This window comes from Sturnus vulgaris, chromosome 3 (assembly GCF_052056855.1).
Source record: "Sturnus vulgaris isolate bStuVul1 chromosome 3, bStuVul1.hap1, whole genome shotgun sequence".
Taxonomy (NCBI): domain Eukaryota; kingdom Metazoa; phylum Chordata; class Aves; order Passeriformes; family Sturnidae; genus Sturnus; species Sturnus vulgaris.
The window spans coordinates 98,320,798-98,609,155 of NC_142245.1; the positions used below are offsets into that span (position 1 = coordinate 98,320,798).

At 38.6% G+C, this 288,358-nt stretch overlaps 1 protein-coding gene and 2 long non-coding RNA genes across 3 annotated transcripts; 2 read left to right on the top strand and 1 right to left on the bottom strand.

Moving 5' to 3' along the window:
• The first annotated feature begins 35,990 nt into the window (after positions 1 to 35,990).
• SOX11 (SRY-box transcription factor 11) lies at positions 35,991 to 38,677 on the top strand. Its single transcript, XM_014883719.2, has one exon. It carries the CDS (start codon positions 36,050 to 36,052, stop codon positions 37,259 to 37,261), a length of 1,212 nt encoding a protein of 403 aa, XP_014739205.1. The 5' UTR covers positions 35,991 to 36,049; the 3' UTR covers positions 37,262 to 38,677.
• Positions 38,678 to 101,291: 62,614 nt separating this feature from the next.
• LOC148224498 (uncharacterized) lies at positions 101,292 to 220,440 on the top strand. The gene is made up of 3 exons (XR_015802724.1): positions 101,292 to 101,485; positions 208,917 to 209,033; positions 220,291 to 220,440. It is a non-coding gene; the product is annotated as an uncharacterized LOC148224498 (long non-coding RNA).
• LOC148224499 (uncharacterized) lies at positions 151,732 to 205,633 on the bottom strand. Its single transcript, XR_015802723.1, has 4 exons — positions 205,560 to 205,633; positions 205,263 to 205,376; positions 176,279 to 176,435; positions 151,732 to 152,457 (listed from the first exon to the last, which is right to left on the bottom strand). It is a non-coding gene; the product is annotated as an uncharacterized LOC148224499 (long non-coding RNA).
• Positions 220,441 to 288,358: the final 67,918 nt, after the last annotated feature.

Sequence of the window (288,358 nt, forward strand, 5' to 3'; positions counted from 1 at the left end):
TTTTTGAGAGGAGAATTTTCATGTTACCATCTGCATTCAAAATGCAGAAGTGCTTCAGATTTACAAAGAAGATGGAATAGTAATGCCATGTATGGACAAGAAACAACATGGGGCCCCGTAGTGCCAGGTGTGCCATTATACCATCACAGTCCAGCACAACCAGCACAAACGGCCCAAACCCTGGCAAAATGAGCAAACGTCCACCAGCCCACCTGAGCCCAAGTCAATACCTCCCCACAGAGCTCAGCAGTTTGACCCAGCACACCCTCAGTCCAAACTCACCCTTCCTTTTCCTGCTTCCTTATCGTGACGTTCTTGCAACATCTGGATCTGTTCTTAGTTAAGGACAGGAAAAGAATGGAGTGAAGTTGCTGTTATTAGCCTTACATATCAGTGCCACGGAAGAGCACAAAGAGTTTGCCTGTATTTTTACATACTCAGTCTGCATTTTCATGTCTATTCCAGTTCCTGCAGAATTCCCAGCTGCAAATAGGCCCACAAAAAAAAGGAACTTTTGCATCAGCCACAGCATTTTGAAACTAGTAAAACTTCTCAGACTTTCCATTTCCATATAAGATACAATAATTCTTGCTAAACTTTGTATTTAAAATAACTGTACTCTGTATATATATTTCCCTGCATTACGTAATAGCAAGAGAGATCTGGTATGTAACACAGGGCTGAGTGGTTGGTGGGGTTTTTTTTTTCAGTGAGCTACAATAACTCCATATGCCAAAACATTAAAATAGCTCCAGTTTTGTTTTTTTTTTTTGTAAGTGGGAATAAGGCATATGCAACTTTCTCCATATGAATTTTTAACCTGCTATCTCCCAAATTTCTTATAAGCAATGTATATAAAGTTACTCTTGTTCAAACAAAAAATAACCTTGAGATTTTCCACTGGCAACATAACACAACAACTTACTATCATGTTTTTAATAGCAAGATACCTGGAGAAATCTTTATGCTAGAAAATATTAGAAATGGGCATATTGATTTAGATAACTGACAATACAATGAAGCTGATTGAAGTTTTATTTCCCTAAGTCCATAATGCCAACAAAATAAGGGCTTGCAACACTATTTTTCACAATGGAAGAAAATTAGCATGCTTCTAGCTGTATGCTTAGTTACTAACTTTAACCTTATGTGAAAACAAGACACATGGAAAAGGCTGCAACTTAGTCAAGAGTTCTTAGTTTACTTGAGGATGGGTTCCTGCTTACAATTACAATTACCACAGTTGTTTTGGCAGTCAAACATTATGGAAACACTGCTGGTAATTTACTAAGCATCATACTGACTTACACCATTCTATACTTCAAGTCTCTTATCTGACTGCCTATGGTCCTGCTTACTGACTTCATAATTTGTTTTCCATTTAGGATTTTGTCTTGTTCCTTCCCCAGCCAAATTTTGCTTCTAACCTCACCCACACATACTCACTAAGTATGTGAAGCCAGCTGGGAAGCATAAGGGTGACCAAACATGTTGTTTAGAAGAAGCTTATGGGCCTGAGACATGGAAGAAGGGCCAAAATAGGGATTTATGGCCCCTAAGCACTAAGAGAGGGAGGTGATGGAGGAAAAAGGAGCAGCAACCTGCTGAGAAAAGTGCAGACAAACATTCCCAGAGGAGAGGAAGTCTAATTTTTGAAAGGCTTTTAGCAGTGGGCTTTTCTGCCCCAGATGAACCTCCGTGTTAGTGTCTGCACAGTTTCCTCCTTCTGCATACATGCCTTCTCCAAGCCACCCTCCCACACCCCATCCCCCAAGTGGCCACTTTCACTTCGTTTTCAGCAAAATGTCAGAAAGGGTAAGGTTGGAAGGGATCACAGTGTGGTATCTGCAATTCCTGGTCAAGCGGGATTGTCCTTGCACAGGATTAGGTGCAGATAGTTCTTGAATGTGTCAGTGAGGGAGGGAGACTCCACTGCTGCTCTGGGCAATCTGTTCCAGTGCACAGTCACCTGCACAGTAAAGTGTCAGTCAGTTTAAAATTGCAAATGAAGAAAAAATTCCCAGTCCAAAGCTGAGTCACCATGCTGAGATACAGCCAGACTGACTTCCACCTTGGCTTCTGGGCTCAATTTCCTATTGGCCATGTGCCGTTGCAGGTCTGAGTCAGTTAACAGGAAAACATGGGGAGAAGAGATGCATACAAACACAAGTCCTGCTGAATTTGGACAAGTTGTAGTTTTATTATGTTCTCTTCCTATGTCTCCACTCCTCTTGGCTTTTCTTGCCTGTTGGTTAGCTTTTTGTTGTGTCACCTCTGCGTCCAATTTGGCTCCTCTCTGCTGGCATGAAATGCTCTGCTGCCAGAGCTGAAAATGCTGAGCCAGCCTCAGGGGTCTTGTGAAGAATGCTGCTCCATTGCTCCATACAATTTAGCTCACTGTTATTGCTTGTAAAATAATCCTCTTTTAAATACAACCACCTTACAACCACTTTACAGCCTCCTGTGGCAATGAATTCCACATGCTTCTTAAAGACCACATACTTAATTTTATTTACTACTCATCGTATTCTTTGTATAGTTATTACAAGCCAAACAGGGAGAGAGATGCACACTTTATTTTACCATTTCACTGTACATTCCATATTCTTAACCCTTTCAGTCAGCCAGCTTTTATCAAAGATGAGCAAGTTTGCTATTACTATTACTATTTAAAGATTAAACATCAATTCTATAATCATGTAATAAACTCAAAGATTCTCCACAGCCTTCTTCAGATAATATATTGTATATTTTGTATTTGCAGCTGTCATAACTTCATTTAATGATTAAATCAAGATTCTGCATTTCCTTTTACTGAAAGATTTTAATTACTTCTTTTTAATAATCCAAAATTTTCTTTGGAGAAATATACATTTGAATTAGGAGTGCGTGAAACTTGTACATGGGTCACAGATCTCTAATAAATGTGTCATAATCCTTTCTCCATCGTATTTCAGTTGTCTAATGTGAATATTAAAGCATTATAATTCATTTTCTGGGAAATTTGTTCCACTAAGGATTTCAGAACAGTTCTCCTACCAGAAAATCCACCTTGACCTACCTTGCCAGGCCCCCTTTTGAGTCAATTTAAATAAATTAGTATAACAGTTTGAGTTTTCATGAAAAAGAGAATTGAGATAACTTCTAATTAGACAGCATGTTTACATTTATTTATTTATTTAGATTTACTCTCATTATGTCCACGCTCTTCTTCGTCTCTTCACTTTCACACACCTCATTTGTAATAGAAAAGAGAATGCACAGAAATATGCACAAAATATGAAACCTTTCCAAATGGAAAGTTCTGGCATTTTGGCTGTTGCCATTAAGCATTTGGAACTGTAACCCTCTGGTGAATGTGTGCCAGCAGCCTCTGACTTGGCTGGTGGGCAGACACCAGATCATGCAGCCATGGTCACCAAACGAGGTGTCCTGAGTGCTGGAAGCAGGAGATGCTTTAAGGCAGAGTCCTGTGGCAACAAGGATGTAGGTGTGCTTACTAGTGAAGGTATGAAAAGATAGACTGTGATTTCTCTCTTTAAATATACCTGTGTGCTGCTCCTAAAATCTGAGACTCTTGACCACTGCATTATAATCTTCAGCTCCTTCCACAGATGAGTTTTCACATTTCTTCTACTTGAATTCTTAATGCTGTTTGGTGTCGGTCTTCTGGTTAATACTGATTACATTAGACTTGATTAAAAAAAAAAAAAAAAAAAAAACCAGAAAGAAAATCATACATTACTGTGCCATACTGTGCAATTTCAATTATAGCAATATCAACAAAAGGCAACAGGCAGCTCTCAGTCATTCAGAAAACTTGTTTTCTCCTATTTAGAAGACATTAAAAATCTTAATCCTCCACATTCTCAGTTTGGCTTCCAAAGAAAAGTACAGTTGATTGAAATGCTAATGGGGGGAAAAGGAGATGAACAAGGAAAGGATTCTACGAATCTATAAAGATGGCTTTGCAAGGACACAGAAAAAGCTAATTATTAGAATGTCTGTCATCAGACATTATCATGTCTGTCATCTGGTACTACCAGAAACGCTGTGTGGTGACCTCCTGGTGTATGTTAAAAATTGTTCACCTGCCTCTACAGGAACTCATCTTAATTTCATAAAGATGAGTAAGTGGTGATGGGAAAATTCTTTTCAATTTACTCTTTTTGCCTTGAATTCTAAAAAAAAACCCCAAAACAAAACAAAATAAAGTGTAAACATTTATTTATTTATTTATTTATTTAAAATCATCACCCTTTTTTTAGGCTATGGGGACTATGCTATGGTTAAATGTAAACAGCCTGAGCTTCTTATAATTTGAATTTTACGCTTGCTTTTTTGGTAGTAATGGGAACTCAGCAGGGTTTTTCTTCATGTTTATATTTACAAGGTTGTAGATCTGATAATGTTACAGCTAATTGTTATAATGACAACTTAACCCAGCATCAAACCCTGTCATTTCCTCTTAGTTCACCTCCTCCTTCTCTGGATACCTGCACATGTGTAAATCAATGTTCATCTTTGCTTGAAATGCAGCTGTAGAAAGAGCCATCCTTTTCTGAGATTTCAGTGAGAAATCCAGGAATAGAGACCTTAACTCTGTGAGTAAGGATAATGGTCTGGAGACTAGCAGTATCATCTCAGAGGCAAAATATTTGCTGTATTACAGTAAAAAATTAACATAGAGCTTAATCTTTAAAGGTATGTTTCTGTATGGCTCAGGAGGTTTTCATTTAGACAGTACACATCCATAAGAAGAAGAAAATCTTCATTCAAAGAGAAATCAGTCAAGAAACTCTCAGCTTCAAAAATGTTGGGTCAAAATGTAGTGCTTGTATACAAACATTTGAAAAAATTGCATTCCAGTTTGCACGAAATAACTTGATTCATCTATTATCAACCGACAGAATCATCAAGGTTTGAAGTGACATTCCAGATCATCCAATCCAACCTTCAACACCTAAACTATATACCCAAGTCCTGCATCCAAACACTTCTTAAACACTTCCAGAGATAGTGAATTAAACACATCACTGGGCATCTTATTCTTATTCCTAACCCCTTTTTCAGTGAAATTGTTTTTCAATATCGAATCTGAACCTCCCTTGGTGCAATTAAAGGTAATTTCCTCTCATGCTTTCACTTCATACATGACAGAAGTGACCAACCCTCACCTCACTACAGCCTTCTTTCAGGTAATTGTAGAGAGCAATGAGGTCCCCCCTGAACCTCCTTTTCTTTAGACTAAACAACCTCAGTCCACTTATAGGACTTGAGCTCCAGACTCTTCAGCAACTTCATTTCCCCTCTTTGGATGCCCTCCAGTACTTCAATATAATATTTGAATTGAAGGGCCCAGAACTGAAGACAGGATTTATGGTGTGGCCTCACCAGTGCCGAGTTCAGGGGACAATCCCTGCCCTGCTCCTGCTGGCCACACCATTGCTGATACAGGCCAGGGTGCCACTGGCCTTCTTGGCCACCTGGGCACACACTGGCTCATGTTCAGATGGCTGTTGATCAGCACCCCAAAGTCACTTTCTGCTGAGCCATTTTCCAGTCACTCTGCCCCAGCCTGCAGCACTGCCTGGAGTTGTTGAGATCCAAGAGCAAGACTCAGAACTTGGCCTTGTTAAACCTCATGCAAATGGTCTCAGCTCATCAATCCTGCCTGTCCAGCATCCTGTGCAGAGCCTTCCTGCCCTCCAGCAGATCAACACTCCCACCCAACTTGGTATTATCAGCAAACTGATTGAGGGGTCCTTGATCCCCTTGTCCAGATCTTTGATAAAGGCATTAAACAGAACTGGCCACTACCAGGCCTTGGGGAACCCCACCAGTGCCAGCCCCCAACTGGGAATGGCACCATGGGATATGGCATCCAGCCAGTTTTATTCCAGCAAAGGGTGCACCTGTGCAAGCCACGGGCTGCCAGCTTCTCCAGGAAAATGCTGTGAGAGATGGTGTCAAACACTACTGAAATCTAGACAGACAATGGCCACAGCCTTTCCCTCACCAGAAAACCAGGTCATTTTATCATAGAAGGAGATCATGTTAGTTAAGAAGGACCTGCCTTTTGTAAACATATGTTGGTTTGGCCTGATCCCTGCATGTGCTGTATGGTGATACTCAGAAAGATCTACTCCATGACCTTCCTGGTACTGAGATCAGGCTGATGGGCTGTCATTGCCCCGATCATCCTTCCAACCCTTCTTGTAGAGGAGCATTGTATTTGTTAATTTCCAGTCAAGTGGGACTTCTGTTAACCAGGACTGCTGGTAAATGAGTAAAAGTGGCTTGGTGAGCTCTTTTGCCAGTTCCCTCATTACTCTTGGGTGCATCCCATCTGGAAAAAAAATATTAAATTTATTGAATTTAATAAAGAGCAAAGGCCACTTTGGCAGTCTTGTGGAATCCTATAGTATTGGTTTAGGTAGCAGGGACTTGTAACCCAATAATAGTAGAGGCTTCAAGCCTTAACTCTTCATTGGATGTGGACATACAGCTTCCCTGTAAAGGCTTTGTGCTGTTCACAGCCACCTCTGCAACACAGCGTAAGTGTAATTCCCCACTGCTGAGACAGTGACAACACACAATGGTGGAAGACAGAGTGACATTTTTTTTACAAACACTTGCAACTTCAGAAAAGCTTTAAACAGCTTACGGGTAATAAAATATGAAACTCTGAAAAACTTATAAGTTAATCTAAAAAATAAGAACATGAAAATGCGAGAAAAGAGTAAATGAAAGCTGATTTGCACACAGCTAGTGTTAAATAATACTGATGCCAAATGCAATTTGGGGGACTTAGTGTGTTTGCTTGTTTGCATTATATATTTCACATCTGCTAATCATATTCTCATGATTGCAGAGGTGAAATTTCTCATAATTAGTGAAAAATATAACAGCTTTATATAAAACAGGCTTAAAATGAAAAGTGTTTTGACACTTCCACACAGGTGATAATCCTGATAACTTTATATGGACACAATCCAAGCCTGACAACAAAACAAAAACCAACTCAAAAAATCCAAAGAAAGAAGAAACAAACAACAACAAAAAAATACCCACAAAACTGTTGGAGTTTTCTTTTTCCTGCTATTTAGATGATTTTCTATGGCTTTACATGAGGAGTGGTTTTATAGCCTTCTTCCAGCTGATTGTCCATGCACTTTTAAGTATTGGCAAATGTTGAACATATGTAGGTCAAAGGCACTCTTTTAAATCATATTTCATTTTTATGTGTAATGGCTGTATATTAAAGTAGCAGAAAAGAAGCAGCTCAAGCCCAAAGCAACAAGACTGCTCTTGGCCCTCTAGGAGAACCCTGTGTCCCTCAAACTCACAGGAGATTGCTGTACCCTGTGAGCAACTAGATTTGGGAGAGGTTTTTATTAGGCAGATGTGCACAGAGGTGTGGGGTTTATACTTCTATTCTTATGTACATCCAGTCCTGATTCTTGCAGGCCCTCAGTTTCCTGTTTGCAAAGGAGAAATATTGCAATTATTGCAGCACTTATAAACATAAGTTGAATTTTAATTAATGCAAACTTTGAGAAAGTACTGTAACGGGTGTGTAAGTATTCATGAAGATAGTCCTGTAAATTAGATGTATTCAATACATTATAGGAATCCTTGCTCATTTTCCAGATCAGGGCATCGATGCCCATTTCTTTCCCTACTTTTACCATGCACATATAAACTGACAGCCTTCTTTTTTACTTTGGGTTTTTCAGATCCATCCAGGAATAGTGCTCATGCATCTGGCTGAAAATGGAAAATTATTTCTTCTGGGAGAAGCCTGTCCCAATGTGGGGAGGTCATGTCTTGTCATCACATGGGCAAGAGAAAGAGCTACAATCCCCTTTGTGGAGCAGAGATGCTGGAGCAGTGATTTACAATAGTCCTGCCCCGAGGGGCACTGATGCAGAACTCACCCAAAATGACTAAGGTGCTATATGTCTTACTCCATAACTCCAGGCACTTTGCCTCAGCCAAGTTAATGTCTCCTAGGGAGACAGAATTTGAAATGGTCTTCTAACAATATGGAGTTAGAGTCAATCAACAATTTATATACACCACTTTTCTCTTTTCTTTAGAAATGGTCTTTCAAAAGAAAATTATCCACTGACTTTTCCACAATTATTTTCTGCAGCATTTACTTTCAAAATATTATCTTTAAAAATGGGTTTACCCATAAAAAAGTTCAGGACAACCAAGAAATTTTGCAAAATAGTTACCTAGAACTTCCACCTAAAAAAATTCACAAAGTAAAATGCACACTCTCCCCTTTCCCCCTAACATGTAGGACCAGTAGGAAACCCTGTGCTTAAAAATATCCACGCTTTAAGATATGCAATGATTTTCACCTGGTAGATAAATGTGCTTGGCCTTTTTGCTATAAGGCTGTTTTTGTTTTCCATTAACCAAAATAACTCTAATTATATTTTCTTGCTTTTCACAGTAACTAAACTCTATGAATAGGTGCATGAAAATAGCTATAACAGACAAATATAAAGTCACACTCAAAACCTCATTCACTTCACTAATTGCAGATGATTATTATAAAAATGTGTTAGTGCTTACTATGACCTGCAAAGGGGAAAACAGTGCATCAATCAAGATTGCAATTATGTTCTGAATACCATTAATAACCAGACTAAGATGAGCATTCAGCAGATAATTAAGTTAAAACATACAAGTTTGTTGTGTTGTTTTTAACAGACCCTACATTAATTTTCCACCCTGTAGTTCATTGCCCTTGTGTGAGCTTTCCCCAAGCATTTCTCCAACAATGCCACTCCAGAGAATTATGAAGCCAGTAAAGAGAACAGATTTTCCAGACACCTCCCCAAAGCACAGAAGTTGGTAGCGATTTGTTTGTTTGATCATCTTCTCTCCAAATAAACCAGACAAAAAGTAACAACCTGTGAAGAGACACTTGCCCTCTGCAACAGAGAACAGACAGTTATGCAAAATGGCCAGCAACGAGTTAGAGAATGCCCAAAGCATCACCCTCTTAATAATCCTTGTGAGGGCTCTAAAGCTAAATTTAAACCTGTCCTCATCAGTGGTGTTCTGAACTGAGTGGTGTTTTGCCACAGTCAGCAAAACTGCGTTTGCATCAACATAATGGGCTCTTCTGCAGGAGAGCACTGAATAACTGACCTCTGTGGAGCTCTACCTTCCTGATAAATGTGCTCCTTTTCACAACATTGATTTTGAGTTAGAAGAGGTTTAAATTATCATAAACATTTCCCTTTTATATTTTCCTTAGGTTGCTATTGAGAAACTGTTCTTGTTAAGTTGAGGATAGATTTTCCCACCTCACATCTCATTTTTATTTCCTTTAACTACTCTCAGCTGTTCAAAATCTTCCTTTGCTTAAAAAAAATTATGGAAAAGGAAAAAAAAACCCAAAAGCACAACAAAACAAAGCACTGCAAATTGGCCCATCTACCTTTCCAAAAGTTAACAGAATACTGAAAAGTTATTTTCAATTACTTTTTTGTTTTGTTCTTCACTTTACACCCAGCTGCAAGAAAGCAAGAAAATGTAGAATACGTGTTCAATTTTGTGTTCTTCAAAGAGAACACAAAATAATGGGATAAAAAACAAAACCAGTTTGAGCCTCTCTCAAAAAATGGCAGGCATGTTTGATATTAATAGACTAAATATAAAAAAAAAACCAAAAAGCCTGCAAAAACATTTTCTGAAAAATTTTGAAAGAAATATCAAGTGTTATAAATTATTTCATAAAAGTATTTACATATCAGTGTTAATTGATAAAATAATTTAAATTTCACAGTATTAATGTTTTAACTGAAAATTGAAAATAGAATTTTAAATGATCTAATAGCAGTCTTGAGGGAAACATAGTTACTTTATTATGGGCAAATAGTTACACGGAAGGTACAAAACAAAGTTATGAATGTATAGAAGATCAAATTTATTTATCTTACTTTCTGTTGATACACATACATGAAGGTGAGCTAATCTTTCCAAGGTATTTTATTTTGAGACTGTGTACAGGAAAATTAATCCTGAAATTCATGTGATCATTCAACGACCAAATGAGTGGCTCCATTCCTTCTGTAGTGTGCAGCAGATAAGAGCTCTGTTAGATTCCCCAGCCAATGAGATGGGTCAGATCTGTTCTCATTCAGATAGGAAAAGTTCCTAAAATAGCTGAATTCCAGTTGGGCTTGCCTCCTTTGCAGGTAAGAGAAAAGGGGTAGACTTTTCTACTTTTCCTAACTTGCAAAGTTCGTAAGCACAACAGGTGAGATTCATGTTACTTAACATCATTATTTACAGAGAATTTAACTTTCTGCTGAGCTTTACTGATGATGCCTTCCTGCTCCCCAAACCATGGTACATAAATATAATACAATACTCAAGAGAAAGAGTCACTCATTGGAAACAAAACTTCCAATGTATTTTAGATGCTTACTTTAGCACAAAAACATTAAAATTTGATGAATAATATTCTAGAATCATCAACTTCTTTCTACTGACCATGAAAAATCCTTCCTTACCTATTTTAATAGGTACATTTATACTATGAATCTCTGAAATAATTGAAAGATATTTTCAGAAGTCAAGCACTTTCTACTGAAACATTATTTTCTTGCCTCAACAAATTCATCACTTTCCAATGGAGTTTTGTTGATTATGTACTACTAGAAGCTTTGTGATGATGAATTACAAATGAGACGATAGAAATTTAATCAATTCCAATAAAAGACTATTTCACATTCAAACAGGTATGTTAAGAGTTGCCTTGAACCATCTCAGCTAAGTATCCACCAGTTGTTTCCCATACTCCTGTGACCATTGGCTTTGGGGAGCTTGCACAGTTTTCTTCCTGAAGCTGCTGAGAGCATTCAGGTCTTTCTGTAATCGAGTCCTAAACAACTGAAAGGAAAGCAATCAGTCAGCCTTTCTGTTTTGGTGTAATTTCAAATCACTGTAATGACTTTTCACATTCTTCAGATCAGGTCAGATCTTGAGGAAAACGAGGTTTATGGAGTCCATTTGGAGCACCATAGGAAGCATCAGTGTACTGCTGGAACTATCACTTCATGAGATATAAAACTGGTTACTTGGGACTATTGAAGGCTCCTGAAGTTTTTTTTCCAAAAGTGAAAATACTAACAATGGTTTTCTATAATATCTGAGTAAAGCAATAGCACCCTAGCAAGCATATATCTAAAGTGACTATCAGGGTAAGCAAAATAAGGGATTGTGATTCTGCACTAAAAATAGGACAGCAGAGAATTTCTGTCTTAGCAGCAGGAAGATTTAAGTAGGGTGACTTTGAAGGCTGACAGTTCCATGTACATCTGTCATCCTGCAGCCACTGCACACCCAGTGCTCACACCAGCCTCTGCCACCTTCCTCTCTTGCATGCAGGACAGTCAGAGCTGCACACAACCAGTGCTTTTTCAGTAGGTAGGCATAACTTCACAGTCGAGTTTTTAAGATATATGAACATCTAAAACTGCTTACAGGCCAGGTAAGAGATTCTATAGGGGAAAAAAAAATCCTGATTAAAATTTATATCAATTATTTACCTTGGAGTTACATTTTTAGAACGTTGGACAAGACATAGAAAAATTTTTTTTATACTTAAATAGTAGAGATATTTATCAACCGCTCTTCTTTTTATTTACTTCAGTGATTACTAATTTTTTGAGGAAAAGATTTGCAGACTAGGAATTATTGTTCTTACAATTAATTGTTATTCTGGATGAAAGCATACTCTGAAGGACAGTCAAGAACATGACAATTTTCATGACGAGTTAAACCCTTCTATATTTAACCCTCTAGTAATAATTTGCTGTAGCTGTCACAGTGTAAGACCAGTGCTCTTAAAAGAGCTGTATACAGGTGTGATATTTTGCATTAGACCAACTAAAGCACTAAAACTGGCTTTCTGGTACAGAACCTCAGAAAACTGAAGCTGATGTGACCATTTATTTAAATCCTGAGAGTCAATATAATTTACACAGCTACACTAGATGCAGAATCTGTATTGTCTGTTCTGCAGCATATTTTTGAGACTTCTTTCCAATAACAGCACTGGACAGAACAGCTCTTGTGCAATACTTTGTGCTACAATATCTATTTGGAATAGTTTTATGTGGTTTCACCTGTGAACAATCTGTTTTGTATTACAAGGTGGTTTTTTTGTCGGTTTGTTGGTTTTTTTAAATCACTCGGTGAATATTGTAAATGTTACAATTATTCCAGAATAAAATAATCTATATTTTAAAATACAGTACCCATGAAAGGAATTATTCCAATTTAACTACTGCTAACTAATTTATTCCACTAGAGCTATCCTAGTCCACTTCCTTGCAGAGAAAAATTCAGACAGCAGGAACGAGTTCCAAATACTTTACAAAAATGTATTAAATATATTTTATAGCTTTAATCAAAATCTCACTTCTGCATTTACATTTTTACAACTTTCTTAAAGAAACATAAGACTAGATATTTGTCCTGGGATTATTTCTCTTGGGATAGCAACTTGTGGTTAAATATTTCATTACATTTCACAAGAATTGGTTTTGATGCCATTTTTTCAGAGAGACTCTAGCTCATGTAATTATTTTTTGCTTTTGTAAATTACTCCTGAAGTTTCAATTTTATATTATCCATTTTTCTTCCTTATTTTAAGATACTGAGCTTTGTTTCTATGTACTCTTATACAGCTTAACTTACCTGTTTCAGATTCTACTAGTGAGTGACATGGTTTTAATAAATACAACTTATTTCAAAAGAGCAATATAGACATTAATTATTAGACTTTCACTTTAAATTCATCAGATGAAAGATGCAATCATAGTGTAATCTATTGCTATGCTGCTCTCCATCACAGATTTTTTACTTAAAAAGAACTTACAAGAGTTACCTCTTTCTTAAGAAAATGCTTTTCTGTCTAAAATATTTCCCAAAATGTTACAGAAATAAGGTAGAGAGAAAAGACCTAATATAGATCGAAATTTTTTTCTTGCAGAAACATTTCTAATGCAGAATCAGAGCTGCTGTAAGTCATGCTGATGACTGTAGATTGCATTGTGGTTGACTCTTTTTCATTTTTTTTAGATAGTTTTGGACTAATGTCTACAGGAAAAGGGAATCTTCCTTATGAATACTAGGCATCTTCTGATCTAAAAGTTAGATTTTTTAATTGTAAACTGAGATTTATTCACCTGAAAAGCATTCACCTGAGAAAGGAAAAATGGATTGCCTTGAGCCTTTTCAAATCAGGTTTTTTCTTTGTTTGTTTGTTTGTTTTTTGGGTTTTTATTGTTTTGTTTTATATTTTGTTTCGTTTGTTTTTTTGTATTGTGTTTGTTTATTTGTTCGTTTGTTCGTTTGTTTGTTTTTTGTGATGTGCTGGACCACTGCTTTGCTAGTATGTAATTTCAATTTGTCTTCCAAATTTGTTTCATCATCCTTTTCATGAAACACTTTTATATTGATCAATACAGTAGCTGCAAAAGAAATTTGGAATTGTGTTTCTGGATTTAAAACTACATCTGAAAAAACTTGTGGTGGCACACTTCATCATCTTTGTTGTTTGACTCAATGGAATAAAAATCAAAGAACCTGAGGTGAAATTTATCCTTTGTAGAAGACTGTGTCTTTAAGGATCATTGAGTCCATTTTTGATAAGTGGGCCCTCTTTGCACAGCAGTGAGCTTTACCTTTAACCAAGACAAACATTCATGGCTCCTTAGAGATCCTTTTCAGAATAGAGTTGATACCAGAAAGGGATGAAATGTGCACTCTGGTGATCAGCACTGGATCTGTCTGGGGAAAATGTCAGTCACCAAATCTTTCAAGAAGTCATCCTGCTCAAACACAAAATCAATCAATGAAAATAACTTCCAGCAAGTAATTAATGTCTTCTGCGGGTGAAGGAGTCAAGGGAATTACAATTGCAACTTGTGTTTCCTCTTGCTTTTATCTCATGTCTGTGCCATCCAAGGGCAAGTAAACATCTCCTCAGAGAGTGATCTGTTGCTAGAGAGCCTTGTGTTAGCAAGGTGGGACCAAGTGAATTAACTCTCTGATATTTTTCTTTCCAACAACAGCAAGACAGAGATGCTGAAATCATTCGCACTCTTTGAGATCCCACTGGTTAATCCATGAACAAATGAGGAGGAGAAGATTTTAGTTCAAGATTATGAATTTCATGTATTAATAGAATAGTTCTTCTCTTTGCTGTTTAAAACATGAGTAAATGGAGAACTGAGGGAAAACCAGACCTTTAAATTAAGTCTCGAGGGAAACAAAAATTTAATCCCTGTACATTGCAAATAAAGCAGTCTATTCCAGCCATTATATTTGCTAAACAATGGAAAATACAGCAAATACAATCAACTCAGACATGACAAATGATTCTTCAGAGAAAACACTCTGGGTCTGTGCACAGACATTTGATGACTGATAAGGTTTTCTCCTTAGCTGTGATACTGGTGAGCTTCATGAACATGAATGAACTTGGAAACAGAATCCCTCAGGTTCGTTTGGGGCTAGAGGCACTTGCATCTGCCCTTAGAGAAAGAATTTTGTATTGACTGTGTAGCTATCAGCTAGGACGTCTGCACTGTCATGGTTCATTTTCTAATTCCAGTTCAAGATGAGAGAACTCAAGAGAATTTGAACTGTACTTCAGAGAAGAAGGACATTAAAGGTTCTGATTTTACTCTTTAAATTTTCTCCAAGCAAAATTATGAGAAAATTACAAAAAATCCAAACAGTTTGTTTAGTGTGGTTCAAATTACAATATCTATGCATATATACATTACAATCCTTTTTGGGGTTCTCATTTTTTGTGGCTTTCTGTTCATATTTTTCCCTCTCAGATTTTCATAATTTTATGTCATTTCCTTGCTTCACCATGACTCTTTCTGACAAACCTTCTGTTGCTGCAAGGTGCACAAAGCATGCATATGCAAGGACTGAGCAGAAAAGGGACAAATTTGTCAGAAGTATGATAATTGTCCTACTTAATGTATGCATATATGCTTTCATATTAAAAGCATGGTGCCAATCATTTAAATTCCGACAATCAGTAGAATTTTGAGAAAAAAAAGATGTAAACACCTGGCAAGTAGTCCATGAAGTTTTAAATATTATATTTTAATACTGATTTTCCAAATCAAGAAGATGAAGGAGAAGAACCCCTTCAAGGACACCAGCTTAGGAAGAGCTTGTACAATTTGATGACAAAATCCACAAGGACAAAAGATTAAACACTTAAATACACTAATTCTGTTTACAGTTTGAAACCTTTTCCTTTCTTTTTGACTGTTGGTCTCCCTCAGCAAAGCTGCTATGTCAAACCTCTGTGCTGACAGTGGCACTCCAGAGGTTGGGCTTCCCTTCCACAATGCCATGAGAGAACGGATGGCAATAATTCTGTTACTTCCCCAGTGAGAAAAGTGAGCTGCTGGCTCACCACATTGTGAATCAACAGTGAGCTTCTTACTGTGGCTCTGTTAATTATTCTGAACACTTTTATTGACTGCACAAATAAAAGAATATCATTTTCTTGACATGTCTGAATGGCATCAGTTACTGATGCTGTCTCCCTTTCTCTCTCCCTCTGTATGTATACATGTATGCATGTTTATACAGTTCTGTGCTCTGAAGAGGGCTCTTTAAATACACAGTTAAAAGCTTGAAAGACACAAATGAAAAACAGCCAGAATTTTTTTACTGCAAATTATTAAAGAAAAAAGATTCCCTTCCCTTTCTTTTAGGGAAGGCAGCACAAACAGTTAAATATTTCCTTCAAGGTTGTGTTATGGAACATTTTAATTATAACCTATTTTAATTTGCGTCTACTGAATTTCTGTCTTAAATTCTGCTTTCTTCCAGGCAGATTCAATATTATTAGTTATATCAAGATTAGGATTACATCTCTCTAGAACTGGAGTTCTGCAGAAGAACAGGAGAGGGAAATTTGTGGGGCAAGAAATACTAAAATGGGATCTTTAAAATCAAATACTAAACATGATTACATCTTGACAGATTTATCATCCTTAGAATTCACATACTTCCATTCTTCCAAGATAATCACACAGTAAAATAATTTCTTTTTGTCCGCACTGTAGAACAAGTGACATAACAAACCATAGTAGGAAATACTAAAAATGGATACTGACCAAAAATGTAACTTGGTGTGCTTTTTTTTTTTTTTTTTGCTTGTCTTTCACACACATGTTCTTTTCAATTGCTTATTTTTGCATTCTGTTTTTAAAGAACACTAACATAATAATGTTTTGCTTTACATATGTACAGGTATACAAACACACACATATCTATATTGTAAATAAATCAGTGTTAGTATTGCATTACTCTCATCATAGCCTCACAGTAATACATATTCATTCCTTGGGAGAATGACGTTTAGACAAAATAAGAAGAATCTCTTGTATTCAACCTGAAGGTCTCAGTTGCTTATTAAATAGAAAGGCAAGATTAAAACAAACATTACCCTTGCAATAGCCTCTTTGTATCTACAAATGCCAGCTTGGTCTCTAAAGGATATTTCAGGATCTTAGCAGGTTTCACATAAAACTGATGTGGAAGAGTGGGTGTGCAATGGCATTTAACAGAAAGAGCATCCTAAATATGCATCTGCCTAGAGAATCAGGGTAGGAGTTGTCTGTCAGTATATATGAGAAAAAATGTCATACATGGCAAAGCTTTATGCTTTTTTGGCCCTAGAATGAAAATGAGAGGGATATTGTACTACAATAAGGAGAAATGTGGCACTTTCTGTGGAGTAAGAGTTGCTCACTCCATTGCAATCATACGTGATTTTGGAATCAGACCAAATACAACTTAACTGAAAAGGGTGTAAAGATTTAGAGCATTTGTTCTCATCATAGATCAAATTTATGCCAGATACAGAGCCATGAATTCAGAACAGCTGATAGGACACCACCATCCATAAAGGAATTGCTGTTTTCATGCCATATAGAGAAACATATTCTAACCTATCTGCCCACAGAAACGACTTCAGTCTTGAACCCAGCCCAGCTCTGAGGTGTTGGCCAGCTCCAGTTGGTGATGGCATTGCCCCTTCACCTCCCAGCTCTGCTGGCTCTTGGTGCTACCCACAGCAATAGCTGGGTGTCTGTCCCCACCACCACATACCCTGGTCATGGAGCCACACTTGCACTGACCTTCCAGCAGTGAGAAAAGCCCATTTTCAGACCAAACCAACAAAGCTCATAAGCGATGAAGGTGACTGACTGCTATGGCCAGTATGAGCACTGAAAAATTTCAGTTGGATTTTAGGATAGCTAAAGTGGCTTTTTTCTGATTTACACAGTGTGCATCTTTAACTGCTCTTCCTCTGACAGATGAGTACTTTTAAAACTAAACAAACACACAGTGTGTCCAAGCATGTCATCAAATGACCTCCTGCCACCATTATTGATGAGTTACACCTGTTTGCCAACAAATACACTCCTTATCACTGTCATGTGAGTAATCAGGTAAATGTTTGAGTAAATAAGTCTGCCCAGCATGAGACCCTGGCAGGTCTCTTCACCGGATGCAGGGGAAGACCCTCTAGAGCTAGTGAGGAGGTAGGGCTCCCCAGTGGCAGAGAAGTTCATTGCTGGTTGTTTTACCATGTTTCCAAAGAGCTGCTGTAAGGACTAAACTAAACTTAGAAACTAAACTTTACAGACCACAATTTCCTCTAATTCAGATTCTGGCATGGCACAAAGGAAAAGACGCACACACACGTGTTGGTGTTCATGGGGACCCCATCAAAATAATCCCTGATGAGCAGGATCAGGCTGTGAGCAACTCAAACAGCAAGGTGGGTGCCCCCAAGCCCAGCTGTGAACAGCAGCATGGATAGAGTTATGGTAACAATAAATTAGCCTTCTGTCTGTACAGGAAAAAGGGTCTCATGGCTGATATTCACCCACCTGTGAGGGAACCTGAGACCTGGGGGCTTTCCAGCTGCTGGGGCATTCCCTGGAAATGCGGTGACCAATGACTGTGGTATTTGTTAGCAGACTGCCTCAGGTAGTGTCAGAACTAGCTAAATAATGCCTGCATTAAGATAGTCTATGTTTGTGATGAATGCACAGAATAAAAGAAGGATTTGAGAGCCCAGCTGAGCAAAGCAAGCAGTCAGAATTTGGCAGCTCCAAGAAAACACACTCAGGAAGAAGATGGGCATGAAAAAAAGGAGTAATGGGAGCCCTTCCCCACCCACCCCAAAGCATGTCTAGAATACACAAAAGAGCAATCTCTGTCATCACAGGCATTTTGAGCAGTCTTTTTTTCAAATATCCCGGAGGAAGTGTGGCGCTGCCCTGCCCCTGCTTTAGCCCCTCTCTAAATATCAGCACTTAGCATAGCCTAAATGGAGTCAAGGTTGCTCTTTTTTTTTCTTTCTTTCTCTGAAAATTATTGCTTTGTTCACTACTGAAAATGATAGAGCTAAGTGTTTGTTTTGCTTACCTGCTCAAAGAGTAGGTAAATTATTATCTGAAGTTCATGCCACAAATATATTTAGTTCTTATCTTTAGTAAACATTTAGTAACAGTGAAGCTCTCATTATCAACAAGAGCTACGTACCTAAATCCCTCCCCTCCCACCCTGATGTCTTTTACTCCAGAGCTGATAAAATGCTTTCAGTTACAGAGCTCTGTTCACACACAGACATGTGAAAAATGTGTGTGTCAATTGTGTGGCAGAGACACTGTGCATTGCATTGTATTAGAGGGCTCACGACAAAAATTGGTATGAATGATTGTAATATCAGAATGAGCTTAGAGGATAGTGTTCAGTACTGCAGCATCTTCTTGTGCTGCTATAAAGACTTATAAACAATTGCATATTATGAACCCTAATTTCAGGAATATATAACCTGGATATTAAAAAAAAATCCTGATAACATTAAAAAAATACTAAGTTTAGCTATAAATTTTACTGGATAAGTGATTAGATATGTCTACAAAATTTCTATTTGTAAATCCATAATTTTCTATCTATCATTATCTATCTAAGGCATGTCATACTGGCTTCAGGAACTCTTTCTAAAGACAGAGAATATACACTCAAATTGTTAGCTAATGATTTTAATGGAAAATTCAGTGTTGGAGATTTGTTTTCTTTACATATTAAATCAGGGTGTCATATTTAAAAAAAAAAAAAAAATCTCACACCTGAAATTCTGGAATTCCTTAGTATGTGCTTGTATATATTTCTAACACCAGTGGAAATGAGCCTGTCCACTGTCTCTGCATTAGCACTGGCAATAAGCTGCACAGCCTGTAACTCTCCTTGAAAGAAAGGCTCAGGAGTGTAATTATTCTCTATACTTAGAAATCTGGTGCTAAAGAAAAGGTATGAATATTAAAACTAAACCACTGTTTTTAAAAGGAGGATATGTATTTGAGTCTCTGGGCTTGTGTATCTTTATGTGTTCTTCTAAATCAGTCAGAACATTTACCTTCAGGGACGCGGCTTTTTACCTTTGCTCTGACTGTGCAGAAAGCCCATAGAGGGGCCAGGACAAGCCCTCCTCCACAGCCTGTGGCACAGGAGTAGCACCACCTGTGGCAGCTGGTGGAGGAACTGGGCATTCAACATCTGCTCAGATTTCAGAGCTGAAGAAGCTCTCAGTCATCGTGATGACTGCAGGAAGGTCCCATGGGAGCAGCACAGGTCCATGGGGATCTCAGGAGATGGTAGCTACCATGATTATGTGTTCTCTGTTCCTGCTTCAGCTCCTGTTTGTGTACCTGAATATTTGCCACTGATTGCAGAGAGATTAGCACTTCATCCTCTCTTTCTGCTGTCCTCTCAGCCTAGTATCTGCCCCTTGCTCCATAAACTCAATTTAAAACAAATAGAAAAAAAAGGACATATTAAAAAGTCACGGAATGGCATTTGGACTTACTAGGCGCAACAAAAGGATGCAAAGAATAAAGCAGTGCAAAAGGCAAATAGATCTCTGCACTGCTCATTAGCCAAGTACAATAAGATTTTTCTCATTTATGGCTTGATACTTTACTCAAAAAACTGTAGAGAAGTATTAGAAGTATTATAACTATAGAGAAGTCATCTGTAGTCAGGAAAACCTGACCATCAGGAAGAGAGTGTCAGCAAATGTAGCCAGGTATGAGAATAATTTCCAAATTCAACAGACATGTTCACATATGCTACGCCAAATTAGTGTTGTTCAGACAAATGATATGATGTTTCTTTGCTTGGTATTTTGTGAGTATTTTGGGTGGCGCATTTTTAACATCAATTATTCAGAGCTATTATTTAGTGTAATATATTTGGCTTCATGCAACCTTTTAATAAATAGTAAGCAAAACAGAGAAACATTTGCAGTAAAAACTAAGAAAATAGGATAGGCTTATTAATTCTCTTTAGACTGTCAAACAGCAACAAATCAGTGGAGAAAAAAAGAGTAGACTGATTTGAAAAACAAAAATAAATATAATGTTGTATGAATACAACTTCACTGATGAAATTCACTGGGAAAAAATGTGGTTTAGTTACTAGAAGTACCCTTCTAGTCCTATGTGGAAGGAAATAACTGTGACTCATTAGGACATGGAGGTCAGGCACTGACTGCAGGTAAGGTTGAGTGAGCCACTGTCGGGCCCATGGGGTGAAGAGAGAGGCACACTTAGCTCTGCACTCTGGCTTAAAGAGCTGCTTGGAAAGGTGTAAATGATGTAAATAGTCACTTGCTTTTCACACACAGTCTCCATATCCTGTATTAGTGCTGGGAGAAGTAGAATAAATGATTTCGGGAGAAGGCAAAAAATAATTTCTGAAATCCTTTCTATTAAAGTCAATTAAATAATGTAAAGGTATCTAACAAAAGAAAACCCAAACAAAACTAAAAAAAAAACCCCTGTGTGTTGTATCCACAGATGTACAACTACAGTTTTAGTTACATATTCAAGGAATAAAAAAAATGAACAGTCACCTATCCCAGTGCTTCTGAACAGTATGCAAATCAGTCAGGAATGCCATAAAAGCAAAAAAAAAATTGCAGATAAATGAAATATTTCCTGGCTCAAGCACAAATTCCTCAAAAGCTAACATTTATCCAATATTTGGTTCAGACTATAATATTGCTTGACAATTCCACTTTTCATGTTTAGTTTTTAGAGTTTTAAAACACTGAAAGACACTTCCAAAGACAGCTACTATCCAATGCCTCTAGCAGGGTCTATCCCTGTTTTGAACTTATGCTTTCCCAGATAAAACACACAAAAATATCCTCAAAACATTCAAATCACAGTATTATCCTGAGAAATGGTTTAAATTAGGAACAGTTCTGTGGAAATTAATACAGCTCCACAGACAGAGCTCACATCCTTTTATTCAGACTACATTGCTAATTACATTAAATAGTTCTTTCTTCTTCCACTTCCTACTAGGAGAAGGCTCAAACTGGACATATCTCTATGAATTTTATGCAATAGAGATGGAAAATTTAGGGAAGTAGATAATAATCTGCAGCTGTTTTTTTAGTGGAGGTTTTGATAGCTTCAATTTCCTAAGCAAAAAGGTACAGATCCTATTAAATATTTATTCCTGCTCCTTATAAGTGCTCTTCATCTTCTAAGAAGACAACTTGCAAGAGAAGAGTAGTTGGTCCAATGATCATGAATTTTGTATCAAAGTTATTAGTTCACAGCTTTAATGCTCAAACAGCTGTTCTTAGTGCTCTCAGCTAATTGGAGAAATATTTTCCATTTAATTTACAAAACTTGTGATTTCTGTGATAACATCAGAAATATTCTTTTGAGAAACAAGGCTCTTTCCTGGCATCAGAGGTACAGGAAACTCTATGGTCCAGCAGCTACAGAAGCAATTTCAGGCTGGATAACATTATTTCACAGTTTTCTTTGTGCTTTGCAACAGGGAATTCCTAAAAAAAACCAAAAAAAAACCAAAAACAAACAAACAAAAAAAAAAAAAACAAACAAAAAAAAAAAAAATCCCCAAAATAAAAATGCTAACCAAAACCCACACATGTACTCAACATTCAAACAGGAAACAAGTTGAGGGAAAAAAAGAAGATAAGGAAATTCAGACTAATAGTCAGGTCATAACTCCCTCTCCATTAAGCAGAGCAAAGTTACTATAACCACAGATGAACATTACTGCAATACTGCAAAAGAGCTAATGCAAGAGTGCCAGACGATGCCATCATCTTGTACCATCTTGTGACTCAAGCCAAATGGGAATGTGGATTACAAAGGGGCTTGGCTTGAGATGGTGATAATGGGAAGCTCAGTCTGAACCAAACACTTCCTCCTCCTGGCTTTGTTAGGTTGGTGTCTCTGGGGATGCTGGGGGAGCCTGGGCCTGAGTGAGACCTGGAGCTCCAAGTGATTTGGCAATCTGCATGTACCCTGTGATAGCCTGAATTTGGTCACTTGGCTGTGAGTGATTGTTATTGCAAAAGAGCACTGCATTAGAAAAAAGGTGTGAAAACGGATGACTATTGATTTGGTAAAAGCAAGTGAGCAGATTGGTGAAATACATACTCTAGTATGCATACTTTTGTGATAACAATCACATTTATCCCCAAGACATTTATGGCTTCTTTAGAAATTTTATGGTTGTATAAATTTGTACTTAGGCACCTTATAAAAGTAGAGTTGTGACAGCATAATAGTCCATAAAGAAAACACAGTTTCAAGAACTGGACTAGAGATTTTGTGGTTTACCATCTTAATTCAATGCCACTCAAAAATACCAAAACCAGATTTTGAGACCTTGAACAGCCTTTCATGAGATGCAACCAGACCTTCCTTCTTCCTTTCTAAGAGCACTCATCAGAAGTACATCATTAGTTCGATATCAGGTGAATCCAGCTGCTTCCTCTCCATATATACTTTTAGAGAATATGAAAGCCTTTCTAAAACATTACCAGCAGAAAATGCACAGGGAAATTCAATTTTTTTCCTCAAAGTGCCACAAGAGATAATGTGTTAATCATTTGTCAAATTACTGTTTTCAAATCCAAGCTGTTTATTATTTTTAGTTATTAGTTGCATGAGGACAGAAAACATCTTTTATCACCTTCTAAAATATTTCCTACCTATTTCAGATAAAAAGCAAATGAGGCCAAATGTTCAGCAAATTAGAGGAAAAAAATTCACTTTCAAGTTGTTTACAAGGTGAATTTCAAACATACAAAAAAATTTTAAGGTAAAAATATTGTGATTCACATACATCTAGAAAATAGACCTGGCAGAGTGCTGTAATAGGATGGTTGCATGTAATTTTGAATATTGTATTAATAAAGTTGTAAATTGGGATGGTGGCTGTGATGGATAATTGCGAATATTAGGCACTAACACAATTAGTATTAAAAGGAGCTGTGGCTTCAAAAATATACTCCTGTAGTTCTAATTTGTAGGTGGAATCTATAATGAAATAATAAAAAACCTGAACTGCAAATCCACAACAGTCTTCATACTTAATCAAATGATGCTCCATTAATTAAGTTTGCCACAAAAAGCTAAATCCTTGGAAAAATTATACAATGTTTGTAAAAAAAGTATTATGAAGACAAGTCCTTAAACTCATAGCAATTTAGTCACCACTTATTTTTGAATTGTGAATGAAAGATGTATTGGATTTTTATAGGAATTTCTTATGTCTGCAAAGTGAAATTGTTGCTGCATAGGTAAGTTCCTATAAAGCTTATCTGAAATACAGTAATGCAAGCAAAAAAATGTATTTCTAAGTTTTTAAGTATGTGTAGTTGTTATGTTAGGATCCTTCAAATAATATTTTTTTCTGCTTATGCTCCATTTACAAAGGGGCAAATGATTGAATTTGCTTCACTGAATTGAACTTATACAGCCTCCTGCTGGGTTCTGGGGAGCATTTATGGAACACCACCTGGAGGGCAGCTGCTCTTTTCTCTTAGGCCTGAATATCATTAAATTTCAGCAGCAACATGACACACTGTAGAAAATTTTGTTTTAAGACTGCACTCTTCTGTGCTGTTGTTGTCAAGAGCAAAGAGAAGTGGGGGCAGGGGGGCATTTCTGTAAAGCAAGAGTGATAGATTTCATTGCCTTGTTAGCAAGTGCCCACAACCAGGAAAAGCAGAAGGACTGGAAGTATAAAAGGGACCTTTTGTTTGTTTGTTTGTTTGTTTGTTTTTGATGGTGGGTGAAAAATTTGCAACGTGGAAGAAATGTATTTCAAAACAGTGCACTGTCTTTTTGTAAATAATGACCTGTGTTGAAGCATTCACAATTTAACTTCACATTTGAGCAGAAGAATATCTTCACTTAAAGGAGCAATAGCTAACCTTATCTCTCACCTGTGGATGACACTGGAGCTACCCTAAGAACTCATTTTCTTGTAGCTATTTGCTTAAGCATTTCACTACCAGATTAAGCTGAAGACAAGATTGCAGTGAAATGCTGTGAAGCATAATGCCTATGCCTTCCAAAGGGACCAAGTAACTGTAGCTCATACCCTCTATGGGTTTTACACATTTTGAACAAGCTTTTCTCATTACTGTTAAGAAACCTTTAGTACAAAGAGGAGAGGTAAGATGGGACCAACTTGCAGCAGCTCATATCTATTGCTGTGCCTCAGGTTTTTTCCCTCCTCTACTTTCCAGATTTTAAGTGTCAAACCTAATGTGAAGAAAGGACTGCATTCCCCTAGGAATTTCAATGCATGGTCCAGCTCTCTGTGCTTCTTACATTACCTCAAGTCTACAGAGATCATCCTGACAGCTTTAGCAGGAAAACTGGCACAATGATCAGAGAGAACAATCTATATACAGTAAATGTCATTTACCTGCTCAGTGCCTTACTATAAAATTTAAATATTTTTCAGTGGACTATGACATTTTACTCGTATTTTTGTACATTTTGACCTCTACATTTCCCTCCTTCTTTCCATGTTGCATCTTTTCTCCTCACTCTCTTTGCCAATTGCATCAGCTCCTGATTCCCCTCTCATTCCTCTTTAGTTCACCAATAAAATGCCTAATAGCAACACAAGATGGTCTCTAAAATGATCTAGAGTATTACAGAATTGACCACCAGCATAATAGTGCTGTACCAAATAAATTATTGACAATTTATTCTCAAAGCAAACTTCAGAAATAGTGATTTTTCCAAAATCATACTGTTACTGAAAATGCATTGCTTTCAACAGCAGTGAGAAATTACAGATGAAAAAATCTCAATAAACTTAAAATTCATATTTCTTGTTCATTTATTTTAAAAGTCTGTTTCAAATAGGGCAGTTGACAGAAAGTTATATTACTTTCTTTCAAATTGAAATATCTATGCTCTCATGCAACATTTCTAAATCAGAAGTTTTTATAGCATTCCTCATAAGCAACATTTCTACCAGCAGTTCCAGTTTTGTCTGGGTAGTCTTTCAAAATTCACAGTGACTACGAGTATTGGCACTTTGGGAACAACAAAGGACCCCGGATCTGGACCAAAGAATCATTGTGCTAGGCAGAGTGCCAGACAGAGGCACCAGGTCATGGATAAATATTTTGGGTTCCTGAGAAAAACAGTGGAATGGTGAGTATCTGACCTGGACTTGATGGCTTAAGAGTGTAGTCAGAACTGGTTTTCCCCCATGACCACCAGAACTGACTAATGCTAATATTTTTGCAGGAAGAAAAGGTATTTGAAACAACTTTAGCTCTTGAGTATTAGTTGAAGAAACCAGTTTGCTAGTAAAGCAGCTCCTATCACTGAGATTCCACTGAGTAGGAGCTTCAGGACCAGCACTTCTAGTTGATCCAGAATCCTAGATTTAAATATAGAATTATTTTGTTTCTTGAGGGAAACAGTATTTGCCATTCTGAAAGCCAGAAAGGCCCAGGTGGGAGAGAGGCAGATTCCTAGTGGGAGGTGAGGATGCTAAACTGTCTTCCAAAAGGAAACAAGAATCAGGCCCACATTTTCCAAGCTCAGTGCCCAGGGAAACTAGAAAGGCTTTTTCTATACTGCAAGAAAACTCATACTTAGTAAAGTTTGACATTGAGTTTGTCTATATTTTTTCTGCCACAGCAATCTTGATGGAAATAAAAACCTGCATGCAATGAACACCAAATAATGGATTTTCAAACTAGCATTGAAATGAAAGAGATCTCTCTGGGTAAGACTGGTGTCTAGATAAAATGTAAATTCAATCTCTCTGTGAAGCACTTGTGAATAATCAGAAATGCATACAGTCACTAAAATACATTACCAGAATAACACAGAAATGGAACAACATGCCAGTATTTTTTTTTCCTGTTGGAGAATAGAAGTAGATGGTTCTCTCAATTAATTATCTATTTCAGGAGAAAAGTGTTCACATACAAAAACCCCCCATGCTTCCTTTTCACATATCTCATTCCTTGGGCTGGCTTTTGATCTTTACCCTGTCCCCAAATGGGAGCAATTGAATGTACAAGCTGTCTTTTCAAACGTGACTCCTCATCGTACTTATCCATTTAGTCTCAGGACTGCGGTGAAGAGTCCACAGGACTCTAATGCCGAGAATTCTAGGGCTATTCCTGTCCTGCCGGGCTCATTGTGTAGCCTTAGATAAATTATTTTAGCACTAGTTCAGACCTTTCTTTCCTGCTTTGTTTTGTTTATCTGTAAATTGCCAAATGAAGAGCTTGGAGAGCACTCTGAGCTTGTGTGTAGCTAGTTAGTGACCCACTTTCTTCTCTTGAAGTGAAGGAGAAAGGAGATGCAAGGTATTGCAGAAAGGGTTGAACAGACCTCTGTTAATCTTATTCTCAAGAGATAGTACCCTTTACTGTGAATTTACCCTGCAAGGTGAGGCATACACTGGACAGTTTGTACCTGAATGATGGGCTTGGGCATGTACTCAGTATTTGGGGCAAGTTTGTGTGTAATAAATGGTTCTCTCTACACACTGCTTAGCTGGCAGCACAGATATTTCCCTGGCTCACATAGCCAGGCAAAGCAGAAAACAGAAATCAGGAAGAGGTTTCTAGCTCCCTGTACCATCCTTTTCTGACCAGCGCAGAGAGAACCCCAAAACTGCAGCTCCCTTCTATAAATTGCTGATAAACATTTTTTATCTCAGACTCCACATTGTCACAAAATATCAACTGCTGTGCAAATAGCGAGTACAATTAATTATTAATTTCTAGTTTATTATTGACTGACTACTTTGTCAAACAAACTGTATGATAACCTGTAATAAACTTTTTCTACTCGCTGCTCTGTCTTAACAATTCCTAGTACAGCAAAACTGAAAAAATAAGACCAAGCCTCATCTGACTTACAAAGATCATTATTAACCATGTCTTGTATGCAAGAACTGGATTCGGGCCATGCTGACACAAGACAATCAGTTTTCTATACTTGCAGGATGCTGTAATGAAATGCCTGATTTAATGAAGTTAGAGGCGTTATGATATTTTCATCATTGTGTAATAAAGCATCAGGAAACCTTCAAGCCTCTGATGTTATTGAATATTGCGGTGGTGTTCATATTAACAGCGCACAGTTTGCAATGTAAGGGAAGGAGGAGGGAGCAGGACTGATGGTTTGGGCTTTTGGTTTAAGGTGAACAATCTTCCCCAAATTAATTTGTTCTCCATCCTTAAGTGATTGGTACAGCCAGGGTTTTGCATGCACTTCGAATCTCCTAGCATATCCATAAATAAGAAATAGTGGATAGAATAAGTAAATGCTTCTTTCACTACAAAGCAAAGGCTATTAGGGGGAACAGTATGCTTGGGTTTTTTTCAGTTACCTGGTTTTGGTGAATATTTAGTAATACTCTTTTAAGAACTGAAAGAATACAAAGTGATTTTCATGGTAATTAGTAATGTCCCTTAATATGCATATACACTTCTAATAGATTAATAACCAAATTTATAAGAATTTGGTAAAAATAGAAAACTAAACCCAGTATTAACTGAAGTGCTACTTGCCCAGAGTCACATTCAACACATTTAATTAATTCCTGCGAATTCAGTGGGGCTTTGTGCAGAAATAAAATAAACAACACTTCTATGTGCCTTCATTGTTTAGCTACTGTACAATTTCTTTTGACTGCTGATATTATTTATAACTAGGAGGTTTGTTTGTTTATTTTCCATTTGGGAAAAAAAATAGGCAATGAAACATTTGTTAAATTTATTTCTTTTTAAAACAATGGCCATAGAAAGATTTACATGGACATAACAAAACAAGGACATAAAGTTTTATAAAGAACTTCATATAACCTTTCTTCTCTAAATTTATACAACCAATAGGAATAATATGTGGTTTGAGTCTTTGTTCAATAATGAAGCTCTAATTTCCATTTCCAGTGTACAGCTGTTGCACTTCTCTCACTTGGATTTTGCCTGCACAAGCCCAGGCTTGCAGGATTACCAGCAAGAACTATCTGGAGGGAGTAGTCAGGGCAGCCCAAAAAGTCCATCCCAGTTTCTCCAAGCCGAGCTCTGCCAAAGCCAGGCAGAAGTGGCTCAGATGGGAACACAGGGCACCTGGAGGATCTGCTGAGTGCATGCTCCAAGTGGCTCCTGCCCATGCTAAAAAGCTTCACAGCTCGGTGGGAAGGAGGTTACCTTGTGCAGGCAGCACACACCACTGAGCTCACCCACTGCAGGCACACATGCAGGGCAGACAGGGAGAGCACAGGTCACCCCTCTCAGCTGGGCCCTGCTGGGGAACTCCTGGCTGATCTGGGAGGACAGGTCACATTATGGCAATGCCTTTGGGTATACTCCATTTTCTGATTAGGAAATGGCATGGGACTTAGGTGGCATTTAGGGCAAGACCCTCCTAAGCAAAACCCCTGCAGATTTTTGCAGAATCCTGCTCAGTGTGTGAATCCAGTAAATTAAAATCTCTCAGGCATATGCTTCAGAGTGGCTTTTCACTTACTCTATAATGGTAGAAAAAGGGCAGTGACGAGCAGATCCAAATCCACAGGAGGTCATGTTACTGCCTCCTTCATGACAGCAGACCAAAGAAAACACCCTGTGTCCATTTTATAGGTTCCAATTCTGTTTGGCTGTCAGTGAGGGCTAAGCCAGCTGCAGCCCTCCTCTGTTCTTTAGGAGGAAGGCAAAGCTAAATGATAAACCTCTGTGTCTGTGTCTATTCAACTGTACACACGCTTTATATCTCTAATGGGTATATTGGTGTGATGCCTATAAATACATTGTTATGCATTTTTGTCACATCCTTGTTAAATTTCCACATTCTAAAGAGCCTGATGGACTAAAAAGACTTTCTTCCCCTCTCCCACCCATAACAGTAAGCAAATCCATTACAGTAAGTACGATTATCATTCTAGACCTCATGAAGAGAAGCTTTACGCATATTGCATAAATTAAGTACATGATGTAATAAATCCTATATGAGTTGTAAATAGTCTGCAACTAAGCAGGTTAACTGGCACACAAGTGTGAAATATTACACGGTGAAACCTGTGTGCCCTAAGAGACTACCCTAGGGTACTGACAAATACTTTACAACATCAAATTACCTATATTAAGCAAACTGGCTCTGCAATTTAGCCAGAAAGGGTCTATAATTGGTTCAGGGTACAACACTTTTTCCTAAGAGACCTGCTAAAACACTGTGGATTTCAATGTCCATAGGCCAGCAATAGAAATGTATAGCATTATGAATAAACTCTGTCACTTTGAATTGTTCTGATTTTTGTCAAAGACTTCATATCAATCCAAATAAAACATGTTAAAAATAAGTGTTTTCCATTTAATTTCATATAATGGTGGCTGAATAATTAATATTAATATAAAATTGTTTTAAATTCACACATTAAACTTACTTGCATCAATTTTTCAGCAGAAACAAGTAAACATTTCCATTTAAACAAGCCTAGAAACAGTAATTTCTGATATCAAATATCTGCAATATAATCTCTTATGGGATTCTCTCCATGTTTTTTCGAGTAGGATTTTCAGACACTTTTAATAAGAGGCACATCTCTTCTAAATTGTTCTTCTGCCCTAAAGTGATTTGGTAAAAATGGCACGGTAGGCTCTGGATTCATTATCACACTGATTTTTCTACCCAACGAGCTCAGTTTGCAAGTAAATTTCTAACTGCCAGCTGCACAAACTCAGCCTGAGTCCTGGATCCCTTCCATCTCATGCATCACCACCAGTAATAAATGTCCTGTATGCCAGAATATGCCCTCCATGGCATCTGTGCAATCCCAGTGCCATCCGTGAATTTGCACAGGTGTTGCTGGGGGCAGACGTTCAAATCAATAAGGTTACACACAAGTGGCTGAGGAAATTATCTCCCAGACAAAACTACCAGTACTGCAATGACCTGTGGGATGGAAGAGACCCTGCCTGACTCACAGAGCCAGGTTTTAATCTCACAACCGATAAGAAAAATATTTGTCGTGAAAAGACAGGTGCAATGTACATGGAACATCCCAACACTATTTTTATGCTGCTTCTTAGAGCATAAAATGGTTTTGAATGTACATGTTGCACAAATAATAGATTGGATTTTTTTTTTAATAGGATACACTTTATAATCAGGATATTACGTAAAATCAGTAAGTGATGTATCTTGGTGTCTTAAAACATCTTGTTGTGTAAGATCAGTATGTCGGGCTGAGAGGAAATGGCCCATCCATATTGTCCCAGTGAGACAGCATTGTCATCCAACAATGCCTTAGGGGAGGGTGTTGGAGCAACAACACACTCCAGGATGCCAGACTTGGACTCACCACATAGCAGCAAGAATAGGGTTAGTTTCTGCTCCAGTTTTAAGTCCTGGATTATTTCAACCCCTGTAGATATTCACTTTGTCTCTAGATGTCTTTGCTGATCATGTATTTACAAAGAGTAAGCAATGAATGTTTCTAGGGCTACCTACAGGCAGCAGGCAGTTCAAAATCAGTACTTCTGTCACAGCTCTGTTGTGTGGCCGGGAGCAGAGTTGGGCACTGGACGATGAGTAAGTGGAATATTTAGGTCTAGCAGGAGGTGAGTTAGGAGGAGCTGCTCCTGCTCCCACTAACAGCTTCTCTGGGCTCCAGCTGGACCCCTCCAGCAGCAGAGGGCCACACCGCCTGGGAAGATGCCAAACTGTGCTGAGAAGCCAGAAAACCACCCTCAGACTGCCTTCACCAGAGTGGTATCTGATGCATGTACTTTTGACAAAATAAATTTTTTTTGCAAACAAAATCAAGGCGAAATACATCCAGATACCTTTGTTCTGCATTTAGTTTCAAACTGGATGTAATTTTTTTCTAGATTATGGTTAAACTGGTTTATTCTCTCAAATGATTACTCTTTTTCAGTTAAATGAGTCCACTTTACCTCTTCATCTGAAGTTTGGTTCAAACTTTGTTTTCAAAACAAAGACTTTGGGTAAACCAGCCTTACACAATCCTTACACAATGGATACCATGCAGAAAAGAGAGGAGAGGATACCATTTTCCTAGCAATGACAAGGAAGTTGGCTTTTTTATGTGAATTAGCAGCTTAAGATAAAAACACTAAGGTAGGGAAGATTTACCAAATCTTAAAAAGCACAGCCTGTGTGCCTTTTCACTATTTTATCCTGTGTTAGTCAACAGGAAGCAAGCCCACAGCTTATTTTTTTCCTCACGAATGCAACACTAAGGAATTTATGTTTATTCCAGAAAAGATCTCTAGGAAATATGTATGTGAACTAACCTTGGGTGTGACCTCTCCTTTCAGAATTCATCATATGTTTTCTATTAAGACAAAACCCTCTTGACTCTGTAATTCTTTCTTCTTTCATTCTGAATCCACAGCTTGTGACTGAAACCACTTCCCACACCTTGCAGAAGGTGCGTAACTCCAGCTTTCCCACACGTTCCCCAGGCAAAGTCATTTTGGGCTCTCCAGGCAAAAATCCACAGCACAATTCAGGACAAACAAGAAATAAATAGCCAAAAGAACACTGTACTCATAGTATTATTTATCATCAGAGTTAACGCAGTAAAAATCTTGGCGTTCAGTTTACTCAAATTTAACACAGAGAGCAGGCACTGTAAGGAGAGGGAATATCCTCCACTTTCCTAAAATACCTTTCCTAAAATACCATTTCTTGAACAACGAACCTTTCTTTTCCTCATATTTAATTCCTGTTTGGTAGTCAAAATCCTGTAAGGACTGTGTAAGGTCAGTCTCTTAAAAACATGCCTTACTTCGCCTTTCTAAGCACTCCTGGGGGTAGATGCAGGCACACTGGGCCACATGCAAAGGGCAGATATTCCCACATGAAGCATTTCCTGCTGGCTTCAGGCCTTTGGAGACACCTCAGCAGCTTCTTGCCGAGGACACCACTGCCATTTTCATGCTTCAGGTCACTCAGAACAACACACCCGCCCAAGCTGGAGTACTGGGAAACCCAATGTAGATGCAGACCCACAAAAACAGACTCCATCCAGGGAAAAAAGCATTAAGGTCTTTAGTGAATCCTGTTTTACCTGGGTTTTTTCCCCCCTTTCTGGGGTAGCCCAGCCTCCTATTGACCTAGATAATGGGAAGATGATTATTCATTTGAATTTCAAAAGAACGAGTAGTGGGCTGTTAGTTCTAACTGCTGCACTCTAATAGGAATATACATGCACACATACAATTATTGAACTGCTTTTAGAACATAAAATTATTTAACAGTAATATCTATTTATTCATGTACCTGCTTAATCAGATTTCTAAAATCCTTGAGATTTTTTTTTTGTTTTGTAGAGTGTGGCTATTATTTGTCAGTCTGTTTTCAGGTTCATTATCTTCCTAGCACTACCCTTAAAATTCAACAAAAAACATAATATAGACAAGCATGAGAAAACAGTAATGCAGTTTGTATGTAAAAAATCACTTCTGAGGAAAAACTGAAATGCTGCCAAAACACTCAGAAAATTAGATTTAACATAAAAATAGAAAAATTGAATTTATGAAAATTTTGTGATACCCATAGTATTAATACACATCTTCACAGGGACACACATGAAGGAGTGGAAATATCGCGGAAGTCTGGTGTAATGACAGTGGATTCAAATTACAAATTCAAAGCTTTATTAAAAATTATCTCTCCTGATCATAATGTGTTAAATGTCAGATTCTGTCACCCTGGTGTATGGAGTCCCAGTCTTATCAATATTGATTACATGGCTTCCATTGCAATTGAGTGGAAATTTTCCAAAACAGTTTATGGCTTTTGCAAAATGATTTGAAAAAAATAGCAGTACTTTGTGAAAATTCATTGATTTGATTCATTTTACAGGAAATAAAGATTCAATTTTCGTTTCATCAGCTTGAACTTTATGCAACATCCGTGACGTAATGAAATCTCCCATAAATGCCAAAAACAAAACGTTTTGACACTTTTCATTTTGCAAAATTACAACACTATTTCTATCTGGATTTAAAATTCACGTAAAAACTGCAGAATCTCTCACTAGCTATCTGAATACTGGAACTTACAGAAGAATGCTAAGAAATAGGGTTAGGTGAGACATTGGTATTCTGCTGTCATCCTAGTAAAGGTCCCAGCAGCATCAAAGCTGCCTTTCCCAGAGGCAGTCAGGCACCTACACACTCCTGAGACTCCTGTACACATCACCACTACAAGAAACATACTCTCAATTTTTACAAAATCGTGGTGACACAGCAGACTCTACAGTGCGCCCTGTTTGAGAGAATCCTCAGCAGGAAGGAGCAGGAAGGAGCAGGAAGTGCCAAACTCAGAGTCCTCTCGGAAGGAATGCCCGGTCCTGCCAACAGCCCTCCCCGGAGAGACCACAGCTGACCACAGCTGCGACAGGAACTCAGGCACTCCCTCCCAGAGGTACTGCACCCTCTTCTCATGTGGTTTCTCTAAATTTTAACATTTTATGACAGGTTGAGAAACCTGCCAGTCAAATTTTCCATTTTATCTCCTGTGTCTTAAAGGATAGACATTACTATGGAGCTAGATTGTACCACCAAGTACAGTCAGAGAGAGAGGTGGCAACAAGCCTCAGAGCAGAAATCACAGCTGGAGGCAGTCATGGAGAGGCAGAGCACTGTTTTTCGAAACCCATCTTTACAATGAAGTAACTTTACAATGAACCTTCTTCAGCTATGCCCTTTTCCTTCCCTCCACTCTGTACAACCAGCTGGGGTCAGGCAAGGAAAGTGACATAACAGTATGTATCTGCCTCCAATGTATCCTTCAAGCTCCACCTGACTCCTGACAAATGCAGCTGAGACCTGGCAGCCCTAACCTATCCATACAGCTAAAAGAAGTGTGTGACGTTTTTGGTTTTTTTGCTTTTGTTCCAGTAACAGCACTAGTCATTCTGCAGCCCTATGATATCAGAGTCACATCATCCAAACACAGTAATTTTACTGTAGTCTGAGGAAAATGAACCACTGGGATAATTAAAGGATGATGTACCAGGGGACCTACTGCCCCATTACCACCAGTTCATAGGATGTGCTCTGTCAGAGAGGCTATGCTCATTCCTCTCATTGCCATTATGTCTGTATACAGCCAGCAAACATCACAAAACTTATTAAACTTTTCTTTTTCTAATTATTGCAAACGGTAGCTGGAAAAGCACAAAGGAACCCATAAAACAGTATGTGGGTTCATCTCCAGCATACATTTTGCAATTAAAATGACCACAGGTGCATAGCATACTGTCACCTTTGGATTTCAGACATTCTGCGATAAAATCAAACATGCGATTGATTATCTGGATAGGCGGATCCGCTACAGCGTCCTGAATAACCTGATGCTTCCGAGAAAGCAAACATACAAACAAACAAACAGGAAATCAGCAGTGTTTGATGCTTTCTGTCTATTTCAACGCTGTGAAATAGACAGAAAGGAGAAGGCATCTTTATCCTCTGCCTACACCACGCGCTAAGTGTATCCAGGTGGGTGCGACGATTCTCAAGTCCTTCCTGAAGACATCCCGGGATTCCCCGGGGAACAAGGGGACCTCCCTTGCCCCGGGCACCGCCGACAGCGGCCGGAGATGCCGAGGCACCGTCCGCATCCGCAGGGACCCGGGAGCGCACCAGGCTCTCCCCTGCGTTCTCCCAGCGCCGCTCTCTACCGATCAGACACCGAAAACAGCCCTGGGAGGACAGGGAGCCGAGTCGCCTGGAGCGCTCCTCGGGGGGTTCAGTGCGGAGGAGAAGGAGGCCATGTGCGGAGCCCGCCGTGCCCGCTGAGATCCGCCCGGAGCCCGCGGCGGGGCGGGTCCGGTCCCGGCGGTGCCGCCGCAGGAGCTGAGGCCGTGCCGCTGCGGCGGCCGCGGAGCGCCAGCGCCCCCTGCCGCCCTCCCCGAGTCTCCGCGGCCTCCGGAGGAAGCGAGACACGGGGGAGCCGCCGCCGCGCCGCCCTGTCCCGTCCCGTCCCGCACCGAACCACACCGCACCGCTACGCGCCCGGCGGCGGGGGGGGCCGACAGGCGAAGCTCCTCACGGCGACACTGCCGACCCTCGGGCGGAGAGCCGAGCCGGGCCGGGCCCGCCGACAGCCGGGGAGCACCGGCAGCGCCTCCTCCCGCGGCCGCCCCCCACACCGCGCGGGGGTGTGTCAGCGCGCGGCGGGGTGGGCGTGGCGGCGGGCGGTGCCGAGCGGCGCCATTGGCCGGCGGCGGCAGTGATGTCACCCATATCAGGCGCTGATAACGCGCGGGGCGCGGAGCCGGGAGTTTCGCAGAACGGGCAGCGCGCGCAGGGCGGGCGGCGGCGCGAGGCCGGGGACGGGCACAGCGCGCGCCCAGCGCACCAGCCCAGCCGCGCCCGACCCGGCCCGGGCCGGCCCCTCCGCCGGCGCTGCGGTGCGGGCGGCACAGCCGGCACAGCCACAGCGCCCGCCCGGCCCCGCCTCGCCGCGAGGCGCGCGGAGGAGCTCGGCGCGGCTCGCAGCAGGGGCAAGGTGCGGCGCTGGGAGGGGGCGGCGGCGGCGGAGCGGCTTTGTTGGCTCGGAGGGGAGCGGCGCCTCGGCGAGAGCCCACCATGGTGCAGCAAGCGGAGAGTACGGAGACGGAGAGCAACCTGCCCCGGGAAGCGATGGACACCGAAGAGGGCGAGTTCATGGCTTGTAGCCCCGTCGCTTTAGACGAGAGCGACCCGGACTGGTGCAAAACGGCGTCGGGGCACATAAAGAGACCGATGAACGCCTTCATGGTGTGGTCCAAGATCGAGCGGAGAAAAATCATGGAGCAGTCCCCGGACATGCACAACGCGGAGATCTCCAAGCGCTTGGGCAAGCGGTGGAAAATGCTGAAGGACAGCGAGAAGATCCCTTTCATCCGGGAGGCGGAGAGGCTGCGGCTCAAGCACATGGCTGATTACCCCGACTACAAGTACCGTCCCAGGAAAAAGCCCAAAATGGACCCGTCGGCCAAGCCCAACGCCAGCCAAAGTCCCGAGAAAAACGCGCCCGCCAGCAGCGGCGGCAGCAAGAGCGCCAAGGGCTCCAGCAAGAAGTGCAGCAAGCTGAAAGCCTCCTCCGGCTCCTCGCCCCCCAAGCCGGGAGCCAAAACCGCCCACCACGGGGACTACGCGGGAGACGAGTACGTCTTCGGCACCCTGAAAGTGAGCAGCAAGACGGTCAAGTGCGTCTTCATGGATGAGGAGGAGGACGAGGAGGAGGACGAGGACGAACTGCAGCTGCGGATCAAGCAGGAGGCGGAGGAGGAGGACGAGGACGAGGAGCCGGGGCCGCAGCAGCTGCGGCGGTACAACGTGGCCAAAGTGCCGGCCAGCCCCACCTTGAGCTCCTCGGCGGAGTCCACCGAGGGGGCCAGCCTGTACGAGGAGGTGCGGGGCGGCGCCGCGGCGGCGGGCGGCGGCAGCAGACTCTACTACAGCTTCAAGAACATCACCAAGCAGGGCCCGCCGCCGCCGCAGCAGCCGCCCGGCCTCTCCCCGGCTTCCTCCCGGTCCATCTCCACCTCGTCGGCCGGCAGCGAGGAGGCGGACGACCTACTCTTCGACCTCAGCCTCAACTTCTCCCAGCACGGCCACGCCGCCGCCGAGCTGGGGGCGGGCGCCGCCGGCGGCAACCTCTCCCTCTCGCTGGTGGACAAGGACCTGGACTCCTTCAGCGAGGGCAGCCTCGGTTCCCACTTCGAATTCCCCGACTACTGTACCCCGGAGCTGAGCGAGATGATCGCGGGCGACTGGCTGGAAGCGAACTTCTCCGACCTGGTGTTCACGTACTGAGCGGGGGCGGCGGCCAGGGCGGGCGGCGACAGCGGCGGAGCTGGAGCGGTGCGACGCCGGCGATGATGATGATGATGATGATCATGATAATGATTAAAAAAAAAAAATCTTGTTTTCTTAAAAAAAAAATCTCGAAGTTAGTTCCAAGCCCGGGAGTTGTGATTTTATTTTTTTTTTAATTTTTATTTTTGTGTTTTTTAATTTTTATTACGTTTGGTGATCACAACAACAACAGCAAAGGTAAATGGGACTGGGGGAAAAATGATACAGAAGGCGCTGTTTGAAGCTTGTCGGTCTCTGATTGAAGTCTGGAAGATGGTCTGCGAAGAAGTCTTTTGGCAGCACAACTGTTACTCAAGGGGGTTTGTGGATTTTTATTTTTTTTCCCGTGAGAGATCTTAACGAACTGTTATGATTTTTTTTTTTTTTTTTCCGAAAGGGACCATTGCAACTTTTTTTGGAGGGAGAAAACTGATGTCTTCTATGCATCCGATTCTTAACAAAGCTGCAGGGAGCTTGAAAAAATGCAGACTGTACAAACGCTTACAAATAACTGAACTGACTTAAGATCAGAGTTTACTTTTCAGATCAAATTGTTTATGGTTTTACAAATGTGATTTCTACTTGCCAACTTTTTTTTTTTTTGTAACTTGTTCCCTTATACCTCCTTGATTGAATACCAGACAGCCTAGACCTCAGTACAAAAAGGTATTGAAACATTTTTGATACATAACAGACCTCAGTCTTTTTTAAAAATTAATATATTTTCAGGCGTATTTTTGTACAGTGAAAAGGGAACATTCTTGCTGTGTTTTTTCAGTAAGACTTTTCAGGCACTTCTTCCCTTTTATTTTCTTTGTTTTTCTCTGTTTTTAGCATGCAAGTTTGTTGGTACGTTACGTCCTGGTTTTAAAAGGATTAAAATTTTAAAAAATAATCCTTGCATCTAAAGGCCTTGTGGTTTAAAGAAAAAAAGAAACAAACACTTTTTTTGTACAGCTATAGTTCAGATTTGTTCAATATTTGTAGGTAAAGATTTATTGAAAATGGTGATATAGACCTCAGAGCTGTTATCTTAGTTTAAAAGATTGTATATGTACTGTACTATAGTAGGATTTTATGTATCTCATACGCTGTGATATGTGGATGGGGCCCCAGATGGAAGGTATGAAACTGGATTCTCGATTTTAGCAAAAAAAAAAAAAAAAAAAAGAAAAAAGGCACATAGTTTAAAAGGTTTCTCATATTGTGCAATATAATCTAAAGTACAGACCATCTGCATATTTTGTAGCAAATGATGGCAAAAGCAGACTTGTGCACTGTCAACATCATAGCCTGTTTTTTTTTTTTTTTTTTTTTTAATGCTGAAAGTCTGTATCTTTACAATTTTAATAAATCAGCTGGAACTGATAGAAACTCGTATCGCAATTAGTGTCTGTAGCAGTAACGCTGGAGATGCCGTGTTGTCACCCTCGCCCGCGGAGGAGCGGTAGCTGTAGGCTGTTTGTTGTGCATGATCAGAGCTAGGGGGGGGAGGAGAGTCAGGACTGCTTCTTTTCCTTTTTTTTTTTTTTTTTTCCCCTCCTCTCGCCGCTTTTTTCCCACCGGCTTTGCTCCGCGGGGCCGGGGTTCGCTTGCTGCGGGCTGCTCCGGGCAGTGGCAGGCTGGCTCGCCCCGGGTATTTTCGGCTCTGCCGCCTTCCCCCCGCTCCGGGGGCTGCCCCGGCGGTCTCCTCGCAGCCGCTTTGCGGGCCGGGGGCTCCGGGGGTCTCCGGGCGAGGGGCGCGGCGGGGCCGGCTGCCCGCTCCCAGCGCGGCCGGGAGGGCGACTCGCCCCCTCGGCATGCTCACGGGCTGCTCCCCGCTGGGCTTTTTCCTGCCCCTCTCCCGTTTCTGATGGATAACCTGGGCCAGACTCGAGGTGGAGATGCTGAGGGTGGCGGTGCCGCATCTGGGCCCGCCGGGGTAGCCCCGGAGAGCCGCCCGCCGCTCCGGGCAGGCAGGGCAGGGCAAGGGGGACGAGCTTCGGCGGTAGGTAAGCAGACTTTGTCAGTGTGCTTTTTCTTTTTTTTTTTTTTTTTTTTTTTTTTGACTTTAGGAGCCATCGGATTTCAGTTGCGTGCTCTGAAATAGCTGCTGATGGCAATAAACAGACTCACGAGGTGGAAGTTTGTTTCTCAAGAAGTTTACTTTTTTATCTGATAGGCATTGGTAAATTATTGCTACCTTTTTTTTTTTTTTCTCCGCTAATTAATAATCCAGCTGTTTACAGGGACAATTCACTGTGCTGGTGTTTTGGTGGCAACCACTGCTACAGGCTTTCAGACTTGCTGAAATGAAAATCCTGCATACGCATTTGTAAGGCATAATAAAACATAACATTAAAACCTGCATGCATGTTATGTTTAATCAAAGACAACTCTTAGGCATTTAAGTGGTGAGATATCTTACTTTAGGTTAGTTAAACTGGTAGTAAAATGATTAATATAATCTGATCTCTTTCTAATAATAATAAAACACTCATGATTCTAAATAAAAGTTGTTTGGCCTAAATCTTTGCTATCAGAAAAGAGATATAGCATATCTGGGAACTCAAATTTATGTCTTGCATTGTGATAATTCTTTATGAGAAACTGTGTTTTAAAACAAACTTAATTACAATATACAAGATATCCTTGGCAATGGATAGTCCTCAATAAAACAGAGTTTCTTGAATTTTCAGTTTTTGGTCTCAAATGATTAGTGTGTTCTCCATGTAATAACTTAGAAATCAGATTGAAAACAAATGACATTTATCTCTTCTAAGGCAAAAGACTGAAAGAAAATAGATACACTGAAGTGCTCTAGCCTAGCCATTCACTATCCTGCTATTGAAAATCCCGTTTTGGGCTAGGGTGATGGAGTAAGTTGATCAGGTTCTAAGTCTTAAAACTGAGCCAAATTCTCTTAGTAATTCTTCAAGCTATCATGAGGGTAGGGTGACTTGTTCTTTCAGTCCCTTTCTTCTGATATGCATCCTTGTTTATTAAAGTGATAATAGGCAGTGTCATTAAACATTTGTACTTTACAGATGTTCAATGAGTTATGAATGATTATGGTCAAATACAGGCTGCATTTAGTTTGCATTGTAATAATGTCTGTATCTCAGCCTATAAAAGTTTTGACTTGCATATATTTTTGGAAGCTGTTTTTAAAATTACCATTTAAAATATTACTCAAGGATAGTTGATTTAAATGATCCAATTAAAGAGCAGTCAGGCATATTTTAAAAGAGCAACAGGTCTACTTTAGTCAAAGAATATAATACCCACTCAGAAGTATATCTTTTTCTTCTAAATGGGAATTATACTGTACTATATCAGAGAAATATTTTGAGTGAAGGTATATGATGCAGGGAAACAATTTTTTTGGCCAAACACGTGAGTTACTTTGAGTTACTTTTATTTTAGAGTTTATTATTGCATATTGTTCAAGGAAAAAATTAGATAATGTTCTGTTTAAGCCACTGCATATTTAGGGCTGAAGTTTGATGCTGTTGAATGCCTAAGCTCCTACTGATCTCAATGAGAGTAAAAAACAATCTTCTACTCATGAAAAATAGCATCTGCTAAGCTACTCTTTTTCTTTATTTTGTCATTAATAATATTCATGCCTCCTGTTTCTTTCTTTTTTTTTTTTTTTTTTTTTTTGTGTACATAGGAATCCTTGTTGACATGCTAGAGCAGTCCTGTTGCAGGCCTGGTATCTCCCGTGGCCTTTTTCCCGCATTCCTTGCATTTGTCTCTGTACAATACTCCTCTATGCGTAATAGGACTCAGTGATAGGAGGGACAAAAGTGAGCTTTTCTATGTTGAAAGACAATTTCCTTACTAACACTGAGGATGTCAACTCAATGTTAAACGTGCTGATTCTTCCTATCTTTAAAGTGAACATTTTTTGCAAACTTTTTTCCCCTTTTGATGTTTTTACTCTGTTTTTTCCCTTCCTTTTAAAAGAACCACAGTTAAGAAATATTTTCTTTAAGTGCAGTCTTTTACAAATGTGGTAGAAAGGCTCATTCGAAGCGTCCTTTAAGTGCTACATGCTGTTTAGGCATTCACGGACATACAGATGAAATTTCAAGTCTATTGAATGTGATTTGCATGCGTGCAGTATGGTCCTTCACTCTTGCCTTTTTGAGGAAAGTGCAACTCTGTTGTTACACCAGGGGAAAACTGGTGTGGGGTCAAAGTCAGGGCCATATAAGTTTTAGGTGTTTGATAATCAAAACAGTTCATGAATTCCGTTTTACATCTTCACAATTGTTGCCTAGTAAGGCCTTAAACCTGCTCTGGTTGAAAAAAAAAAATTCTCATTGAGCATAATGGGAGTTTTTGCCTCAAGGGCTGCTGGCAGGATAGGTGTCTTAGCTCCTCCTAACCTCCATTTGTAAGAATGGCCAGGAAAAAATAAACAACAAAAACTTAATACAATGAGTTGCCTTACATTTCCCCTACTATACAGTTGTATTTCTTTGATTAATTTCCTTTCCCTCACTCACATCCAAGGCTGTGATTGTTTTTGTTTTTAATTTTTTTGCACACTACCTATACCAATTAACTGCCTAATTAGTTTTATCTTCTCTACATGGATGCAGTGAATTTGTAAGAGAATTTCACAAGCAAGTAGTTTTTTAGTGAGTTTAAAGTAAATAGAGTTTTAAAGACCTATTTTTATATTCAATATAAAGCACAAATGTGCAGAAAATGTAGAATGACTTACAAAAAGGGAAGCAAAAGTTCGTAATATTTCATGTATAAAAGTAATACCTTCTTTGGGGTGAGATTCTCTTAGAAAACCCAATACTTATGCCAGTGCAAAGATAGGAATATTTTAAAAACTCTTAGAAAAATTGTGATTGACAGCAATTTAAAAGGAATGACTTCTGTAGATACAAGGAAACCCCTAAAGCAATATGGATAAGAAGGGGTGAATGGTTTTCAATGATGAACAACAACCTGGAAGTGTGAGAATGGAGGTTTCAATCCTTATTAATTAATCAAATTTCTTCTTTTGTGGTTAGTTACATCTGGATTTTCTGTGAAGTGCAATCTTGCAAGATGAAATTGTGAAAGTTCAGAAGCAGGTTTGATTTAGAATTATTGAAAGAGGATTTAGACTTTGGTAATTCACACTTCCAGTAAAATCAAGACATTGATTTACTGCTTGAAGAAATTTGATCAAGTAATAATGATTAATCCGGGAACTCCCATTGTCACAATTTGTTTTCGTTTCCATCGTCCTGCTTATCTCCAAAACCAACTTGCCTCAACTCCTGGCAAAGCCAGGGAGAAGAGTTATATGCCATTGTTAGTTCATTTACAATTTGTATCTGGTTTTGCTCTTGTACATATGTTGGCGTTTTGGAGTCTTTACATAAATGCTGTGATACTTTTTTTCTTATTTCCTTTAATTTTTTGGTGGGCTGTTTTAAAATGGAGGCCTGTTTTCCAATGTGGGACTTTTGATGGTTACAACATTTCAATGATGTTGCATGATGGCCACAGGTGGGGGAAATTGAATGTTTTAGAGCAGTTTTTCAAGCATGACACTTTTAAAATATGTAATTTCAAAGACTTTTCAAGGCCACATGAAATTAGTTTTCATAGCCACTCCAGGTCTTGGGGGGAAAAGCTGAAAAGTACTTTTGTTTAGAAGTCTGAGTGATGGTGGGGGGGAAACCTTTTATTGAGGTTTTTGCATGCCAGTGCACGGCCTATTGCTGTGAGAAGGAAGATGGTAAGGCTGCTTGAGGCAATGCACTGGAGGACAAAGTGTTTTCTAGCACTAGAAAAAGAAAATGCATGGCAAAGTTTTGTCTTCTAGTAGACTATATAGCATGCAGAGTTTAGTATGTGTCAAAACAGTGTATGACATTGCTGTATCAAAGTTGTAAAATTAAGCATTATTTATTGAAAACTATGTATTTTTTTTGTAAAAACCTGATCACCTAGAGGATTAATATCAGTGACTTGTGCTAGTGCTACAAACTTAACCAGCTTCTTTACTACAGTACTTGATATGCAGTGTTAATGCTCAGGGTTGAAACCAGTCCACTCCAATGTCTTTTTTTGCAAGAGTTTTTAAATAAAGGAACAACATAATGCAATTGTTCAAAAGACTCTAATAAAAATGTGTGATCAATCTTCCTATGTGGTTTTATGTGGATTTTTCTTTTTCTGGTGTTGCATTAGGTAAATGCAATTCAGCTGTTACAGTGAATCCACTCCTCATTCTGTGGGCACCTAAAGCTGAAAGTTAATGGGAATGTTATATCTTTCAAAAAAACCCTTGACAGGTAGTTATGGTCCAGGTAGTGTGTATTAAGTGCTGTTCTGGGCACGCCTGAGAGACACTGAAACACAGAATAAGTCAATTAGCTTCCTTCTTCTTTTCTGGTTAAGACTCTGGATAAAACAATAAAATATTTTATGACAAACATTTTTAACTTTGCTTTAAAGTTGACCATGAAAGAATGAAATAAAATGGATTACATGCCAGCAAACCCCATTTCTCTCTGTATCTTTTTCTACAAACAATTTACCATCTAAATGTATTTTGGCATAGAAAAAATCATTCTGTATTAAGAGTCTAGTTCTGAAAATGTTTTTATGAGAAACTGTAATCAATTCTTGAAACTATAAAAAGGTGTTTTTAATGTGTTTATGTGGTGAAAGTTTGTTGTATATTAAATATTGTTTTATAGAAATTATGGAGTTATATTGTTACAAATTCAAAATTTGTAATTAATACAAGCCATCTATTGCAGAAATTAACCTTCTAGAGCTCCTGCTGGTAGACATATTCCCATATCCCAGGAAATATACAAGACACATCTCTCAATTGTGTTTAATGTCTGTACTTCTGCAAGCTTATGCAGGGTTGAAAATATAAACTGATAATACCTTCCTTTCTGCTGGGGAGGGTTGTTTGTTACCCTTAATACCCAGGAAATAATACAAAAATTCTAATCAGCTGTAGCTCATAGAAACTTTTCGACCTGGGGAGAGTCAACTCAAAAAGTGAAAAAGTTGCAGATAATTTTGTGTGACTCTTGAGCACAGCTCTTCCCATTTTCCAGTTCTTTCCTTATCCCAACAGTTAGATGAATAGCTCATTTCTTCAAAAAGCAATTCTTGGATGACAAGAGATTTCTGTTTAACTTATCAGACCTATTGAGGACACTGAAAGCAATCTATATCATTTCAGGGGTCTGTTGTAGTAGTATATTTTTGTGTGAATGGAGATGTGTAACTGATGTGAAATAAGGGTTTGAATGTGACATGTCATAGTAAAAATAGGAAGTTTAAGCTGATCATTGTAAATCAGTGAAATAAAATCTTTATATGCAGCCACTATACCACTATCCTTTCTGTACATATCAAAGAAGTTTCAAAAAGCATTTTTAAGGTATTTTAGAAGGTAATACAACAATGCTCTGAGAGTATTCCATGATGCTTTGTTTTCTTGTTCAGGGGTTGGGAGGTGGAGGTTGTTTGTTTGTTTTAATTCCTATAGAGTTTTTTTTTCTAAATCAAATCCTATCACAGTTAACCAAAGACAAACTAGAAATCCTCTAAGATAGACTAAGCTCATCTCCATGCTGTCTCAAATGTGTCTAGCTGAAGTCTTCTCTTTGGTTCCTGCTGAGTGAGAACAGTTATTACTGCTTTGGAAAGTCAAGCTTCAATTCTATGTAAGGTCTTAACGCCAGAGGGAATTTCTGCATGACACATTGGGAATTTTCCATATCTAGTGTTTGAAAGCGTTTTTGGATTGGTAATCCTCGAGTTATCACATCTTAAAACTATTCACTGTGAAGGTATTGTGCAGCCTATTCAGTTTTTTATGGAAGAAAGGATAGAAGCACATGTTTGGGGGAAAAAAAATACTTGGCATTTCAATTTGAACACTATATTCTTGAATTTGAGTGTTAGACCTAATCCTAGAAGAAATGTGTGAAAACATGGACTGTAGGTAACATAGACCCACACAGATACATACACACATTTGCATCATTACAGACTTAACATACATAAGGACATACATATGTATTTGGATTTCCATTAAAATTGCTTGCTGGACCACACTAAATGGTTAAAATGTAGTGTCCATTAAAATCTATAACTTTAAGTCCTGAGAATTTCATGACATTTTCATCTGTTGGACTTACAGTGTTGTCCCTGGAGTTTTATAATTTTTAAAACAATCTTTTTATAGCCTATTAATATTTTGATAGAATAGTAAAAAATCCCCCCATCTAAATGTATAGCAAAACCAAACCAGAATGAAATCACACAAAACCAAACAAGCAAACCACCCTCAACAAATACCTCATCTCTAGAAATTATTCCCACAACAGTCAGAATAAAAGCATCTTGGCCCTTTCCCTTGAAATCCCATGTTACATTTATTGGCATTACTCTGATTTTTGCATATCCATAATAGATCAGTTTTTCCTATGACTCTGCAAATTGAATTTAAAGATGATGATCATCTTCAAGCAAAATCAACTCACATATATGCTTTAAAATACAAGTAATACTTTCTTAAAATAATGTTAACAAATACTGAAGTGTGCACAGAGAATGAAGGAGGATTCATCTGCACAGAAGAACAAGATAGTCCAAAAAAGGAATAGTGAAAAATAAAATCTACATCTCAGTTATAATTTTCCTGCTAAGTTTCATACTAATGTGGCATTTTGGCATTTCACATGTACAACTAGGTGATTTTTTTTCTCTAAGACACCAAATATGCATAAATTAATATGCAATAAATTTGTCTCAAGATTGCTTTCTCAAGTCAGTACTATAAGAACTTTGATTTTGTGTCTGTAAAGTAGCTTACACTTGAGCCTAGCCTTTACTTGATGAGACTTCCTTTGTCTGCATAATCTTATTGTAATAATATTCCCCAAAGCTCTTTAAAACCTGCCTTTCATTCACTAATTTCATTCACCTTGTTCTTTGAGTTTTAGTGCTCATACTTTTCAGGAATCATAAGCAAACTGCTCCTCTGACAGTAGCACTTTTTTCAAGAGTAGGAAAAGAGTAGCAAATCAGTGAGAAGTGCCCACCTGTTTTTGCCCTTGTGAACTTCAACTACTATCTCTTTTCTGGACTATGGGCAGCCATAACTTGAAAACAGTTTTGTTTTCCTCAGCTATTTGTGGTCATTCATCAATTGTGACTTATCAAAGCCAATAGTCTTGCAAAAAATTCATTGAGTTCAACTAGATTTCTGAAAAACATCTACTTAAATTGCTAAAACTATCCATCCTCATTTTGCCTGAGGTTGATGTGAATTGTTCCACAAACAGAATGGTGGAGTGTTAATGTCTGTAAAAGGGAAAATAACAGCAAAAATGCCATCACCACCTCCCCTAGATAACTGCTTGTTTGAAATCTGAATTCTGATGTAGCTGTGATGACCTGAGACTTTTCCAGCCCCAAAGGAGCGCTTTTTATGAGCAGATATTTTTGTATATGTCCACTATATTAGTCAGTCAGATGTAAAATATCACATTTCCACAAATGTATTTTGCATTTGGAAGACAAGCAAAAATATATACAAAGTCACATACAAATGGAAAATATTTACAATAACACTAAAGTCATTTGAGCAACTATGGCAGTAGTTTTTCAAAAATATTTACCTTTGCTTTCTCTGTATCAATCTCTTGCACATGTGTTCTCCCACTAGCCTTTTCCTGAGCATGTATCTTTTTTTACATAAATGAACAGATATAAATATTGATAGGTATCACAGTCTTTCATGCACAAATGCAATTAAGCAAACATTACTAAAGCTGCTGTATCAGTCATGCAAAGTTAAGGAACAATGTAGGAAAAACTGCAACTTTACTCAAATCCTTTTAAGTACATATACTGCCATGGCAGCAAGTGTCCCAAGCAGTACAGTACCCGGGAGTTAGACACCTGGCATCAGCTGGCCATCCGTGGTAGATTTCTGAACTCACTCTTTGTGCTGGGTGAGGAGCTGACTGCAGCTTCACTGAAAAATGGGATGTTTGGTGTCCCCAGCATCTAGCTCAGGATTTCACATGAGACACCTCTGTCCACTCAAGGGCTCAAGGAGTTAATAGTTTTATTCTGATGACAGATCACAAACACTTTCCATTGATATGTTATCCTGTAGGTAGAGCATGTGCTTGGGAAATAGCACCGGAATAGATAGAAAGCACATCTAGTTTAAAAAAATTAAAGCAGAGTCAGCACATAGTCCAGGCACTGGAACTCAGCTGTCTGTATTGTTATATTGCTAGAAGACAAAATCCCTGACATGGTTTTGGCTGGTGAATGCTAGCACTCTTCCAAAAAATCACTGGAACAATTTGGAAATTAACATGGGCCAAAGATCATTCCCAATAGGCAGTTTGGATTCAGATACTCTATTTTGGAAAGAGAGTTTAACAGCATAGATGTGGGCAGATCATGCCAGCTGGCTTACGAACCAGGGAACAGACCTTGGTTTAATTTACTACAGATACAGGTTACAAACCCTGTTTCTGCAGGATTTTGACCATAAATCCTCTATAATTTTGGAGAATACCTAAACCTCAATCTATGGAATAGTCCCAGAGAGAAGCTGTCACCACTGTGTATGAATGGAATGCAAAAATCCTGAGGTTAAAGGCAAGGCAAGAAGGAATTTGCCCTGAAACCTCTTCTGCTCTATTACTGACATGTACTACTTCTCATTATATACAGTGTCAGTTCTACAGCCGTGGCATTCCTGTGTACATGAGTGCTCATTCTTAGCAGGGGGGCAAAGAATGAGACTACGGATGCAAATTCTTTAAAACTAGGGAATTTCTTAGAGAATTTCGGATAGGATGAGTGCTCCAGCTCATAGAAATGATAAAAATTTACATTGTAGTGCCTTCACTCCCAAGAATCCAAAATCACTTTACAAATATTGTTGGCCAATTTTGTTCTTCCCTTGTAGTCAAAACACCTACTGAAATCAATTGTAAAATCACTTCTATTGAATCTCCTCCAACTGCAGAACTGAGTGAGAATTTTAGTGAATGCTGAACAGCTATAGAACTGGAGCCTTGAAATTGCTTTTTAAATTATACATAAGAATCATACAGTTTATATTCTTCTAGCACACTCACAGTTAGTTTAGACAATATTTTCATAAACTGCACTCTTAGGAAAGGAAATCAATCCATCTGGACTAGATAAGAGAGAATCATTAAGTATTTTCCCTGCTCAAATATTAACATAAATTAATAAAATTGATTTAGTGTCCTGAGAAAGGAATGCTCACTTGGTCAGTACACCAGTGTCATGGTCTAACCACAATGATTACTGAATCATAAAAAGTCCTGTCTTCAAACATGAAAGTTTTTGTATTTTTTCTCTTTTTTAAAATGCTAAGGATAAAGGATAAAACTAAAGCTAGAAAAGCATAAAGGATGATAGAAATCTCAGACTCATTTGTGCTGTTTTACTGGTATTTAATCAAAAAGGTGCATCTGCACTGCAATAGATCTCATGCTTTTTTCTGATGTTCAGTGGTTTCTTAATCAAAAAATGTTCCACTGGTGTTAATGGTGGTTTCGACAGAATAAATACCATCTGAGTTTGAACTTGGACAGGCAGGAAGAAGAGTGCAGAGTAGGCTTGCCTTGGAAATAACAGGAAGAAAACTAACAAAATTGAAAGAGAAAGGCAAGACAAACAGTTGTCATGAGCTGCCCACTGAGCTCTGTATTTTCTGGTTTTTAGCACCAGTATGAGAGAGCTGCCTCAACAGGATAATTTCCAGTGTGCTTGGAACACTGAGAAGCTGCCTCTGCTGCTTGATCCATCAGGGTCTGTCCTAGTTAAACAATTTCTGAGAAATGTGTGTGCCCAGAGCACTGGTCAGCAAGATGTACTGTGGCTGCCTTTTGTAACCTCAGTTTCACATGGGGCACGTGGCAACTCCCATCTCCACCAGCTTCTCATGGGGAGAGACTTGGCTCCAAGGGAAAGACAAAAAGTAACTGGTAAACCTTGGATTTACAAATGACAAGGGTAGGAACATGCAATCCCACATCCATGCTAATGCCACATCCATGCTGGCATTCACAAGCAGCTCCTCTCCTGACTGACTGAAGGTGCTTGGAGGGCTGGGTCTCCACACTGCGTTTGTGGAAAATGAGATCCTGAGCTAAGGAATGTTCCTACTGCCTGACACCAGCCTTTTCATAACTTACAGTTTCAAGAGAAAATTCATTTATGAAAATTTATTGCAAATAAAAGTTACTTTTTTTTAATGTATCTTCATAGAGTTCTGTTTGATTCCCCCCATTATTTAACCAGCAAAAACTTAGAACAGCACCAGATTTCATCCATTGTATCCTAGAGTATTCAATTAATGTGAAAATACCTTTCTCCAGTCATGCTCAGAAAGTCACTTTGTATGAAACTGGAGACAATATGTATTGAATAATGACCTGATATTGAATAAAGATTCCCACTAGCATAGGATTAGTAGCCTTAACCATTAGCAAGTTTCACGAAACGCTAATAAAATATTTATTTGGCTATTACTTTTCTTGACCTATTAGTTCAGCTCACTAATGGATTCAGTCTTTCCAGACAGAACCTTATACATTAATCTGAAGCTTAGCTAGCTATTCTCCTCAGTGATGATACATGAATTTTTTGGCCAGATATATTTTTACTCTATAAAATTTGAAGTGTATCTATACATATCTATATACATATATACATACACACATATAGCATTATGAATATACAAGAAATAAAACACTGATCAATTTTAACTCAAGTATTTTCAGGCACAGATGATTTGAAAGAGATATTCAATACTTGATCCAACAGCCACTGGTTTAGAATATTACATTAAGAGTCAGAAACTACTTACTGTATACTTTATATTAGGATAAACTAGTCAAATGCATACTCACTGAATAATTCCATGATTTTTTCTCTCTATCTAAAACCTTCCTCTAAGAACCTTTTAATGCATCTTGATTCTGAGAGTCTCCTTGCCATACAAATCACTCTCATTCATATTAATGTCCTTTTTTCATGTAAAAGAACTGGGATGTTGGAGGCGATATATATCGAAATGGCTTTTTGAGAAAAGATTCCCAGAATTCAGAATTTTTGTCTTTTGTGTGAAATATAAAGCAGATACTTGAAATGCCAGGTATAAATACATTATAATAAAAGTTATTTTCAATTTAATTTATATGGATTGTGGTTTAAAGCAGGCACTTAGTTCTATCTATATAAGATGCCTTGAATATTAACAGTTGCAGAAAAAAAAGAAGCTTGATTCCATCATAAGTTTTGACAAGCCTTTAAACAGAGGGAGTATCTGGTAAGGACTGACAGGGTAGCAATAGAATAGAAATGTTTTTTTCAAGGGAAGCCACAGCTTTTTACTAAAGGGCAGCCACCAAATCCCAGCTCATAAAAGTTGTCAGGGACTGGAAATTTTCATTGCCTCCCGAGAGCTGCTTATGTTGTGCTCAGCTGGGAGGTTGATGTGTGGGATGGATTTCCCAGTGCAGTGTAGACAAATAGGTTGCCACCAAAATACAGAAAGTTATTATAATCAGTTTTTGTCATCCTCCTTTCTAGTAACTTTTTGATGCAATTCAAAGATTTACATATTTCGTATATGTAATAAATACAAACAAATGTAAATAAAATAGCCTTAAAAATTACCTATTTTCTGAGAAAATATCAATATTTAACAGCGTTTTTTTCTTTTTTTCATTTGGGAAAACAGCAGCAGGTTGAGGGGTTTTTTTTTGTTTGGTTGGGTTTTTTTTTTTAATGTGTTTGTTTGTTGGGGGTGGGTTTTGTACTTGTTTCTCTTTCCCAGCCTTTTTACTACTATTTCACTTTATCACCATTTCACCTTGGCTTCATTAATCTCTCCAAAGCTAAGTGTTAGCCATCAGACATTTAAAGTACTATGGGAATTCTTTACAAATAAGTCTTAAGTGAATGACACAAACAGAATACCAGTTTGCCTGCTATCTGAAATGTCAGTAGCAGAGAAAATGAACAGGCATCTGTATTTTTCTCCTCTCTTTCTATAAATATATATTTTTAAACAGATGCTTTGGTAACATTTGAAAAATTATGTATATAAAGTATACGTACTAAAAGGAAGGAGAAATGGTAAAATGTTGAATCATGTTGCTGCCTTTTCCCCTGGGGTGCAGCATGTGTAATACATGAGAAAGATGACATCACCCACAGAAGGGACTGGATTCACAGACATGCTATAAATAAATCATTCAACAAAATGAAAAAAGGGATAGTCAGGGTCATATTCTTAAACATGCATTATTTACCCAATAATCTGAATCATCTCCTGTGGTCTTCCCAGTCTCATAGGTAAATGCAATAAACATTGTCATCTGAAAAACAAACACACACCCTGTGCCCCTATTTGTATTTGTTTCTTTATGTTTACAGCTAATGTGTACAGAATGAATTTGAATAAATCCCACTATACACAGTCACATTCTTGTCGTTTTTATAGAACCATATGTGACTACGGTTTTGGGTTTGTTTTCAGGAGCAAGATGGAAACACTCCTCCAGTCCTGGCAGGCGTGGGATACCCTGGGCTGTAAGGACTCGGTGCAGAGGGGCTGTGTGTGGCTGGGCTCCCGAGTCTAAGAGGGAGACAAGGCCACCAAGCCCAAACCCCCAGGCCACAGAGTGAGCCCCAGGGAACCTTCCTGCCCCGTGAAAACTCCCCTGACGCAAGTCTCAGAAATAATTTTGGGATTTAGATGCCTGCACCTCTTGGGCTGTCTAGATTTCAGGTGTTATTCAGAGTATCTACACACACCTAGATCCCTGCTGAGGAGGTAAAGTGCTTTTGATGTAAGGAAGCTCATCACTGCCTAACACTGCAAGGGATTAAAGTCCTGTGCCGGGGCAGGAGCTTCCCCCAGCACAGGTGGGGATGTCTGTACAACCTGCCCAGCTGCTCTTAAGTGAGCAGCACGGAGAGCTGATGTCTTGGTTTTCTGGCAATTCAGAAACGTTACAGGAGAAGAGCCCTTCATCAATTGGATCACTCTGTTTAGCATAAAGTTACATAATTTGTATAGTTTCTTCCTAGGAAAATTGCTTTTCTATGAGAGATCTGTCTCTGGCACCTTTCTGGGGCTGCAGGCCTTTGGAGACCAGCCTGGGGCGTGGGCAGATCCACCTCTCTGCTGCCGGAGCTGGACCACGAGCACTCAGCCAAGATTCATGGAGGCAGACAAAGCAAAAATATGCACAGCGATATTTACTGTCCTACAGTTATTTATATAAATCATGGCAGCATCAAAGAAATGTGTCTTCCTCTTGGGGGAGAGGGTGATGGGATTCCTGTTTAAGTTTAGTGCCTGGGGAAGTGTGTTCACAGCAGAGACCTCTGAGAATGCTCTGTCTCCTTCACAAACGAGCTTCACTGCTATTTACAGCCTCCAACCAAGTGCCAGACACTGCAACCTGGTAAATGTACAGATAAATATGGATATGCATTTTTCTGAACTGGGACCGTGTAGAATGCTTTCGAGTTGATCCCGGATCCTAGTCATAAGGGAGAATGCATTTATTAAGAAAATACCTGAATAATAAGTGGAAATTATATTTTATTTTATAATGTACCAAATGATACGATTTTCTTTCCACAGCTTCATCTCTTACTTTTATTTTTTCTTCTTCCTATGTTTTTGTCACAAAGTTTCCCCATTCTATAAAATGTGCATTAAAAACTGTGACCTCTATTTTCCCTATTCCTTTTTTTTTAACACTTTCCTTTTTGAACCTCTGTAAATTTGAAAACCTTTTTAGCTCTGTAAAAGTGTAAAGCAACAGAAAACTGAAACGGTGTAATCCTGTCTTTCTGTTACATTTTAAATACCTTTTCCATTTTTTTTTCCTTTTTGAAAAGTTATAAAGTGATGAAGTTACAGCGTTTCATTTTACTTGTTTGATCTTTACTTCTTCAAAGTTGAGGAAGTTTTGAAAAGTTACAAAGTGTCAGACGCAAAATTCAAAAAGTGAGAAAACATCCCAGACCGCTTTCATTTGCTCATTTTCCGGGCCGGTGGGGGGGGGGGGGGGGGGGGCATCGGGAAAACAGACAAAAAAAAAGGTTGTTAAAGTATCTCGACAAATAAGGGCATAAAAATAGTAAAAAAAAAATCTTTATTTTAAAAACAATTAAATGTTTAAATTCAAATATTTGTCAAGCTTTAACTGAGCTCTGTTGTGATAGGCAATGCTCATAGGAAACAAAGATCTCTCTGGCAAAGAAATGGTATCCTTTGGATTTTAAATATCTTTATCGATCCTCTGGACAAAGAGATCGAGTTCATCCTCAGTAAGTTCCAGATGACATCACACTGGGGAGAAGCATCCATGTGCCAGAGGCCAGGAAGGCTCTGCAGAGGGATCTGGATGGGCTGGATCCATGGGCTGAGGCCAGTGGTGTGAAGTTCAGCACGGCCAAGTGCTGGGTCCTGCCCTTGGATCACAACAACCCCTTGCAATGACAGGCTGGGGCAGAGTGGCTGGAAAGCTGCCTGGTGAAAAAGGACCTGAGTGTGCTGGTCAACAGCAGCTGAACACGAGCCAGGGCCAGCCCAGGTGGCCAAGAAGGCCAGTGGCATCCTGGCCTGAGTCAGCAATGGTGTGGCCAGCAGAAGCAGGGCAGGGATTGTCACGGGTACCTGGCACTGGTGAGGCCACACCTTGTGCCCTTTGTCCAGTTCTGGGCCCTGCACTGCAAGAAAGACATTGAGATGCTGGAGTGAGTCCAGAGCTGGTGGAGGACCTGGAGCACAAGTCCTGTGAGGTGACTGAGGAAGCTGGAGTTGTTGAGTGTGGAGAAAAGGAGGCTCAGGAGAGACCTAAAAGGAGGTCATAGCCAGCCTCTGCAGGTAAAAGGTGAGAGGACAAGAGGAAATGGCCTCAAATTGTGCCATGAGAGATTTAGGATGGGTCTTAGGAAAAAAGTTATTCCTCAAAAGATTTGTCAAGTGCTGGAACAGGCTACCCAAGGAAGTGGTGGATTCAGCATCCCTGGAAGTATAAAAAAGACTATGGATGTGGCATGGTTTGGTGATGGACTTGGCAGTGCTGGGCAACGGTTGGACTCAATGATTTTGGAGGTATTTTCTTATTTAAACAATTCTATGGTTCTATTTTTTTATTATATTACTTAATTCCTCTCATCCATCCTTTTCCAGGTGCTCTTAATTTCACTTAAAATGTGCCAATTTTTCTTTCCTTCTTAGGCATAGCTAGAACTAAACAGAAGGATGTATGTGAAGCAGGCTTGCATGTAAATTTAAAAGTAGTGAAAAGAAGCATGGACCTGCCACACAAGATGACATGAAAGTAAACTATTATATTATAAAAGAAAAATAAATCAGGAGAGTACAATCATTTATTTAAAGACAAGATGAAATGCATGTATAACAACAAAACAAGGCTGCAAGAGTCAGCATGAGAAGAAGAAAGACATAGGTCAGGATCATAACAACGCCATGGACAAGGATTGAAGAAAGAGAAAAGAGATTCTTAGAGTTTTTGATTCTTCTCCAGCCTCTTCCAAGTGCTCCTGATTCCACTTAAAATGTACTAGTCTTTTTTAAAGCAGAAGGTTTAGTGATTCTAAAACAACATTCCCATACAGTCAGGAATCAGGACATTTGGAGAAAGAGTCTGGTAGCAGGAGAAGGATGAAGATAAGAGGTTTGTGTGCCTGCCCTATATATGGTCTCTCTAGAGAAATCGTGGTTATATGAACTCGTGTAAGGCTGTGATAGTGTTCTGCAGGGACAGGAGCTCAATTTCTCCAAAGGCAAAGGATCCTTCCTATAGTTGATCCCTGTTACTTTTCAAAGAAAATTAAAACAACTCAGGTTTTGGTAGATTTCAGGGCTCATGTGAATCATAAGGATGGAAAAATAAAAGAGAATGCATGTTACCACTTGCTCGGGCAGGACTTGAAAAACCATTATACAGGCAAAAAATTAATATAGTTAACAAAGCCTGTTCCCCAAGACATATCATGAAAAGTGATATAAATTCCCTGCAGATGTTTTCCTGTGTATCTAGAAACAACCAGGATGAGGCACACAGACTTAATGTCCTTCTGATGTGTCACACACATATTTATCCTGTTGTCCCTTCTCTGAATTGGATAGAGCAGACACCAAGTATGTTGCTCCTAAATAATCAGTACTCTGTCCTTCAGTGGAAAGGAAATGTCTGAGGAAAAGAGCTAAAAAGGAATGGATGAAGACATGTGAGAAGTGGAAGAAGATTGATGTGATCCTCATGCTCTTTGTGTTCTCCAAGTAATACAGATGGCAGGAATGAGCTGGACCAGACTCAGCTGCCTGAACTCAGGCTGGGGTTTGATGGGGAGCACAGAACCATCAGAAGCACTCTCTGCTCATGGCTCCTTTGAGTTCTGGAAGGCATGGTAGACATAGGTTACATCAATGATTCCTAAAACTATTGGGGTTTTTTTTTGTTTTTTTTTTTTTCTTGACCCACCATCCTCCCTACTGCCTGCCACATATCTGTGGGGCTCCTGAACCCACTAACCTTAATTGCTCACAGCTGTGACCTAGAGTTTGGGAATGGCTGACTTGTGCAGACATAAACATTTTTCTTGTATCATACTCAAGAAATAGGGTTTATCTATGTATTCTGGGATAAATTATTTAGCTAGGATAAAATCTAGTTCTTTTCCATGATGGTTTGTACTGTACACATCTTCCTCATATAAATGACTCTCACTGATTAATAAAAAATATGTAAAACCTGTGGTAAAATGAATATTGGAATAATGCTGATTAATTGTAAATAATTCAGAAAAATATAACGTAGAGGGAAAAGACACTGGAAAAGTTGCTTTATGAGGAAAGAGGGAAAGAATTCTACATCGTTTTAGATTGACCAAGTGAGACTTAAGATGGGTACGGTAACATCATAATTATTTGCAAACCGGAAATACCATGACTGAAAGGAGTAGTTTATTTTGGCACAAGGATTATAAGTAAGCATGACAAGATGAAACTTAACACCAGACCTGTCAGCCTACTAGATGAAGGGAGCTCTACAACCACTTCTATTAAAAGCTGGATTTGACAAAGAACTATTCTAGGACAGCATTCTCTACTGGCATAAAACATGTCCAAATACACTTCTCTTTGCTTTAATTTCAACTGTTCAAGTTGAAAAATTGCTAGCATATTTGTGCAATGGTATGTGTGTTAACACAGTACTATCAAGCAGTATGAATGAAATTAAATGTCTGTTTAAGAATTTTATATGGCTACTTTTATTCTGAGCTTTAGCAAACTAAAGAGCAGTAACCAACCTGTCAAGCTTATCAGAAAGACAGAGAAACATTGGCTGCCAATTTTTTTTAGAGCAAGAGAAGAGGTGATGGAGGTCAGCAGGATTGCTAGTAGAATTCCCTGTGGTTTCCAGTGATTCACAGTAATGTGTAAGTCGTATTGAAAACCCAAATGAAGTACTGGTGGATGTGAGTGGGAATGGGAAGCTCATTCTGCACTCCAGCTTCCTTAATTCTTTGCAGTGTGAGCTGATGAAACCACACTATTGCTGTCAAAGGCCAGGTTAACATTTAATAGCCCTGTAAAACTTTAAACTTACTTTCAGAAAGTCTTAAAGCATTCTTATAGCTTTGATTAAAATTCAGTGGAACTATTAGGCTTAACCACTACCTTTCATTTAAGATAACTTTGAAAAGTCATTAGCGTCTGTTAAAGGAGAAGGAAGCTGAAGTAATAGAAATCTCAAACAACAAAACATAAACACAAAGCACTCTTCAATCTGGAGACAAATGTAAGGTGGCTCAGGCATCATCCTTACCTGAATAGATGTGCTTGGATTTTGAAAAGCAAAGAGAAGTGCCCAGACAAAGGAAGGGAAGAGAGCTGGCACAGCTGGAGGGGTAGTTTCTCTGTAGCTCTAGGGCCATGATTGCAGTGATAGGATGTAGGAAGAAGTTTTTTTAAGTCAAAAACTGTCTAAAAGCCATGATGATTGTGAATAGTGAAATTCGTGTTCAAGTTTGTCATGCTTGAGGAAACAGATTATGTACAGCTTTTTAAACTGTTATTTTCTTCATCATTTATTTCTCTTTCTACATAAAATAAACCATAATATGCCAAATTGTGTCTAGTGAATAAACCCACTAACAGTGATGATAATAGGATAATCCTTCCTTCCTTTTGATCATTCTGTCCTTCTGTCTTAGCTGAGAATTAATCTATTCAGAATTTGATATACCATACCTGAATAAAAAGTCATTAAAACAATTCAAACAAATATCAATAAATCACATGTAAGATAATAATTGTGCTTGAATCTCGGGTTAACTAACTTGGGACAACAATTGTGCTTATTTTTTTTCCTAGGCCACAGAACTTCTGGTACAAAAGTCCCGACACAAGTGAATGAGAGAGACAGATTTTAAAGACCAATTTTCAGATTTTCGTATTCATTTTGTCACTGTAAGAGATCTCCTTCCAACAGAGGAAATAGGCACATATACTAGAGTAATTTTGAGCCTCTCACCTTGCAGTATTGATCAATATGAAAATAATTTTATTACTTGAGAAGCATACATAACTGCTTTTGGAGCTATCAAAAGAAAACAAAAAAATGTAATTCCAATATACAGGACATATTTATTTACATATCTCAATTATGAGTTCATGAGACATCATTTTCACTCTTCACCATACCACCACCCCTCAATTGAAGTCTAAATCAAGTCCAGTATGAAACTTTATATCATCTAGTAACTCCCATTGTAAGAGGTTATGTTTTTCTCTCGTTGTCTTCCAGTAATGCAGTGTTCAGCATACTTTCTGGTTAATTTTAAATATCAGTGATGTATCTTTGTCTGTAGATGCACTGCACATGAAAGCAATGAGGCTCAGGGAAGTCTCAGTCCTTACTATTGCTATTTCCACCATGCAGTCCAAATTCCATATTAATTGTAATTTGTTACTGCCAAAAAGGGATCAAAATTTTGATTCCATGAAAATTTAATGGATACAATAGTCACAGTTCTCTTCACATCTGATGCTGCTGACAGAAAAGATGTGTGTGATGGCCTTTCATACCACGGCTCAAGTGACCTCCTGGCTCCAGTGAGGATGGCACTGAAACTCTCAGTGGTTTGGAAGGAACCAGTATTTATTTTATCCTTATTCTATAAACCTGAGTTTAAATGAGTTCTTTTTCTAGAGGTCATCTCATCTTCACCTTCAGAAGATGAAAAGGTTGTCCCTATGGGTAGTATTCATCTCAATTTAGGCATTTAAAAGTTAGGGGTCTATCAAAATGCATCACTCTGGTTGCTTCACCTGAAAAAACGGTACCTAAAGCAGAGAGTCTGAATTGTCCTCCAGAGAGTGATAATGAACTCTGAGGTGACATGAGTGGATATCTAGATATTACATCATTAAAGAAGGTGAAATTAATCACATCTTATATATATCATTATTGGCTCATAATCAATATTAAAACCAAGAAAAATATAGTGAGCAATGAGACCTGTATTGTGAAATATCAGACAAAGGCTGATAAATAACTAACACTACATTAATGAAAGAAAGTGAAGCAATTAGAATTTACCTTCTCAATTAAAACTCACTGATTAATCTAATCAGATATAATTTTAATACAACTGCACCATTTATTCCGTGGAAATCTTATCATTACTCTGTACAATGGCTTCTGTTTGTTGAAAACTGTCTCTGACATACACCTTGCCATTCATTCCATGATAAGGCAGCTGTCAATTATGCTTAAGTTTGTGCAATTACGCAACAGTCTTGCATTGCTGTTGGCATGTGTCTAAATAATACAATGTATTTCTAAAACAATCGAATGGCTCAGATGAACTAAAACAAGTTTGCAATGCAACACTTGAAAAGCTGACATGGTATCTTAAACGTGTTGTACATGACAAGTTCCAGTAACGAGATTTTACGTTTGTGTATTTTCTAAACACAACATCACGTGGTGGTTAAAAATCTGATAGCATCCATGTGTGGTAGGTACAGTAAATAAATGTTACGGTCATCAAAAAACTTTTGGTAGCTTCCATTTAAAAAGGAAATGTTCCTTTGGCATTTCTATCTTTCACTTATCTGAGAATGATTAGCACAAGATCTCAAGTTAGATTGTCTTCACCTCTACATATATTTCTCGTTGTCATTAAAAAGCTTTTCAGATGCTTCAAAGTCAAATAACATCACCTTAGAATCTATTATATGCCCAGTCTTTTCATAAGTCAAGTATAATTTCACATATTTATCTTCTTCTTTATGTTGGGTGGGGGTTTTTGTTTGTTTGTTTGTTTGTTTTCTTGGTTGGTTTTTTTTGTTTGTTTGCTTTTTTCCCAAATTTCTCTGGATTTGTCATCCAAGGACAGCAGGGGTTTGAGATGTTATGGTGGCTCTGATCTGCATGAGCTTTTCAATCAAAAAGCTATAGAAAATGTAATATAGGTACAAGTGACATATAGATAGATACACACATGCAGATGGATACAGATAGATACTAATGTCATATCCATAAAATGACATTCTTTTCTGAATTTTCATTAAATTGTAGTCTGATTTTGCCACTTCCTCTATGGTAATTAATTTTCTTTATTGCCTTATGACATCTACTTGACTTCATGAGCCATATAGCTTTAAGGATCTCATAATATGTTGACTTTTTCTTCCTGTTTCAGCAAAGGAAAATATACAGTATAACTAATGGTATTGGAAAACTCATCTCATAATAGGAACCAAGAGGTAAACAACTGCATTTGCAGTATATAATCTGCTCTGCAAGATTTCTAATTATTGTTATGCTTGTGTAGTCAGGAAATCATGGTCTATAAAGCAAGCCTAATTTCCTGTGGCTTGCACCTGAACACGATAAAAGCTCTTGATCTCCTTTCCTTCTCCAGAGGCAAATCACAAAACTGTGACATTGCTGTTTAATCCTACAATGAGTACCTATTTCCACCCATGTAATCCTGAAGGTGTTACCTTGATGAATGCTGGACCAGGGTCTCTCTGGACTTTCTGCAACAGCCTTAATATTTCCCTGTAATAAAATGAAGCTATGCAGCATTGATTTTTTTTTCTCTCAATAATTATATGAGTTTGGCAAAGGACACTGATTAGCCTAGGCAAAATGGTTTTTCTTCTTCAGAATTCTATGCCAGCTTGGGAGGGTGCTTGTGTTAGACAGAAAGTTAATTACTACTTCTTCCTACAACAAAGAGAAGACTATATTGATTAGATGTAGGTGTGAAAACATTTAAGAAAAAACAAAGCCCCGGGTTTGTCCTATGTAATGTGAGCTTTAGTGCTTGTGACAGGTGCCAGATTTACAGCACTAGAGACTAAAATCCTCTCTACCCAAGCCAGGTACAGCTTTCCCCTGCCTGTCACTCAGCCATGCTCCAGTGGGAAAAGCACCAGATGTGCAAAAGCACTTCATTGCTGTTTAATCCTTTGGTGCTGACTTAGTGGGATTGAATAAGGGACATCAACTTATTTCACATGAGCCAACAAAATAACACTGACTTTGCAGCCTCTGTCCAACAAAGCTGTTAAGCACATGCAGAACTTTAACATCATCCATAGCACCAACTCCCTCAATTCCAGTGCTTTAGGTCCTTATTCACTCCCGCCTTGGAGAGGATTTGAACTCGTGACTACAGCTAAAATGTTTCATATCCTTTCACTAATCCTCCCCAGTCACTTCCTAACAAACTGCCTTTGGAGACATATAAACCAAACCTCACACTGAACTCCTTGGCAGTACATTCATGCTTCACTCTGTCTAGCATCTAACATTCCCGTGTACCAGAGGAATCACTTTTATTTTGTTGGTGTTTGTCAGTCTTCACATCATGACTTTAAGTCTCCTACTCCAAACAGTACTTCCTTATACATTTAATCCCATGAAAACTCATTACTTATTCAAGTATATTAGGTCTCCATACTCATACCCAATGAATACTTATTACATTGCAAAAAAATAAATATCTTCAGCAACATATTCAGTCTTATATACTAACAGTTTTTCAAATGAGCTGCTTGTGGTAAAAAGAAAAAGGAAAAAAAAATATATATAGTGGTAAATCTGAAGGAGGAATGGAAACTGAAGGCAGGACTAAAGTGTTGCTCTGAAAATAATTTGATCAGGGACCAAAATCCTATTAATAAACAATTATAATTGTTTTGATGCTATAAATTACTTGGAAACTATATATATGTAAAGTAAGCAGCAGAGATGTCTGATTCACACCTTTGCAAGCAGCTTGCAAAAGAGAATATTTTTTTCCAGCTGTGCAGGAAGTCTCTCTATTTGCATGCCACATGCAGAGGATTCCTCCTGCACTAGGACCCTTCCCTCCCTGTCACACGGGGAGTCTGTTCCTCTGGGGCACCGACCCTCCTGGCTGCAGCTGCCAAGAGAACTGGTGGGTTTGTCCTGGGAGAGCACTGGGCACAGAGCCATGGAGATCTGCATCGTGTTACACCAACACTGCTTCTGGGGAGCACAGGAAGGGAAGCAGCTACTGCAGCTCTCAGGAGAGCAGAAAAAAAATCCTTCTGAGCTAAAGGCTGGAATAGGCTTGCTGGGCTATCAGGTCTAGTTCCTCATATTACAAATGACCTTATATATACACATATTACATAATTTTTTTCATTATTTGGTCAATTTCCAGCTCAGCAGATCCTGCTACTGACAGAAATTGTTTGGCCTCTTCACTGCTGTACTGATATCAAGTATATTTGAATTCTAACCTAAAGTTATGTGTGCTACTGTGTTTTTACATTGGCACTGTCTTTGAGCTGGAGCCAGTTTCCTACAGCATGAACCTGCTCCCTTTTCCACACTAGAAATACTGCTCCTGTCAACATTGGTTTTTTGCAAGTACATTGCTTCAATAGTTAATAGTTATCCTGTGACTTGTTAATATGCCCAGGTTTTTCTCTTCCTCAGTCATTTCTAACAAATGAGCTCTTAGCCTGTAGCAGAGGCTTTTGTTATTAGTCCGTAAGTGCATGACCTTGCATTTTGCAGTATTGAATTTCAATTACTCCAGCCTACAACGTCACGCAGCTCTTCCTGTGTGTTCCATCCCAGCCATCCTTCAGAGTCATATTCCCTCCCAACCCTGTATCACTAGGACTTATCAGCACCATACCAACTATTTTTTGCCAAGTACTTTTAAAAATGCACGCTAAATCAGCACCAAGAATCCATGCTTGAGAAGAGGAGTAAAAACTTCCCTGATGTAAAATACTTTACACCCATCACTTAGTTCTTATGTCAGCACTAAAACTTGGCTAGTCCTCTTTTATGCCCTTGTCCTGTTGTGATCTCTATTTTCTCCAGTTTAACTAAAAATGTCTCACAGTATCACACAGTCAATTACAGTGTCACACGCTTAACTGGGATCAAGAAGTAGCTGTGGCACATGCAGTTTCCTAAGAAGAAAGTTTTCATTTCATAGGCATAATACATACAGAAAATTAACAGATATTTCAATCTAAATGCATACAGCTTCTTACCTAGCAATTATCTATCACCTATCTCTACATATCAAAAGAGAATTTATTTTTTTTCCTTTCTTTCTCAATGCTTGTTTTCTTAAACCCTGCCTATCAGTTGGGTGGCTAACAAGTCCTGTAGCCACATCACTTTTTTGTCTTCCTTAATACAACATTCATATGACACCACGTCTGCTTTAACTAGATAATTTACCAAAAAGATTGGAATTGCTCTGTGATTGTACTCTCAGTGAATCCAGTAGTCTTCCAGAATTACCTATTTCCTTCAATTGGGCAGCCCTATTTCCTGCAGGGGCATGTTCTTACAAACCACCCATGTCATTTAACAGCTTCTTACATGCTTATCACTGCACCGAGTCCCAGCTACAAAGAATCCTCAAAATAAATTCACCTAGACAAACATCAGACCAGGGGATGCTCCCATTGGAACAACCTCAATAGAGCATAGTGAGAGTTCTGCTAGAGAATAGACTCTAGTCTGGTGCCTGTACTTTGCTCACATAATTGAAGGCAGGATTGTATGAGGATTTCTAAGGGTCTGAACTTCTAATGGCAGATAAAGGAATAACTGGATATCTAAGTCTCTTTGGAAATCTAAAAATCCTGTAATTCTAAACAGAATTTTTAGAACCCAAAATTTAGCACCTAAAATTATTCCAGCTATCGGTTATTAGTCTCTCCAGTCTTTTTTTCCTGTGTATGTATGTGTGTGTGTATGTATCCAGGCCTTGCTAGATGGTAAAGAAAAAGGGAAGAAAACAATTCACCTTTCTCTATCCAGCCTTGCTCCATGGGCTGTGGCCTGTGCAATTTGCTTTAAGCCACAAATGATGTTTATTCTTCTTACTTGTTGAGGGTAGACTCGTGTCACAGGATGGCTGCCTGGAGCCCTTTTTCATGCCCATGCATGCATTGCACACTGCTCAGACACCTACCCAGGAAAGCAGAATGCAAAGAATAACCTAAAAAGCTAAGTTTTGAGCAGGTGCACAGAGGTTATCTATGCTGCCAGATGGATATACTTGAGAGGAATGAACAGAAGAAGTAATCTCCATACTTCAAGGGGTGTTTGAGACGCAGTTCAATAGTTCAAGAGAAGCTTTTTCTATTTTTTAAAAATCATATATAAAATATGAATGCATCACTTACGATTTTTTAAAATGTATTTTATTCACAGCAAACTGACATTTCAAGAAACATAAGCATGCTATCTTACTCTTTGCCCAAACAAGTCCTTGCTAAGGCTTTAATGGTTCAGGCAGAGGAGATGTCACATAGGCTACAGTATGTATTGTCATTGATCTGTGGTGCCAGCTTTGCATTTTCATTGTCTCTGCCTAATTAGATCAACTGGCAGTTCTATGACAAGGGAAAGGTTATAATTGACTTGCACAAAATGCTTATTTTGCCTGCTACACTGATGTTCACCAGCACACAACTCTGTGATCTCCTAGCAGCAATTGTCTTCTAAATACTGCTGTGCAGTGATCGGGTGAAACCTTTGATCCAAGTCTAACTTTATTCAAAGTTAAAGTCTCTCTGCAGCTCCTCCTCTCAGCCATGAGTGTACAGGTACCTGAGCATAGATCACTTTGCTATTTGCACAATTTTATTTCCAAAATGCTGCTGCATTCCTGTGGTGGCTGGTGGAAAGGAGTACATGGAAGATGTGCTTTGGGATGCAACCAGTGCTGATGCTGTGGAGCAGGAGCCATGAGTTTTTTGGGGGCATCCCTGCTGTATGTGAACTTGGCTGTGCACCAGAACACATGCAATGGTCCAGGCAGGAGGATGGCAGCTGGGTGGAATTTGCAAGACAAAAGTCATGGAAAGAACCAAGCTGGCAGCATTTAACTGAGGAAATAAGAGAGCTCATATTCAACAAAGGTCTAAAAAAAACCACTTGAGGAAAAAAAGAATCTGTCAGACTTAATATATCTACTTCTTATATTTGCACTCTATGCCCCTTGCTTGCTGATTTAATAGGACTCCAAAAGACTCTTTGTTTTTTATAGATTTTCTATTTTTTTGGTTTGGGTTGGTTTGGGTTTTTTTGTTTGGTTTTTTTTTTTTTTTTTTAGGGTTTTTTTGTTTGTTTTTTGTTTCTTTGTTTGTTTTTTCCTTTATTTTTTATTGAAATTAAAATTTACACAATAGGAAAAAATATTTAACATAAAATTAAAATATTTTACAAGGTTTAAAGAAGACTGTTAAAAATATAGTGACTTATTTATAATAAAATAATTTATATTAATGAATTTTACTAGGGGACCCCTGCAGAAATAAAGTTCATTTATCCAAGTATATCCTACAAGATGAGTGAGATAGTCATGGCATGCTTATTCCTTTCAAACAACATGTGATAAACAACATGGCAAAATATCATCAGTGAAAATTATTCACAATCTCCTTTAGATTGAGTTCTGTTATAAAAAAATCACAAAAATATTTTTAAATGTTCCAATTCTAAATGCAGGATGGTAAGATCAAATAATTAAACATATCCATCTTAAGTAAGAAAATAATAATTCAATTATGTTAGAAGAGGTAAGACAAAACATCGGAGTTCCATACCTGATGGGAGTCTTTTTGTTTCTCTATATTTGTTCAAGTTATTTCACCTTATTCAGGATTGGTGACTACGAAAATGTGGATATGACAATCCATCTTCTTCTTTATAAGAATTTTTTAGGAATTTAGTTAAGATTTTCAAAGCTGTTTGAAGGACGAGAATTGCTGAGTGTTGTGGTGCCCTATGGCAGGAATGAGTCACAGTGAGTGATATGCACTCCAGCTCTGAGAATGAAGCAGTGACCAAATTATTATCTGGAGAGGGAATACCATTGATGGATTTTCAACATTTTGGACCATTTTTGTCTTACTCAAACAAAGATAATGGCTAAAGCAATAATTTTGTGTGAAATTCAGTATAAGAAATGATGGGTTCTTTGCTTCCTGAAGACATGAAATGCAACACAAATAATGGTAGACAAGGACAAGCATCCTTGTAAAGTATCTCAAACATGTATGTACCTCTGCATAACACTGCATTTCTAACTTTCAAGACATTTTGTTTTTCAGTTTGATCTGGATTGTTCATAATTATTGGATCTATTTTGGCTTCCCCAAACCCTTTTATTGCTTTCTTCACAGAGGTAGGATTATCCATACTCTCTGCTCCTGCAAGCTGGCACACTTCCTTTGAAGTCCATGAATCGGTGCCAATTTACACCACTGCAGACTTACTTGATATGGTGTTATAACTACAGATGGGTCCCAGCTGCAAACCTTGGTTTGGATCCAAGATCGTCCCAAACTAGGGAGTGTGTGGATTCATGATTTTGCCTTAGACCCCTCTCTGTGGGTGTGTTATAACAGAAAGAGAAAATAACTTTCTGGATAGGGTAGAGGGCCAGCACCTGTCAGGGAGGTTCCTTCATTGTGGTTAATCTGCATGAAACTGGAGACCACTTTTTGTGGAAACCTCCTGCATAGCTGAGCTAAGAAGTGAAGAGCTGCTCAAAATGAAGAAAATATACAAGAAGCTAAAATCATGATCTGATCTAATGCAATTGTAAGATAAATCTTAATCATAATGAACCATCAGCTTACTTAATGAGGCTATATGCTGCATATCACTGTCCAGTACAAGAGGCAAGGAAAGAAAATCCCTATTAAAGTCCAGCAGAGCAATGAAAAATGCATAAAAGCTCAGAAAAATTAGCATATATTGTATTCTCTCAAATGAACACTGTTAAATCCAATATTGTCTTAGTTTTTCTCCTACTGCTAAGACAGAAATTAGAATTTTTTTCTATTTCATTTAGCAGATCTATATCAAATTTAAATAAATTCATAATATTTAATTAATGCATGTTGGAGCTTTGTTCTACTTCACTTTTGACCTTGGAAATTGATTAAAAGTATGTGGGATGTCATTGCTAGTAAAGCAGAGAATTCCTGGAAAGCAGCTTTGATTCCAGGGGTGACCAGGTTAAAATGGAGTTGCTTAAAATGCTGAAACAATTTTGAGGGATTGCAAATATAAGGGTTTTTTTGACAATTAAAGCTCCTCCATCCCCCCATCTTGATTACTATGGTGTGTGACCACTATTTTTAGAAGTCAGATGAAATAATCATCAAAGATCAAATACAAATTTCAGATCAGACCCTCAGAAGGGTTGCTCAGCTGACATAAATGATATATCAATGTTCTGTACAGACCAGGAAGAGAAGCAGGGCAGACTTTGCCACATTATCTTCCCAACAGGTTTCTGTCCTGGTGAAAGATGACCAGAAAGAGGGTCTGAGTATTTAATGTCCATGCAATTTACTGCTGCTCTGCCAAAGGTAATAGCTCCAGTTGTGAAGGAACAGCAGTTTCCCAGCACAGAGGATGTGGACTCCGAGCTCAGACTCCTAAATAAGTTTAACATATGCTGGTACTGTACCTTAACCCTTTTTTGTTTTTTTTTTTTTTTTTAATAGTAAGTCTTGACTCCCAGAATTCACAGTCTGTTAACCGCCCATTTGAGCAGACAGCAGAGATACAGATATAGTGAAGAAGGAGGTTAAGGTGAGCTTCAAAGTGGCACATTTACTGGATGGCCTGTGACACAGCATTTGCCAGGCAGTCCTGACTTCCTCTCATTCACATGAGAGTTGCATTTACCTCTGGGAGAAGGAAATGTCACCACTGCATATCTGGATGGTGTCTGAAACAATAACTTTTATACACAGCACTCTAAAAGACACAGATGCACTTGCAATACATATATATCTTTTGTACCTTTGCAACAGCACATTGAAACAAGTGAATAATTTGCTGTTCTGAAAAAATGTACTGTATTCAGTCCTCTTTTTGATCTTATATATATATGTATGTATATAAATGTATATATGACATTTCCTACATGGCTGTAATTGAAACTAAACTTTTGTTAATAAATTAAAAAATAGACTATTGTGAGATATTATTTTTCTAGTTTCAGAGCCTTCCAATGTTTTTGCTTCCTTGATAATATTCTATTGTAAAGAATAAGCATTATGCACTGCTAACTTTTCAAGAGCAAGTAGAACAAACAGAGAATCCTATCAGTCCAAAGAACATTGACAAGATTTGGCTTGGAAAAAATGCTTACAAATTTGTAGGCAAAATAACTTAATATATACTTCATGGTTTATAAAAATATTACAGTCAATATTTAGCAATAAATTTATCTTCCTAAACTGTAATATATGCCACTGCCTTAGTTATATTGACCTTTTCTAAAAATAAGTGCTATTTCCTTAAGTTATTGCCATGCCATTATTTCTCTTAATTAATGCATTATTAGTCAAGCATCTCTCCCTCAACTGAAAGAAAGCAGTTTAAATATTTTACAGAATGTTCCATTTTGACTAGAAGTTGAGCATACTGAGAGGAGGATATTTGATAAGATGGTAATATTCTTTTTCTTCAGTAATCATTCAAACCCCAAAGGCATTTCTTCTGCATTTTTCATGTCACATGGGCCTTCCCTCCAAGAGAGCATGTTATTCATGCCTCAGGTGGAGCCTGAGTTGAGCTTTTCTTCCACCAACAGGCTGAATGGCTTGTACTACCCACTACAGCACCAAAGGCAATCTCCCTACCTTTGTCCATATAAAACAGCCTTAAGTTTGCAGATTGCATTAGGGGAATACAGACATGAAAGAATATTTTGCTAGAAGCTCAAAGACCCTGTTCCTCAGGGTCCAGATCTGAAACCTTAGATCTAATTGTCCCATTATTTATGCATTATTTACACAGCATTGCCCATGGATGCAATTCCCAAAATATATAGAGCTAGAGGCTGGGTATACCTGACATGGCTGAATGTTTGAGCAGGGCACTAAATCAATCTGCTGTGTCCTGAGTGTCTCTGAGGAGCACAAGCAGGTCAGTTCTGTGGTGCACCAGACTTGCTGGTGACTGTACACCATATGCACAAAGACTCCCACTGCACATACAGCAGAAGCAGTCTGGGCTGGCTTGCTCAGAAGCTCACACAAGGCTGGCAGACCCTCAAAATTATTTAGAAAATACAAGGTAATAATTGTAAGGTTGTGGATAATTGGTAAATTTTTAATTTACTGCCAAAACAGGCAAAAGGATAGTCTATTGAAAAGATTTTATCAGATATTACCCTAAAAAATTGTCCTACCCAGACAATTTGTAAATTATTCATTTAGGTACTTTTTGCACACTTTTTCTTCATTTTTATATCTCTATGCTTTGCTTCTTCCTCTAAGTGCTCAAATACATTGTCTTTTGTGTCTGTGAGATATTTAGTGGTAACAAAGAGGATTGTATTCATTTGAGGATAGATTCTCAAATCTCACTGACCTCTGAATCCTGAAATATCTGTAGATCCAGCCTCAAATGTTGCACACAGCAAGAAGTGAAATGTTCTCATCACAGGAGAGCTCCTACTCACCTGTGCCGAGTTGTATAGCAGTCAGTGTGCTGAAGGATGCAGGTCTGGTCCTGAAAACACTGTTCACGTGAGAAAAATATATTCACAAGGGGCCTGACATGGCAAGGACCCAAGCAGCTCTGGCATCTATCCAAAAAACCACTTAATGCATACGCTTGGAGCTACAATTCAGCTGCAAGTATGTGAGCAGCAGCATTGCCTTTGATTGACACTGAATCAACGAGATGTGAGAGGTGATTAACAAATTTATCAAGCAAGGGCAATATTTGGCCCAGGACTGGACTTCTGTTGTTCAGTTCCTGAATAAGGAAATAGAAACTGTTTGTAGGGGCTGCACAGAACTTCCTTGACACAGAGATTTTTCAGGCAGACATGGTGACATTAGACACAAAAGTATCAGAGCTTTCCTAATGTCTGAACAAACTAGAAATGTGAATAGATATGTTAATACTAATAAATTAATCTAGGAGCTCTGTTCATTGACTACCATAGAAGGAGTCTTAATGAAGAAAACTGAATACATTGTGTTTACTTGCACAATACCATTCCCTTATGTGGATAAATTTAGCAGAATCTGATCTTTTCTTAAACAACACCCACTTTATAATGTGCACTGTTGTATTATTGATGGGTTGAAAGACCAAGACAGAAGACTTTCTTAAGATTTAAAAAAACCACAACCTCCCAAGTTTATTCAGATTCATAAGCAAGATATATCTCTACTAGTTTAAGGTTGAAAGATGCTGAAATTAATAGAAAATGGGCCCATTTATTCAAATGTTACATTTTCTGATGTGTTGGATATGATTATTGCATCATTTTGCTCACAGTTCTGGAAGCATGAAAGGGTGAAGGTAATAATAATCAGGAAGGGATGTGTCAAAAAGGAAATTTATTTTGGAGAAGAGGTATAAAGAAAAGTTATTTGGGGTACATTATCCCATAAGATTGGTTTTGAAAGGCAAGAAGAGAAGTTAGTGTAGTCTGAGGACTTGTATCAATCTCTTCCAATTTGGGGGGTTTCTGAGCCTTCCTGTCAATGGCAGATATTTCTGTTCTTGACTGCAAACTGAAGTTCAGATGTCACTAAAAGACGGTTTTCAGTTGGTTTTTTTTTTGTAAACCTTTTCTTAAATTAGGATTTAGCAATTTTATTTTAGATTCCTAATTTTTGGGGGAGGGCATATGATGATGACACACAGAGAAAATTGTCAGGATGGAAACATACTTAAAAGCACTTCTTCTGTTCCAAATAAAAATGTATAATCCCCAAACTTCCAGAATCCATTTATTTTCAATAGTTTATGCTAGCACCAGCCTTTTTTTTTTCCAGTTTGTGTTTTTAGCTTTTGAACAGATTATATTGAGCATGCACTTGAGGTTTCAAAGGAAATTTTTAGTCTATTGGGTAATCAGTTCCTTAGGTTTACATCCAAGCCACAAAATATGTATTTGTGTCAAATTTTGCCTTGCTACATGAAGTTGTTGAAAAATCTGCTCAAAATGCAGTTGGTCAGGTTTGTAGCTAAATTATATACATTAAACCTCATCTTTTCATGAATAGCTTGGGTTCAGCATTTTCATTGTCTTGAGCATCAGCTTTAACTTTATAGACAGCTATTTGCAAGAGAAAGTATATTTAATTCCACAACTGTTGACATTGAGAGCATATTGTTGATACAGGCTTCAATGATAACCTTGTGTTTAAAATTGTTTCTGTCCTAGTTTAACAGCACAGTTTATTGTTAACCAGTTTCCTTTTTATCCCTTCTAGCTGCAGATTTATTAGCAGAAACACATCGTACAAATGATGATTTATAATAGAATCATGTTGCCTGAGAAAATGTATTGATTTAGAATGAAATTGCAGCCTTTACTACAAAGGCAGAATGAAAGAGAGCGATCTGCCTTGAGTTAAACTAAATTCCTCTGACTGCCCTATACCTGTGTTTTCTTTCTTTTGTAATATTTTGCATGAAAGAAAATGTTGCATTAGGCATTTTTTTGTATTCAGCTCTTGCATTCTACATTCCTCAACATGCCACAATTAGTATGATTGTCTTTGTTCAATTCTTTCATCACTTCAAAGTAGTACAGCATTTACCTTGGTAGCATTTAAAATGAACCGATCAATAGCTAGATGTTTGCCATTAAGAATGATGAAGAAAGGTTGAGTGGGAGGCAAACAAGGTTATCTACTTTTAATATATTACCTAATTATTTTCTGTGTTGGAAGGAAGGCATGCCTTCATTTAATTGATTTTAATACACACACATGCAATTATTGCAGATGGGCAAAAGTGGACACTACAAATCCTGTTCATTTTTTACTGCTTTAATTTCTTTTTTAAGTTCCATGTCTTTTCTAAAGAAAATATGTTTCTCTGTTGTTTAAACTATTGTTGATCCAGAATTTTAAGACAGCCAGGCAGCTTCAGTATATAAAAAGGAGGGGGAAAGTGTGTGCTTATTCCTTAAGACAAGTTGTAGGGAAGTTATCCTGTTGTTGAAAGAGTTAGCTTGCTTTTGATACAGCATTTTTTAGACCTCTGTGAATTTTTAAAGTTCTATTGCAATTTCTGCATAGGACTCCTTTCACTTGATGCTTCTATGGAAATACAAATTCAAACAGTGATTTTACTCCACTTTCTTAGATTGCAAAAAGCCTGATTTTTATTTCAGAAATATTTTGGGCTTATTGTCATTATTTCATTAAAGGATCCCTTTACTGCTATTTCTTCTTTTTTTAAGATTTGCTAATCAACTCCTCTGGTACAACACCAGCAACATGTAGCCTAAGTTTGCAGCAGCATCCAGACTAGAGCACTAGCACTAGCCATGGCCCTGGATCTTGTCAGACCTCTTTATGACAGACCATCTCCTGGGCTCCGTCCAGCTTGTTTTCCATCCACAAAACCACATCCTTTGACTGCCTCCAGCTTGCCCAGAAACCACGCTCCCTGCCCTCAGGCTTTCTTCTGTTTCTGAGCCTCCACAGCTTCCAGAGGCTCCATCAGCTCCTTAGAGGCCAAAGTCAAGTCTGAGCATCTCTGAAATGACAGGCTGCATGAAACAGCAAAAACATCCTGAAACAGCATCTGGGGAGCAAATTAACATATGAGTGCCCTCAAATTGCAAAGTGATGAGGAAACATCCAGTATGCACATGATAGAAACTGCAAATGAAGGAGGAAATTTGGTGCTAATAACACCCTGTCCTGATCCAGTTTTCATTGGTTTGTGTTATCTTTAATAGAAGCTGAATCTAGATCAAAGAGGAGGAAAATAACAGTATGCAATGTTGGAGAGTGACCCAACAGCAACATTCAAAACGACAAAGGGAGTTAATTTTCCTCTTGCTATTCATATGAGCCTAATGTGGGTTATTTTACATTAAATCAAGACAAACATGCACCTTGAATCCTGTGCTATGCCCTCTGTCAATACTTGTGATCACAATGAGAAATATATTCTACTCTTATTTCTGGAGTATTGTTCTTGCTTCAAGTGAAGCTGTAAAGGTCTTCTGAGTTTTCTTATAGAACCTTTTCTTCTATCTCTTCTAAATAATACTTTGGCCACCATAATACAATTACTAGCACTGCATTTTCTGTGTTTGCTTTATTTGTGTTGACATGCCACAAATTCGGGCACCTCAACTGTTACCTCATTTAACTTGGAAGTAGTTAAAAATCCCTTTGGACAGAGACAGAAATATTGTTCTATCTCTAAGACATTGCTAAGAGGTAGTACACTGCTGTTCTGGTCAGTCACCACATTTTCATTGCTTGATATCAAGGTTTCACTTGACAAAAAGAACAGATTTATTTTTAATATTCCTTCCAAGATGTAATGATTCAGTAGTAACTTTGTTAACTGTTCATATCACAACAGGAGCTGCTGAGAGTGTTTTGATAAAACTGGAGCTCTAATTCAATCTAAATCAATTATAGTCTTAAGGGTGGGAAAGAAGGGCATATTTCAAATGTCCACTTCTCTTTGAATTAGATTCCTAAAAATCAAATCTCACTAAATAAAACAATATGAATAAAATTTCAGCTCATTTATCTAACAGAGTGGCATCAACTGCAACTGTAATTTTGGCTGTAATGTGTAAAGATAATGTTCCAAGATTTGGTATGTGACTCAAGACTGATAAGAAAGATGGGTGCTAATGTCTTTACAAACAACTTGATGGGAGGTCTTTAGGAGAAATGGGTATTTATGTTTTTGAAATGTCTCTACCAGCCTCAAGCTGCACAAGCTTGTTACAGAACCCAGAGTTTGACTCCTGAACTTTAGGGTAATAGACAAACGGGTCTGCACAAAGTCTATTGCAGAACCCAGATAGGCTGAACTTCTGAACTTTGGAGAAAAATGACAGGTTCAAGGGAGGAATGTGTGTTAGCGGTTCAGAAATCTGTACCTTCCTAGTACCTCAGCCAATGGGGAAAGGAAGAGGGCAACATGCAGCCAGGAGTTTAGGATAAAAGGAGGCTGTGTCCTCCAGAATCTCGAGGGAGAAACCCCACGGTTCTGTAGACTCTCTCTCCCTTTATTCAAATAAAATTGCAGGATTCTTCTGTCACCTTCATGGACACTGGCTTTTCCTAGCATGATTTCTGCACAAGATCTGAAGTATTTCATAGCCTCAAATATTTATTCCTTGCTAAATTCCTTAGTGATAACTGCACTTCAAATTCCTCCTGCCAGCTTGAACAGTAAAATGCCAGTTCTAATTATTATCCATAATTTTGATATTCTTCACCATCTACAGAAAATCCTTATGCAGCCCCAGAGATATATGCTTCTCTTCAGATTTGTTTCTGCTCAATACAACAGGGGATTAATCCTATGTGTTATTGATTTAATTACACATACTAAGTAAGGTACACGTTGTACAAACATATAATATATTATATATATAGAATCTTAGCTCTCCTTAAAGGATCATAGACTTACAGAATGTTCAGGGTTGGAAGTGACCTTAAAGACCATCAAAACCCAACCTGCTCTGCCATGGGCATGGATACCTCCCATTAGACCAGGTTGCTCAAGGCCTTATCCAACATGACTTTGAACACTGCCAGAGTTGGGCCACCCACAACTTCCCTGGGCAGCCTGTTTCAGTATCTCACAACCCTCAGAGTAAAGAATTTCTTCTATACATCTAATGTAAATTTCCTGGCTTTCATTTTGCACCTATGACTCCTTGTCATATTGCTACAGCTCCTGATGAGCAGTTCAATGCTTGGAACTAATGAGCTTAAAGTTAAGCAAGGTCTTAAACGCTCTCCTAAATCTAACACTAAATTTCATAATTCTTATAGAATTGGATCCTAATGCCAGTATACAACAGATAAAGACACAAGGCTTACCTTGAAAGCAAAAGCAGTTCTGCACTAGTAGATAACATCAGAAAGCACCACACAGCCTGAATCAGGAACTGGCTTCCAACTGTTGGCTGGGAAATGTTTCCCAGTTAAACAGGATGAAGGCAGAAGTCAAAGGCACACGTGTATAAGCACTAAGTAGCAGCGTTTGTTGTGAACAACAGGAAAACCAATACAGGGTATTCAAAGAGAAACTTTTGCCTTAGATGGTCCCTTAATGCAAAAGGCCATTTTCAGAATTGTGCTGTCAAGGTGACTCTGTTGTCACTTCTGAAGATTGTACTGTTTAATATATTTAATACTTCCTTGCTATGGTACATTCCTTGCATTGACAGATGAATGACAGATGGGGATTTTCCCTGTGTGTCTCCCCTTTTGAGCTGAAGCAAGTCATGGAAGGATAATTGCAAAGCAAGGGACTATGGAGTTGACTGAGCTGCTTAGGCACTTGCTGGGAGTAGTGAATGTATTCAATGAGTCACAAGGTGCTCATTAAACAAAGACAAAAAAGAACTATCACCACAACATTTTTTATTTTATACACAAGCCTCAAAAGTGGCAAATGTGTTCCCCAGGCTTTTTCCTAGATGCTTTTGAAGAACCACTAAAGGCTGAGAAGAAACATTGGTTTGTTATTAGCAGCAACATTTATTCCACAAAGCAATATCCAAGCAGCAAAAATTCTAGTCCTGAAGCCAGTAGCATCTTTTGGGACTTTATTCTTCTTTGGAAAACTGACTATAATAGCATCTGAAATGGTAAGCATTATCCTAATTCCATTACTTGTTTACTCAGAGACAAACTGCTTTCTATGTCAAAACTCAAAGACATGCAAGGGCAAAGATTAGTAAGTTGTGCACGGACATGTAGGGACTAACATTCCTCATGTAGCTCATAAAATTATAGAACATTTGTGGCTTACATTGCATATAACACTAACTCTTTGGAAAATGCTGAAATATTTCTGAAATATTGAAAATCGGAAAATGAGTGTAGAATTGCTGATCTATTCAGCAGTAAGGCAGTTGCATTATATAGCAGCACCTCAGAAGACTAAAATACTTCTGTCAACAGGGAGAACAGACTGTGCAAATGTGATGATCTATCAATTTGCTGTCAAAATCTTCTCTCAGTCTGACAATGGTCCTCACTCTTAAAGTGCTGGCGTCCCATAAAACTGTGCAGGGGATTAAGGTTATTTAGGATGTCTCCACCTTAGTCTTGAGGGTCACTTGATTATTCCTTATAAGACCACTGGAAATAGCTCCCACTGATAAAAGTGCCTTGACACATTCAGTATATCAAAGCAACTACAAAGAATAAAATGTTTTATGTGGTCTTTTTATTTTTGTTAATGGAAAATGTTACAAACAGAGCATTTCAAGGGCAGATGTTCACTTGGAGTTAGATAAATAATTGACATTTTCACCTTTGAAAATCTTCCTTTAGACCTACAAAGAGAATTTTGCTTTTATATTGACATGGACAAAAGTGATGCCTCTGGGAATCCCCAGCCCAAGTTTGAAACTCTCGTTTCTGGTATGAGAAGGCTGTGTTCCTACTGAGGCATCCACAACCCAGATTTAATTCTCTTAGAAGACCTGTGTGTATCAGAAAGGTAAGAGAGCTCTCCTGTGAAGCAAAGATTACTGGAATGAATGCCTTGGCATTAAGATGTGATATTGTGTATCAGGCAGCATCACAGCACTATCACACCCTGTGTAGGAAGAAGATCCTTGAATTCAATATGAAACAAATTCAGGTAACTGATTTAACATTTTGGCAGGAAAAGCAAATTTTCTCCATTTTTCTGTTTTAGCCCTGACTTTCACATTTCAGATTGCATAATGAGTGGACAATAGGATCAATCATTGAATGGCTTGAATTGGAAGGGACCTTTGAAGATCCTCTCATCTAACCCCCTACCACAGACAGCAGCATCCAACATGTCATAGCATCCTCAGAATGGAAGTTATTTCTGCCCCATTCTGAGCTGAATGTGCATAATTGCTGCAGTTCTGGAAAGGCAGCTTGAACACAGTACATCTAGATCAGGCACAGAACACAGCTGAACATTGTGGGGATGCTCCCCAGCCAGATTATCAGAGGCAATTAGTGCTCCCTCCTCTAAGATACATAGATATATGTATATGTGTGTGTCTATACAAAAGTGTGTGAATATATATATATATATATATATATATATATATATATATATATATACAAGCATATCTACATCTGTATCTATGAGCTACTTTTACGTGACATTCCTGCTGTTGTTGCAAACCATCAGAACTAAGCCATTCACTTGCCCAGTTGGGACAGTCTGCAATATTCCTCAAGCAGGACAGACAGCCTGGGTCACCTCTATGGATTTTTATTAATACAACCTCCTGCCACTAAAACAAAATATAAGAAATACTTGGAAAACTCTGAACAACAAGGAAACAGTCAGGTGTCTGGTTTCAGAGCCTTTGGCAATAAACAAACCCCATCACTTATGCTCAGACTGAAATAAGGAGATGGACTGGCCCTTACAGCTATAGTGTTTAAAATATCCACCTGGAGATTCACATTCAAATCTTTGTTAGAGAAATTATTTTAAGTCATATTTTTTGTTTTCTAAGAGACTGCTGCAATTGCTAGACTATGAGAGAAAGTTCGACAGTTTTATTTTATGACAAACAATAAAAAATTCAGAAAATGTACAAATAACTGCAGGCTTCTCTAGAACTTGCATTTGTTATGGAGCTTTGGATTATAATTCTTGTTGATAACAACAACAACACAGTAACAGGCACAACAATAATTGCAGCCACAGATCTGCAGAGCAGATCTGTATGGATGGGCTGCTTGAATGATCTAACATCAGATGTAGTTGTCAATAGGAAATAAAATAAACAGTAATCATTTAGTCTTTAAAATTTCTTTGGTGGTGTTTTTATTTTTTCAGCTGGATTTTTTTGGTGGTTTATTTTTCCTACAGGTACAATATCCTCCATTTTTAAAAACTACAACAGCCTTCAAAATCATGTTACATTGGTTGCACTTCCTAAAGATCCCTTCTTCAGAATGTAGTAACACTCCACCACTCAGAGCATCTGTAGGCAAAGATAAAACAGCCAAATAATGACAACATTTCCTAGACAGCAGCCAGGAAGCCCTGGATATATATGAACACTTGCAAACATTCTGTGCAGCTAGATACACTAGCCAAATTTTTCACTTGAAAGCAGATTTCAAATTCAGCCCCTAAATTTGGCCATTAGATAAGGAGTAGCTCCTGGAAATAATAAAATGAGATCACAGTGTTTTTATTAAATGGTGAAACTTTTCTGATAATGATGAAAGCAAAATGTAATGAAATCCACTTGTCCACCTTGATACAGTTAAAGTCACTGATCTGCTTCTTAGATATCAAAAAGATATTTGACCAGGTCAGATAGACCTTCCTTTTCTATATGTTGTGAAAGCCTGGATTTGACCTTTTTTTTATTTTTTTTTTCCCACTAAGGGTATGTGATTTTCTCAATGATAGGTTATCATCATAATTTTTTCTTCAGAAGATCATTGGACAAGAAAATCAATCTTGCTTGTTTTTTTCTTGCTCTTTAATTTCACGCATTTTTAAGGGGGTTCAACTAATAAGAAAATACTCAAATTTGAAGCATCATTGATGCTAACAGAAAAAAAATCAGTCATGCACACATGCATTTTTACTTTTTACTTCTAATTTGTACCTCCCAATTTTGTTTTTATGCTCAGGGAATTTCAATGAAATCGCCATACACTAAAGTTATGTATAAATTGCAGTGCTATTCAAACTAATTAAAACCATTCTTTCTCATTAGGTGTATTCCTCTGAAGTTAGGAAGGATTCAACAAATGATCTCAGAAAGATTATATAATTTTAAGATATTGAATTTTAAATGTAGAATTGAAAACTACAACTTTCTATTAATTTCCTGCGAAATTTTAAAAATGTAATACAGTCTCATGTATAAAGAAGACAAAATTCTGAAAGATAACTTTGTGGGGTTATTATTTTGGGGTTTTTTTGTTTTGTTTTGGTTTGGTTTGGTTTTTTTGTTTTGTTTTTTTTGTGTTTTTTTCTGTTTTGTTTTTTTTTGGGGGGGGGTTCTGTTTTTTGTTTGGTTTTTTTGTTGTTTTTTGTTTTGTTTTGTTGGGGTTTTTTGTTTGCTTGTTTTTATTTTTTAAAATAAGACAAAGATAGATATTCTCAAGGAGATAACCTTAGAATTTGATGGAAGCATGGTTCTTACCATTTCTGTCCATCTTTCCTCCCTTGATCACATCTTGTCCACTTCAGAAAAGACATGTAAAGGCACAACTGGTGTGTATGTTGAAAATCTTCATTTTTATAGCATAAAAGCTGTTGGATTATATTTTAGTCTTGAAAAATTTCTCCTTTTGGCTTTTTCTCTACCCATTCCTCTCACCAAAAAAAATAGCTGCTGGTTGAGACAGGTGACGTTTTTAACTAGCGACCAAAAGATTCTTTTATCGATTTTTCATTTTGAATGCTCCTTTCCCCCCATCTCTCATTCAGAGAGATAGTGTTTGGAATTTTAGAATTCATTAGATGAATCCAAAGACATGTTAGAGGGATTTCTGTGGAAATGCCTACAGCAGGTCATGAGGATCAGTTTGATGTTCTTGTGTTCAATCTTGTCAGCCTGCCTTAATTTAGGATCAAACAAAACACTGCGTTTAGTAGACTCTGGCATACTTAATTCAATACTGAACTAAATTCAGGTGGATATGGAATCAAACATGAGCTACTTTGCACAGTTTAATGCCCGACAACCAACGTGGAAAGAACAGGAAGTCTTGTTTAAATTAATTTTTGGCTCTGTTTCTATGTGAATACCTGTGGGAACTGAAAGAAAGAAAATATATTTAAATATTCTTGTCTACTGCAGTTCGTTATGAAAACTAAGAGGAAAGAAAGGACAACAGTTTACTTTACATTTCAGACATTTCCTGACACCTATCAGGAAATTCATCTAACCAAAAGGACCAAGATTTCAGTTTCATTTTTCATGTTCAGTAACTGCTCAGAGGTGAGGAGACTGGTGGAGATCGGTTTCCTGCAGTGGCAGCTTTCCATGGAGAACACGAGCCTCTGTGGAGCTCAGCTGGTCCAGCTGCCTCACACCAGAGCCTCAAAGTTACAGCTTTTCACATCATCCCCTTTCAAATCAGGAAAGGAAAAATGGACATTAAAACTGTCTGTCCTCTCTGATATCTATAATTTAAAGTGAAGTGGTGCTCCTTTGGTGGGAGAGTTCTAACACATCATCAGCCATCTGGAAGTCAGACCTTTTAGCCTAAACCTGCAATTGTAAGCCAGTCAGTAGAGGAAGATAAACAACTTCACACTCATCTCAATCCAAAAAATCCCCATGCTCTTCAAATCTCTGCTGCCCCATGCTGCTTTGTGTACCACAGCGTTTCTCTTAGTCTTCTGTGGAGCAGCAGGTAAATCAGTTCTTTCTGGGGACAGACCCTCTTACACCTTCCACTCAGCTTGGAAGAAAGGACTACTTTTCTGGTTTCTGTGATAACTCCTGAAGGAGCTAGACTGTGTGTGTAACATAACAATTTTTAGTCCATGATATATGCCTTAGCTCCACTGGCCTTGTAACCATACCATCAGTTTCATTCTTGGCCTCTTTCACTAATATTAACTGAAACATATTAAAAATCCCAGGGGAATGATTCAATGTAGAATGATCACCTTTGGACATCCTACAGTGTCTAAAATGGCACAAAGAACCTACATGTAAGCATCTGAATTGCTCCCAAAGTTTTGTAGCTCCAGGTGTTGTCAGAAATAATGTTACCTTCTGGCACTTTTCTTTTTCATGTGCATCCAGATTGCACAGAGTAAAGAGTAAAGCTGTTTAGATCTCCACATTCAGGGCATCCTATCAATCTTTTTTCATTCCTGACAGCATGTGTTCCAGTCACTCAGAGTCAAGAAGTCTGATAGATGCTTTAACAGAATCCGAATTTTAGATGCTGTGCCTTGGGCAACACCCGCCTTTGCCCAACACAAAAACTGACTTAGAGCCTCCTAAAGATGTGGCTTCTCTTTGCCACATGTTGAAGGAGGCTGCCTTCATTAGACCTTTGCTCAGAGAAGCCTTTATGTTCTGTGAGCATGGGAATCCAGGGCTGAGGCTCTGCTTCCCAGGGCTATGTGCCTGGTGGGATGCCCAAAGGAGTCCACCACAGTAGAGTGGCTTTCACTGATGCCCAGCGTCTGACCAGTGTCAACCCACAACAGGGGACCGGCATTTCAGCCCGGGGCATGTCACTATGAGAGCATGTCAGCTCCCTGCAGTCAGCTCCTGCAGGCTCTGCATGTGCTCATGGAATGCTGCTGCCCCGGTGGGCAAAGGAGGCAGCTCATGTCCTGGAGTCTGCAGGCCCACCCGGAGCATGGAAATTTCTCACCTCTCCAACTCTATCTCATCCCCTGTGAAGCCCTGGTGACTACCATTTGTGTCACTTCAACCTCGTCTGTTTAAAAATGCACTCTGAAGCTTTCCTCATGCTACAGCTTTCTCAAATTCCCTTGTCATTATTGCACTGCTCATCCCTCAGCACAGCCATGAGATCTCTGACTCCTGTCACTCTCCACCTTCAGCCTGGAGCAGCTGCAGTGACAGCTCTCACACTGACCATGATGTTTGGAAAGAGAGAGTGAGCTTATACCATAAATAAGATGGTTAAATACAAACTACCATTGAAGGAGCTTGCTGCTTTGGCTTAATTGTATTAGTTGTGTCTTTAATTGATATTTATGTGTCTCTGACTAGCCCAGCAGGATTAGGAAGGATGAAGCGAAGGCAGACATGAGCACAGAACCAATAATGCACTGTTGTTTTGTACTAATGGTGCTCTATTTATGATCATGTGAAGCCTAAATTACATTCCATTAAAATAAATAGAGATTTTCTTTTTTACTTTGTTATGTCAGAAACCAAGTGTAAGATTTACCTTTAATACAAAAATAACCTAATTGAGCTCAAGGAGCCGAGCCAAATCCTGTTGGTATTCACCCCCACACTCAAGCCCCTCTTTCTCCCCCACCCCCTGGGTCCTGTGGCTCCACTAAAGCCTCTGCTGATTTGCAGCAAGATGAGAGAAGAGTTTACATCCTACATATTTTTTCAAGCCATGCACAAGAACTGTAATGCAGCAGTGCAGAGGCACTCCAACTAATATACTAATTGGATGCAGATGTGTTCTGCCTCTTGGAAAAATAAGACCAACTGGATGATCAACAAGAGCCAAATGGGTAATTTCTTTTTAAACAAATTGGTTTTATTAACTTTAAAATGCCCATAATCCAACTAGTCTGGCAGACTTTGGATACTATGAAACCACAAGCAGTATGTGATACCTGTTATTATCTCATACTACTTTTGGCTGCGATCTTACCATTCTGAATAAAAGACTAACATATAAGGCTGAAGTCTCTTAAATAAAGAGTAGCATGTGTGAGTACTGCCCCAGGAGATGGCCAGGAAATGAACTGTTTCAGTCTAAATCCTTTCCTTGCTCCTTGCTTTCTTCAGTAGGAGTGCATTTGCATACTCTGCCCACAGAAAGCCCAGCTCTCAGTCACCCTCTAAACAAAGAAGGGTGCTGTCAGTGGGAAGAAAACCATGTCAGCCTTGCTCTTAGTGGAGAGGAAGGGTTTTAGTGGTAGCTTTCAATGCTACTCACAATCCTATCAGCCACCAACGCAGAGGGAGTAGCAAGGCTGGCATATTAAAAGTTAACATGGGACTCTTCCATCTAAGAGATGCTTCTGTCAGGAAACAAATTCTTATTTAGCTCACACCTTTGATACTGATGGGAGGAGTGTGATATCAGTGCAAGTGGAGATCCTGCAAAGTGAAAAGGATCCATTGGGAATCAACCCTGTGCTGCTGCTCGACAGCTTTGACTTTCTGAGTGCCAGAGGACCAAATGAAGAGCCAAGAGTTGCACACGTTATTGAATAATTTTCTTCATTTGTAAATCAGCATGTTTTTATTCCCTTCTGCCAATTTTATTTCTGTGGAAAATAATCCATCCTGTAAATTGACTGTTAGGACTTTATAGAAACATGAGCAAAACCAATGGGTATTGTCAATACTCTTTGGAAATGAAAAGTTTGGAAGAGCCAATACTGTCAGTATATGTAGAGCTTGGGCATCCATCTTCTTGAACCCTCTGGCATCACTTGACTTTTGAGTCCTGCTCTTTGGGTGATGACTAACAGTCTGAGAGGGCAGCCAGAGATTTTAATTTCAGCATCAGGGTTACCAGCTACTAAATGACATCTAGGAATTACTGTGGGAGGTCTCTATTTTCCTGGTCAGTTTAAAGCAGATCTTTTTTCAAAAGACAAGCATAATTCAGTAAATTAATACAGTGCCATTGAAGCCCAGATACAGTATCAATGTCAATAAAACCTAGATGTGAACTTCAGCCTTGGAGAGCAAAGTAAAATAGCAACAATGGCCCGTGAAAATAATAAAATTATAGGAAAAAGAAAAAAAGAGCTAAACTATCATAGAATAGAGAAACCATAGAGATCAGCCAAAAGCAGCAGACAAAAGCCTCCAAAGTTTGGTGTTTCCTGTTACTGATTTGAATGAATTTAGAAGTGCCTGTCTTACAAGAATAGTCTTGCACCAGGACAGTGGGGTATGAATAGCAGATTTGAATAACTACCTTTGAGATGATTTCCAGTTCAGATTATTTGAGATTGCAATGAGATTGCAATCACTTCAGATGTAGCTTCTTTTATTTTTAATTTTAGAAATGTGATAACTTATAACTATGAGAAGAGTAAATAAGAATCTAGTGAGACTCAACTGAAAGATCTTTGCTCACTTTAGTTTTAATGAGAGAATAAGTGGCAGTCAGAGCCAGGTTGGGATGCTCAGGTCATGTGAGAGGCAGGAGCAGACACTGTCCTCCTTTAAGAGGAATTACACATCATAGGCTCCAGCCATGCCATGAGTCTGCATGCTCAGTGCCAGGGGGTAGTGGCAGGGACCCAGACTTACCTTTCTGGTAACTCTGGTAATTTTTCTATTAACAAAAACAAAATATTTATACAATTAACTAATTAGTAATTCACAGGTTATGTCAGGTTTCCCAAATAACCTTTTTATCTGCCTGGTGTGCAGATGCTTTTTCTCTGTGGGTCAGAGCAGGGTGCCTTGGCAGTGATCAGGAAAGAGCAGGAATGCTGTGGGTGCGTACACATGGCTAGGAAAGTTTTATGGTTTTATTTTTTTAATGGTAGACATACCTTGGAAACAGCTGCAAGATTCCTATTTTAGGTTTCATTTTCCAAAGCTGTGCAGCAGTTATTTTGGCATCTAACACATCTGGCCTTTAATCGTGTTCTCACTGCTCCACTGTGTTTGACAGACTATGTGGTAGAGCTCTTGCATTCACAGGATCACTGACAGGATCAAACCCCAGAAACATTTCTTTTGGAATAGACTTCTGGAGGTCACCTCAACCAGCTTTCTTCTCTAAGCCAGCCTAACTTCAGGACTAAAATTCCAGTTAAACCTTTACTTCTTAGAAAAGGCGATTTTTAAATTTTCTGTTTTAGTCCGGCAGTTTTACACTCCAAATGGTGATTCCCTGATTTTCTGTTCTCAGTAATGTTGTCTAGCTTCATCATCATCAAATACAGTTGTCTATGTGAGAGACACTGTCTTTCAAATCACTGTGGGAAACAGCTATAGTTATCTATCATGGCTTTGCAGACAGTCAGTGATTAACTTTTTTTTTGTTTCAAAATTTATAGAATTGTCCATAGTTGCATATATGGCTTTAGCCTAAAGTAAAATTCTACTCTCATTTGGCATAATAATAATTATGTTTTAGAGTCCTTTTAAGATTATTATGGCAGATTCAAATTAGACTAAGATACAGCTACAGAATCCATATCAAATGATATACTGATACACTAAGATCCTCAGGAGAAACATTTTAAATTTGTAAAGCAGGATTTGTTTTTGTAGCTTTTGTTCACACCCTTGTAATCCAAAGACTGACATGATTAAATTCCAGTCTTGTTGGAGGACTTCGCTTCTCAGATGGTAATATCTTATGTATTATGTGATTTTCAGTTCTGTTTTTAAAGGTTAATTTTTTCCATGCTTTTTATTCAGTACCCTATGCAATTTTTGTTTATCTTTCAGAAGTTACTCTGGCAGTATTTAATGAACTTTTATACAATTCTGACACTGTGGGCTCTGTCTAGTAAGTGGCTTTGTTTCTGTCCTGGTTGTATTTGTCTATGGCTCAGAGGTATAATCACTAAAAAAGGTAGTGAAATGATTTGTAATCACATAGTTATTGTCACAGATTTGGATCAAATCAGAAAAACCTACTCTGTAAAGGATCACAATGAGATATGTGAATAGCCTGCATCTTAATTTCATAGTATCAGTATCAGGATAGCTTTCTATAACAGGAAGAGTTGTATGGCAAAGCAGGCAACTGGTGTGTATAAACACATAGGCTGCTGTCCTGCTGGGCTCTGAAAAGCCAGATGGTTTTATTACTCTTGCCACTTGCTGGAGAAGCCGTCAGTTCTGCCAGTATTTGGGTAATAGCTCTGCCCTGGGATCTGTCAGAGCTGTTGCACATCCATCTGGCAAAAGGTTTAGTGATGGACGAGAGCTGCAGCGTCCTGCCCAGAGAGAGCAGCGTGCTCTGATGCCAAACTCGGGCACTGCCAGAGCTGTGCCTGGCAGCTGATCTGTGCACACCCAGCCACACCAAACACTGCATGTCCATCCACTGCCTCTGCAGGCTGCTCATCCTGAAAGCTGCTGAGGAACAGTCTGAAATCTACATAGAAACACTGAGCCCCTGAATGTACAGACAGCAGCTACCAACTTGTTTTGTTTGGAGAAATGTTCATCTACAGTGTTCTTGTATAATGTGCATTACAGTAACCTCTAAATACAGACAAATAAAATACAAGCCTAGCTTTAGAATTCTTGGGAAAGAAAAATCATTGTCAGCTCTGAAAAGTTTCTAATATTCATTAATTTTTGGGGTCTGTGGAATAGAATGTGTTAGTGGGAAGTTAAAGTTAGCTGCAAAACAGTGGAGACTGGTGGAATGACCAGAATGATGAAATCAACACACTTTTATAGATATAATATCTAAATACATGTCCCTATAAATTATAATGGCATTAAAACTTGTTACTATGCTGTAATAAAATGAAGCAATAGCAGCTGTTATAAAGATTTTCATTTTCTGGAACATCAAAAGTTAAAAATTAAAACAGGAGAAGTTGCCCAGAGTTTAGTTGCTGGAGAAAGCACAAACAAAATATGGTGTGAACATGATCAGTCTCTGAGGGGTACTCTCATCAGTGTCACTGTGGCTGTGAGCTTTCTGAGCTTTCTTAAAAACTTCAAAAGCATCTATAAAGGGCCCAGTCTGAAGGACCTCACCTCTAACAAATCTTTGAGTATATGGGTCAAAGAGTCATGGATTCAGTAAGCTGGTCACCATGTGATCTTTTTTTTTCAATCTAGCTTATGCCATTTGACTGGTGACTGAATATGAGTAGTTTTTATCAACAGGTTATTTCGTTATTTGTGTCATAAGGTCATCTTTTCTAAATCTCTCAAGATCTGTAGAGATACAGATCAAGCTGCCTTATATCACATACTAAGCCACAACTCCCTATAACTGTATTAAAGTACTCTATTAAACACACAAAAAAAAACAAACAAACAAAAAAAAAAAACAAAACAAAAACCAAACAAACCCTGAGATGATGCAACAAGTGAAACTAAATTAAAATAAGTGGCCTAGAATCACCATGGTTTTGCTTGAAAATGAGAAATGGAGATATAGCCAGCTAGTACTCTTCTTTCTAAGTATTTCTCAGGCATTGAAAAAGTATCAGGCATCCTGTGTGGAGCTAAATGATCTCCACTCTCTTTTCAATTTTCAGCTTCATTAAAAAAAAAAAAAAAAGAAAAAAAGAAGAGTGAGAAAAAAGAGCAGTCAAAGCATGTATTTTCATATTGTACAATTATGCCTTATTAAAGGACAGGTTATGTTGAAACTGTCACTCTGGTTTCTTTTGGTACAGACATATACAGCATTGAGACTGACACAACCCGAGGCAGTCATTTAATGACTGACAGTCACTGTCTCCTCCTTGTAGATACTTTCTGCTTTACTGCTACTTTTCTTAAAAGAAGTGAGAAAAGAACATGCCAATGGCTGGCATTTTTCACAAATGTAAACTTTCCTCCTTTATATTCTTTCCAGAGGATGATGCACTTGGCTGCTCCTGGAAAATTCATGAATCATGGTTTCCAAGGTCTTTGTCATGGTTCCTATTGTAACAACAGTTAGATGGACAATTGGCAATAATTTATGCAAAGGATTTAGCCACTATTTCTATTTTAGAAGTTAACTTCTAGACAACTGTGAGAATTAGGAATTTACTTGCTCTCCACTGTCGCTTAACTCTTGAGGTGAGGAAACAGTAGTCTGAAAGTGGTTTAATATTCCTTATTGTAGGAATATTAAAATATTAAACCTTGGTGCAATAATAAACCTTGGTGCAAATATTCCTTGTCGTAGGCTTTGTCCCTTGACTGCTCTACCTGGGCAGCTGTTGCCAACCTGAGTGTGCACCACTGCATGTGTGTGAGCACACTGTCCCAGCTGCTCACTTCACAGTGTACACGAACAAATAAACTGTGGTTTTGTGGGTGTTAATTCAAACTGTAGAGATTACAAAAGTTCCTGGATGGCCCTTCACTGTTCCAAGGAAAGACTGAGTTAAGTACAATGGAAAAAGAAAACTGCCAGAAATCAAGAGAGCATGTTGAAAAATTTAAGTATTCCCTTTTCTTCCTCTGCACAAGGAATATCCTTATATTGGCCATATGCATATCCAGGCTTAAAAATAGCTGAAGTCGTTCCTGACTCAGAGGGAGAAGGGTATATACCATATGTATTGGTTGTCCAATAGACTTAGAGCTACATGTGAATATACTTGTGTGGTCCTGGCTGTGACTGATGTCATCGTGTGTCTGTACAGATGCTTGCCAGGTACTCTGGAAAGAAATCCATTCCCTGCTGTACTAATAGCACTATCCTTCCTGCACAGAGCCCTAGCCAGCTTTGAAGAGCTTGGAAGGGGTTTTTAAGGGAAGTCTATTGATGATTTCAGTGAATAAGTGATGTGCACACTGCAAAGCTATTTATTTATGAATAATGTACATAATGTCCTTTTCACCCTTATAATAGGAACAGTATTTGAAAGCTTTCTTTTCTTCTGAGACTTCTTTCCAGCTACTTCACTACCCAAAAGCTTCCTCCCTTAATTTTCTCTCAGGAGCCATGTCCCAAGTGTTTTCTAGCTGTCTTTTTGGATTATCCCACGTAGACAGTCTCTGGATGCTGTCCTACCTCCACCACTATTATTCTGCCCTGTGCTTCTGGAGACAACCTACAGAAAGTTAATCTAATCACACAGCAGTGAATGGTTTGGCCAGTCTCCTCCATGTTCCATGGCCATATTTAGGGTATGGACTCCTCAATTTAATCCATTTTACTTACAAAAATATGATTAATTGCACCTTTTTCTTCCCTGAATGAAATTTTGTTCTCTTCAATTTCAATATTTCATCCAGTTTGTGCCTTAACAAGAAATAAAAGGAAATAATAAAAGCTGAAATACTTCCCTAAGCATGAATTTTCCCTCTGGGAGGATGAAAGGGACAATTTTCATGGAGATACCACTAACACATATAAGCTGTACCAACATTGCCATAGTGACGCCATAAAACTATATCAAACTGCTAAATAGAAACACATTTGGGATTGTTAGACAAGAAGAAAAAGAAAACTAAGATAGCAGTGACTGAGAAAAATAATCAGATACAGAGGATTTTGCAGTTCCGGAGAACTGAAGAGGGCTGCCTACCTGTGGGTGGAGAACTTCAGGTTTGGTTCAATTTCGTTTTGTCTGTTTTTAATGACTGATGAGATGCTGCTGATAGAATTACTGCCCAAATGCTAGTTTTTCTACCACCTATTTCAGATTAAATAAGAGGGGTGTTTGGGTTTTTTTAGTAGTGAAGATAGAAATTAGTGGAAATTTTACTTATAAGCTGAGATGCAATGCTATTGCTGAGCACTTTTGTATTGGAATATTTTTTCAGACTAAAATTTTCTTACAAAAAGGATTTGTGAGTTTCTTACTCATTTCAGAAGATAGCTTTTTTTGCCAGAATTCATCTATCTATCTACCTATCTATCTATCTAAATCTAATGATCTATCTATCTAATCTATCCATCTAACTAACAGACTTTCCATCCTAGAGAAAATAGGAGTGTTGAATTATTTATTAAAACTGGTGTTTGGTTCTAGCTACGGACAAAAATTGGTACTTTAAAAAAGTTTTCCCGTTTCCTGTATCGAAAGGATGCATGCAGCTACTAAACATACATAACATTTCCCAAACATATTGAATTTGTTTCCTTCCATGTTCTTCCTGCATGTATTTTTAATAAGTTTTGCCTACACAATTTTGTGTTGTACACTTGCTATCCCCATATTATCACAAAGTTTCCAATACATATTAATATTTTGAACTTCACCTAGTAAAGCAGACCAATCAATTACACAGTAACAAAAAAAAAAAAAAGGCCCTGGAAATGAATCAAAATATACCTCCTCTGAAACTGAAGAGCCTGAGGCAAGCAGAGTGTAAAGAGGTTTAATTTGGTCCCTCATGAAATAGACCATTCCTCTGTGAGAAATAAGATCAGACCAGAAATAAGCACAAATATAAAAAGTCCTGAAATTCCAGAAAAACATTTGATTCCTACCACTATCCAAAAGCCCCCTCTGATAGTGTTTCTCTGCCCTTTTATTGTGCTGGACTAGTTGCAATCCCCAGTAAAGGAACTCAGTCAGGATTGACAATGGTTTTTCTGTACTTTGCTAATACTTGCTGTGATGTGAAAGATGTATTTTTTTCTTACAGTCCAAATCAGGAAATATGATGTTTTTGTTTATAAGTTGCATCTTTTTTTCTTTTTTTCCTTAGAAAACATTGAGCAGGGAGAGGTTTGAGAGGTGAGATGTTAGGGTGCATCTTGGCTTGGTGCACTTCTATCTTTGTTCAAATGAAGAGTTCATAGACAGAGGGATCTGCTGCACCCTCAGCAGATTTGCAGATGACACCAAGCTGAGTGGTGCAGAGACACTCCTGAAGGACAGGATGCCATCCAGAGGGACCTGGACAAGCTGGAGATGTGGCCCTTGGGAATCTCATGAGGTTTAATAAAACCAAGTGCAAGGTGCTGCACCTGGGTCAGGGAAAAACCCCCGGCACCAACACAGATCCAGAGCAGCCCTGCTGAGAAGGATTTGGGGATGCAGGGGGTGTGAGGGGCTGGACAGGACCCAGCCATGTGCCCTTGCAGCCTGGAGAGCCAAACGTGTCCTGGGCTGATCAAAGGCAGCGTGGGGAGGGGATTCTGCCCCTCTGCTCTGCTCTGCTCTGGTGAGAGCCCACCTGCAGTGCTGCATCCTGCCCTGGGGTCCCCAGCACAGGAAGGACAGGGAGCTGTTGGAGCAAGTCCAGAGGAGGCCACAAAGATGATCAGAGCAGAGAGATGAAGCACCTCTGCTGTGAGGAAAGGCATATTAAGAAAAAATTCTTTGTTGTGAGAGTGTGAGGAACTGGAAAAGTTGCCCAGAGAAATTGTGGATGTCCTATCCCTGAAGTTGCTCAAGGCCATGTTGGATTGACTCTGAGCAACCTGGTCTAGTGAAAGATGTTTGGAATGAGATGATCTTTAAGGTCCTTCCCAATCCAGAGCGTTCTATGTTTCCATGATTCTGTGATTCTATGATGATTTTGTGCTGGTGTGGCCAGCCTTAGAAAACTGGTATGACGTTTATTAGACCTTTGGCTCATAGTTTCAAACAAACAAACAAACAAAACAACAAAATGAGAAAAAAAACCCAACAAAACAACAACATAAAAAAAAACAGACTAAAAATGAAGATATAAAAAAAAGAAAATCTTCTGGGACAGGGCAGGAAAAAAGAGTGAAGGCATACATGGTTACAAGTAATTTAAACTTTCTTTAGCTGGGCTTTACCCATAACATTTCCTTGGATGGCCAGAATAGCTGTAATACTTAGTATTTAGGGATGCAATAAGTCCATATGGCTCATCTAGATTAATTCATCTGTCTAGCTTTGATACCTTGTAATATTTTTATCCTCTAAGTACTCACATGTCTCTTTTTTTTCCCCCAGTATGTTCTTGAATAAAGCATGTACTGTTCCTTTTGGTACTGAGAGATTAGCCAGAGCAGAAAAAAGTGAACTCCCTTGGCATATGCTTATTTGATTCGTCTAAGTTTGTGCATTCTATAAATTATTCAGAGAAAAGATATTAGTGGATCAACAACAGCTCTGGTTCATCAGGTCATATTAACAATCTCGAACCATTATGTTGGTGGGGTGCCAAAGTACAATGCAGAGAGTGAATTTACAATGCATATTTCAGAATAATCCCTCTATACACAGTGTCAAGGTCCATTTGTGAGATATTCCTATAAAATATAATTGTCAGTGCAGCCCCATCCTGAGAGTCAGAGATGAAATCTGGGACCTTTTTTTAAATGCACGATTTTCCTGTCATCCCTCTTCTCACAGCTCTGAAGATGATTGCAATCAGGAGCTACATATAGGCAGACATTTTCTGTATTATCTGTTCACTTCCCTCATGCTTTTAAAGTGCTCCAGGATGATTTTTGCTGAAGATTTTCCAATCACCTTTTTCTTCCTTTTACTGGTCTGTGTAGAAAATATCTATAATGGGGTGCAATTGAGAGATTCTGATTGTCCCTCCATTCAGTTGCCTAGGAAACAGACTTGTGGATATCCAGCTTTTCCCTTCATTACTGAAGATGCCATTTACAGTTGATTTCCTCCTATGTCTCCTTTGCTGTGCATACTGGTGAAAAGGAAGAGACACAATAATCCTTGTTCTATCATTTGGTTTGCTGTTTTAAGGTGTTATTTGTTTGCAGAATATTCGGGTTATAAAGCCTGAATGCATTGTTCATGAGGGATAGCCATGCCATGGGCAATACAGATAGCTGAAGATACCACAAAATAAATCAAAATAAATTCCGTCCTTTTTTTTTTTTTTTTTTTTTAACCTTCTGCTTATTGTGAGTCAAATGTAAATCTGGTTAGATTCCCTCAAATACTCAAATCTAGTTATACCTGTGACACATTATCATTGTAACCATTATTTTATAGATGTATAACTGACAGCAGATTTGCTTCCTTTTATTCACTTAAATGTCTTCGTATGTACACTGAAGTGGAGGGAAATACTAATTTTGCAGCTGGGACATCATACCCCATTGAGAATGGATCTTAATCAGATTGAGCACTTTAACCCTAAAAATTGTCAAATTTGACATCTTGCTTTGAAAAGGTGTAAATGGTGACTCAATCTACTATTTAAGTGCAGCATAATTTTTTTCTCAGTAAAAGAAAATATATTAATCATTAAGACCTTCAGGTATTCATTTGGACCTGTTTTCCTCCTCTCTGCTTCCTTTTCTTTATTCTTTTCCTTTGTTGTCATTATTTTGGCTCCTTCTATTTCCTCTCTTCCTCTCATCCATCACTTTTATCTTTTTCATCTTCTTCCCGTTATCTGTTCCCTCTTAATATTTACTCCTTGTCTGTTCAAACTGTTTTTCTCTTACAGAATCTTCCTAGCCCCACAGCCCTTTTCTTCACCTCCCAGGAAGCATCCCTCTTTTGAGAAATATGCCATATTTAGTTTCAAAGCCACCTCCTTCCCATTTTGGTTTCAAAATTATTTATATCAGTAACAAGGAGTACTGAAGGGCTGAGTAGTAATAGAGAAGGTTGTTTATAGGCTGGAGAGGAATAGAAAAGCACTAGACATTTCCTTATTCTACCAGTTTCTCTTCATGTGCATCCCTCATTTTTCCTCCCCAAGTTTTGGGTAGATCATCCCAGGACCACCAAGGTGTGCCTGCCCCCCCAGTAGTCTTCCTCGGTTCCATATCTCCTTCCTTGCTTAATTCTCTTTTCTGCCTACTCCTCCTCCCTGTCACAGCCCACTCAGTGCACTTCGCCTCTTTTCTGCCTTGCCTCCATTTTCCTCAGATTGTTCTTTACTCTGATAACATCTCTGTCCTTCTGACCCCAGGATGACCGAGAAGTCACCCTGGCTTTGTTTTGTTTTGTTTTATGGTATTTATCTTAGTGGTGTTTTTCCCTTTCCTTTCTTGTCCTCAGAGTCTCCTTTTCCCCTATTCCTCATCTTTAAGCAACTTGAACTGCCTCATTTTAGCATAATCAGCTACCCCAAGCTGGAACAAAGCAGGTAGAGTCGGACAGGAGTTGAACACTAGGGAAAAATAAGCCAAACAGCAAAGACAAAACCTGTCATTTACATCAACAGGACTGGCCCGCACTTCAGAGAGAGAAAAGAAGTGAAGAGCAGTGCCTTTTCCTGTGAGTCAGTGCTTGCACAGGAAGGACAACAGTGACAATGATCTCCTCTTTATTCTCTGGCTCCGGTCTGCACTTCCTGCTATAATTCTACAAAGAAAAGGTACCTCAGGTGTTACTGCATCCTTATCATTGCCTGAGGGAGCTAGGACAACAGACTTAGAGAAGGCGAGTGAAATGATGATCAGAAATTAGGGCAAATTTCTTTCTGGACACACTAATGGAAGTGGGAGAGGACATACTGCTGTGTGCATTTTGTGTTCTGACACTTAATCTGCAGCCAGTGCTTTGTTTTGCAGACACTGAGGTGGTAGAGGGATGGTAGAGAGGGATGAACGTTAATTTGTTGATGTTAATTATCAGCTGAAACTGACAGGATTTTTTTTTTTTATTACATGTTTTCCTGTTTTCATCAGAAAATGCTAATGGGAGAGAAAACCCAGAGATTTTCATAGGAATATATCCATTTCTAACACATTTTGATTGGGAATGCTTTCCCGGTCTAGATGGGGAGTTCTGTCCAAACCCTCAGAATGGACATCTTGCCCCAATATAATCGTTATTTTGGTAAGAAAATTCAGAGGAAATTATTTCACTTCCTTTTTTTTTCCTATTGAGACATTGATTTAAATCCAATCCGTATATTAAATAACTCAGATTGATGCCTCTGTCACAACAAACCTGACCTGACTTGTCTTATTTGAGGTAACAGTATTCATTTTCATAGTGGGCCTTGATTTTATATCAGTCAGGATTTAAGATTTACTTTTTATCTTGATAAGTTTCAGGGGATAAAGAAAATTTCATTATTATACAGATATGTCCTGAAAGGCAGAATTCTGAAACCTCAATGCAAATCTGTCCTCTCTTGCTCCTCTACCCACAGCACTCCAAGACATCTTTGGCTCTGAGTCCCTTGGGCTCCCCAGGACCTCCACAGATCTCCTAAGGGAGACAAGGAAAAGGGACAATAAAAACATAACATTAGAGGAAGCTTGAATAACCAGTTTTAAATAAAGACAGCTGAAATATGCAAGGACCAAGCAAAAAAAAGAAGTCTTTTTAGTAATAACACTAAACATCTTGTTATATTTGTGCTATCATGGTAATAATTAGAGAAGCTCCCTGTTGTACTCGGTGGTACTTTTTGTCTCAAGTTGGGATGAATTAAAGAGCCAAACTGGAAGTGAGGTGTCTGACATAACTTATCCTTTTGCTAGTTGGAATGGTCATGAACAAAATACACACAATAAACCTCTCCTCTCTTGAATAATCCAGTGGGACTGACACTTGAAAAGATGTCTATTTTCTTCAGCACAGCCTTAGAAACAAGTTGTTATTACTATCTGAACAGAACTCAACTTGAAAGGGAACCTAACAGCATGTAAATATGCTAACAATAACCAAACCTTCTGCGTTGGAACATATGAAAGCCATGCCCAAAACATTTGTGAGTGAGAAAAAAGGAAGAATGCCCTGTCCCTTCCTCCCTATTCCCCTTGACCAGGGGGATTTCTGGAGGATGGCAGGTTTGGTTGCAATATTTGGTGGGCAGGGCAGGAGCCAGGCCTGACCTGCACCCAGGAGCATCCGTGTGCGTGGCTCAGCCTGCTCCTGAGCAAGCTGTGCTGGCCACCAGCAGAGCAGCTGGAAGGAGCTGCTGGAAGGAACACTCCTTGCACTTCCTCAGAAGCTCATCACATGCATCTGCTCAAGGCTGGTCACAGCCCAGCACCACATTATTTTGCTGAATTGGGCTGTGGGGTTATTATTAACAAAATAGAAATAAATTGAGAACAGAATGGAAAACAGCTTGCAGTAGGGAGATTTATGACTTACATGTCTTGCGTGTACCCTGACTGCAGTCACGACCTAATTTCTCACCAAACATAAAAAAAAGGTAGGAAATAAAAACTCCAGTAAAGGAGATAAAGTGAAAGGCTAATACAAAACATACTAGGTAACATTTCTGTTCCCTTTGATGAATGCATTAGGGACTAATTTATCTTCTTTGAAAATTCTAGAGATCCGTGTCTGCTTATTGAATGAGCCTATGACATTAATATTTTGGTTTTGTTGTTTTTGCACTTCATAGGTTTTATGTTAAACCTTGACAGAATTCAATAAATCCAAATATATCCTTCCTTGATAGAATTCGATAAAGCAGGTATTTCCAAAAAGATTTGTACTGTTTCTCTGTCTTTCTGTGAAGAGTGAGAATGTTTTAGGTTTCCTCAAAAATGCCATACGTTGCCCTATAAAGCCTTCAATCGGGAAAGCCTCCATTCAGGAAAACATTTAACCATATGCTTGACTTTAACTTTAGGCATATGCTTAAAATCTAGCATGTGCTGAAATTCTTTCCTGAAAAGGAATGGATTTAAGCAGTTGCTTATGCTTTTTCCTGGATCAGAGCCCTATAAGTTATACACCAGATCTTGCTGCCCTCACCTACGAAGTTGAACACAACTACTTGTATTTGGTATTTTTAAAACAATTTCAGTTGTTAAGATGTTACTTCAGCACTGAAAGAAAGTAAGAATAAGAGACCAGAATTTTCTAGGTATTATTGAAACTCTTAGCTCTTAGCAGAGACTAGCTCTTGTTACATGAGGATTCTGCAGTGCTTCAGCATCATTTTGAGTGACATTGTTAGTGACTTACACAGTAAAACACAATATTTGGCTTAATTTACCTTTGGATTTTGTGGTCAGTATGTAGGTATTTTAGTCATTGATGGCTTGGTTTGAGATGCCTAAAATGAATTTAAGTTAGTTTGACAATTTTTAAAAAATAGATTGACTTCTCTTATTTTGGATAGAAGGAATCATAGAATCATTAAGGTTTGAAAAGACCTCCCAAGTGCAACCTTTGACTGACACCACCTTGTAAACTATACCACAGCAGTGAGTGCCACGTCATTTCTTGAACAGTTCCAGGGATAGTGACTCCATCAGTTCTCTGGGCAGTGCCTTCCAGTGCTTGACCAGCCTTTCAGTGCAGAAATTCTTCCTGATGTCCACCCTGAACCCCCAGTGGCACAGCTTGAGGCCATTTTCGCTTGACCTAACAGTGGTTGCTCCAGGGAGGAGACCAACACCCACCTTGCTGCAACCTCCAAAAGTGTGAATTGGTGAGAGATTTTCCACAAAGGTGAATGCATTTCCCTCTATTCTTTCCTTTTTCATTTTAGAAAGTGAGAAAAACTTACAATAACCAAGGAAAAAAAAAACAAACTAATCCACTTTTTTTCTCGGTCCATTCCCATATCCATTAATAATGGCATAGGTTGTCATTATTAAGGCTGAGTGAAAGAAACCCTGTTTGAAACAATACATCGCTTTTTTCCTTCAGTTATTACCACAGTTTAACAATTTCTTTTCATGTTTGCTAAACTTAAAAGAATACACTTTAAAAAAGGAGTATCTGCAGGGGAGGGGGAGAGAAGCAGGCAGGCACACAAATCTCTCTATTTATGCATGGGATTTGTTCATGCAGTTCGTGCACCAATCCAAGCAATAATAAGAATTAGAAACTACTGACCAAAATTCTGTCTTGGTAAGTCAAACCCCTGCTGTTTCCTAAAGGTCTGACACCCCAGCATCAAACTTATGCTTCATTACAATTAGATCTTCTTGCACTCCATTAACAAAATATTTTGCAATTTGTATGTTTGTCTTTATACAATTATGGTTATTTCACACACCCTCTCTTGTTTCTTAGAGATCATTAAAACACAGAGTTGAGCACTAATAATAATGATGTAGGTATTCCAGACATTGAGACATGCCAGAACTACCAAGGGAAATAAATCACATTTTAGTATTCAATCTCCAGCAGCCTATGGCTCTGTCACTGCAGGCGTATCTGCAGACACCACTGCACTCTGCTTAGAGCCTCTTGGCAGAGAAACTCCAGCTGACAAGCTCTGAACTACAGCTGACACTCTGCATATGCTACATACATGAGTGGGGAAATGAGGGTGTTGTGCTGTGCACAGAAGCAGTTTTGGGGTGCTGGTGGCAGCTCACTGCAGAGCTGGCTAACCAGCCCTGAACTTGCCTCCTGACAGGGAGTCAATGCCACCCTCCTCAAACAAATTCATAGCAGCTCTGCAGGGTTTTCACAAGAGCCCCTTGGCTGCTGATAATTGCTAGGAAGCAATTCAGGCCACATGTTTTAATGTGAATCTCATATAAGAAATATTTGCAAGGATAATGTTTTTTCTGGGCACATTTCAGGGCAGTGATGTGGACACTGTGTGCATCTTCTTTAAAAGAAAGTGCAATTACCTTCATGGACGAGGTGAACTGTGTTTTCACCAGATTTATCTGGTCTCTGGCTTGGACTGATGACCTTCCTGCTCAGGAGCTCCACACTGGGAGCTTCTGAATAAAGGGAAAAGGGAATTTGCGCTTGAAGACTCCTCTGAACTCTCTTGAACTAACCCTGAACCCCATCCTGAACTAACTGGGGATTATTTCAACTATCCATATCTGATTTCCTTCAGATTTTTGGTACATTTGAGTTTTCAAATGAATCCAGCTTTAAAAGTAGAGGACTGGATCCATTTCCTCTTTATTTATTATCTAAGCTCTCTAATCTTCTTTGTCTCCTCACAGTTTGCATACACTGTATATGACATGACCTGTGTAGGGCACTTGCTATTTTCAGTCCTGACTCAGTACTCCAGTCATTGGCTATTATTAATCTGTCTTTATCTTCTATTAGACATAACAATATAACATTGGAGAAAGTCAATGAAAGGTCACTGAGAGACCCTTAAAACAGCAGACCCTTTGAGAAATCTTAGGTTTAAAGTAATCCCATTTTGGTCTGTCTGAAAATTTTACTTAAGGTTTTAATTTCCTGTAGAAAAAAAAGTATAATAAAAATAACTCACATGAAAGCAAAATTATTAATTAAACATTCATATTAATTACTCAGGTAAGTAATGTAATTCCCTTGAATCAAAGGAATTAGGTGAATACTTAGTTTTAGTCTGCAGTGCATTTCTTCACACTGCAGCCTGAGTCTGTGAATGGGGCACAGAACATCTCACACAATTGGCCAAAATTTCACAAAATGGCCCAGGAAGGTAATTCCACAATTGCTGTTCATTGCTGTTAAAGATGTTGAGTGAAGGGGAGCAAATAAGATTTCCAGCACAAGTGACAAAATAAAATATTTCACTTTGTTTTATGAGACAGTATAGAAATCACCAGAGATCTAGGATCTTATAAAAGACATATTCAAAGCTAATGCATGCTCGTCAGTATAAAATAGAAACATATTTGTTCACACTTGGCTAAGCTATACACCTGTGTAAATTAAGTGCTGGCCTCTTCATCGTATCTCAGCATGATGCAGTGATCTACCAGCATAAAAATCTGTTAAAGATGACTACTTCTAAGACTTCATCTTCTTGACAAAAGTGCTAAAGCATTTTACTAGAAAGAATCTTAATAAAGACTGAAAGTAAATGCAGAATTGCCAGACAGATGGAGGAATCATGCAGAGGAACAGGCAGCCAACAATGGATAAGAACCTATATAGGAGGGCGTAAAGCTAATTTTAATCAACTTTATTCTTCTTGCCTTGTGAGCATTGGGTTTTTTCTTATGCTTTTTCAAAACAGTTTTGTGCTATCAAATGGGCAACTGGCAATTACACTCCCCATTCCTACTAGAAATAGCTGGAATGGTTATTGTTGTTGATATTATTCACAAAACAGTAGGGCTTGGAGTCAGCCAGGGACTCCCACTGTGCAAGGGACTATACAGATGCGGAATAAAAAGATAGTTCTGTCTTAAAGCATCATCTTATTTCATTGTGTGGAGAGTGAATCTGTGTTCATGCAACATCCCTCCCACCCTGGAATGCCGGGATGGGAGATCTAAATTTGTGCCGATTTTTCCATAACAAGTAAGGATAAGAGACTAAAAGCTTTGCTGCAACAATAAGAGCCTTTGGCCCTGCCCTGCTCATCTGACTTTTGAAGTACTCTGAGGGTCACATTTTGGAATCTCCCAAATTAGTACTTGTTAAAACCAGACATGCATGAATAACTAGTGGGCAGAGAGTTATGTAGGGCCAACATTACAAGGCAGTCGGCCCTCAGTCCCTGGATTGCACCCAGGCTGAAGGGAAATTCCTGCAAACTCAAGTTGCCTCCTCTGATAGGCACTAAAAAATATGCTCTCTTTACCTAATGATGGGCATTTTTTACTGGATTTCACATGAGAGAAAAACATTCAGTGACAATGAGCCCTTCCAGAAGATCATATTAGTTTTGATAATTTGGGAGAATGAATGAGAAAGGGATGAACAGAAGGAACCTCCAGTAGAAAGTATTTCAGTAGGGTTTCAAATATGCATTTTCCAGAAAACAATTTTACTTGACTCAGCCTGTGTTTTATCATACTGATAACATTACTATGCCAAAGAATCTATTGCTCGATCACGTGAGATTTCAGTGTGTTGTTGATCACTAAACTCACCTAGAATAAAAATTAATTAAATAATTAATCTTCTTCAAACTGATCTTTTAAATTTTAAAGTTACTATACGTTTTTTCAGCCCCAAGATCTTCTCTGAGAGGAAGTACAAAGGAAAAAATTGATTTTAGCTGATAGTAAAAATTCTGAACACAAATTTTCAAACAATGTTCAGGCTTCCTGGCTTTGGATAAAAGAACAGAATAAACCAAAATCTGCCATTTTCTGTACAGTTTAGGTTTTGCTTCTTTATTGTAATGCAACAAAACGTGGCAAATCACATCTTTGAAATAATATATTTTTTATCAGCTAAGTATCCTGAGGGCTTATCCTCAGTAACAATGAATTATGAATAACTCATACTTCCTAATATACCCCAGATCTCCATATTCAGCTCCTGCAAAGAAGCTGAGCTCTGCTCTTTCATCATCTGCTTCTTTTATTTCCTAACCCTGCAGTGCCATACTCGGTGGCTCTGACAAGGCCTTATCCATGCACTCAGCCACCTCTGTGGATTGCCAGGGTACCCTGCCTTCTCCAAAGCCTTTCTTGGGCATCCATATCTGTGCCTGGGAACAATCAGACAATTGCTAAATAAAGGGACAGAGCTAGGACACAGCTGACAGAGCATGTCCTAACACTTGGAGGAAGGGTGCAGCTGCATTCCCAGATTATACTCTGGAGCTAGGAAGGGCTGCCACCCCCCCACACAGTGGACTCTTGAGGAAAATAGGTAGTTTAACATTGCTTGGATCTCTAATGACTTATTAGAAATCTAAAAGAATTCAGCAAGCCTTCCTTAATTTCAGGAGGTGAGTGTGACTGTGTCACTTCAGCTGATGCAGCTGATGGGCATGTGGGGCCAGTGTGCAGTGGCCTTGCCAGCCTTCCTAAACCACAGTGAGCTATGCTTTTGGTAGCCCTGCCCCAGAGTGTGTACAGGGCCTGTGCTTAGCCTGCTAAGCTAAGGGAGAGAGACTGGAGATCAAGGAGGCAGTTTACCCACAGGCTTCTTGCATCTTTTTTTTCTACACATTCTCAGGAAGCAGAGGAACCCAAAGTGGCCCCTGAATACTATTGGAAGTGCCAAACCTCCAGCTGTGCTTGCTTTTCATATTGTTGTTTAAAAGTAAATAATTACCATGTGAGAAAACCACAACGGCGTTTGATTTTTATCCCACTCCCCTGCCATACTCCTGTCCCTCCTCCCTCTCTTTCTTCTCCTGCTCAACCTCCAGTCCCACTGCCCCCCTCAGTCCCCACATGAGGTCTAATTTGTCTTGTGCAGCAAAGATGCAGCTTGAAACTCAGCAAACATAACCCCACAAGGTCACAAAGCTTCTTGTTATTGTGCTTTGCAGGTTTCTATTTGGTGAGTGCCGGGAGCAGCACCGGCGCAGACACCAAGGGATCCCCATCCCTCAGCCAGGCAGCTCCAGAGCCTCTGCCCTTCCCAGGCAGCAGCCAGGGCTGCTCCTTGATCCATCCCCTGAGTGTGCTTCACAGCTCCAATATCCTTCAGACCGAAGAATGAAGAAAGCCCTACACCACAGTGCAAGGTTTGTTGGTGTTTTCTCATTGTCTGGTTTCCAGCTCGTGAGCTTAGGAGCCATCATTCATTTAGCTGCTCCAGCAGGAACAAAAGATGAGCTGATTTAGCCCACTTCTCAATTCTGGTGTTATTTAGTATAGGCACTCCTTAAAAATGTCCTCTAACCATGTTAAATGAAAAAAAGAAAATAGATTTGGCCGTTCAGACATACTTCCAGCACTGTAACATATTGGGAATTTTGGCTCCCACTGAGAAAAAGAGCTGCAACTGCAGTTTTTCCTTACAAGTTACACAAATAATAAACTTCTATTTGACTAGTGACTAGGATACTTCTTTGTATTATTCTTATTCTGCTACTGCAAGTATCTTCTGGGAAATACAGACCATTCAATCCCTTGAGGTCAGCATCTCCCAGGACTTATTCAGCAACCTACCACAATCACCTATACTACTTATTGTATTCGTTAATGGGATTTGACACCTTTGCCTTCTGGCTTCAACTGCAGCCTAACACTCTGAAAACACTGATTAAATTACTCACACAGTAATTTTCAGGATCAGGACAACATTTTGAAAAACACACATTGCAATTTGATCTTGTTGTATTATATAAACTGATTTGAAAGCCTGTTTCAGCAAATCGTTTAAGCCCTTGCTGAAGTACCATTGAGTGACTTCACAAATAAATATTTTTTGCATATAATATTTGCTCTATGGCATTATCATGTAACTTTCTGAAAGGAAAGTGGATTAGCTTCAATTGTTGTTACGATTTATTATTTGTTGAGTGCTGACAGTACACTTCAATGGAACTTGAGGAAGTGCTTAAAGTTAAGCACATTTTCAAGTACATTGCTGATCTAGGGCCAAAAAGTGAATCTGAAACCTTCTTTGTTGGAAAGCAAAGACATGACACCAAGGAAAAGCATTCTTTAATTTTCCCTTAAGCAGGAAACACTGGTTAGCCATGTGGGTCTGTTTAACAGATAAAAGAGTTGACTGTAAACCATTTATCATTTTGATATTCCAGTGCCAAAGAAAAAGTGTATCAACTATTCATATAATAAGTTAAATGCAAATTTAGGAACGTGGCCAACGGGACACACATATCTTCCCAGAGAGAGATGAAAGCATAGAATGTAAATACACCACCTGGGGCTTGCAAACCCCATCCAAGCCTGATGTCTTCTTGAAGGGCTCTGCAAGCTCTCAGAATATTTGCCCTGGACAGACACACAAGGATGGTCATCGACCAGTAAATAAAACACCAAAGAGCAACTTCAAAAAGCAACAGAGTCTCCTCTTTGCTAAACTGCTTGTTAGTAGTGTGAACACACATCAGATACCATTAGCACAGGAGAGCACTGAGCAGCCCCAAGCTGCTGTAGGTGGCATCTCTTTGCTATTGCTGTGTGAGGTAGCTCTTAATGCTCCATCTAGCTAGTGTGACTGCTCAGCACCTGCTAGGGTTAGCCCCTAAATTAATTAATCTGGGATTGTATACTTGTCTTTTTGATTACATGATAACAGAGTCTAACACAATAGAACCTTGTCCGTGACTGTAGCCAAGAGGCTCAATAAGAATAACAACAACAACAACAACAATTATGCTTATATGTTGCCTGAACACAATTCTGAAACATCTGTGGCTTGTCATTATTGTCCAGAAGCTATAGCCTAAGTTAGACTGTTTTTGGAGGCAATACAAGGAAACTCACTACAGCTCCTGAAAACTCTCTTGGAATGTAATAATATAAATGAGGAGGAAATATTCTGTGGGGAAAAAAGTGCTTAAGGCAACAGTAATTATATTGCCAAATATAGCATATAGAATCTGCAGAGTGAGAATTTCACATAATAAGGGAAATGTAAAGTCATACTTTGGGGTGTAACTAAATTGCAATAGAATGGCTGGGGGGAGCATTATTTGAGGGAGTTAATATTTAATCCCTGAGTAGCCAAGGAAGGACAAGAGAGAGGCTGTTTTCAAAATTGTATTTTCTTTATTTGCGTTGGAAACTATCAGTATGTATTTGGGTGTTGAAAAATCATAAATGAGAATCTATTATAAACTCCACAGAACATACCTGAAATAACACAGTCCTTTTCCCAATTTTCCAATATTCCTAAACTGGTAATATAGAATCAAAAGCTCTGGTTTTGGAGAGTTTTTTCTGGGCAAAACCAAGCAGAGCTTTCTATTTGTTGAAAGGTCAGTCCTGTCTCCACTACAGCGTGCTGCTGCAGGAAGGGATTTGTAAGAGTCCTCTCTTCTACCAGCCAGATGAACAGGGCTCCTCTCTCCCTGTTGATCTCATTCAGTCTGTGTTGAACCACTGTACCAAGCAGAAAACCCCTCCACTCCAGCAAGAAATTTGCATCTTTTTCATCTTCCTGACTGCTGCTCCTGCCCTTGGTACCTCCCTTCCCCCCTTTTCTCATTAAAAATACATTTATTCTAGCTCTAGCTGTAATAGTCTTTCTTCTCAGGTATTTCAACTCTAAGAATCATCTGTTTGTGAACATGGTTCAGACACCCCACACTTCAGCTGCAATGCCCATGGTGTCCACAGAACCCCACAAATTGTCTCTTTCCTATCCGAGGTCAAAATGGGGACAAAAAGCATGAACTTGTGCTTACACAAGCAAGCCATGGCACTCAGCCAAGGCCTGCTGAAGTTATGAAGGCTTCTCCAATGCCACTAACATTTTTGAATTATAAAGCATGCATAAATGTTTTTAAACATAGATAAACGTAAGAAATGTTTACTGTTTCTCTACATTTGGTAGGGATTTTTGTGTGTGCATTTCACAAAAAAAGAACTTATGGAAGAAAAAGAAGATTACTACTTTATAAACTAGGGAAAGGAAGCTTTTCTATGCATCAAGAAAATCCAAAAAAATTTTCTGGCACAATCAGATACTGACAAAAACACCATCATAGAGACAACTGGAGAATTTGAGAGGAGGAACTTTTTAGTAGTTGAAGTTATCCTAAACTCCAGTTTCCTTCATCACGGTTTGACTTTGAGAATTGTTGTAAAACTTGCACATATAAAGTGAAAATTTTCAAGTTTTGGAGGACATATAGAGATAGAAAACATTTGTTTCTTCTCTTAGAGAAAATATAGGTCTTACCCAGCAGAGGAGCAGATGTACAACAGCAAGCAAACATTTCTCTTCTGTTTTGATAATTATTTTTGATCTTTTATTCCTAGGCTGTTTTGATAGGTAATATAAAACAGGTTAGAAATCTCACTCTGCTTAAGCACCTGGACAAACTGGCACTTCCCCAGTGGTTGAGTCACCATCCCTGGAAGTATTTAAAAGAGGTGTAGATGTGGCACCTGGGGACCATGGTGTGGCCTCCATGGGCTTGGCATGTTAGGTTAATGGTTGGACTCAGTGGTCTTAGAGCTCTTTTAAAACGTAAATGATTCTGTGATTCAAAGCTCAGTCCTGATGTGAGGCTGACATTGCAGCCACCCAGGGCAGCAGAGCACACGGGTTCTCTCAGCTACATCAGCTGAGTGGCAGAGGTTGCCCCACCGAGGTGGTGACCACTGACAAAAGGGAGGTGCTTTTACACAAGTGATCTGTACTATGAGCGTGCATGGAGGAGGTAACTCAAACCCATTTCAGACGATGCAACAAGATGGTCCTTCTATGTCATTTTGCCTTTTAAAAGGCAACTTTTTAAATGGAAATAATTTAAAAGAAGATTATTCCATGCATTTGCAACGTATCATGGGAATAGGAGCGTCTACAAACTAAAACGTTAAATTCAAAACAGAAGTTCCTTATTAAACAAAAAGATTTTAAAATTTGGAATTCAGAATCAGATTTTAAATCAAGAAAATAATAATAACAAAGAAACAAAGATCCTGTTTGCCAAGAAGTACTTGTTGAGTGGAAATGACTTGACTGCAAATGCAGCTATTCAAGAGAAGCAAAAACGAAACCAGATCTGAAACAAAAACAATTATTACACGTTATTTGATTGGCTAAGGAATACTAATTCTTCTGATGCCATAGAGCAGAAATGAATTATGGGAATAAATCTGTCAATCCATCAAATTTCAGTTTGTGACTTTAGTAGTGAATTGGCAGAAAAAGTAAATTAGGTTTCAGACGGATTCAAATTTATGGGGGTTTTTTTAGGACTTTGTAATGTTTTGTGGTCTTTCAAACGCAGTGAAACCAAATACATTTTTAGGCAGCCAGTTCATTACTAATGAGAGTGAAGGCTCTGACAGCAGAGCTAAATATCCCCTGTGGCCCCTGCTGCCAATGTTTCTGTAGCTGGCTACAACAGAGACTCTGCACTGGATCTAAACTCTCATCTGCCTCAGGTGCTGCTATGAAAACACAGTGTGCAGACACAGCACATGTGTGAACATCATCTTCCTTCATTTGCAGCACAGCTCTCTAGCATTTTGCCTAAAGAAAGCAAAATTCAAGCTATTTTTTATTGATAGCTGTGGGATTTTTTATGAACACTTTTAAACTCAAGTCCAAGGTAATCCATTCAGTTCAACTGGTTCTCAGCAGAGAGGTTTTTAAAATGACTTATTGCCATTTCTCTGTGTTGTTCCAGGGTCAACATATTTTCTTAACAAAGCAGTACTCATTGAAAGCAGTAGACTGTACAGCATAAATCCTTTGAGTCATATCATCCCACCTTGTATATGGTGGAACTTACAGAAATCAAGGAGAGGGAAATGTATCATTTTAATCCTCCAAAATCTTCATCTGTTTTCCTTCATGTTCCAATATTTCTTCTCAGAAATCTCCCCCAGGTTTATTTCTGGGCCTCATTTTTTCACCTTCACCTGTCTATTGCTTCTCCTACATTAGCATTTTTGTCTGTCTCTAACGTTTGAAAACGTGTAGGTTTCACAATCTCTCTTCTGTATCTCTCAGGCTTTCCCCACAAAATGAGAAGGGACAGGAATCACTGTCCAGACAAGATATTGGGGATGATCACCAGCCCTTGGGTAGCTTGGGTAGCTCAGGCCAAAACTGACAACTGATCAGTGGTGTGATTCTTGGGGCTGTCCTGTGCAGGGCCAGGAGTTGGACTTTAATGATCCTTGTGTGTTCCTTCCCAGAATATTCTGTGATTCTATGATTCTATTGCAAGAGCTCCTCACCATCAACTGACTACATCATCCTTGCCAGAGTTTTACATTCAGAAGGCAAGAAAGAAATTTGTTTCCTTTTCTTAGGAAATACAAAAACATTTCTAACATTCTTTTGCATCTTTAATATAAACTGTGGTGCTGAAGTACAACATAACAACTAGTTTTGTGGTAAGTATGTGATCCAGTTTCTTCTCAGAAGCTATTCTGCAAGAGTTGTCTTTGTTAATCTATGATACCATTACTATTTTTTTCTCTGTATTCTAAAAATGTCTTTCAGAAATGTGATGGTTTAATTCATATTTTACTATACAAATGTTTGTGGGAAGTATTTTTTCCTAAATTAACTCATGCCAAAAAATTTATGTGGTTTCTCATCTCAGCAGAGATTTTCAAATTAGTCATCTTTTTATTATTCACATCATCCAAATTCACAGTTTTATTGAATCCAGTGATAGGCTCTAGGGGCTATGAAGCTTTTAATGTTATAAACATTTTTTCAAAAACTTTTTACTGTTCTGAATAGCATGTTCAACAACTAAGCAAGCTGAGGAAGAAAATTAATATGCTTAACTTGCACAGTAAGTAGGAGTTTATATTTCACTAATCATTAGAAGAAGTTGTTTGCCTTACACACTTATTTATTGCTGCCACAAACACATTTGCTAACTAAATCATTTTTTCTTGAACTGAGATGTGCTTATTTGCCTATAAAAAAATCTCCCGTAAAATTCTCAGACCTGTGCATTTTATCTTTTAAGTTAGAAAGATCAAAGGATAATCTGAGTCAGAAATGAAAACTAAGTTGGCAACTACTAGTATGTCAAATTCTTGATGCTAATGATAATTATTGAATTCCAGGTTTCACAGATCTGTCAGACTACAGACAGATTAATTATATTCACTATTTTTAGAGGATAAATAAATGGCTGTAGCTTCAACTGGGAAGCTACTAAACAATTTCCACTTCTGTGCAGAGACAGATGACTCTGTATAAGGCTTGTGCATTCTGCACACAAACCTAAACCCACACCAATTTATGACACTTTAATAGATCTTGTAAATTTCCTTGATAGAAGAAAAACTCTTAACAGGTTTGCAACTAAGAGGTAACTTCTAAGGGTTCTAAGTGAAACAATTTAACAGTATATTAATTTTAGTTTATACATATGCAAAGGAGACAGTGGTGTTTGGTTTTTTTTTGTATTTTACTACTTTCCTAGTTTACCACATTTTTGGAATGAGGTCTGCCTGTATGTCCAGTACCTGGCACAATGGGACATTGGTCTGGCTAACAGTAACAATTGTGGTAGCAGCCTTTTGTCAGGGATTGTTGCTGTGCATGGAAATTACATAATGACCATATAATGAAGAGGCTTCTATGTTAATACATCATTCAATGGAACAAAGCAAAAAATTAATTTTATATTCTCATTTCATTACAATGATACCAAAATGCAAAAATTTAATAATATGCAGCTATTTGTTGAGAGCTTTAAAGTATGATACTTTTTGTAAATGTTTCAGGATGCCACTTATGTACTGTAAAATGCATGATATTCAAATATTCAAAATAAAACAAACAGTATCAAAACAATATCTTAATGAAATGATCTGTTTCTACACTGAACCAGTATTTTCAACAGTTGGGTTTTGTGTTGTTCTTTTTAATGTATCTGGAATGAAAAGGAACTTGTTTTTCAATATCTTTAAAGTGCGTAAATTTCAGACTGCTTTGGAAGTACATGTTGCTATTTTGTGTATATTTAAAAATCTTACATGCATCAGATAAAATATTCTGGTTTTCCATTCCTTGTTCTCTGTTTCCATCTCTTGTCTCGAGTTTTAAAAGCGCCATTGGATTAATTTATCTCTAGTTTATGTTTTGACAAATATCATCATATGTGGTATATTCCCAGAGCCATACAAACGTTAGATAATGAGTCATTGCATTTTGTTTGTATAGTGGGTGAATAAAATTTTAGAGCTCTAATTTGGAAAATTAGACCACAGATAGAAAGAAATATCCAGCTCACTTAAACATCAATTCTCAAGTGTGTCACATGAGTAGTGCCTTCTGTTTCCATCTCCATACCAATAGGCCCTTTTGGCTTTATTTTATCTAGTTTGTTATTTTCTTTTTCTTTAGTAATAACCAGGTCATAATTAGTTTAAAAAGTACCAGACAACCAATTAAACATGATGCCACTTTTTGGAGCTGGTTAAAATTTGAGACTACCCTTAAAGGCATAATTTTTTGCTTGGATTGATGCAAAATCCAAGACTGACTGTTCAATATCTCATTTTAACACTTCTTAGTCATTAATCAATGTCACATCGACAGCCACTTTGTGTTCCCCAACATGCTGAAGCACTCTTATATTTTACAATAGCATCATTTGGCACTTCTCACACTGTTCAGAAACAAAAGCACTGACAAGCTGCTGCTCTGTTGTAAAATGGTTCAGAATGGTTCATATTCTTTGGAGGCACTCCAGACGGTACTGCAAAATAGATTTGAAGCCCTACTATACTGGCAAACACATCAGGATCTCGCCTGATAACAGAGGTTCAACTGCAAGAGGCAATAGTTTAGCTGAATAATCATCCTGTTCACTTTGATGCAAAAAGGAAGAGTATGAGGTGCCTCATGATGCCTTTGCTGTTCGCACACCTGCTTATTTTCTATAGTAAATACATGTTAGTCTAGTATGCTTTACTTGTAAAGACATGATGCAGTTTCTTATTACCCCTTTCATTACGTCCATTAATGGTAGGTGCATTTCCATCCTGAGGTCACACAGAAGGGCAGCAGGGCAAATTCCCCTCATATGGGGGAAACGTGAGGAACTGTAGTTGCAATCTGTGCTCAGCCTCTGCTTTACCCAGCTGAGGCTTCTCTAAGCTATGGCAAAGAATTGTCATCTTTCCAGGCAGATTTCCCCTCCCTGTTAATTGGGATTGCTCTAGATTTCTATACAGGTCCATATATGCAGAACTCAGAAAGATTTCTGGCTCTGCACCTGTGCAGTGATAGCCAGCCCCCCTGTAATGGTGGGCAGTGGACTGATGACACAAAACTAGAATAAAGTTAAAGGGGTTGACTTCTCCTCTGATGTGGTGGCATTAATCTCATTTACTCCGTTTGGCTTTTATTTCAGAGATGAAATAGCACCTTAGGAATAGTATGGTAGCAGGCATACACACAGCTTTATGCAATCTGTCACCTCTTTTTCTCCAATAATTTAACTCAATCATTTGATTCTAGACTATCTTCAGAAAGATCTGAATTATGTCCAAGTTAGTAAAAATTGTAAGATTCATCTCTTGATCTCTGTTTCTCAAGCTCTTACAGGTCACAAACTTTCATATGTGCAGTTATTCAAAACAAGTTTTCCCTTTAGTTATTCGAAGCACCTGGAAAATGAGTTTTAGATTTAATAAGGTATGCCAAGGGCAATATCTTGATAAAATACCCTGATCCTGTCCTTGAACACCTGATATTGATATAGATTATCATAAAATTAATGAAATTTATTTTAATTTTCGTAGACTAGTAGTCACATCATTGTCTAATTTCAAAGTTAGTCTTTGCCACCTTCCTTTATCAGAATGAAAGAAAATATTAATCTCCTACTTTTATAACCCTATACCTAGAACACGTGATCATTTTGGCTGTTCAACTCTCTGTGTGGAAGCTCAGGCACAGCTAATGTTGAACTAATTTCCCTGAGATATCACAGAGAAAGAAATCCTGCTGCCCACAATCCCCAGTTTCTTGTATTTGGGGGACAGTCAGCTGTTGTTGTGGTCACATTGGTGAAAACTCTGTATGAGAAAGAAAAAGTGGTTAAAGCCCATCTCATCAGCAATGATCAATGATGTCCAACACCAGGGGGAGGGAGGAAGGAAGGAAGGAAGGAAGGAAGGAAGGAAGGAAGGAAGGAAGGAAGGAAGGAAGGAAGGAAGGAAGGAAGGAAGGAAGGAAGGAAGGAAGGAAGGAAGGAAGGAAGGAAGGAAGGAAGGAAGGAAGGAAGGAAGGAAGGAAGGAAGGAAGGAAGGAAGGAAGGAAGGAAGAAACCTAGTCATTGAATTAATTGAATTAATTAATCATAGCTTATTTTAAGAATATAATATGCAGCAATGTCAATACTTCTATTTACCTCAAACATGAGGATGCTTAGGGAATCTGATGGCTAGCTCACATGGAAGAGAATTCAGAATTTTGTTTTCCTTGTATTGCATGGAAGCATCCAGTGGATCTGTTTCTATAAGGCCTTCCTTTAAATGTCTTAGGGTTTATGGCAAAAAAAGGGAGGTTAAATTATATTACATAATTATAAATGTGGTGAAATTCTGCATGTTTACAATATATGGTTTAGAATTTCACAATAGGCTAAGGCCATAAATTTACTTGATTTAAAAATACATTTCTTCACTGGGGTTTTTTTGTAATTTTTGATTCCAACTATTGTTATGATTTTCCTTGAAGAACATGATGCTGGCCACCTTTGAGGAAGAACAGTAGAGCAGATGGATCATTGCCTTGATGTACTGCAAGAAAGTTTGTGATCTTAGTTCAAGTCTAAAACCCACTTGCATTTCCGTTTTGTCATTACTGAGGGGTTAAAAATCCAGTGGGTTCTTACACAGAAATGCATGTGATATAATTTCAAATGCCATATGTGTTTAAGTAGATTCCAAACTTTAAGTGCAGTAGAATAACAATCAGAAAGGAATAGAGGTTTTTTAAAGGATTTCATTTCCAGAGAGGTCTGTTTGTAAGACCCTAATCCAGAAGAGCCAGGAAAGCAGTTTTGCATAGTTAATGTATTGCACTTGAATACATCTGCTAAGTCTGAACACTTATATAAATCCTCCGAAGTAAGACTCTGAAATTACCTAGGTGACAGAATAAATCCATCCTGTACCAAAAAAATTTAACATTTAACCTCCAGCTGCTTAACCTTAGTTACTGCATCATGGTTACTGTGTGCATTCCTGAGTTTATAACTTTATTTTTTTTTCCTAGATAGGAAGACATCTTGAGCTTATTTTTATTGGCCATCAATTCTCTCACAGGATCAAAATATCACAAGTTGATTAGGTATTAATGAGAGTTCATTAATAGTAATTTCTGGCTCCAGAACCCCGAACATCTGTGATTTTGTAACTTAGTGAATTTTGAGAACTGATAAAATCTTTCTTTCCAATGAAGCTTATTAATAAATGATCGAGCAATGCAATTTATCACTGACTGTACTCTTTCTTAGAGAGTTGCATTTTAAATTGACTCTTCAGAAAAAGGTAAACTGATTCACTTACTTCAGGTCTTGCCTTTCAAACATATGGTTCTGCTTAAATGTGCCCATGTTTGCAACTTTCAGTTGACATTTTTGGCACTCAGAATAGTGTCTTGTAATTATGCTAAGTCTAGAAAGGAGGATTAGCTTTTATAGCAGAATTCATAAAATAAAATAAAAAAAAAAAAAAAAAAAAAAAAAAAGTTTTAGTCAAATTTATTGGCTGCAATGAGCCCTCCAGAATGCAGACGTCTGGTCTGGTGGAACTCAATAGATTTCTGTTTGCTGCATGTGCACGCGCGTGCGCACTCACGAACGCACAAACGACTGCTTTATGAAAGCATTTGTGTGCAATAAAATGTTACATATTTTCACACTTAAAATCAACTTCCCCACTTGCAACGATTATTGTCAAACAAGCTTCATTTGATATGTTTTGAAAGCCTTTTTCTTCCTCTTTTCTCCCTCACACCTTTCTTTATCTCTTAAAATACACTATATTTGTTGTATCTGCTGCTTTGCAAAGCCAGTTTTTTGAGCACTGTCCAGGTTTTTTCCGTAATTCTCACCCTGGTGCAGTTTTGTGGAACAATTTGCGAGTGCTTCATTATTGATTCAAAGCCACAGGAGATGTAAGAGTGTGAACTGAACTATCCTGCAGTATGTTGTGTGTAGAAACCATCACTTATCAGTCCTGAAAGGCACATTCCTGATAGCTGAGTGTTGGAATGAAACTCTGACTTTTATCTCTTCACCAAAAGGGAAAGGTTTCATTTGGGTTAGCAAAGACCAGGCACCTATTTCCTTTGCAACAGCCTGCTTTAAAGTGCACTTTAATTCCCGATGATTCCACTGGAAGATCAAGCTCAGACACATCTATCAAACATATCTTGTCACCCTTGAGGATCCTCATCCCTTTTTGAACTCCCTTAGGAATGAAAAAGCCAATAACAACCTAGCTGCCATGCCTTGTACATGTTGAATACAACAACTGCAAAAAGTTGTGTTCTGTCCTGTTATTGATTTTTTCTTCTTTCATCAGTTTACACTTTCAAATATCCCTATTAGACACTGTAGGGCAAAATCAGGATGATTACTTTGAGTTATCATAGTCAAGCATGAAATACTGTCTGTCCCTTTGGGAAATAATTAACTACTATTTATGACAGTTTAGAGGGAAAGACTAGTTCTGTCAAGGATTAAAAGCCTTCCTTCATTGCTTCCTTCCATTAGAGCAGACCTTTAAAGGATGATGAATTCAAGTTGTCATGAGCAGCTGTCACAACACAGTATTTTCCTATTTAGCATCCACCAGTTGCATGCAGCACTCAGGCTGGGGACTCCTCCGTGTGGGATCCCTCCATGGGCTGTAAAGCCAGGCTGGCACCTTGCAGCTGCCCTCTGCTCAGGAGTCTCTGCCTTTTCCCATGGCTTCTTCCTCTTGATTATCTACACAGAATGCAAGGCCAACCAGACTCCTCATTTAGATAAATCACTGATCTGTAAGGAGGTGAGATTAATCTAGGCCATGGCTTCTAGCTGGAAGTGAATGTAAAATATTGAACAATCAGAAGAAATACACTTCAAGAAGAGGAACACAAGAAATAGGAACCACTCGTGTCTCACTCCTGACAGGGGAATCCTTCTGTTCTCTGCTACAATTGTGCAATATCTGGCAATCACCCTGGGCAGTGTTTTAAAATGAGATGGGATTGCTTAGGCTACAAACAAATTTAGTCTCTAAAAGGTAGGTGTCCAACCCAATTTAGGGGCTTAGTCTCTGTCAGTAATCAAAGAGGAGAAGTAGACATCACCTCAGGGTGATATTTCCCATTTGAAGGTAGATATTTCAGAGAGGGCAGGCAAATAAACTCCCCAGAGATAACTCTGTCATCACTGGAGAAAAAAAAGTTATCTCATGCAACTACTTCAGGCTACTCAGCTAAATTTTAGATTGCTGAAGTTAAGCAAGTCAATTTTTTCCAAGTCCTTGGATCCTGTATCTCTAGAGGTACAGGAAACTAAGCACAGGTCTGTTCAGCCTTAAAATGCATCCTGTCACTATAACTATTTTTAACATTAGCTTTGCATTAGAAGCTAATAAATGTTGCCAGTACCTTTTAAACTCTTAACTGTATACTACATGTGTTGGGTTTTTGTTGTTTTTTTTCCTCCCCCTGTAAAACGGCTAAACATATGCTTAACCATCTGGCAAGGAACAATCAAAACCAAACAAACACAGTGTTTGAAAGTTCAAACAGACAATCAGTCATACTTCTTCACAGATTTTATATACAGGCCTGAATAATAGCACAGTAATAGAGAATGAAAAAACAATGTAAAAATTAATTAACATGCCACAGTAGGTAGTTTATTGCTCTCATTCAAAATAAAGATACCATAAGGGAGAGACTGTCTCTCCTTTTCCTGTCCTGCTCTGTACATATTCTGGCTGTACTATATTTCTTCAGGCTATTAGTGTTACCAGTCATATATTGCCTTTGTCTTCCCTATCCTTCCTTTCTCCACTATCTCCTGATTTTCTACCACAGTGCAGCAACTATCTTAATTTTCAAGGTTTTGTGCTTCCTTGCACCTCTTTATCTTTCATCAATCACTGTTGTGCTTCCCTGGTATTCTGTCCTGGACCTCCTGATATTACTTGCTTCTTTGGGAAGCTCTCAATCAAAAACCTAGAAGTCCTTCTCACACTCTTTCTTAGACACAGAAGAATTACTCCATAAATATCTGTGCAGGCATGAACCTGTGCTTTGAGTCACTGTTTTGTATTCCAAGCCTTCACTACAAAATAACATCTAGTGGAATCCTGCTGCGTGTCCCACGCACTGTGGCCGTACAGATAACCAAAAAAAAAAAAAAAAAAGAGGGGTTACAAAAACAACATTAGCTAGTGTCTTCTGTTTCTCTGCATAGAAGCAAAAGAGATATTAGGGCAGGCAATTCTATCAAACTTTTGTCTGTGTTTCTTCTATGCTAAGATCCTGGCAAACTTTGATAGAGTAACATATTCCTATTCTAGTATTTGCAATAAAACCAAAACAACATTTTAACTTCCGTTTGAGGAATTGGGACATGCAATTTGGAGAGTGGTCAGAACCTGGAAAAACAAGGAAGCTAGTTCAGGAAGATGTGTGGAGTGGAACATATGTTCACTGCTGGTTCAAAAGAATGGCAGATTTGGTTTAAGGGACATGCAGTAACAAAACATAGACTTTGAATGAAGAGTGCTAAAACTGAAACAGACTCAGGCATCCTAAAGTCATTAGGGTGTAATGTAGCTTTAGGAAAGCTTTTTTCCTGTTGCTAAAAATGAAATATACACCAATAATTCATACCCTCCTCTGAATACACAGAGCCCAGATAATTTTTCTCCTTGAGCCATCCAGCACTGCAGCATTTGGCTCTCCAAATTTATCAATGCAAAGCAAAGCAGATTTAAGTATGGCCTTTACAGGAGGAAGACCACACTCAGTTTCTGACACTAAGAAATCAGAAAAGTAGAAAGAGCAAAAGTAGATTTGTTTTGGTTTTGTTTGACTTTTAAGATTTTGGTTTTAGAGTTGGAAACCAGCCCAATTTTTGTTATTTGAATCCCCATCTTCACCTGGGTGCTTTGGACTTCATTATCTTTCACTTTTCCATTGGCATGTGCTGCCTGTCCAGGAGCTGACACTTTAGGTCTGTGTCCTCAATTTGCTCTCCTTGCAGACTTTTTGCTCACCCTCTCTTTTTCCCTGTCCCTTCTGCCAGCAGGCTGGGGAGGACACAGCAATAAGACAGCATCTGAGGATACACCTATCAAAATGATGCATGATGTGAAAGATAAGTATTGATAGTCACAAACTCCCCTCCTCTGCTGTCAGCCAGTGTGTTTCAGTCTTTCTTGACTAAGCAAGTGTCCATCAGTATGCCTCTTTTGATGGAGTTACAACCTGAGCAAATCTCTGGTGGAGACCTTCAGAAGGGGTAAAACAGAGCCTGTGCTGTTGTGATTTATCTTCCTCTTTGGCACTGGCTACTCATATCAGAGTGAATTTGTCTCACAGAAGTGCTGCACATCTATCTGTGTAAGAAATGTTCACTACAGTGTAGGTGGGAGCTGGTGGGGATCTTAATCTTCCACAAGCTGTGGCTCTGTCTCCATTTACCCAGAGCAGGCTCTTGGTTAGATAGAGCCCAGCACAGCAGGCTGGCATGGGCAACTAGTTGGTTTTTGGCATCCAGGACAGAAAGTAAGCTGCTAAAATTTCACTCTAATAAGCTATTTTTGTTCTCTGCTACAACTTTAACAAGAGATGTGGCCATGATAATGTCGGGTGCCACGATTTCTACTAATAATTTCCTGCTGTGTACCAACTTTTCTTTGCTTCACATTTCATGCATGAAAATTATGTTAAAAAGGTATTATTCACTCCTGAAAAACAAGCAAAAAACCCAAAGCTAGCAAAACAGTAGCAACATGATTTAGAGAAGCCTGGTCTTCCGAGTAGCATGAGATTAAATGAAGCATTATTTATTTATTGGCTTTTCTGGTTCACTTACCATGATTTGCATATAATCTAATACTGTGGAAACTTTTTGGGACCCCAGTAGAGTTCTTCCTTTTGCTAGATGTATGATCCCTCTCCCAAGTGCTTATCTAAGAAGTAGACACTGAATACCTTGCACACACTGATGAATTTTTCGCCTCACAACCTCCCCCATAGAGAGGTATTGCTTGATTTACCTGTGGGAAAATAAGATTAAATAATTGGCTCCAAGTCAAGAGGAAGCCTGTGGCTGAGCTGTGACTAGCACCCAGATATCCTGAGTTACAGTCCAGTGCATTAAGCAAAAGCCAGTTTTGTTGCTGACAGACTTCTCTTGGTAGCAAGCCCACATTTCTGGAATGTATTCCCTGCAGAAATGCAATTAAGTATGTACTTGGCTACTTTTAAAAGAGCTGCAAGCCCCACCCCTCTACCCAGGCCTTCCACTTACTAAATCCCTGCTTCTCAGTTTACTAGTAAAGCTACAGGTGGCCAAGAGGCCAGTCTGCAGCTATTTTTATGGTTGTTATGTCTTGCTGAAAACAAACTCATTTTACAAAGAAATAATTTCAATTAAAAGAAATGCATTTTGACATCAGAGAGTCTTGTCACCATTGTAAGTGTCAGCCTGTGTGGATGTTGACTGGGCACAGGATCAGAAGCCTGCCTGAACTCACCTAGAACATGTCAGTGTCTAATAGGCAGCTTCTATCAGCTGAACAAAAAAAAAAATAACCTTTTATTTTCATAGGAGTCAAAGTAAGTGTCATGATATCTTAATTTTTAGGTTGTGTTTTTTGGTGCAAGACCATTTTTGCACCAGTTTGATATTTGATGGTATGTTAATTCCCTCAGAAAATGGGGATATTCACAAGATTGAATTCCTGTTCATCATAATCTGTTTGGTTTTTATGAGAGAAAAGAGTAGTTTGCTAAATCAAATGTGTATGTCCCCATAAGAACTAAAATTTTTACTACTGTGAACAAGGAATTAGATACGCTCCTGCAGTTGTTGCCCAGTCAAGTCTTCCTATCTGTATGGAAAATAATAGCATCTTGAAGAGAAAATTTCTTGTTACTAAGCCCCTTTGGACACGGAAGGTAATGTAATATCTTTTGAGTAACTGTTGTTCCAAATATCTGAATATACTGATCAGAGAACATCAGTGTTCCAACCTAACCAACATTTGGTTCTAATTAACCCTGTGTTTTATCTTTGGTATACTTAAAAAAAATCTCATGGGCATTTCACAAAACCAAATCTAGAGTCTGAATAGCTTTACTGTAACTCCACAAACATAAATGATTTTTGGGACCTGCCAGATCTTTCAGCCATCCTTACCCCCAAGGACTTTCCACGAGTAATCAATTTTATAGACACAAGCAAAGATAAAACTTCATTAAAAAAGAGACAAGTGCATGCATGCTTATTGCAGCCTCCTGTATGCACTGCTGTATTTGTAAGCAAACACGTGCATGTGTAGGACTGACACGCAACACATCTGCCTTCTGTGGGCATCACATAGGAGAAAATATATATAGCAAGTAATGAGTAGCCTTCCTCTGCAGCTAACATAGCAACTTCCATCTGTGGTGAATTAGAGGTTATTCCAAGAAAAGATCCTGCATGAGTTTTGTCAGAAGAAATTAGTTTGGTGTGTTGTAAAATCAAAACCAGAATGAGATGTGATTGTTGCCGAGTGGCTGGGTCACTCCTAATGTTGCCTTGATTCCTATAAACATGAAAAGGAACTTTGAAAAAAGAGACATCACAGCTCTGTGCAACTGTGCTGCTTTCACTGTCATAAAGCAGTATTAATCAGAGTTAGCCCAAGACAGCCTAACCCGGGTCAAAGGATGCTGGAATGGCACAGCCATATCTGCCAGTTCCACTCCTGCAGAGAACAGGCCCCTTGTTTGTATGACAGCTCAGAAAAGTCAACAGCCAGGATGCTGTTTATAGTGGTGCCAAAATACAATGAATTTTGGGGTGCTAAAGTTTTACAAGAAATGCCTATTTTTAAAATCTTCTGTTAGACATCACAACCAATAATATTGGCAGATCTTTACATTCTATACAAGCTATATAAGACTACTTAGATCAGATTTCTGTGATTCTGTATAAATAACACCAAGTTCCCAATGACCATTTGTTCTGCTATACAGAAACAAAAAACTTTTAGATAACATAAAATATGAATATTGCTGGTGTTGCTCATACTCACAGATGATGCAATATACAGTCACAGTATTTACTGCGGATTCCAGATTTAACAAATTTGAAAACATGAAATTTGGTCTTGCCAGGGTGGAATGATCTGTCTGGGCTTCCAGACAGCCCAGGAATGGTTTCCTGAAAGTAGATCCTCTACAGTCCTTTCAGGCAATCTTTAGGCCCTGAGCTTACCCTACAAGCCTAATGGATTTCTTTGTCTAAGAGTTTGCAAAGCCCCTCACTGCCCGAGGAGCTCTTTTTTTGATCCCCACAAACCTGTATGAGGCAGCTGAGAGCTGCAATGAGTGTGAGTGTGAACGTGAAAGATTACAGAAAATACTTTTACTTCAATATTAAATTAAACAGCGCAACAGAAACAGAGTTCATTATTAATTAACATGAAGTGGGTTGTTAATTTTCATCTTGAATTCAAATACATTTCTATGAACAGCTGCAAGCTCAGATCGGAAGAGAATATCAGATTCAAATATTTTAAATGGAAGAGATTCATTACATAGCATTAGGGGGGATTTTCACAAGGAAAGGTGCATGGACTTGTGGTTAAAACTGGACTTATTCTTAGAGCTGTGATGAACTTTGAGACCTGACACAGAAATTTAGTGTGACCTTCTCGGTGTCACTCTGTCTCCCTGTTCACTATTTTGTTACCAGCAATGGAACAATCTCCCTGACCTTTTCTAGTACACCAGCTTTTTAGGGAGAGCCATAGTCCTATAAGTGTTACTGGTCTTTGATTGTTTGGTGTCTTCTTTTTCAAATTGAACAAAAAAATAACAATTAAAATATGGATATTTAAATGACAAAAAAATTTTGAGTTTTGTTTTTAAAATACAGTTTTGTCCCTCACCCATCTTTCTTTTTCTTCTGAATGTAATTACAAGATTGTCTTCATGGCTCCTCTCTAATGGGACTTGGAAAGTCTGCATGTTTTGCTCAATAAAAATTTAGAGGGAAGGGAAGGGGAAGAGAGGAGGAAAATGTAGTTTAAATATTTTTGCTAATGCATTTATTCAACAGTTCAGATGTTAAAATCATGTGGGGTTGCTAATAGCATATTTGCACTTGAGAGGAAAATTGCATGGATTAATTTGGACAGTGGTTTAAAAATACAAAATACATTAGGGAATAGTTTTTGAATCTAATTTTTTTTTATTATCTAAGCTTCTTGCAAGAGTGTTAACCTTCCCAAAGGTGAGGGGAACCACTTTGAATTTGACACAAGGATGAAGGCAAATGTTGAACTCCTCCTTAGCAGTTGGTTCAGCAAGTTCTGTGCAGCAATGCCTCGAAGAGCAGCCAGAAGTACAGCTGAGATGGGATGAATACACCTTGGAAAGCTTTTCACTGACTTGTCTGGCTGCAGACTACATTGACGCCAAAATGTGGGTTTCTGAAGCATGTTTAGGATCCCAAAGGACCTTCAAAATCCCATAGAAAAATCCTACTGCTACTGCAACATTAGCAACTGCAATAAATCTTTGTCCAGTGTATTTACATACGATGAATTTACGCCTTTGTCATGTAAATGCTGCATTCATTTGAAATTTCACCTCATTGGGATATTCTACTCCCAGGTAAAGCTTACTCACTGTTGGTGAGTTGCCCAATCCCGTCTGTTAAGAGGAAGAAAGATCTAAAAATGTAAAAAACCACAGAGTAAGACATTTCTCAGTGGCCTATTTGAAGATCCACATAAGCATGTGGTGAACTTTAGACATGAGCTTGAGTTTCCAGCATGTGTTTGAAGTTCAGGGCTTTACCCAGCTGTAACAATGTGAGTCAGGAAGGAGATTCTTGGCCTTGAGTAAACAAGTCGGGTTATGTTCCAGCATGATGTCAGGAGGGAGAGAGTTAAAATCTGCATGTGAAAGCAGCCAGGAGCCAAGTACAAGCTATGCCTTAATGGTGTCAGGTCAGCATCTTGGATTTCGAGCTAAGATGTGGTTTCCCACACCCAGCACTGCCAAGCACCACTTTTTTTTTTTTTTTAATGGAAAAAAATCTAGCCAGAGATCTTTCCTAGGCTACTATAGAACTTGAAAAATATGTTTGCTAAATACCTATATGTATGTATATAGCTCTCTCTATATAACCATAACCTTAACTATATCATTCATTTGCAAACATATATAATGTATATAACATATATAAGTATGTCTCTACCAGAAGTGGTAAAAAACCCTCTGGTACCTTGTGTCAGCATCTAAGTTATCAGCAAGAAACTACTTGTAAGCAGGGAACTGCCAGAAATGAACCTGAGCTTTCTGAAAGCATGTATTTCTATAGATTTGTTATCAGGTGGTGGAAAGCATCTAGAAATTATCTCATCTGGCGTCTCACATTTAGCCATGAGTTCAGAAGTTTCTCCTAACAGTGGTTCAAGGAACTGGACCTTGTTATAAGTAACCACTTCTGGCTGTGCAAACACAAACAACAAGCAACTTAAAACATAATAATAGTATTTAAGTCCAAATTCTACGGTTATTTATACTCAACCCTAAAACTGATCCTGTGGTTGAAGCAACAGAGTGTTGCTCCAGGTATGCCTCACATTTCTGGTGTGATCTGGAGCAGGCAGACTTTCCCCTGGATCCTATGTCTAAATCACGAGGGAGCCAGCAATTGTCTCACACATAATTTATCTGTGTCGGGACTGCCTTCTCCTATTGTAGCATGCAGTGTAATGAGGCCTTCACCATAATGAGTGATTCTAAAGCATGCTGTAACATACTAAGACACTCTTTTCTAAAATTGGATCTTCTTCCTTGCAGGAAATCATCTGACACTTTCACAATTTCTTTCTGAAATCTTAGCAGAGATGAGAAGTCAAACAGTGTAGATTTCTCATTGAACACATATTCCTAAATTTCAGCTTAGAATTCTCAAATAGTGGACTTGTAACAAAAATCATCAGACAGTTATAAATAATATCCCAAACACTCTTCTTTAGAGTCCTAATAGATTTCCCGAAGTACAGGAAGGTCATTCTGAGTCAAGGTTAGAAAGAAAGATCAAGAAGCTTCCTTCTGAAATTTTATGAAATATTGGCAGGGTTTTATTTTCACTCTCCTCATCAGAAAATATGACCTTTTTGCCCATACATATATTTATCTCCAGAAGAAAAAAAAAAGAAATGGAAATGTCCTAATGGCAAAAATGTTCATGAGTTTATTCAGAGCAATGCTAATATAGTGAATTTGTAGTTCCATAAAGTACAAAGTGATATCAAGCAAAACTCTCATTGTAATCTGGCAGTTTTAGAAATCTGAATAGCATTCTGTCTAGTACCTCTACGAAAATATTTCTCTTTGTTTGGCTTTATCTGACCCTCTGGAGTGGGATTTATTTATAATCTTACATAATACTTTTATTAGCTGTCTTTTATATTCTTGCCTGTTGGTACCCAAAGTGGCTGAATACCCATAATGTGCACCTTCTGTGGCTGGCACAGGACTCCTAGAAATCTTGATGCTAACAGAAAGCTTGTATATGGAACTGTGTCTTGATCACTGAAGCTAGAGTTCCATCCATCTCACCTAGCTGCACCTTGTAAAAGTGATATGTCTAGTCTAAATTACTCCTGGAGGCTCCCTTGATAATTAATGAGCAGACACAGTACTTACAAAAGGGTATCTGTCCCATCCAAAGACATATGTCAGAGACAGATGGGATAAACTATGCTCTAGTGATGCTGGTCTGCTTTGACCATAAAGCATGAAATTAGATGTCTAATTTCCACACCGTTAAAAGTAGGGGGGCATAAAAACCCTCTTTGGTCCCGAGTCTGTGTAAACAAAATATAAACCTTGAAGCAAAGAAAGTAAGAAGAGGCCATGCACCACAGGGTTTCTGTGGGATGTTTTTCCTGTGGTGAATTTCTACCAACAGTGTCTGATTTTTCTTCACTCATTGCATCAGGATGTTTGGGAACTGTTGAATGGGCTGTGTCTTAGGAGCCCTGGAAATAGGTGCCCACGGCTGCTACTGGGAATGCAAATAATTACTTTCTTTATGTCACACTATGTACTGCATGGCTTCTGCCATCCAAAAACTCTGCCCTTCAATATATTTCTCCAACTCTGATAGCAGTTTACAGCATTTTTGCTCCATATCTAATGGTTTGATGGATTCTTTGAAAATGAACCTGTGGCAATTCACTGACAGTATTGCAAGATACACATATTCTGTCTCATTTATTGTAAACAGCATTTCCAATAACCTTGGATTTTGATACAGCAGTGATAAAGAAGCACAGAAAATGTGATTTTCTCTTAATGCTGAACAACTGAAGTTCTTCTTACTTAGGAAAATTTTTTTACACACTAATCAAGGCTTTCTGAACTAACTTGGGAGTCAGCCACACAAATTCTATCACTTTTACTGTATTTTTTTTTAAATAATGTGTCAGGAAAGATCTCATATATGTTATTCTCTTGTCCTTTCCTCCCAGTCTCCAGTGTGAGAGATCACTTAGGGGATTCACTCCATCAGATTCCACTTCAGTCATAAGTGGTGACACTGGTAATTTTTTGCTGCTCATGCTCAGAATGAATCAAACTCTCCAGGCAGATCTTTTATGTGACTTTTTCTCAATCAGTTTTCAGATTGATATAGAAAATGTCCCAAGGCATTAGTCTTAAGTGTTTCTTGCCAAGAGGAGATATTATTCTTTCATCAATTTTGGATATGTCACCTTTACGTTTCAGTTGAATGCCCATTTGGTTCTGTAGCAAGGGAAAGTAAAAAGGCTCTTTCTCTCTGTTTTCTTCTATGATCCTTTTTTATTTTTATAGTGTTGTTCAAAACAGTGTTATCTGAGTGTTTTCCATGTCCACTTTATTAAAAACAATGGAGCACCTAGAGGCTTTCTGTAGTTTTTCTCTTTTCAGGGTGAAGTTTGCATTTTGAATAAACTTCCAGAATGTAAATTTACTTTTTTCCTTAAAATGAGGGAGAATTTGAATTTGGGTGAAAAAAAGTTCACATTTTTATTGCATTATTGAATTAAATAAAGTGTTAGAGAAAAAATATTATGACTTCTAGGTAAAAGAAAGATACAAAGCTTTAAATCAGAATATCTTGATTACTTTTCTTTGTTTTAAACCAGATGCCTCTCCTTTTCTAGATACTGGTTCCTGAAGCTTTGACTAGATGTTGTCATAACAAAATTTTTTAACCCTGGAAAATATCCCGATTTCTAAATACCTTTGCACACATTCCAACTACTTCAATTTAGATTTTTGATAATATCCTATTTATTTGCTGGTGTAAGAGGCACCAAAGGGAGCAGAAGGAAAAGAGAGAAAGGAAGGAAGGGGCTTTACTTTTGCCTATTCCACCCCATCACTGTGCCTCAGCATCATCCTCAGCTTTCTCTCTCCTATTCCATCAATATCATGTTCAAGCCATAAAATCTCCTAGGGACTTTCTGCATCCCTACTCTTCTGTTGCCCTTAAAAAATTCCATCCTTGGTCTTCCATTAGGGCTTCTTCAGCCTCTGCTGATAATTGCTAAAATGGGTCTTGCCAGGCTTCTTTGCAGTCATTGATACCTCTGAGAAATAAATAGAGAGGAAAGGAGTTTAAGCCACTGGACTCTTACCATCTTTCCTATGTGGCTTAGAAATCAGGGAAAAAGAGTAGATTTTCTTCATCCATGGGATTTTTGTGAGAGGCTGAAGAGTAAAAGCAAATTATTTTTACTGAAAGATTCAAAGCAGTAAATTAATGGAAGACACAATAAATAAGATGATGGCATTATGAATGAAAGTAGACAAACTAAATAGAATAGAATAATAATAAAATAGTGACATATACAGCACTAAAACTGACTATGTTGGGTAGTCAATGGGCAAGCTGTAAACCTCAGGCTAATGCTTCAATATAAGGGACTATACGGTTTTATCAGATATGTTATCTTTTTTTACCTAAGTTTCACTTGAATGCCCACTTGGTTCTGTAACAAAGGAAAGTAAAAATTGTCTTGGAGCTCTACATCCACAACAAATGATGAATCAGGAATTTGGCTTACACAAGGGAAGGTTACATGGAAGGCAAGGAAAACGATTCAGTGAAGTGACATGCTATCCAAGGAAAGAACTAAACAAATGACTACTTGACTAGAGATAATTCCTGCAAACCACCAAGGACAGAATTTAGCCTTCTGGAATCCATTTCCACCTGGAATTTTTACATTAGTGCATGGCGAGACTTCTCACATGAGTGTCTGATGCTATTCTGGCATCTCAGATCACTTGCATGTTAATAAGATTGTCTTTTAACAGGCATGAATCCTTTCTTTGAGTGCAATAAAGCAAATACAAGGCAAAGAGTTGACATTTTCCAGGGAAGCTGGCCAGCTGGCTATATCTACATCATTCTGGTGGTCCCTCCTATCGTTTATGAGCTGACTTCGTGAGAAATAATATGTATGTAGATTGATTTTTCTCAAAAAAAGTATCCATAACAATTTATGATGGCAGTCACTCCAGCTGGCTTGTTTCTGCAGTATCAGTCTGGCCAGATGCTGTAGAAGGAGAGGCAGAGGCAGTGAGGGATTTCACTGGAAGCAAAGCTTCTCTTTTTCTGAGCTCTCAGAGAATCATCTGCAATGTTTTAGAGGTGATACATACCTTGCCCTTGATGCTGGCTATTCTGATGGGATCTCTCATGCAGCTGCAGGTAACAAACAATTTGTCTGGTCTTTGGCCCAAGCCTATTGGCCTGAACTTCCCAGAGCCTGCAAGGGCTCAAGTAGCCCCTGAGAGCACAGAAAGGTGAAGTGGGAATGGCTGCTGCTGTCCTTGCTTCCATCTACCAGACCATACCTATTGCCAGCCTGGACAACATCCTCTCTCCCCTTGAAAGCCTTATTCCACTGCCAGGAACAGATATTTCCAGCATTTTGCAGGTATCTGCACTTCTGGCTTTTTAGTATGCAAAATATTTGGTTTGTAGGTGGTTTTCCTTTTTTAACTGTTATTATTAAAAGAAAGACAGCTACAAGAAAGAAAAGCAACCAGCAGCAACTTAGAGGTACCTTATTTAACCTATAGAAGCCTGTTTGAAAAGCATGTGTATGCTGGCACTGATCTCTGACACAAATCTCAAGGGCAGATTGGAAAACCGACTTTGACTCCGTGCTGACATGCTGCAGACTGCTGGAAGGCTGTTTGCATAAACAAGGCTTGAGACAGTAGTGATATCCATCTCTACTCTGTTTCTCTTAATTTTTTCCCTAGCATCTGGCCACTGAAATACATCTCATGAAATGTATTCCTAAATAATTTGGAGTACCAGAGCCTACTGACAGAGTAGCGAGTAAATTGGCAGGCTCATTGCTTGCTACATTAGCTGCCACTACTTCCCACTTCTACTGGGGACACAAATTTGTTAAATCAGAGGTAAAATTTAGACTCCATATTGCTGAGGGTTAAAAGGAACATGCCAAGCTAAAATGAGATTGTAAGTGAGTTGCTAGAAGGATTAAGTCAGTCATCCAAAAGTCAAAAATTCACAATTGATGTTTTATTGTGAAGCAGTCTGATTAATAGGAAAAAAAAAAAGCCCAAAGGAAAAACATAAACTTTTTATCGAGTTCACAAAAAAAACTTAAATTTTTGTTCTTGTTTATAGTGCAACACTTCTATGTCCCTTTACACTTATTTTGGTGAGAGTGGCTGTCTAAAAGAGATGATAAATCAAATGTTTGAGTTATTTCAGCAAACATATTCACTAAGTTGGTAAAGGTGATATGTTTGCTTAAGGGTATTTTCTTTATGTCTTTTTAAATTTCAGCAATGTTTGTCTGGAAATAGTTGAAGCTAAAAATCCCTTCTAATTTTTAAAGTAAGAATTTCCACATGGAATTCATCAGCCTAATTAAAATGGCATCATTTCCAGTTACATGCAAAAGTTGTCAAATGTGCCTACTTCTCCATGTATGCAAGTCTTTAAGATCCAGAATTTGCTGGAAAACTTTTCAGAGGAAATAGTTCTATCTGATAAAATAAATTCTGCAGATGTCTTTTTACCAAATAACCACTAACCTAGCTCCTTGTGCTTGCAAAAATTCAGTCTCCAGCTATAATGTGGATTAAATTAATTATGTGGGGTAAAATTAATCTCAACTGTCTGTAATAATTTAAAAGTTAGGTGTCTAGCCTAGCTAGTTGTTTAAGTGCACTCTGTAGTCAATGAAATAAGATGGGCATTATTCCAGATGGTGACTCATCCTGCTATTCTGGGACACCTGTTTTAGAAACATCCTTTAGATGTGTTTGTCTTCTCCAACTAAGGATAGAACATCTGTGCAGGGCTTGGATATGCACCTGAGTTTGAAGAGACTAAACATTAGTAGGAAGACTGCTACCTTAGTTCAAAATTTAAATAGCTCAGATTGGCAGATGAAGCCTCCTGTATATCTATTATACATAATGCACACAAAAATGTTGCAATAATTAATAATTCCATAAGTGTGTCCCCATGAACAGAGACAGTTGTCTCAAAGTTTGTTGTTTTTCCCAGAAAAGAGACTAAAGATACACTGTGTTGCCACACTTTTCCATATTTCAGGTATTTAGAACTTCAAAGCACTGTTTTCTTTTCATTTTCTGTAGGATTACATTTTTAAAGGACAACAGACTTGCTAAAGTGTATCTTTGACTTTACCGCTTTAGAGATACAACAGAGAAGAAAAATCACCGAAGAGATAAATTCTCCTTGAACACTTGCTTTACATTTTCATAAATCACATCTTTGATGTGATCTACACCATCCAATGTGCTTGTAAATGATGTGGAAAAGACAGCATATAGGGAGCTAATAAAACTGTGAATTCTATAAACTGACTTGAAAGGGTCAAACATAAACCTGATTGCAAATAGTTGCCGTTAAAAAACAAAACAAAGCAAATAAAACCACACTTGGTTAAATAACAAGACAGCAGATGAATACACACACATATGCAGAAGAAGGGAATAACCCCACTTATAGGAGTGCAACAAGTGCTATAAATTAGCCTAGGGCAAGGATGCATAAACTTCTGAAAGCATTGACTCAGTGTTTAGCTGTAGCCAAAAGGCAAACACAAACCTGACCATGTAAAGAAAAACAGAAATCATAATTTTGCAATTTTGCCAATGTCTCAAACACCGTATTTCCAGTCACCTTCTTTCAAAAGGATATTGGTGCAATTGGAAAAGCAAAAAAAGATGATTAAAAATATGCGATGATTTTGGTATGGGAAAAAGCTAGAAAGTGTAGAAAAGAGGTGAGTGGGACACATTACTGCTAAATAAAACCCTGAAGTTGTGAAGAATGTGACTGGAGAGCAGTGATAAGAGAAACTAAGGCATTCCCAGGTGGCAGGATGAAAACAAAGGAAAGAAAAGCAAATGCACTGAGTTATGGGACTCGCAGTGGCATGATGTTGCAGGGTTCAAAAGTACAGAGGGGGAAAAGGCAAGAAAATGTCACGGAAGATAGCTCTTGCATAAACTTCTTAAATGAAGCTCTAGATACAGCTTCTAGTTCAAGCTCCTAGTTTCTGAAGAAGCTGACTTTAAACTGATGCACTAAGATTCAGTCTACAGCTCCTCTTTTGAAAAAGCTGTTTCTTTGGACTTCTGTGTGCAGTATATTGGGCTACCTGGATCTTTCCCTGATCTGTGTTGCAGTTCTTCACAGCTCACACATTCTCACAAGTTGTATAAATGGAAACCTCTCTTTCTGCAGGTTAGTGGACACAGTTGATTTATAGGAATACAGATAGACTTGTTAAAACAACTTGCTTTAGATAATATTTAAACATATTGCACAGCACTTCGAACATTTTTCTGACTTTCAGAACCAAAGGTCTGCCTGTGGTGATATTCTTTCCCTGGTGGCATTCACCCATACAGGGAGGATCTCAGAGAAGATCCACTGCAAAAGAAGTGCCTCTTTTATAGATAAAAAAATTCCATTAAAAATCAGCTCATCTTGCACCATTTCTTTTTCACACATAAGTAATTAACCTAATTTTTTAGGTTCTTAGCTTAAATGTCATGCACTATATCACATTTGTAACTTTTAGAAGCTTCATCTGGCATTCTTGGGCAAGATCTCTAGACACCACATGGGGGAAAATAACTTTCAGCACTTATATTTGTTATATCCTGTCAGAAGGGATTATTCTAAATCCATACGGCACAAACACAAGTACACACTCTCAGTGGCCCAAAGGCTGATATATTTTTAACTCAAGCCATTATATTATCCTAAAGAATAGCTATAGACTATTGCCACTACTTGTTGTATTATGAATTCTTGAGTAGGAACTCTTTAAGTTCTGGGTCTGATATGGGAGCTATGTCCAGAATATTTTGTCACATTTTAATGGAAATTATCTCATATTTATTACTGTATTTGTCAGAGGTAGTCTTAACAGTAGAACGTGTTCAGACTTAGTGGAAAGTCAGTCCATCCTTAAAGCAGAAAATATATTTGAATTTCAATATTATCAAAACCAAACAAATTTTTTAGGGAAATGTAAATTTTTATGAAAGGTTGTGACCCCTTGGGCAAACTTGCATACAAACTTGCATTAAGGATTTCTGTCGGATTCATACTCAGTTTGGAAACTTCAGTATATTCAACAAGAGTATTATACAAAAATAGTGTTCTTCTAATGGGTTCAAAATCTTCAGGGCAATATTGTGTTACATCTAGAGAGCTACATTTTACAAGGTCTGCATCATACCAAAAAAAGTCAAACAGAATTTTATACTGGTATTTCATTTAAATGTTAAGAAATCCTCTAGGCTAACGATATAAACACAGGACTCCACGTGGTTTTCATCTGTATGCACCATTCAAGATAAACATCTCCCTTCAAATATAGGGGCTGTATATGACACATGTATTCTGGGTTTATGCCATCAATGATTGACTTCTGAAAAAGTCCCACGTTGGATGTCTGGGTATGTATATGAGGGATTATTATAACACACACACACACACACATATATCTGTAAAGGCACATGTGTGCATAAAAATATGTATATCTACCCAAATACAGGAATTCTAGGAATATACATGTCTTCTTTATTCGAAAGAAATTAAGAAATTAAGAAATTAAGAAAGGAAGGGAGAAAGGGAGGAAGGAAGGAAGGAAGGAAGGAAGGAAGGAAGGAAGGAAGGAAGGAAGGAAGGAAGGAAGGAAGGAAGGAAGGAAGGAAGGAAGGAAGGAAGGAAGGAAGGAAGGAAGGAAGGAAGGAAGGAAGGAAGGAAGGAAGGAAGGAAGGAAGGAAGAAAGAAAGAAAGAAAGAAAGAAAGAAAGAAAGAAAGAAAGAAAGAAAGAAAGAAAGAAAGAAAGAAAGAAAGAAAGAAAGAAAGAAAGAAAGAAAGAAAGAAAGAAAGAAAGAAAGAAAGAAAGAAAGAAAGAAAGAAAGAAAGAAAGAAAGAAAGAAAGAAAGAAAGAGTAGTTGTATCTGTAATGAGTTTGTCCTCCAAAGAATTCATAAATTCTTCTAGTTCACAATAACCTGAGAATAAACATTAGGGATAAAAATAAGAATTCAGGTCCACAGATTAGAAATAGCTGGATAAAACTGAAAGCTGAGATTTATGCCATGGAGTCTAGAATGAGAGAGGGAGAAATCTTCCTCCAGCATTAATTCTCAGAGGCAGATTTTCTGAAAGGGAAAAAAGGTGCATGATGAGAACATTTCCTCTCCCTGCAGTAGAGGCTGATCAGCTGCTGCATGGTGTGGTAATGGCCAAGAAAATGTGCAGCTTTTCCACCCAGACTGAGGCCAGGTCTGCACTGAGCTCTCCACAGCTCACCCACCCTAACACTCTGGTGCTTCCAAACATCTGCAGGTCACTGGCTTGGCTCTGTAAACGCTGAAGAGCTGCAGCCTGTCTTTTACCACGTCTGGCACATAAGGAGCCTTCTCTCCTTTCTGGCTGAGGCTGGAGCTTGGGTCAGTCTCACACACTTGCACATGGCACTTTTTGCTTCCATCAGCACTCAGTTTATTCCGCTTCTACTAAATGCTTTGCTTAGATTAATTATGCAAATAAGGATATAATCATTTTTTGTCATATGTATTTCCTCCAATAATGGATCACTTCTATTTAAGGAAATCAAAATCCCACAAGAATCCTTGTGAGTCTCTTGATCTATATACCCACATCTATCTCACTATCTATTAATCTCCACATACAATAGCATACATGCATGTATATATATATATAGTATTTTTTGTATATATAGACATGCATATGTGTGAGTGCATAAAATAAGTAGGTTTATGTTGAATTCCAGGTGTCTGGTGTGATTGCAATGCATAAGTATGATACATAATTTTTCAAAATCTCACAATGTGCTCATCTCAAAATGAAATTTCCTTCCTGCCCTAAAATATGACTGTTTTATTATGGTAAATGGTATTTATTATGAAATTGAGTTACTCCAGTTCAAGATGTGCTCATTCAAGAAAAAGTTGGAAAGACAATAATTTTCAGTTCACCAAAATGGAGTGGAACAGCCTTTATTCAAACTTATCCAAAAATTCAAACTGCAACAAAATTTCAGTGTAGAAAATAAAATTAATTAAAAATATCGAAATATATATTAGTGTCTGGAATAAATGTAACCATAATAGTACCTACTCCTGCTTTAACTATAATTATTATCTACACAGGCCATTTGTAACATCAAATTTGAAAAACATAAAGCATTTTGTAGATATACAGATTAAAAATACAATTAAAATGCAGCCAGGTCTGTGGTGGAACATAGCATCTGCTGTAACAGGGTATTGTGTGGTGTTACATGAAGACACATTTGTGGAGGATGTGTACATATGTATCTATGTATACACACACATGCACAAATTTATGTTGCTATTAATATTGCATTCACATTTTCTATATGCATGCAGAGTAATTGGAATTGAAAGCCCCAATTACACTGAAGTGAAAACCTGCTTATTAATTGACAATAGGCCTCAGCTAAGTAGCAACAAAAGAAGTGCTTTGTTTGGCAACCTTTGTTTAAAAGGTCCTTTGAAAATTCTGTAAGAATACTATGAATAGAGATTGAACAAACCTTTAATCCTCTTCAGGTCACATATGTGCTAAAGTGAATAATACTGTGAGGTCTTTTTCACCTTTTAAGTTCTTTTAAGCCAGTAACCTAATTTGAAATAAGATAAAGAAAAGGCCTAAGAAAACTTGAAAAGCTCTAACTTGTACTCTTCTGGCATATTTATTCTGCTGCAGTAAGTCAAAAGATGCATTTCTTGTTGTAGAAATGTATAAACACTCACTATTTATAATTCCACTCATAATTTGGTCGGTCCCTGACAGTTATTTCCCTTTTATTCACTTCAAATGCACTGAGAACCTTAGAACATTTTTTTTTTTTCATTTAATGCTCCTGTTCTTTTGTGAGTATCAGTGTGAAAATCTTTCCTTCGTGCTACAGTCCCTTTTTCCTATTCAACACTAGACTGCACACGATAATTAAACCTTGGGGGCTTGGAGATTTTGGACTAAAGCTTAAAGAAATGCAATAGTGAGGCCTCTTCTCTCTCAATCTTCTACCACTTGCTGTGGGGATTTTCTTTAGTTACACATGGCTTCACAGGTAAACAACCTTGAAAAAAAAAATCAGAGGCAAGAATTGAATCAACACCTTAGCATTGCTTATAATGAACCAGTTTGCTTAATTAGATGATCGAAAAAATTATGTTCTAAAACATGACAGGGCACAGACTGAAGTCTCTATTCAGGCAGACGCCCATGGAGCTACACCAGGGTGCTTGCAAGGCAAACAGCATCCCAGGCAAGACTAAAACGGAATGTGAAAATGCTGTTTTGACCCAGATCAGGCAGGGTGGCTTTTTAAATCAAATATAAAGAAAGTTATAGGATTTTTCTTATGCTTTTGCTTATAAATTTAGCTATATATGGAGAGAGCTAAGTGTCTCCATGACTTTGAAAGTAAGCTTGTGAGCACATTGCTTAAGATAGAGGAGTGAGCAATATAGTTGCCTCTGAACTAGGTGAAAAAGCCCACAAATTAATTCAATGAACAAAGCACAGAGAGGCAACACCAATTGAAGCCAACACCTGAGCCAAGACCTAGCCCATGGTGAGAGCTCCCCAGGCACCCCAGGCACCTCCAGCCAGAGTCTCAGGGCAGGGAGGAGCCAGCTGCACCCCAGGATGCTCCCAGAATCAGATTCTGGTCAGGTCTTGTTGGAAGGACTGGAGAAAAGTGGAATGGGCATGGCTTTTGAGACTTTGGAGTAGCTGGAGATGGCAGGAAGCAAGGGAAGGGACAGGATGCAACAGTGTTTGCAAACAGTTTCCACTACTTGGTTGCCTGAGGCTCGAGACATTCCTGAATGAAAGCAAGTGTGTATAAATGTTCCCGGGACCCTACCTTGGCCTCCCTGCCAGAAGGTATTTCAGACCAGGGAGAAAATGCAATGTCTTTGCAAAAAGAAAAATTCTATCTGACACGAATACTTGCAAGTCTCCTTGCCTTTTCTTTTCTTGTACTGCACATACCATAATATGAAAGGCTTTTTAAGCATGCATGAGGCTGCATAGTGAACTACTGCTAACATCAATCATAAATTGTTTACTTTCTCAACATTAAAATCAGTATAACAGTTAAACACCAGCTGCTTCCAAAGACAAACACATTGTTTAAATCAGAACAAATTATTTACAAGTAGGTTTCAATATTCAGGGTCTGAATTCTGCAGCATGTGTGCAAAATGTTTTTGTGCAGATCTATCAGCTGCAACATACACTTGATCACTTATGCTGAGCAATCTGGGAAGTCAGTAATTGGAATTTCTCTGAGATACCACTCTGATCATCTCTAATGATTTCTGGAGCGCCATAAGAAAATCCTGCATATTTTTAGCTTTGCAGTAAAGGCAGGACTTTGCATATATTAATTCAATTTCTCTCTCTGTTTCAGTACCCAATGCTTCACAGGGTGCCTGCATTCTTCTGCAGATGTTTATCTCTTAAGGTGTTTGTATATACCACTGCCTGCCATCCCCTCTGCAGAGGCAACCACCAGAACCATAAATATTATCTCCAGTAAACGCAGAAGTTGCCTGCTGCCTTTACTGTGAGCATTTAGATTTAAACGGGACAGGGTCTTAACTGGGCTCTTCTCTTAAGGAAATTAACTTTTATCTCAAAGACAGCTAATTTAGCTCTCACCACCTTTTCTTCCACTCCCAAATACCTTCTTATCTTGGGTAATCAGGATGCAGGGATTTCCAATCTATCTCTCTTTATAGCTCCCTTTCAGTAGTGTTACTGTTTGAACTTCATACCCTGGATTAAAGGGCCAGCACACCAGCTCAGGAAGCGGTTCTAGGTATGAAGTAAATATCCAAGTTACTTAACAGCCCATATATGAACTCAATTACATCCTTCATCTCTTAAGATATGAATAAAAAGGTTTGGCTTTGATCTTGAATTAAGCAATGCCTACATAAATCAATGTACCGTGCAATTTTATTGGTAGCAATAATTAGTGGTTAACTAACTTGCAATGCATACAAGGTTGGAAAGCTTTAGAAACCAGTGCCAGTGGGACATATTTCTCACATATATTATCTGAATTACAATGAGGAAGCCTTTATTTTTAATCCAGCAGGTACAGTAAGAATATGCAAAAGCTGTTTCATTAAACAGGATACATGAAAGTATTCAACAAATAAAAGCATGCACATGGGTAATTTTCAATTTCTCCATCCATTTATTTTAGTCTGATTTCAAAACTAAATCTAGAATAAAAGTTGTGTGCTAAAATCGAAAGGCATATGTTTATATTTAAAAAGGAATACAAGTAGGCACCAGAAGTTATTTTTACTGTAAACACTCTTCATATGTTCCCATGTAGAATGTAATATCTGCGTAACAACTTCTCAAATGTCTAAATTCCCTCCTATTCCCATAGTGCAGAACAGATGTTGTCCTGCTTTTAATTACATTAATTTATCAATCATACTTAGGCAGAATTATGAAATCAAAGTGATAGAAAATGTTACTTGAGCCTGGATTCAATTTCTATATCTTTAAAACCTTTCCTACCTCTTTTGAAATTATAATTGTGGGGTTTTTTTCCTTTAGTTGCAAGGTCAGATTTCCATTTGCAGGTTAAGATGTAGCTGATCCAAAAAAGTTCACATGTATAAAGAGCTAATTTATAGCAAAAACTTTGCATTCTTACAGAAAGTTGAGATCTGTAAATTCAACCATGCTGGGAAGAGCTTTTTGTTTAAAACATTGAGCTAAACAAAATGCAATTAGGGCTAACAGGACAAAAGCATCCCTCTTGAGGTTCATAAATACTCTCCCGGGAGACCGGAAATAAAGAGAAAAGACCAATGTGATTCTAACTAAGATGACCATTTAAACAGACAACTTTTCCCAAAGTAAATTAGTTCATACATTTCATGCTTTTTCTATCCTTACTTGGCCAAGTGAAATAAAAGGGATATTTTTCTAGGAGTAAATTAAGGCATTAGGTACAGAATTTTTATTCTGCTTTGATGACAAATTGTGATTTGAGTTTTTCAGAGTATTAATAAATACTTCTGCTTCTAAATAAGTTCCATAAAGTCATGTAAATGCTTTAGGAGAGCACAGATTCTTTGTCTTGCTTAAGCAAGATTGGAAAAAATTGAAAAATACTAACTTAGTATTTGTACAAAACTGTGGACATAATTAATGATCTTTGTGTCTTTTCATGCTCTTAAATGTTTTACATGTGAAATACTTTGGGAAGTCTGTGTGGTTTGCTATTTATTTTTTGCTTAGTTATCACCTAGATTATTTCAATTTATCATACTACATTGTATACAATTTCATTTTTTAAAAGTACTTGAACAATAACCCTATTAATCTAACACCCATATGTAAATATGCTCTGATTTCTAAATAAGTTAGTGCCATCAAGGACCATATCAATGCTTCCTAATGAAATAATCATCAGGCAAGAAACTTAAAATGACAGGATTTGAAATGTGCTTCCCTCTAGCTGAGATGGGAAGATGGAAGGAATCAGCTACGACCCAGGATGTGCTGGCTGAGTCAGAGCTGCTGTGCCTGACAAACCGGTTCAACCCAAGTAGAGCTGGCTGGACACTTCCACTGAAATGCTCTTTGATCAGGAGAGGCCAGCTCAATAACCCCAAACTTATCAAATCCAGCCAATTGAGGTTCTGGCTCAATAACAGAGTTCTCAAAAATACTACTTTTTTTGGAATGGGGGCATTTCTTTATAAGAAGATAATGTAAGAGTTATTGGCTTCATCCTGTATAGTTTGGGAATAAACTATCTTTTGTATAAGAATGTTTCATACCTCACTGCACTTGGTAGTTCATATGAAGCAGGCAGAATAAGCCACTAAAGTGGGGCACAGTGAAACCAGAATTACTCCCAATTTTATCTCCATGCCTCTGTAGAATAGAGGTGATGCTTACCTGCTTCATAGGCTGCTGTGGAAATTAAATTCTGCAACATATTTGAGATACTCAGATAAAACAGTATCAGACAAGGATTTGCCATGGTAGATAAAGATTACAGAATGGAACACTCTTGATGGGAACCAAAAAGAAACATTCTAGTTTCTTTCTCAGGATTAATCTCCTGAGACTCAGGACTGATCTATGGATATGGAAGGCCACAGGCCATATCTCAGTAGAGCCCTACTTCCTCACACAGGCTTTACAATAAAGTTCCCAAATTGATCCATCTGTATTCCTGATGCTCCTCAACACAGCTCAGCACAGATGTTAGGCAAGAAGATGTTTCACAGCTTTCTGGATCTTTGCCTCAGGTAAACTAAATTTATAACTGTAAATATTTGTGCCTGTGAGCTATACATGCCTAAATTATTATAATATGTAGAACTTCATTTTCTATGCTTACTAAGAAAAAAGCAGACAATATTAAAGAGTTTCTTCCTAAACAGAGAACCTGTTTGAAAATCAATAACACAACTGGAATATAATTATTATTTAAATTTAAATACTGCTACACTTAATAATTGTGCGATTATTGTCATTACTTTGGGTTTTATGAGTACAGAGGTGGTATTAATTTAGTTCTGTATTTGTGAGATCTGCAGCAAAAATTTTTTCCATCTATCCACTGGATTTCTAAACTTCATTTAACTTCTGAAATAATCTATTATATCCTCAGGTACAAGAGGCATTCAAGAATTGGATCATAAATCTGCATCTTCAGGGTTCCCAAATTTATGTTTCCTTTTCCTTTCTCCTCACTTTCTCCATTTAGTCCTCCTTTCCTTTTTCCTTGTGGCTCAACATTTCCATTACACATTTATTAGGAAAACAAGTACCACTCGGAGAAATTTATAGGGGAGTGGAGCTTCTTTTATTTCACTTGAATACAGTCAGTCACTCATTCAGCTCCAGCCACACTATCTGCTTAAGCTAATTATCATTTACCTAATTCAATTTGCAATGCGCTGCTGAGGTGTGAGGTTTGAGATCCAGATGCGTTTCCCCACATTTATCAGATCATTACAACGTGCAGGTGGGTGGATTACAGAATACCCCAACTGTTTTCACAAAAATCAGGTCTTCTCTTGCATTGCTACCTTGCTTGCTGCTTCAGGCAAACAAGCTAATTTAAATGCAATGGTTGTTACTGCAGCAGCACATATCTCACGTGGTGACCTACACCAACAAAGTCTGATGCAGCTTTGCAGGAAGCTTGTTGACTGAGGACACAAGTCCTCAGATAACTCTTATTCTCCAAATACCATTATCATTCAGTTTTTCGATTTGACTCACCTTCTGCAAAGAAAAGCCAAATCTTACATTTCATGCCGAAAGGTTCTAATCTGCTTGAACAGGCAGTACAGGGCCTCTGCAGAACTCACCTCAGTTTGTGTGCATGTGAATTCCTTCTGAGGCTGATGGTTCCCCCAGACACCAGAGGTGGTACAGGGGAATCTGTGCTGCAGCTCAGACACCCCCACACACCCCTGTGATCCCACTGCACTTCTGATTCTCCTGCCCTTTCCGTAATCTCTCCCTACGTGTAATTTTTGCTGAGGTAATTTGCACACAAATGCACAGTGGGGAAAAGTGTCTCTGATCTCTCAAATCCACATTTGTTCAGTAAAACATGCACACACACATTCACTCACACACACAAGAGAAAGAGAGCAGAAGAACCTACTACAAACATTTGCACCAACTTAGCATGACTGGGAGACAGTTTGATAGATACAAGAGGGAAAGAATATCACAACCCATGCTGCCACTTGGGATATCTTTTGCATTTGAAATCCCAAGTGCCTTGTTCAAAATATAATTTCCCAGTTATGACACTTTTAAAAATAATTGATTTAGAGCACTTTTCATCCTCTATGTTTAATTTTTGGAGGTTTGGTATTTTTTAAATATGGGTATACAGGAACAGTGTAGCTCTTCTGGGAAGAGCAGAACAGAGACCTTAGGCATAGAAGAATATACAGAAGACTGAAGGAACACTTATTTCCTCTACATACAACCACTTCTCCAAGAACCTACTGAAATATTCACTATTCAAGGAAAGGTTTTCATGGTCAGCATTTCTCTGTATGAGATTGTGGGGCTCCATCTTTTGTGGGGTATAAATCAGCTCTAACTCGTACACAAATTTGGCTTTGCTTCCTCAGCAAGCATATCTTAAATCCACAGGCAGGTCAGTTAACTGCAATGCCTTTGCAGTATGTCTGTATATCTGTCATAGATGTAGTTCTATGTACATTCAAGCACATACAGTCTATATCTTTGTCTCTTGGAGAATATTATTCATGGCTGTACCTTATAAAGAACTGACGATTCTTTTGGTATGCACAGCTGTATAGAAGAGCAGTGAAAGGATGCAAAATTTGTTCAGTGATTCCATTTTCCCAAGACTAAGGTATGCGGTCAAGTTCAGAAATGATCAAGTTTATTGCAGATAAAACTGAAGAGAAAAACAGCTAAAAATGTGTTCAAAGGTTTGATTCTCTACTGGGAAATTCAATTACTTCAAATTCAGTATATGTCTGTCTGCTGTTCTAGATAGCATTTGATTCCACTATTATGCTGCATGACCAGTGATTTATTTAAAGCACATGCAAAAGGGTTAAGGAAATTATTATGCCCTGAGATTGGGATTTTTTTAATTAGTTGAGTATAAAAACATATGTAAATTTAGGTGGCTATCTAATGTGTGCCCCACTTGTACATATTAGTTTTAATATTGCAAGATTCATTCACAGTAAATGGAAAAGTTCCATGCGCCCATAGTAATACATAAAAATTGTCTAAAATTGGAGTCAGTGATAAGAAGCTATTATCTTTAATCATTATATGTACTTTTTCTTGGTTAGTTTTCCACAATTGACACAGATTATGTGAACAGATTATTCAATTTCCCTCACAGACAATGTAATGGAAGTCTCACTTCTTGCATTTCTGCTTTGGAGAAGGCAATTTTCATTGACTTTGCTTTATTTACAACAGCATAAATTAAATAACTCTTAAGAGCTAATGGTAAAGAGAAATGGAAGATTTTCCTCCAGTGTGGGCATTCATTTAGATTTCAACCATCTTTTCAAAGCATTTTCTGGACTAACTTGAAAAATGGCAAGAAAAGCAAGAGGGATTTATTGCAAAAGAATTAATACATATTAACCATCTGTCTGTGAAAGCCCAAGGGAGAGGTAGTTGAGACAGCAAGATGAGGTGAACAGTAAAGCCCTTTGTTAGTGGTTGCCTTATGCACTGCTTCAGGCCACAGTGTGAATGCAAGGGCTCTGCAATCTGATTTCCACCGCGGCATTCATGGCAATTACAGAAAATACACAAATCTGGATGGATGAAATTTAGGAGTGTCTGGACGGATGAAACTTCGGAGTGTCTGGACGGATGAAACTTCGGAGTACAATCATGCTAGGCTTTGGATAAACTCCTAGTAGAGGTGTTGTCTTCCTGTCACACACAAAAGAAAAAAAAAATCTATTAATTGCAAATTAACAGATGTAATGACCAGGTAAAAATAAACTGCTAATGGTTTAAGATGGGCTGTTAAAACAATGTTGAAACTCAGTCTGGCTATCACATTTTCTCCTAGATTCCTGAGATAAACGTTTCAGGAGCTTATCTTAGCTCTTTTCTTCTACAAATCAAGATAGGAACTTCAGTGTAATCATCTGGCAATTGGTTCTGGCTGCTTAGTCTGTGATGGCATCTCTTAGGAACTAAGGTATTGCTCATCTCAGACTTCATCTTAATCTTGAAGTAAACTGGACTAGCATCACAGAAAAATTAAAGAAGTCACCTTTTTGGGCCAAGACACCACACACATTCATCAGGGAATTGAACCTCTCTCAGGGGCTGGTTATCACACAGGAAAATGACAGATGTGTCTCCCAGTGGTTGGAGAGCCTGGTGGGAATGATATCCCCGTGCACAATTTGTTAAGTAGACTGTTTTCCAATTCGATAGCTACAGTTTGATTTGGAAAGAAATTATGGTCTGACAAGACCGAAATCGATAATGATCACTGGGAGATAAAACAGATTTCCACACTACCTGTCTTGTGTAGGTCTGGTGGGTCACAAATTTAGGTTCCATATCTTCTGTAAGGGAAAGATGGGACTGAAGTGTGGAGGTGCAGCCTGCTAACGCAGCAAGAGCACATAACCATGGCATCAGGCTGGTGAAGCAATCTGCTTGTCCAGCTGTCTCAGCTGAGCAGCGGCTGTGCTGACATGGCTTCAACAACGCAGCTCCAGTGCTGGTGGGAGTCAGCCTAGGGATGCCTCTCCCTAGATCTGTGCAGACCTCTCACTGCGGGGAAGAGGCACTTTTAGCAGGCAATTCCCTCTGCACAGGGTAGAATTTTTCTTCTTTTCTCATGTAAATTGGCCACTCAAGACTCATCTAATCACTGACATAAAGAAACAGCCAACCTGGAGGATGATTCACCTCACCTTTACAAGAAATGCCAGAAACAGGTGAGATAAATCACCTTCAGTTTATTTACTGTAAGGGTTACACAGCTGATTGGCATAGCAGCTTTAGATGTTTAAAACTGTGGCATAAATTGAATTGCTTGTGTGCCTCAAATTTCACTTCTCTATCCCCTCATCTCCCTTTGCAGTTGGTTACTGGCTGGAATCCTAATGTATATAGCATTTTGAAGGCTATGGTACACTCCTTCATCTTCAGTTTTGCAGGAATAATTTGAAGATTCCTTGAGTTACAAAATAGCACTAGTCAATAGTTTGGTGATAGGGCAATTACACAAATAAGCAGTCCTGCCCCCGGTCTTTAATGTAATCTTCTGCTTAGAGATATGCTAATGCCTCTGAATCAGTTTGACCTGCCTTCTATTAATAAACTTATCAGTAATATATCCATTAACTGATTTAGTTGGTATGCAAGAAGTTAATTATGCAAGGAAACATAGAAGGACTGTGTTACAGTGAGATAATGCACACCTCTGATGTGGTGTGAAACACCAGGTGGAATAAAATAATTTCAAAAACCTAAACAGTGTGTTAACTTGCAATACTGTATTGTGTGTTCTCAAGAAGTGCATTGAAAAATAATAATTTCAGAAATCTTTAAAGAAAAAATTAAAAACTACTTAATCTATGTAAAGAGGTTACTGAGTCTGTGGCTAACTCATGAATTGTACTAGCAGCCATGTTGTGTACAAAAATGTGTTAATAGTTTTTGTGTTTCTGAGTGGTAATTTCAATGAATCAGTGAATGAATAGGTAATTCCTTTATTCATCACAAACTTCACTAACTCTGGCATGGAATATCATCCTGTCCTTCTTCCCAACTGAAAGATGTTTTCCTGTTGCTTTGTTGTCCTTAGTGAAATGCATCACACATCATTCATGTATAAAAAACAATCAAATCCCCAAAACTCAAAAATTGATACAAATTCTCTCCTCTCCTATCCCATGGGAAAGGAGAGTTAAGGTGAAAGCATATGCAAAAACTCCTGCCACTGCATCTGAATGAGAACAAAACCTCTGAAATTGCTTCTTACACTTCTGAAGCAATATGCTGATTTTATACACGAACATCAAAGTACTTTCCAAAAATAAATTAGTGTATTTTGCAAAATCACTTGAAATTATTTTTTCTTCCATTTTGCTCGTACTGGGTAAAGCCTGCAGAAACTCAGTGTCACAGTGTCACAGAGAAAGCCTGATACAGTGCCAGGGACCCTGACTCCTAGACCTGTGAGGAAAGGCTACAAGACCATTTAAATTCCGCCTGTGCTGTTAGCAGATAGCTTCTTTCACTTTTGCAATTTATTTTCCTAATTTATTAGCTAGAGGTCATATGTTTAAACAAGCTCCTAACAGCTTCTGTTCTTTCCATTTACTACAAACTTCCCACTGAAGTAGCTGCAGAAGTTAATACTAGCAAAATGTAAGTTAATACTGCAAAATATCCTCCTACTTTTAGGGGCTAGGCATTACATCCTGAGTAGAAGAAGGAAGATGCTGAGCAACTCTGACAAGCAACCCTGGAAAGTAAGAGTCACGGAAAAGAGAAGTCTATTTTTACTTTTGTTGTCACATTAACATTTTCAGTTGCTCTGCCACGATGTGCAGAATGCAGGAAGAGACCCCAAAAGAAGCTGCTGATGTTCAGCATTGTGCTCACCAAAGTAGGAGAAGCAAAGGGATGTCTTCCTGCTGAAGAAGAGCCTGACCCTTTAACCTTAGCTGTTCCCACTCACATACAGATATAGAAATGTAAGCTACTCAGCATGATGCCAGTTAATTTAAATTACCTAACATCCCAAAGGGCAGCTCCCTGCTGAGGAGCCTTTTCTTTTCTTTTTCTTTTGACCTTTTAATACAGAGTAACTTTTCACAAGGATAAGTCAGATGGTCAGCTTGGAAGTATTCAGTTTCTGTGGCCTTTGGAGGTTTGTGCAAAAGGTCACCTCAAACTGCATTCTGCTGAATAAGGGGTTGGAAAATTTCTAAATTATACTGAATGGACAGATCCCCAGTCCATGTAAAATGATGGAGCTGCACCATTGCGGCAATTTCACTCCTGCAACTGAGTTATGCAATAACCAAAACTAGAAGCCAAATTTCCTTCTTCTTGCCTGCAATTAAATTTCTTTTCATCTAAATAACTGAGGTGCTGTCAACCCACAGAAGTTGCACCATCCTAACTAAATCTTTCTAATGTTTCCTGCTTCCTTGTATTAGATTATGCTGTGCTGCCTTATGTGACAGCACTGAATTTGTCTCATCGGGTCACAGGGTGGAGCAGGACCTTTGGGGCATGCTAGGTGCATCCTCTTAGGCTGCTCTGCAGCACTACAATTTCTCCCTGCTCTGAGACCTTCCATGACAAGTTGTTGTCTGGCACATTAAAGAGTCTCAAACCCCAGGAATACACTGCAAACAGAAATTATGATCATCATTACAAGAAATATTAAATGGGAGAATTAGAGATGTTTAGGGATGACTCAATAGATCTGTTTGAAAGTTATATAAAGAATGAAAGCAACACAAACTAGAGTTTATGAAATGTATTTCCATTTTACATGTGGGGTTATTGTCTAGGTATGTTTGTGTCCATAATGAGAGAAATAGTAATGTTTTGCCTGTATAGGTAAAGCTGAATTGATGTTTTACAAATCAAATATTCCATATGTACTCTAGACCTGCATTTAGTTTTCTAGATCCTCTCAGTCCTGGGATTTCTGCGTCTTTTCTTTATTTTTGCTATTTACACACATTTCTGCTTCTGTCCCTGTTCAGATCCCCCTGAACTGGCAAACAAGACACTGAGCAGACTCAACTTTGCTTGAACAGCTAACCCCCGTTTCTTAATTATCAGCAACCTGTGGGTCTTGCTGCTTGATATTAATTTGCTGAAAGATTGTTGTTTATTGCTTGTCAGTCATTTGTCTGGCTTTATACTCTGAGCTGGTGTGGTTGAGGAGCTTTGCAAACTTGGCAATGCCCCTTTGGCACCTCCTTTGCTGCTGGCAAGTGCCTCAGGCTGCTCCGGTGCAGCTCAAACCCTGTGAAGCTGCACCTCTGTTGCCTCCTGCAAGTTGGTTTTCTCCTACTGAATTCTCTTTGGAAGCCATTACTCATTTCAGATGAAGTATGAAAAAATGATTTAACTAGTTTTTCTAAGGTTTCTCAAGTTTAATACATTATTTTAGTTGTCAAGAAAAAGTCTCTCTCTTTTGCAATTAATTTATACAACAGCCTTACATTATCTTAGCACAGCCTCTGGAAAGTGTTAGGTAGCATTTGGAGCTCCTACACAAATAAATCCTTAGGGGTTTGGATCAGACAGCAATACTATTTTTTTTTCTTAAGGATCCATGTGGTGATTCCATCTTCCTGGGCTGGTGGGAACTGATAGTAGGAGCTACGTATCTGTAGCATATAAAACATGCATATAATTTTCTGCTAGAAAGAAGGTATATTTTCTTCCTATATAGTATGCATATTATGAAATCAATTAAGAATATATTCTGCTTAGTCAAGTGAACAGATTTTTTGCTGGAAATTACAACCTAAATCATAGCTATGCACTTCCAGACTCAGTAAAGAAGGTATGCATTCAGGATCAAGGTGGGAATCTAAAAGATCATGAGCTCTGGGCTAGTACACCCAGTTTAAAAGCCTGTGCAAGAATGTGCCAGAAAATTCACCTTGTGTCACTTGTAGATAGTTTAATTATAGGCCTCAAAAGAAAATAAAACATTTTTTTTTTCTTCATGATCTCCTATCAACTGATATTTATCAATCTAGTTGTGTTTGTCCTTGCCCCTCCACGTCTATATTCTGTATGAATGTTTTAAAAAGTTCTTTTACCCTGAAAGGAACAGGCACACCTGGCCAGGAAATGTTGGACCTAGGGCATTCACAGGAGAAATTGAGGCACCTCCTTATAATGATATGGGCTCCATATTAATTATGAGTATATTCTGAATATATCTGCTGCTAAAGCTCATCTCTTTGAGGAAGGGCCTTTGCTCTACTGACAATGGGAGGTCTGAACTGGCTCTGTCCATGGCTGTCCCCAATGAAACTGAACTGGCCAAATCTCCAGCACATCACTTGACCCAGACCGCTTCTGTGCCATTTGGCACCCATCTGTTTCCTCAGTTCAAAGTGCTTGAAGTAAGGTGAAGACTGCATTACAGCTCCCAGGGCAATAATCTATATAACCACAGCCAGTCTCCTCTCAGAAGGAATGAGCTGGTTTAATCCTAAATATAGCACAAGGGGAGCAGAAATCAATAGATATAGAGCACGGATGGTCAGGGGAGTAGTACCTATGGTGAAAAATGCAAGGAAGGAAATTACTTGGCACTGGTATTTAACCCTGTGCATTTCCTCTGCTCAAAGAACTTTAATTTGATCAGTCAGGGTCCCCTAAATCTGAACCCCAGGTGGCCCAGCAGTTTGCAGTAAGTAATTTTGTGAGGTTCAGCTGGGGATGGGCAGAAGTAAAATCATAAGTTCCCCTAGCACAAACTAAGGAAGTAGAAAACTGTGGTCAGGGATTAAAGAAACTCACACATGCTATGGGTGTGCACAGAGGGGGCCCTCTAACACCCACTCACCAGTGGGTTACACCACCTTGCTACACCAATTTACATCCCATTTCAGAGACCTAAGCTGGCTCTGAAGTAAAGTTAAAGTTGAGTTCAAAGCAATCCAGATGCTTCCAGGAGCTGCTGTGCATGGGGCAGGTCTGTCAGGGGAAATAGTGATTTCTCTTTGAAGTTCTGCTGCTAGATGGATGCTGCCTGTCTCATGTTACTGTAAGCGACAAGTAACTTAAAAGCAAACTCTCAATTTACTGAGCAGAGGACAATGTGAGAGGCAAAAATATTTGTCAACTGTGCTAATGACTTTTCTGTAAGGCCCACACGTCTAGAAAACCAAAGAACTGCAAGTACAATTGGTTTCTACAAATAATTTTCCAAGAAAACAGATGCACTGACACTGAGTACCGATCAGATTATTGGCAAGACAAAGTGAAATATAAAACATTTGAGGTTTGGGTTTCATAAACCACTCAATTTTTAATCTGTTACGTAAATATACATATTTATAATTTAACACATTTATGTATTTAATGTTTTGTATTATACAGAGAAAATGTTATACACACTATATATAATTGTTTTACGAGGGTAAAACTGAAAATAAAATTATTAATAGAAAGGAAAGACTTAATAAGCACACAGCTTGAGCTTTTGTTAAAAATGGTCCTCTTATTTTTGTCTCTGATCAGTGAAGCAGCACTCTATCCAAGACATATTCTAGAGTGAATAGTTTGAAGCCCAAGTTCTGCAGTTCAGCTATGGCACTAGCAATTTGGGAATAGCTCATTGCTACTTGAGCTATCCTGTGATATGTTTGGCAGCTGGGAAAGTACAGAACAAGTAAGAGTGATTGTGCAAGGAAGTCTGAGGCTGATCACATGACTGATAATATTCTTATCAGCTCCGGCTTCCAACACTGGATGGTACCACTTGCCCATAAATTAGTTTCCCTTTATCAACATGCATCACCCTCATATGGTTCAAAAATTGACTGGAGGTTCAGTTCTCTCATCTCAGTCTCTGAGGCTGCTGAGGCTGGCCAGCAGTACAAGTGTGAAGTATGTAAAGCTATGTAATGTATTGCATATTAGGAATGTGCTTGCAACTATAATCACATCATGCCAACAATTTTTCTCATAATGTGCATCAGCAAGGGATATTTGCAAGGGAAAATAAAGTCACCTGAAAATATGTTTAATGATATCATGGTATATGACATTCGTTTCAGGGTCTTTCCTCTCAGAAATGTCATTTGCTGGCAAAGCATGTCTGAGCAACCTGGTTATATATTGGTCATACAAACTATCTTCCTCCAAAATAATCTGAAAAGAAATAGTTTTCTTTTCTCATTGTTCTTATTAAAGTGAAGAACTGTTAGTACATACACTGAGTTTATGTACCCAATGACAAAATTTTGATTTTTCTGGAAAGATCCAAATCTAAAGTCATAATTTAAACCAAAATGAGTCTTTCTATGCCATTATTTCTCACTGCATACCTAACCATTATTTGTCCTCCACATTTTAGTTTATGAATTAAATCTTCCACTTTGGGTAGGTCCCAAAGAAATCAAAAGTTACCTGAAAACTTGCAGTGTTCTTGAACAGAAATACATTGCTCCAAAATTTTGCATAAATCAAAAATTATACGGAATATCTGAACTGTCATCTGAGGGTTTTTTGATTACTACCCTATAGCACTCTGTAGATTTTTTTGTCAGTAGTATCTGCATAGTATTATGAAATGAGGGTGATGTAAGGATTAGTATAAAATAGAATTGAACTGAATCGGAAAACAAAGTTTTTCAGGAGGTACAGGTTGTAAGTAACTTGGGCTTGTAAAATTTCTGTCATAAGTAAAGAGTAAGTCTGAATTACAAACACAATCTAATTTTAAAAAGTCAACAAAAACTAAATTTCTTGTAGCAATGCATTTTTAATTTTATCTCACTTGTAGAGTGCTCTAAGTATCGGCTGTTTGGATATAAAATCATATGAATAAACGCAGGAGGTTGTCTGTCTCTTTTACATTGTCTAGTTAGGTTGCAAAATAATGAGTTTGGTTGGATTATACTTGTAATTCACTTGACTGCAGAAGGGTGCTTTTTCTCTTTAGTGCTCTGAGACTAGTATTGATATCTGCTGAATGAATTTAACTATAGTGTGTTCTGTACCTTGAAATACAAAGTTTCTGATGTGACCCTTGATCTTTACAACTTCTGATCTTTATCATGTTGGTTAGAAACTCTCACCAATATATTTGAACCTTCCAAGGTTATAACACTTATAACCTGTTGAAAATCTCAGGCTTTCATCTAGAAAGATTCCCATCTCCAAGTGATATTTAAGTAGCTAACTAGCTGCTAGAGGTTTGCAGTACTGTTTCCCTCTAATAAGCAAGCATTCATCACCCAAAGGTGCAGTTTGTCTTCTGAGAATGATGTAGGAGCAAATAAAGCCCGCTGGAATGGACCCTGAAGACTGCTATGAAGAAATATACTGAATTTTGGTGTAGAATGGATAAAATCTAATTGAAAATCACTACCTTTCATTTAAATTCCACTAGGTTCTTCTATGGATGCAGATGAATGAAATATTTGTTTTTTAAATCTAAAGACTTGTCTAAGGTATCTGAGATGACCTCAGTTGGGTGGACCATAGGACAAATGACACTAAGGTTGTAGGTTTGATCCCCAGATGGGCTTAACCCTTAAGATTGAACTTGATGATCCTTGTGGGTCTCTTCCAACTCACAATATTCTGAGATCTTTGCATTTGACAGGAACAAAAATGCTGTACTTCCCTGGGATTTTTACTGTCCAGCAGGATGAATGGTTGTATGTCTGCAAACATGTGCATGCAAGAGAGAAAAAACCAAGCTGCAAATCTCAGATCAGAAAGAGCCTGCAGGGGAATCACCAACATATCCTGATTTTTCACAACAACATTGGCCCCAAGAAGGACCCTGAAAGAAGCTTTGAAGGATTCAGAGAAAAGGGTTTGATACCTTTGACAAGGAAGTGGCCTCTTGTTGCTTGAAACTGTATGTTTTTGAAGAAAATAGAACTGCGTGCATTTTTGTTGACAGAGTAACATCAATAACTTCTTCCAGCAGGAATAACCTTCAAGACCTCAAATTTCCAGCCATCTACTAAGATCACAGAGGTAAACAGCTTTGTGTAGGGTTTTCCACTTCAGTGCCATGCCCTGGACATGGGTGTCTGCTGTGTGCTGAAGACACACTGATCTGCTGTACATTTCTGGTCAAAACATGGTTCTAACTGAATGTTGGTCTTGATGATTTCTTACCTTGCAATTGTTTGTGTAATAAATTTACTAAACCCTCATTCAAGCAGAGTTGATAAGCAAAGCACAGAACTCTTCAAACAGTACCACAGATAGGTGTTTTCTTTAGCCCTAGGCACAGAAGTGATGCTTTTTGTTTATCTTTTATGGAGTTTGGTATTAATCCCATAACAACTAGGAACAATTACTACTACTACTACTACTACTACTACTACTACTACTACTACTACTACTACTACTACTACTACTACTACTACTTCTACAACTACTATTTAAAAAAAACGTCTTTCAACATTTTCATTTGTGGTGAATATTTGAATGAACATTAAGATAGATGAATGAGGTCTTGCCTACTTGGAAAGATTAAAAATCATTTAAATTCAGGCTGAACTCCTCTGACAGCCAGGTAAGATAGAACAGGCTTCCCTGGACACTCACTAATTCACTAATCCCAAATCTCTGAGGCACCTATTTAAGTGTAAGATAAACCACCCTTTTCTGATATTTTATTTATTTATTTAATTTTCTTTTTCAGGTGAGCTGATAAAATATCTAATTTTAAGAGATCTAATCCCTGTATCAGAACTGAGACAAAATATCAGGCACCTAAATTCTCCAGTTGCTGATTCAAGGCAGCCCAGTGCAGGTTGATCTCTCTGGCCAAAAGACTATTTCTGTATTTTTGCAGTAGGCAGTCATTGGAAAAAAAAGATTACAAGAATAGACTTGCATGTATGTGCTGAAAATGAGGAATCCCATGAATCCTTTGGATAGTACTTGGAATCTTTATGGCTGGGCTTTAAATGTGCTGTCACTGTCCTCTGCCAGAGTGACTCCTGTCTTTCAGCTGGAAAGTGAAATGCAATTTATAGAAGGTGCTATGATTCATAAGAGATGCAATTCTCAGTGGAAGATGAGTCTAAAGGGCTGATTTCAGTTTAACATATTTATCAAAAAAATTCATGTTTCCAAAGACTTTTTCAATGACATTTCTATTTTGTGAAAACAACAAATAATGAAAAATAAGTAAATAATGAACATTTCAAATAAAAACAACTCTCATTTTAAGGAATTTTCATTTTTTAGCAACTCTCATTTCTTCAATGTATCTATTCTGGACTAATCTAAGCATTTCCCTGAAGAAATGGAAGATTCATAAGATTTACAGTCATATTTTTGTAAGAAATTTTTTTTCATAATCCATACTCTTTGAAATTAAATGTTATCAACCTATCCACTAGTAGTTACTCAGTATTAGACTAAAACATAGTATTTATTTGGATTATGATTCTGTAGCTTCATAATATATGACATACAAAACACACAGTTAGAAAGAAAACCCTGGAAGCTACACTCTTCATTACATTTGCTGTCCTCATTTAAGTCTATAAAGTTTTCAATTATCCTTAAAAATTTGTGGAAAGGCATGATTGTTTCAAGGACAGTCCTATTTTTGTTTCTACAAAACAATGTCTAGAGTCCAGTTGTAATGATTTTGAAAGCTGGCTTGGTATAAAGCTTATAAATTCTCACAGGTTATTGAGTATTTGAGGAAACTGATCCAGGACCAAACTGAAAACACATTATGTAACTGTATCTGGCAAGAGAAGAAATTAGATTTATTGATTAGGCTTTTTATCAAACAATACTTCACACGGAAGCGTGAAGCTCTCTATAGGACATGCCTGATTGCAATCATGGACTATGAACAAAGGAATAACCTGGCTTAAGCACATTAAAGCATTTACAGGATATACTGAGTAGTGTTAAAATAAAGGATGTCATAAATTGTGTGCTGCAGCAATTTTCAAACAGCCAGTCACCTCTGCTGTGAACCTCACTGTATTTTAATTGTCCAAATTGTGCTATTATGAATCTCTTTCTTTAGGAAGAAGTCAAGTTTAGCCAGAAGTTATTGGAATGCTCAATGATTTTTTAAGATGCTTGCCATTGCCTCAGCTTAGACAAGAAATTCTGCCTAACCATGAAATACTAAAAACCCTGCATATTTGCCTAATGAGAAGTTTTCAAGCAGTCCTTATGTGTTGATGCTTATCTATTAACACATAAAGTGGGAACAAACTAATTACTCTAAAACTATTGTTTTATCAATCCCATTTTACTGGATTTTGTTGAAAAAGTTTAGGAGCACCCCATTCCATTGGTCAGGTATCAGTCACAAGATTGGATTACACATATTCCTATTCCAAACTACAGGTGGAAAATTTTATTTTCTTAGGCAATATTGTAGCTTTACTGTGTTTATTTATTAAAGATCTCAGCAATACTCTAAAACTGTTATCATATTTAAAAAAGACATTAAAAATGGCTCTACAAACACCTACAAGCAGGAGAACTACATTTTTGCTCTTCAGTGACTAAAGGCCAGCTGGCAATAATCTACCTCTGCAACTCAGGTGAGGCCAGACCCTATGGGCAGCTCTAACTGCACTTTAGTAAATTCAGGGTTTGACAGTAATAAATCCGTTGTATCAGAGATGTCAGGTTCTTGGAGGTCTTCACTGGTGCCCTCATAGGAAAAAATAAGTTTGGGTATGGCTGGCCAGGCTGCAGTCACACCTCCTCTGCAGGTTCAGCTTGGAGCACATGAGCCTGCATGAGCTGTGATTTCATGGATAAACTTTGTTCTCAGGTGCCTTGGAGTATATGCCACAATATTCACTTGGTGCCACTGTGTTGTGTTACAGTTTGTTAGATCTCCTTGGTGTGTTGTCCAGCTGCGCCAAGAAAGAGAAGAACTCTCCAGCCTTATAATGCTTTCTTCTCAATGAGTTTTTGGGTGAAATGTTGTAGCTAGTACTTCAGAAACCTCACTTTTTACTGTCTCTGGATTTCACTGTGTATGTTACAAGATGTACACTACTTAACACTACTTATAAGTAACTAGATTCTTCCTATTTTTAGAAGACCTAAGAAAATAATAATAGAAAATTAAAAATAAATATATTTATACATAACTATATAATAATAGAAAATACATATATAGAGTAGCAAAAGCAACAAAACAACAAGAATTATTCCTATTTTCCCTCTATTATTATTATTATTATATTCAATTATATTCAATCATACTATATGCTATTATTATATGTCTGTATTTTAAAACCCAGAGTACTGAATTAGGAAATTGTGCAGTCTGTTGCTCATTAGTGGATGGAGGCTTAGGAAACACCACAGCTGCTGAAATGAACAATAAATACAATGCAATAGAAATATAGATAAATATTTACATCTAATTAAAATTATCAGTTGGAATTATACAGATGCATTAGTGCAAATCTGGAACAATCCTGTGTATGATTTGGTAGAGGTAGAATGCAGAATTGCAGCAGTTCCCATGAAAGGTTCTATTCTACTTCTGATCTTCACATTTATAAGAAAAAAGTATTGTTAAGAGTATATGCTCTTGACTGAGTACCAAAACTGAAATTGCTGAAATGAGCTATGGGATTTTATTTTGGAGCCAAGGGATTAAACACGGTTACTTATCAGTCTCCCAGCAGCTTAGTTTGTCACTCATCTGCACTGAACTCAGTAGTCCAAAATCAATATAGTGCAGCTGCAGAATAAATACAATATATGCCCTTGGAAGAGGATAGCATGTGGTGTGTAAAATGATAGGTATGATGATCAAAGTGAAAATGAACAATAGATTTTTATTTTCTTCTTTCCCATACTGTTTCTAATAAAGAGGAGTTAGCACTGTAAAATGGAAAGTGTTTTCTCCTGTATATGTCCATTCTTCATCTCTCTTGCTGCACCTGTGAATACAAAAAAGAGATGATAGCAACTCTTAGGTTTTTAAAGAATAGTGTTCTTAATTCTGTCCAAAAAGGGATATTGTGCATATACTTCCACATGTATTTTATTACTCTTCTATATACATATATATATATACATTAAGGCATCTATCCACAGAGATGTATCCTCTGTGTACCTTGAGAATGAAGGAAAAAAAAAGTATAAATCAAATTTTTGTATGCTTATTTAACTGATAAAAATACTAGTTCTTTATAGATGAAATAAAAGTTTAATTAAGTGACAATATGCAAGAAAGTACTCATATTTTAAATGCCTTATGAAGATTATCTAATTAATCCCTACAACTTCTCCAAGTCCCTTTGTAATATCTCTCAATTAAGATGCTATTTACTCCCACTTCTGGCTAATTAATGTGGGTGCAGAAGAAGAACAGACCAGTCCCTCTGGTCACAGCACATCTACCTGCCACAGCTCATTTTTCTGCCATCTATCATCATTCTTTATTTATAGATCCAAGATGATTTTAAATCCACATGACTTTGGGTCCTTTTATGAAGGGCATTTAGATAAATAAAGATGCAGATAGATGACACTTCAAAATACCTTTTTCTGATTTCAGAACCTGCTTTAGAAATACATAAAAACGCTGTGTGAGACAATCCTCTCTTCAGACGAGCTCTAAATATCAGCTGAAAAAATCTTATCACCGCCTGGTTTTGGCAATTTAATGTATTTTTCTAAGTTGCTTGCTCCTGTCACATATTTGCAAAGCCATATCTTCTTTCTCTCTCCTCTCTTTGCCAATGCCAGTTCACTTGGTTACCTGTCTGCCCTTCTGCTTTCTGTGCATCCTGTAACATTTGAACACTCAAGTGACTGCTATATCAGATCAATTTAATTTTTGCAAAGCTTCATGGCGATGCTCTCTCCTGTACAATTAACTGTAAATATTTATTTTACCCTCTGCAGTAAAGTGCAATAAGGAATCATTGCAATCGTTTAGCAACACAAGCTACTAAAAAAAAAAAGGAAAAACAATGCTGGATATTGTCCACATACTAATTACGTCAAAAGGAGAGTAGTTGAAAACAGCCAATAAAAAAAGCTGTATAAAAAACTGGACCTGTGTCTGCATTGATTTTTACAGCTGACCAGGTCGCCCAGATCCATCATTTTGCACCTTCATGTTATTCTACACTATGGCTGTGTGGCACATCTTATTTCTCTGGTGCAACTTTGAAGCATAGGCATCCTAGGTAACTGCCTGTGGAGCTGCCAGTTACTCCACTGATGGAAAGAATTATTCCACTTTAATTCCCAGACATAAAAACACCCCAACAACCCACAAACCCTGAAAGAAGAACAGACCTTTTCCAAAGGACAGATCAACGTGTAAGTCAAAATTAAAAGCAAGAATAAACAAGTATACTAAAGTTCTTAGTGCTAGATTGCTGCAGGAAGACAAGATTTTGTAGAAGAAAGGAGGCTAAAACCCTAAATCATGTTAAAAATAAAATCCTGGTGCTCCACCCTGCTTTTGCTTCCACCATCGTTTCCCAGCTTACCCCTGCTCCTCTGCCATAGCTGTCTCTCCAGTGGAGTGGTTTCTCTTCAGCTCACAGCACAGAGATTTCTCCTTCAAAGAGGTTGCAGAGAGGCTATCACACAAAAATTACTGTAGTTTCAGGCTTCATTAACCTTTTGTGGATTTACTACTCATGGCGTGGTAGTCACTCTGCTTACTAAACTACTTCATTTATTGGATGCTATACCAGCCAACACAATGAAATATGTCACCAGGCACCTCTTTCACAAAAGTTCAACTTAGAAGAATGAATAATAGGTGGAAGAGATGCAAGTGGTTCAGACAAATTTGTGAAAATATTTTATGTAGATTTTGTTTCCTGAAATGAGGATGTTGATGATTTTATGGCATCCTTCTGTTTCTTTCCTTCTACTCTTGAAAGATGGCAGTAGTATGTGAACGATGAGACAAGACCTTCAGTGGATGATATTACAAGTATGTAAAGAAAAGCATCTCCTCCAGGAACAAATATAATTGGAGTAACCTCAGAACTTCTCCACCTCTCACCATCACTTAGAGGAACTGGATTGTCCAACCACATAGATCCATCATGCACTGGTTACTTGCAGGAACCTCAGCCTCACTATATTGCTCAGGCCCATTCCTTCCCTCTAGTCTGCTGGAAAAGTTTTTGCAAGCTATCAGAAGAAAAAAATAAAAAAGCCCAAAACCCAAAATAAATAAGCTTCAGCTGTTTCTTAATGTTTAATTAACAAGGAACTGAGAATCAGGCCTCAGATTTCCAGTCTGAATGGGTGACTGGCCCAGTCACAGCCAGTGGCTGCTAGAATGCAGAAATTCTTTGTCTAGATGAATCACATAATAAGGCAGCCTCAGCCAGCCATCGGAAGTGCAGCCAAACACATGCTCATGTCAAAAATAGAAATTTGTCTGAGTAGTGTGTTGGCACTGCTTTGACAGGTATACGATTTATAAACTATTCCTCGAGGGGAAAAGGAAGGCAAATTGTTTAAATGAAAGTGTCGGTGCTTTCATCACCCTCTTTCCTGGGCAGTGTTTTCTGACCTGTGGCTGCATTCCAGCACTCCGATACTGAAGCGCTTCTGAGAAACTTCTGTCTCTGAATAAAGTTGGGGGCTGCGTTTCTGGAAGTTAAATTATACCTATAACTTTGAAGAGAACTGAAACCCCCTGGGCTGATAAAACAATATGCCATAATAAAAAGGGAAAGACACAGCTACATTTTGGCTTGAGTTTCCTGAGCTTGGTGCAGTTGCCTGCTTTCAGCAGAGACTGTGTATCACCAGTGTTGGTGGCCAGCAGCAGCTCAAGCGCTGTCCCATGGAGGAGGAAGAGGAGGTTTGACTTTGTCTGCTCTTCACACATCATCCCCTGCCTGCCTGCCTGCCCGCAGGTGCTGGTCTGACCCAGCAGGGTGGCACTCAGGAATGACATTCAGGAATGACTCGACACTGGAACAGCCACCAGCAAGGGCATGCTTCAGCACAGGGCCAGGAGCTGCACTCCTCTTCACTGCAGATTGATTTGGCTTATTTTTCAATTGAGGGTCTTCACTGGATGCACACATAGGAGCTGAGCTAAGTGACCATAAGCACTTCCCTTTGACCAGAGTGGAAGGGAGCTGGGAGCCAGAAGGATCATCCACCTCCTAAGAGAGCAGTCGGACTTGTCTCAGAAACACTTGGAAGCCAGGCAGCACCTCATGGCTAAATTCTCGTTTAGCCTTGGGATTCTTGGTTTGGGGTGCCACCGTGTGAACTAGTTTTTTGGATTTTTCACATCTTTTTGGTGTTTTATCACTACCACATGGCAGGGCCTTGGCAGTGAGAGGAGGCCTGGCTGTTTGTTTGCTGAAGGATGGACCTGGCTGTTTGCTGAGCACTGTGCTGCCTCCTAAAGTCTGTTCGTCCCTTGGACAGGGTACACAGGCACACAACTGTGGCTAATAGGCACAGACAAGCCCAGAGTGTTCTTGTGAGAAACTTGGCCTCTGCTCAGACTGTGAAAATGGGGCTTCCCTGCAAAAATGGAATTAACCTGAATCAGCCTATCTTTCACGTTTCTCTACAGGCAGTTTGAACATAAAAAAATCTTCAACGGTGCTTTGGGACACTCTTTCCCGAGGCAAAATGGATACCTCAAGATAATAAACATTATGCTTCATCCCCCAAGCAAACACATCTAAACAGCAGCACATTGTAAAACATTGACTTCTATTGTCAAGGTTGCCTACTGTAATTCCAATTGCCATCAAAGAGCTTTTGACATTTTATCTCAGTCAATGGAGATAAACACTTTGTGCCAATTAACTCAATTAAAATGTGGTGCATTACAATAACAATTAACAGCTCCAGTCTCTGCAAAATCCTGTTTACAAAAGCATTTTTTTGCTAATCTGTGACTATTCTGAGGCTTGAATTTTATCACCTTGTGCTGCACTGCCCTCTTTGGCCTCTTTTACAGTGAAAAGTTAGGCTGTTTTACAAAAACGTAATCAACTTGGCATGCCCTATGCTTCAAACATACAGCTGGAGACATCCATAGAAGATTAAGGGATATAGGTCACAATTTTCCAAAACACAGAAGAGATTTAGGAGTCTTTCATCAAGACTAAGACTTCTAGATAACTTAGCTGCATTGGCAAATCATATCTTTACACAGAGAACTCCATTTAACCTCAATGGCATTTGAGCCTCTTGGTCCCCCAGCTGCCTGAAAAGCCTCCAGTCACGTTTAACTGTATGTCACGTGTCTGTCACCTCTGACTGCAGGATTATTCATGACAAGCAACATGACATAAAGCAAAACTAACTCAATCTACCCTTGGATGGGTTTCACACAGAAGAAGAATACTTAATGTGTCCTAGCCCTGCCAGAATTTTATGAATTACGTAAACTGAATACAAGGGCTTTGATTTAACGGCAAAATCTTTACTAATCTATAACTTCATTGACTATGATATGAGCCTTGATTAAGAAATAGCTGTAATTTAAATTGTTTTAATGGAGTAGATGGTCATATTCATAAAACCTAACCAGTCACCACCAAGCATTAACACTTGATTCTGCTGCCTGCTCTGAAGGGATGCACCATAAGGTTATGCTGATGACTGCTCAGCTTCCATGGCCAGAGTGTACTAAAGGGGCCTTCTACTTTGCAAGTGTTTTAAACTGTAATCCACATGATTTTAATTGAAAGTCCTGTATGTGTTTCATGAGCACAACCTATCACTAGCAGTACATAATTTTATTTACATGTGGAAAGTAAAACACTCCAAGAAAATCTCTGAAAAAGCAGAATGTGATAAAACCAGTGGGGAGAGATGTGAGTTGCCAAGAAGAAGTCCGATCAAATTAATATAAAAGATGCTTAAGTCTTCCACTCAGTTTAAATACACATTTTTAAACTATAAGCTAGTCAACACGTTTATATACATATATGTGTATAATCAGCCGCAGGAAATTGCAAATTACAGCTGAATAGGAAGTAGTTGATTGCGGAGAAAAAAAAAAAAAAAAAAAAAAAAAGCAAGACTTAAACAGTGTCCAGTAGCCTTTATCTTAGTGATTTCGTTACACTCAAATAGACAGAGTTCAAAAAGGTCTGATAATTCACACATATTTAATTCAGGTGGATTCACCTTTAAACAACTTTATTTATTTGCGTCTAAATTATTACAATTTATATAATTTGCAGTATAGTTTCCTCTGTACTATCTCACCTATACATAGAGCAGTTCCTTTAATTGGAAAGCAAGCAAACAAACAAACAAAAACTCCATAAAACCTTATTTGCATTTTCACTTGCCATTTCCTCTGAGCACTTCCCACCATACTGCTGTGGCAAGTCCTCTATGGTTACCACAGTATTGCCACATTATTTTCTACATCCTGTGTGGATGCAGGGGGAAATAATTCACATTGGCTGCAGCCACAGGCTCACATGTGCTTAGCATTAATGTAAAATCAAGGACACAAATATCATATGATATTAAATTTAGTTGTGACATACAGCCAGTTTCCAGTGTTAATATCCACTCCATGTGCCTAACATATTGAATTAAAAAATACGCATATATATGTATGTAAACAATGTGGAAGACATAGCTGAGCATATATTTGGATATATACATGCTGACAGATATTTATACACCTATATATATATTAAAATATACCTGCACACGTCCAAAGTGAGGTAATAAAATTTTACTAAAAACTTCCCAACTGACTGTATTGACAAGCATTTTGCAGAATTTTGCTCTTATAGAAGAAAACTCTGAACTCTGCTGTTATAGAAGAAAACTCAAAAGACAGTGGGGTTAAAGGGAGGAAGGTTGGAAAAGTAGTTAAGGCCAGTTCTGAATGAAGGAATGCCTCAGGGTATGAGATTCATTTGTCTTTGTACTAATGGGTTTATGGCTTTCTTTTTAAACAGCCAGCTGGGGCCGGGGAAGGGGTGGGGAGGTGAGGAGGAATCGCTAATCCCGGTTCCTGCCCTCCCCATCTGCCGTGAGCCAGCGCGGGGCTGGGGATGGGGGGCCGCTGCCTTCCCCACTGCCTGTCCTTTTTCCTGTCCCTTGCCTGTCCCTTGCTGCCTGTACGCCTCTGCCTGTCCCCTCTGCCTTCTCCTGGCAGCTCCCCTTCCTGCACGGTTGCCCCACTGCCTGTCCATGCCACCTCTGCCTGTCCCCGCTGCCTGTCCCCACCCTGGACAGTCCCTGCAGCGAGCCACCAGCCATGGGAAGGCCGTAGGTCACAGCCGTGCAGGACACAAGATGAGCTGTGCAGAGGAGCATCTCTCTGGTGATTTGTGACCCGGGGGACAATATGTGAAGCGCTGATGTCTGTCGGGTCATGGGCGACACAGCGTGCCCTGCTCAGCAGAGCCCCAGCTGAGTTACCCTAGGTTTGTGCTGGAGTGTTATCTTCTGATTTTTACGTTTTCCTTCCCTGCATTCACACACGGCCAAATTCACCCCATTCCAAGCACTGCTTTGCCTGTGAAGGCTGTAAGCATGCTGTTTTGCTAATCTGCATGAAAGTGCCTGGATATGGAAGGGAAACAGCAAGACATCTTATCTTTGAAGGGATCTTGAGGCCTTTTGAGTTTACTGTTGTTGCAGTCATTATTGTTTAGCATATCCTTGAAGGTTTCGTCTGAGGGACAGCTGGTGGGAATGCAATTTAGCTTGTTAAAATGCAGCAATTATTTGAATATACACCGAACAGGAAAGCAGAGGCAGAGTGAATTTCCTCTGTTAAAGTGTTACAATATGGGTCTTCTTTAGAGAAGGAATTAAAAAAAAAAAAAAAAAAAAAAGAGAGAGAGAGAGAGGAAAATAAGAGCAATATAATCTGCAGAAAGAGCATCACAAAAATAAATTCAAGTACTTCAGACCTGGAAGCAAAATTTTGTGTTGCTGTCTACAGTTGTTCAGCTACAGATTAAATCTGGTTTATTCTTAAAAGTTTTGTGTGAGAGAGTGAAGTAAAAGAGAAGCATACAAACAACCAACCCCCAGGGGTTGTCAGGGGGTGATTGGCAAAATCTCTGGTGCAAACATAGATGCTTCTGTATGTGCTTATTCACTCGGGGAGGTCTAGGGGTATTAATCTGATGTGGACCAGCATGGCATGTCAGTACTTGCAAACACTATTGCAATAGGAGCAAATCACATCCAGCACAGATGGAGCCTTGGAGTGACCTTTATAGTTCAGAATTAGAAAGATGCCACAAGCAGCAGCAGTATCACAGTGGATGAGTACAGAGCATGGTGCAAAGCAGTTGCAGTCCAGTGATTTCTAATCCCAAGGTCACACTCCACTGGCAAAGCTCAGTAAAACTGCCACACCAAAAATTTTGGCTGTGAGCTGTGCAGGGCTGTGAGAGGTGCAGACTTCTGCACCTCTGCCTGTGGTCTTGGGGGCTTCACAAGCAAGCCAGGACCATGACTGCAGCCTCTTGAATGTACTGGCTGGGGGAACATGGCACTGTCAGCAGAATATCCGCAGGCAGGGAGAGCAGACAGGGGAGGGTGAGCACCGGGGATGTGGGAAACACTGCTGTTTTTCTGAACTGAGACCTACAGGCACAGTAGACACACTGCACTTGGCCTTGCATAATCACCCTCAAAGGATATGGAAATTATGTCTTTCCTGAATGCAATCTATCCGCTCTGGTGGGATTAGAAAACGTGTGGAAGGGATGCCTTGGTGCAAAAAGGCTAACACATCCTACCAGTGCCTGGTGGAGCCTATGCTGTGCTCTGGAGTGCTTGCCAGCTCAGATGCAGTCCCTACCCAAACCTTCTTGAAGGCCGGTAGCTCCGTTGGCTTCCTTTCGCTGGCGAGGAGCCAAATGCCACGATTTGGTTAAAAGTAACAAGGAAGACTTCCTATGGGGAGGGTTACAGAAACCCAGAAATATCACTGTTATGGAGAGGGCTAGCTGTTACCAGATCAGCAACACATATCTGCTAACGCTGCACATTTCTTTGCATCAGGCATCATTGACATTTTATCCACTGGTTTGTAATAACTCTTTCAATGCCACGGACCTGTCACAATTGTTTCACTAGCACCTCCCCTCAAAAAATCAGGTGTAAAAGCAGAGGCTAACATGCTAGAGCCAGTGATACCCTTCCAGAGCTTGTGGCATTTCCTGTCTGTAAAAGCGTAGCAATCTGCCACTTTGCAATGGCATTCCAGTTAAATTACATCCCAAGCGGCTCGCCACGAAGGGGTTAACACTGTAGCAGCCTTCCTTGGTGGATCAAATTCTTGCAAGAGCAAGGCTCTCCTTGCTTTGTTCTTTAGTGGGATGCATTCAGCAGGAGCAGCCTTAACACTGGGGTTTGTTGTCCTCCTTCCACCAGCACCCTTGCTCTTCTCCCTGAATTCCAGGCAGCACAGCTTCAGCAGGGCTCCCTGTTTGCATATCAGAACAATCTCACTCTTTCACGTTGTCCCAGCAGCAGCTTCACACCAGTAGACTCTGCCCCTGTGGGGCCCCGGGTCAGGGACAGCAGCAGCCACCGCCACTTCTGTGCTGTCAGGCGGGACAGGAGGAATGTGCCTGGCCTTGTCACAGGGGAGGGAAGCCTGCGCTCTGCAAGAAATCTGAACAGATGCCACTTAGCTGGCTCAGAAATCGCTCTTCAGTTGCTAGCTATTGCCCAAGCAGCCTGTCCAAGCATCCAGCACTCATCCCAAATCCCTTGCATACCAACAGCTTTGCCTTTTGTGATCTTGTACACACTATTGGCATCTTTATTTAAAACCTCATTCAAATATTATGTGAAAATGGTCCAGATCATTCTCTGGCACTGGGTCCAGCAGGCAGGGGATAGCCTGCAGCTGTGCCACAGAGCTCTGCCAGCCCCAGCCCTAGATGGTCACATCCAGCTTGTGACCAAGACTGCTCTCTCTCACCCACTCTGGCTTCTTGACATTTCTTTGCTATTAAAACCACAAGAAGAGAGTCCTGAGTTTACAACAGTCAAAAGTTTTCTAATATTTATCACTTGGAACAAATTGCCTTCAGCTGGAAATCTCCGTGTCTTTTGGTATGTCCTTAAAAATATAGGAGTAAATGACACCCTATCCCTGAAAGTGTTCAAGGCCAGGCTGGATGGGGTTTTGAGCAAGCATGTCTAGAGGAAGGTGTCCCTGCTCATGGCAGGGGGTTGGAGCTAGATGAACTTAAGGATCCCTTCTAATCCAAACCATTCCATGATTCTATGATTCTATGATATCTTTGCACCTATGCCAGACACAAGATGCTGTCTGTGGAGAAGCTGTTGGTAAGCTGAACCATAGCTGGGAGTAGAAGGTGCCTGGGATATACCCCAAAGCTCCAGTGGTGTCAGCATGAGGCAGTGGCCCTGGGGAGGCCCCTTGGCTACCCAGCCCTGCTCTGCTGATGTGATCACCCACAGAGCATGGAAGCTAATGCTCTCAACAGCAAATACTTTCAAAACTAAAAACACATTCAGGTATACATCTGGCCAAATATCTGAGGTGTTGCGATGGAGGGTGGCTAGGGACTTTAAAGCGCATGGAAGTTTGCAAAATTGAGGACTTTTTGGGAGCCCACTTTGAGAAAACAGACTGACAGGCAATTTTCACATATATGCCCTCTGAGAAATAAAATGTGCCTCAACTCCCTGAACAAAAGACACTGAAAATTACCCCTACAATGGCCCACTCTCCCGGGTAAGTAACTTGGGTTGTTTTCAGAGAAGCAGAAGAGAGCAAGTAAACCACCATAACCTCACAGAACCGTGCAACACAGCAGGGCTTCGACAAGGGAGGGTACAGTCCCACTCCCCCTTCCATTGCCTGCTGCTCACCTGCACTATATCAGGAGGGCAGGTCTTTCACACCTGCATAGGCCTTAAGAAGCTGTTCAAGCTCCCTGGTATCAAACCCCAAAGTGTTTCAAACTGCTTGCTTTGCTTTCTGTCAGGCAGGGGACAAAGGGGAAGGCTGGCAGCACTTTGGTTCTGTCCTGAAGCAAACCCTGAAGACAACATTTTATAAGCACTGAGGCATTGATCTGACAGTCAGGCATCTAGGCAAAGCCCATTTGAAAGAAATGGGGCAATAATCACAATTGTGTCATCCACAATCCTTTGAGTGTCCAAACCCACTTCCTTTTGCATTCTTCCTATTAGCATTTATTTGCTGTGAGCATTCTTGGGAGTTTTTAGTAAAAAAATTATTTGTGGATTATCCGATTTTAAGCAAGTATTTGGGTGCTTTAACTTGATGTGCATTCTGAACTCAAAAGAGTTTGTCTCACAAAAACCTGACAGAAGTTCATAGTGACCAAGAGTCCGCGTCAGGCCAGAGCCTACTCCTGGCATCATCAACTCATGGCTTATGCAGAAGCTGAAGGTTATGGGGAACCAGCTGCAGAATTATCTGACAAATAATTCATAGCCTTGAGCAAATTTAATGGCACATATCCATGTTTAAATTCAAATCTGAAGAAAGCTAAAACATTGCAACTGGGTACATGTGGAAAGCAATTCCTTTTTACCAGGAAATTCCAAAGTTTCAAGCTAAAATCTAAACAATTTCACAGCTTTCAGGAGAAAGACACAGCATCGTTAGATTGGCTTCCTAAATCACTGTCTTTGCTGCTCAGAGGTGCATTTTTCAATAAAATCGCTCTTAAGGAGGTAAAAAGAAGACACTTCTATATTTCAGCAAATTCAGGATCTTTCTTTAGTCTCCAGAATGATCTAGACACACTGATGTAAATATCTATTTTTTCATATCTTCCTGTAACAAGTAGCCCAAGGCTTCCCTCAGGCCTATCAGCTGAATATACCTTGTAGTCTCGGGATGATCGATTCTGCCTGCCAGAAGTATGAGGCAGAAACCTGAAGGGGTTAGACACCACACCAAATCTTTGTTTTCTTTGCATTAGAGCTTTGACTCTATTGGGTCTGCAGCATTTTTACCCCTTTTTTCATCAATTGCTTCTGATGAATTTAAGATTCACTATCATGCAGGCTACAGATTTAGAACAAATAGCCCTTTCATTTAGTTAATACCAGCAGCATAGCTATAAAGCTGTAATAGTTTACGGCTTTCAGGACATAACCTGCAACCACAGACAATACAAATTATATTACACTGTGTTTTATTGCTCTTTGAGGCCCACTAAGAGGCTCAGTGCTGTTTCATAGACCAGAGTAGCAGCAGTTCTTTATTCTTTTTAACGCACAGCTGAAAAATACTCTAATTCTGCTACAAAATGCTATGTTTCTTTTTTTTTTTGCGAGTCTGCCCTCAAAACCGCACGTCCTCCCCTCACTGTAGGCTGCGAACGGCACTGTCCATGCAATTAAAGGGGAGAACGTGCACAGGGGAAATGCTGCCTTCCACAGCACTGCCTGCACAAAGAGGGTCTCCATTTTGAAAAAGAAACAGCAACAAACCACACCATGATAATCGTTTTCAAAGACATGACATCTGAGAAGACAAAAAACTCGGGAGTTGCAATTCCTTCCTAAAAAGCCCCTTGTTTTTTTTCAGGTCTTGTGTTCAGATGCTGAAGGGATCATAAAGGCTGCTGGCAAAGCTTCTTAGCCCTGCCCCTTCCTCCCTGGGCCTAGGGCTGTGCGCAGAGGGAAGCAGAAAGGAGACGCCATCTTTTCTTTAAATGGAGGGTCTAAATAAAAAATGAAGGCAGCAGAGCTTCAGGAGTTGCAAAGGACCAGAGGGAGTGGGTGAGCACAAGCCAGCCCTGGCTTTTAAAATGTGAAGAGGCCATGTACTTGTTCCTGCTGCACCTGCTGCCCGTGCAGCGCGGTGCTATGGCAGAGGCCGGCAGGCCAATCTGCATATCAAATAGCTGATTTGTAGATGAGGTCATTCATTTTGTGGCCGTATGTTTGCTGTGGTGGGGATGGGCTGTTGCCTAGCAGTGGGCCACAAAGTCCCAGCAGGTTTCTTGAGTCAGCAGCCATCCTCCGCTCCCCTCACCACTCCCCTGCCCTCATTGCCAATTCAAACCCATTTTTGACCTTAATAAATAAAGCTCAAAAACGTTTGACTCGTTCCTAAGTTCAAAGCAGGGGTGATGTGCTGTGAATTGACAACTTCCTTTGATGATGCATTGGTTTGGTGACTCAATACGCAAAATACAGATCCAGAAACCTTGGTACCATGTGAATGGAGGAATGACGGATAGTGCCTGTCTGCAAAAACACCCTCCGAGAGGATGGGGCTGCCTTGGTGCCTGGTAGGCTGCTCTGCTGCTAAAAGATAGAAGAGGGGATTAAAAGATCAGCACCACATTTATTTAAGTATTTGAACACGTCAAAAATGGATTTGTAAAATTTGAGCTAGTTTTCATGTATGACTTTCAGAGAATCAATTATGCCTTTCCAGTTAATTTTGACAGCCACTTCACATTGGGCAGCACTCATTTGAAACACTTCTTAAGAGGTATTTTCTTCTTTCAAAAGCAGCTAAAGCTACTTACTTGTTACATGCAGCACACCAAGCTGGTGGAAACAGAAAAAGAAATCAGTCACCGTTTCAAATTAAAAAGAGAAAAAAAAAAAAGCAGGGCCAAGAAGATGAAAACACTGGACTACAAAGCTGCCTTTAGAAATTGCAATACATATATGTTGTCACCAATTGGTGTCTGATAAGTTGGCAGAAACTGTAGTTTAAGTGCTTTTATTTTAGGAGTGATCTGCTGACAAAAGACACATGTGCAAACCATGCCATTTAGATGAAGGAGTCATGTTCACTTTTTGCAATGTACAATTTATTTATTTTTTCCAGATTATAATGTTTTCTAGGAAGAAAGGAGTACAAAGACCCCTCAGCCCTAAAACAAAACCAAACATCTCAGCACAAATTGGAGCCTTGATAGCTCAAAGCAAAAGCCTCACAAACATCTATTAGAAGCAGGAAATGTCTAATGGAAAACTTACAAACATCTGATACATGAAAGGAAGGCACAAAACAGGAAAGCAGAGGCATGAGCAGCTAATTGCTATAGATTCCTCACAACATTCTCTGAAACACAGCAAGACACATCAGCCAGCTCCTCAGCACTGGGGTATACAACCACCATTAAAGTATTAGTAAGAACATTTGGAAAACAAACGCTTAAAAAATGCTAATACTTTGGACAGAATGAAGTTGATTATGCTTGTGACTGAATTTTTAAAGATGCTTTGAAGGTGGCCAGAGGCATCCTGGCATAATGGGATTTAATCCCAGATACAAAAGCATGCAAAGAGAATAATTTTTAAAAAATTATTATTATTTGCACTGAAAGCCAGGTGTAAAAGCAAGCCATATATCTTGCCAGATATTGCATCCATACCCAAATTTTCAGCTGAAACTTGCCTTTAGTTTTGCTAAGCTCTGCTCTGTCTAAGAAAAATAAGAAGTTTTGCACAACAGCAACGCATTATGCTGGAGCATGGATATGCAGCAAATACTCAGCACCTATTCTTGCCCCTTGTAAATCCCTGCTGCTTGTCTGATTTGAATAAAGTTATGCCTACTACTGTCAGAACTGAATTTGGCTCATGGTCTTCATGCAAATTGCCACTTGCCTGAATGTGTGCACCATATTAAGAATGCAAATATGTTTGGACGAGATGATTGTTCCTTTATTTGCTGCACACCCTAATTCACAAGGAGCTGAATCACAGTAGTTTTGGTGTGTGCAAGAAGGCAAACTCAGACAAAAATACATTAAACTGTTTGCAAATAAGTTAATTATGTCAATAGATCTGATCTTAACAGCTACCCTCTCTGATGTTATATATGTTCTTTCTTGAACATAGGTAACAGAAAAAATACCCGACAAAATCATGTTTAAAAAAAGAAATTACTAATTTTTTAGGACATGAAATGAAGGACCTTTCTCACACATACTGCAAATGAGCTTGTGTCCAGAATTACAGTATTTCCTATCTCTGATGATTTGAGATCTGAAGGCCAGAATGTACCATTTTATCTTTGTCTGAAATTCAACTCACAGGCATTCTGTGAAGTTAATCGCTTGTGTTTGTCTATTGGAAAGGCATCCAATGTTGGGCTGAAGACATCTGGAAATCTGAAAAACAATCCCTCGTTTATACGTTCATAATTTGTTCAAATGAATGATAACCATACCCATTAAAAATGTATATCCTATTTCTCATTTGAATTTCTATGATATACTTTTTCATTCCTTCTCACTTCCAGCTGTTATTCTGGAACTCTGCCAATCCCTTCTGTGAGGCACTTCAAAGAAAAAGTAAAAATTAACATTTGAGAAAGGAGAATTTAACCTCCCCCCCCAGTAGCATTTGCTAGATTTCAGAAATAAATCCTAACCACAACTACAAAATTAATTCATTGAACATGTATATTTTTATTTTGATTTCAATTTATTTTGCGCACGTTTTAAAAAATATTTTAAATTTTTTAGAAGGAAAAACCCTAAAAATTAATTATACTCTATTTCCTGCTGAAAAATAGAAACAAACAAACAACAAAAAAAACCCCCTACAACAACACAAAACAAACCTAAGGAAAAAAAACCCAAATTTTTTTGGCCATATTTTCAGAGCATGCTATTCTTTCTTGTGGGAAAATTCACACATTCCATACACTGAGATATTAAGTTTGAACTTTCAGTCATTTAATTAGTTCTCAATTCAACAAAGCATTTAAGCATGTTTTCGAAGCACAAAGCACTTAAGCACATTCTTATTCTGTCCTTGAATAGGAGCAGAGTGCTGAATCACACTGGGAGCTCTGAGAGCAGAGCCCAGGGCAGCCTGACAGGGCCACAGAGCTGCAGGACTCTCGCTGGTTTGAGTCTCCAAGAAGGAATATGGTAGTGATTACATCATTCCCTGAATTAAAACTAGGCCTAGTTTGAAAATGTAAAACTTTTTTTGCAATCTTATATAAGGTCAAAAATTTATGATATAAAATTAAAAACATACATGTCATATGAAAAGAAAAAAGGACAAAAGAATCCATTAGGGGTTTATATTTGCCCACTTTTGAAAAATATACAATAAATATATAATGATCTGAAAAAGCCTTATGTTATAAATGTACAACTAGACTTGCACTGTGTTTTGGATATATGTAGCATGAAAATGTAGGTAAATTGACTTGCGAACACAACCAGACAGAAAAGTATGCAATTTAGGCTTCTAAAATCTTCAGCTGCAAGGTAGCTGAGGAATACATGCTCATGCAAATATTCACACACATACACACTGACACACGTACAGAGGTCAGGTGAATCACAACAATGTTTTGGAGAACCAAGTAAAAAGATGATGCTATGTACCAAACAGATGTCACACATTTTCAGTTAAATTAACAATAAGATTACCTTATCATGAATATTTTCTATCTTTTACAATTTAAGTTTATATCAAAACATCTGTTATTTGAAACAATATTTTCCCTTTTTACTTCATCATCATTGGGCACTGAGGAATATTTTAAACTTTACATTGTACACTAAAATAGTAATACTGACCTTTCTGGTTATTTAATGTGATATTTGTGTCACAAATAAGACTGTCTGAAATTTAAGCAGTCCGCCTTTTGCTTCCAAGACTCCCTGTGATATCAACAAGGATTGTAGGCTTGACCCATTTCTGGGTAGCCTTTTCAACAAGCACCTTTAGCAATGCTAGAGGTAGCAGTCAGTTCTCTATAGAGATAAGCACTTAGCTATTGAAGGAAGCAAAGACTTAATGGGATTCCTAAGAATTTGGAACCTGCCTCCTTGCCACAATACCACGCTGGTTTACACTACTGTAGACTGCTGTACCCCAGAATAACAAAATGTTCAACTGGGCTACTTAGTTTTATATTCACTTTCTGCATGGCAATTCCTTAATAGTGTTTTTTTTGTATTGTTTCTGGGTAAAGCTTTAAGGATTGAAAATCTGTCTTACTTTCTGAATATTGTTTCCAGTTCTCAAGAGCCAAATTCTGAAAAGCATATATTATACCCATCATATCAGGTAATGTTCAGACTGAGCAAAAATATCAGGAAGTAGATAAATACTGTTTTATATTTTTGCAGAAATAGATTTTTTTTTACCTTGAAATTTTAAATATATATAAGGAAACACCGTTTGCATCCAAAAAAGGGATTCCTAATGCAACCCAACTGCAAAAGTCTATTTACACATATTGAAATTCTCTGCTTCATTTTAACAAAATGGTAAAACATTTTTTTAAAAGAAAAGTTTTTCAAAATTCTACCGCAGAGTGGCTTTAAGCAGGAAGAAAGGAATCCCAGCACATTTTGTCTAAGCAGGGCTGCTGGAGGCTGAGGAAGGGGAATTGTGCTTACGCAGAGGAGGACGCCCATCATGCATTCGCCAGCGGGAGATGTCAGCCATTTTTCTGCACACTCCCCAAACGCAGGCTGGGGCTGCCCTCGCTCCACCATGTCAGCCCATCTGCTTCTCTCCGAGCCCTGAGAGCGCCTCCACTCACGCTAACATCCTCTGGCTTACTACAGGCACATCAAAAAATGCTTTCTTTAGAAGAGAAGCAAATGAGGAATAGGAAAGAAAAAAACATCATATTTTCCAAAGAAGACAAAGAAATGCGAAGCTCATCCTGCCTGCCTTGCTTAAGAGAGCTGCTCTGCATTCAGGGGTTAGCCCGGGTGGAGAATGATGCTGTTGTCTCACAAAGGACTCATGTTGAGCTGAATCTTTGATTACAGGACAAGTGCCTGCATTAGGCCCCTCATTGCGCTCACATTCTGCTCCTGCCATTTGTACAAAATTTCTGAGTGATCTCTTTGTGAATACGGACCCCAACTGAATCAAAGATGAGCTCCGTCCTTGTTGTTTGTCCCCCCCTTCTTTTTCCATGAGCACCCCTTTTCCCTTTCCCTGCTCCTCCTCTCTCTGATCCCCCCCCCCCCCCCTTTTCACCTTTTTAGGAAAAGGGACTGCTACAGATCTAAAATAAGATCTAATGAATAGTAAGCCCTGAAAATAGAAGTAGAGGTGCCTTTTGGTGTGTTTTAAACTTCCCCCTCAAATTCAGTCATGTTCCCTACACAAATGGTGCATAACCTCTTGCTTTTCTTAATAGGATTTATGCTTGTCTTTGCTCTGCACACCCTGCCACACCAGAGGGAGGACTCCAGAGCTGTGGCCGTAACCATGGCCACTCCTCATTCACCACTCTTGGCAAATCTCTCCTGGTGTAAAAGACAGCGGGAAGGAGAGATGCATCAGCAGATGCACAAACATGATAACCCTGTGTCTCTCTCAGCAAACCACCATGTGCCTAAAACTCACGGAATTTGTAGGTTTTAGCTGAGAATGCTCTTTTAGCAAAATCACCTCTCAACATCTGCAGCCTGAAAAACAAAGCAAATATATAATCAACCTAGATTAAAACCCGACTTCAGTCAAATGTCACGCAGGCTTCACGCAGACTCTGGAAGCTGGATTTTTTATGCATCTGCCCAAATTGAAAAGGTTATTTTGCTGCCTTCAAGATGACTCTTGAGCTGAAGGCAGAGTGGAGGGTTGCTGCCCTGAAAGAAGGGGAGTTGCTAGGAGATAAGTCCAAGATTTCAGACAGCATTGGTCCGAGTTATCTCTAATTGACAGCTGCTTACCCTAAGGGTCTAATTCTAACCTTGAGACCAAAACCATAATGAGAGGGCAGCTTTCCTTCACCCCTGTTTTCTAGCCAGGGCAAGGAGATTACTGCAGGCCTGTTCTTCTCTGGTTTTTGTTATGCTTCTTTTCGTGGGGCAGCCCTGTGAGGCTCAGGGCCTGCTGTGCTTTCTGAGGCTATAGTTTGCATCAGTGAGCCCTGTCTGATTCATACCACCTGAATAAACTTACTCTTACAGTTAAGATGGTCTCACTTTTTCTCTCTCTCTTTTTTTTTTTTTGAAAGGGGGAAGGGTGAAAAGAAATTCCCTTAAACATAAAATGATTTAAAGACTTTTTCTTTTTTTTAAGCAGACTTTAGTGTGCAGTCTATTTTTAACCCTTTTTCAGGGGGACTTAGACTGTCATTGTTAGTTTTAAATCAAGCCCGCGCTATTAGCAAGTTGCTGTTATTTAGGACTCAAAACCAAACAAAGAGAAACATTCAGAGAAAAGAGTCAGAAAAATAAAGTGAAGCTTTTTTTTTTTTTTTTGTTTTGTTTTGTTTTTTGTTTTTTGTTTTTTTTTTTTTTTTTTGTTTTTTTTTTTTTTTTGGGTTTTTTGTTTGTTTATTTAACTGACTGGGTTTGCTGGGATATTGATTTATGAAAAAAATCTATTTGAAAACTTCAATTTGTATTTTGATCAGAACTGTTCTATAAATAGTGGAACAGTATACAAGAGACCTAAATAAAATTTTCTTCATAGCTGTAAAATAGAAATCTGGCCTTCTTCCTCTGAACTCATTGTAGCTGCTCTGTATTTATACTAGGGCGACTGAAAGCATAGTTTGACTAAATATTTCCAGGGAGACAATTAAGAATAGGGAATGCAGCCACATTTAGTAACCAGTGGGAAAAAAAGGGGGGAAAAAAAAGGAAATAAACCCCCAGAATATTTTTTTTTTTTTTTTTAGAAATTAAATGCTTGAATTCATGCCATGAATTTAATTCCCACAAATTCTTGAATCTCAATCACTTTCATGTCCAATGACAAAAATGTTCTGCAATTTTTTTTCAAGTAGGTAAGATCAAATGAAAATTTATGTCTTTTGGGGAGAATGCAAGTAGGAGCCTGTTCAATGTCACTGCGGGAATTTCTGACACACTTTGGGGCAGAAGCCCCTATAGCTGGACCCATTTCCTATCCCTCTGTATAAGATCAGGCAGTCAAGTGGGGAGCAGAAGCAAACAGCAGCACCACAATGTCTTGCCTGACAGGGGAAGAGAACAGTCCCAGCCCCTTCGTCCTCAGCCTCAAAAACCCGACAGTTCTGGATGGCATTTTGGGTATGCAAATACCCACCCTTGAGAAATAAGCTGAGACTCTGGACTTGCTTCTCAACAACTGACTGCTAGCACTGATGTTTTCAAAGTTAGTTTCAAAGCAGGGTGATCATTTGGATTGTGTCCTGGTATTCTTATTCTGGAAGCAGAGTCCACTGGGAAAATTAATTTGTGAAGGAGTAGCTGAATGCCTGTGTTCCAGCTGAAGTGTCCCAAACGAGTGTATTGCCAGTGAGTCAGAGAAGAGCCAGCAAGGGAGGCTGGACAGTGATGAAACAGCATAGAGGGAAGTTCAGATGTTGACATCACTCTCATCTCTGCTCTTGAGGGAGTGTATAAAAAAGAGAAAATACAACATCCAAAGCCCTTAGAAAAATATTCATTAATGAGTCCCATAGAATGAACTCAGAGAAAGAGGTTTTGTGGAGGGTGAAGGAATTTGAACGAGCAGAGACAACCAACCCAGCAGTGCATACATGCATGTCATAACTACTGGAAACCAGTGAGTCTCATCTTCATCTTCCTTTTTATTTTATTTTTTTCGTATTTAAACTGTTAAGAATATTTGCCTAATGCACTAAGCCTGCTTATGTACTGCATATGACTACTGCCTCTGGAAGTCAGAGACTTTTATATCACTTAAATGGAATTGTTATATCCTTAAGGCTTCAAGTAAAACTAAAAATATTGTTCAGTGGCATATTTCTAATTATGACTATTTCTGCAGCAATTTCACTTATCATTTAATAAGTTGCCAGCACTTGGAAGCTAACATTTGTACTGTGTCTGATGGGTAATTTAAATATGTGCAGCAATTGCTGCAAGAATATTCACAAGAGTTGTTCTCCTGCTCCACAGAACAACTATCTTTTCTTACCACTCTCCTGGTAAAGTTACCTAAAATATTTGTTTCTCCATCTGAAACTATGAGAGTAATGAAATTCAATTGTTCCCACAATAAGCTGTGATCTTCACAACAGAAAGAAAAAGCAGTGCAGCACAGAAAAAGAAACATATTTTCTCAGCTTCCAGAATTGCAATGTAAAATTAGGAGAACTATTATGCAACTTCACAGGGACATAAAGAGGTGTAAGGCATCTAAGCTCTTTGCATGTGTTCCTATAATAAAACTCTGCACCTGAGTTAGGAACTCTTCTGAAATTTTCATCATGTTGTGCACTTCACTTTCCTGCCCAGAACACAGGTTGACCCCAGGGAGAGAGAGACAAGATGCTCTACAAATCAGGCTTGCAAAAGCTACTGGCCTCAGGAATAAGAAGAGACTGAAAAATCTCAAGAGTCTGGGACCACATTCTCATTCTCTGGGCCACCACAATGCCCGTGTTTTCACCAAGCTGGTGTCAGGACTAGAAACCTCTGTGCAGCCCCTCATTTGTCATCTTATGATTGTCTTTTTCAAGGCTATCTAAAAGAGATTTCAAAAGAACCAGCTGTGTTTAAAACATAAAAAATAAGAGCAGTCAGAGAGGGTTTAATTCTTCCCGCCTTGAAACCAGTGAGTCTGAGGCTCCCAGTTTACACCAGTGGAGGTACCCTACATACCACAGTTCCAGGGTGTGACCATCTCTTGCAATAGCTGGTCACTGATGCAAGATTTTTTCGTTTTTGATAAAGGAAGGTACAAACTTTCACAAACTTACAGGAATAAATGTATGAACGTTTAAAGCAGGAAACTACTTTGATTTTGTAGGTGGCAACAAGCTCTATTGTAAGTATAACTTTCCCCTTCTACAAGTTTTTAACATCTTCACCTATTCCTTCCGAAAGCATTTCTAGTTTACTAGGTATGTGACACTGTAGAACAAAATTTAAAAGTCTGTAAATCCTGGCAGCAGGGTCAGCATCCTTTAGATAATCAGCAAAACTAGGTCTGACCACTGACCATAATGATGTTGCTCTTATTTTCACTAGTGACTAAAATATTTGAATAAAGTTTCCTGAAGAGGTATTCTAAAACTCTTTTTTCCTAACAGAATCTTTTTTGTTCTATCGGTAATTGAAAATTAGTTTATTCTTTTCACAATGTTCCATATATTATTATATTTACTCTTTCTTTTTCCCTCCAGTTCCTAGAAATCCTCTTTGACGTAGAAAACCATGTTTTGAAAATTAACATCTTGCTTCCTGCCAGAGACAGTAGATATGCCAGCTGGTAATAGCTGGTTTCTAATTTTTTCTCTTTGTGCTAGAAGGAAAAAAAAAGAAGTAAAAAAAATTTGCTGACTTTAGGTCTTAGCCTATCAGATGAAGACTTGCTGGTGCATTAGAGGCCTATTCAAAACAGGGCTTTTCTTGCAACAGGAGCCCCTAACAATTGGTAATGAGGACAGATTCCGAATTGTTTGTGAGCAGCTGCTTAGTAGGTAAGAGCTTGTTTGGATTCAATTGAACAGTGTTTTTAGAAGCAGTTACTGACCCCTGACCCTTCCTACAGACTGGGTTGATGGGATTAGGGAAAGCTAGCGTTCAGCTTACACTTGGCTATAACAAGCTGGCAAGAGATAACATACTTTTTAATTATCAAGTTACACCTCTGCCAAAGTTTGTCTGTGAATTTACCAAATGGGTCAATGAACTATAAGAAATCAAGCTAGGCTATGGAATAATAGTTACATAAGAAAACAATCCTGGTCGAGATATAATTAATACATTTATATAGGATTTTTTTTCCCTTTGCAAATATTTCACATTTTCAAATCTTGCTCTACATGGTTCTCATTTGCGTTGCAGAGGCATATGCTGTATGTGGTACTTATGCCAATGCAGTTTAAGGTAAAAAAAAAATTTAAAAAGACTCAAATTATTTCTAAGAGCTGCTAAAAAGGTAGCCAAGGAAAAAAGAGCCAAACATGCAATACATGAAATTGAAACAACAAACTGAATAACATTAAAATTTGAAGCTTGATTTGTTCTACCACTCTGAGGCTGAAGCAATATAAAAATATTTACTACTGGCAAGAAACCAACTTGCTTAGCAGTCTACAATCATAAGAAAAGGAAACAATTGTAGTATTATTCACCTGAAACAATCAAAGATAATTTCTGACATATTATTAAAAAAATTCAAAGGCTGTGGGGCTTTTATGTCTTAATCCTAATTAATTAAAACCAAGCCAAAATTATAAGGTTTAATTATTTTGAATGATTCTTTATCTGGTTTTTTTTCATGGCTTAAGTATGAAAAATTCTCCTGTTCAGGTTATTCAGGGTCCATAGCTTTCTTAGTTCTCCGTACTGTCAGTACATGTCATGTCTGTTAAGGGAGCAGTCAGTTCTGGGAAATTCTTGGTACAATAATAATAAAATTTATGCAGACTGATCCTTTCATGGACTACAGAACTTAATGTTAAAATAAGTCATAGTGAGCAGTGCCACTTGGTGAGCAGTACAGATATGCTGAAAGCCATAGCATGAGTTGGAAGCCTGGGTGAATTTGTCAAGGATGCTTGAAACACTTGCTGCGTTCTCCATTGCTGAAGGGCACAGCAGACTCAGCAAGCTTCTCAGGAACACTTGGGATTTCTCGTGCTAGTTCTCTCAAATCTCTTTTCTATTAGGGAATGAGCATCTCAAGCCCAGGTTTCATTTCCAGTCGCACGAAATTTCATGTCTCAGCAGAACCAAGTCACTTTAAAACACAGAGTGTGTTTTGGAATGGAGAGCTGGTTTGGGCCAGGTGAGATACACCTGCACCCTGGAGTCTTCCCTTTATCATGGGAGTTACCACATACAACATTTTGTGCAGTGTCTCACTGCCTTCTCAGAAATGACTATACATTTTCTTTCTTACACCCCTCTCAGAATCTGTCTTTTTAGTCGGACTGCACTAATGGTCAAACACTGTCTAATTTTCATCTTAAAGCTATTAATAGCTAGTCTATAGCCATTAGTTCCTTTGCTAGTAATGCCTCTTAGTTTGAATTGTGTCTTCTTTTCCCCACTGTTTATTTCCCTAATATGTCTGTATATGGTATTCACTTCTTGCCTCAAACTTTGTTTTGCTAAGGCAAATAAACCAAAACTAGCTTCTTTTGAAAATGCTATTTCTCTGTCCTCCTGATTTTCCCATAAGCTGGTTTTAGCCTATTTCTATTTAAATTTTTCTTTCGTAATGTGTATGTCCAGAATTGTATGCAGTGTTTTGGAGAACACCTCATAAATGTGTGCTTCTGTGTAAATAATTCTACCTATATATCTCAAGATTACATCTGCTAATCTGCCTCCCTGCTGGTTTCCCAGATCCTCCTCTCACTGGCTATTTAAAAGTGGTCTCTCAGTTTATGAAAGCAATGCAGCTATTGAATTTTGTACTACTGAATTTCATTCTATTTCTATACTCTTCAAGGTAATTTTACTTTTCCTGTATAATGACCTAATAATATATTGACAATGCAAGTGGAGAGCACAGAAGGAAAGTCTAGCAAGAGAAGAGGTGTGTGTGTGTGCAGTGACCAGCTTTAGTCTAGCTATAGTATAGCAAAATTAGGATTTCCAGGCTGCCTATGAGCCAAAAGGAAGGAGAACAGCTTATCTAGGAGTCAAGCTGGAGCAAGAGTTTCATCACCTCGTATGAATTGTGCTCAGTGGAGTTAATCTGTCATTTACCATAGGAATATCCCAGAGAAATTATTTCCAATACAGTTAAGTCAGTCTTTGTGAATACCCCAAGTGTATGTCATTTACTTTCTTCACCAGTATGCTCAGGTTTGTCTCTTAGTTTTTCAGGAAATATTAAGCAGAATAAATACACACTTACAATTCAGGTGGTTCTGCAGGAGTTTTTCTCTTGCTCCACACTTTGTCTGCAGCTTGGTGCTGGTAACATTATAGGCAATCCCTTCTGTGCCATACTGCCCTTCTGCCAATCTCAGTTTCTTAAGCACTCTGTTTTTGCAGTGATAGTGTTCACATTACTTGGTAAAAAAGAATACAAAACAGGCATCAGTATGTAGTAGAGCATAATTTATCCATGAAAAAACAATATTACAAGGTCTTTGACAACTCCAGGTCTAATCTCATTGCTGAGATCAGGATACAGGATCCTGTAGGTGCTAGGATGACTAGTCTTAATGCAAAAACTGCATTTGTGTATTCCTGTTATAAGGACTGCCACTTGGTTGATAGGTTTATTCCAGCCTATTGTGGGAATTTGGGTTTCACTCAGCTATTCTTCCAAATTTGTGAGACTGCAGATTATCTGAGAAACCTCAGTTTTAATCAACTCAAGTTTTTAATTAACCTCAAGTTTAATAAACTATTTGAGTATAATAGTCATTTTGCTTGCTTTCCCATTTGCTTCCCAGTGTGTAATTCCACATTCAAACCCATTAATTTTATTGTAAACTGAAATAATATTTAGATTTTTTAGCCAAATATAAACCAACTCAAATCAAATATGGAGCTTTCATGTGTACCTCCTCCTCATTGCAGTCTTTCAGCTTCCTGCCTTTTTCTCCATCTATACGCATACCTAAAGAAAACTTTAACTATTTAGCTTGATTTCCTTTATGAGGTCATACTCAGTTTGAGTCCCACTAGCAAGTCCCACTTTTGCCAAGTCTCACTTTGAACCTGCATTTCTTGACTTCGAAGTCATAGTTTTCTTTGGTGATCAGTCCTTTTTTCCATTCTTTGTAGACTCCCTACTTATGCTTAATGTCATTTTCAAGATGGTTATTCTTCCAGTTAGGTCTGGAAAGTTCTCATACAACAATTTTTTTCTCCCTGCCTGGCATACAAATTCCAGATAGCTTTAGCACGTTTGACATGGAGACATTCCAGGCTGCCTCCAAAATCTAATCCCCAAGTTCCTTAGTTCAGTTGGTCTCCCTAAATAGTTACCTTGGGCTGCATCCAAACTCAGCAGCTTGCGCACCCGGCGCGGTGCCTGCAGTCCCAGTTGCTTGATCCCCAGATAGGGCACAGTGTCAGAGCGAGGTGCCTCTCCCTCCTGACTCATGGGCCCAGATTTCCTTCTCATCAAAATCAAAGTTCAGCAAGGGAAGGGAGCAGTCGTGTGCCAAGGTTTTGCCCTCATTCCCTTGGGAGATGGCCAAGGCCTATTTCCACATTTGGGAGCTCAGAAATACTCCTGGCTGTCGCTACTTTAGATGAAGTGCTGTCTTTTTGAAATGAAGAACTTTAAGTAGTTTTAACTGCATTATTTTCTTCAACTTTTTTTGTTGTTGTTCTTTTTAAAACAAATTAAATGCTGCACACTGAAGGCTTTGGAAATTAACAAGAATTCTTTTTCAGATGGGTGCATCAATGCTATTTGAGCCAGTAGGACTTTTTTCCTCACTACAGGATAACTCTCTGTTATGCATATTGTAAAATGTATCTTTCCAACCAAATGCAATAATATTTTCTCATATCCAGATTAGATTCTGGGATCAATAATAGACTCCTATCAACTTTCCAGAATTCCTACAATATATTTTAGCCTATTAACACAGGTGTTTTTATCCGAGTATTCCAAGTATATCCAGAACCAAGTATTGTTTCAATTCATTTTCTCTTGTTTCTTTACATCTTATAAATATACCTTTCTGGAGAAACACTTTCACTTTGATGATATTTTTGTCAGCATATTATATTTACCACTACAATCATAATTACTGAAATTTCATTGAGTGCTTCAAAAATACACATTCCTGCACGTGGTTCCCCAGGATTCCCCATTAGAGTAAGAGCCTCTTACCAACTGCACCTGATTCTACACCTAAATTGTACTTTGCATGGCATTTCTACCAACCATATCCAGCTGCTCATGTTGATATTAACCTTTCCCATGGCTATAGGTATTAAGACCTACATTGTCCTGTAGGTATCACAAAGAAAATAGTGCTCTTGGACCTCGTGAAGGGGATCTTCAGTCTGAGTTCCTTTACTGTTGTAAAGGTGTTGGCTGTGTGAAGAAATGTCTATATGTCTATTTAAAAACATTTACTCTCCATCTTCTAAGGCCAACCATGCCCCCAATGAAGAATTTAATTTTGCATTAGATTGACATATATATTTCTTATCAAATACACAATTTTCAAATTGCAGTGTGGATCTACCTCCGTCTGTGAAACTGGGTATGAAGTGTGAAATATTAGCTAAGAGGAGTCTGTATGACCTCTTTTTTCAGTGCATACACAAACTGTATGTCACAAAGAGGATACGGGAGGAATGATTGATAAACAACACAAAACACTGCACAAGAAGCCATCCTAGCTCCAAGGCAAGGACATAAAATTCTTTTTTTCTCCACACTCACTAATACTTTATTGTAGGTTTGCACTACCAGACCCAGGCTTTAGGTTCATGACATGAGTTTTACCAGTGAGCTTTAGGCATTTAGTGTTAATATCTGCAGAGAAGTCTGGCTGTTAACTAGAACACAAATCCTGCTAATATGGTGAAAAAATTTATTACTGGAGGCCAGGATGGATGGGGCTTAGAGCTGCTTGGTCTGATGGAAGGTGTCCCTACCCACGGCAGGATGGTTGGAACTTGGTGGTTTTATTTCAGTTAAATTGTAGAAAGGAATTAATTCTGGTGCATCCTTTTAGCTTTAAATACGTATGAATACGTGAGTGAGACAGAGGGAAAGCTGAAAGCACAGTGTGAAAGTGGTCCAGCATTAATGTTCCAGAATAAAACAGCCAAGAACAGTCCTGTGACTGCTAATTAAAATGGATATATAATTTCCCCAAATACTTGACAATAAATTAATTGTTAAAGAAATTTTCTACAGGAGAAAAGTAACAGCATATTAAAATTGTCTTTAGTTTATGATCTCTTCCAAGATAAATTATATCTACAGTTTTAGACATTTTAGGAACATTTCAAGATTTTTTAAAATTTTTTCTCCTGTTCAGCCATATGCATTTGAGTTAGTCGTATTCATAGAAACATAACTTCTATCCATAAAAGATAGGAAAGAATTACATAATAACTCTTAAGCTATGTTGTTACATAGTGACACATTTTGGAAATTTGCAGGCCTATTAATATAGAAGCATATTTTATTAAATGTGTAGTTTATTTGCAAAAAAAAAAAAAAAAAGATATGGTAATACTAAACTTACCCATGAAATCCAGTAATTTGTTTGTCTTAATTATTTTTAACCTTTTATAAATCAATATCTTTTTCACACTGAAATTTATATGATTGAAAAATCCAGTCACAGATTAAAAGCACTAAAATGAATTTAAATAATTTATTTGTTTATCTAACACTATCAAAAAATAGGTTTTTATAAATTTCAATTGATTAAAACTTTATTTGTTTTTCTCTTGCAGTTATAATTTTCTTTGGAGATAATTGTTAGTTGTGTGAAGCTTTTCATACATGTTGACAAATGGGATATTTCTCATTATTTGCAATATTCTATATACAGGTGAATAAAAAATGGCTAAAGAATGTGTAGAAATTTTCTAGAGATTTTGTTTCAGTGCAGAATGTGGATTCTAGTTATTTTACAAGTCTGTGGGAGTCAGAGTGGTCCCACTTCACCAGACCACATTAGAATATGCTTCACTTAAAGAAGTAATATACCACAATGGACCTGTTTAGTTGCCTAAAATTAAGCATATTGTTTTTTCCCCCCAAAGCCAGATTAGCTAGTGCATAATAGTTTCTTCGGTACTTGTATACAATTTTTGAGTCTATAACTGAAAACTTTTAAACTGTATGTGGCTTAAAGTTTCTGTAAGATGAAATAGGCATAAAATATTTACTCTGGACAAATTATATAAACTTAGGAGATGCCAAGTGATTTTTTTTTCTTGCATTGGTGGTATAGGGTGAGGCATACAATATAACACAACATAAAGAGTTTGAGCTAATCACAATTTTTTTTTGTATATGCACTAGCCCTGAGGTTTCTCCTTCAGACTATTTATGTGACTGTCCAGAGGAAGTTTAAATATATGCATTTAGAGGCCAGATTTTCACAGGTAGCATCAACTGAGAGTTATTTACTTTTTGTAGTACTTTACATCTGCTACTAATGCAATAAACAGGGAGGCTGAAAACCAAAAAATATTATTAATAGTGACAGAAACCTTTTAGCCAAGCTCCCTATGTGATGACAGATATTGTTTATCATATTTACTTGTTTCTTTAAGCTCCCCAGACAGAATGAATCACTCATATAGGAGAAGAGGAACGAGATAACAATGTGATTTGTCTCCTAGTAAGTTCTCCAAATAAAAAAATATTGGAAAAAAAAAAAAAGGAACAGATAAGGGCACATCTATTTTCAAAAAAACTGCACTGTTTTATTCAAGTATTCTTAAGAATGTATTGCAGTTTATATAATATACAGTGAGCTGCACAGTAATATCAGGGGTTAAGACAGAAGTGTCCTAAAAATAAAATACAAAAATGATTTTGATTAGCTTTGTTTCTTACTTGGATTCCACCCCCCCTACTTGGATTCCTCCCCCATAGCAAAGCTGTTGCACAAAATCAAAACATGGTTGCAACCAGTGCTCTACCATAACCAAACTGTGTATTTCTTTTTGAGTTCTTTATGTGTTTCCAGCTTCTGGTTTGACCAAGTAGTACGAATTAGCACAATGAAAAATTACAGGAAAAATATCTGACAATTTGTGGTTGGGTTATTTTAGCGGAACCAAAAGGCTGGCATTTGCAGTAAAAAATGCTTAAAAATTCTTAAAGATCTTAGACAGAATTTCTTGTGCTTGACCCAAAACATTTTTAATAGATGCTTAAAAGGTGGTATACATACACTTCAAAACAAAATTTCATTTTTCTAGAATAAATTTTTAACAATGTTGCTATCTACAGTTTTAAAATTAAATGCTAATAAAAGCTAATTTTTTTCAGCCTCCTTTCCTAAAGCATGTTGCAAATTTCACTTGTCCATTTATGAACAGTTTTGGTCATTTTGAGCTGACATACATGAGTGAAGCAAAGATTTTTTTCCTTCAGCTGTTTCTCCTTCAACAACTGACGTATGAGTCTTGATAAAAAAGAATAAATTCCACAATTTCTAAACTTGAGGTTAACTTGAAAAACACATTCATTTTGTGAACACTATTTTTTGATGTCTGAGTGTTCTCTTATTTTTCTCTTTCCATGTGTTCCTTCACTTCCTCATTTTGATTGAGACCAGGAACTTTCACTGATACGTTCTGTTTTGTGTTTTATGGAATCACGGCATGGCTGAGTCTCTCGAGATACCTGAGCCCACCCCCACCACTAAAGCAGGTTCACCTAGAGCAGGTTGCTGTGAAGCAAACACCACAACCTCTCTGGTCAATCTGTTCCAGTGCTTGGTCACCCTCAATGTACAGAAGTTTGCCCCCATGTTCCTATTAAACTTCCTGTGTCTCGGTTCGTGCCTGTTGCTCCTTCACCTCTTGCTGCGCACCACTGAATAAAATCTGGCCTGTCCTCTTGACACCTGCTCTTAGGACACTTGTATGCATCCCCTTTCAGTCTCCTCTTGCTCAGGCTGAGCAGGGCCAGCTCCTTCAGCCTTGCCTCATACGAGAGAAGTTCCAGTCCCTTCATGATTTTCCACATCTCTCTTGTCCTGAGGAGCCCAGAACTGGACACAGCACTCCAGATGTGCCTCTCCAGGGCTGAGCAGAAGGACAGGATCACCTCCTGTGCCCTGCTGGCAGTGCTCTTCCCAATGCACCCCAGGCTACCTTTGGCCTTTTGGCCACAAGGACACACTGCTGGCTCATGAGCAGCTTGCTGTCCACCAGGACCCCCCAGGTCCTTCTCCATGGAGCTGAGTCCCAGCAGATCAGCCCCCAGCCTGGACAGGTCCATGGAGTTATTCCTCCTCAAGTACAAGGACCCTGCACTTGTCTTTTTTCAACTTCATTAGGCTCTTCTCTGCCCAACTCCCCAGCCTGTCCAGGTCTGGCTCGATGGCAGCACAGTCTTCCGGTGTATCTGGTGTATCAGTATTTTAGTTCAGATCAGGAAAATACTTTTGAAATACATCTCCCAGTCCCTGCACTGGCTCATAGTATGCAGATGCTTCTGAGTTCCAAGCTCGATTAATTTTACATGAAATTATACTGTAAAATTTGCTCCAGAGGCACACCCACTGCACTCCAGTCACAAATAGGCATGCAGGCTATGGGATCAGAGTAGAGTTAGTCTAATAGTAGATAAAAAGCTCTCAAAATGTGGATGTTAGGTACAAAAACTCATACTTTTCTGCCTAGAATCTACTCTTCTTGGTCCATTCTGCTTGCTAAGGCAGATGTAGCTTCCATATGATACCAATTGTATCAAACAGATGATAAAATATCATGGAACAAACTTTAGTCATATTGTGATCAACAGCTAAGTACCTATTCATGCCAGTTAATTCGCTATTGAAAAGCTCTTTTCACCACATATACCACAAATTTTGCAGAAAGAGGAGATGTGAATAAGTAACAGTGACCTTTGCAGTCAAATTCGGTAGGAACTTGGGAATTTTTGTGCTGTTCACATTGAATAAACTTTAAATGGATACACGTTGCTATGCTTCTCAGTGCTAGTGTACTGTCCACAAGCCTATTCCAAAGTAGGACACATGATTATGTACAATAATGGCTCAAAAGTGATTTTCTTAATAAAGCCAATGTAGGTCAAGTGATTTTTGATACTGGTTAAATATTTGCCTTAGGGTGATGATGCACTGACGCTTGTTTATGAAGTTCTTGCACACAAGGATTTGGGAGTGCAAGATGGAGATTTTTAAAAATCCACATTTGTTCTGACATATGTAATCCTACATAATTAAACATTGTCCACTTGCTATTTGTCCCACAGAAGATAGTTCAAGGTTTTGCGTTTGATGTTTGTGTGAGCAGAAATAGGCAATGAATAAAATGTATATTCCCTAACTATGGAAAGTGTCTTGACATGGAAGAAAGTAGCTTTCTCAGATTCAGTAAGAAAATTGATCTTGAAATACCTGTTTATAGATTTAATAGATCCCTTAGTTTAAACCACACCTGTAGTATCTGTTCCACTTAAATTTGCCAACTGATTCAGTTCTTAACTAATAGCAGCAATTTTGTATGCGCTTTCTGTTACTCCATGTAACTTCTTCAGTTTTTGAAGAATTCTCCTTCTATTTAAAATTTTTTATTTTTAAGTATAACAAAGTATCTTTCAATTCAGCAGAGATCTTTTCCCTCTTCATATCTAGTCCCATCCCTGTAATTTAGAATCAAAAATGCATTTCACTGCAGGTAATTTTAGCTGTTGTCCATTCTGCTGAGCTAATACACCTCAGACAGAGTGAGTTGAGTCCTACTTGTTCTTATGCAGAAATCACAGAATTAATTCCTGTTAGAGGTCCAACCTGTTATACCTGTGTAAACCTACAAAGGATAATGGGGTTGCACAAGTGTCAGTAAAGGCATAATAGGTTTAATCAAGCATAACAGAAAGTAAATTGCTCTGCAAAATCCTCATTACTACAGACGAAGTGTATTCATCTGTCTCAACTGTTAAGCCATAAGCTGTCCGGGCAAAGGCAGTTCCTCCAACAATGATTCTCATTTCAAGTGAAACCTCTAGGTGACATAGTACAAACAAGTAATGATTATATGATAATAGCCTGAACTGACTACTAGAAAGAGTATTAGTTTGCTCAACACAGCTGTTTAGGTACAAATGCCCTACAGGTATTCTAGAAATTGCACTGAAAGACAATCAGTGAGGACAGCAAATGTATTGCTTTTAGTCATGTTTTCAGCTAATGCTGAATGATGTAGCCAGGTTCTTATTCAAGTATGCAGAGTTAATAGTAAGCACTTTTCCCCCCAACACTTAGAATTACAAAAATAACCTATCAACTCATATTCAAACATCTTTTAAAAGCTATTAAAATATCGTTGTTGGGTCACCAATATATCAGGCTATGTCTAGGAGAGTGTGAATAAAGATTGGCTTAAATAAACTAAATCTCTCTGTTCATCATTTTCCTTGAATAGTATAAATAGAGGATTAACAGTATATTTGGAGAGATGAGCCCATAGTAGAGAGTGATATTGTATTATGACATACTGTGACAATGCAACAGAATCTGAAATATAATCTGAGAGCAGATTCTTGTTTATGGAGAAACCATATGTCACATTTTGTTAAGACTAGCAGCAATTATATGGGAATTTGGCCTCCTGGCATCCATGTTACACTGCAAACTTATTTCTGTACAGATTAGAGGGTTCAAGGTCTGGTGGACCACTGCAGTCATTTCTTCCAATAACCACAATGCAGACAACGAGGACTGCCCTCATTTTGTCTATTTATGCCTTCCAGTTACTGGGTTCCTTGGCCTTTCTTTTCTCAGCATTGTTGAAGTTTCTCTCCTCACAATGATGTTTCTGGATTAAACACTTCACATCTAATGTTTCTTTTATGTTAACTACATTTCTTTGATAAAATTGAGCCTATTGAACTCTTTTTCACTCCAAGTCTTCTCTGCTGTCAGGACTCTCCACCTGGAGTGCTTTATCCAGCTCTGGCATCCCCAAGAGGGAAGGACATGGACCTGTAAGACTGAGTCCAGAGGAGAGCCATGAACATGATCCAATGGCTGGAACACCTCTCTTAAGAAGACAGGGTGAGAGAGCTGAGTCTGCTCAGCTTGCAGAAGAGAAGGTTTCTGAATCATCTAATTGTGGCCTTCCAGTACCTGAAGGGAGCCTGCAAGAAAGATGGAGAGCCTTTTACAAGAGCATGGAGTGACAGGACAAGGCGATTGGCCTCAAATTGACACAGGGCAGGTTTAAATTAGCTATTAGGAAGAAATTCTTAATGGTGAGGCACAGGAACAGATTGCTCAGAGAAGCTGTGAATGCCCCATTTCTTGGAAGTGTTAAAGGTCAGGTTGATGGGACTTTGAGGAATCTGGTCCAGTGAAAATGTGCCCCTACCCATGGTAGAGGAGTAGGAACTAGATGATCTTTAAAACCCCTTCCAGTGAAACCATTCTATTATTCTATGATTGCATTAAGATAGTGCTGACACTATGATGGTCTCACTATAAAACTGAATAAATGTTCATACAAGGAAGCAGTATTCCCTATTGGATCAATTTATATGGTATGAAAAAGCAGGTGAATTTTTCAATCTTTTCTATTATTTTCATGACATTTCCTCATATTTACCCATTTCACAAATTACTGACAGGGTTTTTCCTTTTTCCAGGGTTTCCAGTGCTGAGTAATACTTATGTATACTTCCCAGTTGTACCAAGGGACAGTACTAATATTTTTGGTCAGTGTGTTACTCTCAGACTTTCAGAGCATGTTCAGCAGGTTGTCCTTGGTGATTCCCAAATTCTTTCTGAGTTATTTTTATATAAGTGGGCTTCACCTAACTAGCTAAACAATTACTGGCGTCCGTCCTTTGTTCTTTTTGCACTTCTTAGCTATCCTTATTTTGATGGCATTTGTAAACTTCATTAGTAATGATTTTAAAGTTATTGCACAGACTGTGTTGATAAATTTTTGAAGCAGTGTAAATTTTCCAGAAATAACATAATTGCTTAATGATAATTCTTCATGTAAGATTACAATTTAACACTTATCAATAGCTTGTTTCCAATCTATATGGCATGCCAACTCAGTTTCATATAATCCTGAATTTATTGGCAAATAAAATGCCATGCAGTACCAATCCTGAGCATAAGTCTATTCTATCAGCCTTTTTGCTTCTACAAACCACATTTCCTGTCTAATCTGAAAAAGTAATCAAGTGAGTTTGATCACATCTGCTTCTCATCTTTATTAGAGTTGGTTGCATTTCCTTGCATTAATTCTTTATGAATCAATCCTCATAGCACATTTTCTGTTATTTTGTCGAAGATCAATGCTGGGTTGACAGACCTATAATCACTTGGATCTGCTTATTTCTGCTTTATGAAATATTCACACAGCAGTGGCTTTGTCCAGGCATCCGTTATGGCTATTTCAAATGTTATTTTAAAAGAGTTGTAGTGGTCTAGAGGGGGCTGGATCAACTCTTTCAGAACTCCTGAATGCAAGGTGTGCAGATTTATTGATGCTAAATGCACAGCTTTCATAGCAGGAAACTGTGGTTTTAGGATATGCCATAGAAAACTGTAACTCTTACCAATAAGGCTCTTCTCATTCTCATCTTTCTGGTAAAAAATATTTATTTTTCTTAAGGCCTGAGCTATAATCTGACCCATGCTCAGGCAATATCACAGACATAATTGTGTCTCTTTTCATCCTGCAGCAGACCCTGAGGTCTCCCTCATCATAGGTAGGTTCCTCTACCTGCAGATCCAGTGTATCCTTCACAGGTCTGCTTGGAGAGGAATAATCCTCTCTCAATTTTGTCCAGTATAATATTCATGGATCAAGGTATCATGCAGATAAATTTGCCTTGGGTAAGGGCTGCATAGGCAATGTGTGGTACAGGGTCTCACTGCTCTGGGTACTGCAGCAGCACAGGGATCTCAGAGCAGAAGAGTCTAAGGATTTTTGTTAATATGCAGGTAAAGCCAAGAGCCACTGCAGTGCTGGGTTGGACTGGCATTTGCCTATTATCCACATTATCTGCTCACATTTTTTGAAAAGCCACCAAAGTGTATATTGCTCCCAGCGTGAAGGCTTTCTCAGTCTTCTGTGCCTCTGGCTGCCAGGCCTGTGATGTTTCTGAGAAGTTTTTAAGGTTACCCCTTCCCAGGAAAGTCCTGTCAGTACATATCAGCACAGCAGCTAGATTGTGATAGATATTGAGGTGCTTATGGCAGTCTGTTTACATTTTTAAGCTCAACAATATCATCCCTGGGTTTGGGGGTTTTTGTTTGTCTGTTTGTTCTTGTTTGTTTGTTTGTTTTTACTTTTTTTTTAAAGCAAAACAAAGAAATATGGAAATCACTTTCATAAGCAGACCAAACCAAACTGGAATGAAAGACAGCTTTGCCCTAATCTTGGGGAAAGTCATGCAGCAAAATTTGCCATCACCAAATATATGGCAGTCCAATTGCTCTGGAATGTACAGATGGCTGCTGATCTTACATTGCGTTTTCTCTCTTGAAAAGGTAACAAAAAAAAAAAAAAAAGCAGTATCAAATTAATTCTCCTTTGCTTAGAAACTTAAGATTTTTTATGTAGTGGTTGGTTTTCCTTTAGCATGGGAATTAGCAGTTATTCACTTAGCTGACCATATTGATGAAGAAAAACAAAAATGATACAATTCACCTGAGACCTGGGAAAATTTCTTCAAGAGTGAAAAAATCACTATAATTTAGGAAGTATTACTGATTAAGAGGTTTGAGTAAGAGAATGATGCCTTCATCAGGGCTGACAACTTATACCCTTAGAACACCATGTAGCAGCACAACTTTGGTGCACTATCTTCCTTTTCAGTGGGCAGCATTGTCTTTCTCAGACACTTATGAAAAGGGCTGAGGGCCTGTAGCCCACCGTTAATCCATCCTGTCATCCACAATATGGGGAACATCTTCTGACTTTGCAAATTGGAATAATCCACGTGTTGAGGCTGGCATCCATGATGTGCCCCACTGACAGTCAAATGTTATCTCCCCTTTTCCCCTTCTGCAAATTAATCTCTGGAAAGGGAAATGCATCTGGCATGTCATACCTGAAAGACTGCTGGAAAACTATTGCTTAGATATGGATGCACATTAAATAATTCTGGCTTAAGATACACTACTCATAGCCTTTGCAGTACTGTTTCTACATCATGGTTAAATAACAGGGTTGGAAGAGGAGGCAACTCAGTCAGTTGTGTTACAAATTCTTTGTAAATAGCAGAAAATAATAAAGTAATACAAGTGTCTCAGCTTTTACATCTGAGAACAGCACACATATACAGATATAAAGTCACTATATGATATAGGGTTCTTCTGGAATAGAGTGTATTAATGTCTACAAAGCACAGTGGGATTCTTGGATGAAAAAATGTTCATAATGTTGTCCTGGCAGGTTGCTAAAATTTCCCTTGGGGAAATAGAAGGGTTTTTGTGTGTGTTGGAAAAAGAAAGGATGGGATTATTAGCATACTTTAAACCATGAAATTTTGATGGAAAGCTGCTGTTACCTTTCTCTATGTAAAGAGGTTGTCTGTAAGGCAATATATTTTCTGCAGTATTCTGAATAGCTCTGGAAACAAAAGATGAATTAAACTGCAGGGTCAGTCTCTATTACAAAGATAATTCTGTGTTTGTTAGCTTCTGAATAAGAAGATCTGAAAAATAAATGAAAAATCTAGCAGTATCTCATCTCCTGGTTGTCTTGCTGTTGGAGACACTTTATACCCCTCAGCACAACAGTGTGGGAAATCTTCAGTAAGTTTCTTATGCTTTCTTAAAGCCAAGCAAGTGACAGTCACTGATGCTCAACACTACATTCCATGTAGTGTCCTGTTCTCTTTCATCATGGTCAGTGACAAGTTGAACACGAGCCAGCAGTGCCCTGGCAGCCAGGAGAGCCAACCCTGTCCTGGGGACATCAGGCACAGCATCACCAGCCAGGCAAGGCAGGGATTGTCCTGCTCTGCTCTGCTCTGGGGCAGCCTCACCTCCAGTGCTGGGGCAGTTTTGGGTGCCACAATGTAAGAAAGGCTTTAAACGATTGCAGAGTGTCCAAGGGAGGGCAACAAAGATGGGGAAGGGCCCTGAGGGGAAGCCGTGTGAGGAGTGGCTGAGGACACTTGGTCTGTTCAGCCTGGAGGAGACTGAGGGGAGACCTCACTGCAGGTACAACTTCCTTGGGAGGGGAAGAGAGGGACAGACACTGATCTCTGCTCTGTGGGGACACGGACAGGACCTGAGGGAATGGCCTGAATTGTGTCGGGGAGGTTTAGGTTGGGTATTAGAAAAAGATTCTTCACCCAGAGGGTGTTTGGGCACAGGAGCAGCTCCCCAGGGCAGTGCTCACAGCACCATCCTGAGAGAGCCCAATAAATGTTTGGACAATGCTCTCAGGCACAGGGTGTGACTGTTGGGGATGCTGCTGTGCAGGGCCAGGAGCTGGAGTCTGATGATCCTTGTGGGTCCCTTGCAACTCTAGATGTTCTATAATTCTATCATCCTTATGTGTCCCTTTCAACTCCAGATATTCTAGGATTCTAGGATTTCTTGTGTGGCTCCCATCTGCAGGGCAAGACATTCACAGATCTGTGGAAAGAGTAGACTCTTTATTCAGAGTAGACTCCTCTGCTTGAGCTGCCTCTCTTGCCACAGAGATCCTGCAGGATCACCTATTTATTTTGGCAGAAATTCTACTTTGACACCCAGTTAAATTAATATTTTCCTGAATCACCTTGCAAAATTGCTGGAAGATATACAAAGAGAAGTTGCCTGGAAAATTCACATTTTGTTCCTTCATATAGGCTTTAAAGTTCTGCTGCAAGGTGCAAAAGGAACCATTACTATAAAAATTGCCATCTTTCTCCAGGACTGAGGATCTCATGTGGATCTTGTCTGAGAAAGTGACTCTGGAGGGTGTCAGTCAGAACAACCTTAAAAGGCAAAGAACCTCTCTAGAGAGGAGCCATACATTTGTATATTGGTAAAAATTAAAATTCTGTTCAGATATATTATAAAGCCCTTTAAGCCATGGAGACCTCTGCTGAACATTCATACTTCCCAAAAGAGGCTGCAAAAGTGATAAATATAGTCATTGAGAGACTAATTTCATACAGGTGTTCAGCAACAAGCATTTCTAGTTTCACTGACTTCTAGAGAAAAATCATTGCAAAGAAAATTAGGAGGAAGAAGAAGGACATAGATAAATAGCATTTCTTAGAAGAATAATGTAATGAGTTAAACATTTCCTTCCCAATTAAATAACCCGGAAGACAAATTTCCAAGGAATGCTTGAAAAAGTAATAATCATCCTCAAAACCAGAGGACCTTAACAGCTTTATTTCTTAACAAAGACACTTTAACTTTCAGACCCTGCAAAATTCTCATGTACCCTAAGTGGAAAAGGAACTTGATATTAAAAAAAAATTGAACTCTTTGTGCTTAAGTTCTGCCAAGTACTCTCTTTCTGTGTCTCCAAGAAATAGGATGATTACCTCTCTGTTCAAATCAGATACAGACACTTAAAAATCTTGTAAAGGAATATATCCTTTCTAATTAATGGGTTTGTTGAAAATTAAAAATGGGTTCAGGTCTTCTTGTGCTTCTAGCTATACTCACATTGTAAATTATTCATTGTCTAGGTTTTTGTTTTAACCTCTCAGCTGAAAAAATATATTCTAGATTTAAGCTCAGCCAATTCTAGGTTCCAAATTTTGGGACCTTGATCAAATCTGTTGTTGTAAAATTTCAGAAAACAATGGTTTAGATCCAAAAACAATCTGTGGAGCCAAAATGAGAAAAGACATCAGGATTTTCAGCAAAAACAAAAAGAAAAAATACAGGATTCAGAAAAAAACCAAAATCCCACAGTTTCAAGATCTCAGAATCAAGTTGGAGGTTCTAGAATTGTCAGAGAAAGGAAGATAAACTGTGGAAAAATTCTTACTCATCTTCTCTGGTTTTCTAGCTCTCTCTTTAGGTATTTTTCTTCCCATTATAGTGGTGTCACTGCTGAGGATGATCTGATAATGCTGAGGATGGTGTGATAATGGTCTGATAATCCAATATAAATAGTACCTCATGCTTAGGAAATTTCCCCTGAAGCCAAATTCCACATTAAGGCTGTGAAATGCTCTTGGAACCAGCTGAAAAAGGTAAGAGAATGAGGCCAGGTAGTTTCCACCCAAGAGTGTAATATCCACTGGATGCATATATCTGGAGAGTTCCTCCCACTCTATGATTCCTACTGTGTAATTCCTAGCCTGATGGATTCCTTGGTGTCTGTCAAAAACACAAGGCTTTTTGCTTGATAGGTACAGGACATAGCTCTGAGCTGAGAAGTAAGATTTATTCTATCACTTGAAGCATCTTAAGATGGGAAATCTCCTCAAAGCCCTTTCTGCTGAAGATTATTCCAAAGAATCTTCTACTCTGTACATGGTTTGTAGTTGAAAAAAGCAGTTTATCTTTAGGGAACACATTCTATACAGATCTTCTTCCTATTTGACTTTTATATCTTGCTGTGAGCTGGGCAAGTCCTGTGTCTGCAGGCTTTTACAGCATTCCTCCTGAGATTGTTGGTGTCTGTGGTTCAGTCACCTTCCCTGGAAGTATTTCAAATACAAACACATATGGCACTTGGGGACATAGTTTAGTGGTGGACTTGGCAGTGTTGTGTTAATGGCAGACTTGAATCTATATATCCTTTCCAATCCAAATGATTCTATGGTTCTGGGACAGGGAGCAGAAGCAATGAAGGGGTTGGAAGGAAAGTCCCTGAGGATGTCCCTGCTCTGTTATTCTTGTTATTCTCTGACAGGTCTGGTACCATTACTCATGTTCCCCTATGTGGCCACAATCTCTTGTGGGAAAACTAGCCATGTCTTGTGCAAATGACAGGGAAAGTAGTAGGATTCTACATAGGAGCATGTGCATGAGAGGGGTGCATGCGAGGGAGAACAGCTAGATTAGGTAAATTTTAGAAGAATTATAAAACAAAGGTAGGAATTTTGAGATAATCTTTCTAAAGAATAATTTGGGTCAGATCCAAGGACTATTGGAACCTAAAAAATTACTCCCGAGAGTTGCAGGTCCTGCCTATAGAATACCTATTTCTTACTGGAAATTCTCTGTGTGATTGCTTTCCATTTATGTATTTAAAAGGATATTTATTAAAATATAATTTATTTTTCAAAGGCTTTTTGGCTCAGTCTCTTACAAATGCCCATTTATTTGAATGAGTTTATTTTTGTTAATGCCTCTGAGGACTTTCAAAATTCCAGCCATACTTAATTTCAGTCATCTGCTTCAAACTACAAAATAACTCACATAAGGCTGTCAGTACTAGACATCCAAAATCCTTCACTTCATAAAATCTACGAATGTGTAGTAAATTTGGGGGAGGGTTATTTAGTGACCACCACACAGCAACCCAGCTACAACACAGTATTTGTTGTGTGAGACCAGAAGACAGTATATAAGCAGATAATGCTGCATTTTTCTTTCTGCTTTCTCTCTTTTTTTCTCTTTTCCATTTGTAATATCAGTTAAAAAGCAATAAGTATGCTTATTACTTTTGTAAGATTGCTATGAATTATTTAGCTAAGAAATAATTGAAGAAGGCATGGTAGGGAAAATTACCCACAAAGCCAGCAAAACTGCAAGTCAACCTGCCGTCATTGGGCACACAATCATCATTAATTTTAATGAGATGCGGGAGTTTGCAGTTCAGCAGGAGGAGAAGAATGCAGGCACTTCTCAAAAACCTGCCTGGCATGGTAGGCTAGAGGAATTTTACTAGCACTCCAGATCAATAGTGGCGACAGCAATCAATATTAGTAGACCTCACAATCATCATTAATTGAAATCTCTCAACCTTCAGGTTGCATAAAAAACCAGCTGGTGCCTTAATGAAGAATGCAATACCATGCAATTCCGACCTCCTGCAACTTCCTCATGGACTATGATGGCTGAAATAGAGGCTGTACCCTCTGCTCTGAACCCCCCTCTGTACCTCCAATGCCCACAAACATGCCCCACACACATCTATGCATGCTCTTCCTATGTCAATGTTATGTAGGCAATTAAACTATACCTAGAAATTTAATATCTGAATTCAAATAAAGTGAGTCAAGAAACTTTAAAGTACAGCTTAAAGTATAGCAGAAGAAAACAAAATAAACTGCCAAAGAGCCTCATTTTAGTTAAAACTGAAAGTATGGATATTAGAAAAATTACAAAAGTAAAAAGGTAATTTTCAAATTTGAGATGGAAAAGTTGGAGCTAAAAAAGAGATTTTGAACTGGAAAAGCTCATATTAAAGCAAATTTTCTGGTTTAGGTCATATTGTCTCTCTCTTTCTCTCTCTCTCATGGAGAGTCATTTGGAAAAGATCAAGGAGGCTAAGACATAATAAGAATCATTTGCTAGTTTTCAGCCTAAATGTGAAGATGATTGAAGCCTGCAAGTGTTCTGTCCTGCCATATGTTAGTGTCCGTGTAAAAGAATCTGACGAAGATGATGAGATAACAATTTTCTGTCTGTAATGAGTAAGGGGACTGGGAAATTGCTGGGGAAATTGTGGGATTAAGGCCCATTTATGCCAGAAAATTGCGAAGAACTCTCAGAGCAAATGCAGGAAGGTAGTGGCTGAAGTATTTATTGATTCCACAAATCAGTCTTTTTAAAAAGCCTGGCAAAAAAGTGCTTCCAGTTCTTACAATGCAAATCCATACTCACAATAAATGCATTAAAAGTTAGTTATTTTCACCATAACTCTTTCATTCTTCCTATTCTCCTCATGAAGAGCATTCATGAGTAAAAGTTTTCAGGAATAGGAATAAATTCCTTTTATATTCTTGTTTACTTAACTACTTTCTGCTGTTATTTCATATAGGAGAAGAAAGTATAATGTCCCTTCCAACTTTCTACAATCTCTCGTGAATTATTATATTCGATAGTTACAATAACATATAATAGTTCTCATGGCACTTATTTGAAAGCCTGAAGACAAATATCTGATTACAGAATCTAAGATAAAAGTCCATATTCAAAGGGCTGCAGTTTTCCTTTTTTAAATTTTATATCTTGCTTCCTGTCTTCGTGTATTCAAGCCTTCCACAACTTTTCCCTTTCTATTTCAGTATTTCTTTTTTTTCTCTTTCATCCATTTTTTATGCTTCCCTTTGTCATTCTGTAAGAAGAGGTGTAACATTGGTCCTAGTTCACATCGCTTTTGATCTCTCACTTGTCTCTCCTATAGATTCTTCTGCAGTGGTTTCTCACTTTTACAAGATTAAATATGAGAAGGAGCAGACATGATTTTCTTGAAGCTAAGTTAACAGAATTGGGTTTACTCAGACTGAAAGATTGTTTTTAACTGTTCCTGTTTTTCATCTCCTCAGCACAAAAACAATCCTTCTATAACTTTTCTGTAGAGAAACCAAGAAAGCTGCTATGCCAAAAGAGCCAATACTGCAGCAGATCAGATGCTCAGTGAAGCTGATCTGTGGGAATGAAACAAAGTGACTCCAACCTAATTCCAATAACTTGAAGCTTGACCTTGTGATAAGAAAATTGATAGTTCAGCAGTTTTCTCTGATACTTTTTTATTTTAGGTTTGACCTGGCATTTCTAACATTAGAATTATTTCCAATCAATTATATTCATACAAATACATAAATATATATGATTATTTTTTCCTAAGGTTGTCAGTGAATCAGCACCGAGTAATGAAAAATTGATTTTAATGCCACATTTTACCTGAAACTCAAAAATTACCCTGGCATTTTTCAAGGATGCTAAATTATATTCTTAATGTTCTTCGAATTCCTGTATAGCAGGAAAGAACTGAAAAACTCTAAAAACAAAGGAAAATTTATATGAGACTGACTTGATTTTCCTCATTTGGAAATGTCCTGTTTGAGCAAAGAGCTTCATTAATTTAGGACAGGGCAGCCCTCTTGTCTCTGTGGACATGAAGTACCATGATCCCAGGCAGACTTTGGGGAGGAGGAACAAGCTGGCATTTGTTCAAATATGCATTAAAGAAGACACTGCCAAAAACTGGAAAATTGCAGAATCTACTCTAAGGTTAATGATAAGGAAAGGAATTAACCATTTTAATTCTTTATTATTCTGCCAAAATGATGTAATCCATATCCTTTAAATGTTTATGTTGAGAACAAATTAATGTATTTCCATTTTTGTTCCTTTTGGTTCTTCAATCTTCAGTCACAGAAATGAGGTGAGATAAAACTGTAGTGACTAATATGGTCCCAAAGAATAAAACAGGCTGTTGAACTGGTTTGGGGAATGTGGATTTCTCTTCACTGAGAAAATTTTATCCTTTTATAATTTTTCTTGAATATCTACTCTAGGCACTAGTTACTTCCATGTAGCCAAAAAAATGCAGTTTGGTTAACAGTGCTTTAATTTCTGGGAAAGAAGGTCATGGAGTAAAGGACAATATCCAGCATCACTGCAGAGTGCTGTCAGCCCTAGAGAGGGAATCAGGCTCTAGAAGGAGTCCAGGCAAAGATTATTATTGAATGTAGCTGTAGATTTTTGTCTGAAAACACTTTGTTGACATTCTTTTTTGGTGTTGTTTGCTGACTAGGTTTCAAAGAGTCTCTTAGTTTTGAATGGAAGTTTTTTATATTGAAAAACAAATAGAAAATTTGCAATTTTATATGTCCTCTGTATGTTACATATCTATGTGCTCTGCTTCAGAGGCTTGAGGATGCATTCATGACCTGCATTTTATTTTCCTGATGAGTCATGCCAGCTACAGTATCCAGTGGGGCTGAAGGATCTTGACCTCCATGAGGCACTTTTTGCCTTCTGAATCCATGAGATTACATGAAAGGTCTGCTCAAAGATCCTGACCTGCCTGGAAAACAGGTATATAAATAATCTATTTTACCTTCCTTTTAATACAGATTTTTTTTGGTTGAAAATATTTGGGTTCTGGACTAAAGTTTATGTAAGATTAAGATTTTTTTCCAGCTTTAATCAATAATTTCTGATATGCCAATTTTATCTGCGGCTACTTCTAATAAAAAGTTTGTTAAAATGGCCAAACTAAAGAAAGAGAGATAACTCAGAATAAATGAAATAGCACAAAAAAACCTGCTTAAGATGACTCTGAGCAAAAAATAATTTTTGCATCTTCTTCTATGAAAGCATTTATGACTAACATTTTTTGTCAGTGACTAGATGGAGTGCTCATTCCACGAATGTTAATGCTATTCCCTCCGTTATCTAAAGCTCTGGCAAAAATTCGGAGAGGGTGCACATATTACAATTATGATCATGATAATGTCAAAATGTCACTAGTAAAATGAGTTAACATTAGTTGACATAAACATTTTTATATTTCTGCAAAATCCCATATTACTTCACTGAGGGCAGGCTTTTTGTGTCAGACCTACTTTACATTAAGATGTGTTCAAAATTTGAAATTAGTGTCCCTAATGTTAGTCTTTTGATTTTGGATTTTTTTCCCCCCAAATGTGACTAGTTATAGTTACAGGTGACTTTTGGTTAAATTTGCTGGCAACTTTTGTCTATATTTTTTTAATTTGATTTTACTTGAAAAAAAGAATTCTTAGCCTTGCAATTTGGCTGACCAAGGCTTTCATATGGGAATTATTTAGGTTTTAAAATACAATCTTTCACTGGACTATATGTGCTGATATGTGCAACAAGCTACATACAAGGCTTATTGAATGAGTAGGTGCAAAAGCAAAATAGGACCAGAAGGAAAAAGTGAGCTAAAGCCCTCAATCTGTATAGCAAGCAGTGGTTGTTGCACAGATTTTCAGCAGAGTCAGCCAATTTGTTTTTTACTTCCTTCTCCTTCCTTCTCTTTCCTGGTAAAAAGTGCAAATTGCACTCTGGTGTCTGTTAGGGGATAATCTGCATGCACACAAGCCATTTCTTTGGAACTGTATTCCACATTATTTTACTCATGTTTTACTCATTTTGCTCACAGAGCTTTACCTTATGCTCAATACCAGTTTCCTTTTTACTACTCAGCACAAGAGTTGTAGGACTGGTAACTGCAAGCAAAACACTGAATGAGAAATATTTGTCATTTAATATTCTGCACATGCTGTAATAGGAAAAAAAGAAAAAGAAGTTACATTCACTGGAAAAAAAAACCCATACATCATTAATGAAGGCTCTGCAGGAATTTTTAAAGGGTTGCTTTGCCATTTTTCTTTTTAAAAATCCAATAACAGGATTCCAACAAGCTCACAATTATCAGGTTTTGTCAATAAGATTTCATGAAAACATGGTTTCCTCTTATGACATATTAAAAGTGTTCATCATTCAGTGTGTCTGAACTTAACTCTAAGGAGAAATCTAGTTGCATTATTTAGACACATTAATTAATTGGGATTTTCCTCCAGAAAATGTGAGGGTTGATAAAGAATGTGTCACATCAGTTATGTGCACAGTGAAAATGTTTTAGTAGCAGAAAAAAGTTTTCAGCAATCAAAGCAATAAAAGTATATAGCCAGCAGTTTTCATTGTTTTTCTTTAAAGGGTGGCAGCAAATTTAAAACTTTCAATCATAAGTATAATATAAAGGATTGTTTTGGCCCACCATACTGTCACTTTAATTTTTAAAGATGAGATTTAGAATTTTTTTTTTTTTTTAAGGGCAAGCATGATAAAAAGTTAAATAGATGTCTGTTTTGGATTCAGAAGGGTCACTGTTTTGAAAATGGAGCTGCTTCAAAATACTCAAAATTTATTTTGATTCTTTGACATTTTTACACTCAAGATAAAAGGAGATGATGATGTCAATCCCATTTGATAGGCAGCGATTCTCTACTGCATCTGACATTAATTAATTCTCTTTTTAGCAGGGTCAACAATCAGTACAAAGACTAAATAAGTCAGGAATATCTTTGTGGAAATCAATGAGTTGCACGGGGGAAAATAAGCATGACAGCAGAAAGAACCCCAATAAATGTAGTTCATTATTCATTTCACTTAATTGCTGTGGAAAATAAGTGCCTTTGAACTTTCTAAGCCATTAGCAGAAGACATTCAACTCCTGTCTTAAAGAGAAGAGTGATTAATACTTAAGTGTTTCTCTATATCCTGAAGATATATGAAATTATGGTCCCACCACTGGGAGCTTTCACCACTGGACAGCAATCAACTGTTTCAAAAGGATCAGGCGGGTACGAGGAAAAGACTTGTTTCCTGGAATTCAGAGTTAAAGTAAGGCTTTCATTTTGCAATTAGTTTTCAAGATATTAAAAGACTCTGCAAAAGAATATCTAAGCTGAAAATAAATTCAATTAGCTGTTACTGCTCCTTTCAACAGTCTTGCTACTTGTAAGGAAAGTCTTGTCCTTCTTCTTACTACCATTTACTCTGGTCCACCTTTGCCATTTGCCACAGGCTGGGGTAGACCTGACCCTCAAGCCATGCAGATCTTCTTAGACAGGCCTGGACCCTTGAAATAAGGTCTGTCCCATTCTGTAATCAACATGCAACTGCAGATGACAAGACACTACATATCATTATCCAGTGCTATTTTTAAAATCTAGGACACAACCAAGCTACTGGTGAATCTAGACTCTGAAGAAAATTTGTTTTCAAATCAATGCAAAATTAAGGCAAGTTCTTTATTATTTCATGAGGATCACAAAATTATTTTCAGTAGGAATGAACTGCCCTTTATATGAGACTGCCACCTGTATGAAGTTGAGGAGATGGTTTTAAACTATTTGATTTCTGATATCACTAGTCTAGTTTTATATCCTTTAAGTTTTCCAGATGATTTAATTGAAGGTCTTTTAAATATTTTTAAAATTAATAATGAATATGTCTTTAGGTCTATAAAGTCTGAATTTGCATCTAAACGTCTTTAAAATTTTTGGAAAATTAAAGCTATTGTTCTATTTCTGTACTATGAGTTATTCAATCCATCTAGATAAATACAAAATGATTCTTGATTATTTGTCAAATCTATAATTTGTAGACACAACACACTCATGTTAGGAAAATTAAGTAGGTCATATGTAGAAATTTTTCAGACATGAAAGGTTTCCAATGTGTTAAAAATATCACAAGTCCACTGCATTTTATCCGTGTTACTCCACAGCTTATAAGAGCAAGAATTTAATAGCCATTTATGGCAATTAAAATATTTCATGCAGCATTTGACAATCCACATTCTCCCTTGGTTTGTCAGAGGGAGAACACAAGAATGCTCAGGAACATCTACCTTTACTGCAGGACACCATTTAGAGAACTGTGATGCATGTGTACAATTAGTAATGTAATTTCTTTGTTTTATTTCCATTAGTAGAAACATTGGCATAGAACATCTAGACCAAGTGAAACTTAAATGTTGAATTACTTTTCTGAATAGAAAATATGGGAGTTAATAAGTAGCTGAAAGTAGGTGGGAAAAGATGGATTAAGCTGCCCAGCTTTCTTCTTTTCCCACTGCGTTAAGTATTGGTCTGTTTGAATAGCAGCATAACATGAAGGTATAAACCAACACTTTTTGATCACTGTTTATATTAAGAAGTTTATGTGCCTTAAACGATGAAAAAAATAATTTTCTTCAGAAAAAGAACCCCACAGAATGATAAAATCATGGCCCTGCTTAAAGAAGGGTCACCTCCAGCAGGCTGCTCAGGACCATATCTGGTTAGGTTTTAAGTATCTCCTAAGATGGAAACTCCACAGATTCTCTGGGAGATCTTTGCCAGTGTTTGTTCATGCTCACAATAAAAAAAAAAAAACCTTTTTCTTACAATTAAATGGAATTTCCTGTAGTACAGGAAATAGCTACATTTGAGATAGTCCAATAGAGTAAGGAATGTAAAAAGACTGTTGTCTAAGAGGAAGAATTTTTGGGACCAAGATATAGGCAGTTTGTAAAAGGAAAACCATAAACATATCTGTGATTCAAGACTAATATCTGTTTGTGGTTATTTAGATACTTATAAAACATCCATTTTAATATCTTTTAAGTGTATGCGTGTCTACACTATCACAAAAGTGAGCTCTGTCCTTAATTCCAATCTCTTCATCAAGCTCTCTGTGTATGTACTTCACACCTAAGCTCTCTTTCAGAGTAAAGCAGTTAGACCTTTCTGGGATGAAAGTTGGTGGCAATTCCGAGAACATTTGCTCTGTTGGGCTATAAAACACTTCTCACATAATTTCAAACATCTTAAACTGGGAAAACAAACAAAAAGCCAGACAACCATTCAACCAAAACAAACAAACCAAACCCCCACAGGTGGCCTAGCAGAAATCTGGCTCAAATAGTACACACTTTACATATAACCAGTTTGCTTTTGAAGCAGTTAGCAGTAATGTTCATGGTTATGAGTCATTCAGAATCACAGAGTTTGGGGTTCAAGGACTGGGATGAATGTCCTAAGCAGTGCGGGTGTAGCTGTAGAAATATTAGATGTTCAGAAATCTTTGAGATCAGGTATTTATCTCTTATGAAAGTAACAATTCTTTCTGTAGTCAAGGAGCTTTTCAAACTCTTGTGTTCTGTAGAGGAAGACAGACCCAAACAGGATGAAGGTAAGGTCCTTTGTGCAAACTGACACATCCTGTGGGGTGTATGACCAAAGCAGCAAAATAATATGAAAGAGAAACATTAAAGAGGAACAGTTTTGATATATAATTCAAGATAACTCTGTTCCTGTGCTTATCGCCACTCCTGCAGATTTCACAAGGATTATAAATTTTAGTTTCATGCAATGATTGTTTAAATGTCTTCTTTACCTAAGTAACATTGCCAGTGAAATATTGCTGGATTTTAAAGAATCTGAGACTCAACAATTGTTAGCTGTGGTTTCTGCTGACCAATACATGCATGGACTTTACTGTCAAAGACAGGTGGGTTTTCATTTAGGAGCCACTAGCAAGCTTGGACTGTCCTAGAATAAAGACAACTGTGAAGGTGAGACACTACGGTTTCACCACAAGATCATCAATGTTACACTATACCTCAAACTCTTGTTGTGTGATTGATTGCAAAAAAAAACCAAACCAAAACAAAAAAATACCATGTCTTTCCAGCTGTTTTACTTTAGAGCAAGGCAATATGTCACTTGCTCAAAGTGAAAAACAAACCTTTTGAGCAGTGATCTCAAGACTTATGTCTGTTGAGTTAGGGAAGTGATACACTTGCAAAGTCATAGCAGCCCATCTCAGCTGATAATACATTCTTCTCTGTTCCCTGAATTCTATTGCTTCAGAAATTTTTTTCACAGAGATGCAAAAAGTAGCATCGTCACATGAGAAGTTTTGGAATGGCCTGTTTTTCCTGAACTTGGAATCTTTCAATATCTTTCAACCTGACCTTCACTACTTGTCTGAGGTTAGGGATGGAGCTGGGGGTTTACCAAACAGTCATCAGAAGTAAGCAGCTGGAGATCTTCAAACTGCATTACTTTCCTTTCTGAAAGATTTTGAATTTAAAGTGTTTTTCTCTTTTTCTTTGCCTCTATGCAGTTAGTGGGGAATGTCAGTTGTCTCAAATTAAATGCAAGCAAACAAAGCTTTGGAAAGGAAGGTGCCAAGAGGATGGACCAGGCTCTTCTCAGTCATACCAAGCAATAGGACAAGAGGCAATGGGCAGAAACTGATGCACAGGAAGTTCCATCTGAACATGAGGAAGAATTTCTTTACTGTGCAGGTGCCTGAGCACTGGAAGAGATTGACCAGAGGGTTTGTGGAGTCTCCCTCTTCATTCAAGAACCAGCTGGATACAATCCTGTGCCATGGGCTCTAGGATGACCCTGCTTGAGCAGGGAGGTTGGACTGGATGATCTACTGTAGTCTCTTCCAGCCTGACCCGCTCTGTGATTCTGTGATTCCAGTTCCCCCAAACAAGAGCACTCCATTTTATAATCTGACCATTCCTTCTGGATTGACAGTTCTCTAAAATTATCTGCATGTTATCCTCAATGATAGAAGGTGAATGAACTGGTGAAGTGGCAGTGCAGAAAGAAATTTAGGGAAAACCTATCAATATGCACTCTCTCGACAAAAAGATAATTTTTCAATTAAAAGCAATAGAAACTCTCAAACTTCCTAAGTAATTTTGAACTAAAAGAAAAATAATTAAAAAAAAAAAAAAACCTTGAGTTTGTAGAGAAGTTGTGGCTATTGGTTAATTACATAACAAAACAGTACAATCTTCAGGATTGTCATTTCTTACTTCTAATAAAATTGTTTATTAGCAACCGCAAAATTTCTGCTTTTACTTCTGAGAAAAGTGAGTGAAAGTGATCTCTTTTTAAAAGTGAAAATTGTTTCCCTTCTATTTTAATCACAAGCTATTGTGAACAAAGTCTGTATGCTCTGGTCCCTGTCACCTATGTATCTTCTAGTACTGTGTTGAAATCACAGCAATATCTTGCTTCTAACTTCATGTTGAATCAAACAAAACAAAAATTGTCCAAAGTGAAGAACAGCACTAAGTCAAAGCCAGCCTCTCCAGGCCTGGAAACAACTAACTCTATAACACAGTGCTCTGCTTGGTGTAATCTGTGTATTGAGAGTGTTGGGGAAGGTTGAGCAGCACAGGAGCTGAGAGGTTCACTCTGCCACAAGGAAATGTATTTTCAAATGTTTGGTAGGTAGCGGGGAGAAATTCTGCTTGCCTAAAAGAACTGAAAATGTTTTGAGTTTGAAGTGCTGTTTAAGAAGTTAAATTCTCTTGAACATTTTTGAGTATTTTCTTCACTGAAGCTCAGTTCCTAAGATATGGTATACACAGTGGGATCCATAAAAGGACTAGATGCTTCTACATAGACTGGGAACAATTCTAGTCTAGCATCACATATGGCCTGATTGTCTACATGGTGCAAGAACTTCTCCAGCTTCAGTGAAATCTGTCTGTACCACTTGGATTTAAACAGAATAAGAATTTTAAAAGTGCAAATTCAAGAAAACTCAACTTTCATCTTTCCATAACTGCAAAATGAAGTATCCAGGGGAGTTTCTCATGGGAGTTTCAAAGACTCAGAACTGCACATCCATATATTTCTTCTATTTAAACCATGCCCTGAAGTCTTCACAAAAATCTGGGATCCTGTTGTGTCTGGTATTGAAGAACCTCACAGGAAGGTATAACTCATATACTGTATTGTTCTATCTGTCCAGTCTGTATTTAGCTGTTCAGCTCATCTACTAACACTTATTAAACCAATAGGTTTTTTGATTCCTACATGTCTCTAGGATTCCAAATTACAGCAGAGGCTGTGTGAAAGAAATAAATGAAGCTAAGTATCCTTTTGAGCTCATTATCAAATCTCAGTAATTCTAAAAGCTCTAAAAGCTCCCAGAACAATGATGCCAATAATAATGTTCTGTGATCCCTTTGCTGGCTCTTTGTGTCTACTTGTAAGACTGCAGAATGATGCATCATCATTTGTTATTGCTTGGATTTCAGAAGAATCCACAATGTGCTAGATAGTTCTGCTGTGCAGGTAAAAACACAGTCCTCAACCAGAAAAGATAGAAAGGACTAAAAGAAGAGAAAAAGACAAAAGAAACAGTATAAGATATTTTACTTATTCTTAGATAACTCCAATGCTACCTAAACAGTCTGTTTTTTTTCTTTCACATAGAGTCTAAGACAGTTTCACTGGGCCCTTTTTCACTTGTATCCAATCTATTTTTCCAACTTGTGCTCACTCATGGGATAAATGAGACCAATAAGCAAAATGGATTAAATATCACGGCCTGAACTCCACTGAAATCAATAAAAGACTTTCTGCTAACTCCAGTTGGCTACAGACTATGGTTTGATCAGCCAGGTGCTTCTAAGTGTCACCATTTCCTTCAAAATAATTTTAAATATAGATAAAGAAAATTATCATAATTGGCCCAGATTCTATTTCTGGGAAACCCAATCTGAACACTACAGACTGAAATACCTCCCTAAAAAGAGATTAGGTTTTTGTGCATGGGAGAGAAATGGGAGTCAGACAAGCATATAGTTCTGCTGATACTATTAAACTTTGTTCAGTAATATTAGCTATCTGTTTCTGAATTCTTCAGTCTATTAACTGCTTGTTTCCATACACTTCTAAAGCAATTTCCTGACACGTTGAATTATTAATATTATTGCTGTTATTAATTCCAAACAGTGGCAAAACAAATTGGATGTCCTGCATACAAAAAGTGAGGCTATGTTTTGACTGTCATCAGTAGAGCCTTTTGCTGTGCTTGTGATTTGAAGTGTAGTATTGATACCAGCACAAATACCAACACCAATGCTGCTGATAATTGTTGTGATGGGCAAGTGTCACATCTGGCAAGTGAGAGCAGACCTTAGCTCTGCACATAGAAGAGCACATTATTTAATGAGTTATTTCATGCACTATGTGAGGCTGTAAAATTATAACTGAACTGTATGGAGAATATGTGCATCACCTCTGTGTGCACCTCACAGAAATCCTTCAAAAGAGAGGAAGAAATTTTAAGATCCTTAGGACTAAGTGAATCTCTGAACTAATAGAACAAGTAGAAGATTGTTGTCCTCTCCCATTCCCACTGGCTATAAAACCACCAGAAACTCAAATAGAACTGGATCCTTGGCACCTTCCTTCCCTGGCTGGAAGTACTGTATCCCAGTCAGTCCATATGATAAGGTATATTTTCTCAGAAAGACCAGGTAAAACAGGCATGCCTGTCTGCAGTTCTTTGGAAATTGGAGTAATGTCTGTCAGATTTTCCTCTGAAACAAAGGTGTGGTGTGCTAGACATCAGATATCTTATTTACTTTTTTCTTTATGGAGACAGGAGATTACCAATATGCTTTTTACTTTTAAGCTTGATCATATTATTTTCTTATTTTTTGCACCACCAATGATATTTTTACTCACTCTACTTCTAGAACAAAAATTCTTGTATGACTTCACTTCAAACCATGCCCAGGATGAGTGATGGATTCTCATACTGCCAATAGCATACACAGATTAACATATCTATCAAATGTCATATTAAAATCCTACAAATGATAGTTTCTTCTACTTGTCACTCGTAAAGCCAGCAACTATGATTTTATATTTGGAAGTGTAAGAAGTATATTTCTTTCTCTCCTCCTCTCCATGCTCCTCATCTCCTTTTGCTCTGGTGGGACAGGCACAAAAGTCTGAAGGTACATACCATTCTATTTTGCACTCCCTTCTGACTCATTCTATAAAACGCATCTTGCTGCTGCACCTTGAATCTTCTGTCAGTCTCATCTGAAGATCATTCCACAGCTGGGAAACAATGGCACTTAGAAAGAAAGAGAAACTGAATGTTCTATATGTGGAATATAGGGGATAGAACAACATTAGCACACTGTCACTGTTAGTCCCCTTGCCTTCTTGAACAGATAGTGTCAATGTCTATCTGGGATGGATGACTCAAGCTCAGTGGGTGTACAGATGACAGTTCAGGCTTATGTGCACAAAATACCTTTTATTCCATGATTCAGCCCATCTCCGGTCTGCCAGTGTAGCTGTGGCTGCAGCTTCTGTCACATCCTTCCCCTTAGATGATTTCCCTTTATGATGTCATGCTGCTTCTGTTTAAAGAGACATCACAGAGATGCCTTCACTCTTTCTGAAGTCCCATCTTTGCCTATATTTGCTCTTGAAGTCCTCACAAACTGTAAAAAGGACTTCAAATTTCACAAAAACTTGTGCATGCAGTAACCCACTCTGAGGAGGCAGTGTCATCTTTATCTCGACCAGTCACAGCAGTCTCACATGGCCTCCAGGTAGTGTCTGTCACTGCAAGGCAATTGCTGACAGCCATTCAGTTAATTTATGGTCAAATGGGAGATGGCCACTGAAGACACCAGTGCTGATACATGGTAAGTCTGGTGGCCAGTCACTGATTTGTCCTTTAATGAGCCAAACCAGCTCCAGCCAGAAGGTGGACATTTGGTTTCTAATTATTCAAGGTTAACCTGCAGAGACAAATCCTTGAAACTTCTCAGTCATCATTTTTTAGGCTACTAGTGTCGTCTTTAAGAGCACTGAAGGAAATTTTGTGTTAAATATTATGGCATTAAACAGAAGTTTCTTATTTAAAGATGCTTGTGTTGTAAGCTGCAGGGAAGGGGTTTGCCAGTGGTATCTAGTGTTCCCATGACTGAACAGCAATATAACCCTGTCCCACAGACAAATATTGAATTACTCTACTACCTTTTTAATATGTGCCTTTTTAATTAAACATTAGCAGCTTTGAGACCTGACAAATTTTATCCATGGTTACTTCAACACAGGTTATATGAAGAAAGCAAACTGAAAGACAGAAATATGTTTTGCTATTTATTTTAATTCCAGAGTAATACATCTGTGCTAACCAGAGAGATACCTTCCAAGCAGATGTTCAAATCACATGGGAATTCATATGCCAAATGCAAGATTAATGGCCTGACATGCCAATGAAGTATTCTTTCACTTTCATTCTTTCATGTCAAGAACTAAAAGCACCAGTCCTTCAATGGTAAAGCTGATGCTACACCATTCCTTAGCTGCAAAGATTCACTCCTGTGGGATTTTTCAGAGATTATATCACTGATTCATCAAACAATCTGTTAAACTTTATCTTTTTCATATTATAATAAAAGGCTTAGCCCTTTTCTCCTCACATAGACAAAACTCATAATTTGCATGTCTAGGGTATATGGCACCATTGCTCTGTGGAGCATTTTCATCCTGCTTCTGATGAGGCACTAAACAGAAAACACTTCCCTTAAACAAATGAGTACTGGCTTGGTTATAAGAAGTGACATTTCAGTCTGCTCTGGATAATAGACCAAGAGTCAATTTAGTGTCAAAAAAAAAGCAAATTGCTTGCCTGTATGAAAGGTTTTTAGTTTTGTTTTCCTTCAGTGGCAGGCAAGCTGGCTGAGATTCTATCTCCACCATGAAAAAGGCCTTTATTTTGTCTTATTAAATGAAAGCTGAGCTTATCACTGACATCACAGGCTAGTCCTAATGGCTGTTACAATGGCCCTAATGGCTAGCCTGAGAGACTCCCTGGACCACATTCTCAGGCTGTATAAACTAATGAACAACTGGACCCTGTATTTTTAGCACTTCTTTTCCCCCATGTGCCATTTTCCACCCAATAGTAAGCTACAGCGTAAAGTTGTTTCCTTTATCTGAGATTTGGCCCCACAATTTTCATACAATTATTCATTTTTAAACAAATTCGTGTTTGAAATCTCCAACGTCCAGATTCAGGTCAGATTCAAGGTGTTCATGAGTCTAGCCTGATCTTCTTATCTACCTTTGCCTACATCTGTTTGTAGGGCTGTGCCTGAGCATGATTTAGGAATTTTCTCCAAAAGCTTATCATTGGTTTTGTGGAACCCAAATTGCCTTCATTTTCTTTGAATTTTATGGAAAGGAAATAAAGCATAATAAAATATTGTTCCCAAAAGAGCAGTTGTATAGTATAATCTGCATTTCTCTTCTATTTCAGGCTGCCTCATGAGGACAGTATGTTGCCAAGGTTATACAGCTATAATCATCACGTATTTATGCAAAATTAGAACTATGTGATAGTGCAATGTTAAACCTTACAAGATTGTTTTTAAAAGTAAAATACAAATGAACATAAGCCTTTTCTTGTAGTATTTCCTTTTTGTAGAAGTTCAAACAGAAGCCTTAGCCAAACATCAGCACATACCCATTTCTTTATTCCTTTACCAGTGTTGATAGACTACGACATTTAGTGTCTTTGCACATCTATTAAATATATCAATTTTTAAATTATAAAATGCTCTTTGTGAGGAACTCAAATAAGCTCTAAAAGGATCTGTATTTTACAAACACACGTGGTTAAGCACTCGAGAGTTTATAGCTGGAACCAACCACACCAAAACTACTATTTGGATGGATTAACTGGTGTGTGTATTATCTCCTAAAAAAATATCAAATTCCCTTGGTTTCCAGTCAGTGACAGAACAGAGCCCATGACTGTTATCTTACTCTCCAAAAGTCCTTCCTGTACAGGGAAGGAGGAGGACCAGACTGCCAGATTCACTGGTTCCCACCTGTGCTGGCTCCAGGGACAGGGACACACCCCTCTCTGCTCCCTAATTCGGGGTGTGGATGCAGGTCCACACTACTCTTCTGTCGATTCAATGATGCTTTCTTGTCCATGTAGGAGCATAACAACAGATAGAAATGCAAGGATACCTCCCAAATTAGACAGTTTCGTGGTGTTGCAGAACATCAGAACAGGTGTGCTGAAGGAGGTCCAGACCCATCCAGCCTGCTGTCCCACCTCTGGCAGTGACAAGGTGGGTGCCTGGGGCAGTACACGGGAAGGTGGAGACAGGCACTGATATTTCCCCAAACACACTCCACTAGCTGAGCCTCAGAGACCTCCTGTGCCAAGTTTGCTTTCTAGGTGTTTCCATTCCTAGATTGTTCATTCTCCCCTTGAATCTAAGAGAGTTTTGAGCACCAAATACATCCTGTAGCAGCAAGTTCCCCACCTTGAACACACACAGTGAAAAAAGGTACTTCTTTTTATTTGTATTCAGCTTGCATCTTACTAATTTTGGTTAGCCACTATTTTTTTACTGGGATGAAATTGTGAGCAAACCATCCTTATATACCATCTCAACAACACCCAAAATTTCTTGGGCACTTCTCCTAACCCTCTAGAATTTTACTCTTTCCACAATGTTGTCATCTAGTTTACTTTGTTCTCACCTCCATGGAAGGCTTTATACTCCTTTGGTTATCTTATTTGTTCCTCTCTAAAATTTTCTTTTTTTTTTTTTTATTTTCTGGCTCCTGTTTTCAGATGGGGAGGAACAGAACTGCCTTTGTAAGGAAAATATAAAATCTGCCATGCCTCGATGCTCCTGAGAACAGAAAGTGAGGAGTCAGCCCTTGCACAAGTCTCAACGCCTCCGTACAGGTTGTATCAGAAACTGTTATCTTATGTTCCCAAAAACAGTAGTTATGCAACAGATTTGGTTGCCTTTCAGTCAGGTGTAACATGATTCCTGAATGTATATTACTCTGCACACCCAAGAAACCAGGCTGATGATTCCACATTATAATTTTTCAAGTTGCAAAGCCAGTTTAAAAGCAGTCTTCCCCACCTGTGTTGGTACTCAGATGTGGCAATTCAACTCTCTGGATGACCATACTAAAAATGGTTGAGTGGAATGATCTAAGCTAATAGACACTCTCTCCCACCCTTCTTCAAGTATTGTTTTTCTTTGTTTATTAAACTGCATCACTCCAGCTGTCAGCAGCAATACTGATGAATCCATTAGCCTTGCCAAAGGACTGATAAGCTTTCCACACCAGAGGTGGGGTAGCAGAGAAAGGAATGGGCAGGTGAGAAGACAAAAAAGGGGGTGAAACTTCTAAAATTGACTTCTCACCAGCAAAATCTTCATGCAAAATCGTGGTCTCAGAGGTGATGGGTAGTTGCACTTATTTTCTTAATTTTGTTTTTGTCAGGGAGGAATCTACAGTTGGGGGGGCGGGGAGGGATTTGGGAGGTTTCTGGGTGAAAAGGGTTTATGTTTGTGCAGGCAGAGATGCTTTGAATTGTTTGTAGTTTTTCAGGTAAAGGCCCACTGCCCAAAGCAGCTGCCTAACAACATCAACAACACACCATGTCCCTTTATCCCCCCACCTTAAAATAAAAATAAGTGAGCAGATTGGCAGACAGAGCATGGAAAGGTGGATAATATGGGGATGTTAAGGAGCAGTGAAGTGGGAGGCTGCTCTTGTGACTGGGACAGCAATGGAGTTTTCAAAGTACTAGTCAGGAGGTTTAAAAAGACAAGACTGCAGAAAGCAAAATAGGAAAACGCAATTCCAAACTCCCAGTGACACATTTAAATAGATTCTGCCCTCTTTAAACTTTGGATTTGCTGCAGTTTACATCACTAATCCTCACATTCCTTAAATGCCAATCTGGCCTCTCAAGGGGGCACTTGGGCAGGGAGGTGGTCTGGGACTTGCCATTCCCGATAAGCAGAGAGTACTTGCACAGATATTGGATCCGTGTGCCTTTGTGGCTGTCAGACAAACAGCAGCAAGTCCTCAACCAAATCTGCTCAGCCAGGTCCTCTCCTAGGGCCAGCCTATACCTCCACTGAAACCAATTTATGCCAGGGAAGTTCTGGTCAGATAAGTTTCCAGTTTCCTCAAAAATTTGTCAATGTACAAACAATATTTTGAAGCATTTCACACTCAGAAGGTGGTTGAGTTGTTTTTTGGCATTTTTCATGAAAATTTCTGTCACTGTTTAATCTATTTTATTTTTTTTAAAATTTTCCTTTACATCACAAATCACACATGTTTCTGAATTAAAAAAAAACAAAAACACAGAAGTGCTAGCTCATGATTTATTTCAGTACAAAAGCTCTCAGTATAAGCACATACAAAATCAGTTTATCTATATGAATATTCATGTTTATGCTAGACAATATCAAAAGAAATTAAAGAAAGAAAACTTAATGATAGCCTTAACACTCCTTTAAAACCTACCAAGCTAAAATTGCAGTGAACTTTGATTTGTTAAGATATTCTAATAACCAAACATTTTCCTTGCAAGCACATGTTCTTTGAGGAAATATATCAGGTTTAAAGAGTTTATGTTAAAAAAAAGACCTCTTAAACAAAGGTTAAAAATTACACCATGAAAAATGAGATCTTTCTGGAGACCAGGTAACTAAATATCACAGGAACATGTTATCTTCATGGAGAAAATCTGAGTTTTAAGTGAAACCAGAGGGGACCGGGTCAGTCGGTGTGACCCTGCAGGCATGCTAAACAAGCCTAACTCCATTTCAGACTCCGCCAGTGACTGCTGCAGCGAGGTGCTTGAAATGGGGCTCTGTAGCTCGACAGTATTGTTTTTCCGTCTCCATTTTTCACAGGGAGCCCAGATGAAACCTCAACACAGAGAAATATAAGTATTTGCACTTAGATTTTTTTTTTTCTTCCTCTGGAATTAACTATCTGAATGTTTGGTGTTTTGATAAATCAGTGCAACCACTGTACATTAGTATCTGCTCATGCTGATTAGTTCAATTAGATCTAAAAGTCTGCATTACTTATCATATTTAGCAGATTTTAAATTATAAATTTATTCCTATACATTTTAATAACCTTTATGTTTCTCTATGTAGGTACGTTTCTCATATTTGTATTTTATTTGGTTTTCTTTTACTTTGTGGTTAGTAAGATTTATTCCTTCATTTTGAAAGGGTTTTTTCCTAAACTTTATTTTAGTTGCTTACTTGATAGTTATTTGCCTTTCTTTTTTCTGTTTTATGTCAAATCTGCCTAGAGTTTAGAGGAGGAATCTTTTAAAAACAGTGTTTGTAGCTCAAAATAAATATTTTATTTTAAACATTTATTTTATTTGTAGCCATCTGTGGGACTGAAATAACACAATAAATTGTATACAGTACCTGAATGTAATTTTCCAGAGTTCACTATTAGCTTTGCCAAGATTTTGAGGATATCACTCTTCGTATTTTTTTTTCAAATTGCTTTATGAATGTAGCAAAAGACCAAAGACACTTTTTAGCACATTGAAACGTTTTAAATTTAGATGTATGCCAACATCTATCTTTGTTGTATTTGTCTTGTGAAGAAAAGTTATGAGAAGTGTGACACAGGGAGTCAGAGCAGCCTGCTGCGTTGCACACATGGGTGCAGATGTAAAGCTGGATGCAAACTCTCATGGCCAGGCACCTACGTAGGTTCAGTGAAGACAGCTGCAATAATGTAGTCACTGTGTTTTGTTAAATACACCTCTGAAGTGTAGGAGAGAGTCCCTAACAAAATTTAGAGTTTTTGGGGCTGTAGCAACTCAAGGCAGGAATGGGATAAGACCAGCAAAAATTTGTCAAAAGGATCCTTTTACTGTGATAAGTTAATTATTTGCTTTGAGTTCTTTATATTGTTATTCCAAGTGACTGCAAGCTATTTGAAGTACATATTAAAAAAAAAAAAAATTGGATCTGTTCCATTTTCTACTCTGGCCAGTGGATCTTAAAATCCTCGGTCCAAAGCAACCAAATGTCAGTTCTCATAAGAAAGCCAGCTGCCAGATGTTGGGACAATTGATGGTGCAGATGACAGAGGTCACCATTTGTTTTGGGCAGCTGTCCTTCAGCGAGCCGTGCCCCGGAGGACGGCGGGCAGACGCCAGATGGCTCTGGGTGGGTGCTCTGGCAGCTCCAGGGCCACAGGCTCCTGGCAGGGTCTGGGGGGACACAGCAGATTCCCAGAAAGATATCAGTCAGGGTAGGTGGGATTTAAATCAGAACCTTTGAAGTCGATGCAAGTTAATATGAATGAATTTGAGGCCAGGCAGAATAACTGCTGCTATGAAGAGATGGCAGCAGCAAAGCTGGGCTCCCACAGATCATCTAAATACCCAAATCATTAAGCTTTTCTGTGACCTGTATATCCCAGGTCAAATTCATATGGAGACTACAAAGCCCTCAGGCTAAATTATATATTTGAGGATCCAGCTAATCAGTCTCGCCTAATAAAACTACAAGAAAATGCATATTCCAAGCTGACATCACCATAGACAAAGTGCATGTAAAAGTGCACTGTAAAACAATGAGTCTAGTGCTCTCCTCTCTGGCCTCAAACTAGGATGACTGGAGGGGGATCTGATAGAGAAGCTGTAAAATCATTAGTTGAAAAGAGAAGGTGAATACGTAGCAATTGGTCACTGTCTTCATGATGCAAGAGTTAAGAGTCATCAAAGGGAAACCAGCAGGACTTCGATTCATGATAAGCCAAAGGAAAAACTTCCTCACTGAGTGTTGATGTATGCTGCAGGACTGCTTGCCACAGGATAGGGATGAGACTAGAGGTTTATTAGTGGTCAGAAATGGCTGAGTCCATTGCAGGCAAATCTGTCAAGTGAGCCTAAATAATAAAAAAAAAAGTGTATTTCCCTTGTACTTATATTCTTTGGTTTATTAATTATTGACTACGTCAGGTACAGGCTGGTGAGTTTGGTAGTTACTTGGCTGGGCCACTGTGATCATTCCCAAGGTCTCACCTTCAGCACTGTATAATCATAAAAATTTGGAGAGGGAATGCCTCTATTAAAAAGTGTCCATATGAGATATCCTATCCAGATTAGCTCAGCCTAAAGAAAATGTCATACAGCCTCCTAGCTGACTTCTTGCAGAAGGTCTTTGCAGATGTGGTGATTTTCAGGTTGCTTTTCAGTTTTGTCATTTTGTCATTTCCCAGCAGGAAAACAGGCTGTAGTGGAATAAACATAAGCTCATAATAAAAAGATTTGCTTTAGTTCCTTATCTTTTCTGGCTGTGTAGAAGTAATCCATCAGCCGCTAGAAGTCTCAGGTTGAAAATTATCAGTTACTGTCTTTGGTAGGTGGATTGCAGTCCTGGTCCCCATTCTTGCATTCCTTTATTTTCCTGGGTAAAGCTATACAGCTTAGCAGTCATGTGCCATAATCTCATGCTTGCTGCATGGCAGTTTCCAAGGAAACTCGCAGGCTGCACATGCTAGGAGTGATCCTGAGGGGATGTCAGCTGCAATTGCTTTGGTGGAAGCTTTGCTTGGAGTTGAAGCTTACACAAAGTAGGGGCTGGGTTTGCCTTCCCAGAGTGGGAACTGAGTGGTGGAATGTGTTTAAAACAAACATATGTATTGTTTTCCAGAGAGATACAGGACGGTAATACTGCACATTAATTTCATTTCTTTAGTGTATTTTTTTTCCAAACCATGTTCTACCTATTTCTGTAGCCTAATGCTTGTGATCTGTGAAAGCTTGATTGTTTCATTGAAACTATTTTGTGAAGACGACTTTATTTAGAATGGCAATAACCATGAAGGGGGAAATAAAGGGGATTAGGAAAACACAAGCTGAATAAAATAACATTTTCCTGGAAAGCATAAGCATTTGAAAAAGGTTTCTATGTTAGAAAGGAAAAAAAAAAATTTAGAAGACAAGACAAAGGTCCAGCCTCCTAATGAGATTTGCACCTGATATCTGCATATTACATGTATCCAGTACTACCTGAGTATGCTGAATGTTACCAGGCTGCAGCTTTTCAGCCTCTGAAATTAAGTCTGCCCATACTACACAGTTTCTGTACACCCAAATAGCATGATCTAGGTTTACAGGGATATTTGTGAAAGTGTCTGCCCATGTACATACTGTTCACTTATTTGTCCTGAAGTTACACAGAACATGCATTTAGGGAAAAAATTCTAGAATTGGTTTTCTTATTTCTTTTTTCTTTTCTTTTTTTTTCTTCTTCTTTTTTTTTTTTTTTTTCCCCGTTGTTGTTGTTGCTCTTGTTTTGTTTTGAGATCACGGGCAAGCACTAATTTTGGCCCCCAAATCAGAGATTTGTGAAATACAAGGGCTGTGACAAAGAAAATAGAGTACATGTATCTTCTGGATTCCAAATACTGGAGGAATGTTTGAAAGGAACCAGTGTATCATTTAATAAAGATTTTTATTGTCTTTTAAGAACTGAATCTCAAACCATAAAGCACCACGGTTTAAATCCAAACATTTCTTTCTTCCATGCAATTTGGGACACAGAACAGAAAAGCTTAGTGATGGTGAGGAAGTCATGAACAGAAGGGAGAAGGTCAAAACTTGTGTCTTCTTATTCAGAAGACAGAAAAGTAACAAAAAGAAAATAACCCCTGCCAAATCCCTGCTCCACATTAAAATACACAGAAGAGAAAATAAAGGTTGGAAGAATAGAAAACTACTACATGTTACCAGTTATTTTAAACTGTTTTAAATTAGATAGGAAATCAATGCCATTTTATCACACAAAATATACAGTAGAGGCAGAAACACAGAAATACATCCCTAATTTTACCAAAATGCATTTGTTTCATAACAAAAATATGTATAAGAAAGAATGCGTATCCAATCTGGAAGCATGCTAGCATTTAACACTCTTTTCATCTCTGTGAAAATACTCCCCTTCTGGTATCTTGCCAAGAAAGAGAAATTTTGACAGGCTGACTTCTTCCAGGGATACACTTCATGCTTAAACCCAGCTTCAGCTAAGTCTCTTTTTCTACTGAATACTAGCTAGTGTGTGATTTTCAGGTTGCTTTTTTTGGGCTTTTTTTTTATTTATTTATTTATTTTTTTTTTAGTAGAAATCATTATTTGGTTTTGAACAAGAACGCTGTAATATGTTATCCTGCAAGCCTGAATTCATCATGTATTTGGTAGCTACACATGTATAGATAGTCTGCTCACTTTCAATCCATAAACAGTGACAGAAAACACACACCATTTGTAAGCTTCTGCAATTGCAAAATGTAACATGGAACAAAAAAAAAAAAAAAAGAAAAAGAAAAATCTCCTTTGTGACATTTCCTCCCATTTACAACACCGAGATAAAAAAAAATAAATTGACAAACAGGAAGTTGCTTCAAAATTATAGCTCCTTCTATGAAGCTGACATTCTTGGGTGCCTGCTCTCTTTGAAGAAGAATAATTGAACAGGCTCTAGTTACAGGGGCCAACCCTTTTGAAAGTAGAGCTCTCTAGGTTAAGGTTATTCTTTACTCAGGGGTTAATCAGGGACCTGGATTTCAGTCTCTATAATACTGCTATGAGGAAAGGATTGAAAACAAATTCCTCACTTCAGAATTGCTCAAGATTTCAGTCTCCAATGTTGATTGGCATTGATAAGAATGTCTCTGGTTTTCTTTCTCTTTTTAATGAAAGCATAATCAATTATATTTCTTTTTCCTTTTCCTATAAACTATTTGCTATTAGCTTCTACCTCTAGATAGTCTAATGATCTATGAAATATGAAATGTTTTCTCTAATCTCTAATTCAGCAAGTCACTTTAACGTGTGATCTTAAAACCTGTGAGCTGCTCACACTTGTGGTGTGTTGATTCCACAGTGTTACAGATGAAGATAATGGGAAAATCTGTACACATAAAAAAGACCTTGTATTGCAGCCTGAGCCCAGATTTCTATTGCCTGACACATGGAATGATCTGGAAGTCAACTTCCACTTCAGGAACCCATGTGGTGAAAATGCTCATCATACACAAAGTCAAAGGAACAAGAGAAAAAAAAAACAAAAACAAAACAAAACAGTTGAGATGGATCACAAATGGCTAAATAATCTGGTGGCAGAAAGTGAACCAAAATAGAGTTAAATGTACTGTGGGAAAACATGTGAGGGAGGGAAACTGGGGTTTTGTCTCATGTCTAGGAGGGGAATAAGTGAGGAAAGGTACACTCACACTGCTAATTTGAAATGTGCTGAGGTTACAGATGAAATTGATTAACTGGGTCTTTTTAGTATGTTCTACAATGTCTGCATCTTCTTCAGTCAAGACAGAAAACGTCTTCTTAAAATTAAAAACATTGACAATGGAAAAATTCCACAGGTGATGAGAGATATTTCCGCATCAAAAACCTACAACCACACTGCACATCTTTATTGTCTTCCCTGCTCTAGGATTCAAAGCAATCAGGCAACCATTCTCCAAGTAGTCAGATAAAGCAGACTGGCCCTGCTGTCACACTTTTTTCTAATTCCATATGTAAAAAAACCCCCAGCCTTCCCAATCCCAAAAAACCCAAAAATAAAAGAAAGCTAAACAACCCACAAGAGAGGAAAAAAAAGAAACGTGAAAGTGGTGAGTAAAGATAAATCCTTGGTTCATCCTTGACAAATGAGTTTTCCTTTTATTGCTGTATAGCAGCCCAGTTGAAGGTTGCTACCTGAGTTTCTAAACAGCAGATGGTTTGGCTTCATCTGAGCTGGTGATGTTACACCTGCCTAGTGCTTGCATTTATCCAGACTTTAACCACATCAAACATACTGGACACTGCTTATTTTAATTCAGTGCTTTCATAAATACTTTTTTTTTTTTTTATTTCCAAGACCGTGACTGCCTGGCTGTTTTAGCCACTTTTCCTCCCTTTTGCATCACCAGCCTTCTCCACTTCTGGCTTGGAGACTTCTTCAAGGTTCTGTAATGTTCCAAAGAGAGCGAGGAAAAGAAAACATAAGACCCCCAGTCAAGTGCAGTGATGCTGCTGAAGTGCATTATTCCATGAGGGAATACTGCAATACTTTGCTCTGTAGTCCTGGTTTTATTTATTCCATGGGGTGGGTTCTCCGTACAGAGAAAGTGAGGAAAGAAAATGGTTCCCATAGGTTACCGAGTGCTTCACTGAATGGAATGGCATTCCTGGCTGCCACTGATCCTGCCAGGCTGTTCAGCAGCATTGCAGGAGGAGCGGGGCACCTGGAGGAAGGAGCGGAGCAGCGTGTCCGAGGTCAGGGAGCATCCCGAGCGCTCGCGTTAGCGCTCCGGGGATCCCGCTCCAGCTGTCAGCGTGGCTGCCGAGCTGTTCGCAGAGATTACCTGTGGCTTGCCTCTTCACAGTCCTCCCCACTGCTTGTCAGTCCCAGTTTTTGACATCTCATTTAAAATTAGATCCTAATTTTGAAACCTGATCTACGCCAGCGCCGCTCGGCAGCTCGGGCAGCTCCAGTGAAATCTGCCTGCACGGAAAGGCTGGCGGGACGGCAGCCAAGGACCGCAAGTGTTCGAGGCTGGGACACGGCTGGAGGCTCCGTCCCGCATCCCGCATCCCGCATCCCGCATCCCGCATCCCGCATCCCGCATCCCGCATCCCGCATCCCTCATCCTGCATCCTGCATCCCGCGGGGATGGCCCCTGGCAGGAGCCGCTCGCCCCCTGCCGCCCCCGCCGCTCCTGCTCGCAGCCCTTCTGTCCCAGAGCAGGAGAAAAGCATCACATCTGAGTTTTGCAGCTTGTCACAAAATCAAGGCATCGGGGGAAGCCACAAGAGGAAAGCCTCCCAGCCTCTTCCACTGGTTTTCCACTGTTCCCAACACCATCAATATTGATTACTTACTTAGTTTTGTCTCTGAAGAAAAAGCAGAGTTATCTGAAAAGACCTATCAGGAAGATTGTCCTTTAAGAAATTACATTTGGCTTTTTTTTCCTCACATGTGTTGTTCACGTATGAATTTGCTTATGTAGGATGTAAGAGTGTATCTGAGCAACATGCCAATAAAACAATCACTCAGAAATTTATTTTAGTGCTGAGAAACCTCTATTTACCCACAAAATTCCAGCAATAGCAAGATAAGTGAGTGGAGACTGTCATAAGCATTCCTATGTCTTGTATGCCAGTCTGAAAGACAGATATACCAGAGAAGAGCCAACCCACTCCAATTCCATCTCTTCTGGAGCGTTAATACCTAAAATTAGTTCACGCTCAGAATAGGGTTACAAATTGCTTAGCTCTGCAGACACAAAATTCATAAGATTCTTCCTCATGACTGAGACTATCCCACCCTTTCTTGGTCACACAAGCTCAGGGGTATGGGTGCCTAAAACTCTGATACATGAAATTCATCTATGTTCAGCAAAAAAACCCCCTAACCAAATAAACAACCAACCAAAAAAAAAAAAAAAAAAAAAAAAAAAAGCAGCCCCCCAAAACCAGGACCAAACCCACTAATTTGAACTTCTATTAAGTTCAAAATTAAGGCCTTTAAATGTATTTGTTTGGAGGCACAGAATATGTCTGACTTTCCATTGTAGTCAATAAAAGCAAAACAACAATCAGCTATTTCTAGCATAAAAGACTTAGGGTACATTTTACTTAACTTATTCATCCGTATCCAGTTCCACCTGGGGGCCCCTTGTGGTTTTTGCCGTTTAGAATGTGTCCATCTTATCTGCTGTCCTCATGTGGATATATTGAATAAGTCTCAACATGAATTGTCTTGTGAGACACACCAAGTTCAGGCAGTTGGACTGAGCTTCAGCACCTGCAGTGGAGACGCAGGCAGTCAGTGCAATCATAGAGGGAGTGTTCCTGTAGACTTCCACACCAGCATTCTCCTATAAGTTTCCAAGGAAGTTCAGAACAGTGACTAACTTCAACAGGCACAGGATCACTGAGGTTAGAAAAGACCTCTAATATCAAGTCCAACCATTAAGCCAGCATCATCATATTCATCACTAAACCATATCCCCAAGTGCCCCATCTACTGTTCTTGAATACTTTCAGGGATTGTGATTCCACCAGAACTGTTCCAATGCCTGAGCACCCTTTCAGTGAAGAATTTTTTCCTAATGTCCAATCTAAACATTCCCTGGCACAACTTGGGACTGTTTCTTCTTGTCCTGTCACCTTACCCTTCATGTGGAGGTCTAAGGGCTCATACGGACAAGAGAAATCTTGTTTTTGAGGCTGCACCTCTAGATAGGATCTGATATTACAATGCAGACAGTACAGGAAAGGTTCCTCACCACGGTGACAGTAGTCCTGGATTGGTCCTGGATTGAGAGGATGAATCTTGAAGTCTTTTGTGCTGTTGCAAACTGCTTAAAATCCAATTGCTTGGGATCTTTCTTAACAGAGACACTGAGGAAAATCAATCCAAATGCACTGAAGGTGTATATTTAAAGTGTTAAAACTCACTCTTAGTGTAAGAATAAAGACAATTTAATACTAAATAAGGGGCTTCTCAAAGAAGCTTAATGAGGTTTTGATAATCCATTTAAAGGAGTGAACCTCTACTGAATTTTCCCTATGGACAAACCCTTAATCTTTCGTCATAAATTCACTATTGTTTTTCTTCTTTGCAGAAGTTTTATAAAGGGCAAGGGGCCAATGCACCAAATAATGTCCACCTACCTGCTGCTTAGCCATACAGTTACACTGGAGCTGTGTGAGAACATTGCTGACTTTTTTTGAGAGTATGCAAACTGCTGTCACATTGGATTCTTTCCATATTTTCAATTATTTGATTTAAAAAAGAATGAAAAAGTGATATATTTTATTTACATGCTTTTTCCCTGGATTTGCCAGTCCTTTCTGAACCGCTGACAATTCCTTATTGCTTCTTCCCACTTGTAATCCAGAAGCAGGAGCTCAATCTCAGGCCAGCATTGCAAGGAAGCCGAGTACAGACTCATTAAATGCAGGAGCTGTTCCCATTCCCATTAGAGATTGGTGTTTAGTGCACATATCAAAAAAACACAGGACAAGGAATTATTTGTTTCTTCCTCACAAGAGGTTCTGAACCCAATTTTTCCATTTGCTCAGAATGCCCACTCAGCAGGTTTCTTTTTTTTTTTCCTTGTCTTTCCTTCAGGTATCAGGAGACATTCAGCGCTAACTCTATCTATGTTGAATTAACGTGTGCAAAGAAAAGGCACTCTGTTTTGGGGAGACATCGCCATGGGAAGCGGGGGTTTAATGGAGAATACGAATGCCTCGGGGGGAAAAGGAATAAAAAAATTAAACCCCCAAACAGAAACCTTGAGCGTTATTTGCCATTTGGCAACGCAGGTCCCAGCCCGCGGCAGTGTCCCGCCGTGCCGCCGCAGGGCCAGGAGAGGGAGCCGGCGGCTCCGCATCCCAGCCCACATCTCTGTCCCGCATCCCAGCCCACATCCCGGCTCAGCATCCCGGCCCAGCATCCCGGCCCCGCATCCCAGCCCACATCCCGGTTCCGCATCCCGGCCCACATCCCAGCCCCGCATCCCGATCCCCTGCCGGCCCCGCCTCCCGGAGCGGGGTCCCGGCGTGGCCCCGCTGCCATCGCGGATGCTGCGGCTCGCACAGACGGTGCCGACAGCGGGGATTCGGCTGCGGAGACCGCGGATGGTCTCAGGGGATGGCAGGCTGCCAGAAAGGGACAGAATCCCTTGTCCACAAGCTGGGTAAACGGTGTGTAGGGATTACACTGGGAATGCGGAGGAGACGGGGTGAAGAGAAGAAGGGGAATGTCAGCAGGGAGATGCAGGGATTTTGGACTGGATTTTTACCCCATCCATGGGGTTCAAGGACAGGGTGAATGAGACTTTGAACAACTTGGTCTAGTGGGTGGCATCCCTACACGTAGTGGGGTTGGAATTAGATTATCTTAAAGGGCTTTTCTAACTCAAATCATTCTATGATTCTGTGAATTTTAAGCAAAGGGTGCAGGTTGATGGGGATAGAAGACAACTTGGAAACAATGAAACAGGCTGGATGGGCCCGGCCTATAGCACAGGCACATCAGGAAGCTCTCACACCCTTTGCGGATTCAGCACAAGAAAGGCTGGGTCCAAGGTACTACATCTGCAGCGTGGGGAGCAGGAGGGCTGTGGTTTAGCTGCACAGACAAGTGGTGAAATGGTGAAATGAATCTACACAAATGGAGTGCTGTGATGGAAAGGTACAGGCTCTTAAGGATGGGCTGGGCTGGTGAGGAGGAAGATTTGCCCTTTATATGTGAGAGCAGCAGGGATGTGCAGAGCTCTACCTGCAGATACATGATGACTGCTGAGAACCTTCTTCAAGCAACTGGAAGAATCCTCAAGGCTGTAGGCCCTAGTCCTCATAGGAGATGTTTACCACTCTGTTATCTGAAGGAGTGACAATACACTGGGTTCCTTCCTGTACTGAGGAGCACCAAACTGGACACAGTTCTCCAGATGTGGCTCACCAAAGCTGAAAAAAGGTGCAGAATCACCGTGACCTGCTGGCAAGACTTTCCCTAATGCAGCCCAGGATACCATTGCTCTTTTTTGCTGCAAGAGCAGGTTGCTGGCTCGTGTCCAATCTGGTGTCCACCAGGACCCCCAGATCTGTAGAGCTGCTTTCTAACTGGGTGGCCCCAAGCACACACTGGTGTGTGGGGTTTTCTTTTCTCAGGTGCAGGACTTGTCCTAGCTGAATTTCAGGAGGTTCCTGTCAGCCCATTTCTCCAGCCTGTTGGGATCCCTTTGGATAACAACAGGGTCCTCTGGTGTGTCAGCAGACAGTGCCGATTTGCTGACAGAACACTCAATCTGCTGTATTTAACCCTCCTCTGGAGACGGACTGGGTGATCTCCAGAGGTGCCTTCCAACTTCTGTGATACTGTAATTCTGTGATACTCAGCAGTTTTCATACCCCTAGTAAATTACCACAATGAATAAACAAGGGAGAAATAAAGTGCTAGTATGAATGCAACACTGCATGAGTACAATCAATATTCATCAAATAGAAAAAGCAAAAAATCAATAAGGTAAAAATTAAACAGTAAAAGAAAAAGAAATCTTCTCTTTCAATAAACAGGCACAACTGATCTCCACTGCCACAGACCATGGATTCTTTCTCATTCTGTGAATATTTTCAACTAATGGATCCACATACACAGCAGGGAGAGTTAAGGCTGCAGGGACAATAATTTCAGAGTTGTTGGGTGAATTGCCTTCAAAACCTGACATTGTTTCCATACGGTGACTTTCTCTTTATGTGCATAATATGCACATAAAATACATATATATATAAATGAGTAGCTATATATGTACATATATATATTTATACATATATATGCACTCTCTCCTGAGAAGTGTAAATATGTCCTCAGGACTGAATAGTGGATATTAATAAATTGCCATTGCTCTCTCTGTGAGAACAAACATCTAGGAAATCAGCAGAAAACAGCTAAGGCAAATATTTCAGTGCTAGTATGTAGTACATAGGTGGTCTCCTTACAATTTTTTATTAAGACAAAAAAAATTCTGATGAAGTTCAGGACTTATCATTTTCTCAAGGTGAGTTCTGGTGTTTCCTTGCATATTTGTAAGGAGGTTAGACACATAGAAGTTTCACAGAGGAAAGTGGGGTAGTGTGGAGCTTCCTGAGTCCATAGCTGTGGGGACCCTCTAGCACCCATAGGACCATGATGTGGTACAGAATAAAGATATGTGTGCTTCCTGAGGCTTAGATTTACGTTCTAGCACAAGTTTTCTGCAGTGCTCTCCAGCGGAGTGGTGGAGGAGGGAGAGGACTGACAAGTGCCATGATCTGATTGTGGCTCTTTCTGGGGCTGTGACTGTCAAGGACAGCCGAGTCTGTCTATGGAGCAGCCACCCTCTGTCAACATGTCAACCCTTTCTACCTTGCCCGAGGCTTTCCCAGCCTCACATCAGGACTGTCCAGCCCATATTTCTCTGTAACCAGAGTCTCATCCTGGGCCAGCCATGTCACCAGCCCCACTCTAACAGGAGCCATCACCATCATTCTGCCCACTGTGACATGGACACTACTAATAGGGCTTGTCCAGCCTGGAAGAATGTAGCTTCTTCCCATGACTGTGGGAAGCTTCCAGATCCCTGTAAGACAATGACAGGGTGCCCATTTGTCTTGTAGAGCACTGGTGACTCTCTGAGTGACACAGGAGAGAGAAGACAAGAGCATGCTATGGTCTGCTCACATCCTTGTCTGAGTGTCCATCTGCAATACACAAGAGAAGCAAGGGAGGACCAACCTTCCTCCATTGCCACAGGCAGACCTTGCTTTCCTACCCACCCTAGTCCTCCCTGCCTTCTCCTTTCAGGCTTTTTTTGCCTGTGTCCTCCATGGTCCTACTGGGCTGGGACTGGTCTCCTAGTGCCCATCCCAGGCAGACCAAGATTCTGCTCCCTCTGACATGGCTGCAGCAGCACCAGTGCTGGTGCCCAGAGCCAGTGCTCTGTCACTGTGACACAGCTATTATCTTCCTCCATTCAAGGAAGACAAAACAAATAAAAATAATAATAACCAAACAAAAATTGCTGGTAATGCTGGGGAAGAAATTAAATAGCTGTAGGAATAATTTAAAGAACAGAAACTCAGCAAAGGTTAAAGGGAATTAAAGGCTGCAGGTCTTACCCACTACATAATTTTAACATTCTTTGTGGTAATTCATGCTGAGATGTGTGAGTATACGTGTTGATTCTGGAAGAAAAATGCTTGTTGAATTGAATAGAAGTAATATTTCAATTTTGGATGTGAAAATGCCAAAAGGTGTCTAATACCAAATGAGTGGTTGATATGTTTCAGGATGTTTCAGCTTGAACTGCAGGACATATGTCTTTCTTCTTCACAAATTAACTGAAGATTCTTCCAGGAGCTATCCTGTGCCACAGAGTTCGGTTAGGCATTAGAACAAAATCCATGAATTAGCATCCCTATGCTTTAATCACCACAGGTCATTACATCCTCTTTAATTGGCAGGACCAGAGGCAGTGGGCCCAAACTGAAACACAGAAGCCCCTGTCTAAACATCAGCAAACAAGTTGTTACTGTGAGGGTGATCCAGCAAGGGGAAAAGGTTGCCCAGGGAGGTTGTGGAGTCTCTGTCCTTTGAGATACTCAAAAGCCATCAAGATGCAGTTCAGGGCAACTGGCTTCAAATGGTCCTGCTTGAGCAGGAGGGTTGGACCAGATGCCCTCTAGGAGTCCTTTCCAACTTTAACTATGTTGTGATTCTGCGATATATATTTGTATTGTAGATTATGACAACCAGAAACTTTCCATTATGCATCCCTATATAATTTCCCGAAACTTTTAACAGCTTACACAAAAAATTTCCATGCTTTGACTTAAGATGGAAAATGTTTTCTAAAGTATTTCAGTTATTTTTGAACACAGTTATGCAACCATGTAACTAGAGTGCAGTAGCTTTTTATGAGAGGGGGAAATGGAGGAAGTAGTGTTAGGAAAATTTTAGCAGTCTTTTTCACCTACATTAACTTCCATGTTGTATTCTCTTATGAGGCTATGGCAGCAACATTAGCATAGCCTATAGAAGAGTGGTTCCTTGGAATAGAGGGAGGTAACAGGGATGGCAGAGGCTTAATTCCCTAAACTGAAGCAGGGGATGAGGCATCCCAAGAAGTAGGACCTGGAGGTAGTGTGTAGTGGGAGGGTCAGAGCATGGTCTTGGGTACTCCTTCCCATCCTGAATTTCAGCTCTGAGGAACAGGTTGCACTCCCACTGCATGACTCATGTCAAGGGGAGAGGGTACGACCCCCATTTTCACAGTGAGACTGGCTCTGTCCTGCACTCCAACATTAAAGCACTTCTTGTAGTCCTTTTATGGAGAAACCTTCGATGCTGGAAGCGTTGCCTTCACTGTTGACTAAAAGCTGGTAACAGCACAAGAACTATCTTATGTTGTCTCTGTGTGCTGCCTGCTTCAGTATGCCTAAATCATAAGCCGCTAAAATACTTTGGCTTGTTCATGAGCTTTAAAGATATCCTGAAGGTGACAGCTGCATCTTCTGAGGTTTCTGTTGGCCTTGAGCATGCACCTACTCCTCGTGTGTGCCAGGATTGTTCCTGGGTCGTCCCTGCCCTGCAGTCACACAGCATTTCTGAGCACTTCCCAAAAGCAGGACCCACAGTGCCCTTGGGCACGTGAAAAGTGTTGCAGAGATAGGGATGGGAAAGGGAAAAAAAGGAAAGTAGTAGTTTGGAGGAAGGATAAAGGCAGTGATGCGGGAGCAGCAGTTGCCCAAAAGTAGAAACCAGAGCAGGAAAAAGCAAGCAACAGAACAGAGGACAGAGCTACAGAAATTCAGTGAGATCAAGCCAAAAGCCCCAAGCAATAGAAACAGAAAGGTCTATAGGCAATAGACATTCTTGTCAGAGCCTGCAGAGTTGAGGTGATTTGTCCCTTGCCACCGACCAAAGCTGCTCTATCACTGCTTTTCTCATCTGGGCAAGAGAGAGGAAAAAAGGAAAGGCTCACATTGAGGTGAGGACAGGGAGAGATCGCCAGTGACTGTTGCAGGCAAAACAGACTCTTCTTGGGGAAAATTAAATTTGAAACAAAAAAATCAAAATAGTATAATGAGAAATGAAACAAAATATGAAAACACCTTCCCCAAAACTCTCCCCTCTTTCTGAGTTCATCTTTACTCCTGTTTTCTCTACCATCTTCTCTCCAGTGGCATTGACAAAGAGGCTGGGGGCTGTGGTAAGTTCATCAAATTATATCTCTGCTGCTCCTTGTTGGGTCACTCCCATGGAAGACAGTCCTCTACAAACTTCTCCAACAGGAGTCCTTCACACAGGGTGCAGTTCTTTGTAGGAGCTCCAGCACGGGTCCCTTCCATGGTGTGCACTCCTTCAGGAACAGCCTGCTCCACCATGGATCCCTCATGGGGTCCTGCTTACTCCAGAGTGGGCTCCACTCTCCACAAGACCACAGGTGCTTCCAGGAGCTTTCTCCAGCATGGGCTTCCCACGGGGTCACAGATTCCTTTGAGCATCCCCCTGCTCCAGTCTGGAGTTCTGCACAGGCTACAGGTGGATCTCTGCTCCGCTGTGGAGCTCCATGGGCTGCCTCACCATGGGCTGCATCACCCTGCTGCAGTGCCTGGAGCACCTCCTCCCCCTCCTTCTGCACTGACCTTGCTGTCTGTAGGGCTGCTCCTCTCACATATTTTCACTTTTCTCTCTGCTGCTGTCATGAACGTTTTTTTTTCTTCCTTCTCAACTATAGCGCTGTGGTTTAGGACTGGTATTCTCCAATTCAGTAATACTGCTAAAATCATGCCACTGCTTGCTCCTCCTTCCCCTTCCCCTTCCTGCTCTGGCAAGATGGAGTTGAGAACTGGAGGCACAAAAGTAGAAAATCACAGCTTGAGATAAGAACTATTAACTGGAAACAACAATGAGATAAGAGAACAAACAGTAACAACACCATTATTAACAAAAGGTATGAGGCAAACAAATTGTTTACATGGAAAGCTGGCAGCAAACACTGACCAGCTCTTCCCCACTACATTTTTTTCCCTCTGGAAAAGGATGCTCTTCTTCTTGGAAGGGAGAGAGTCTCTTTACACATCTCTGGCAGTGATGTGAGGTGGTATTGAATAAATCAATGTCTGATCATGCCCCCTCAGCCACGCTTCTACTCAGCTTATTGCAAACAATTAACCCTGTCCTTGGCTGAAACCAGGACACCCTTACCCCAGGGATGTCACCACTGTCACTGATGGGCTCAGCCTCGGCCAGAGGTGGGCCTGCCTTGGAGCCTTGGAGGCTCAAAAGATTTGCTATGCAAATCCAGTAAAAATGAACATAAATTTCTTAACTGTTGTTAGATAATTCTCGATTGTTTTGATATTCTGGAAATAGATGAAAAAATGTGTTAATTCTGCTGCAGTATTTATCACTGCCACAATATATTCTGTCAAAGATAATAGAATTATGCTCCTGCAGTTTCAGAAGTGGCAGGTGGAGTTATCTTCTAATCTCTGGTGTTGCCAAAGGGTAGCATTTGGCCTTATTGTAGAGTGCTGTCTCAGGACCCAGGGTACTCCAGATAGTTTATGTAAATTTCCAGTGTACAAGTCAGGAAATGCATACTTAAAGTTAGGAAATGTCAACATATCCTCAAGAGCACTGTTTTCTTTTTACACGTTGGTGTGCTCTGTTACAATGCCAAAGACCCACAGTGTTAGTCCTCCTGCATTTCTTATGCAGTAAATAGCTTGGTGCTGTGGTGCAGTGAAATGAGATGCTGTAGCTAAGTGGTTAAGGAAATGTGCAATATATCCAGCAATGTCAGCGTGTGCCCTTGCTCTCTATGAGTTCTTGTTATGAGTGTTAGCTTCCTTTTACCTAACTGAAGCAGCTAGGAAAAGCTTTCTTCTTCATTTCAGCTGGGGAATCAAAGAGCACTGAATTTTTTGTTAGCCATATTGTTCTTTTATCTGCCAGTGGCTACTGAAATTGGAAATATTACACATCATAACACAGCAGGCCGTATAGCCCTAGGTGAACATGCAGCCACCACTGTGAGTCTGTGTATTGATTTTATTACCAGGCTGTCCTGAAGAGCTGGTCTTATATCTGTCAGCTGCCAGGGACCTTGGGTGATAATAACTTGAACTTTGTGGGGCTCTTATTAAAGCCTGTGGCACTCAGAATGTCTTTTTGCATTTAATTGATATTTTATCAAATTTCTCCCATCAAATATTGCTGATTTATCATATTGAATTAGTTATTGATGTAATCACAGTTACAAATGCAAAACACAAAATGTGTGGAGGTATTTTCGGTACTGTATATGTATTGAGAGCTCTGGTATTTGGTAGCATGCATCACAGATATCAGTGAAAATTTCTTTGATCTGTCTATACTAATAAACAAAACAAGGCCACAGACCATTGTCATAGTCTCAGAGCCCGATGGTCTTATGGGCATCCTCTGACCCTTATAGCATCTCTGAACTTTTAAAAAATACTATTTTTATATTTTATTTCTTTTTTTGTTTGTAGGTTGTGAGAGGACATGAAGACTGTTATCTACCATGGTAATGTTTTCATAGCATGAAGCTGTGGGAATGTGTTGCATGAAGTGTCTTGTGGCAAGAAGAGTGTTTGAGGGTAGAGTGCTGACTGCTGCAAAGTTAAGTGTAGGGTGGGGGACACCCAAACCACTACATTCTTCTCCATGTGGCCTTTTGGGAATGGTCCTGGCACAAGTTATCCCCTGAACTGTGCCCAGTCATTGTCTTGGAGAACTCTTAACTGGGAAAGGCAAAACCCCTGCCAGGGAATATGCTAGCAATTATGCACTGCAGAAGGCTGGAGGTCTCACCCTCAACTCCACTGCCTGATACTTTTTATTTTAACAGCATAGATATGTCCTGTGTTTTAAAGAAGTCTTTCAGAAATATTATGGGATTATCTCTAACATCTAATTCTTTCCCATCCTCCACAGACTATATGTGAAGTTTCTAATTTTTGTATTGCCTTCTCCAGTGCAGGACCATGGCAGCATTGCCACTTCAGCTCAATCAGTGGTGTACTTGCTCTCTGTTAATGGCTATTATTATGTTGGCCCCTTTTCCCTTGAACAATTCAGCTGTCCTTGCTGTTTGGAGGCATTTCTCTAGCTCTGTCTCCCTCAAGCATGCCTCCTGCAAGCTGGACTAATTTTTCCCAGAGACAATTCCTTAATTCAATATCTAATATCTATAAAGGTACACATTTTGTTTCCAGTTCCAAATATGTGTTCAGTCTTTATTCAGATTTTTAAATTTCTGGATGAAATGAAAGAAAACAACAAAGCAAAGCAAATATATTCTAGTAGTTCTCACTTCTTGTGTAGTCATGGTATAATACCTTGTAAAACAAATAGAAGATAACTAGACTTCAGACTGCTTTTATCCTTTACTGTAAGGGTCTTCACAGAATAGCTGTGACAGAAAGGTTTACTATAACCATCAAATGCAATATCTGTTTACTAATTCTAGTGATTAGATACAAAAATTTGATGGTATTTTACAAGAAATGCAGAATCAATAATAATTGGTTTAACTATAATAGTGTGATAGTGCCTCTATCTACTGATTCAAGATTGATGTAGATTTAAGTAAATAGAGTTTTCTGCCTTTATACACGACTACATAAATGATTAAGTAAAGTATTGGAATCCTTCCAGGGTAAACACACTTTAAAAAAATTATGGAAAATATCTGTAAGGGATGATATCTCTGAAAGTTAGATATAGTAGTTATTGACGGTGTGACCTCTTTTGTAAAATTAGGAATAAGAATTCAGAAGAACATATGTATAAGATTAGGTTTATAGGATTGAATTTTTTGTATTCTGCATTTATATGTCCTCTACATACATGATGCTAGGTTTTCCTGCATTCTTCCAGGAGATAGTACTGTTACATCAATGAGAGGGGAAAACCTTTAGGTATCTACATAAGTAGTAAGAATGAGATCCAGAGGTCACACCTTGTAAATAACCATGCTGTGACCGAAGGCACCAAGCTGATTCAGTAAGAAATTGATTAGTTGATATTTCTGTAGTCTCATTCTGTCTGGAGTTATCAAAAATCTTGCTCAGCTACTCCATGCTTCAGGCATTACTTACAACAGCAATGTCATTCTCTTATCTCTTATCTTCCTAAAGGTAAGATAGTTAGACAAAAATTACTTCAATTTTAGATTTTTTTCCCATGACCTTCTGGTATTTTTCTCTTCTGATTTTGCTGTCTGAGTTATGATTTTGCTTGCCTATGCAAAAAGAAGAGGAAACTCATTGTTTTGCTTAAATCTGAATGAAGCTTTCTGAGTATTTTTACTTGCCTTTCTATTTAGGAACCCTAGGGAAACTCTAAGGCTAATTTTTGACCATAACAACAAAAATCCTGCTTTTTACTGTAATAAGGCATGGTATTATCTTAAGAACTCATGACTCTGGGGAGTTAGTCTTTAAGACTAAGCACTGATTATTACTAAAACTCAAGATAAAAACAATTTTGGTGATTTAGAATAAGCTCTGCCCTTCCAGAGCTGCAGAATAAAACCAGTAAGCTGAATATTAGCCAGCAGGAATTACTATGGTTTTGCATATATAAAATTATTTAGTTTACCTCTTCAGATGCCTTCATCTTGATGAAAGAAACTGCAATTATTGTTTCAGAAAACTTCACAGATAAGCTCCCTTGCTGGCTTCCCCACACTAATCATGGTTTCCTTATCCTACAGGATAAGGATATCGTTACATGCTCTCTTTATATTTCACTGACTCACTCTAAGCCTGTCTTTATATATCAGGCTTTTCTGCTTCACTGTATTCCAGGATTCTGCCCAGTGGAGAGGCTGAGCTGGAGAAACAGCTAAATGTGCATCCTTCTGATGTCAAATGTAAACTGGAATGGTCTTGCCTTGTTTGTTCTTAACAAGTCTTGACAGTGGCCCCTTGCAAAAAGACATGGTTTTCTTAGTAAATGTGTTCGTGAAAAACTTGTTTTGATTGACAACAGCGACAATACCCCGAAGGGATATCATACTGTAATGGAGCTCCTGCCTTCTTTTCACACAGAGCAGGAGTAATGTGTGCAGGGGCACCTGAGTGGATGCTCCTTTCTTTAACTTGGGAAGGGGAGGGGGGCTGGGAGGTGGGGCTCTGTTCCTTTTTTTTTTTTTTTCACTAGAAAGCATAAATGTTGTTAAAACCTGCTTTAGAGAGAGTTGTGTGAGATGCTAGGAAACATGTAATTGAGGTAGTTCTGACATCTGCACATTTGTCTTTTTTTTTTCTTTAAATAAAGCAAAATTCCTGCTATTGCAGGTTTATCTTTTCAATATACATTAGTTAGGTGCTTATTCTTGCAGTGTGTTGTATCAATACATCATCAGCAAAAGTGACAGCTGTGTGAATCTGTCACAATACATGTAGTAATAATTTTATTATTGTCTCTGTTGTTAGAAAGTGTTCAGGACATGGCTGTAGCATCTCTACTTCTGAAAAAATCATCAAACATGAAATGCCTTATGACTAATAAATCACTGCATAAGCACATGCATGTGGATACAGTACATATATATGCTGCACAGACGTGTATTTATAGCAATATGCTGTAATTATTGCAAAAGTTCTGTCAGCGTTTCCAGTGCAAACATAATTTTCAGGATTTATTACAGAGCTATAGGTTAGATCTCAGATAGAATTTGGTGAACGAGGCCTCAGACTGTGTAGTAAACCTTCTATAGATTTTTTTTTTTAAAGCATTGCTTCATGATGTGTATGAACACAGAGACAGATGTTTGCAAAGTTTTTATTTGTGATGCTGTAATTAAAAAAAAAGCACAGGTTTAAGAAGAAATCTGCTTCACAGAAGTACCTAAGTTAAAATTAAAAAAAGGAGAAAATAAATTAATGTCTCACCTTGCCCAGCATAGTCTACTTTTTTTCAGTGTTTCGGGGCTTTTTTTTCCCCTTTTGATAGTGAGGAAATATCATGTCTACTCTTATTCTTTGGCTGTTCCAGGCTTCCAGGAGTCTGAGAACTGCAAGAACTGATATAGTGCCATCCTTGGTGATATTGGAATTGCACATGAGATAAGGTTTCATGAACATCTCAACACTTTGCAGACATGGTAGGGAATATGACATCTTCCTGTTGGAGATTGGGTTTAAATGATCAGATTCTGTTTTATTCTTGTGTTCCACCATAGCTGGTGGAAAGACCTTTATTGAGATGGACATGGCCCATGAAAGGGTTTGGCTGTGAAAGATGGGGTGCCTTCCACCTTTTTGGCAGGTGTTACTCATAGCAAACCTACCTTCAGCTCTGTCTATCCTCCTCACAGACACCCTACTGTTGTGTCTTGTTTCTCCAATACAAGGTGGTAGGGCTATTTGAAGATGATTTTATTCCCACTTATTTTTCCCACTTTTTGACTTAGATAGATAGTTGGGGTTTTGGGGGTTATCTACTAGAATTAAAAAAAAACAAAACAAAACAAAACAAAACAAAACAAAAAAAATCTGTTGCAATTCTAATACAAAAAAAGGGAGATTAATCAAGAGTTTTGCAGAAGTATGACCTGAACCTTTTACATCAGATCCATAGGGCTACTAAATAGGCCAGAGGGCTGGAACACCTTCACTGTGAAGAAAGACTGGGAGAGTTGGGTTTGTTCAGACTGGAGAAGACAAAGCTGCAGAGAGGCTTTATTGCAGCTGTTCAGTGTATAAAGGGTGCTTATAAGAAAGATGGACTTTTTGCTGTGGCTTGTAGTGACAGGATAAGGGACAATGCATATTCAGATTAAAAGACAGCAGGGTTAGCTTGGACAAAAAAAAGAAATTATTTACTCTGAGGGAGTGAGACACTGGAACAGATTGCCCAGAGAAGCTGTGGATGCCCCATCCCTGGAGATATTCAAGGCCAGGTTGCATGAAGTCCTGAGTGTGGGGATGAACTCCTGTGGCAGAGAGTTGAACTAGAGGATCTTCAAAAGTCCCTTGCAGACCAAACTATTCTATGATTCCATAAAGAAGAAAATTGAAATGGTCAAAATGAAAGGTTCTGCTAGTTGAATCTCCAAGTGGAAAAAAAATTATCATATCAAGTTCCTCGAATATCTTTGTTTCAGCAAGAAAGGAATTCCTAAAACCAATGAGATAAATTATAATATGTTCCTACTTAGCAGAGTTGAAGTTTGAACCCAATCAGCTTTAACCAAATACTAATTTTATTCTCAATGTCAATGAAAAGGTCTAAAAATATGTCGAAAAAGATAATGCAAAGCTACAAGTATTGTCAGGCTGATGCAAAAATATATTCAAGATTTCTATCCTCTTTACATACAATAATGTATACAGAGGGAAGCCTGCTATCAGAGAGGTCATACTTTAAACTGGCTTTGTATGTAAAAAAGGGCCTTTGAGACTGGCTTGTTATTGTCACTTTTGGTACTGATGGCAACTGATGGTTTAAAACCAATCATCCAGCAGCAGCCAGGACATTTATGGAATGTCTGTGTGGTGAATACCTGAAATAATAGAGCATAATTAAAAAACTTTGTGATTCTTTATCAAAAATACATATATATATACACAGTTAAATACATGTTAAAAAAAATCTTACAAATCATCCTTTGTATAACCACGACATACATGAATATAATAATAATAGAATAGATTGATTCAAAATGTAGATTTTACAGAGTTTCCTTCATGCCATCTAAAGCACTAATAAGTTCATTATTAAGTTTAATTGAAAAAGATAGGGTGGAAAGAACTAATGTATTACAAACTTTTTTGAATGGAAGGTCTTCCTGTCATACAGCATGAGAATTCTAGGACGAATGCCCTTTAACTAAAACCAACACCACAAATTTGCTCTGATTAGCTCAAGAAGAGCAAACAAAGCCCAGCTATGGTCTTGAGAGTAAAATCAAAGTTGCAGGTGCTTGCTTTGAAACTGTAGCAATGAGCAAAACCACAAATAAACACACATTTATTATCCATAGAATAGAGCTTTGTTTGTCAAGTGTGTTTTGTGTTGATTAGTCTCCATACTCCAAGTAAAAATCTTGAGATCTGATATGTTCATTTATGCAATCATTATGAATGGAGAAAGGTAAGCTACCCTGACAGTAAAAGCTGAACTTTCATTTATTTTCCTCAAATCTGAACTATCCATTTGTCAGCCATGGTGTGTGAACCAATTCCTTTCTATCTACACTAAGGTGTAGCAAGCCTTCAGTTTGGAAAAATTAAGGTGAATAAAGGTCATAAAATCTCTTTATCTGATTGTAGCCAAGAAAATTGCTGAAAGCAAGCAAGTATGCTGCAGGCACATTGGTGATTTTTCACAATGCCACTGAGTAGAACCTTCAAATTTGGTGGTGTTATAGATCATGGACCAGAATAGACACACGTGCACGCACATAATAAAAAAAAAAAAAAAAAAAAAAGACAATTAAGATTTCAGTGAGACTATTCCCTCACTGGACACCCATTGATTGAGGATTTAGTTTTGTTTGCCATTTCATCATTTTAGTCTTTCAGTGTGTCTTATTTTGTAACCTCTTTCTAGTGTTGTTTTATTTTTATACGTTATTATTATTATTATATTTATATATGGTTAAGCTGTATAAAAACACCCATAGAAAAGCTACGCATAAAATTAATTAGATTTACAATTCCAGATGATGGCCAGCAAACAGCATAGTGATAATCCCACAGAGAGAACAAATTAACTCAGCTAGCCAATAAATCAGAACAAGGAAACAATGTTTTCTTTTTCACTCCCAAGAAATAAAATCTGAATTTGGCCAAATGCTTCATCATATAAATGACTCTTCAAAGATGCTCAGAAGGTCATTATGTTTGACTGGGTGGTCTGTTTCTTTTCATAAAGAAAATAATTAAACACATCTTCAGGTTTTGTGTATGTTACGTGTCCCAGAAGGTATGACCTTGTCAACTATCAAGGCTCAAATATCTCTGATGTCACTACCATTTATCACATTCCAACCAAGAAAATAGCCACCTATTTATTAATTGTTTGAATCATTATCAATAATTACAGTTGTGCTGAACTTGCCTCTTAGCCTCTACAAGACAATGGGTGATGAATAATTGCATATTGTAGCTGGGAATGTATGACCAAAAGCTAATGTTCTGTGTCAAAGTACCAGCCGAAAAAATTATTTCTTACCATCTAATAATGATGTCTTGCTATAGTCCCAGGTAAGCTCCTGGGTAAAGGGACCATTATTTGCTTTATCCATCAAAGAAACAAAGCCCTAATCTGGTTGACCTCTATATCCCAAATTTACACCATTTTGTTTTGGGATCTAAGTGTCTTGCATTTCTTGAAAGCATAATGTCCTCCCAACATGGTGTCCCTCCCATTTCCTATCCCAGAATAGGCAGACTGACACAGATATCTGCAGAATGTAATTCAGACTTAATATGTGTCCAAATAGCAACATTTTTGTCAATTTCTATTTTGCACTCGATGTTGTGAGTTAGAAAGTGGAGTCTTGATTTTTTTCAGTATAAATGTTACTACTAATGAGAAAATGTATATGTGCTATGGAAAGTAATGTAACTAGTTTTTTTCTTCATGGTGGTTTAAGGACTAATGGAATTACTGTGTCTTCCTATAATTTGTCAGATGAGCTTTTGAGAACAAAGAATTGACATTTAAAGCATAAGTACCTCTTCACTGACCCAGGGACTTTCTTTTTGATTCAAAACATCTGTGACAAATTTGAGAGACAAAATTCTCCAAGGTTAATAACAAAAAGTGATAGCCAACACTGAACTCTGTTTCTGCCTGCATGGATGGACTGCTATCCAACCGCATCTTGAATACAATTAAAAACATAATTTGACTTTGAAATCCAAACGTATCTAACACCTTCCTCCCTAGAGGATCAAACCAGATGTGCCTTGTTTTTATCCTGCTGGCAGCTAAACATAATTTCCTAGGTAGACATCCATACAAATCCTGTGATATCTTAAAAAGTAAATTTCATCAGGGTAAACACATCTCTAAAGCATTAGACCAATGAAATTTTAAACCGCCTCTCACAAAGTTATATTTCACAAAAGTGGAAAGCAGTTTTTATTCCTTTTTGCTGCAAATTTTGTGAACATATGGTGTAATGTGGAAACATGGATAGTCAGAACAGTTAGCAGTTGCTGCGGTACTGCTGGCTTATTTCCACTTTACAAATTCATACGAAGCTAAAATATCACGCTGGTGACATATGCTTACCGGCTCTCCATTTACTGCCTGCAGCTATGGGCTCCTGTATTCTAATGGTAATTCTACAATCTGTTCACTGACAGCTCAGGGGGCCAGATGATATGCACACTACTGACAGGGACATCACTTTCATGAAACATTTACTTCTCTGCACCTGAATATTGGAGTAATCATATAGAGAGTCGACACACCATGAAATAGAGTTAGACTGAAGATTCTGAGAAGAAAATAGCAGACTGTCACTCAAAATAAAGTTCATTTTATACCCAGCAGAGCTAGGTTAAAAGACATTTCCATACACTGAAAATGCTTTCCATCCTTAAAGCTGCAGTTTAAAAGAAAAATGTTTTCCCCATATTTTTCTTCGGTGGCTCCAGGGATAATTACACTCCTAGACTTTCATTTGGGAATGAAGTCGGAATTATAGTGGGTGGATGGGCACTGAAAATTCAACCCTGCCACCTTATCAAGAGCACCACTAAACCACCCATGGGCAACTTCGTTTTATTTGCTGCCAGCCTGGCTGTGAGGTTTTGAGCACATGAAGGCCATTCTCACGCAGCCATCCCTCAGATCAGATCCTCCCACCTTGGTGAGACAGTGGCACAGGTGCAGCTGAGCTTTCAGGGGTGGATTGGTGCCCAAAGAACTGCACAGCCAGTGGGGAATTAGGGGGCTGGTGCTGGGCAGATACATCCATGAGCAGCCAAAGGAGTCAAAGGACTGGCTGCGGGATCGGGATCAGCTGCTCAGAGTGAGAACTGCTGGACTGCTCCTAAGCAGGCACAGGCAGGGTTGATGAGCAGCATATTCAGGTGAGACCTTGCAAAATGCATAATGCATTGCAGAAAGGCTACATTTTACAGAAAAGGTAATGATAAATTCCAAGGAAAAATATTAATTTAAATATGCAAAAAAAAATGCAAAAAGGTCTAAAAGGCCAGATATCTTTTCCCTTTGTCATTCCCACTAGAAGACAACAACCAAGTATCTCATATTATGAAAGAAGAATAGAGCAGTAAAATAAAACAAAGATTATTCCCTTGCTAATATAGATAGGTCAAGGATAAACACATAATGTGTGAGCCAGCATGGTAAGCATGGAAATCACTTTTTCAGCACCCATATTACCTGTGAATAAAAACTACAGTGTTGACATTAATGTATTTTCTATGCCTTGGCCCTTGTGAAAATAATTCGGAGCAGAGATGGCACTGGCAAAGAAATTTAAACATTTTTAGTCAGATGAGAGTAAAGTTAAAAGCTGAACTGGTAAACACAGAATGAAACACTATCTGAAAAGAAAAGAAAAACAATCATGGGGGGGGGAAAGAGATAGTATGAAATCTTTCCACATTAAGGTACCACTGAACATGAAATTTAGGAGGAAAACACACAGAAAGCAAAATGAAGATTGCTGAGAAGTAAAGCTTGTGATTGCCACTGCTGGTGATCAAGAATCCCCCCTGCCAGTCCCTTGTGACGGTCCATTGAAAATCTGATTTTTGCTTCAGTGAGGAAAACTGCCTTGATTATGCTCTGTTGGAATGATCATATACTAGAGCAATGAAGTCTGGTCAACCATCATCAAAACAATGTCTTATCAAACTACTCATATATGGAACATGAATCTTCATGGATTCTTCTCTAATAACTGCTCCTGTGGTTATTTCAACCCTTTTCCAAATTCTGATTCTCTATATGTTCTCAGTAGACAGATTGCATAAAACAGTCAATGCTATTAATGTCAAGTTATAAAGACTTTGTTCTATAACACCTGGTGCTCTTAAGGATTGTTTTCATAATATCTCATAATAAACTCACATATGCTCCTTGTGACCAAGGAGAGGCTACCAGAGGTGTTAGGGGATCTTTCAGCTTATTTCAGAATGGCAACTGCCATTGAATTATTTTGGAATGATTAAAGGGACCACATGTCCTTGAGATATCCTGTGTTCAAGATTCAAACAGCTTTCATTTGTGTTGTAAAGACATAGTGCAAGCAATGTACTTTGGGTGTGTGTATTGATTGGAACTTTTTTCACCCAAAGCTGTTTATATGCAAGGTTTTTGCATGAAGTGGCTTGTGTCGTAGAAAACAGAAATGTCTGGATTTAGTTTTTGCAAAAAAACCCCCAAAACTTTGAAAAAACAGGATTTTTTTTATCTAGCTGAACAGTTATTTTTAAACAAAAAATAATTAGTAGTATAAAAAAACCTTCTGTAGTTGTTTTTTCATTCTCTTGTTCAAACAACAATAAAATACAAAGCAGAATAATTGAAAAAATGTATTTTCCCCCTAAAAATGCTTTAAAAAAAAAGAGAGAGACATAAGAAAACTTAAAAGCCTGAAAGATACCTACTTTTTAGTATATTCCAACAATTCAAAGAAAATATATAACATTTTCAACCACGTAGAGTAGCTACATTTTATAGGATTACCTGGAAAATTTCTCTGCTTATACAACAGCAGGGATGGCTTAGGGCAATGTTACCATGTGGTTGGAGCCTGTTACAGAATGTAGCAGAATGTGTACACACATTTTTTTTTTATTTTATGGAACATTTATTTATACACCTCTTGTTTTTATTTATCCAAATTTACGGTAGTATCTTAAAATTTCATTGTAAAAATGCATTTATCTTATAATAAAATATCCTCTGCTTCTGTTGGAAGATAAAGAGAGCACAAAATCTCTTTGTTATTCTTCCCCAATTTTAAGTTCTTTCAAACTTACTGCAGCACAACTTTCTAGAGAATTACCTGAAGCATTTTCTTGCAATACTTCTTCTAGAGTGAGGATGTCATAAATGCAAAGAGAATGGGTGAATGTCATGTAACTGCTGTCCCAAACCTGGAATGAGGGGTAGCACTGTGACTATATTTTTACTAGGTAATTCATTTTATATCTCCACTGCATCAGACTTTTAAAAACTGAATTGCAGCTTGAATTTCAGTGATTAATATACTGAAGCATAAAGTGTGGAAAACAAGACATTTTGCTGTGTCATTAAGAAGATTCAGGTGTGTTTTGAAGAGGACACCTCTCTTTACTCCAATATCCCTAGACACTAGAGGAAAACACAGATTTTTACATAAAATATACAGACTGCTCATATTTTAAACTTTTTGCATTTCCTTCTGTGATGTTACACACTTTTTTGGGATCCTTTTGTTAATCTGTTGGACTAAATAAAAAGAAAAACATATGACACAAAAACCAATTCAGGGGCTAACCCCTTGAACATGGACTCTTGGAAACCCTGAAGCAGCCCAGCTCTTTGCCTTGCTGTACCACCCCAAGCCTCCCACAAGCGATGCAGTCAGATGGTGGCACACGGAGGAAGTTGGTTTGTGCCTAATACCTCAGTATCTCAATAGGTCTCTGCTCTGTATATTTGGCACTGGCAGTGACTTTTTCAGCTGCTTTCTCATCCTCTTCTTGCAGCACTGGAGCTTCACAGACTCGAATTGAACTCACTCGGGGGCAGCCAGCAGAGGCTTTTCCCTAATGCTGTCTGATGGTAAGTCCCACGCTGCTCCTCTCCTCTGAAGGGGAACTGATGGAGTTGCTCTGTCCCCAAGACCATGCTTGGCAGCTCCTTTCTGCCTAAATTTTTCCCAGGTCACGCTTGCACTAGCAAATGTTTTGGACTGATGATTTCACATCAGTGTTGCTCTGAGGCTTCCTTTCTGGCACTCAGGCCTCAGTGCCTGAACACTGAAGCTTGAAGACAGTGCCTCATTTACAGTTTGCTTTTTCACATGTATGTTCTGGAGTCTCTGAACCTTCCAGGCTATATCACTGCTTTTATGGAATTGGTACGTGGGTATGGCTTCAAAGAGTCACCTATGAAATGAAGGCACCTGTTGTTTTCATCCTGTGGAAAACGTAAAATAAACATTTTTAAACCAAGTAGTACTTTAAAAATAATTTTCTAAGTCTTCTTTCGGAAAGGGAATCAGTGATAAGTACAACATATTTGGATCCTAAAAGTTACCTACCAAATGAATGCTGTTCTTTTTTTTCTGCACAAGTTGGTGAGGCTTCTGAGTGCCTGGCTTATTTTGCAGAGGACAATTTGGCCCAGAACACAGTTTTTACCTCTGCTCTGGAGCAGGCAGCCTGTGAGAGCTGGGAGAGGGGTGCCCGTGACATTTGTGAACCACCACCACTGTGTGGTAGTACAGGCAGCAGGAAGACAACACTGGAAGAAATTTGGCTGCTTCCTGATTAGGAACCCAAAGACATCATTTAACTTTCAGGGTACATTAATTCTGCATTCTGAATAACTTTGCACTCTTACCTTGTTGATTAAATATCCTTTTAGTGTCCTATTTATATCACTACAGATCTTTTTTGGGGGTGAGCATCCAAACCAAACAGTACCTGACCAAAGGTATTACAAATGGTAGCAGGGTTAAATGGCCCATCCTATTCATCCTGACATCATGAATGAAAAATTACTTTGGACACGGATAAAGCAAGTATACCCTTAAAGCAGATAGATACTAAAATATAGAGTTTGGTTAAAAGCAGGAGTCCCTTGTACTGAGTGTTTTCTCAGAGTCTTTTTGACTGTTTGGAGACAGCTCAAATGCTCTGTTTAGAGTTTTTTTTACCAATGCTTGGCTGCTGATTCAGTGGTGCCAAAGGAGCCATTTTACAGGCCAGGGATTACAATGTCTCATCACTATTTATCTGCCCATTTCTGCTCAGCTTCCTATTTTCCTCTAGCTCCAGCTGTAGGTCAAAAGCATCCAAATATTCCTTTTCCTAATGGTGAAATCCCTGTCTCTGACACAATATATGCGTGGCACCCTTATTCACCCTGCAAATAAAATATCTTTCCTCTTTTGTGCCTTCCTTTCTGGTAAGTGTTTACAAATAACAAAGCAGCATTAAATACTCATCTCTTTTCTTCCACTGCTTACAGCAGTAGCATGTATTTTTCCTCTTTCCCTTTTTATTTCCATTAGAGATTTCTGCTATTGTTTTCTCTTATTTAACTCCACTGATACCTCTATATGTGGACTCAATATCTGTCTTTTTCTTCTTTTTTTTTTTTTTTTCTGACTGTACAAATTGGATTTATTTATCTTGTTTTTTTGGTGATTGAAGAGTGTTACTAATGCTAATTTACTTTACTTCTTGATTTTGCACTTCTATCAATGATATTATTTTCCTTACTGACAACCTCATAAAGCGCAGCATCATTTCACAGAATTTCGTGCTGGGCACAACATAAAAAACCCTCTTTCCTTATAAAGTGATTCTTTTTGACAACACACATCAGAAAGACACTACAGAATAATGACGTCCCAAACTGACTTCTTCAAACGCTTTTCAAACCAAATTAAATTTGCATATTTGGGTAGCAAATGATAACAAAACAAACTGAGCTCTATTAATTCATACAAGAATCTCTTTTCTACAAGCTCAGTTCACATCCTCACTTTGATGAGTCAAGCTAGGCTGCTCTGCATAGTTCTGTCATCTCTTCTGGAATTGAGGAAATCTCTGGGAAGTTCCCCTTCAGTCAATCCCTTCACTATATTTGAGACACTTGCTGTCATTGTCCCAAAAACACTTCCAGCTGTCTTAGAGTTATTTACCTACCTATTTACTACTTGCCCCTAATCAAGTAAAGAGTAGGCTGCTAGCTGCCCAGCTTTACCCTATAGCAGCAGAATGAGTCACAGGACTGAGTCCTGTGTGAAGGAATCATCTATATGCATGGCTGGTCATATTTAGAAAAAAAAAATCTGTTATGTTGTCCAAAACCTAAAACTAGAACTGATAGCAACTGATTTAACAGCTGGTTTTTCTTCACATTTCTCTAGAAATTGCTTGAGGTCTTGACAGAAAGATGGTAAATACTGATAAATACTGGAGATAATAACCATGGGAAGAAAAAGGACTTGTAATTAGCTTCCCCTCACAGCAGCAAAAATCAAAACAATCAATCCCCCCAAAACCTAAATGTCCTACTTCTGTGTCTCTGCCTATCACTGCCTGCCTGCTTTCATGTTTTACCCTGTAACCCCAGCGAGGCAGATACTTTGCCTTCCCCTCCATTCAAACATGATCAGCTCTGAGATGATAACAAATTTCAACAGTTTTCTGCAGTCTAAAAGAAAATTTTCTTATTTAGTCTGAGATTTGTCAATTCTGTCTTTTCTTGGAATAGATCCTCTCTCCAGCCATGGGCCTGGGAGTGTCAGGTGCCAGCTCAGAGTCCCTGGCTGGGCATTCCTCACCTGGAAGGGCTGCTCCCAGTGCAGAGTCCGATGACCTCTCTGTCACCTTCACTTACTGCTCACATTATGGCTCATCCCAAGTGTGGTGGGGCCACTGAACTGCAGGAAGGTCCAGCCCCTGTGCACAGGGTCCAGACCCCTCTGCTGGGGTGCAGCAAACCCAGGCCATCTGCACTGAGGCTCCTGTCCACCTGCAGGTAGACTCCATGTGGACAGCAGGCTCATTTACATATGTCAAAGTAGCACCGAGGTTTTAATTGGAAATGTTAAGGGACATCAAAGTATATGGCAGTAGATTTTGATGGAGCAAGAAGTTAAAGTAACTCTGAGGCCATGTGGCTGCTACAGAGGGATCCAAATTAATTGAAATTCTGCTGATTTCATTACCAGTATTTCTACAGAGAGAAATTATTTCAGACTCTGGCATAGTAGTTTAAAGTGGAATAACTCTTCTAGCAACACTGTGAACTGATGCACTTAATTTAGAACAAGGGCATATTTTGCAATTAAATTTAAAATAAAGTAAGCAAACTGTAAATAAATTAGGAATTCTCTAAAATATGAGAAATCATATAATGAGTTAGTCAGTCTGGCTGTTCCAGAATGGCTCCTTCTACTGAAAAACTAGTATCAGGTGTGAGTTTTTATCCTAGAGTGGGTAAGACTTTGAGCAAAGTATCTAAATTCTCAGTTACACTTCTCTTTTAAAGAAATTTTTTTCTAAACCCTTATTGTTTCAACACCTCATACAGTAGATGGCTTTGAGGCTTAGAAAGTCAGTATTTTAAAATAACTTCTTATAATATAAATAATAATTTAAGCATTTAGGACTTGAAAACCAATGCCTTTGGGGCCCTTGAGAGAAATGTTATATATATGCAAAAATGCAGATGTTAGTAGGAGCAGCATGTACATATCCAAGAGCAACATTTGGCCCCCTTAAGTCAAATGAAAAAACTTTCACGCTTACATGCACACTCGCAAACCCACCCTGCTGTGAAACTAGATATCATTTTCTGATTAAATGCTTACTCAGTCTGTCTATACCACAGAGTGACTGCAATAGTAATAAAGCTCTGATGTGGCATAGATTAAACCTTGAGGACTTTGTGGTGGTGTATTTCTAGATAATTATATAATCAATAAGAATAATACTTATCTCTTACAGAGCAACTTTTATCTTAGGATTTTAGGTTGTGCCAGCATGTAAGGTTTAAATCTGAAAACAAAACAATTTAATTTCATGGGAAAATGCAGTAATCTCATGGAAATTGACTTTCTGCTGCATTCTATTTCTTTTATGGAATTGAAATTACGATATCTTACCCTGCACTTGCTACAGCAAATGAAGGTGATCCTCAGCAGAGCAAGCATACATGAAGAGAGGATGCAGAGATTATGGGTGAGGTGACGTGCACAGATTCGCAGCTATTGTGCAGTATGCAGCATTAAAAATGATGCTGGTTTCTGCTGAGGGACAAAGGTGCAGCAGAGAGGTGAGGAGCCTCCTATCTGCCCCCAGCCTGGATCCTGAGCAGGCTGTGAGCATCCTGCTGTGGTACTCCTGAGCCCAGCGCTGCAGTGTGCCTGGTGCCTGCAGGGCTGGGCTGGGAGGAACTCTTTGGTCTCTTTGGTCTCTGTCTCTTTGGTCTCTTTGGTCTCTTTGGTCTCTTTGGTCTCTTTGTCTCTTTGGTCTGTCTGGTCTCCCTTGTCCTCAGCTGGGCCATGAGCCACGCACTGAGCCCTTCAGAGGCTGGTGCAGCATCACTGTCCTGGGGAACTCATCCTCCCACATCCCCTCCCTCTGCGCCCTGCAGAACGATCTCCTGCAGGCAGAGCAGGTCCCAGCACAGTCAGCACAGTTTTCCAGGAACCTGGAAAGGCATCCAGAGGTGGGCAGTTTCCTGTCTGATACTTTTTCTTAGCTGATAGCTTCTCTGGCACTTCTGTGAAATTCAGAAATTTTATTTGCATGTTTTCCTGCTGGAGAAAGTCACTTTAGTGGATGATTGAAGGCAAAATTTGGCAGTTTTAATACTTGCAAATCTAAATTTTATAAACATAGCTTTAAAATTATCTAAGTCCTACACATTAAAATGAAAGTTTTCAAGACAAAATTATGTACTGTGTCTAGATTTATCTTTCTTCTAAAAAAATTAGATAAGAAAAGGGTAAATATATACATATAAACTAATTAAAAAGAATGAAAAATATTTTAATTTCACCTGGTTTATATTTTTCAAAGAATTCGTTAACATACCTTTTTCTCCCTCTAATTTTGAAGCAATTTAGATAATGTTATAGTTAGGAATATATTTCACCCAGCTTTAATAAATTATATATAGTATTAAAGACACTTCCAAGCCCTTTCTCCTAGGCATGGACTCTTCCCAACCCCAAATCCATCTCAAGATTAAAATTTATCTCCTCATGTTCTAATTTGCCCAGGAAAAGATGAGGCCCTGGTGTGTTTGTCCATTTGCCACTCTTCCCTTCTCCATCCTAAGATCAGAGAGTCTGGGCATGTTTCAGGCTTCCACTCTGAAACCTCTTAGAGACCACTGGGATCTATGTGAGCTGTGACTTGGGCTGAGAGCATTAATAACACATGCAAAATGATGACTGAAAAATGATGATAAAGTGTGATAAATGTGATAATATGATACAATTAGGATAAAGTGATGTTAAAAGGGAATTACAAATGCTGTCCTTCAACAGTGTAACAAACAGTTCAGTTGCAACTCATCAGCTACTCCTAGGAGACATTTTAAACTGGATGTTTTGACAAAATTTCACTAATATGCTTATTCGCAGTGACTAGCAGAGACTCTGATACAGGATTTTTTGGGGGCCATCTGGTTTGTCCATTGGTAAAAAAAAGGGAGATAATTTTATCTCTATTACTTTGACAGACCACTAATTTCCTTTTGATATAATTAATATTGGCTCAGGACCAGTGAAGCTTTATTAAATTCAGGGGGAAAAAATCTCCTGGCTTAAGACACTGAAAACCAGTTAAGAATCAAGACTGCAGCTATTATACTGGGATTTTCTGTCACTGGTTACAAGCACAAAATAGAATAAAAATATTTTCACATATGGATTGCAATGTGGAGTGAAATTCAAACCAGAAGAATTCCTGTGTGTCTTCCCCTGCCCTTTAAATCATAATTTAGAGTATCTGAGCAAAAAGTGTGTCTTTATAAAAATGAAAGCCCACTAAAAAACAGGGAGGAGCAAAATGTGGGATTTCTCACCACAGCAGTTTAATTATTAATTGCACTTTAAAAACGAGGCCAGTTTCCAAGATTTTCTAAGTTGTGAATAAAAAAACTGTTCCAAAGAGTGATTTCAAATTATGGTGATTTTCTGCGAGAAGCACTTCAACAGTGGCCTCTCATTCTCCTTTGACTATCAAGGAAAGCAAATTGGTTGGTTGGTTGGTTGGTTGGTTGGTTGGTTGGTTGGTTGGTTGGTTGGTTGACTGGGTTTTTACCCAAGGAATTTTATAGCAAGGTCAGATTCTTAAATTGCTGTGATAAACTGCCTGTTGAAGTTTTGTTTGTACAGCAAAATACATAAAAATTAAAATTTCAAAGGAAATATACTTGTTCCTTCATTCTGTTACTGCTATCTCACTTTTGCTTTGGGAATATAAAAATAGTTTTAAAAAATTTTATATGAACAATTAATGGAAATTATAATTAGTTACAAAATGCTAAACCAGCTGTCAGGAGAAGCAAGAAACTATGAATGTAGATATTTCAGGGATGAACATAATTGTCAAGGTTCCCACTATGCAAAAATCCCTCAGACTAGGAATGCACCTGGAAAGTACCTGTATGCCTTGGTGACAGGAGAGGCTGGGGCCTGTGTCTTGCCAAACATCAAGTGAGTTCATGAGTTACACCTCATCTAAAAGTGAGCACAATACTTGTTCCAGTCTTCAGAGAGAATGGAGTTACTGTTTAGACTGGAAAATTCCCAGTTCAGAAGGAATCTATTTTTGGTTTAGGTTTCAAATGTATGAATTTTGTGAATATCAAAATGCTAATTGCTAATTACTAATACTGATTCCCTTAATTTCATAGGTTGTTAAGGAGTTGAGAATATAAAAATATGGAAGATTTTTCCTGAGTACCAAACACAAACAGTGATGTCACATTATTGTGCTCTTGAAAAAAACCTATACTTCTACTACTGTTCTAGCTACTGATTTTTACTGTGGGCTATTTCATAGAGATATAACATTCATCTGTTGGCAGTAGGTGCCTGGGTGTCAAAAGAACAAAGATGACAAACATATACTGCTAGCTAGCCGCTGTAAATATAAATTCAAAATAAAAAGAAAGTCAAGTGGGAATGCAATTAAATTACGTATATGATTGAATGACATGAAAGAATCCATTCTTCTAATTATGTTCAAGCTCACAGAGATGAGGGATCGTATCAGATATGATCATGAATGAAGAAAACTGATTTTACACTAGACAGGGGAAAAATTCTGAGAAGGAATTATAAAGAAGGTCTTGACACATCCTTATAAATGAGAATTTTCACTGAGGACATGAGTTTTACTTGCTATACTAAATAACCCAGGTGTTTTTCACTGAGAAACTCACCTGATTTTGCCCTAGGTGGTTTAAACTGCTGTTAAAAAATGAGTCACAAGAGATCTGCTCTCCTCTACATTCTCTCTAGAAATTTTTTAATTAATTGTTAGAAAGATGACATTTTAATTAACAATGGAAATTCTTGGGGTTGGGTTTTCCAGGAAAATTCTAATATTTTGTGTGATAGGTTTTATAAAGGATTTGCAGCTGGCATAAGAAATTAATAAAAACAGCTAAAATGAGGAAAGGCAGTACAACCATGATATCTGAGTCTTGTTTTTTTTTTTTTTTCCACAGACACAAAGCACAGTTCTTCTTAAAAAGGAACAGAGAGACAGTTCTGTACAAACCCTAGAGGTAAAGTCTCCTGACACACCTTTATCATGTAAATCATGGGCAACTGTCTGAGCTTTCAGGGTCCTTCTCAACCAATTTCTATCCTACTCTGCATTCTCAGCAATAGGATTGGACTTTCACCACCAGTCGAATGATAAGGCTCTACCCAGCCCTCAGTATTTTCAGAAAATGCATTTATTCTTTCTCCATCAGGGACACCATGGTCAGGAAGCTCTTTTCACTTTCTCAGTGGAGTGCTTTTGTAGTCGAATCCAGGTTTTCTCCTGCTCATGTTCTTTGCATTTTCCTTGAGACAGGGAGCATCAATTCCCGGGTGTAGGTGAAGTGCACAGCCCGGCAGGAGCCTGTGTTTGAAAATGGAACTTTCTGCTTCAGATTCCCATTCCATGATCCCATCGACAGAAGAAGTTCAAGAGGCTTATGCTGCCTGAAGCTCCACAGTTGACATTGTTCTGGTATTGAAAGTTTTTGCTTATGGCCCCTCAACTGTGTGTACAGGCATAGTTTTGTATAGAAGGATGGACAGAGTTCAAGACAAACTGTAATATACAATAAAAACTGAATGCAAAAACATTCATTACTGAATGTAAACCCTTGTTTCAGAAGGCATTAATAGCTTTTGCTGGTGGTATTTTTTCTCAGGGATGAGCATGTTAAAAAAAAAATCTCCGAATATCAAACACAAAGAAAGGAATAAAACAATGGAAGTAAAGTTTGTACTGATTCCCACAAATACCAGTGACCACTGTCTAAACCCCTAAAAAAATTGTTTTAATCATCTTTATATGTCTACCAGTTTCCCATTTCTAAAAAGCTCTTATTACAAAGACATCTTTTATGCATCTGCTACGTGGATTTTTCTGATCTTAAGGCAATGCCACCAGGTCATGAAATGGAGACATAAATTAGCTGCAGTCAGATATTGATGGGCACATATGTATATGCCTGTAGAAAACCAAGAGATTATTTTCTCCGTGCATTCTTCTTAGATAGCCTAATTCTATTTTCATCCTTTCATGTTGTACTCACTTAAGCGCATGTACACTGGTGACTTGCATTATCATGAGATATTCTCTGGCTGTCTTGGGAGCTGGAAAGTACTGTTGGGGAACCCTTCAAATTCCTCAAGAGCTTACTCAAGCTTACTCAATTGTGCTTTCTGTATTGCAAAAATACTGTCACTATGCCTGACATTCAGCCTAACTTTGGTGCTCCCTGACTTTCAGAACCAACATCTATTGGTAAAATTCATCTGGTTTCAGTTGAATTTGTGTCAGCAGGAAATATGGTCCTCAGTGCTTCACACTGCAACTTCCACCTTGCTTTAAAATACTGTTATATTTAACTTTGTAGATATTTTAAAGGCAAAAAAGAGAGGAAAACACATCAAATATGCATGGCTTAAAGAGTTTCTGATTGTACCCACAACCTGGATTCTTCAAAGTTTTCAGAGGAGTTTATGACACCTCTTCTCTTTCTGCTTCTCTTTCTTCTGTATGCTGATCTAGCTTTGCCATGACCAATCACTTGTTTACTTGGGCTAACCTGCCACACTCCCACATACTCCCCAAACTCTCTGTCCTTCAGTATAATTTCAAACCACTTTGTGGGTTTTTTTGGGTTGGTTTGTTTGTTTGTTTGTCTGGTTCAGTTTGGTGGGGTTTTTTTTTCTTTCTTTGAATTTACCATTCTGAGTAATAAACCCTTCGTTCAGTATGTCACAGTTCCTTCTAGCCATCCTCAAATGTGTGGAGGGTAAAAGCTGGAGGCTGTTCCACTGTGCTCTCTTTTTCCTTCTGCTGCCTTCAGAACTGAGATCTGAGAAAGCCCCTATTACCAGATATACTAACTATTAAGTAATTCTGATTTATCTTTTAATTGCATTGATTTAGATCTAGAGCTCCTTATATAGAGTCTGAAATGAATGATCATACATTGATCCTGACATTGATTTCCTTTCTTTTCATTGGGACAGTACTAGTGTTTTTGAGGGTTCATGTCATCATGATCTAAAAAACCCCAGTTACAATCTCAGCTTTAACCTAATTTGGAGTAGTCCTAAAAGAAAGTATGAAATCCTCAGGGTTTTTTGAGGCAACAGGTTTTCTGAAGTATTCTATTAGATCAGAAGATTTCTCCAGGACTTTGATTAAAATAACCTTCATCACTTAGGGCAGTATAACATATGTTGAGGTGAAGAGCAGGTAACCTGATTGCTGTAACTACAAGTTCACAAATAAATTGAACAATTTGCTGTAATTTAGAAAGTTGAACGTAATGCACAAAATTATATATTTTTATTTGAAGGCCAGATTGCATGTCTCTAATCAAGATTTAAAATGTGGATGAGAGGAAATTGTACCATAATTATTTTCCCATAAGAGAACAAAGAGGTAGTGAAAGCACCTAATGCAATCTGAAGATTTTGAAAAACTGAGTAGATCTGCAGAGTAGCAAGAGAAAGTTACTGATGCTGTTTATTTTAGGCTTGTTAAACTAAAAACTTTTACAATTCACTGGATGCTTTTTTGAAGCAAGAAGTGAAAGATACCAAATGTTTTCATATGCAAATATTTGGGGTCCAATTTACCTTCAGTAACTTTCTTTGGGCTTCAATGAAGTTGCACCACAGATGTTGTCCTTGCTCTTTTCAGTTCCTCCACACATCCTTTTATTATCCTGAATTTCAAGATTTTAATTAAAATAAGTTTTCATTGCTTTAAAGAACTTTTATTTGGAACCTAAAGGGTCTCTGTACTTCAACAGAAAAGACATAGTGCAGAGCACTGTCTGCCACCTTAATTTATCTTTCTGTGTGCAGCCTTTCTTGAGCCACTGTCTTGACTGTGCCAGTGACAGACGAGCCCTTATGAACCTTGAAGCACCCAGGCTTAGGTGCCTTTAGGAAAACATACAAAAGAGAGAAAGAAATGTATACTATAGAGAATTTCCGTTATATCTGCCCAGGACTTTGGCGATGGTCTCAACTGATTCAGAGAAAGGAAGAGATTTTTATTTCTGCTTCTGCCTGTCATTTTTCCTGATACTGGGCAAATCCTTTATTTATCTGTTTTTACCTTTCTCTTCTGATGTTTCTCTAATTTGTCCTATCTGTTTAGAACATGATTGCCTGTCTTGACTATTTATTTTCTTGCTATATTCAAAATGATTGTGCACTGAACTATTGGAAGACCAAGAGCCCACAAAAATGTTACCAGCTGAGCCAGAGTCCAGCAACAGCTCCTTCAGGTAGGTGGGATCTTCAAGCAGTCCTCACCCATTTTGTGTGTTGGGTTAGGGTGCAGCATATTGAGGCTTGAGCTCAACTGGAATTCTTTCAACTATCCCAGTAAATCATGGTCATAAATTACAAATAAAGAACAGTGACAGTCATGAAAAGACTTAACTGACAAATGCCATCAAGGTCCTCTGTCCTTTTTTTAAAAGTTCTGTTTTCTGCATTGTGATAAACACTGAGCACTGGTAAGCCTCAGCAGATGGGGTTGTTTGTGTTTGGAGTAGTCATTGCTGTAAGGGCTTATTTAGTGAAAGGGTTTTTTTGATTTTTGCCTTTTGATTTGCTCACAGCAGAATCTCAGGAGTTTTACAGAAAATATGACAGATCTGAATGGCCTTTGTGACCTTTTTTTTGGCTTTGGAATCATGTTTATAGATTTCTAATTGAATTTCCTCTTGCCTACATATGAAGAGATTACATCACCAAGTTCATACTTAGCTTATATATGGTGCCTTCTATCACTGACTTTTTCCCTTGGAAAATCTGACTACAAGCTCCCAATAGTCCTTGACAGAGTTGTTTTTACATCTATAATACACTCCATACAACCCTCCTTCTGGTCTCTTTTTTAACCCTTAGAGGAACAGAGAGAATGAGATGGCCTGGTGCTGTGATTTCAACACAAACTGTGCATGTATAAAGCGGAAATCTATGGACATAAATTACTGGCCTGCATTATGATCCACGAAGAAAAATTCTTCCTATTCAATCTGTTTCAGGGACAGTAGGAACCTTTCTATTTGCAGGAGGAGATCCCAGAGGAATTTGACACTTTCATTGATTCCTTGTAGTTTTTCTGTTCAAAGGAGGAAATGTATATATCTGCAGCCCAGATGAAAGGACTTGTATCTCTTTCTGTGAGAAAACAAAGAGACCTTGAAAAGTTAATCTTGAGAGGAAATAGTACCTTCTGACCACTTTCACAAAACAAGTCCTATTTAATCATTCTACAGAATTTGAGAGAAAAAAGTTCTTTAAGATTAATGTGACATTTTCCACATCACTTTATAAATAGATGGTGGCACAAGTTCAAAAACGGTATCTCTGACTTTAAGCAAATCACTTCTGACTAGCTTCATCAGCTTAGAGCTGGGGATGTGCTAAAAGCCTTGCAAAATGATATCACCATTAGAAAGAAAATAATTTAGAAAAAACCTTTGCATGGGTTAAATGAAAAGACAAAAAGATGGAAAGAAAAAAGATGCATTATTTCTATCTAGCTCTCACTTTGTTCTGAGACGTATTTTTTTAACAATACATAAAAATGTTTATATAGATTTTTTGACGCACTGAAGTCCTTTTCCAACAAGTTATTCTGTGAGGAAATGCAGACTTTTTTCTACTCTTTGTTGTTTCATACTTCTTTTTAACATTTTAATTTTCAGAAAGAAAATTAGGGTTACATGTACAAAGAGCTGGAAAAGACCTGGAAAAGTACCTTTGAGGTAATACCCATATTGTCAGTGGTATGACTGCAGCTTGTGGAGATGGACTCGTGTTGGATATAGGCTGAGCTCAGGAGGTGACTGTCCACCAGGCACCAAGGCTGCCCCAGCACACATGCCAGCTGCTTTAAGCTGTCACAAATTAATCTCCACGAGTGAGAGATTGTGCTGTGCTGCTAATTTCAGAAATGTTTCTTCTTGGTGACATAATAAATAATATATTAGGAGGAAAGGAAAATGTTCCCTTTCAATTGTCTGGCACAAAACTTTCAGCTGAAAATTCATAAAAACACAAGCAAATATCCACTGGATAAAGTTAATCAAACAGACTCCACATCAGCTGTCCTTGTGTCTCACCAGAAGATGAGGCAGTATCTTGGGTTGGGTACAATATGACAGAGAAGATCCCAGAGAAGTGAAATATCAAAATCTAGGGCAACCCCTAAATAACTTTCATCATTTATGACATTGACAATGGGCAGAACATGGCACCGTGAGAATTAGAGAGATTTGCCTCATTGTCTGGCTGTCTCCACATCTTTCAGCAGCAAATAGATCTCAAGTGAGAATCAAGGTTACACCATATAAAAATATAATGCTTGAAAACTACGAGCTGAACCAAAAGATAATGCATGAGAAATGATTTTCAGACCCAGATATTTATATTGTTTGTTACACATCAACATGGACATTGAGAACAAAAGACTGAAAGAAAAATGAAATCAATTCTTTATTCTTTTCCCACAGAATCTAAAGCAAAAAATCTGTTATGTGGGAAAAAATTACATTGATTGTAAATATTTAGAATGTAACTCTCTAGATAGGAAATTAGAGCAAATTATAAGTACTGAAATACCAAAAGACATTGAGTAATGTACAGAACCTGATCTACCCTCCTCCTCCTAGGTAAATGGGCCCAAAGCTCTGTGCTATTAACCAGTGGCAAGGAAGATTTATCATCTCCAATCTGCAAAGTACATTGTGCCAAAAGAAACGCAGGAGGACTAAAGAAAAAGACTAATCCAAGCCAGATAAGAAATTGAGTACATACACTGCCTTGTCCCTTCCCTCCCAGCTCCACAGCTGTCACAATGCAGGCTATTAAACTGTCAAATATCACCTCTTCATCCCTCATTATTTCTGAGTTAGAAGTGGTCATAAAACTCACCAAACGCTTCATTTTTTCAAAGTAAATTTGGGGTTTTGTGTTTTCATATTATGGATTACTTAAGCCTAAACCACCACAGAATGTCCATTTCAGAAATTACTCCAGACTACAGTTTTTTGCAAATGGAAATTTTCCATAAATTATATTTTCCTCTACTATTTTGATTGTGATACTGAGACCTTACCCATTTGCCATTTTTGTCAGTCTTCCAGAAATTTTGTTATATTACCTAAAATTATGTCACCAGTCCAAATAGTGGATGATCAGGAGTAAGAGGTGGATTTTCCCCCTCCATGTGCCAGGAGACCTGTACAAGGTACCATCTTCAGCATGAGGAACCATTTAGTCAAGACAAGCTTTTAACTTAGGTGTGGAATACTTGACAATGAGGCTGAAAACATCGTGGAGAATCATCTGAGAAAGACCATCTATGGAAATTGTATCAGAAGGAACATCTCTTTATGAAGGTTTGGAGAATGTGGTATTGAGACTAAGACTAAGCATGCTGAGAAAGAAAAATGTCTTTGAATCACTAAAATGACACTCAAGACTCCTAAAAGGTCATCTGAACAACACAGACACTCAGACAAGAGTTTTGTGTTGGTTTTGGCTCACCCACACCGCCCTCCCTTCCCCATCACCCTGCCCCAGCAGATCTAAATATATCTTGAGCTATTTAAGCCTGCCTGTGTGTATATGTGTGCACACACCACACTTGTCATCAAGAAACAACAAAGAAGCAGTGACAAAGGCCAGCATTTCTGCTGTAAATTAGACATTAGAAAAGCCTACCACATTTCTTTTTTCCCTTAGCAATAAGTGTGCCAAATATGTGCTTTGCTAGGCTGGTAGGTCTAGATCTTCCTGGGGCAGAGTAAAGCCAAAAGCACCAAAAGTTTAAGTTTGAGTTTCAGGTAGCAGCTTGGGGAGGAAGTTGGTCACAGTTTGCAGCAGTATCCATTTCACAGGTTTTTCTTTAACCATTTATTCTGCTATGATGAAGTATAATTAAAACTCTAGACAAATAAGCTGCATGTCTGACACAAATTCCAGAACTCTCATATTACTGTTTTATTCTTTTTTTTTTTTTAACTTAGCTTTGTCTACCAAAGAATTTTTGTAAATTCTTTTTTTTTTTTTTGTCCTAGCTTCCAGTAGTCAAGTCTAACCTTTTTCCATTTACTATTAAAAGAATGAGGCCTATGACACAATTGCTTTTCAGGTGTGTTTGAAGAACAGTATCTCTAGTTTTAGCTTAAAAATTGCAATGACTTATGTAGTCTTGCTTTGGGATGGAGAAAATATTTGATTTTTGGAATCAGAATGAGGAAAATTTTTATTTAATCGTGGATAAAGAATGCTTCCTAGACATTAAAGGTGGCTAGAGAAGTGAGGTTAATAAGATAGAGCTGTATTTTAAGGCAAAGCACTTTTTCATCAAAGGGAAAAGGAACAGACAAAAAATATCCATTATAGTAAGGCTTAAAACGTTAAATAAATTAATTGGAAGTATTGTAGCTATTTTTTTTCTCTTTCTTGACCTAAAATATTGTCCTTTTGAGCATAGGTTGGAAGGACTTGTCTGTAGTAAGTGCAACAAGAAGCTGTAGAGCGAATAACTATAAACAGAGTTTTATAATAAGCATGGAGATGAATCTATGAAGAAGTCCACCATTGGGATCTAAGATCATTACTGGCAGAAAGCCTGTTAATGGATACTTAACATATGTATGAGAACTACAAGACCAAAACAAATGCAAATGATGACTGTGAACACAATTAAGAGAGCAAAGAGGTTCACCTTAAAGAAAATTTCTTCTTTGTGGTGTTTCTTTTCCTTAAAATTAATTTGATAAATTAGACTTTTTAAACTATGATAAAATGTATATTCCTGGTGCATAAAGTGAAAAGTATGCAGCTGTTTAGTTCTGCAGTAAAGACAGAAAAAGTATCTCTGTCCTACATTGTATTATATCTAGTGTTCAAGCTGATTTTTATGTAAACTGTAACAATGTCAACCAGTGAGTAATTAAAATCTCCAAGAACATGAGTGTACAAACAAAGGAAAAAACCTGAATTGAACAGAATTATATTCTAAAGCAAAGGTTAAAGGACATTTCTGCTAACTTGTTGCTTGCACTTCATTATTTCTAATTTAGCTATTACTGTTGAAGTTGTCCATATTCTGTGAATAATAGTGACTTGTACCTGACCCATTTTTTTCTATGCTGTGTGAGATGATCAGTCAGGTGTGAATTTTTCTGCTTTACAGGGGCTCAGACTGAGCTGAACCACACTCTGAAAGAATTTACCTCCCTCCCCTGACTGGAGAGAAATCTGGGGGTGACCAGCAGAGCTTCAGACACCTCCAGTGTAGATGCTGAGATGAATGTCACCCCATCCTGATACACAAAGGGAACAGTCTAAAGGCATTACTAAGTTCTTCCAGAGTTCCATTATCAGTCAATTTCAATCTAAATCTTATTTTTCTGAAGATGCACTGAGTCTTCACAATGTTTGGGGACAGTGATGTGCAAAATGGAGCAATTTTAGACAACCCTTCTGGGCTCCATGTGCAAGACATAGTGGCATGTATTTATTGGGAATCCCATCCAATGATGAAAGCAGACGTTTCCAGTATTGCATTTGTGAGTAAAAAAATTTCTTTGGAATAAATGAAAATAGTTTCTAGCTTTTCTGTAGGAGGAGGAATCTGATGAGAAGGCAGTGGTTCCCATTGCAATCCTGCACTGACCACAGAGCTGACAAGTCCTGCAAAGAAAAACACAACTGAATCTGGGGATAAGACTTATTTAGTTTCTTGCATACAACCATCTTTCAAACACAGGAGGATGTGTTGATCTTCCTTGAAGTGTCCAGAAGGTGAAATAACAGCAGATTCACCAACTGATCTTTCAGCTAGAGGAACCAGGTACTTGTCCACGATTCACCATGAGAATAAAAGTATTGAAAGAACAGGGGGAAAAAAGTATGCTTTGTAGGAGATTATTTTACAGAAATATTTTGTTTCTGGTGCTAGAAGGAAACAAAACACCTGAAAGGAAGAATCTCATAATAAAAGCAGGAGACTTTAGCGAGGAGAGTACTGATAAATCTCATCAAGTAGGGTCAGTTTAGCAAGAGAAGAGCCACATCTTAGGTTTCAGCTTTGCTGGGGAAAGCCACAAGACCTTCCTTGAGCAGCAATTGCTCACTTCATGGAATAAGAACTGGTGAAAAGTTCTCAACAAAGAGAGACATCCTCACTCTCACGCAGAGGTAGTGTGGGAGCAAAGGTCCAAGCCCCCCTTTTTCTGGGGAGTTCCATACAGCAGCCAGCTGACAAGGAAAGGGGTGAGCTGGTACAGCCACCACTGCAGCTGTGGAGGAGAGCTGCTCTCTGAGACAGGAGGAACAGCAGAGATGGAGGAAAAAACTGATCCTTCATTGTGTCAGCAAGAAAAAGGGCAGGACAGGATTTATTTTGAATAAAATCAAATAGACTCTCATTTGAATGGAGGGACAGGTAAAGCTCAGAACAAATTAAAATTAAAACAATGTAAAAAAACATCCTTTAAGACCCAAATAAAAAACCCACATTCAGTCCAGAATCAATGCCCATGATTTAAGAATCATTGGTATTTAGTTCTGCACACCACAAGACATTTATTTAATTGGAGAAATATGCTTTCATTTCATTTTGAGTCAGTTAAATGGAAAAAAACATGGATTTTATAAATTTTGAGGGTTTTGTAAAACCTCAACTCTCTCTGGGTTCTCTGATCTTTAACCTTACTAATTATGTACTTTGTTTTCATTGTGAATACCATTTAAACTTCACAATCTCCTTTTACTCCTTCATTTCCAATGCCATGTAGCTTCTGTGCACGACTGCCCTGCTGTCAGTTCTTCAACACATCCCTGGCTCTGACTTCGGCCACATTGAATCACAACTTTCTCTTGCACTCATGGGAAAACAAAGCCCTGTGGATCAGGCAGAAAACCATGTCAGCTGACTGCTCCTGAGGGGTCACAAGGATTTGTCCTGCTTGATTTGGGGATGGCCAAAGCCTCAGTCTGCTGCAGCACCTGTGCTGTTTCTTTTCAAGCAGAAACAAAGCCAGCCCTCCTGAGCTTTGCAGGAAATGAAGGAGCTAACTACATGGCTAATTTGCATGCATCCATGTATATTCAGTCTTTCAAGCTCACAGGATAATTTATTGAAACAAATGACTGCCATTTTCTATATCATAAATGTAATATTTAATCTGCACTTTTTGCTCAGACAAATTTTATTATGTACTTGTCTTATACAAGGTTTTAATAAGCTGTGGTGGAGAGCTGTACACTGTACTTAATGCATGCACTGATATGTGTAAAATCTAAGATCAGGGACGACAGTATATATTTATAGCAGTGTCTGGGAGATTATATGTAATGAATACATTATACCACATAGACACCAGAGGCACAGTTAAGGATGCGCCAGAATCCTGCAATGTGGCATTTCCTGACTTCCATGTGCTCATCCGTTCAACCTTAACATTCCCTGAACATTCTCCAATGGAATATCTATCAGCCCACATAATCAGCTTGCAAGTTACTCCCACAGAGAAAGATATTTCAGATTTTCCTCTTCCAAGACACATTAATTAATGCATTTTCATTTTGAAATGCACTACTTTCCAGCCAACATGTTCTCATGATGTTTAAAAAGCTTTAAATCTTTGTGGAGTAAGGCTCCCCAGGAAGGTTAAAAAATACTCTCTGCATCCCATTTCCTTGGGGCTTCTCTGTTTTGCCCTTCCACTATAGCTATTATGCACAGCTTGAATTCTGGGAAGACATGATACTGTTGAAATACAAGTAATTATACTATTCTCTATCATTTTTATCAACTATTATTTTCCTTCTTTTCTTTTCCTTTCACCTTTTTTGCCCAGCTGTCTTTATCTGCTGCAAACATCACTTGCAGAGAAAATGCCAGCTGAAAATTGATGACAGATTGGTGAGATGTAAATGATTGCATATTGGGGGCCCCAAATTACAAAATAGCTATTTTGGTAACCAATTTAATCTGAGTTCTGACATGCTGGGCAATTCCAAAGTCTGTTAGAAGGTTTTGTTCAAATTTCCTCTTTGAACTTACACATATAGTGCATGTTTCTTTATTAAAAGCATACAATGTAAATACATGAAAAAATGTAGCATCCTTGGTAGAGCCAGCAAGAAGTTTTGGGTGGCACCACAGCCCTTGTAGTAAAAGCTCACAATTAAAGAACTCAAATTTGATGTTAGTTCCTGAGTCAAATACTGCCCTGGAATAATTAAAGTTAGATCCATTAATTTCTAACAACCAGAACACAAAATAGATCAAGAAGGCTGGCGTACACATTCATGTAGTAATACTTTTTGTTATGATGGGGGTTTTTTGAGAAATATGAGTATGTAATTCTTTGAAACAGAAAAATCAGTTGTCATTGCAGATTAGATTTTTGCTATATAATAAAAATCATAAAAGAACATTGTGTTGCCTTTTAATTGTCTTTAATAAAAGGAGTAAATTGTTGAAACCCTCTGTTTACAGAAATAAATGACACTGGAGAGAATATAGTAGATGAAATAGTGAAGCAAGTTTTTTTTTATGCCAAGCATTTATAGGTAAAAATGGCATCAGCAAAAGAAATTCAGTTGAGAAATCTAAATATATGCAAGTCTGTGGGCTAAATAAGGATCCAGGGAGTTACACTACCGATTAATTTGGCCACTTGTGTTCATAAAGCCTCCAAACCCTAACAAATAGAAATAGGTAGTAAAATAAAGATTGGCTATTACAAGTTGTAACATTATTAATAGCCACTCTTGAGACTTGATCCAGTGACATTATTGCCTGAATTAAAAGTCCATGCTGCTTTGGCTGTGCAAAGATCCAGAGCTGGACAGAAACAAATGCCATGGAAGGGGAACATGCACCTCAGCCAGAGTCCACCCATCAAGCATCATCTGCTCTCACAGACAGCAGGGTTCCATTTTAACATGAGGTCATCAGAGCTGACCACCGGCAGCCTGGCTGCTCTCAGTGCACTGTCTCAAGGGGGGACAGTGATCAGTGAAGCCACTTGACAGCACCAGTGACACTTCTGAATGAAATGGGGCAGATCAGAAGCAGAGAGGTGAGATCTGGGCAGCTAAGGTTTCTGCCTCTTTGTGTCAGAACCCCCCCCCCCCCCCCCCCCATGATATGTAGTATTATTATTTATCCTAAAGAATATTTTATTCCTCTTGTTCAAGGTGTCAGGAAATACTGGTGAGGAATACAGGTTGATAGGACACCTCCCATAATTGCCGAGAGATATTCCTTAGGGAAAAGATGTTTTGACCATGTTCACATTTTCCTCTAAAGATTAATGTGTGTCATTGTTTTAAAAGGATTAAATTGATACTCTTTGATGTATCTTTACCAGGTTTTATGATAGCTTTGACCAAACAGTGTGGGTGATAAATTCATTAAGGGTGATAAACTCATTATAGTGATAAACCTGGTATGGGTGATAAACTCATTACAGAAGAGCCCTAGTGGTGGCTGATACAAGGCTTTCTATCACTGTCAGCAAAATTGCAAACTATAAAACTTCTGCTCACTTAAATGATGGTCTTGGCACACTCTTCCATCTTACCTTGTTCAAGGAGTGAGTTCAGACACTCAGAGTTTCATTTATTGTTTTCAATCCCACAACTCACAAATCCCTACATATTCTTGCTAACAAGTCCAGGTTCTCATCTGATTTCTGACTTTTCCTCCTCATTCCAGAGGCAGACCAGGAATTCCCTCCCTTTACTTCTTTCACTTTTCCAACGCTGCCCTTCCCACAGATATTTCCACCAAATGTCCTCAGATGCACATGGTGCACAGATGGGGAAGAGCTTTCCTCCCTCTCTCTGGTCTTGCTTAAGGAAGTTCTGTTTGGTCCCACCACCATGACCACCTTGTTCAGACCAACATCCCATTTCTCCTACAGCCTTCCATACCAACCTTTGTCCAGAAAACACCCTCTTGAGATCCTTTAGTCCAGATGCATTTTCCCACTAGCTTGACAAGAAATTTCCACCTTTAATGGCCCAGGTGAATGCTAAAACAAATTACTTGCAACATGGCAATTGCTATAAGGTCTTCAAAATTTAGTGATGTAGACCTTTCCCTCCATCCTTCCAACATCTGTAGGATAACATGAGGATACATACTGCAAGAAAGGTCATGTGAAGAAGAAAAGTAATGGCATAATTCTGCATCTGGAAAATGCATTACTAACAAGACCTCCAGGAATTTCAAGATGGGACACCCGCTATGGATCGCACAGCCACGTATCCTCCTTGACTGACAAGTTGAGCATTTGAACTTGGTGTCCTCGGCTGAATCCAAGTCTCATGTTCACTTATATACTCAATGTCTTTGTTCATCTGAGACCTAAGAGCTTCCCTGGTTCCTATCTTGAGACTTCAGACCAGGTATTTATTTATTATCCCCAGAATATACAGGGAACTGAATCTTGAAGAAGCACTACAGTCCATTGAGATCCAATGATTTTTAGCAGCTACAGATGCTTTATCTCTCTAACAGAAGAGGGAAGATAATAAGACAAGTAAATAAACCATGATATTTGATAGCAAAAATACTGCATGTGGCAACTCTCTCACTTGGTAACATGACAGAAGTATGCTTGAACAGGATTAAGGAGGTAGGATTGTGATGATTTTATTTTGGTGCCAAGGTGATTTTTCTGAGGGATAGTTTAATGATTAGCAGAATGGTTCAGTGCAATAGAAAAAAAATTCTCCCGATTCTGTGCATTGAGCTTTTGTCTGCTAAATTAATGTATAGAATTGAGAAAAGATCTTACTGATAGCAGAAATGGCACAAAGGAGTTGTGAGAGTCTACCTTTCCAGAATAAGAGCAGGACAAGGAGAGCTATAGGCACAGGGTGGCAGGTAGAAAGCAGCCCCTTTCAACAGCTCTGTGTACAGTTGAATCAGGTACCAAAATACAATTTGAGGATTTAGACAGAAAATTTAAAGAGAAAAACATATAGAGGCAACAAGATCTCACTACAGGGCAATATTTGGTCTCAGGAAGTTTTGGTTCTAAAAGTTTCCATCTTAACTTTTATTACTTTTCTGGTGATATTGCAACAATATTTACAACGAGGATCCTCTATAGAATATATTGTACAAATTCAGGAAGATTATCTCTGTTATAGTCAGCCTAAGCCCAAAGTCCTCAATATGCAAATCCCTGTATATGAGAGTGCAACATTCATATATCTTTATATGCAACACTACAGGCTCATAGTTGAAGTCTTAGAAAAAATTTGAATTTCAAAAAGGAGAAGAAAATAGCACTTGCAATGGTATGGCCAGCTGGTGATTGTTTCATAACAAGGCCTTTTTTCTCCCTCCTTTAAATATAATTTACTGGAACTTTACTTAGAGATGCAACAAATTAGCAGCTATTCATTTTATAATGAAGAAGGCCTCATGAAATCTAAGCTGTGAATAGGCAATCAAAATTTATTTGGATATAAAGGGTTATTTACCAGGCTAATATTTCAATATTGAACTCCATACTGCTATCAGTACCATCATAGACCATTCTATGCAGTTATTTTAAATCCTTATGTCATTGCATTGCCTCTGATTCTGCACAGTACCTGTAGCTATTGCTAACCCCTGCATGAAAGACTACCAAAAAAAGACAAATTGGTTCTTCTTTGCATAATATATAAATTTAACTCATCTCCCCACAGGTCTGAACAGGCAAAAGGAAGCTTTTGCTATGCTGGAACAAAGTAAATTCTGAGGATTCACCAATATGCATGGGATTACATACAGTTTTTACTTAAGTTCAAACAACAATTAAGAACACTAAAGAAAACCAGCCTTGGTACTTTTAAAGCAACTATAAAATATGCATAACTACATCAGTTCAAAATGCCAATCCAAATGCCTTCTAACACCCAAAGAATATTGCACTTCCATCCCATTAGTTAACCTTTAGGTGGGCCACCAATAGCTCATTGCAGTGATGTTTTCTATTACGTCCAGAAAATGTTTCCCACTTGGCAGGGCCCTGGTGATGTCTGTTGGTAAAACAAAGGGATGAGGCTTATGAATTATGGGCTCTTGTTGTTGCTATGCTTCTTCTTTGCCCCTGAGCTTCTTTCTCTGTGTGCTCTCTCTTTCTCTCTCCCTATTGTTTTGAAGAAATGGTGGCCAATTAGATGGGCAATTGCCTTACTGGCACTGAGGTTTCTGCAGAGTTTTGGATGAAATTTGTGTGACTGCAGAACACAGCGTACATGGGCAGCAGGAACAGCAGGTTTGTTGTTCCCAGTCTGCTGGGAAAACAGGTATCCTGGATCCTGCACAATGGTATAAAACTTTCAAAACCCAGAACAGAACTTTTAATTATTATAACCTTTTTTTCATTTCACAAAGATATGTGTGGGGAAATTTAGGTGTATGAGACCCCAAGAGCCTTCATGGTCTGTGTGCATTCTTTCCTCTCTGAGGGTTGTCTGTGCTTAATAAATCAGTGACTGTGCTCAAAAGTATGCAGCTGCCTAGTTTTGGATAAGCAAAATTTGGAGACCCAAAATCTCAGTTTCTAAAAGGAACCAATGCCTATGACCAATTTAGGCAACTAAAAATTAGAATCAAAATAGGAACTAATCACAGAAAGCTCACTTAAATCATTACAGGAAAACTGTTTTTACCCAAGGTTAGGAAACAGGTGTCCAGCTGAATCTGACAGATCTCTGGAAGTAAGCTTTTCTCTCCAGTGCCTACAAATAAACTGTTTTGTTGCTAGTACATGGGACAAGGAAGACATTATGTCCTTTTGGGCAACAGGTCCCTCCCCACATCCTGAAAAAGTTCAACACACTTTAGTGCAAGAGAGACACAGTGTTCCATATTATTAGTCTGGCCAGCAATAGCACGGATGGGGCAGCACAAAGATCCTATGGGTGATGGAGTTTCTCTCACACATATTTTTATCAGTCTGAACTGCTCTATATTAGGGTTTACTCCCAGCTGTAGTTGTACTTTAGTCTATGGTTCTCCATACTGGTCTTTCATTGAAACATTATTATTATAACTATGCTGGAGTCACAAGGAAGAAGCTACGTGGGTATTGGGTCACACATTTTCTTAGCAAGTTATGCACATTATGTGGGCGTGTAACACATCCCCATGAGCATCAGCCTCACTTCTTGCTTGTTTTAATTACTAAATAAATAAACTGCAAGTATCAAGAAATATTTTTAACAATGAATGTACCAGATCAGGGAAAATATTCAGAAGGTATGAAAGAAGTGAAAATAATTTGAGCATGTGCTCAAGTGTTTTACCACTTCTGCTGAGACTGATTTTTCACAGCTATGCATGTATTTCATTCGTCACCCTGCCCTCACCCGGGGACTCAGGGTCCTGCAGAATGAGAATAGGAGTCCTAAATCCCTGTCAGCCAGCCAAAGCCATGTAGTCTGTGTAACAAATCTCTTCTGTCCCCAAAGATGGCCTCAAATAATTTTAATAAATCTTTAGTAATGCATTTCTGTATCTCAAACCCGTAAAGGTTGATGGTGCTATTGTGCGTGACCCTGACCCAGAGCTGCTCTCTCCGAGAGCGCAGCAGGATTGTTCAGAAGTGATGCTCAGCGGTGCCCCGGAGAGGCAGAGCCTGGCTGCTGTCTGCCTGCTGGTGCCAGGCGATGCTCTGTGTCCCAGCCCTGCTGGTTCGCAGTGCCAGGGCAGGAGGGGGCTCCTCTCCTGCCGGGTCCAGCCCTGCCAGCCTGTGCTGCTTGCGCTGCTTGTCCGCGGATTGAACGGAGCTGCCTCTGGTTTAGCCAGAGATTTTTTATACCGCTGCTTCCTGGCTCTCCCTCAGCGATTTCCTTGTTTAGCTTTAACATTTTAATTTTGCCAAAACGTTAAGGCAGCGCTTCACCTGCTGACTGAGTGTAAAAGCACAGCAGCAAATGGGGGAAAATAAAAAAGGTGCTTAGCTCAGCTGAAGTCCCTCTCTCCCCCGCCATAAAATTAATTGTTACCATTATCTAGCTGCTTTCTGGAGACCATCAGGTTACCTGCTACACAAACTGTAACGGCAGTAACAGCAGCTGAACCTGACATACAGCCCTGCCCTTGGTGTATTAAATCATTCTGATGTAATGTCTCACAAACCACATGACTCACCTATTAAACCTTTCCAGGGGCATGTGCTCTGCCAGGAGGAGAGAGCTTGTAATGAGGCCAAACGCACAGAGGATAAAAGGAACATATTATGAAAACAAGCTATTGAAGCCGTGCATGCTAATTTGAGCGAATGCATTTGGACATGCAAGAGATTTGCTGTTTCTGTGTAAAATATTTCCAATTTCTTACTTCCCATTGCAAAGCTGATTGAGTCAGCAGCAGCTTGCCACTTGCATTCCAGGTGGCGTGATATGTCTCCTCATGCACTAACTCATATAGGTCATTAATATGCTAAATAGGTTGTAGCCAATTGGCTCCCATGGTGACAGCTCCAAAAGCTTCATGAATAATCAATGGAGCACCTGGAGGCATGAAATTTTCATACAAAGAGTTTCTAGACTTTGCATTAAGCTCTGAGCAGGGACAGACAAGTGATAGACATGACTGGCACTTTGAGGAGTTTCAAAAATAAAAAGTGTTATTTTAAAAGAAAATAGCAATCTTATTTAAATAAGAATAAATCTAAAACTCCATTTCCTGGAGCATTTCTGAAAAGGCACCCAAAGTGGTTCCTTTGCCATATTCTGGACAGAAGCATGTTATAGATTTGGTGAAGGTGAGTGGGAATACTTCAGCTATTCTATATAATCTTCAATAAACTCAGAGCATTAGGGATTCACTGGCAGAATTAAACAGTGACAACTTTAGGAAACTAATAAACGATTACTACCTTCACCTCTTTTATCTGAAAAAATTGATCTACCTATAGAGTTTACTGCTCTATACTTTCCCCAAATACAGATTGTGCCTCACACGTTCCCAGTTCTGGAAAAGAAGAAATTGGAGATGTGCTGTGCAGACAGTAGTATGGGTACAGAGATGAGAGAAGAAATGAGGCAGCTCCAGTATTTCCCCTTCCACGTGGGGCTGCTGTGTGCTCTCTTGAAGGAGTCTAGTGCTGGAGGAGTTGTGGGACCCTGCCCCTCCAAAGCTTTGCCCCTCTGTCCTGTTCTCTGTTGTGAGTATTGATTTCTCATGCAGATGCACTGAGAGGAGCAAGGAATTTCAAGGTACTTCATCTCTACTTGACATATTTCTCACACAGCTGCTGAGAAGACAGCAACAGACACAGTTGCTTCTTCAGGCACTACTACGGGCAGTTTTCCAATCACTTTCTACAGAACCTACAAATTACATCTACTTCAGTCTCAGCTGTATTTGGCGTGTTTCAGATGAGATCCGTAGCAAAACATTTGTGCTCTTTGCCATCTACTCTGACATAATGTCAATCTTGGTCATCAATAAAAGAGTTGGAGAGTTCAAGCTGAAGAAACACTACGAGCACCACCCTGATACTCATGTGCCGAGAATTTTGGTGGTGATGAAAATCTACACATGTTGGAGTTAATCAGAACTGGCACAGCTAGTGTTGGTTTTCCATCTTGAACACTTCTATAAGCAGAAAAAAAAAGAGCATGAGTATAACACCAACTTGGCCTCACATAAGCACATAAGCAGGGGCAGCCTTTACTTTGGATTAGTGAGGTCTGTCCTCTTCAGAACTGTATAAAAGTGGCTAGAATCTTTCTTTGCTGTCTGTTTTAACAGTGACATGCAGTAATGGTATAACATCAGAGAAACTATTTATAAGGTTATTAGAAGGTTACACGTTACTGGGAGGTAACATGGAAAAACTCAAAAGGGGTTTCAACAGGTTTTTTTTCCTTACTAAAGTTTGACTGAATGCTCTACAGAGCTCTTGTGCATTTGTGTGCTCACACAGCTGTGCTGGCTTACCCAGGAATACAGTGATAGGTAAAGGCTGATCAAACATTAAAAGGTTAAAAAAAACCCAACATAAAAAGAGGTACAATAAGAGAAAGAACAAGGTATTTTAAAAGGTATTGGCAGGCTTTTAATGTTTTCTAAAGTAAAATAACTACATATTGTAATTTTTTAGTATTATCTTGATGATTAATAACCTGCACCGTTCTCACTTTGTACAATGTTGTTCTCCTAAATATGTGGCATTATGTGTTCTGGCATACAGAAAAAAATTCCCATATGAAAATGCATGCACACTTACATGTACACACACCAATCTACCACATAGCTTTCTCTTGAGATCAGCCATCAGCTAGAAAACATTGAAGATGCCTTTGCAAGTGTCTTGGCTTAAACAAAAATATCCTGAAATCCTCTAGTTCTTTCATTCATAAAGGAAAAGAACAAGGTATCTTCCTGATCAACTCCTCAAGGAGAAACTTGAAACATCCACCATCAGTAGAGTGATTGCATTGACTTCTGTAGGCTTTAAGAGTTTGCTCAAGTCCTCCAAAGACAGTGATTTCCAAGGCAGTGCACAATTGCCAGGCTGGTTAACTCTGTTCTTCATAAAGTGAAACAGTCTCACAAAAGTGCAAGTGATGCCCACATTATCTTCTTGCAAACTTCCTCCACACAGCATCAGATGGTGCTGTTGCTGTACCTTGTGCCTACATCTTAGGTGGAGACAGCTTGATGGCAGGTGTGTACTGGGCAGGATAACATCATCACACATTTACCTTCACAAAAAATGTGAGTATGCATCCTCAAAGACTGTGTTATGAGAAGTGGGGAATAAGGCTGGTGAGTCACAGGATCTCTGCACTTGTTTGACTTTGACCATGATGAATTTTTTTTTTTTTAGTAATCTGTATGGAGCAATGTTTTGGATTTGTGATTAAAACAAAATGTGTTAATAACCCAAAATATGTTAGTGACCCAAGGGATGTTCTATACAAATGCCATTGTTCAACAATAAGTGCGGGATGAAGGAGGGAGGGAGGACATTTTGAATTATGATATTTGGTCCCAAGTAGCCATTACACATTACAACTCCTGCTTTCCTGGAGATGGCTGAATACCTGCCTATGATAAGTAGTCAATGAATTTATTTTCCTCCTTTACTTTGCTTTTTCTTTATCACTTAAACCATATTTTCTCACTTTCACTGTTCTGATTCTCTTCCTCATCCTACTCTGGGGGAGTCAGTGAGAGACTGTGTGGGACTGAGCTGCCTACCAGGGTTAAACACCACCCCTACCATACCTCAGAAACATCTGGAGTGCATTGAAAAGCTCCTGACTCTGAAGACCAGTTAAATTTCTTCTCCTCTTGGGTTGCTGTCTCCAGTTTTCTAGAGATCAGTGTAGAGGAGGTAAATCTTAGAAAGATGTCTTCTCACATATCTTCTTCCTTCAGGTTTGTCTGTGTAGAATTTTCCTTTTTCCGATTTGCTTTCAGGATTCTCTATGCCAGATTTACGATGCTGTGCAGCTTTGTAGCCACATCCAGAATATATAGTTTGGAATCCCACATTGATTGTCTGTTTAAGAAATGAAGTGCCACACTATATGTAAATATCTTTTAATTTGAAAATAAAGTGCACAACTTAGAGTAAGGACAGTAAATACTTGCAATGACTGATGGAAATTAAGGAAGTGGTGCAATGCAGGCATGGCTTATTATGGTGGTACATGTTAAGCCTTACAAATATGTTACATGCAATAACATCTATAAAGCATGCTCGCTTTTGTTTAAACTTAAACTCTACACTGTGTGAAAGAATCTCATATGAGATAATTACTAACAGGGATAAAAGCTTGACTTTGACATTTTGAACATGTATCCTTCTAAATTCTGTTAGAGTCATTTGTAGTATCTAAGCAGCTATAAAATAGATTGGTGGCATCTCTTCTGACATATTTTATGTGTTCAAGTCCTCTGTGCTGTAAGAACAATGCTACTTCTTGTGCTGTTTTAATGCCTTCCTGGATCACAGCTGAAAACTTGCCTGCATCAAAAAGGACAGAAATGCCATTGAATTTAGTTACATCAGAATTTCTTCTTATATATTTGCAAAACCTGCACTGATTGAGGGTTCAGTGGAACTCTGTGTTGGTGATTAATCTGTCAATTTGACTGATATTTTTAAAATATATCTGAGTAGAAGAATTTTCTTCAACACAAGAACAGCAATATCTTCTGTGCTCTTCCAGACTTGAGTCTTGGGATCACACTGGAAGGTGTAATTACTGAATCATGAGCTGGAGCTGGGACTTGGCTGAATCTGCTCTCTGGAGGATTAGGCCTAGCCACTCCCATCCAGAAGCCACTCCAGCAAGTTCTCCAGCCTAAATAGGCTGAGGATCAAGGCAGCAAATCAGTGTAGAAGTAAATAACATGGATCAGCAAGGGCAGTGCTGTTGATCTTGACTATGTCTGAGACTCATTTTCCCTGTTACAAATCAAAAAATTCCTTTATCTCTTTTAAAACTTTGATTAAAAAAAAATAGAATAAATAATAAAAAAAATCTTTAAAAAATGATAGTTTATTTGATGCAGAAATGTTTTTTAACCTGAGGGCAATTTGCTATGTCTGCTGGATTTCACTATCTTCATTGCTCCTCTCAGCTTACTGTTAAGAAAAAAGCAGAAGAAAAAAATACTAAAAACCTATAAATGTTCTTTTGTTGTTGTTTTTGTTTGTTTGTTCGTTTAAATTCCATTTCAACAAATTTCAAGAGAATCTCTCAGGAAATGAAACCTATCTGGCTGTTATGGGGGGCTAAGTCTACATTCCTTGTGTTCCATTATGAGGCTACTAAACACTGGGAGAATTTTTCTGCCCCTACATTGAAGACAAGAGTCTTTTTGCTAACAGAGTGCAAATCTGGAGCTCTGGAGTTTCCTTGTGTCCAGAAATTTCAGAGCTTACTATCCACTTCCTGCAGAAATCCCAGATCCATAGATGTTTTCAGCAATTACTCAGCTGATGTTGCAGGTTCTCCTAAGTAAGAAAATCAACAGCCATATTTTATATTATAGAAGGTAAGATTTTACAAAACTGGCAAAAGAGGAGTGTCTCTTTTCTAAATCAGCCTCAAGCCACCAGAAACATCTTAGTTCACCAGGAAGTACTGATACTCGACATGTTCCATTTTGATTAGAAACTCTTCTGACTTGGAGCACGTTTCTACCTTCACCTAGCAGGTTCATCCCTGCAGGTTTAATGCCTGCCAAGTGCTGCATTTGTGGGGTTCATAAAGTAAATAATACATTTTTGCATTCCTTTGCACATTTGCTATTTTCGGATGGTCACTGTCAGATGTATTCATGCAATGTATGTGCCAACAGATATATTTCTTAGGTTCCCTGTAAATTAATGAAAGAAAAAGAAATATTTTAAGGGTCTAGTGGATTTGAATCACCCTAGATGCATGCTTAAGGACGAGCTCAGTCATTCCTTAGCTCTTTTTTATTGTCTCAAAAGTGGCCAAAGTTGATTAGTTAAGGTATAGATGCCTTACCCATAAACAGCTGCATGTGGGGAGATGAATCCTCATTGCAGAGTCCAGCACATCTTATTAATCAAAATCACAGAAAAATCAGTGTGATGCAGATGTGTGGATGATATATGTACATTATTTAGAAGGTGGTTTCAAAACATCATATTTCTTAATTGCATAGGTAATTATAGTAATGCTATGTTTTATTGTGATCTTTTCAAACATCAATGTAAATAATTGTGAAATAATATTTGAATTTCTAATAGCTATAGCAATTAAGTGGAGCAGAATTCTAAATTATCGAGGTACATTTACAAAAAAATGACAAGAACTTTCTAGAGCTTTGTCTCTGGTACTGTTTATTCCGGGATGTCATCTTATCCAGTGGTATAAATACTGCTTTTATAACTGTCATGTAAAAAATCTTAGATATGCTTATCTAAGACTTGTGTCAATTGCTTGTTTATCATCATCGGCTATTACAGTAAATGCTATTTAAAATCTACTATTTCTGGAAAGAGCTTAATCTTCTAAGCTTCAAAAGGTAAATAATGTTCAATAAGAGGCATTAGAAATCTCAACTCTGGTGGCAGCTTCTCTCAGAATCTGTAACTTGTTTGCTTTCTCAACACCCATATCTGAATCAGGAGGAAATGGCCTGGATCTGAGAAAAGACTCTGAGTATGACATTGAATTGCTGGTTCAATCTGGCAGTTTGCATGTAGAACATCAGCACTTCAGAAACCAAAGCAGTCACAGCCTGCCTGCTGATCTGATCTGACCCTCTGCATTTCAAGTGGTCTTCTGTCACTATTCACCTCCAAGACACCTGATAGTTCAGGAACACTCAGTTTTCTAGCACTGTAATTTCTGAACCTGGTCCTCCACTATATCAGTACTTTTTGCTGCCCCTGGGCAGTAGACACAGGTCTGCTGTGCATGGATTGTTTGCTCTGCAGTGGGAAATGGAGGCCACCACAAACCCTCTGCTGAAGTCAGTTCACACTCATCTGCCTGCAGATGGAGATGGTCCCTCCATTCCTTCACCATGTTCTGAGGAAGAACATTATGTCAAATTCCAATAGACTGGTGGGGTGTGGGCACAGCTGGAGGAGCTTCTTGAAGCAGCTCAGGTGCCAGGAGCTGTGTCCATGCAGGGTTGGAGGTCTGGAGGCTGTGCTGGCATCCAGCAAGAGAGACCAGCTGTGCCCTCTGCTCTCTGCACCTGAATAATCCATCCTTCAACCTGTGCTAAACTGCCTAACTAGTTTTCATTATGTCCTGTGCTCCAAGCAGTTATTTTTTACCTCAAAATGTTCACATACTCATACATGTTTTTATCAAATTCTGTAGAATTTTCTGTCATCCTTCAGTGCACAATGACTCAATATTATATTTGTTGCATGTTCTCCAGACTCAGCTGTAACTTTGGCCTTGGGAATCAGAGACTGAAAAGGATTTATTGCCACACCAAACTTCTGCTCCCCAGATGATTTGCTCCCCCCTAGGGTGTTGCATATGGCCCTGACAGATGAGACCCCATCAACAGAGGACACAGCAATGCAAATTTATTGTGAGGCCTCTGGAACCTTCATCTTCTCTGTTCTGTGTCATGCAAGGTGGGGTGTCACCATGGCCTCTTTCTCACCTATTTTGTACGCATACACAAAATTATTTTCATCAGCATTTATCTATCCAGCCATACATGTAGTTCTTGGTTAGAAGGGGACTATATTCCACCTTTTAGTGTGGAATGCATGTAGTGAGCCTGTTCTCAGCAGAAAATGTGGGATGGTATGGGTGCATAGCTCACATTTGTGCAGAGGGTGTCCATGCTCACATCAGGACCTGTTCTGGTCACTACTGAAGTAGCCTGGCCAAGGTATCATTTCCAGAAATGTTTAGCTCCAGATCTTAACTGACCTGAGAGTTTTACAGGCTTTTAGGATTTACCAATATTTGATTGGCTTCTCACATATGCAGTAAAGGTCACCTTTGTTTTACAAAGATGGCCTCTTTGTCATATTGCTAAATCACAATGGTGTAAGAGATGCTCACCAGAAATTTTCAACATGTGGAACACAATATGTTTCCCCTCAGCCTTTTTCCCAGATATGACTAAATTCTGCTCTGACATTCACTCCTCCCTCACCCTGCTCCTTTCCAATGAAACAACCTGCTGGAGTTTACCATTTTCTGCTCCTGATGAGAACTGTCAAACAATCCTAAAATAGATATTATTATCAACAGCCATTATATCCAAGGCAGTTTACTCCAGTAATGAATAAATATCCATTCTCCTTCCACCCACAGATACACATCTGTCATTAGTGACAATCACAAGCCATGCAACACGTTTCTGTGGGCAGGACCTTAATTATTTCCCTCAGTTTCCTCTTGCATCTCCTTAGAATAGTTGCCAGTTTAATTAGTTATGGCTGAGTTGGAAGTGTGCTGATCTGGAAGGAAAGAGGTTGTTAAAGGGTCTTTTAAGAGATCAGGCACACTGCAGATGTAGAGTTAAAACTAATGGCATCTGCGCTGAGGTGTGCAGTAGCTGTGACAGCGGTGACAGATGTAGTGCAGCTGCAGATTGCACAGCAGTGCAGTCACCCTGTGCCACGTGCCCAGGCTGTGTGACATCCTCAGCAGCTTTATCTGAGCAGAGAAAAAAGCCTGATGCTAAGCCTGTCCTAGCAGTTGCTTAAAACCGGTAGGATTGAGAACCACCCCTAAGGTAATACAGTTTTCTAGCAAGGTCTAATTACATTACAAGGAAGAAAAAAATCCCACAGTGTATCTTTACTATTCAGAAGTTTTCTTGAACTTATCTGAGCACAGTGACTTCAGTGTTTTTCTGGCCTGGCAAAGTATATTTTCTCTGGAGCTCATTACAACGTGGGGCTGGGTCAGCAGCAAAGATGTGGCTTTATGTAAAGCCTTGAAAGAAGGGAGGGCAGAGGGGTTGCAAGCCACCTCAAGAAAGGCACTCAGTGCTAAGGGGCCACTGAAGAAGAAGCTGCAGAGACAGTTGCAAAGGAATTTATCACATAAAATATGTGTGATGCTACACAGAGTATGTGTATGTAATATTCATAAGATTATCTTTTAGACGCATTCTTTCTCTAGATTTTGAAGCTGTCTGAAATCTGCCGAGTTTCAAACCACTTAAATATAATAAAGCCTGCACTGATTATATCATGATTGCTGACATTTGGTGTCTGTCAGTCTGAAATAACTTTTCTTCCTTGCTATAATTTCCTCTAAGAAGCAAAGCAGAGTCAGTGATTTTCCACAAAATGTTCTCCAAACAGCTCCTGCCTGAATGTCTTGGTGGTTTATTTCTGAGGTCAAACCTTATTGCCCAAAAGCTTTTCTTTTCTTCCCACTTTTCATGTATTTGTTTGTCTGGTACTTCTGTGTCTGGTGCTCTTGACTGACAAACTGCAGTGCTACCTGTGTATAAAAGAATGTTATTAAAAATCTTAAAAAGATCCTATTAATATTTTATTAGCATTTCTTTTCTTCCTGAGACTGAATGACAGCTTACCCAAGATAGCTGATTTTAATTATTTTTTTCAGCCTGTATTCCTCTTGTCACTGTCTTCTCCAGCATCAATCCAGTCAGATGTTTTTCTTTATTATTATCATAAGGCCTCAACAGCCTATAATTACTCTAAAGAATTTCTTCTCTTTTATTTCTGAAGCATAGATTTTTCCTTTCTTTTCATTTTCTCTTTTTTTTTTTTTTTTTTTTTTTTTTAATATATTTTGGTAAGATGTGTAATTAACCTTGCAGGTGTTGATAGTCTGCTGGAGTCTGTAACTATCACACTCCATGTAGCTTCTTCCTGTCCCCCCCCTTCCTTTTCCTGTGTGACTGCAGGTAAAGGGCTGGTTGCAGTAATGATATTCCTGTCTTCAAAGCAGTGAATAAAATGTATACAAAAAATTCTTTCTGGAATTGTTTTGAAAAATTAATTTTTAATGTAAAAATTATTAAGATGCTGCTCTTAATAGCACATAGTGCACATTTCTAGACATTTCCAAGCTGCAGTTTCCGTGCATTTGACAAGGATGGGTGATGCAGAGGAGATGGCTGCATGGTGGTGTCTGTGTGACAGCCTTGGGTCCTCAAGAAGGGAAGCATCAGGAGCTCTACACCAAAATTTTGTCTGGTAGAGGACCATGTCTGTACTGACATTGATCAAATGTAAATAATTGCACAGACCACTGGCAACGGCTCTGCCTTCTACTCAAGAGATGGAATTAGAAGAAATAGGAGAGAAACTGTTTCAGATCTGTGATGAAATATACATAAGGCTATTCTCAAGATACGTTGCCTTGTCATTAAATGAAAGGCTTCTTTCAGGATACTGTATTTCTGAGAATTATGACTTGTAAGTAGAGTAAATTCAGATGCATTGTTTCCATGATAATTGTCCCTTATATTTTTACAGAGGTATACTTGTCTTGGGTAGACTGATATCACAGTGCCTCCAATATCCCAAAGAGATTTCTTTTTTGAGAAGAAGTAAACCACACCCAAACAGAACATGTTAGAAACAAATTTAGTGAAGGCATTGTCTCAGTACTTTAAGTCTTCATTTTAACCTTTTCCATGGACTACTGAAAGAAAGTTAGTCTTCCAGTGATGGAGAAAGTAGCCAGAAGTTATTATAGCTAGATCTCTAGTGTCAGTACTCTACTTGAAATCTTCTACAATAACCTCCACCATGACATGAAGAGGCCACCTATTCTATGAGTCAAAGATCACTCAGATCTTTCAAAACCTCGAGTATGAACTCCTAAAAAGATATAGATTTTGAATTCATGCATGTCATGATTTTAAGATGTGCCCCACCACGCAAAGACAGAACTGAAAGTCCATTTTTAATTTCTCCTTGTGTAATATGCAAAGAATACACAGCTCTTCGTGTGTTGATTGCTTCCTAAAGTTTAGAGCTTATGATAAAAAAAAGACACAATACAAAAGACATTTTTAAAAGCAGTTGTCACACTACTTGTATGCTAACCTAATTCTTTATTTGTTTGACTGGTTGGGTTTCAATACCTTTTTAGGGTTCTTGGTAAGGAAAATCAGAACTGGGAGAAATTAGAGCAAGGGACAGAAGTCACCTTAGCTGCCTTTAGCTGTTTAGCTACAGTGGAAGGCAGTGACCTGAGCTCATCCTACTGCTGGAGAGGAAAAAAGAGCATTTTTAAGAGGTTCATCCTGTCCTAAGATACTCAAAAGTGATGGAACAAAATTTTTTTCCCCAAGGTTTCATACGTACATCTTGTATAAGAAGCACAGATTAAATACTTTTTAGCAGGTATTTTACATGTGGTGAACTTTTCCCATGCAAATAAGTGAGAAGCAGTGTTGAAATTTAGTTGGACTCTCTGTGCCAAGTACTTATGTCACTGATATTTATATATTCCTGAGACAAAAATAGACATAGAAATCTCTCAGTGAACATCTGTGAAGCCCTTTGAAAAATGTCCTTAAAAAAAAAATAGCAAAAATAACCAAATGTTGCAAAAAAGTTCTTTCAGAATTGTTACAAAAAGCAGACAGAGCAAAATCCAAGAGCTCTGTTTTAAACACAGCAGCTCTCTGAGCATCATTTGCTGTACTCAGCAGTTCGTTTCAATGCATGCAGTCTTTGGGACTATAAAATAAAAGGGTAATATGAAAAATCCCATCATATGTTACTTTTCAACATGTGTCAGGCAGCAAATTCATTAGTCTGGTTCTTCCTTACTGTATCCTAGGAAACATGAATCAGTCGGAAGTCTAACTGTGTTTGGGATCACGATAACCTGCAGCAGAGATAAAAATCTTCTACTCAGTACAGACATAAGTCTGCACTTCATTGCATGTTGCTGCTCTACTAACGAATTTATCTTCTCTCTCCCTCTTATTTGGTTTCTCTCCATAGATCTTATCAAATTCCAGGACGTGCTGTGGCAGTCAGACATTTGAATTCTTTCCTTGAGGCTGGACTCATACTGGGTGTGAAACCATGATTTTCAGTCATCGCATTTTCTAGTATCAGGCAATTCTCCAATCTGTAGCAATGGCATGTAGTGAACAGTGTCCTTGAAACTAAAAGACCTTTTTCTTGTCAGCTAACAAGAATTAACCTCTTAAAGAAAAGTGTAACAAGACGAGGAATTCCAAATGGCAACTGGCAACTAGCATGTATTTATGTCTTTCCAGATTCCTTCCATATTACCCTGGTGACTAGTCTAGGTACCTCTGGCTCTCCTCCCACAAATTGTTATCTGTTGGAAAAAAAAACCACTTTTTCCAATTCAGGCAGGCTTCTTTTCTTTGCCTGTGCTGAAAATCCTTTTCTGTTGATTTTAAGGACAGCTGAAAATCAGTAAAAAAAAAGTCAAAGCTAATATTTTTGGCAGTGTTAAAAAAACAGGTACAGTAAATGAAATTATCAGGTAGCAGGTTGAAAATAACCAAAGGAAGTAATTTTTCTAAGTGTAGAATTAAATTGTGGAACTCATTGCTAGAGGTTGTGGTAAAAGCCCACATAATTAATGTTTTTAAGAAGAAACTGGCCAAATTTATGGAGGACAGTTTCACAGGGAGCTACTGAGTGCAAGAGCCAGATTTGAACTTTCCCCAAGTGCTACTGATAACAGCCAACAGCAGCTTTCTTGGAGTGGGTGGGTTCTAGTTATGGCTCGACATTGTCAGTCCCATTTTCTTGAATTCATTTAGAGTTTGATGAAATATGGCTATCCTGAGATATTCTTTTCCATCTATTTTTTCCAGACAGATCTTTAGTGGGTCTAAGCCTAAGCAGAAATAACATCATAAGTACCATATGTATCAGTTTTGCTCCAATCCACTAGTTGCCCCTTTTTCTTTTTGGTAATTTTACAGTCCATTCATTGAAATCTTTGCATACAAGCTCTAACCTAAACCAAAATTCAAAAGATTATTTGCTAGGTATATCAGAAAATATATATAAACAATACTTTGAGGTCTCATGTTTGGAAGGAAGATGCATGTCTTTTATTTACCAAGATTACAGAAAATGTATTAATATTAATTGCTATGAAAAAAATTCAAAGTTTGTACTCATACAGTGCTGAGTTTCAAAGAATCAGAGGTGGAATAGGTCAATTAAGTTTTTGGCTTCAAGGCAGGCTCAATGTAGGTTCCTTGATGTTCATTTTCCATTGTTTCAACCATTTCTACTGGCAAACTGCTTTGCATGCAGAAAATGAAATGTGAAAGAAAAAAATTAAGTGCTTGAATTTGTTATTGCACAGACATTACAAGATGAGTTTTTAGTGGTTTTAGAAATACTAGTTTTATCTTATTTGGCAGGAGAATTCTTTGGAAAAGTTGAAGAGTGGATGGAGATTAAGACAGCTCAGTCTGCTGAGCCAAGAACTTCATTTTCTTGACTCCAATGTTCAGAGCCATAAGGAGATATAGTACACTGTCTGAAAAAACACCACTGTCCAATTTTGTCATCACTAGAACCCCAATGAAAGTAAAATGCATAATAATTACTTACTGATTACCATATTGGTTCACTACAATAAATTATTCCTCTATGTGGCTTTTGTAAATATGTGTCATTGCACAGTTTGATGATTCTTAACTATTCCAGGTTTTCTTTTAAAAGGAAACACTAGATAAAGAATATAGTTCCCGAGGCAGTTCCTGTACCTTATATATTATCATTACTAATGTTGTTGTGAACCACAAAATCCCAGAGTCCCATTTTTTGGGACTTCTAATCCCACTCAGGAAAGAAAAAAATCATATTTGCTCTCCTAAAGATATTGTAAACTGGTGTGAAATGCAAAAATTTGAGACAGGCAAAGTCTATAAAATAAAGGTGAGTTTTCAAGGTGGTGGAGAAAGACAAGAGCAAAAATACAATCCTGTAGTTGCATACATTATTTTTACATGTGACTTGATGGTTCAAATAATATAGACTTTTTGTTTTATTTCAGCTTTGTTTGTGGGGTTTTTGCGTGTTTTAATAAATAGTACACACTTGCTTCTAGGGCTTGTTCTGCTTTAGTGCATTGATGAGCTTGGGTAGACACAGCAGATGCAATGAGTTCTTGGGGAATCCAAACTGAGCAGTGGACTTCTGGATTACATCTATGATTAGATCTTTTCTTTAAAATAAAGCTACATTTGTGCAATTTCACTTATCCATCTGGATAGCTTGAAAATAACTGCTTCTGCTTCTAAGTGTCTTGTTATAACTCTAAGTGTCTCAGAACTACCGCTCTATTTTAAGCCTCCTTCAAAAATTTAATTTGGTGTTCATTAAAGGCTTCTTACTCCCAGCCTCCTCAGTGAAATGTTATTGTCTGATTGCTTTCAGAAAGTCAAGGATCATGATAGAACTCTTACCCTACCTTCTGGAATTTCAGTCATTTTATCTAACAGTGAGAAATGAAATAGGAATCAGATGTCACAGTGGGGTTTTTTGGTTTTTGTTTGTTTTTGTTTTTTTTCCCTATTCTTGCTGATATAGGAAGCTAGACTCTAGTTTTATACACTTAGATTGACATCCACCACGTCTTGCAATAAAACAATTATTCTGATTTTATCTTGGCTTAAACAAACCCAGAATTTGGAAAGATAGGTGTTATTTTTTTCGTGTTTGTTTTTTACAAGTTGACATGGGTCCCAGTCACATGCCCACTACTGTTTTATTACTGTTCAGTCACATGATTTTCAGATTTCAAGTTTATCACCCTGTTTCTGCAAAATGATAGCTTTTTTCTTGCCTCTTTCACCATTGTCAGAGCAGTTCCATTAAAGTCTTTTCCATGCCAAGGAGAAATTTCTTGCCATCAGAACTAAATACATGAGAAAATGAAGGGAAATTTCATCAGATTTTATTTCAGAGAATCACAATAGAAGGACTATCTATTCTATGCTTTCTTTACAAAGTTGTAGTGATTTTCACTCTTTTTCAACTAAATATTTTGATTTTAAACATGAATCCCTAAAAAACAAATATCAGCTTTCTGATAATGTCCTATTTTTTTCTTAGTTACCTCTCACATCTCTCAAGAAACCGCTTCCAGACTGCTGGTAGACCACACATCGAAAATTACTTTTCTGTAAGTAAGATAAGCTTCTATAGCAGTGTGTTGCAGTTTGAGAATTTAATTTTTTAATCTTAAGTCATCCTCTAGTCCCTTTTTCCACATGCTCAGTATTTCAATGGAACCCTCTCTTGGCTTCACAGACACTTCCATTTGTGCTAGTGCTCATTTGAAAATGATCAGATTCCCACAAACTCCTTTTTGCAGGAGTGGTGGTGCATGACATGGCAAGGGCAGAAGTTTTGTGCTCCCTACTCTAGATTGGAAAGCAGGAAGGGACAAAGCCAAAGGGGAATGGGGTTGGGAGAGCTGTAACTTGCTCAGTTTGAGCACTTCAGCTGGACTCCTTAGTGATACATTCACAGTTCATCCCCAGGCTCCTTCGGTCTTTCCTACATTTTCTCAGTAGAGCAATGGTGACAGCAGCCTTTTTTTTAATGTGGATCTTTGCCCACTCAGTGCTCGACCAGAGTACTTAATATTTTTCATCTGAAGGTCTTGTATCTGTACTTTTACTGGTGTGGGAATTCCAGTTAATTCCCCTCCCCCCCTTTTCTTTTCCTTTTCTCCCAAGAAGCCATCAAAAGATAAAAAATCAAAACCCAAACAACTGAGAGAAGGAAAAAGTCGTACTCTAAACATGTGTTGCAGATGATAGTAACAGCTGCAGCCCTGTTGACAATATAATACCACTGCAATCCCCAGGATATAACTCAGATACTGAATTTCAGGCTGCAGAGGAATGGTGCTTGAGGATCCTTGAAAAGAATTATGTTTGGAAGGGAAAAGAAAGATTAAGCAAAACAGAGGAAGTATGCTGGTGGTCCAGTGCAGAAACCCCAAATAAAAATTGTTAAAAAAGAGGAAAGTTAGTACACCCACAATAAACACATTTAGCTGATATGTACATTTTCCCCACAATAATCTTAAGTTTCAGGATTTGTTTGTTTTTAGTGCTATTAGGGACTGAAGCACATGGTGAAGGCTGTTGCTTTTTATTGATATGATGTTAACAAGAAATGAACACATGCTAATAGAGCAATGGCAGGAATAAAAATAATATCAATGATGAAAGAGAGGATATTGAGAAAAAGAAAATTTCTCTTCCTTTACAATGAGCAAATGTCAACATCAGTTACGAGGCAACTTTTAACTCTTTTTTCTTCCTTAATTATAGTGATGTTTGACCTCAGAAAGAATTTATTTCAAAAGATACCTACTGCAAGAAAGAAAAACAGACCTTGTTCTAGTTTCTAGTGTCAGTGAAAGTTTCTAATTTGCTAATAGTTCATCCCCTTAAGAAAAAAGCCAAATTAAAACAATTTGTTTACACTATGATATCTGCTTCTTCACTTTTCCTAAACCCGTTAGTTTTATGGCATAAACAGCTCTTTGGGAAGATAAGATTGTATTAACTCCTTGCTCCTAACAATGTCTGCAGTGTTCAGTCTCCTGGTTGCACTTGCTTAGGAAGAACCTGCACAAGGGCAGAGCCCAGTCTGGGAGCAGTGCCTGGGTCCCACTGCTGAGCAGGGACCAGCTGAGGGCTCCTCATTGACCTCCCTGGGCCAATGCCCACGGCTGATTCACAGTGCCAAGGGAACAGTTCAGGTGCAGTCTGTTCCCCATGGAGCACCTTAAGTGACATCTCCTTATCCTGTGTGTGTGCCCTGGCTTTCTGTGCATGATCTGATGGAAGCTCTGTCACCTGCTCATCACAGGCTGGTCTGAATTCCCCCTTAGAAAGTTTCCATTTACTTACCAAAGGACAGAGATTCTGGAAGTCCTTGTTCAGCTGTCCTACAAGGGAGATGAAAGCACATCTGGTGGGATTTATATCAGCCTAAATCCGAGCTCTTGCAGAGGCATGAGGTCATAGCAGAAGGCTCTTAGAGCTGTGGGGAAAAACAACCAGCTACAGAAAATCAACTCATTTAACTTATTGGTGTCTAGTTTAGGACTAAATGAATCACATCATGGGAATAATATACCCTGAAGGTACTGTAAGAAGGTTTGTCCAGTCACTAACATCAACATTATAGGTTTTATCATTGGCTGGATGGTTCTATGCAAGAAGCTAGGCTTCAGGAGGAACCTAGAATTTGTTTCTTCAGCAAATGGAGGTGTAGCCATACCCAGAGATTTATCTCCCAGCAGCAGAAGTAGAAACACAGGCAGAGGTAGGTTTAGCAATGTAATGTCTCTGTGCAGGGTTCACTGCTGTCCCATCAGTGAGGATAGTCTTTACACAGCAAGTGACAACAAGATCCAGAATGCTCCCAGGCAAGAAGGTAAGTGATTGATATTCACAGGTGCTTGTGAAAATACTAAAACAAGATTGTGTGTGACAGAAAATCAGGACCTCAGAGTTAAGCACTCAGTTCAGTACATCAAGATATCGCTGACTGTCAGACTACCCCATATTTGAAAACACTTTTCATGTGTCATTACACAAACCTGTGCCTCACTGCTCATTAAAGTCCCGTGGAACAGTCAAAAGTGTGAAAGAGGATGAAAGGATGGAGAGAATTCACCGGAGGTTACTACTTTTCAAGGTTAATTTGCTTCTAACACAAGAGTAAGAAAGAACACCTAAAGATACCTAAAATCAGTCCTACAATCATGTTTGAACATATTTCACACAGAAACAAACTTTCAACACTCACATCACCCATCCTTACATTTTAACTGGACGACAGGTGTGTACAGCTGAATTGAGCTAACTCTCAAGCTGCTATACAGAACCTTTTTTGGATAATGTTGACCTGTCCTTTCTTTAGAGATAGGCAACATTATAGGTAACTGACTGAAAACCAGTCACAAAAAATTTAATCAGTGTTTGGAGATATATTGCGGAGGAAATACAAATGTCTTTTTAAAACGGTGTTGGTTATTTTTTCTTTGTTTGTTTATTTTGTTTTTTTCCCCCATTTTTCACTATTATCCTTTGTTATAGTGAGCTAGGCTTTGTACCACTAATTAGTGGTTTGTCATTAGTTTTGTTTGTTTTTGTTCGGACCTAGAATTAATAGAAAGGCGGTCCAGCCAGTTTTTCGTGTTCAGACTTGGATGTTCATTATATTTTATCAAAATTTACAGAAAGTACAACATTGCCTTTAGCTGCTTGCTAGAAGTAGGAAAAATGGCTACAGCTGTTTCAAGGCCTTTTAAAGATAAACACATTAATAAAAATTTTACACCTATATTATTTATACTTTTAACCCAATAATAAATTTTCATGACCTTTAGACTGACTTTCAACTGACCAATCCAAAGGTTACTACTTAAGTTCTGTGAAGAAGAAGGAAAAGAAGAAGATGAACAAGAAGAAAAGACACCACTTAAAATTCTTCATCTTGTTTCCTAACTACTACTATAGTGTAAAAACCCCTCAAATTTAAAATCTATCACCCAGTGAAAACACACACATCTAACCTACTACACATTTGTGATTTTTAACTTATTATTCATATTTACAAGTCTTATCTAAGGTTTCAGGTCCAGTGCAGTGTTTTCAAGCACAGAAAGCTCAAAAACTTTAGATCCTTGAGATCCAACAATCCTTTTCCTCCTGCTCCAGAGAATGGTGTTGAGTATTCTTACTGAAACACACTTTCTGCCTTCTTGGCACACTTAGAGCAATTCCAGTGGAAAATAAGACACCTGACCCATACTCCTTCACATCTCAGCTAGGTCAAGCAACTCAGTCAGAATAAACTAAATTATTCTCTTAATCTCAGAACTGCCAGATATTTGAAGCTGTGTAGCCTCCTTTTGTGTATGCCACTCATATAAAGGGATAATTTTTAAAATCTAAATGGATAGCAAGTGTAAGTAAAAATAATAATTATATAAGAAATAATATTATAACAAATTTGCTCTTATTATTTCATGCTACTTTGGCCTCCATTCAATATTACCCATCAGTATTTATTTTCATTGTTATCTGAGCCTGAGCTTGGATTGGACAGACTGCAAAATCTTGCTAAGACATAGTAAATTTGCACATAAAAGGTTGGGAAAATGTTCAGGCAAAATTAAGCTTGTCTTTTAGGGAAGAAGCTTTAAAAGATTGAACTTGTTCATCTCTTATTGAATTATATTTCTTTTTTTGACCCCTCTTATTGCTTTTTTTCTCTTGAATTTTTGTCCCCCAGAAGAGTTCAGTTGCAAATTTAATGTTTTTAGTCAGCTTCTGGAAATCACTAACAGAACATTATTTACATCTTGAAGCCAAGCTGTGTCTGGAGAATTTCAATCACGTCACTTTTATGAGTTTCTACAGACCAAATGCTGAAAAGTCTTCTGTGGCACTTTTCTTTAAAGCCAAGTAGGAAGCAGAGGATAGGAAAAAACTCAGAAAAACAGAGAGAAACTTTGCTATAAATGCATGTTTCATTTTTCAGTTGTAATAATTCCTCAGTGTATCTGTATTAACACGATGTTGTTGCTGTAGATTTGATTTAGAATAGCTTTATATATAAGCTATGCTCTGATATTGAATTTTATTTCACAGAATCCATGCTTAATCTGGCCTTAATTAAAAAGAAATCTTAGCAAGAAGATAATAAGATGTACAAGCTATTCTTCACAGCTGTGGAGGATATTTCATACCTCATACACAATACAAAGGAGAACAAAAATTTGTGTATACTCTAAGCAAGCATGGAATCTGAACTAGAAGAAATGGTCTCAAAAATTTAATTTAAGAGGGAAAGTCGGCAATATCATGTTGATGGATGTAAAAGAGATACAACAAAAACACTATTAAGTTGTTAGCTAATATAAAGTGATAATTCTAAGGCAAAGAATCTAATTATCAACATAGCAGATCTGTGCCACAGCCACCCATCATCATTTACATTATTTGAGTGAAAATAATGGTTAACAAATCAGTAAGGCAGAGACAACAGTTTGAGAATGTCCAGGTGCTTTGCCATTCCTAAAGAACTTTCACCCTATATTTTATTGAAGTGGTATGGTCTGCTAATGGAAACAAGATAAAGTCAAAAAGCACATTTGTTTCTGAAGTAATCTTTCCAATCTCATTAGAGTCAATATAACTGCATGAAGCTATGAAAAAACAAAATTTGTCCTTATATATTCCTCCAGGAACAACCTATCCAGCAGCAGAAATGAAGTCCCAGCAGACATTAAAGTTGTATGTCTTTTCCCAGTAGGACCTGATTGGATGGATTCAAATTAAATCTTGCTGTTTCTATTTTTTGCTGTTAAGTTGTTTGACTTTGAGGTAATTGATAAGCCTGTCTGGCTACTGATATATTGAAAATGGCAGCGATATCTCAGAATGGGCTTTCTTTCTTTCAAAGACTGATAAAAAGTAATCACTGTAAGTGGATGAGGGTAAAGGTTAGAACAATGGGAATCCCAGTGTGTCTTAACAATATGCATAGAATCACAGTCCATAGCATCCTGGCCCTGCACAGCATCATGCCCAAGAGTCACACCATGTACCCAAAAGCATTGACCAAACACTTCTTGAGCTCTGTCAGGCTGGTGCTGTGACCACTTTCCTGGGGAGCTGTTCCACTGCCCAAATACCCTCTGGGTGAAGAACCTTTTCCTGATATCCAGCTTAAACCTGCCCTGACACGACTGCAGGCCATTCCCTCAGGTCCTGTCCCTGTCCCCACACAGCAGAGATCAGTGTCTGTCCCTCTCTTCCCCTCCCAAGGAAGTTGTACCTGCACTGAGGTCTCCCCTCAGTCTCCTCCAGGCTGAACAGACCAAGTGCCCTCAGCCACTCCTCACACGGCTTCCCCTCAGGGCCCTTCCCCATCTTTGTTGCCCTCCCTTGGACACTCTGCAATCGTTTAAAGCCTTTCTTACATTGTGGCACCCAAAACTGCCCCAGCACTGGAGGTGAGGCTGCCCCAGAGCAGAGCAGAGCAGGACAATCCCTGCCTTGCCTGGCTGGTGATGCTGTGCCTGATGTCCCCTGGACAGGGTTGGCTCTCCTGGCTGCCAGGGCACTGCTGGACAATGTTCAACTTGTCACTGACCAGGACCCTCATCTCCCTTTCCATGACACTGCTCTCCAGCCTGTCCATACATCCAAGGCTGCCCTGCCCAAGTGCAGAATCCAGCAGTCACCCTTATTAAACTTCATGTGGTTGGTGATTGTCTTCTAATTTACTGAGGTGTCTCTGCAGGGTCTTTCTGCCTTGATAATTTGTATCTTCAGTCAAAACATTGCACAAACATGAATAAGTCAACCATTGCAGTCATGTTTGATTGCATCTGTCTTTTTTAGTTGAGAAAAGCAGAATACAAACAAGCCATCTATTATGTTCAGCATTACAGCACCCAAGGACATGCAGTGATAAGACAAGGGCTTCAAACTGAAAGAGGATAGGCCTAAATATAAGGAAGAAATTCTTTACTGTGAGAGTGATAAGGCTGGAACTGCCCAGGAAGTGTTCAAGGCCTGGCTTCATGGGTCTTTGAACAACCTGGTCTAATGGGAGGTATCTCTACCTACAGGAGGGCTGGAAATAGGTCCCTTCCAAACCAAATCATTTTTTAAAGTGTTTTTAGCTGAAAAGTCCTGATGTTGTTCACACTCATGCCACAACAATGCCTTTCAGTTTGGATTTTCTGCAAGTTCATCTGGAGCAGGGAGGAGAGATGTTTATGCAGATTCACCCTTGGTCCTTTCTACCTTTCTGTGTAGGTGGTTGACACTGGTTACTGTCCTTCAACTTTCAACTTCATTGTCTAATCTTAAGCCTGTAGATTTCTTAATTTTCTGATTTATGACTCTCCATGAAGTTCTGCCCTCAGGTACATGAAAACCATGATGGCTGGCACACAGCTTACTTAATGCCTAGGTTGTATCACAGTCTTTCCTGCCTGTGTTGCCTGGGAGGATTCATGTGGAATTGACAAGTTAATATCTAATTCAGGTACCCATAAATAAAATTATGTTTTTGTTGTTGATGGCAGGAAAGAAACTCCTGGGAGGCAGATGATGGACAGCAGTGCAACATCCTGTGTGTGTCTAGGAGCTGATTCTCTTGGTAATTTTACATATTCATCTTTTTTACAGAAAGTGAGATACTGACCCTGGCTACCATTTTCTGACACTGCTGATTGCTACCCAGCAGCATGGCCACCATCATCCAGCCAAATTCTTCTGGAGGATGTGCTCCACGAGACACATGATCATACAAGCTCATTGACATACATCTCAGCTGCCAGAACACAAGCTGTGCAGAGAGGATGCATGTCACTACTCTGTTTCAAAACAAGCAGAAGGGAGTGGACTGGCACTTGGTAGTCCATGATGTTCCTGTCCTGTTAGTTTTTTCTGCATCTTGACTAGGAAGTTACAGGAGACAACAGCTTTTTTTATGATAGGTCCATCTTTCCCTTGTCCTTTCCAAAAAGTTCTGTTGATCCACTGCTACCTTCAAATAAGATACTATATCTTTATCTCAAAGATCAATTTTGCCATAATGCAGCCTTGAACAGAGAAGGTAGAGGCATAAGCACCTTTTTTCCCTTCTTTTCTGTCAATAAGATGCCTCTTCAGCACACTGATTAGCAGGAGAAAGTCTTTCTTTAAATTAGGGTCAGGCTGATCACAGATATATTTCTACATCACAACGGTTTCTTACTTAAATTATTTAATATATATTTATTTTAAAATATATATATTTCTGATGATAAACTGGTCCTCTATATGCCCATTGGGTCCTTGGATATTTTTCTTTCTCACAGACACAGTATGGAGGACACAGACTGTCTCAGTGTCTCATATCTAGGTAACAAAACTATGGGAGGGTAACAATTGCTGGAAGTTTCTGGCTGCACACACAAGGAATTTAACTGTTTGGCCTTACAGAAGCTTTTCATTTTGCTTGCTTGACTCAGTTGTAATACCACAGATATTATAGATGAGAAGGACTCATTTATAAGTCTCACAAAAGTAATGAATGCTTTAAAGAGATATCATTGTTTATTGCACACATGGGTGAGGAAAGAGAGATGTGAATTCACGTATTTATTTTTTTAATAGCTGTGAGAATTGGGAGAACTAATTTACAGTTTATCTGCATGGTATTTTATAGTAGGGAAATATGAGAGGAAGACACAGAAGAAACATAATTCATATTTCTGCATTTTCCATGTAAGAGGAGTTGAAGAGTAAGGAACTTTATCAGTATTTTAGCCATTGTGATGAAGATTTCAGAAGGGCATTTTTATATCTTATACATCATATTTGTCTACATTGTGTTTAGCAGCTGTTTTGATGGCCATGAGGGTTCAAGAAATGTGCTCTGGCTATGCTTTCTTAGCCATGTGCAAAAATTTTATTTTGGCACTGAAGAGCCTTTCACCATGTGTGACACGAAGTGCCCTAATACAGAATGCACCAGCATGGAATGCACACATGGGACACTCCCACCACCACAAACTGTGTTAGGACACAAATGCAGAAATGATGAAAACTGTGAAGGTTTATCTGCAGAGAGACAAAAAAAAAAAGGCTATGCTATAACCATCAAACAAAGACTTGTGACATGAATACCCCACGTGAAGAAAGACAGCCCATTCCAGAAGGTAAAGCCATTGAGCAGGACACACATGAGATGCTCTGACTGCACTGGGGGCCAGGAATTCCCTCCTGGTATGACAGTGAAGGTATATCCGAAATACCTTCTAGGTTTTCATGCCACGGGTGTATGAAATGACTTTTATAAGTCTGTGTCTTGGGGATTCACTCATCATCACACAAAGATTCTTGAGAGCTCCAGACACAGAAAGTGTAAATTAACACAAGAAACACAAAGCTGCTCTCTTTCACTCCATTTCACACACATAACCATAAATCAGAGAGTGAGAAAAGTCACTGGAGGCAGAAACCCTCATTTGGCTTTAAGTCCAGATTTCAGCTCTTTTCTGTAAATTTGTTATTGTATCTGTCTTAGTAATATGAGCTGAGAGGAGCTGTAGAAATCCATGAGGGGAAGCTCTTCCAAAAATATTTCATTCCTTCAGCCTTTTAAACAGCTGGTTTCTTTCTGTGGAAAAGCTGACAACTACACCAGACTGTTGAATTATGTATTGTACATTTGGGGAGCAAGCTGCAATATGCAATGCAGTGAGCAAAGCTTTCCATATGCATTTGTCTAAGGATAAGACACAAATCGAAGTCCAAGAGGTGATAAACCCAGTGGTTTGTGTTCCAATCAGTTATAACTGTGCTCAAAAATAATACCTTGTAAGTGCACATTAGGGGCAATGGAGCAAAAAATTACACTGCAAATGTAACTCAAGACACTGAGCCTTGTTGTTGGAAAAAGACTCTTCTCTTTTGTAAAAGAGCACTGAAGAGGAGAGCTGTTTGCAGGATTATTGTGCATTCTGTCTTCTGAATTATGATCATTACTGACAAAGAGAGCAGGTGTAAGAAAGTTTATACTCAGGTAAAAGAGTGAGATATAACAGCGTTTTAGGACAACATGGAACCAGAAATTCTTTGGCTACAAAAAAACTTCCTAATTATGA

Coding starts and splice junctions, on each gene's coding strand:
- SOX11 (XM_014883719.2), top strand. CDS start 36,050: ATGGTGCAGCAAGCGGAGAGTACGGAGACGGAGAGCAACCTGCCCCGG.